General features: G+C 45.5%; 1 protein-coding gene and 1 long non-coding RNA gene across 4 annotated transcripts; one reads left to right on the top strand and one right to left on the bottom strand.

Annotated features, from left to right (window-relative positions):
- Nucleotides 1-46,759: 46,759 nt before the first annotated feature.
- On the bottom strand, nucleotides 46,760-287,800 carry FAM171A2 (family with sequence similarity 171 member A2). Of its 3 annotated transcripts, none has more exons than XM_078645168.1 (8): nucleotides 287,473-287,799; nucleotides 209,278-209,505; nucleotides 174,017-174,109; nucleotides 139,348-139,512; nucleotides 136,408-136,584; nucleotides 116,776-116,892; nucleotides 61,781-61,907; nucleotides 46,760-52,015 (listed from the first exon to the last, which is right to left on the bottom strand). In XM_078645168.1, exons 1-8 carry the CDS (start codon nucleotides 287,582-287,584, stop codon nucleotides 50,443-50,445), a joined length of 2,592 nt encoding a protein of 863 aa, XP_078501294.1. In that variant the 5' UTR covers nucleotides 287,585-287,799; the 3' UTR covers nucleotides 46,760-50,442. The 3 variants fall into 3 exon arrangements, with proteins under 3 accessions (XP_078501294.1, XP_078501295.1, XP_078501296.1); XM_078645169.1 differs by lacking the exon at nucleotides 287,473-287,799 and adding an exon at nucleotides 251,005-251,128; XM_078645170.1 differs by lacking the exon at nucleotides 136,408-136,584 and having other exon boundaries at nucleotides 287,473-287,800.
- LOC144755849 (uncharacterized) lies at nucleotides 53,269-125,996 on the top strand. The gene is made up of 2 exons (XR_013594981.1): nucleotides 53,269-53,334; nucleotides 125,532-125,996. It is a non-coding gene; the product is annotated as an uncharacterized LOC144755849 (long non-coding RNA).
- Nucleotides 287,801-288,358: the final 558 nt, after the last annotated feature.

Raw genomic sequence — 288,358 nt, 5'->3', positions numbered from 1 at the left:
CAAAGTTCATCAATTAAATGTTTCACAATAAATTTGTTCCAAGAAACTTATTTCCATGCTCCTCCATACTCCAATGCATTTCGGGCTATGGTGAGCCCTTCATCGGGGAGCCTCTGCAATCAAATCAGACATAGCAATCGGTATCATGTACTATAACACATTAAAAACCATGGTTTACCCGTTTAAATAAATCCTGAGTGATAGTGACCACATGAAAGTGAAAAAAAGTGAAAAAAAGTGAAAAAAGCCGTGAAAATTACATGTGCCTCAAGTGCTCCACCAACAACTTTTAACGCGGGTCAAACGTGAGTGAGGGACAGAAGCATTAGCGTGCAAGGACTTAAATCACGAGCATGGTATGCCATTAACAAACCCTACTTGTGCGAGTGCCTGACGGTATTAAGGGACGTCTCATGGTGTCCGTTGTTAAGAAAACGCGCGTGAGCGCAAGGTGCCAGTGTCATCATAGCGTGAATAAACATGCTAACGAAATCGCGGTAACTTTATAAACGCGCATGACATGCGCTTAGCTTTAAGGTGAAAGACGGGCTATGGGTACTCACGGTGCGTCTAGATCGCGGTAACTTTATAAAAGCGTATGACATGCGATTAGCTTTAAGGTGAAAGACAGGCTATGGGTACTCACGGTGCATCTAGGTCGGTACGCGTGTAAGAACGCCAATGTCAGTAATCCAGGAAGTGCGGTGAGGTTAGTAAGTATGCAAAAATCAAAAACGGATTAACCGGCAAATGGCCTAACATTGAAAGAAACAAGGTGGCCATCTTAAAATGGTAAATCAAAAGGGTAAACAGTGTAAACAATTCTCAAAAGTTGCATGTAACAGTTGCATATGACGGAACAGTGTATGCATAAATATAACGATGGTTTATACAAAGCATGCGAATTCCAAACGATCATTGAGACCAGCCGGCCTCATGGTTTGCATACGGTAAATCCAGGCCATCTCTCTTTGGAGTAAGTGTTTGGTGTTATCAATTCCTTCTCTTTTTTGCACTTGTTCCAAAATAAGAAATTTAAGCTGAGAGATGTTATGTTTATGTTCATTAAAGTGCACAGCTACGTTGGATTTAGTATTCTGAAGTCTGATGTTCGATTTATGTTCATTGATTCGAGTTTTTATCTTTCTCTCGGTCTTCCCAACGTAACATTTCCCGCAGGGACATTTAATTAAATACACAACGTTTGTTGAGTCGCATGTAGCGTCCACACTCAGTTTGATGGGATTGCCTCTCATTGGGTGACTAACTATGGTTCCAGGAATTATGTTATTACAGTTTCCGCAGTTTTTACAAGGTCTGGTTCCTTTAGGAAGCTTTTTCTCTTGAGGCTTGCTGGTTAGAAGTTCCTTAAGATTGGCACTACGGGTGTATGCAAAAAGAGGTGGGTCCTTAAAAGTCATACCAAAATCAGGCTCAACACTCATAATAGGCCAATGTCTCAAGATAATTCGTTTGAATGTGGAACTCATATTGGAAAATTTAGACACAAGTACCATTCTGTTGCTGGTCTTTGGAGGAACCTTAACTAGCAATGATTCTCTGGGGATGCCGATGGCTTTCTTTTTGGCTTCTTCAATGAGCGTAGGGGGATATCCCCTAGCTAAGAATCTTTCACCCATTTCTTGGAGTCTAACCTGTGTTTGATCAGGGTTAGAAGTAATCCGTCTGATTCTCAACATTTGTGATGCTGGTAGATGTGTTATCAATGAACCTTGGTGGTGGCTTGAGAAATGCAATGTATTATTGCGATCAGTTTTTTTACGGAACACATCAGTTTCCAAACCATTCTTGGTGATAGTAACTTTGACATCCAAAAACGTGATGGATTGGTTGTCAATCTCCCAGGTAAACTGTATACGTTCGTTAGCTTGGTTCAAGCTTGTAAGGGCCTGGAGTAAAGATTCTTCAGTATCTTTCCATGCGATGAAAACATCGTCAATGTAACGTGCGTACATTATGGCATTGTTGGTCCAAATGGGGTTGTCATAGATCTGGGTCTGCTCGAAATGCTTCATGTAAATATTGGCGTAGGTAGGCGCCGCGCAATTACCCATAGAGGTTCCAGACAGCTGTAGGAACCAGTCGTCATCAAGTTGAAAGTAACTCTGATATAGAGTAAACATGGTGAGTTCCATGAGGAAATGTTGCATGTCTGGTGACAGGTTGCTTTCCAAAATTGATTTCTCCATAGCCTCAATCCCACCAGCGTGGGGGATTGAAGTATATAGAGAACGGACATCTGCAGTACACAGTAAGATCTGTTCATCTCCCTCAATGGTCAATTCCGACAGTTTTCTCAAAAAGTCGGCAGTATCCTGTATGTAGCTCTGCATATTCTTGACGCTCGGTTGTAAGGAGGATCCTCCAGGCTCTTGTGTATCTTCGGTATCAAATAAATAGTGGGACTCTTAGGAAATGGTGTTAGCAGGTATTTTTTTGTTCTGTCGTCTATAGTACCATATTCATATGCTTTTTGTACTTTTTGTACTATGTTAGTCAGGATCTCTTTGAATTGCATTGTAGGGTTCCCTGGTAATTTCATATAGGTTTGTTCATCTTGTATATGTTCTAACATTTTGCGATGGTATAAAGATGAATTCATTATCACCAAGGCGCCGCCCTTGTCAGCCTTTATGCATTTAATTTCTTTGTTGGACTAACATAGTACAAAAAGCATATGAATATGGTACTATAGACGACAGAACAAAAAAATACCTGCTAACACCATTTCCTAAGAGTCCCACTATTTATTTGATACCGAAGATACACAAGAGCCTGGAGGATCCTCCTTTCAGGCCAATTGTCTCTACCAGAGGTTCACTTCATGAACCGGTCGGTAAGTTTATTGACCGGTACTTACAACCGAGCGTCAAGAATATGCAGAGCTACATACAGGATACTGCCGACTTTTTGAGAAAACTGTCGGAATTGACCATTGAGGGAGATGAACAGATCTTACTGTGTACTGCAGATGTCCGTTCTCTATATACTTCAATCCCCCACGCTGGTGGGATTGAGGCTATGGAGAAATCAATTTTGGAAAGCAACCTGTCACCAGACATGCAACATTTCCTCATGGAACTCACCATGTTTACTCTATATCAGAGTTACTTTCAACTTGATGACGACTGGTTCCTACAGCTGTCTGGAACCTCTATGGGTAATTGCGCGGCGCCTACCTACGCCAATATTTACATGAAGCATTTCGAGCAGACCCAGATCTATGACAACCCCATTTGGACCAACAATGCCATAATGTACGCACGTTACATTGACGATGTTTTCATCGCGTGGAAAGATACTGAAGAATCTTTACTCCAGGCCCTTACAAGCTTGAACCAAGCTAACGAACGTATACAGTTTACCTGGGAGATTGACAACCAATCCATCACGTTTTTGGATGTCAAAGTTACTATCACCAAGAATGGTTTGGAAACTGATCTGTTCCGTAAAAAAACTGATCGCAATAATACATTGCATTTCTCAAGCCACCACCAAGGTTCATTGATAACACATCTACCAGCATCACAAATGTTGAGAATCAGACGGATTACTTCTAACCCTGATCAAACACAGGTTAGACTCCAAGAAATGGGTGAAAGATTCTTAGCTAGGGGATATCCCCCTACGCTCATTGAAGAAGCCAAAAAGAAAGCCATCGGCATCCCCAGAGAATCATTGCTAGTTAAGGTTCCTCCAAAGACCAGCAACAGAATGGTACTTGTGTCTAAATTTTCCAATATGAGTTCCACATTCAAACGAATTATCTTGAGACATTGGCCTATTATGAGTGTTGAGCCTGATTTTGGTATGACTTTTAAGGACCCACCTCTTTTTGCATACACCCGTAGTGCCAATCTTAAGGAACTTCTAACCAGCAAGCCTCAAGAGAAAAAGCTTCCTAAAGGAACCAGACCTTGTAAAAACTGCGGAAACTGTAATAACATAATTCCTGGAACCATAGTTAGTCACCCAATGAGAGGCAATCCCATCAAACTGAGTGTGGACGCTACATGCGACTCAACAAACGTTGTGTATTTAATTAAATGTCCCTGCGGGAAATGTTACGTTGGGAAGACCGAGAGAAAGATAAAAACTCGAATCAATGAACATAAATCGAACATCAGACTTCAGAATACTAAATCCAACGTAGCTGTGCACTTTAATGAACATAAACATAACATCTCTCAGCTTAAATTTCTTATTTTGGAACAAGTGCAAAAAAGAGAAGGAATTGATAACACCAAGCACTTACTCCAAAGAGAGATGGCCTGGATTTACCGTATGCAAACCATGAGGCCGGCTGGTCTCAATGATCGTTTGGAATTCCCATGCTTTGTATAAACCATCGTTATATTTATGCATACACTGTTCCGTCATATGCAACTGTTACATGCAACTTTTGAGAATTGTTTACACTGTTTACCCTTTTGATTTACCATTTTAAGATGGCCACCTTGTTTCTTTCAATGTTAGGCCATTTGCCGGTTAGTCCGTTTTTGATTTTTGCATACTTACTAACCTCACCGCACTTCCTGGATTACTGACATTGGCGTTCTTACACGCGTACCGACCTAGATGCACCGTGAGTACCCATAGCCTGTCTTTCACCTTAAAGCTAATCGCATGTCATACGCTTTTATAAAGTTACCGCGATCTAGACGCACCGTGAGTACCCATAGCCCGTCTTTCACCTTAAAGCTAAGCGCATGTTATGTGCGTTTATAAAGTTACCGCGATTTCGTTAGCATGTTTATTCACGCTATGATGACACTGGCACCTTGCGCTCACGCGCGTTTTCTTAACAATGGACACCATGAGACGTCCCTTAATACCGTCAGGCACTCGCACAAGTAGGGTTTGTTAATGGCATACCATGCTCGTGATTTAAGTCCTTGCACGCTAATGCTTCTGTCCCTCACTCACGTTTGACCCGCGTTAAAAGTTGTTGGTGGAGCACTTGAGGCACATGTAATTTTCACGGCTTTTTTTTCACTTTTTTTCACTTTTTTTCACTTTCATGTGGTCACTATCACTCAGGATTTATTTAAACGGGTAAACCATGGTTTTTAATGTGTTATAGTACATGATACCGATTGCTATGTCTGATTTGATTGCAGAGGCTCCCCGATGAAGGGCTCACCATAGCCCGAAAAGCATTGGAGCATGGAGGAGCATGGAAATAAGTTTCTTGGAACAAATTTATTGTGAAACATTTAATTGATGAACTTTGCAAGAAATTGAATTATGAATGATTAAAATTCTTTTTTGAACACTTGGAATCTCATTTGTTGAGAACCTCAAGGAGTGCCCTACATTCAGGGATGTCGCCATGATCTCATGGTGACACATGATGAACTGAAAATTGAGCCGCCGGGTACATGTATTTCGTACCGCTAGGTCGCAGCTCTGAGGTATAAGCTCTGACAATGTACATCAGTCCCAAGTGCTGCGCTACCGCTCTCATTCCTGTTCCTGCAATAAGTTCTCTCCGCCCCTCTCACATTCTCGCGTGCCACCAGGGAGACGAGATGTCAATCCAGTCCAAAGCCACCTCCGGATTATCGCAAAACCAGACTTTCCCCTCGAACTCCACCCTCAAACGTGCCGGAAACATCATAGCATCTTTCACTCCTTTGTCTCTAAGTTTTTTCTTATGTGCAAGGAAATTCCGGCGCTGTTTCTGGACCATCTGCGTAATGTCATGAAAGAAAGTGACTGTAGCGTTCTCATACCCAGGCGCGGGCCACCTGCAAGATGGCGTCCCTATCTCGGATGTTCAACACCCTGGTGATCGTTGGACGCGGGGGCGCGCCAGGCCTGGGGCGCCCTCCCGGGACCCTATGGGCCCGCTCGATGGTGAAGAAGTTACTCAGTCCCTTGGGCTTGAGGTGTGTGAGGATAAGGTCCTCAACAAAAAGTTTAGTGCAGGGTCTTCAGACCTCTCAGGCACCCCCAAGATACGTACATTGTTGCACTGGGCCCGTCCTTCGTATTCATCCAGTTTGCGCTCGGTCAGGTCGCGAGAGGTTTTGAGCTCCCGCATTTCCTGCTGGAGCAGCGCCACATCATTGGTCAGGCTGACGGTCTTGATGCCCAGCGATTTAACCTTCTCATTAACTTTGGTGAGGTCTGCACGGATGAGATTGACCTCAATGGTGACCGTGTCCAGCGTATTCTCAAGAGACTCCATTTTCTGTCCCAGTGACGACTTGACCCCGTCTATCACTGCCACGATGTCATGCAGCATCAGTTTAGGCGAAGAGCCCAAGGAGGCACCCCCATGCAACTGAGTAAGTCTTGAATCTGTAGGGGATCCCTTGGGTATCATGTACCAACTTATTGGTCTGTACCGATCTCACCCCTTTATATGTCCTCATCTGATGCTTGTCTACCTCCGGCTTGGTCGCCATCTGAAAGTCCCCAGCTGGGTCACACCGGCACCGCCTCCAAGGTGAGATGTACTGTACTGGCTCTTAGTTGGGTTGTTCGTGGCGGGACCTCCGTGCCACCGCCGCTCAGCCAGAGGCTTATAGGGCAGGTCTAGGATGAAGGCATTCTGGGCTCCCCATGGCGCTGCAGGTGATTGGATTACTCCTGATCCCGCCTTATCTCCCCGATAAGATGTTCCTGGGCTGGGCCCCCTGCCACTGTCACTGATTCACCTCCTCTTGGCACTTCAAATCAGATCTGCTGATCGCCCGATTCCAGGGGAAGCCCCCAGGGGAGTTGCACTCAATCCACGGCTCCCAGGTCCTCCAATCTCACAGGGGGCCACGCAGCTACTCACAGTTCAAGCGGCCAGTCTCTCGGGCATCAAAGCCTGCCCTCCAGGGCGCGCGGCGAACCCTCTTTCCGATGTCACAGGAGGAAGAGGGGGCCCACAGTAATAACCGGCAGCCCTCTCACACCCCCACCACCCCCATCGGGATATGGTCGCGGAGCCTCTGCAGACCCGCCTCTTCACCAGCCGCTTCGAGGGTCACCCGCAAGGGGAGGGCCCCTCCTCGATGCTCCACTGTCGTTCCCTCCACCACCGATGCAAACACAGATGCGCCCGGAGAGCCCCGGGGGATGGGTGGGACCGGCCTCAGGCGTGCCCATGGCCACCGATGTATGGACCGTATCTCCGACCCCCGGTGCCACAGAGGGGTGGAGCTGTTGTTGGTGGGACCACTGTTTTTTTTGCCTTTGAGCATTGTGTCCCAGTGCCCCACCTCGAGTCTACCGAGGCCTTCTGCAGCCGCCCTCAGAGAGTTCCGGAGGACGGGCGGGACTGGTGACTTCCGGTCCGCCACCCCGATGTTATTGACTTGTGTCTCAGCCGCCGCACGCACTCGAGTCCCGGGCCTTAGGCGCACCCAAGGCCGCAGGATGTTGTGCCCGTATCTCTGGCCCCCGGTGTCACAGAGAGGCCGGAGATGCCCTCGGGGGCACCACTGTCATTCCGCTGTCGAGTGGTGTGCTTCAGTGCCAGGATATTTCACAGGATCATAGGGCTGGGGGACGGGCACCCCGGAGCCGAGGACTTACATGGCCATCTTGGACCGGCGCGTGAACAAAATACATTTAGTACAAAGTTATGAACTTATATGATTTTAGAGAAGAATTTTCTCATAATATTTTGCAGCCTCAGAGCTATATTCGGCAGTTGCAGGATGCCTCATGTTCATGGCACTGATTCCAGAAGGGAGCCCGTGTAGAAATAAACTCACACTGTATTTTAACTGGCAGAATGCACTTTTTGTTAAGACTGTGCTGTATGTAACTGCACTACATGTTTTCATTTATCTTATTAAAGTGCCCAGAAAACCAGTGCAGCATAATATTTTTCACTTGTCTGGGGATGAGACACGTTTACACATCTCCTGAAAAGTCCTGGCTCCGGTGACAGTGCGCTGTATATGTTTTAGCTATCCTGTTAAATGGACATATCTCTGTATGGGTCACTCTCTGGCTGCCACTGAGATTGTTGCTATCTCCTGCCTTGCCTGTATAGCAAAATTCAAGTGGGGAGTGGGGGAGGACGGGACGTGGGAAATAATTATGATAAAAAGAAATAATTTACCTGTCCCGACACTGCTGGCTGCCTCGGTGCTCCTCTCCTCTCCTGATGGTGTCCGAGGAGTCCCTGGGACATCAGCACAGGCTCCCTAGCCAATCCTGGTGCGGCTCTCAGTAGCATGAGAGCAATGCCGGGATTGGTCTGAGCGGCTTGGTTTGCCCCTCCGACTGTGCCTGGGAGTTTGTGCTGGTTGTCCAACCCGGCTGTGCAACATAGCTGGGTTGGAGAAACCTAAGTGCACATGACAGTTTGTACGCTATAGGAAGGTGCACCAAGAATAAGTCCACATCCAATGTAATTCCAAAATTGTCTTCTTTATTATCATCATTCAAAATAAACATTGAAATCCAGCCTTTGTATATTACATTTGTTGTTTGTTGAAGTGAAGTTTTTTTCTTGTGCAAGTCTATGTAATTGAAATTAGAATGAAATTTCCCCTTTTATTCATGTTTCAACTGGTGGATCATTCGATGAGTTAATTGTCTATATCTTGTTTGTTTGCTAAATGTTGCGTTGCGTGGTGTTTTATGTCATTTTTGATTTTTTATGTTATAGATTTCAGCCCTGATGAAGTTCCAAGAGTGTAAGGAACGAAAAGCTTTGGCTGGATTTTAATGTTTTACTAAATGATAATGATAAAGGAGACAATTTGAAAATTACATTGGATGTGGACTTATTCCTGGGGCACCTTTATGTGGTGTACAAGTTTGGGATCTGGATCACAGTGGCATGAAACGGATGCAAGTGCCGGAATAATTGTGCACAGGGCACCTTTTACCTTTGTGATTGGAGGTTGAGGTGCAGCCAACATGGTCCGCCGCTGAAGCTTTCCGCTTGTTTTTGCGCATGATGGTTTGGCTGCCTTAAGACGGCCAGGCCAAACCGTCATGCACACTTAGGTTGTGCACTACTTCTCCCCTGCTGGCTGTGCCTTTAATGGCAGCCACGCCCAGCCCAGAGCAGGCTGACTCCATAGGGAAACAGGAAAAATAAAATAGTAATAAAACAAATTTATTATCATCTTATGTTTCCCCTTTCCTTCAGCAGGGAGGGGGGGGCCGACGCTCCTCAGCCATAGCGGAGCAGCCGCCGCTGTGCACATGTATTTTTGAGATACTGGTTCTTGCATGTTTAGTTTTCATGAATTGCCAGTTTCATATTGAAGTACAAAGAGTTAGTTATACAGAGATATTGATAAGGTGTATCCATTCACAATGAGTTATGCTTAGCACTCTTAATGACAAGTTACTTAAGATATCTCATTGTCCTGTAGAGATCCACTACATCCGCAGACCTACCTGACTAATAGAAGTGACAAGGCTGGGTGGTGGATTGTTGTCTGTTTTCTCGCATATCCCATTACCCTTTCCAGGCTTCTACCATTTGTCCTTATATCTCTGTTTATGCGCTCACTGTTTGGGTTGGTAAGAGAAGGAAAAGTGCATTTCTTTCACTCTGTCCTGCACACAAGGTCAGAGTAACTTGACACATTACAAACCAAAATGAAACTTTTTTTTGTGGAATTTCCCTTTTCATTGCACATGGTACTCAGTTGCCCCCGATGATTAGGGTAAAAAGTGGGCACAAGGGAGTGAGAATGGACAGCAAGGTAGCAAATTTAAAGCCACGCCAAACACTGTTTGAGATTAATTCATTGTGATTTTACTGTTTTTCTGTTTGCAAGCTCAGCATCTGTTATGATTTTTCTTTTTTACTACCAAGTTATCTAATGCCAGTGGTAAGGATATGGTGTACCTTTGGCATCAAATTTGCGAACAAGCTTTGAAGTAGCACGAAGAAGATGCCATGGTTCTCTACAAAAATGAGCCTTGTAAAAAATGTTTTTTTAAAAATGTAAACATTTCTCTGTTGGTATTTTAGGGTAAGTGAGTAGTTCCATTGCTATAAAATGAGAAGGGCCTCACTCGTACGGTATGCACTTTACCTCTCATGTCCCCTTGCTGTACTAGGACTATTACTAACATTCAACGCATAACTGGATTCTGCTGTATTTGATGGCACCCTTTAATCCGAGATTCATGAAAACCTCTATTCCCGGTTAGTTCAATGGCATTTACATTGTGATTGACTGACTAGAGGTCATGGTATCTCGCTGTTGGGATTGGTGATATTGTTGAGGATGATGTATCCCCTGCATCCCTTGACACCACACCATAGAGGTAGAAAAGGTGAACAGCCTTTACGACGCGGCTGTTACACCGCCGTGCCGTTACAACGCGGTCTTTTCAACGCAAGTCGTTACCACGACTTGCGCTGGAGGGCGCTGCAGGACAAGGAATTTTTTAATTTACTATCCAACACCTTCCCTACTGTACGTAGGCTGGTGTTGGAATAGTAAATTAAAAAATTCCTAAGTCCGCACCCACTCCAACGCAAGTCGTAATAACGACTTGCGTTGAAAAAAACGCGTTGTAACGGCACGCGTTGTAAAAGTACACGTCGTAATGCCATACATCCGGTAGAAATTGTTGGAGACCAGGATGTTCCACCAGGGCGCAGGGCCAGTTACAGTTGATCTGCTCGGCCACTTTTCTGTAAGTTCCCAATGAGAGAGGGCAAGAGATTATGGATGAGGTTCTCACATTGTTACACTTCAGTGGCGTCACTAGGGTTGGTGTCACCCGGTGCGGGTAACTCATGGTGTCACCCCCTCATCACTTACCGCATGGACCTCATGTGCCATCAGCGGGTTTGCCTTCCAGTCTGCACCCTTTCCACTGTTTACCTAGGGGTACCCAGTGCGAGTTTCAGGACGCTCAGTGTCCAGCGTTGTCCCCTGTATTTTGTGCCTGTATTTGCTCAATATAAACTTACTTGACTGCAGTTTGGTTCACTCTGTGCCTGGGCGTTATACTTAGTTCACTGGTTTCCACCGTATTGAATTATTCTCTGGTTCAGGCCTTTCCTGAAGCCACTTTTAATAACCACTAACTCTGTGTTGATACAACCATTGCCAGGCAGTTTTCTGTGTCTCAACCCACTGCCCACTAAGCAAACTAAAATGATCGCCTTATTGTAAATGGTTTCATTTACTCTGTAGCGCCAAGAGGCCTGCATAGTTAATCTGTGCCATCTGGCATACATTGATAGTGAAATGAATGTCACAGCGCCCAAGTAAGGACCAGAATCATTCTTACAGGTTTGAAGCGGCCATGTGTTTAGTTCTCCTTACAGTGTCCGTTCCTTCTCTCTTTATTATACATATTCCTTGCTTTACTTTTTGCTCTCTCGCCTGCCCACCTACCTCTCAATTATCACTGTAGCCTATCCTTCCATGTCCACTCCTTCCTTTCAGACATCATACTAAAATCAAATTTGCGAATTTCAGGAAGGTGTGCTGTTGGGCTCTATTATAGTGACAGCATGTGGTGTGCCTTCTCCTGCACAAATCTTGATTGCAGAAAGGGCCTGATGTTGCTTTGCAAAGTTGCGCACATACTGAAAAACTGTGAAGTGCACGAATGTCTCAACCTTATATAAACTTATTTTTACTTGTAATTATTTTGGTTATCTAGGGCCATATGTATCATACTTCCGTTTAGCAAATTCCAAATAGCGAATTTTAAGGAATCGCTATTTGGAATTCGCAAAACGGTATGTATGTACAAAATCGCTTTTCAATAGCGATTCCTTAGCATTCCTAATTTGCGATTAGCAAATTGCTAATCGCAAATTACCCATTCATTTCCATGGGCCAGGAGGCCCATAGGAATGAAAGTGCAATTTGCGATTAGCAATTTGCTAATCGCAAATTAGGAATTTTTTCAAGGGTGCAGGGGTGTCTCAAGAACACCCTGCTGCACCCCTGAAAAAGACATTTGGGGGCATATGGGGCACATACATGCCCTAAGGGCATGTATGGGCGTCATATGCACCTTTGTTTTTTTGTAAAAAAGCTTTTTGAAAAGAATTCGCAACTTACCACCAACTAGAAGTTGGTGGTAATTTGCGAATCCTTAATGGCAATTTTTGAATATTTTTTGTTTGATACATTGCATTTAAGGATTCGCAAAATTTGCGATTCCTTAAGTGCAATCGCAAAATAAGGAATAGCAAATTTTGCAATTCCTTATTTTGCATCAAACATGTTTGATACATACCATTTATCTAATTAGCATTCGCAAAGGCCTTTGCGAATGCTAATTAGCTTGATACATATGGCCCCTATTTTCTTATATACTTTTGTGCGACCTCTTCTGATATGTCTGTAAAATGTACTTTTTGCCTCAAATTTTTGTCCTGAAATTTGACCTCCTGTCCTGAATTTTGACACTTTGTCCTGAGTTTTTACACTGATCGTCCTGAATTTGCACCCATGCAGTTGGTCACCCTATTAGACCGACGGCCCAAAGTTAGTTAGCCCATTTGTCTAAGGTTTCCATCAGTGGAGTCCGCGGGGGCACCATCGGTGGAAACATGACGATCGGCCTGACTTTAAACAGAGCAGGTAGACCATCAGTTTAGTGGACAGATTACTGGGCCACATTTGTGGTGGAGTACCCTGCCTTCTAAATTCTAAATAAACCCAAAAGTGGCTTTTGGCTGGAAACTAAAGAGATTTCAGCAGAGGATTAATTTAGCAGTGGAGAAATCAAAAAATGTTAAGTACAGGGCCATGTTTGAGCATATTAGACTTTGGGAAAAATCAGCCACGTTACCCCTGTCTTTCCACTTGCGTTGAAATGTATCGATTTTAGCGCGGCCAGTGCGGCCTTTAATAATGCGATATAGCTCCACATACAGCTTTCTTCTCAGCTAAATCCAACTCTTCAAACAGGGGCGAGGAGCAGTTTGACTTCCTCCAGCGACAAGCACAAGGCCTTGCGACCCACAAGAACGAAACTGCATGAACATGCGAGCTGTTGTACAAACCGTACGCCCGAACAAGAGTCTCCACACAGTGCCCACTGCCACTTCCTGCCAGTCACAGCTCAATATCCCTTTTTAAAGAAAAGTGTCACCCTAATTACATAAATCCATTAAGCGCGTGGTCTGGAGCTCGTCATGGAAATTAACCTCGGTGAAGATCACAGTTACTGAACTAAGAAATGCACTGTTTTGGCCTAGTGCAGTGAAATGAGAGACGCTGCTGCCTTTCATGCAAGCCTTCATAAACAGGACCCGTTCGGTGCGCCCATCTCGGACTCCATTACCTCCTGCCCGCCAATCGTTGTACTGTCTCGCCCACGCTCACATAGCCCGCTCACTTACCGTTCAAATAGTACATACGAACAGCTGGAGTACCAGCGGTAGGGGCAGATCTGACAGGCGCGTTCCCTATGCTCTGCAGATGAGGTCCCGCGGGTTCAGTGGATCACGCAAAAGCATTCCGCCGCTCGTTGCGTGAAAGACGTTTGGAAGTTGAACGTCATTGACGTCCGGAAGCTGACGTCGTACAGCAGCCTAATAAACAATAATCTTGGCCGGCGGCCGGGTCACAGCTCAATATCCCTTTTTAAAGAAAAGTGTCACCCTAATTTCATAAATCCTTTAAGCGCGTGGTCTGGAGCTCGTCATGGAAATTAACCTCGGTGAAGATCACAGTTACTGAACTAAGAAATGCACTGTTTTGGCCTAGTGCAGTGAAATGAGACACGCTGCTGCCTTTCATGCAAGCCTTCATAAACAGGACCCGTTCAGTGCGCCCATCTTGGACTCCATTACCTCCCGCCCGCCCATCGTTGTACTGTCTCGCCCACGCTCACATAGCCCGCTCACTTACCGTTCAAATAGTACATACGAACGGCTGGAGTACCAGCGGTAGGGGCAGATCTGACAGGCGAGTTCCCATATGCTCTGCAGATGAGGTCCCGCGGGTTCAGTGGATCACGCAGAAGCATTCCGCCGCTCGTTGCGTGAGAGACGTTTGGAAGTTGAACGTCATTGACGTCCGGAAGCTGACGTCGTATAGCAGCCTAATAAACAATAATCTTGGCCGGCGGCCGGGTAAGGGTTCCTCGCCTCCTGATATGTAGCAATACGAACGATTATTTAAAGCAGAGGCTCGGTGTCACCCCATGTGACGGTGTCACCTGGTGCGGGCCGCACTACCCCCACCCCCACCCCCCTAGTGACGCCACTGCTACACTTGAGTCCTGAGAGTATCTCAGTACTCAGGCTGTGAAACCTAGTACCATGCTATTCTGAAGCAAGTATGCTGGACTGACAGCCTGAAACTGTGCAGTAACAGAGCGGACGTCAGAGGGATGGATGTAGCTTCATAGGCCTACGTATGATGATGACAGGTCAGTAAATTGCTCTCTTTAAAGAGATATTTATGTTACAATTTTAACTAACAACTTTCAGACCCCCACATGATAAATATGGCCACTGCAAATGTGCAGCAGAGGAGGGTCACGTTAGGCGGCAGGGAAAACTAAATTATGCAGCAAGATCAGGCAAAGTATGTGGCCTGTTGCAGCACATTTTGTGACTATATTGCTTCATTGATTTTCTCTTTTTACATAAGTTAATAAGTTAACACTGGGCAAAAATTGCATCTAATTAGTATGAGTTTAACACCTAATTACAGTTCTGGATTGCCAAATAGGCAAAGTAGGCACTGGCCTATGGGCTCATCTCCTTTTAGGTGTCCCGTGACAATGGATCAAAATAATATTGATTTGATCTTGAAAAGCTTTCTTAAATATTGTTTCCAAAAGATAGAAAAAAAATAATCAACTCAAAGAAACGAAAACTTTACATTAAAGACTCTAGAGAAAATACTGTTTTAATGTAATGTGCCCATTGACAACTTAAAAGTACATAAACCACGGATAGTGTATGTCACTTGAAAAGCTCCTTTTCTGGCAGCTGACAGTTTGTAAAAAAAAAAATCTGGTGTATTGGGAGATAATTTGCGAGTAGGGGAGGGGCTGAAATTTTGACTGCCTAGGGGCCTCCTCAGGGTTTAATCCGTCACTGCAATCAACAGTCAGCAACTGAAAAACAGCATTGGCATAGCCAATAGGTCTTGCCTTTGGGACCTTATAAGTGTTTAGCCATGCAACAGTTGACGTTGTTGCACCAAGGATATTGCGCTGCATAATTAAATACTTATAAGGCCCCAAAGGCGAGACCTATTGGCTATGCCAATGCTTGTTTAACATTAGGCACATGCTTCCAAAGCCACTATGAAGGCACGCTTAGATTATTCTAGGACATAAATATATCTATGCAGTACTCAATGGAGTACCCTTAGCTATTTGAAGAGCATAGAACTGTGCTGAAATTATTTTACATTACTCTAACCAATGTCAAAAAACTTTTACACTGAATATACCTTGACTGTATTTGAAATGTACATTTGGTTTAATGAATTACGAACATTCATAGACTCTAACAAAGACTTCTCAATGAAGCTACAATGATAAATATTAATTATACTTAGATGAAAGTGTGAATAGTACTGAAATATAGTTAAACATGCATTGACAAAAACAATAGGTCTTGCCTTAGGGAGCTATTAGCGGTGCCAGTGCCTTCTGGTGATGCGTTAGAGCATCAGTTAAAAGTATAAAGAGAAAGAAATGTCATGACGCTTGCATAGTACGTACGCCTCATGACGCCCACATCATTTAGTAAGAACACACGTGTAATGAGGAAATCGACACATGCATCACCAGCGAAACATCCTTTACAACGCGGTCAGTACACCGCAGTGCTGTTACATTGCGGTCGTTACAACGACCGCATGTAACAACGCTATGCCTTTACAACGCAAGTCTTTACATCGACTTGCGCTAGATGGGGTGCTAACATTAAAAATAGTGTAGTTTACTATCCCAACACCTTCCCTACTGATAAGTGGACTGTAGTTGGAATAGTAAATTACACTTTTTTAATGTTAGCACGACACCTAGCGCAAGTCGATGTAAAGACTTGCGTTGTAAAGGCATAGCGTTGTAACATTCAGTCGTTGTAACGACTGCGATGTAACAGCACGCATTGTAATGACACGCGTTGTTACATCGTACATCCGCATCACCAAGCTAACCACTAATGACGCAGGTTCACTGAAGGATTGGAGTGCTTTACATCAGCGCAACTACATTACACCAGGTCAGATTTTTTTTTATTTTGTTTTAGGCAGGGGGAGATTAAATGATATGCCCAGGATGTTGAGCAGGCACTGCTGCATCTATGTACGTGGTTGAAATGTAGTGTGGGCTGTGATGTAATAAAGAAGGGTTGGAATTTGGGCTCCTGTTCATGTGAATGGGGTCAGTTGGTGGCTGCCGGTCTCTGGGCTGGTTTCCTACATCTTATCCAATAAAGCTCTTCCCTCAATCAACATCTTGGTGCTTTGGCTTCATGAGGGAGGACTTTTTAGTGGCGACGATCGATGGGGTGTAAAAAATCTCCTGCTGTCAGCCCGATTCACATGACGTGCTGATCGAGGACGTTTACAGCGCCGAAGAGGACAGGGCATGTTCTTGTTGGCGGTCACAGTGCTCTCTTGGGTGACCCTGCATCAATAGAGCTGGTGAGGTGTAGACATTTTGGTAGTGAGTAGCAGAGCATTACATTTTAATGGACGCTCTGTCGCTGCCAATGCTTGTCTGCTATTGATGAGTGGGCATTATGTTGTAGCGTTAATGGAGCTGCTACTTGTTTGTTCCTAACTTCAACTGTGGGCGGTCGAGTGTGTTTCATTACCGGATCGTATTTATTGATATGCACCCTGTGGCTTGCGCACCGAATGTTTAATTGGCACCCTAACCTGCCATAGTGGAAGGTGAGAAGAAGTCTGCGAGGAACACGAGCTGTCTTCAGTTTTTTGTTCGTGTTGGTTTAACAATAAAGAGGAAACAAGCGCCCGCCTCGCGCTTAATGAGGAAGAGAGAGGAAAGCGAGATGGTGCATGTGGCACGCCTCATGCTTAATGAGGAAGAGAGAGCCAGATGGCGCCTGTACATGTAACCGTGCGCGCAACCGCACGCTTTAAGCCACACAAAAAGCAGGTGGTCGGATTTTTGAAGCCCACTTACTAAAAGTCTCGACAGTGAAGCGCATGCGCTGGCTCAGGCGAGACCTAATGATGAGTCACCTTTACAAAGGGCAGATCACTGCTTGGCAACACGTGTGGCAGCAGTTCTAATAACTTTTGATCCTAAGCTAGAAACACATTTTTTAAGCTAGAAACAAATTTTTAGTTACTAAAATCAACACATTTATACAGCAGATGATAGCTAGTGTCGCAAATATGGCAATTCCGTAACTATGTACAAAACTCCCCGCCACTGAATCACATCATTCCAGTGGCCATGATCATAATGAAGTCCTTACTCCTATCTGGTTTGATTTCCATCTATTAGACTCAACGGCCTGTCTTTAAGCACTGGATCATTGTTTCCTGCTGTTTCCTTCCCAAAATAAAATATACCATTGTACATCTCCTATAGTTTACCTGCCTCCTGCGGTACCAGTAACTTTTGTACAAAGAACCATCCTTTCCTTTTTGAAAAACTGTGGTAAATAAATAAATAATACCCTATTTTTGAATACATAAATGAATAACAGATAGCTCAATAAAATAAGAGTCAAGATTCGAGGTAGTAGGAGTTATGCAGGTTTAATACAGCATAAGGACAGGAACAGGACAACCTGCACAGGAATAGGATGGCAAGCGCTTGCCTGGGGCAGAATCAGGATCGGCGGAAGGATAACTTTTAATAACAGTACATGAGCATATATACATAACGCAAACACATAGCATTACATTGCAGTAGGCGTAGCAGTGGGTGGAGCAATAGGCGTGACGCGTAGCAGTCGCGAAAGATAAGGGTAAAAGTGGGTGTAACAGGGCGTATACATAGACATGTGATGCAAACGTAACAGAATATGTCATGAATAGGGCGGAAACATTGGAGGGGGCTACCTAAGGAGCCGGGACCTCTAACCTGGTGGTGTGCGCAAACTGGCAATGACGTATCACTAGGAGAAGCTGGGGGCTATGAACTCTGTGCTAGGAGCAGAGACTGAAGTCTGGAGAGTCAGGGCGACATGTACCTAAACAGTATCTAGTATCTGATGTTTAGAGAACATGTTGATATAAACTAGAAGTCAGGAGGGGAAAAGGCTAACAGACACTAAGACTGGACCATGCATTATTCTACATGTAGTGCGTGATGAAGAATATGGAATGACCATTAAATACAGTATTTCTCTAACGTGGAGACGGAAAGGCTAGACAATGACGGAAACTATTGATGCAGTTCAGTAGCTTAGGAATGCAGAGAAGGAGGACTGAACTGATAACTGGAATCATAACATACTTTTGGCAGACTCAGAGGCAGAGCCAGCTGAACCGGGCACTGCAAGGCAGGATGTAAGTGAAGGGTCGAGGATACAGGTGGGGGCTGTATCGCTCCTCAGCGAGGCTGCAGGAGACAGGAGCTGAATCTGGTGTCCAGGCCCTTTTGAGGCCTAGAAACGGGGACTTTATAATGGAATAACGTGCACACTGGGAAACGTGGCAACGTAGCTTTACATAGGCCTGATATTCGTAGTATTCACGAGAACTGGAAACTGGCATACTAGAGGTGGACACAACTATAATTGCGTCTTGAATCGAACATGGGGAATGCATATGCATATTTAATCATGCACACATAACATATGATGGATGACACGTAGGGACACAGAACATGGCAAAATTTACTTTTCCACATTCCCTCCTTGTCACTACGTTTCCATCAGGAAACATCAATTTTCATGATACCATCTATCATTTCATACAGTATCATTTGCTCGTCTCGAATTATCCTGGAACGGGATTTAGAACGGGGCTTGGGACTAGGAATACAAGAGGTAGCACAAATGCCGCAAATCGCAGGGCCACATTGTATACAGAGGCAGCAGCTAAATATGATCGCTACTGCAATACCTAGAAAGGACAAGACTTTCCATCCCCATGCGGAAATTATATTCCAGAACCAACCGGACCATGTCCAGGTGCCTGGGTCTTGGTGTATCAGATGGGCAATCTTATGGAGTCTGGTTATAGCTGAATAAACAGACGGCGCGTTATTTGGAATGAAAATGCAGCAACTGGATCCGATGACTCTACAGGCCCCGCCCCTATCGGCCAGTATGACGTCAAGGACGAGACGATTTTGCAAAACGACAAATCTCATAGCAGATTGCTCTTCGGTTAAGTTACCTAGAGCAGAGGCAGTCTCATTTACTACAGCTTCAAGGGTTCTGGTTAACCTACGGATCAGTTTACTATTCTGGATAGGTCCTATAAAGAAGAAGAACCTCTATTGAAATCTGTATACTGTTCTAGAGCAGTTTCAGTATAATCGACAATTGGGGACTCCCTTCTATGTCCAATGTGTACTAGACGTGTGTTTCTGTGATAATCAGATGGGGCTAGAAAAACAGGTGGCAGTAGGAAGGCAATGTAACAGGTTCCCTCCCAATCGAGGGGCAGACGAACATATGCGGTTTGACCACAAATAAAATAAGAATGACGTGAAGCTTTGAAAACAGATTTCCCACTGTCACTATATTTGACAATAGTAGTACATTCACTATGTCCTACATGTACAGAACCATAATTTCGGACACATAATTCGCCTTTGACTGGTAATACTGAAATAGCAGGTAAGTCTGGAGTAGTATCAGACTGGACATTCAGGACCATGAAATTCGAAGAATAATTACCTAAATTATACACTTCATTTTCTAGATCTAACCCGGTTCTGTGGGGAAGACCTTGCTTGTCTGGGAAACATGTACTGTTAAGAAAAGACATATCTGTTGAGGATGACGTTAACGTGGACCATGCTCCACACGAACCATTATGTGAAAAAGGATAAGGAAAGAGTGGCAGAACTCCCTTCGGCATCTGGAAAGGGGGGAGTCGACCACACACCCAACAATTAGTGGCATTGCTGGTCTGGTGTGAATAATGTAACATGCGGATAAAGGAATTATTTTGCATAGCGAGGCGGTAAGAGAGTTCATGAGGAGGTAGGTCACTAAACGTGTGCTCTACAGTAGCATTAGAAGACCTGTTTACATGAGGAACTGGAAGATACAAGTAAAATGCATAACTCGTGCAGGAAATCATAATGCTGAGAAATAATATGAAACTCAGAAAAACGATACATCGGATTGAGTTTTGACTAAACCTCTCACTATGGGGGTCTATTTTATACATGTCAGAAACAGTCTAACCGTTTCACCTAGGGGAGGACTTAGACAATCAAACTGACTGACTTATTTTACTAGACCGGAGTTTTAGCTTGTACTCCTGTTGCGGAGTTTTCTCTAACAGGGGAGGGGTTGTAGCAATGTCTTTTGCGGGACAGTCCTTGAGAACAATATTTTGGCAATCCTTCAAATCCTGGGAAATGTTCTTTAAGACGGGTTTCAGTCCATTAAATTGTTTGACATGAGAAAGGTGCACCCAGCCTTTGCGACCTTCCAACTTCACGGCTGTACGGGTGGTGAGGAGGACCTGTCGGGGCTCTTTCCAACGAGGCTCCAGCGGACTCGATCTGTCAAAATTCCTGACCATCACCATGGATCCTGGAACGATTTCGTGCGGTGCCACCTCGGTATTGTCTGGAAATGCGGCGGCAACCTGTGAACGACATGAGTTGAGGGCAGACATCAAAGAAGCTAGGTAATCTGTCAGCATATTACTTGAAACATCGGTAATACTTCGGGGTCTAGGAGTACCCCACATATTTGGGGGGCGGCCGAAAACGACCTCATACGGGGACAGACCTGATCTGGAATGTGCGACCATGCGCATATAAAACAAAGCAACTGGCAGAGCTACCAGCCAGTCCACACCTTTCTCTTTGCATACCTTTGCGATACGAATTTTTAGAGTCTGATTATGTCTCTCTACGAGACCGGCTGCTTCAGGATGGCGTACACAATGAAACTTCCACTGGTACCCTAATAACAGGGAAACGTGCTTCATGAGTTCAGATGAGAATGGCTGGCCGTTGTCAGAATATACGACTCTAGGGAGTCCATAACGAGGGAAGAACTCACGAACCAACTGCTTGGCAGTGGTCGCGGCTGTGTAATCTGGGACTGGATATGCTTCTGTCCACCTGGACAAAGCGCATACAACTACAAGGACATACTTGAAACCTCGACATCGCTCCATCTGAATATAATCCATCTGGAGGACTTCAAAAGGGTGGTCAGGGGGCTGGAATCCACCTTGTTCCACCGGGACACTTTTACCTGGATTAAACTGGCAACATATCATACAGGTACGGACTTTCTGCTTGGCTGCAGCTCGTAAATGCTTGTTAAACCAAATGTTCTGGATACTATCTAACATAGCTTTTTCCCCTAGATGTGCTGGACTATGTGCGGTATTAATAATGACTTGAACCATAGAGTCGGGGAGAAACCATGTGGCTCTACCCTTCGTTAACCATCCTTGATCTGTCTGGACCCCTCCTTGTTCGGACCATTTCTTGATTTCTTCAGGAGTAGCATGTAACTGTATGTCTATGACATCTTGTGTAGGGTCCTTAACTGTCATACATGTAGTCGGATCTGGAGTATGTGTCTGATTAACTGGAATGTCTGGAGTCTGTGCTGTAAGCTTGGCTGTGCGATCTGCTAGATCGTTACCTTGGGAAATAATGTCAGTAACTTTCGTATGTGCTTTGCACTTCATGATAGCGATAGATGTCGGTAAATGTATGGCATCTAACAGAGCTTGAATAAGGAGACCATGCTGAATCTTGGTTCCATGAGAAGTCATGAAACCTCTCTCCTGCCAGAGCACTCCGAAGTCGTGTACGACTCCGAATGCGTAGCGTGAATCTGTGTAAACATTAACTTTCTGGTTCTTGGCATGTATACAGGCTTGTGTCAGAGCAACTAGCTCTGCTGCTTGAGCGGACAGAGTGTCGATGCGGTGTGTCTCTATTACTTCAGTGTCAGTAGTCACTGCATACGCGGCGACTAGTTCTCCTGTACTAGTTCTCATACATGAACCATCCACATAAAGTGTCAGGTCGTGATCTAATAACGGAATATCTGTCAGATCTTGTCTTGGCTTAGTCGTAATGTTAACTATTTCCACGCAATCATGCGTGGCAGAATTCGAATTAACTGATGGTAACAGTGTAGCAGGATTCAGGATGTTGCAGCGTCTGATTTCTATGTGTGGCTGGAACAGTGTCAATTCATAACCTGTTAAACGTGCAATTGTCAAGTGCTGAGTTTGTGTTCGGTTTAAAAGAACTTCCACGGAGTGTGGAACTTGTACTGTCAAGGTATGTCCTAAGACTATGGAATCACTTTGTCTGATAGCTAGTGCTGTGGCTGCAACTGACTTGAGGCACGCAGGCAGAGCCTGGGCTACAGGATCTAATGTGCTCGAAAAATAAGCACATGGCTTGTATTGTCCTGCTTGATCTTGTGTGAGAACAGATAATGCTGTACCTTCGCGTTCAGTAACGAAAAGTGTAAAAGGCTTACTGTAGTTCGGTGTAGCTAGAACTGGAGCTTGGCATAGGGCTTTCTTTAACTCATTGAAACTAAATGTATGTTCAGATGTCCAAGGGAGGACAGTCGATACGGCTGCCTCCTGTGTCGTTAACTGTATCAGTGGTTTGGCTAGAAATGCATACTGAGGAATCCATTGTCTGCAATAAGAAGTAAGGCCAATATAAGCACGTACCTCCTTCTGGGTCTTGGGCTGAGGAAGACTCGCTATTAACTGGATACGGTCTGGTGTCAACTGCCTACCCCTCTTGGACAGTAAGTGTCCTAAGTAGACCACTTGCTGGACACAGAATTGAAGCTTAGAAGGGGACACCTTGTGCCCCATCTCGGCCAGAAAATACAAAACTGTAAGGGATGCTCGCTCGCAAGCACGTTCAGAACGGGCTGTGATCAGGAGATCATCGACATACTGGAGCAGGGCAGTGTCAGTTGGCATGTGAATGTTGTCTAGTTGTCTCTTAAGTGCCTGACTGTAAATGCTAGGACTCTCTGTAAAACCTTGAGGAGCTCGTGTGAACATATAGCTCCTTCCATTTAAACAAAATCCGAAAAGAAACTGGCTGTCTGGATGAATGGGAACACTGAAAAACGCGTTCTTGAGGTCTATGACAGTGAAGAACGTGGCTTCGGAATCAATGGCTGTTAATAGGGACGAGATGTCTGGGACAACTGGGTACTGAGGAATAATACATTTATTAAGCTCTCGTAGGTCAATCACTAATCGATATACTGGGGGTGCATTTGGATCAGTACGTTTCATGACTGGAATGATCGGAGAATTACATACATTTGAGTCAGTTTCTACAACTACTCCTTGAACCATGAGCTCGTCAATAATTTTGGATAAGGCTGCTACAGCCTCTGGTGGCAATCTGTACTGTCTGATTCGTGGTAACACTACACCTGGCTTGAGAGTCACACGATAGGGTGTGATTTGCATGTAACCTACATCAGTTGGACCTTGCGCCCATAAGTGCTGTGGAACATTAGACAGTCTTGAATCAAAATCTCGTAATACATAGTGACCCTTAAAGTCACGTAGGAACAATCGTATTCCCTCTGGGGAACAGCATATAACTGCACCTAACTCTTTCAGTGTTTTAATGCCTAATAGATTTTCTGGACATGACTTAGTAAGTAACAGATCAGTAGTTCGGGACAATGGACCTACTTCTAGAGAAACTGGCTTTGAGATCTCATTTACGATAGGCTTTCCTGAAAATCCAAGGGAAACATTTCTTGAGCCTGAGAGCGGAGCCCCTGGAACTTCGGCGTGACTAATTGTGGTCCTACTTGCCCCTGTATCAATCAAAAACTTTCTGTCTTTCCCTAATACTTGACTGTGAACATAGGGACCTTCTTGATCTACAGGTATCTCGATGAGAGGCAAGCCTACCTCCCTCTCTAGGCTGTTTCATGAATACTGTTGGTACTCTGGGTACTCAGACTGTGCATACTGGTACATCTGCGATGTAACATGCTGTGTTGCAGCAATAGGCTGCGGTGCTGGAACTGTCTGTTGTGCATTCTGTGACTGAGGAGTCTGTGAAACTTGTTCTTGTCTAGGCGGACGTGGTCTTTCTTTAGTTTTACCGGTAGCTATGTTGTGTTTCAGAACTGCACACTCGTTTATAAAATGGCCTGGCTGTTTACAATAATTGCAATTCCCTTTAACAGGAGCTGCTGGATGACTGGCTTGATTCGGACCCCTCTTCTGACTGTCTTGAGGAACAGATTGTGCAACTAGTACTTTCATTTTCGTGTCTTTCATACGCTTTCTCTCGTGTTCTTGTTCTTCTCTGATTCTATTCTGGTGGTATTGGAGCATTTGCAACATCTGGGACGGGGTATTAGCTTGCCAGGTACTTTCGACTTTCAGAACTCGGTTTTTAATCGGTGGACTTGAATTCTCGACTAATTTAGTAACAAAAAGGTGAGGATATGACTCACTACTTGTCTTGAGGCCACTGTTGATACTAAAACACTTCTCAAATCTAGAATAAAAATCACTAATATCTTCGTCTTGTTTCTGTTTACAGGCTGAGATTGCATCCCAGTCCTCTTTTCTAGTTGTCAATAATCTGGGTAAAACTTGAATCAATAATTCTGGTAATTCTTTACATTTATCTCCAAGACCGGTACCTGGTACTCGTATCTTGTCTTCAGCTTCTAGAACTGCCCAATCGATCTTTTTCTCTCCCACCTCCCAATCTTTTTCCTTGAGCTTCTCATACACCCCTGCGGGCAACAGAACTTTTAACATTTTAATTATATCTGGATACGTGTATTCTCCCATACGGAGCATGTCTTTTAGTTCTCTATGGAACCCTGCTGGATCTTTATCATGACAGGGAATTAATTTCTTCATTTCAAGAAGTTCCATCTTTGTGATTGGAGTGTATACAAACACTCGTTGCATTTCGCCACCCATTCCTCTAACTGGGTGGACTTCTCGTAACGGATTCTGTCTGTCTATGTAAAATGGTTTACTTTCTGGGGGTGAGACATGAACAAAATGCCGGTTCAGAAACGTTCCATATTTGTGGCGCTGTTCTAGAATGACACTGATTAAATCGGTACCTAGACCTCTCCATCTATACTGGAGTAACTCGTTCAGGATATCATGTAACGGACCTGGATCAGAATGTTGACCCTCATACAGAGTAATGAGGTGCTGGATCATATACATACCCACCAGTCGTTGCTCGGCCGGGGGCAGTTTCAGAAACATTTGTGCCACTATTTCGTCTGGAAAAGTGGTAGAATCAGTAATCCATCGGACTGCTGATCGAGCTAGTTCTTGTTCATGCATAGTGCTTAACTCACTGTAACCGATTCGTGATTTCAGGATGTGATCGGTAGCTTGAAATACTTGTTCTAGAGAACCTTGATCTGGTACTGGATGATGGAAAGTAGACTTGGGTTCTAGGCGTAAATGGCGATCTGGAAATCTGGATTTTCCTACATACGCTATTCTGGCATTCTCGTCGTCTATCTCTTCAGTATCAGAGTTACTTTCTTTCTCGTTTACTTGTGCTGCTTTACGTTGTTCGTGTATCTTTATTATTTCTTTGCGGATTTTCTTGTACATACTCTCCATAGCACTGATAGTCTTGTGCTTACCCTCGGCTATACTATTACTCCACTTCATCAGGGCTTTCATTTCGGCCTGATTTTTGGACGGGTAATCTTGTTCTCTTATTAGACAATTAATCAGAAACTTTAATATCATGAGCTGGGTCTCAGCTTTCCTTTGGGACATGACATCACTGATACTTTCTGGATCATCCCCTGTACGGATGAAACGATATATTCGGTCTAGATCTTCCTTCATATCTGGTAGGGTGACTAGATACTCGGCCACATTTCTTACGCGTAATGAATATAAAACCATATCATCTTCGCCTGGGACTGGGTCATAACAGCATTCGGCAAGGGATTTTCTTATTTCTGCAACAGACAGTCTGGGCGTACGTTGTGACGCTTGCATATGTAATTCGGCTGCCGTTAAACGCTTATGTGGCGGCGGGGTTCGAGGAGGACCTCCTCCTGCGGCCCCTAGACTAGAATCATCAACTGATGCTTTTCGTGCTGGCAAGGTGGGAAATTGAAATGCGGGCTGGACTTGTATGGCGGGCTGGACCGGGGGTACCGTAACAGGTACTCCGGTGTCTGGAGGAGCGGGAAGTGCCTGATTTACAGGGACTGGCGGAGCGGGAACAGGATTTGCATATTCTGGGACTGTGTCGTCCAAATAGGACGAGATGAAAATATCAGCTGCGGTTGGTTTGTGACGTAGCTTGGTCGGGACTAATGGTGGCGGGAAATTACTGGATGCCTCTGGGGTCGCTTTTGGCAAGCCCTCGGCAAGGAGAGGATACATACCCTTATGAGGGCATTCCTCTGTCTGTCCGATTGTTCAGTTTTAACTCGTTCACCAATCTCGATTAATTCCCTTTCTTGGGCTCGTTCCAAGGATTCTCTACTTAATTCTGACTTTCTGATTTCTTTTTCGGTTCTTTTATGAGCTTCTTTACGCCATAACTCGATGGCATCTTTCTGTGATTGTCTGGCTTTCTTTTTCCATAATGCTTCTTCTACTCGCATGATGCACTCGGCATCCCATGTACCCGATACGGGCCATCTATACTTTTCTTCTAACTGTTTGGTATACTCTACCCATAAATCTAGATACAATATGGCGCTTATGCCATGCTTCTGATACATAAAGTGACCTGGACTGTCCCTCGGCGGAACAGGAACTGCTTCTTCTAACAAACCCTTTCTAGTTTTTAGCTGACGTAATCTCGAAAAGAGAGACATTGTAAACTTGAATCGGAACACAATACAATACACGAGGAACAATAACAATTGGGAGAACAATTCAGGCATACCACGACATTGGAAATACATTGAACAACATCATAACATAACAGTTCGGACAGAATATTACCTGGAATACTGAGAACAGAAACACAAGAATTTCTCGAGAACGGAACAGACTAGAGTTACTGGATGCACTGCTGAAACAGTACGGAACATACCGGTCCCATAAAGGGACGCATCAAGACCCGTATCCACCTAGGTGAACACTTCGTTTGTGAGTCTGTGTACCACCAACCCACGGACCAGAGTCAATTTAGATTGACCCTGTCTAGATACTACCCCAGTAATGGTACTCACCGGGCAGCAAGAACGGAAAGCCTCGGATCGGACTGGACTGCTACGACGACGGACGACGAACTTCGGACTTCAGTTACGGGTGGACCTCCGGATACCTCGGACCTTGGACTCTCGGCTTGGGCTCTGGTCGGGACTCGCCGCGTTCCTCCACCGTCTCGTTTGGATGCTGGACCGCCTCCTCCGTCTCCTCCGTTGGCCTGAGGGATACTTGAAGCAGAAATATCTGCATGTGCACGGTATGGTTCCGTCACGGCTGCAGAGGGTCAGGGGGTCGGCGTGGCTTCACCGACGCGTGGGGAAAGGGCAAGTCCCTGTTCGGGCGCCATTATGTGGTAAATAAATAAATAATACCCTATTTTTGAATACATAAATGAATAACAGATAGCTCAATAAAATAAGGGTCAAGATTCGAGGTAGTAGGAGTTATGCAGGTTTAATACAGCATAAGGACAGGAACAGGACAACCTGCACAGGAATAGGATGGCAAGCGCTTGCCTGGGGCAGAATCAGGATCGGCGGAAGGATAACTTTTAATAACAGTACATGAGCATATATACATAACGCAAACACATAGCATTACATTGCAGTAGGCGTAGCAGTGGGTGGAGCAATAGGCGTGACGCGTAGCAGTCGCGAAAGATAAGGGTAAAAGTGGGTGTAACAGGGCGTATACATAGACATGTGATGCAAACGTAACAGAATATGTCATGAATAGGGCGGAAACATTGGAGGGGGCTACCTAAGGAGCCGGGACCTCTAACCTGGTGGTGTGCGCAAACTGGCAATGACGTATCACTAGGAGAAGCTGGGGGCTATGAACTCTGTGCTAGGAGCAGAGACTGAAGTCTGGAGAGTCAGGGCGACATGTACCTAAACAGTATCTAGTATCTGATGTTTAGAGAACATGTTGATATAAACTAGAAGTCAGGAGGGGAAAAGGCTAACAGACACTAAGACTGGACCATGCATTATTCTACATGTAGTGCGTGATGAAGAATATGGAATGACCATTAAATACAGTATTTCTCTAACGTGGAGACGGAAAGGCTAGACAATGACGGAAACTATTGATGCAGTTCAGTAGCTTAGGAATGCAGAGAAGGAGGACTGAACTGATAACTGGAATCATAACATACTTTTGGCAGACTCAGAGGCAGAGCCAGCTGAACCGGGCACTGCAAGGCAGGATGTAAGTGAAGGGTCGAGGATACAGGTGGGGGCTGTATCGCTCCTCAGCGAGGCTGCAGGAGACAGGAGCTGAATCTGGTGTCCAGGCCCTTTTGAGGCCTAGAAACGGGGACTTTATAATGGAATAACGTGCACACTGGGAAACGTGGCAACGTAGCTTTACATAGGCCTGATATTCGTAGTATTCACGAGAACTGGAAACTGGCATACTAGAGGTGGACACAACTATAATTGCGTCTTGAATCGAACATGGGGAATGCATATGCATATTTAATCATGCACACATAACATATGATGGATGACACGTAGGGACACAGAACATGGCAAAATTTACTTTTCCACAAAACCATGACTCGATCCGTTTAACTTTCTCCCTAATATTCTGTCAGCTGCAGTTTCCAAATTTCTTGCATCCCATGTTGAAAATCAACTTTGCTTTTTCCTGGAATTCAACAATATTTCAGATGATGCACAATTTGTTTTTCAAATTAGTAGAAGCACAGAAACTGCTATTCTTGAAGCACTAACTGATATGGGCATGGCTGGGGATGACGACACGGTCAATGCCTGATCTCGATAGATCTTTCAGCAGCATTGGTCCTGTCCACCATGCTTTTTCATTAACTTCAGAAAGCTGGAATTGGAGGAATTGTGGCCAGATGCATCCCTTCCGTTCTTTTGGGTAGAGCCCAAAAGATAACCCGAGACAATTTCTTGTCCATGCTTAAATATTTAGGATGCTGTATGCAGCATGGTGCAGCACTATCTCCATATTTTAATATTATAAATATGCCAGACTCCTGCCCCCTAACATTCAGTCCCACTGGCACGGACTATAAATTTATGCTGATGATGTTCAGATATCATTCAGGCCCCATAACCAGCATGAAAAGGATGAATTTATTTTGTGTTAGCTTCTAGGAAGTCAGGGAGTAGATGCAGCATCCCTAGCTGAAGTTAACCAAAGACCAAACAGAAATTATTCAAAGACCCTTCACCTTGAAACTCCTCATTATGGTCTATGCCTTTATTGCAATTAATCCGGTCCCAGATTTACAAACCTTTTGTTTTGGGTTGCCTCACTTTTTTTTGAAGCAGACCTGACTCCAAATCCTTTTTGGTATTTACAAAGCCAAGTGATTGTTGATTTGCGCGGTTTTGCAAGGAAAAGAAATGCAAGGAAGTGCATTACGCTGCCTTGCATGAGTTTTTGAGTCCGGTAGGCATTCTATGGGTGGTGCTTTGGCGTTCCCTTGCATCCAAGCATGGATTTTGATGCAAGCCTATATTTACAAAGACATATAGACATGGGTTGTACCAGAATGGGGCGCCTACCTGACAATGGCGTAACGAGGGGAAATATCTTTATTTCTTCTCTGTATTTCCTCTGTGCATGGATGCAGCAGCCTGCAGCACAGCTACAAACAGGAAAAAGCCTCAAAGGATAGATTTTGTGGTGGTACATTCTCCTTCCTGCTCAAAAACTATTCCCACCATAACTCACTAGGCAACAGAAAGTGTGCCAGTGCAAGCAAAGCGCAGAACTGCGCCATTTTTGTGAAGACGTTGCGTATTTCTGCTCTCTTCCTTTCACACAGTGTAGCACAGCAACTTTATTTGCTGCTCTACATTGCATGAATTCTTTGTAAATATGCTCCACGCTGAAAAGCCTGACAGTATATTTCGATGCCTCCTTACAGTTGGACCAAAAAATAGCTGCAGTGATCTCCAGCTGTTACTTCATGATGCAAAAAGTTCATCCTACTCTCCATCTCCTAAAGATAAATTGGTGCTCTTTGACGTATTGACACAGAGAAGTTCCTGATTAGATTACTTCAATGCAGCATATTTTGGGATTATTTGATGACTCCAGGCTATCCAAAATGAGGTGACTGACTTCATTCCGTTGGCTCATTGACTTTGCCATGTCATCCCTCTTCTGAGGTCTATCTGTTCATTGGATTCCTATTCAAGCTTGTAATACCTTTAAGATACTGCTCCAAATGGTATTTGTCAAGGTCTTAGACCTCAGATTCCTCTTAGATAAATGTGATCTTCCCCTTACAATCTATTAACCATAGCTCATCCTCTCGCTGTCAGAAGACCCCTCCACCACCAGAGCCAACTTCCACAGATGATAATGAACACCACTGACTGGATGAAGGGCAACTGTCTCAAGTTCAAAACAGACATCTTTGGGAACAACACCTCGCCATGGAAGGACACATGGTGGCCTTCTGAACTCAGCCCATCCTCTGCCTCAACTGATCACATCGCAACCTTGGCAACGTCTTAGACAGCAAACTATCCATGAACAAAAAGGTAAATGCAGTCTCATCCATTTGCTTCCACACCCTACGCATGGTCCACATGATATTCAGATGGCTCCCTGTCCACACCAGAAAGACTGTCATGCAGGCCCATGTTACCAGCAATCTGGACTATGAGAACACACTCTACGTAGGAATCACTGCACGCTTCCTGAAGAGACTACAGACAATACAAAACTCAGTGGCAAGACTCATCCTTGTCCTACTCAGAAGGACCCCACAGCACACCCCACCTCAAGAAGCTAAAATGACTCCCGATCTAGAAGAGATGCCAGTTCGATATGTTGACCCAAACATGCAAAACCCTGCACAATGAAGGACCAGCATAGATCAACAAACGTATGACCTTCCACCAACCGACCAGACACCTACAATCAGACTCCCTCTTCCTCGTAGACACTTTCCGATCTGCAGAGCCAACAGCAGAGAACGCGTTTTCTTACACTCTGTGGCTAAAGCTTGGAACAACCTTACCCTGCACCTCAGGACTGCCTCATTGGTCCCGACAATTCAGGAAAGGACTCGAGACCTGGCTGTCCGCATGAACAGATCATCATGCATCAGTTAGCACACCGGTGCCTTGAGACCCTCACGGGTGATTTGCTACACTTTATAAGTGATTGATTGATTGATCCTCAGATGTAGAAAAGCTCACCAAGGTGCCTGAGCATTTGCTATTCTAGCATCAAAGTTATGGAACGATATTCCCGCTCATCTCAGAACCACTAGACCACAAATATATGTTTAATTTAAAAACCTTAATTTTCAACCAATTCTTTGTCTAGTTTGTATATCTTTACTTCATTTCCTATTTGGTTGATGTAAGTGCCGATAGGCCCTTGGATTATAGCGCACTCTACAAATTCTGCAAATATCTTTGGAGTATAAATAAAGTCAGTGCATGGATGGGAGTTATGGTTGTGTAGTTCAAAATAATTTATGAATGTCAGTAAATTTTGAATCGCAATCAGTTGTTTTAAAAAGGCTGAAGGTTTATTGTGTACAAAATACTTGACTACCGATAAATTAATGGTTTGTTTAATGGAGTCCAAACATGTTCTCTTATAGATTGCAATCGTAAATTGTCTTAGACTGAAGTCTTTTTAGGGGATTTTTTGTTTCAAAATGTAATAAAGTTTTATTTTGTTTAAGAAGAGTACAGCATAATATAACAGTATACAAAAAGCAGAACCAATGTGAAAAGACAAGGAAAGGGAGATGAAGAAGTGAAGTGGTTCAGATAATGGGAGAAAGGGAAGAAAGGAACAGAAGAAAGTAGGAAGAGAAAAAGGAAAACACATTAAAAAATGTAACTTTTTTAATCTGAGTAAAGAATCATAACATTCCTCTAAAAAAGTTTTTCAGTGAAATGTGTTTGTTGTTATGCTACACTTTTAACTTTAGTTGAAGTAAAAGAATGCTACACATTGCCTTCTGCTGTACAGAACACTCTTTGGTTACGGGGCTTGGCCTTCATTTGGCCATGTATGTCACGCAGCTGTGCACAGCCTTTGACCAGTACCGCTATCCAAAATTCCAAATCTGTTTGGTATTTTTTTTTTAACTATCTGATTTTATCAAAGTCATTGTAACATCAAATTCCTAAAACTTTATTAGTATGCACTTATTAGTGGAGCACATAAATGTGTATGAATATACTTCTAATGTTCTCAATGCTTAAGATACAGTAATTGACAATCAAGGAACACCACTTATAGAAGCGCCTTGTCTAGAAAATGTTGTGTTGGTGTCCAGGGGCTTGCATGAGGAGTGTGGGTATGAGGGAGTTTGAGGTTTCCCCTGAAATAATGTCGTGGTTGGATGTGCTGGAAGGGACAAAATCATCATGCACACTTTGTAGGGGGAAATGTAGCTTCACAGCCTACTACAGTAATAGAGCTGAAAGCAGTGGATGTGGATGAGCCAGGCTCTGTCTAAATACATTCAGGATGTGTGATTTACAAACATCTCATGTATTTGATTTATTCTAATATTGCTCCATCTCTAAATAGAAAGTAGCACACATATAGGGTACAGTAGACAACTGACTTGCCGCTTAATTCCTTAATGACATAATGACATTCTCGAAGGGCCTATCAATCATTCGATCAGGACACTTATAGAGTGCACTACATACCTGTGAGGGTCTCAAGGCGCACGGGAGGGGGGTGCTGCTACTGATCAGATGCGGGGAACTGTGGCGAGGCCGGTTTCGGCAGAGCGGAGATGGCGAGTGGGGGTGTAAAAGCTGAACTGTTTGTTGAGGTATGCTGGGTCGTGTTGTGGAGAGCTTTGTGTGCGTGGATGAGGAGCTTGAAGGTTATCCTCTTGTTTACGGGAAGCCAGTGCTGGTGTCTCAGGTGGGTTGTGATGTGGCTGTGGCGGGGGATGTCGAGGGTCAGACCTGCCGAGGCGTTCTGGATGCGTTGCTGTCGTCTCAGGAGTTTGGCCGATGTTCCTGCGTAGAGGGTTTTTTCGTAGTCCAATCTGCTGGTGAAGAGGGCCTGGGTGACTGTTCTTCTAGTTTCGATGGGGATCCATTTGAAGATCCTGCGGAGCATTCGGAGAGTGTTGAAGCAGGATGAGAAGATGACGTTGACCTGCTTAGTCATGGAGAGGGTGGAGTAGTCGGTGGGTGTCGGGGCTGTTCCCAGTGTGGTCGGCCACCAGGAGTCGTCCCTGGCCGAAGGGGTGGGCCGAAGATGAGGACTTTCGTTTTGTCCCAGTTCAGCTTCAGTCGGCTGTTCCACATCCATTCGGCGACAGCCTTCATTCCTTCGTGGAGGTTGGTTTTGGCGGTGTGAGGGTCTTTGATGAGGGAGAGGATCAGCTGGGAGTCGTCGGCGTAGGAGATGATGTTGACGTCGTGCTGTCGGGCGACGTGGGCGAGGGGTGCCATGTAGATGTTGAACAACGTCGGGCTGAGGGAAGAGCCCTGGGTTACGCCGTTGATGATCTTGGTGGCATTGGAGCAGAAGGGGCGAGGCGGACGCTCTGAGTTCTGCCGGAGAGGAAGGATGTGGTCCAGTCTAGGCCCTTCTCTTGGATCCTGGCGTCATGTAGGCGTGTTCGCAGTGTGCGGTGGCAAACCGTGTCGAAGGCGGCTGACGGGTCCAGGAGGATGAGGGCCGCTGTTTCTCCATTGTCTAGCAGGGTCCTGATGTCATCGGTGGCGGCAATGAGGGCGGTTTCGGTGCTGTGATTGCTGCGGAACCCGGACTGGGATGGGTCCAGTATGCTGTTCTCCTTGAGGTAGCGGGTGACGATTTTCTCAGTGACCTTCGCCGAGAATGGAAGCAGGGAGATGGGTCGGAAGTTCTTGAGGTCCTTGGGGTCCACCTTGGGTTTCTTGAGTAACGCGTTGATCTCGGCGTGCTTCTAGCTTTCCGAGAAGGTTGCTGTCTCGAAGGAGATGTTGATTATTTGCCGCAGATGAGGTGCGATGGCTGTGCAGGTTTTGTTGAAGGTTTTGTTGAAGATGTGGTGCGGGCATGGGTCTAATGGTGATCTCGAGTGGATGGTGTTCATGATCTCACTGGCGTATCCGTCGTTGGTGTTGATCCACGAGAGCAGGCAGTTGGTGCGGGTGGTGGTCGTGGGAGCGGTAGGTGTCGGGGGTCGCGGCGTTGAAGCTGTTGTGGATGTCGCCGATCTTGCGGTGGAAGAAGGTGGCCAGTGAGTTGCATAGGTCTTGCAAAGGTGGGATGTCGTTGTTGTTGGAGCTGTTGAATGCTTCCAAGTTCATGTTTAAAAACAATCCCTTTGTATCAATAATCTGATGTGCTAAGGACAACACTTCCTTCTGCATATTAAAGAAACAGACTTATTTTTAATTTAAAAAAGACTAAACATGATGTTTGTTGCATGATTTACATGCCAACTATTTTCATGGCTTGGATCGTGCACGGGCTCTTAGAGCCAGAGCGGACCCTTACTTTCACTCTGGCTCGATGCTCCCTACTAATTTATTGACTTGCCCACCACTATAAAGCAGTAGCATGAATTTCTATTAGAACACCACAAACATATGATCAGTGTGTGGAAAGGCACAACATCTACCAGGGAGACCTCATCTGCTGGTACTGATGAAATGCGTGTGAGCTGGGAGACCTACCCATCCACTTTTAGGTACAAAATGGCCTGTATCATGTATCCCACAATGCTTTGCCATTTGGGGGATTTGATCATAAACTATAATACATTCAGATCATCAAAATATTGTGCATTGCGAGATGATCACCATTGTTCACACAAGTACTCAGAGCTCTTTTACAAGGGAGACACACACATACACAAAAGCTTTTACTCAGACTGGATCATCAAAGGTTCTTCTAGGACAGAGGTCTTCTATCTGTGGGGCACAACCCCCAGGAGGGCGTGGAGTCCTGGAAAGGGGGTTGCGCATTTCCAGGCCTCACTTCTGTCTGGAACCTAAAACATGGAAAAAGACAACAGTCCAGGACGCCTTAATTCTTCAGCCAAAGTTAATTGAGTCTCCTGTGCTGTGAAAGGAAAAGGCTGGGCAGACTGGTAAAACAATCCTTCATGCCAGGGTGCCTGCTTGCCTGAATGAAATGCAAATATGTGAGTTAATCTGCAAATGTAAAGGGTGCTTGAGAACGGTTCTGGCTTTAATTGCTCGAATCACTCCAAGCATTGTGATGGCAAAGATTTGGGTTTTTTTAGTGGTAGGAGGAAGCGTTAACAACTGGGCTGTAAAGTAAGTGATTTTAATCATAGTTGCATTTACACAGTGCTTAGCACCCCTGAGGAGGTGTTGAAGGGACAGTTATGCAAAAAGGCATTGCATTACTTATGGTCTGGTATTAAAAATATTTCCATTTTCACCCAGGTATCTGGATCCACATATGTAATTCACTGTTTGGATGACTTCCTGTTCTTGGGTCCGGCTGATTCCGACCACTGTGCCAAGTCCCTGGTGGCATTTGAGGGAATGATGTCGGAGGGGCATATTACCAAGCAATAGCGATAATTATCGCTATGCATGGTTAGCGGCTAAAATAATATCGCCGCACTCCGACGATTTTTACCGCTGAGATACCTTAATATTATAAAGGTTTATCTCAAAGCGGTAAAAATCGGCCGAAATGCATGAATATCGCTGTAAAGTCAGCGATATTCATGCATTACCGTGCAAATGCTCCATGTTATCCACCTACCATTGGATGACATGGCTAAGAACTGCTCTGGGCAGGCGTTAGCTTTTGGAGATAATCGCACTTAGCGGGATTATTTCCAAAAGTAGGTAATAGGAGATAGCGATGTTAGCGACTGTTTCCAGTCGCTAACATCTTGGCACGCCCACTTTGCATGTCATTAGCGATAAATATCGCTGACATGCAAAGTGGGCCCCAAGATGATCGCTATCTCCTACTAGCTGTCGCTAACTGGTGTTACCGACAGCTAGGTAATAGGGCGATAAAACTTTCGCCGCTTTAGCGTGAAAAATTCCCGCTAAAGCGTCGAAAAGGCAATTGGTAATATGCCCCTGAGTTCGGAGTGCCCCTGGATCAGGAGAAAACTGCTGGGCCAGCATCGCCATTGACTTTCTTAGGGATTGAGATTGATTCCATGAAGGGGGAATGTAGACTGCCAGCAGAGAAGGTTCAGGCTTGCAGGGCCTCTCTTGAATCTTGTTTGGGGGCACGGAAGGTCACCTTACATCAATTACAAGTACTTGTGGGTCAGCTCAATTATGCCTTGCGCATTATACTGATGGGCCGTCCTTTCTCATGTTCTATAGCCAAGGCTATGTCAGGCCTGGGAGAGAAGCACCACAAGACATGCCTGTCAGCAGACTAAAAGCAGGACTTGAGGATCTGGTTGTCTTTCCTCCCAGGTTTCAATGGTTCCAGGGCTTGACCTGCTCCTTTGTGATCCAGTCATGATTTTGGTTTGTTCACAGACGCAGCAGACAGCATCGGCTGTGGGTCTATTTTGGGCAACAGATGGTGTGCGAAGGCCTGGCCGCAGGCTTGGTATTGAGTCTGGTTTGGTAAAAACATCACCTTTTTAGAGCTGTTCCCAATTTTAGTAGCGTTGCATATTTGCTGTTGTGGAAAGAATTAATTGTAAGCATGCAAAGTGCAAGAGGGTGCTCATGTTGTTAAAGGAACTAGTCTTGCTTTGTTTAAGGAATAACATGTTGTTTAAAGCAAGGCACATGAGAGTTCAGGGGGGCTACGCATCCTCGGCTCGGCACCCTTTAGCAGGGGTCGCTTTATTTGCCAAATTGGGGGAAGACATGGATCATTCACAATCCTTCTTGGTTAGTCAAGCGATGAGGGGAGGGTAAAGGTTAGACAAGAGGTACCCTATAGATGTTGACAAATTGGAGAGGATCTTGGGGGTCTAGGACAGGGTGTGTGAGGCGGGGTATGAGGTAACCTTGTTTACAGTTTGCTCTGGCTTTTTATGGGGCCTTCAGAATTTCAGAAATTGTGGCGAGGTCCAAATTATTTCTTGGGTGGGAGACGCCCTGGTGGTCACCATTCCACGCTTAAAAACAGATTGCCCAGCCTCATCCCCCTGATTCGGTCAGCGTAGGACAGCACAGCAAGAAGACTTGAAGACCTCTGTTGTAGGTGATCAATGGCACCTCTGTTTCCAGACGTGCTCTTGTTTGCGGGTTCCTCATTAGGATTCCAAGCAGAGCCGTGTGAACAAGCAACAGGATTGCTGATCTGTTAAGAAGTAAACACCTAATAACTAGAAGCAGATGAAAGTGATCTCCACTGTACTTGTGAAAAAGTGTTGACTGACTTAGTTGACATTATAGGATAGTATAGCAACGAAGCAGTGACACCGCCTTTGAGGCGCAAACAACGGTTCACCAGCCTTGTGACTTGACCAGTCGCATGACTTGACTGTCACATATCTGTTAATTAGTGAATCTTTAATCACATGACTCAACTGTTTCCTATACGCTTCTATTGGTACATCATTAACCTACTCTGTACAGTCAACGTGACTGCCACATATCAATTTACAATAGTATCGGATGAACCCTATTTGACAATCTGCATGACTAATCACACATCCTTATCGATGATTGGATCTCCTTGACTGTTTGACCATTCATTACTCATTTGTAACAAATCCATTTATGATCAAACCTGTATTTGACCTATCACAGGACTAAACTCTGAAGTATCCATTTATAGCTGGTGCTTCTGTAAAATATGATCTAATTGGATCACTAGGCTTTGGTTTATATGGCACTATACTCTCTGTTCCTATTTAGAGGAAGAGTTTGCAATCTGCCTCTTTGTCAAGGAAGGGTGGAATGCTTACTCTCTTCACTACTATGGAAAATGAGGGATTTTAAGAAGCAAAGCAGGTAAGGTATATGACACAAGGTGATAAAAATGATCTGCTTTAAAATGGAAAACTTGTGGCTGACTCCTTTCATCTTTCTGAAGGAGATGAAATGAAGCAAACACAAGGAGATGGTGGATGGAGTGCTGAAACTTTTCAGACACTCACTCCCAGTCACAGATCTGGGTTGAATCCATCATCATTCTTTAGCTCACTTCGCCACCCCAGTTCAGACCCAGCTATATGCAAACCAGTCTTGAGCCTTGATGAGATGAAATGAAGACCAGTTACAAGCAAGTTTTTGATTGATTCCTTACTGGATATGCGTGCCGAGGTCTTATAGAGATAGCGTGACCCTTGCAATAATGATGTAATCTCTCATCTCATAATTATTAATAGACTGTACGGATACTTACATCACCTTGTGTGCCACAGGACAATTCACCACACAAAAAAACACACAACTATACAAGTATTCATCCTTGCCCCAACCACATGCCTCTCTCTGCCACCATGAACAAACACGCACCAATGAATCTGTTATTGACAATTATGGATTTTCGCTTTTCAATGGACAGGATAAAGGAAAAATTAGCCAATTTGTTTTGAATTTTCATGAAAAAAAATCATTTTATGTAAACAGAAGTATTAGAAAATATGCACACACTTATTGAAAACGTAGGGGTCCATGGGCATCACTGGTATGCTGCAGACATCCATCTTTTACTGAGTACGGTGGAGATGAAGAACTTTAGAGACAAGGAAGAGCAGTGGCTAGAACGAGCACTGGTGGCTTTACATTATGACCCTATAAGGATCTGTTCGCGGAAATGATTAATTATTAAAAAGTGGGTGTTTGTCGATTAAAATTTGCCTACCCGCATATTCTGCTTTTGTCTTGCTTCTGTTGTAAAATTCATTGAGAAATGCCTGCTGACCTAGAGCATTCGATGATGATGAGCGCTATTTAGGGTGGTAACTGATTCAGTGGTGAGGCGGCACTTTTATCACGGAAGCAGGTGTGAGGTCGATGTTTCGTTAGTCCCTGCTTCAGTGAGCGGTGTGAGAGTGGGCACCATGACACAGAACGTCTGAGAAATCTGGACACTCGTGGCTTCCCGGACTGGTGTCTGAAGACAGCTTCTCTGCTTCTCTGCTAATGAGCATCGCCCCACTGCTCCACGTGCAGAAACGAAAAATAAAATGATAAATACACAATGTTATTATCATTTAATTTTTCCGCACTGTCTTGGTTCAGATGCATTTTAAATGTGGTGTAGGGTGGTGCTGGGTTATCTTTACAGATAGCCGGGTGAGGAGTGGTGGGCACTTTTTAAGTGCATGTTATTTTGGTCGGCCGAACAGTCATGCACATTTAGCATTTTTTCACCCTGCTGAATTGCACAGCCTGGGTGGAGAATATACACAGACTCCCACTCTGAGCACCGAACCAGGGTGCTCAGACCAATCACAACGCTGCTTTCATGCTGGTGACAGCAATGTCGTGATTGGCTAGGGGAGTCTGGGAGCCTGTGTGCTTCCTGCTTAGTCAACAGAGGAAGGATGGAGGAGAGGTCAAATAAAAAAAATTTGAATCGCCCCCCAGCACCCGGGCCACTGTCCCCCCAGTACTATTCATTAGCAACCCTTTTCTGAAGGTTCTGTCTCTGGTGCCTTGAGACCCTAGCAGGTGAGTGGTGCGCTCTACAAATATTTGATTGACTGATTGGGTCCAACTGTTCCTGGTCACACAGGGACTCTCAGCAAGGAATTATGGGCCAGATGTAGGAGTCCAAATACCGGTCCCGACCAGTATTTAGGATTTGGCATGTAGGGGGCATGTCATTTACAGAATCGGTAAATTTACCAATTCAGTAAATATACAGAATCGGTAAAATACCGAATCGGTAAATTTACTGATTCTGTAAATGAGATATAGGTGGCACTTCAAAGAGTGCCACAGGCCCTTAAGAGTCGATATTTTACCACCCAATCCTATTGGGTGGTAAAATACCGAATACAGGTGTGCATGCACATCTGTGCAATGTGACACACAGACATGCCCTTAGGGCATGTATGTGTGCCCCATGTTACACGTGCCTGTATTCGAGGTGCTAGAGGGTGTCAAAGTGACACCCCCTGCACCCTTGCAGGATTCGGTATTTACAGAATCGGTAAATACCAAATCGGTATTGCCCATTGATTCCTATGGGCTTCAAGGCCCATAGGAATCAATGGGCAATACCGAATCGGTATTTACCGAATCAGTAAATACAGATTTTTACAGATTCGGTATCTCCCTCCTTCTAATTTACCGATTCATAAATACCGAATATGTAAAATTCGGTATTTATGAGTCGGTAAATTAGAATTACCTACATCTAGCCCATAGTCTGTTCTTTGCAGACATGCTAACAATGGAAGGGCGGAGGCCACGCAGGGTTGGCCCATGAGGTCCTCTTGTCTCTCTTCAGGTGACCAGGTCTCCATTCCTTCACAGTCCAGAACAATCTATTCAGTCATATGTTGTGGTGCACAGCAAGCAAATTAGACAATAGCAGCTCATGCCAATCATATCTGTATGTCTGTTACATTCCCACTGCTTCCATCATCCTTCTGCCTGGAGGGTGATACAATGTCCACTTCATCCAAGGCTTCTAAACCGTGACTTGCCGCATGCTCGCTTGAACAGTGCACCTGCTGCAGTGACGCAGCAATCAATAAGCACGCAAATGCATAGATACTTATAGAGAAGGTGGGCCTTCACTCTCTCCTCTCGAATCATGGCCAGGCCCTCTAGCAGAGTCCTGTGGATCAATCACTAAAGGAATGAGACGCAGGACATGAAAGCATTAGCTGTTGGTGCATGGATGGATAGAAAGTGTGTCTGACTGCTCAAACCGTGTCACAGCACGCGTAACTGTGCATGAGTGACCGTGCATTCCTGAACATAACATCTTTGGACTGGGCTTTATCATGGAGTTTAAACTAGAGTAGAGTGTCCAGAGGTGCAGGGTTCTGCACTTGGGATGTAGACCCTCCCATCAACTAAATCTCAAGTTCTGGAGTCATCACAAAACAGCTGATGTGCAACCCTCATTAGTGATACTATACAGCCAGCCACAGTTTATGCCCTGAGGGATGGAGTGAGAAAGAAGCGACTATTATATGACCAGCAAGAGTATATGCAATAGATTTCCAACCAGATACGAGAGGGAGCAACGTGTAGGAATGAGCTTTATGCAGCCAACCATGGTGCTTGCACTGAGGAATCTATCTCGGAGCAGCGGAGAGCTATCCATAGAAATGGGTAATTATACAGCAAGCCATGGTACGTACCCTGGGGAGTCCATCCAGCAATGGGGAGACCACCCAGGAGTAGCAGAGAGCTATTCATGGAAAGCCATGGTCCTTGCTCTGGGAAGTCCACCCAGGAGTGGCAGAGAGCTATCCACAGAAATGGGTAATTATTCAGCCAGCCATGGTACATGTCCTGGGGAGTCCATCCAAGAGTGGGAGCAAGCACCCAATAGGCATAGCCACTGTACAACCAGCCATGGTGCATGCTCTGCTTCTTTTTGCATGATCACCCCCAAAGTTTTTGACTGATGCTAATTGTTTCCGACTCTGCGAGTGCAGTGAGTCCGGCTAACCAGACCTCAGCACCGGTGTTCTAGTCTTTTACAAAGTGTATGTTGAATTGGCTACCCGTAATTGGCATAAGCTGATTTACTTATAGGTACTTAGTATATGGTACTAAGGATTCCCAGGGCATGTAAGACTGAGGGGCATATTATCTAGGAAGTGGAGGTGAGAGGCGTTATTCTCCATGGCTTAACACCTCTCATCGCCACTTCAGAAGCACTAGGCTGCACCATATTACCAAGGACATGGTGCAGCCTGGCGTTTCCCCATGCAATGGTGCTAAGTCTCATGACTTAACGCCAATGCAGGCACCCTTTCACCAGAGTGCAAGGGTGTCTGCAAGCAGGGAGGTTTGTTTATGTACAAGAAGGTGTCCCTTCCTGTACATTAACACACCTAAAATGCCATTTTGTACCTTACAAGTGTGCTGCTTCAAGCAGCACACATGTAAGTTACAAAATGGCATTTTAAAAAAAGGTGTGTTTACGTACCGGGACACCTTCCTGTACATAAACAAACCTTGGCATTTTGCTTTTTCCATGTGTGCTGCACAAGGCAGCACACATGGAAAAAGCAAAAAAGAGGAGAAATGAAGCATTTATCCACGTTTCACCACCTGAAGACCAGGATTTTACTGGTCTTAAGTTTGGCGCTGCCACCTATTATCGCCTCTCTTGATAATGGGTGGCAGCGTCAAAGTGAATGGGTTTTGCGGCGGAATGCCCACCGCAACACCCACTGCACGCCCCTTTCACGCTAATTTTAGAGTGAAAGGGGCACTATTACCAAGGCAGAGTTAAGCCACTTTACATGGCTTTTAGCCACGTTATGTGGTTTAATGCTGCCTTGGTAATAGGGCGCTTACCCTATCGCCACCACAACGTCACAAAAAGTGACATTGTGGTGGCGATAGGGGCTTGGTAATATGCCGCTGAACGTTCCCCGGGGGCTGCAGCACTGGATGCGCTACCCTGCAGTACAAAGTACACAATGTCTCCTAACTTGCCACTGCAGCCATGGAGGAGCAGTTATAAACTGCTAGTTCGACTTTGTCATTTAAACAAATGGTAAAGCCCCTTCTTCCCTTAAAAATATATGCACATCTCCCCTAAGTAAGGCCTATGGAGCCCTAAAGCAGGGAACTATATGATATTAAGTGGCACATATGCTTTTAATTTGTCCTGACAGCAACAGTTCCAAATTGTCGTTTTGCTGTGGAAAATGTAGTACTCTTATTAGCTAACACAGAGTTACAGGCTGATACCTCTGCCTGGCTAACATTTGAATGGATCAAAGAAATTGAGGAAGATAAGAGAAATTTCCCATAGGGGGGCTTGTCCCCTAGTTACATATGGTATTTAAAAAAAAAAACTCCTACTCCTTGGTGTGTGTTAAACCTACAGGCAAAAAAAGTGCAAGACATTTTTTTGTATAACCACCCCCCACCAGGGTTACCCCTTGGTGGCATGCTTCATCATAGGGTACTTCCTGTTCTGCAGGATAACAGGCATGCTGCTACCAGTGAGATACACAGGTAACATGAAAGTAAATAGGAATTGGAGGAATTTTATTGTGATTTAAAAATATATGCTGGGTAGGAAAGCTATGCTTTATTCCGTCCGGGAAGATTTTCTTCCATGTATGTATGTATATATATATATATATATATGTAATATATATATCTATAATTTATAATACAATCAAATTCTCACCTGGGTCAAGCGAAGAGCAGGGTTGGAGTAACTTATAGAAATGGGCATTATACAAACAGCCACTGTATATGCTCGGGAAGGTCCATTCATGAGCTGCAGAGCCACAAACCTGAGGAATGGACATCATTTAGTATGTCCACAGATGTCTACAGTATATAACCAGCCGATGTATAAGCTATGAGGACTGTCAGAGGAGCAACCTTTGGAAATTAACATTATAGACCCAGGCCTTAGGAATCAGCATTGTACAACTATCCAGGGCGGAAGCTCTGAGAGGTTTCCCAGGAACGGAAGATGAACAGCAATTATTCAACCAGACTCAATGTACACATGAGAAACCTCCCAGGAGTTGCAAGTGACACGCAACATGCAATGCAAATGTCATGTTTATGCTACATAGCAATTATGATGCCTCTGTGTTATACTGTGCATTGTACTATTGTTTCTTTTTTTTGTTGGCACTATGATGTGTGTCTGCAGGGAGTCATTTTGTGTCACTTTATACAATGCAGTAGATCATAGATGATGAATATACTTCAAAGAGAGTGTTATGATGACGTTTGCTGGTGCTCTTTATATTTATCCGCTCAATGCCAGGTAAAGCAGTTCTCACTTGCAAGAGGCAGGAATTTGATGAGCTAATTTCTGGAGCACTCACTGAAGTACATGCCACATCAGAAGACCTGCTGCTGGAGGTCTTATTTGCTGTCCACCTACGCTATGTGTGTACGTTTGCCCTAGTCAGCTGAACTAGCGACAACAATAATCGTAAGCATAAACATCTCAGTAAACGTGGTGTGAACAGCCCCCAATCTCTCAGATTCTAGACCGGGATTTAGAAACTTTAGGTGTCCAGTTCCAGAATAATACGAACAGAGGTATTTTCTATTTGCTGCGCGCTGAGTGTGCATTGTTTTTCATTTCTCCTGTTTCTAGATGTTTTTCCCTCTATATTCCCTGTAGCTCCAGTAGCCAGCATTCATTGGAGCACAGAGAACAACCACAGCACAGGGAGAAAGAGTGAAATATGCCCTACTATAAAACCTTAAGTTTTGACGCTTTGGCCGTCCCGTTGCACCAGGGATGGCAAATGTCTGAAGAACCCTAACATTTCGATGCTTACTCCAAAGATTTGCTGCCCATAAGCCTAACACTGGTAACAAACTTACAACAAACTTTCCTGGCACTGATATATGCAATAACCGATGCTAAGACATCCAGTCTTGTGAAAAGTCCTGCAACCTCAAATGTCCGCCTGCTCAACCTCGGTTGTCCCCTCCAATACGGCCAGAAGGTCCCAGGAACTCATCCAGGGTTGGAGGTTGCCGCATAATTTGAGACACTGCCTCTGCCTGTTCCATTGAACAATACAGTTTAGAGTTCTTGCTAGGCTCATTGTGCTTTGGTATCTCTTTGTGTTTGGGATTGAGGCCTGGAATGGTTTCAGAGCCCAAAGAATTGTTGGGTCTTGCAAAAACAAAACTCCTTAGCTGTGTGGCTCACCATTTCTTGGCTATTTCTGCCTCGTATAGATCTTCTGTACTCTTCATATGCTTGAACCCATGCATTGTGTTCTCGTTGTAGAGTAGACTGACACCATGCACTTGTTTCTCGGAGCAGAACTTGGAAGCTCGTAGTCATGGTGTGTGATGACTCTGGTGATTTGCCTACTGGCAGCATTCCCCTATGTCTAGAAAGCACATAGGCATTTACGTCTCTCATTTCCAACACCCCTGGTTCTCTGCTCCAGTAGGACTTCGATTAGCTTAGTCGCTTGCCTCACTGCCCTCGGTCATCGCGAGCCACCAGAACTGTGGAACTGGTTCCCCTTATTAAAGAAGCAGTGTGTGTTACATACCCCCTTGCATTCTTCACTGCACTGCTCTCCCTTGACAAAGATGGGGCTGACCGCGCCCGCAATTCTTGCAGTGACCGGCTGTTTTGTAGGGTTCCCTCCAGCATGGAGTGGATCCTGAGGGACAGCTTCAAGTGCTTTTTCTAATCTGACACTTATTGTGTGAGTAACACTTTATATGAAATAGTTCAGAATAGTTAGGAAGGGGATTGTGTCTGCCCATCTTGTCATTTAGAGATCTGCATTAAATCCAGGTGCGCCCAATCTAGATTCTGAGTCCAGTGCACATTGCACATTGACCTCGATTTTTTTCCCCCATGCACATACATCCCTGTAGATCTTGTCTGAAGGGATTGATGTGGAAGAAGAAGGATGGAATGTTGGAAAAGCTTGGCTATTTGCCATTCTGGGCCAGTCTGGGGACCGGATCAACAGTTTTGCATTTGCTGAGACTCATTTTTGTTCTAGCGCTGAACATTTAACTGGTCATCAAGCATACTCACAACATTGTGTCTCTCACTGGCGGAACTTACCATCAGATCTTTTGACTAAGTCATGGCTTTTTAGGCTGAATGATCCATCCTGAATGGCAGGCTTATGCACAGTGTATTAATCGATTATGGATTCATGCACTAATACGGCTCTAACCCAGTGCAGTATCACCATGCTGCGTAAAGACCATGCCCATGTATCTATTGTTCATGTGGATGTGAGGTGCAGAAGAGGGCCAGTGGTATGTAATATGGATTCCATTTTCTATTTTGAACATGGACACACACAGGACGTATATACCCAAAGACTGCATCAGATGTGATGGTGAATTGCAGCAGGCAGGCTGTCGAGGGGCTGAAAAGGGACATAGCTAGGATACGTCTTTCATCAGCATCCATGGCATCTTCTAAAAAACGAGAATATAAAGCACATTTTATTTGCAAAGTGGCAACTGAGCATGATCTGTAGTCCCTGGACCTTAGTCATTGCTAGAAAGATGGACGTGAAGTACATGGTGAACTGGAATTCTAGTTCCATATGTTGCCCCTTCACACATATCCAAGGTCAATGGTTACACCAACGGAGGTCACAAACAGATACACCCACACACAAGACGTCTACAGATGTGGTCGAACAAGAGGCTCGAGCTGCCCAAATACATGAGCAGAAAATGGCGAAAAAAACAGTGGAGGTCACATCGTCCCTCCTCAACTCCCTTACAGGGACATGGAGTCTCATGAAAGAGGGCGGCTTCAGCCTCTGCAGCCTGTCTTCCTCCTGCCCCATTCCCCCAAAACCGTTCACCTCATTCCATCTTCTTTTCTAGGCAGCAGTGGGCTGGGGTCAGTTTTTAGGGGATGACTTTTTTTCCCATAGCCTAGGTGGAGGAAAGAAGACAAAAGAAAGAGTTGGAGACAATTCTTCGAAGAGGTTTATACTGCCGTCACACGTCAAGGCGTACAATTCAAAGGTCTTGTTCGCATCAATATCCATTCAGACAGGGGTTATGTACACGTAAGAATGCCTTCAGTCCCTCAGGGTGGGCGAGGGTATTCTCGGATAGGGGCAAATCAAGAGCTCAGGGCTACTCTACACGTAAATCAAGTTCACAGATGCACACAGTGGTTGGCTCAAATCAGTGAGGCTGTTGAATATTCCAATCCAATCACAGCAGACCTCCCTCAAGAACAAGAGTCCTTTATCCCAAAGAGAAGCAGGGCACTGGGAGGCAGGTGGGGGTAGAAATAGGGTGAAGGAATATGCTTCAAAAGCATCTACAGCATGACCTTCAAAGGCATCCGTAGCATGACTCCTGAATGGCCTGTGCCTGGTCTCCCCACTTTGTAAACCCTGTTTGAGGACCCTGATGGAGAAGCTGAAAGCACATGAATGAACAAACCTGACCTACACATAAAACCAAAGTGGAGGTGTCTGGAAAGGTTATGAGGCTAGAAGAGCCACCAACAGTGTAACCCCTGTTTTTACGTTATTTAGTTGGAAGTAGTCAATTTGCTAGGGAAACATGGGGAAAGGACTAGCAATGGTCTAAGTTTAAGGTGTGCCTTCTTTAGTTTATGGTTTTCAAACATGTACTTGAGTTCACCCAGTAGGATTTGGAGTTATCATATGTTTCTTTGACATTATGGGCAATGCCTATCTGAAGTTAAATCTAAAACATGTATAGGGTTTGGAACACTGGGACTGACACTAGGACATTTGTTTACAGTCATGAAGTCCTCGTCTACGGATGCACCCGATCTACGTATGCTATCTGTACACAGGCTTCCAGCTTGGGCCCTGCCCTTTCTATATGTGATCAACTAAAAGTGTTCATGGAAAGATCCATTTGGCCCAGTTGTAACAAGGGTGTTGCAAAGTTATGCATTTAGCATACATCAATACAGGCATGCTAAGATATTCCCTCCTGTCCTCTTCCACAAGCCCTTTGGGAAAGACAAACACGCCTCAGATGTACAGGACGAGGGCTGCAACCAACCATATTAAGCCAACAGTAACACATAAGAAGCAGTCGCCTAGGGCATTTAAAATACATCGTCCCACACCCATTCTCCTCCCAGCCTACAGGGACAAACCCTGGGACCGAAGGCACTTGGAGAGGTGGCAAAGGAAAGTAGACTGAGCAACAAAAGAAATCACCTAGGGAATATCTCTGAACAAAGACATCACATGGAAAGTCACACGGAGGAGCTGTTGAGCAAGAAACGTGTCTCCAGGGCATATAAAAAGAGTTCATTTGGCAGTACAGTGAAATGTATAGAAAAGAAGGCGTAAGAGAATTAACACACTCCCTCCCCACCCCACCCCACCCGCTAAACATCTGTACACTGCGCGTTGACCTCGTGTGGCAACAATCTGTTCATTGTTCCCTCGTAGTCTACCCTTCCTATCCCGTCTCACCACTGTCCCCAGGCCTCTCTTCTCCGTTTTGAGGACGCTTCTGTCCTAATGACTTCAGTCAGATGATCTGTGTCATCGGGGAAGGCAGTGGGAGAACCGACTGTTGTGTTTTGCTACACTGCAGTTTGCACTTTTAGGAATTACTTGAATTCTCTTGGCAGCTTTACACCCACAGAAAACACAGCAGGATAGTAGGCAAGCAATGGATGGACGCCTGCAGGGCTTCCTCTGTTGGGGAAGAGGAACCAGTAGTGTTGTGATGCTTTTCTTCCGAAGTCACAAAATCTTACAACCACACCTCTCCCTATCCCCAAATGTCTTCATCTTCGTAAGCAACAATGAATCATGTCTTTGAAAGATTATCTCAGTTGAATATTGGCACTATACCAACTGCATTCGCCTATCGCAAATGTCTTGAGAGCATTGGTGGAAAGGGCTTGTTACCTCGTTCTAGCCATGTAGTGGAAGATGAGCAGTTAGTCTGGTTTATTGAGCTGTGCTTAGATGGCAACGGTGACTTGACTTCAGTCTCAAGGCCCTTGGGGTAAAGTGGTACTTTTCAAGCCATTGTCTCCTCCCAGGTGATTTCTCCAGAAGGTGTGTTCAGTTAGTTTTCCAGCTGTAAATAAGAAATACCTTCTGCCTTACAACAATGCCCAGCTTTTCAAGACACCCTGAATCAAGAACTTTCCCCGCTTAGCAGCAAGTCTGTTGAGTGCCATTAACTTGTGGCTAAAAATGGCTACAATGTGGTTTCTGTCTTCTTGGGTCTTGTTGGCATTGATGGTGTCTCTGGCATGGGGCATTGAATGGACCTTTATCGTTGTCTCTGCTCTACTACTACACTTGTATTTGATTGCATGTGTGTTTGGGTGCGTACTGCACCGATAAGCCAGACAGACCTCACATTCTGTGTCTCGTGCCCTCTTTGGAACATGTAACCATCCACTTTTCATTGAAGTTACACACTCCATGTCCAGCTCAATAGGTTTAAGGTCAGAGGCTGGCCATGAGAAAGCTATAGGGATAAAGAACCTGATCCTTATTAGTAAAAAGACAACATACTACTGATCCAGGCTCTGAAAGGAAATGGACTGTTCGGCCGCACTGGAGGACAGACCATGGACATCTGACATGGCCTCAGAATTAGTAAGCCTGAAGACAAACAAAAATGGTAGACCGACTGCGTGGATGCTCCTCCAGGAATGCAATGGCATTGCTCCTTTCATTGAACATTTGCAGATCTAAGGGAGAAAAGTGGGAATGCGAAGGGTACAAGCATATGAATGACAGACCATTACCATCCTCTATAAGGTGCCATGGCAGCAGGTCTAGGGAGTGCTTTTTGCATGCAAAGGGGCTGCTAGACTCTTCACAAAGTCTCTGGTTTGTGCACACATAGCCAAGCTGATATATTCTACTCACTGTGTCACTATGATACATCTATATCTCTTTACATAAATCAAGTGTGTGTGTATGTTTGCATAAGCAAACCTTCTCAAAACAGTGGCACCCAGTTCAGATTTCAGGACTCAACTTCTGGTCAATGGCAGGCTAGCCTCTGTCTGATCTAACATTTAGTTTCACATTCAGGACCAGATATCTCAATCTCCTCTTGGTCCACATCTGTGACTTTAGTTTGCCTATCACGGATTAGTCTTTAAGGCAAGTTCTGTTGTTATTGAAAATTGCTACAAATGTCAAAGGTATAATGCTGCACTGGACACTGCTTAGAAGGGGGGAACACAGGTCACATGGTATTAAGAAGGAAGTAAGAGAGCAGCGAGAATGGTGAGAGTGGAAAACTGACAGTGTCTTCCAAATGGATAGTAAATAGGAAAAGGTGTGGATTTTCTTAAGGCCTAACAGATCACAGACAACATCACTTTTGGCATGTAAGAGGGCCACAGAGACTCCGGCAAACAGATCCTGGAGGTCCTTGCGGTGTAAGAGTTAGACATGTTGAGGCAGTACCAGAGTACTTGTTTACTTTCCTTTATCAAAAAAACTGAATTACATATTTATTGGAAACATGTGCCACTCCCTCCATGCCATAATTGCTTGTCCTTTCTTTCTGGCCCAGAAAGGAGGCTGTTTTTCCTCTATGGGGGATATGACCCTATTTAGTGACACTGAGCACAGCTCTTGTCAATAGTGGAAGGGAGATGCACGTAGAGGCTATTTTGTGTTGAAGACCATCAGGGGTCGCTCTTCACGCTTCTGCCATGGGCTCTTCCTGTCCCCACTCTGGTCATCGCCCCCCTCTGACTGGTCGTTCATATCCTCATCTGGGCTGGTCATAGAGTCTCGACGGAGTTCACTGTTGCTGCTCCGAGAGCTGTCCCCTCTGCTCCGACCTCTTCTGGGGATGGTGGCCCGATGATCTGGATTCTCATCTAGCAGAGGCGTCAGGGAGTTGTCCTCGGGAGAACAGATGGCTGTCCTGCTTTCACTGCTGCTCTGCTCTGTGTCGTCGGTGAAGACCAGCTTGGAGTAGGCCATGTTCTGTGCAGTTGGCCTCTCGCGCTCTTCCTTGATCCTCTTCACTGGTTTGGCCTCGTTGACGTCCACTCCAGAATCCTGACTGGTATCAGTTCGGCGGTTCCTTGCGCTGGTTTGAAGGTCAATGTAGGAGTGCCTGACTTGAGAGTTGGAGCGTCCATCCAGGGATACAAACCATGCTCTTGACTGAGGTTTCACCCCAAGTTCCAGCAGTTTCTTTTCAGTCAGAGCCTGAATTTCCCCATTCAGCTGTGCCATTGTTGACTCATTCAACATTACTGGGATAGTGACAGAACCACTGACGGAGGAGGGGTGAGTGCTCCACCCTTTGCCCTCTGGATCATCTGAAGACTGATTGGACTGCTGCATTTGCTGATAATGGTGATGTTGCTGCTGAAGTAACTGCTGACGTTGCTGCTGGTCTTGAGGCCCAAACTGATGCTGCATAGGCATCCCAGGCTGGAGAGGCATGCCTTCATGTTCCTGCTGGTTTTCTGCCATGGACTGCTCAGAAGCCATTCTCATGTAATGTGCAGGTATAACTAATGTCGGCATTACATTTCTGTACATGTTTTCCTTCATATGGTCAATAGAGCCACAGAAAATCAGCTGACCCGCTTGGTTTAAGGAGGTAGGGCGCGCCAGGTGGTCAACGGACTGAGACATCATGTAGTCAGGTGGCTTGCCATCCACTTTGTGCCCCATGTAATGCTCAAACGGAGGTGGCAGAGGTGGTGGTGAGGGTGTGTCGCGGGCATACCCCTTGTTCTCATTCCTGCCATTCCTCCTTTGTGTCTCCGTGCTCTTGTCCTCCATGCGTCCATGGGACACCATGGAGCTGTAGCTGCGCTTGTAGTCCTCCAACTCGGGCGGCTCAAGAGCACCTGGGACATCCATGGACCGTGCTGCTTTCAAGGCAAAGCTCTCCACTTGCCTTGGGTACTCATCGTTGGATCCAGTCCGGTGGCTCATGGTGTCGTTGGAGGCTTTGCTGGTGTGCCTGAGCTTCTGGCATGGCGTCTGCTTGAAGAACTCCTCACGGGAGCTCTCAAACTCTCGTGATGTGGAGAAGGCTGATTTCATGATGGGAGTGTGCATGTCCGTATCACAATTTGACGATGTCTCGATGTGGCTGTTGCTGATGAGGTTTATCTGGGACATCGACGTTGCTTGGTCTCTCTTGGAGCCATCTAAGTTGGATGTCATCTGAAGCTTTCTGTGCTGCTGCCGGGGCTTTAGGCACCGCCTCCTGAAAAGGAAACAAAGATCTTGTTTAACTTTCAGAGCCATATGTCCTGTCTTGTTTTTCAGACATTCTTGCCTCCTCACTTTCATCTTTCCCCTCCAGAATTGCATATTCATCTTTGCTGACCAACATTTACAGGCAATGAAGTGCTGAAACAGTGCTTGAAAAGGCAGGCCTCCAAGCCTTTATTACTAAACTTGAGGTTGTTAAGATGACCTCTTAAAGATGGGTGCGGTTTGAGCCAAAGATGGGGGTGGGTAAGACTTTTAGGAATCTTCCTCTGTGTTATAATCATTCGGGTCTGCATAGGCAGAGGCAGTAAGTATTCTGGGATCTCATGTACCTTGTGGGTTGATAGTGGGGACCGATCTTTGCAGATAAAGGGGGTCTTTTTATGAAAACACCTTATGCCTTGAATCTCATCACTTGTACCAAAAATCAGCGAAGGCTCTTCAAAGAAAAGGAATACAGCTAGTTTTTTTCTAGATTCAGGCACAATCGAGTGGTTGGATTCTGGATTCTTTGTAGTCTAACCTATGGTTTGCTAGGCTAGATAATGCAATAGCCCCTCACTAAAGGACTGAAGGCCTCCCTTCATTGTTTGCGGGGACAACTGCCACCTACCAATTCTGCAGAAAACTACTTACAATTTTTAGAGATTCCTGTCTACCTGTTGTGGTTCTCTATGCCTTGATTGCATCCTCTAAACCAGGAGTTTGTTTCAGAAAAATAAGAAAGCAATGGCTCAGATGTGCAAGGGAGTTTTAACCCTGTCCGCGAGTGCCACTGCTTGTTTTCTTTACCTTTGAGTGCTATCCAGTGGGCGGGCTGACCATGGCTGACCATCAGTATGAGCTAGCCGTTCAAGACTTTGAGCCAACTATGAATGCTCTAGTGAAAACACAGTGGTTTCTCTGACTCTAAATGAGGTGGTGGATTGGCAACCTTGGCAGGATGGCAGCTCCAAATAAACTCTAAATAGTCTAGTTTTTGTTTAGTTTTAAGAGATTGTTGTCTGGTTAATTAAAACATTTACAATTTCTCATAAAAGAAAAGTTATAGCAGCAAAGTCAGTGATTTAAGACTAATTAAAGAATAACATTTCATAAAAAACATCTGTGCATTATGCTAACATCAATGATGCAATTATCAAAAATTGTTGTCCAATACAGTACATTGATTAGAGGTTTCAGCATATTGACGGACTTTCAAATGATTTGCTAATACTGTCCTTTTTCGGTTTCTGTGAATTTTTAGCAAGGAAAAGAAAATCAAGAAGACTTAAAATTTGATAAAACGAGTACTCAGTTCTCACTGGAGGGGTAAGTGTGCAATTGGCAGTTGCTTTATGGACAGCTGCAGCAGTTAATTGCTGTTGACTGTTTGCTGGAGCTTATGTCATCCGGGTGAGGTGTAACCTAAGTATATGTTGCTTGCTGTGAGGTGTCGCTGGAATGTCTTTTTATTGCAATGATGAAGTGTTCAACAACAAAATTTCTCCCCTACCACTTCCACAAATTGCACAAAGCGGCACGCTAGCTGAACGTATCCAACTCCGAGGCATGCCAACACACCTTGCCTGCAGGTTCTTATCCCAATCCTTACAAAGACTGGCTTCAGTACTAATTGACGTTGTTCAGCTTGTAGTTTTCCGCAGATGCATAAAAGGTGAAATACACTTTCATTGGTTCCCTCACATAAATGGCAAGTTGACTGACCCTTGAATAAACTCTAAATAGAGCGCGATGAACTTTTCTTTACATGGGCAATTGGTGGTTTTTCGTTTTATTTTCGGGCTTGCTCTGGTATGGAAAGCAATTTCACAGGAGTGATTGAGTTCCTATTTAGTTCACTCCCTAGGATAAGAACCTGTTTCTCTCTCTATAAATTCAAATATGAATTATGTTGAAAAAGTTATATTTTGTATCCTCTCTACCTGACACTTTTCTGGTTCTGACATCCCCTGTACTTCCATTTCTTTACTTCCTTGCTTCCCAGCGGAACGGTGTCTTGTTCATTAATGGTGGTGAAGCATCGACCCACCACCCCTCTTGCCAGCTCGGTCTATGTGTATACATGTGTATTCGGGAGGGAGCGCCAATTGTAGGTTGGGCAGGAGTCCTCATTTAGCCAAGTTTCCGTCATGAGAAGAACATCTAACGGATCCTCCTTGATCAGGTTGTAGATGTCTATGGTATGCTTAAAGAGCGGATATATTATTAACATGCCTTATGTGTCCTTTGGGTGTTCAGCTGCTCCCTCTTATCTTTGACTTTAAGGTTTAAAGGGTGGATCAGCATGTTACAGGGGCATCACCAGACTAGATCTTTAGCGTCCATGAGCCCAGGGTTGTTGCACAGCTTATCTAAGGCTCTCAGCTTGAGTAAATCTGTCTGGGTGAATGTGATAAGGGAACTAACCTCTGTATTGCTACCAGCATAGTGGCTGGCGCTGGCTGCGGACGGGCGCAGACTGGCTTGCCTTAGGTTTTACTTTGGCACGCCAGTAGCGCACCCGCTGCACGCATCTGCTGAGCATCCGTGCTGTGGCCATCTTTTTGTAGTCGTTTATTGAACATCTGAACAACTAGAGTGCTGTCGTATAGGATGGCGCCTCCGTGAGCAGTGCCCCACTTCTAAGTCCGACTTCACCACGCAGCAGAGCGCGTGTTTTGGTGCAGGTCGGGTGCTTGGAGAGCATAGGATGCGCTCGCAATGAATTTGCATTCGGTGGTGGATCCTGCTACAACGCTTCAGTACTTAAATTATAAGCAGAACTGTGATAACTAAAAACAAATAGACGCAGTGATTGGCAGATTCTAAAAATATAGCAACTGTGTGATTTGCCATACAAATCCAAATTCAATTCTACAGTTTCACAGTTTTAAGTTTGACAAACTCAAATTCAATTCAGTTTCACAGATTTTTAAATTTGAGTCAGTATTTTAAGAAACGCTTTTATTTTTCGAATGTGCTTGTTGTGCATTTGTGTGTGTTTTATAGTTGGTTCTTAAGTAGGTGAATGCAAGAATGAGTCACTTGGTTGATGAATAAATGCATGAGTGCAAAGATGAATGCCATATGCTTTTTATGATGAACCTGTTGAGTGCCCAGACGTGGGTCCTGTGCTCACTACGCCACTGGAGTCAAGCTACCCTGGCTGATGACGGCTGATAGCCAGAAACCGGTCCTAGGATGCTTGATTCCGGTCCAGGGAAGACATGGCTTGGCAGTTCGGGATGGACTATTCCCATGAGGCACAGGGTCAAGACTGATTTGCATGTGGCCATGTCTAAACTGGGGTGGCATGGTGAGCAAAATAACGATGGATTAAACCCAGATCTGTGACTGGGGTGAATGTTTTGCCAATGTACAACATTCCGTCCATCATCTTGTGTGGAGTGCCTAAACTCACCATTGACTGAAGAGGTACTTTCAGTTATAAGTCAAGCATAGTGGCATTACAAATGCTTGTTTTTATGACTTGTTATGCCCAGATTCCAAATTAGTCCAAACGATTTTAACGGTGATTAGAACTGTAAAAAACCTATACTTTGTGCTTATATAAATAAATTAATTCACTAAAACTAAACCATACAGGCATTCAGGAGACGAAATCCATGATGTGTGAAACATAAATAGGCAACTGCAGACTGCACTGAGTCTTCACCACTATGTTATGTAAAATCAAACTGTACGGAATTACTGAAGAATTTCAGTGCAAATGCGCTTCAAAAAGTGAGCACACAGGCCACGTTACTGAAAGGGTAAGCACATGGGAAAATAAAGATGGGGCATAGAGTTCGAGATCATAGGGTACAGAAACTGAGGACACAGAAGGGTGGTTCTTGAAAATGGAATAGGGGCAAGAGGTCACTTAGAGGGAAGGCATAAACTGCAAAGGTCATTGTAAGTGAAGGCACAGAGGAAAGAGGTCACTGAGAGGGAGATGACAGTGCAGAGGTCACGGACTGTAAATTAAGAGGTCACCAAAAGTGTATAGGGCAAAGTGATCATTGAAAGCAGGAAAGTGGACACTGAAAGAGTATACAGGAAAGGAGTTACTGAAAGAGTATAGAAGAATAGGTTAAATAAAAGCAAGAACTCGGAGTACAGAAGTCCCTAAAAGGATAATGGAAAGCGGTCACTGAAAGGGAGGGAATAGAGTGCTGAGATAATTGAGAGAATGCAGATAGACACCAGGGTCACTAAAAGGGATTGCAAAGAGGTCATAGGCAAAATAAACCAGTCAATCAATCAATCATTTGTAAAGCGCACAACATACCCGCGAGGGTCTCAAGGCACTGGGGGGGCACTACTGATCAAACAGCCAGGCCTTGAGTATCCTCCTGAAGGTCAGCAGGTCTTGGGTCTGTCGTAGGCTGAGTGGGAGGGTGTTCCATGTCTTGGCAGCGAGGTGGGAGAAGGATCTCTCACCGGTGGTTGTTCTTCGGATGCGCGGGACAGTGGCGAGTGAGAGGTAAGTGTAGCGTAGCTGGCGGTTGGGGATGTAGAAGGAGAGCTGTCTGTTGAGGTAGGCTGGGCTGGTCTTGTGGAGTGCCTTGTGTGCGTGGGTGAGGAGCTTGAAGGATATCCTCTTGTTGACGGGGAGCTAGTGCAGGTTTCTCAGGTGGGGGGGGTAATGTAGGCATGGTACGTCGAGGATCAGTCGTGCCGAGGCGTTTTGGATGCGTTGTAGGCGTTTGATGAGCTTGGTCGGGGCTCCCGTGTAGAGGGTGTTTCCGTAGTCGAGACTGCTGCTGACGAGGGCCTGGGTGACTGTCTTTCTTGTATCTGTCGGGATCCATCTGTAGATCTTGCAGAGCATGCGGAAGGTGTTGAAGCAGGAGGAGGAGAAGGCGTTGACTTGCTTGGTCATTGAGAGTGTTGAGTCGAGGATGATTCCCAGGTTGTGTGCGTGGTCGGTGGGTGTCGGGGTTGCCCCCAGTGCTGTTGGCCACCAGGAGCCATCCCAGGCTGAAGGGTTCGAGCCGAGGATGAGGACCTCTGTCTTGTCCGAGTTCAGCTTCAGACGGCTGGTCTTCATCCAGTCGGCGACAGCATTCATTCCTTCGTGGAGGTTGGCTTTGGCGGTGATGGGGTCCTTGGGGAGGGAGAGGATCAGCTGAGTGTCGTCGGCGTAGGAGATTATGTTGAGGTTGTGCTGTTGGGCTACGTGTGCGAGCGGGCCATGTAAATGTTGAACAGCTGAGGGAGGATCCCTGGGGTACGCTGCAGATGATCTCGGAGGCTTTGGAACAGAATGGGGGAGGCGGGCGCTCTGGGTTTTGCTGAAGAGGAAGGAGGTGGTCCAATCCAGAGCCTTGTCTCGGATCCCTGCAGCTTGGAAGCATGCGCGTAGTGTGCGGTGGCAGACGGTGTCGAAGGCGGCAGAGAGGTCTAGGAGGATGAGTGCTGTGGTCTCGCCGTTGTCCAGCAGGGTCATGATGTAATCGGTGACGGCGATGAGGGCAGTCTCGGTGCTGTGGTTGCTGCGGAACCCTGACTGGGAAGGGTTCAGGATTCTGTTTCCTTCGAGGTATCGGGTAAGCTGTCTGTTGACGGTTTTCTCATTGACCTTGGCCGGGAAGGGGAGCAGAGTGATGGTCCGGAAGTTCTTGAGGTCTCTTGGGTCTGCCTTAGGTTTTTTGAGTAGGGCATTGATCTCGGTGTGTTTCCAGATCTCTGGGAAGGTCGCGGTCTCAAGGAAGAGATTGATGATGTTGCGCAGGTGGGGTGCGATGGAGCTGCTTGCTCTGTTGAAGACGTGGTGCGGGAATGGGTCTGACGGAGAGCCGGAGTGGATTGGGCGCATGGTCTTGATGGTGTCATCGATGCTCATGCTGGCCCAAGCTAGCATGGGGGTCGTGGCTGATGGTTTGCGGAGGGTCTGTTGTGTTGCAGTGGAAGAAGGTGGCAAGGAAGTCGCACAGGGCTTGCGATGGCGGGATGTTGTTGGTGTTGAAGCTGGGGTTGGAGAGTTCCTTCACGATGTTGAAGAGCTCCTTGCTATTGTGTGCATTGTTGGGGAGGCGGTCTTTGAAAGAGGTCCTCTTGGCCAACCTGATGAGGTGGTGATGGTTGCGGATGGCGTCCTTGTGTGCTGCGTGGCTGTCCGGAGTTTGTTCACTGTGCCATTTCTTCTCTAGTTTCCGGCAGGCTTGCTTGGAGGCTAGGAGTTCTGGGGTGAACCAGCGGGCCCTCCTGCTGGTGTCTTTGTGGGGGGGTTTCTTCAGCGGGGCGGGGGTGTTGGTGCAGTCCTCGATCCAGCGTCTGAGGCTGTGGGCAGTGTCGTCGGTGTTGGAGGGTTCGGTGGGTGGGCTGAGAGTGAGGTTTGCATGTAGTTGGTCTTCAGTGATTTTGCTCCAGCAGCGGCAAGGGATCTGTTGGGTGCGGTGGTGTGTGGTGGGCTTCTGGAAGACGAAGTGGATGCAGCGGTGGTCGCTCCAGAGGAGTTCGGTGGTGTCGCTGACGGAGACGTGCAGGCTTGAGGAGAAGACGGGGTCGAGCATGTGGCCGGCGGAGTGGGTGGGCATTGTGACGAGTTGCTTCAGTCCGAGGTTATCGAGGTTATTGATCAGGGTTGTGGAGTTGTTGTCGTTGTTGTTCTCAAGGTGAAAATTCAGGTCTCCGAGGAGGATGTAGTCAGTGGAGGTCAGGGCGTGCGTGTTGATCAAGTCGGCGATGGAGTCGCTGAACTGGGGGCGGGTTCCGAGGGGTCGGTAGACTAGGGTGCCTCTGAGGATGACGTTAGGGTCTGTGTGGATCTGGAAATGCATGTTTTCGGTGGTGCTGAGCGCATCGTCGGTGCTGGTCGAGACTCTGATGCTGTTCTTGTGGACGATGACGATTCCTCCCCCGACTCCGTTGGTGCGGTCTCTGCGGGTGATCTTATAGCCTTCTGGGATGGCTATGGCGATGTCGGGTACGGAGGAGTTGTTAAACCAGGTCTCTGTCAGGAAGGCGACGTCCGGGGATGTTGTGTAGAGTAGGCCCCAGAGCTCGATGGCATGCTTGCGTGCGTAGCGGATGTTCAGTAGTATGCATCGGAGGTGGTTGGGGTCTTTCTTGGCGGGTGGTTCGTCGGCTCTGAGGCTGGTGTAGCTGCAGTTCCAGCAGGTGAAGGGGCAGTGTGTGCATTTCGGGGCGGCCATGAAGCAGGTGTGGCTCCGTCCGGAGTTGAGAGCGTGCAGACTGCTGGCGTCGTAGTGGCGGCGGTCGTCGTGGCGGGTGCGGGAGCCATGGGTTCTGGCGCTGGGCGCGGTCCAGGTGCAGAAGGGCTTGCCTTAGGCGCGCCTTTGGGGCACAGAAGGCAAAAGCGGCACAAAAACAAGGGAAAACCGAGTGGCACAGAGGGCAGAAGAGCACAAAAAACAAGTGGAACAGAGGGCAGAAGGGCACAAAAAACAAGTGGAACAGATGGCAAAAGGGGCACAAAAACATGGGAAAAATGAGTGGCACAGAAGGCAGAAGGGCACACAAAACAAGTGGAACACAAGGCAAAAGTGTCACAAAAACGAGGGAAAAAACAAGTGGCACAGAAGGCAGAAAAAACGGACGGACCACGTACAGGCAGCAGGGGAAGACAGACAACAGCAGTGACAGACACAACAATGAAAATACAGGCAATACAATAAAAGCAATAAAGCGGAGAATGAACAAACCTACCTACAGCCTACCACTGGCGACCAGGGATGAGGCGCAGGTGGTAGCCTGCTGGTGGTGGAGGGCCTCGAACTTCCTCAGCAGCGGCAGCTGGAGCAGGGACGCACAGGCAGTGCTGTGCGAAGGGGGAGCGACCTACCTGGTGGGGTCAAGGGTCGCTCTTCTCACCGCGCAGTGGCCGGCCTATATGGGGAGGTGGGGGCAGCAAATGGGCAGTGGGCAGTCAGGGGGGCGGGGACGCAGCGGCGAGGGAGGTGAGGGACAACGAAAGTGACAGAAGGAAAAAGGGACACAAAAACAAGGGAAAAACGAGTGGCACAGAGGGCAGAAGGGCACAAAAAACGAGTGGAACAGAGGCAGAAGGGCACAAAAAACGAGTGGAACAGAGGGCAGAAGGGCACAAAAACGAGTGGAACAGAAGGCAAAAGGGGCACAAGAAAAGGGAAAAACCAGTGGCACAGAGGGCAGGAGGCACAAAAATCGAGTGGAACAGAGGGCAGAAGGGCACAAAAAAATCGAGTGGAACAGAGGGCAGAAGGGCACAAAAAACGAGTGGAACAGAAGGCAAAAGGGGCACAAAAACGAGGCAAAAACGAGTGGCAGAGAGGGCAGAAGGGCACAAAAAACGAGTGAAACAGAGGGAAGAAGAGCACAAAAGAGTGGAACAGAGTGGAACAGAGGGCACAAGGGCACAAAAAACGAGTGGAACAGAAGGCAAAAGGGGCACAAAAACAAGGGAAAAACGAGTGGCAGAGAGGGCAGTAGGGCACAAAAAATGAGTGGAACAGAGGGCAAAAGGGGCACAAAAACGAGGGGAACTGAGGGCAGAAGGGTACAAAAAACAAGTGGAACTGAGGGCAGAAGGGCACAAAAACGAGTGGAACAGAAGGCAAAAGGGGCACAAAAATGAGGGAAAAACGAGTGGCACAGAGGGCAGAAGGGCACAAAAAACTGAGTGGAACAGAGGGCAGAAGGGCACAAAAAAGGAATGGAACAGAGGGCAGAAGGGCACAAAAACGAGTGGAACAGAAGGCAAAAGGGGTACAAAAATAAGGGAAAAACAAGTGGCACAGAGGGCAGAAGGGCACAAAAAACAAGTGGAACAGAAGGCAAAAGGGGCCCAAACACGAAGGAAAAACAAGTGGCACAGAAGGCAAAAAGGGCACAAAAATACCGGAAAAACGAGTGAAACAGAGGGCAAAAGGGGCACAAAAACGAGGGAAAAATTAGTGGCACAGATACCGGAAAATGAGTGGCACAGAGGCAAAATACAGAACACAGAAATACAGGGGCAGCTAAGACCTGAAGGTGAACGGGCAGAGAGGCACGGGGGCATCGAGGGGAACAGAAGGGAAAACCGGGCAGAGACACGGGGGCAGCAAGAGGAACAGAAGGGAAAACTGGGCAGAGACACAGGGGCAGCGAGGGGTACAGAAGGAAAGACTGGGCAGAGAGAGCACGGGGACAGCGAGGGTAACAGAGGAAAGAAAAAGGGGCACGGACCATGTACAGGCAGCGGGGGAAGACAGACAACAGCAGTCACAGACACAACAATGAAAATACAGGCAATACAATAAAAGCAATAAAGCGAAGGATGAACAAACCTACCTACGGCCTACCACTGGCGACCAGGGATGAGGCGCAGGTGGTAGCCTGCGGGTGGTGGAGGGCCTCGAACTTCCTCAGCAGCGACAGCTGGGGCAGAGACGCACAGGCGGTGCTGTGCGGCAAGCGACCTATCCGGTGGGGTCATGCCATGGATGACACCCGCAGCAGTCCAGGCTTTATAGTCAAGAGTACATTGCATTCTGGGAGGTGTAGTTTCTTTTTTTAATACTTTATGAGCTCAAAAATGTCAGCATATAAAGCTCTGTTGGCTAAAAGTCAGGGCTGAATCAAGGTGTTAAACATGCCCACAGGCCTTTCTGCATCTACTAAGAAGAAGTTCAAAATGGTCGGCGGGGGTGGGGGGGGGGGAGTAGAAGGCAGTGGTGACTGACAGGGACTGTCATGGAAAGTGAGGGTGTAGAGTGACAATATTACGCAAAGGAGGAGTCAAGAGGCACATTTATTTGCATCACATGCCGGAGCTGGGGAGACTCACCTGCAGTAGTAGATGAGGAGGCAGAGCAGGATGAGCACCAGCATCGCCAGAGCCCCCAAGATGGTGAGGAGGAAGATGGTGTGGTAGGCTGTGAAGTCCTTCATCCCCGGTCCAATGCCCAGGAAGCCTGGAAAGGATTGCAAGAGCAACACTCAGTGACTGGTGCAAGAGGCCTTGTATTCTTACAGTGAGAGTGGAAGGAACACATGTAACTCCTACAGTCATCCAGGCATTGATGCACATATACTCCTTTAAGTCCAGGCAGGGGCTCGACTTATATATACTCCTTTAGAGGCTGGGGCAGGAATGGTTTAGGCGGGCAATACTGAATCTCAGACATCGAGGGACCAGAATATCATTACCATAATATCGAGGGACAAAATACTGAAAGGTAAGTTTGTATAAATATTTACTATACCTAACTCCACATATACATACATTGGTGATATATATATATATATATATATATATATATATATATATATATATATATATATATATATATATATATTTATATTTATATATATATATATATATATATATATTTCACACACAAACCTCCGAATAGGGAGCCACCAACCCTACAGGGCGGCCTCTTCAAGACGGGCATGGTGACGCCTGCCAATTCCACACTCGATGAAAGACACACAAGAGGCCCACTTCAGGAGGAGCTTTTAATTCAAGATTTTGAGCACAGCGCTTCCTGCAGTCCAACTAGTTTCGGCGCTACAGCCTTGATCACGGGCAGAAAGTTTATATATATATATATATATGTATATATATATATATATATATATATATCAAAGCTCCAAACATCCACAAACGATAAGTCTGTATAGAAAGCAGCACACGCAGGGGGTGATTCCTCAGAAGATTTTAATGAGGAACCTCACAGCATACGACGCGTTTCGCCAGAGGGCTTCGTCAAGTAATGCAAAGAGCAAAGGCGCTCAACTCATTTTTAAACAAACAATCGTGCATCCACACCCCCTGCGTGTGCTGCTTTCTATACAGACTTATCGTTTGTGGATGTTTGGAGCTTTGATTTATATAACGGGCACACCCCCGTTTTGGCGTGCACCCGCTCATGTGTGCAGCTAGTTGGTGTTTGGAGCTGGACATATATATATATATATATATATATATATATATATATATACATATATATAATATAATACCAAGATACTTAGATGTGAAGTTAAGAATAGTAAATCCTTACCATATTTTGTCCCTCAATATTTTGGTAATGATATTGTGCCCGTCGGTATATGGGATTTGATATTCCCTACTACAATCAGCAAGAAGCGCTTAAGGTACTCCTTTAGCGACTGGACTGAAGGCAGATGGAAAATGTTACTTACCCTTTAAGCTTGTAGCATGTAGGGCTGTAGGTTCACATGCTCTGGATCCTCTTGCCACCTAGGATAGTATAGGATAGGATAGGATATGTGCTTGTAGAGCGCTCGATTGCCATGGCGTCTTAGCGCTAGTGTATGTGATAGGGAGTACAGCCTGTATTACCAGGGGGACTATGTGGAGGTAAACAGCCATGTTTTTAAATCATTCCTAAAGAGCTGCCAATTGGATTGAAATCTCATGGCCACTGGCATTTTGTTCCACAGCTTTGCTGCACAGTTCGATAAAGTCCTGCCACCCTATCTTGACCGCCTAATTTTAGGAGTCTGGATAAGGCCCAAATTTGCGGACCTAAGAGATCGAGAAGGGGTGTAAGGTAGGAACATTTTTGGGATGTCCGAGGCCAACCAACTGTTGGCCGCGGATGTTTTCAAGTTGTTTTATTTCAAAGAAATCTTTCAAGTCACAAGATATAATGACTTCTTCCTTAGCTGGCAAGCGCTTGGGAAACAACTTCATTTTAGAATGTTTTTCGCACAGCGGGTGAGAGTAGTATGATGTGGTGCCTGAACACTATATGATGCACATGTATATTGTGCAAGAAAGATAAGGAATGAAAGAGTAAAGAGACCTGTGATCATAGCTACATGCGCCCTGGGAAGACAGTGGCGCATGTGAATCTACAGCACTTCACGCTACGAACAGATGCCTACAGGGTAACATTTTCTCTTTCTAGCATGTGTTGCTGTAGATGCACGTTATACTTCGACTGTAAAGCAGTACCCTTCTATATAAACAGTGGCGAGCATGTGGATGATGTAGCTGTCTGCAATAAGGTCTTTACGATCGGTTGGCTAACCATAGCCTGTTGTCTATCTAGGATATCAACCTCAACAGTGTTCCGTAAAACATGTGTAGGGTTGACCATGTAGCTGCGTTACTTATGTTGTCTAGGGGAATGTTCCCTAAGAAGGTCATAATTACAGCCTTCTTATGAGTAGAGTGAGCCCTAAGGGTAATAATGTAGGCTCTTTTTGCCTTTTGATATCAAGCTGTGAACACTTTGACTATCTCTCTAGTAATTCCTGCTTGTAAATCCGCACTTGGTTGCCCCTAGTGCGGATTTACAAAGGCTACAAACAGCTAGTACGACGGTGACAGGGTTTGGTTCTATATATGTAGTACATGAGAGAGAGCTTTATCAATCTAGGGTATGAAGCGCACTCTCTGGTTGGGGAAAGAAGACTGGTAGATAGAAAGGGGAAGCCACCTTAGGAAGGAATTTATTGTTTGTCCTGAGCACTACCCTGTGCTTGTGATCTTGGATGAAGGGTTTCATGTAGTGTTAGGCCTGGTAGTTGAATAGGGAGAGGGCTGGTGACCCTGTCCTTGTATTTCTTGAGCTTAGGTCAGAGACCTCCCCCAGTGCTGAGCCCTTTTTTGGCTACCTGGGGTAGGTCGCGCTCAGGGCTCCTTAACTTTTTTTCCACATAAGATATCTACAACAAAATTGTGTACTTTTTATCTAACATCTTGGGGATTCTAAAGGTACCCCGAGTTTGTGGATTCCCTTGGAGGGCACTGAGAAAATAGCCATAATATAGCAACATTTTGAGTTTTTGGGGAAAAAATAGGAAAAAAGTGCTCTGGATAAAAGTGTCCGATTTTTTTTCTCCTAAAATGGCATCAACAAATGGGTTGCTGTGCTAAAGTACCAACTTCCCAGGTTTCAGGAACATACAGAACTGAATTTAAACAAGCATTCACAATGCAACAGTCTCGCCTTTGCAAAAGTTAGAGCTATTGGCATTGTAAATGACAAATTATTTATTTATGTGTTGGTTTTGAAAACAGATAAATAAATGGCATTGTCATTTACAATGCCAATAGCTTAATCTCTCGCAAATGCGAGACCTATTGCATTTGCACCCACTCACACACACACACACACACAGAGCCACACACACACACACACACACAGAGCTACACACACAAACACATGGATGTGGTGGATGTGGTGGATGTGGTGGTGGTGGATGTGATGGTGGTGGATGTGGGGGTGGAGGATGTGGTGGTGGTGGATGTGGATGTGGTGGTGGTGGATGTGGTGGATGTTGTTGTGGTGGATGATGTGGTGGGAGATGTGGTGATGTGGTGGTGGATGTGGTGGTGGTGGTGGATGTGGTGGTGGTGGTGGTGGATGTGGTGGTGGTGGATGTGGTGGTGGATGTGGTGGTGGTGGTGGATGTGGTGGTGGATGTGGTGGTGGTGGTGGATGTGGTGGTGGATGTGGTGGTGGTGGTGGATGTGCTGGATGTGGTGGATGTGGTGGTGGTGGATGTGGTGGTGGTGGATGTGGTGGATGTGGTGGTGGGCGCTATCTATGCATCAGGTGCTGCCTATTCGGATCCCAGGGCTGCATTCCTGCCCCTAGCTCTGCTGGAGAGTACACACCCACCCTACCCTGCCTCATCCTCTCACATCGCCTGCTCTCTGCTTCGAGGAGCACCGCATTGGGCTCTATTCCGATTATATACAAGGAGGAAGATTAAAACAAAGAAACAAGAGCAAATGGGGAAAGCAAGAGTTAAACACAGAGAGCCACACACACACACACACACACAGAGCCACACACAGACAGAGCCACACATACACACACACACACACACACAGACAGAGCCACACACAAGCACAACGAGGGAACATACACAGACATCATACACGTTCATAGTCCGTTCATACGTGTAATACTACATGCCACCAGCACACAGCTCTGGTAGACACATTTAAGTTTCTGAAACAAGCAAGTGGTCAGTACTCACCGTAACACCATACTTGAGTGCCAGACCCGGCAAGGTGTCCCGCCGAGGCTTGGGGCTCAGGGGAGTGTGGGCCGGGGATCCACAGGGAAGGAGCAACCGTGTGCAGGGACTATTGTGCCGGGATACAGGGGACGGGTGCAGGAGTCTTTCTGAAGGAACTGTGTGTGCAGCAGGGTCCGCGTGCAGGAAGTCTGCCAGCAGAAGCCCATGTGCAGGGAGGCCAGACAACATCCCCTTCTGCTCGCTGCAGGAGGGACCTACTCCAGCCTGCTTCCCGCAGCATCTGCTCTCGGTGGCTGGAGGATGCCCTGCGAAGCAGCGCCTAAGGCGGCCACTGTTCTGTGACTTCTGCCACTGCTCGTGGGATGAGGACCCCTCACACTGGATGGGAGCAGGGGAGACCGCCATCGAGAATCTACCAGCCAGGACCTTTAAACCCATACCTGAGCAGAAATGGGGCGCTAACTACACAAATGCCCCCGTCGTTGGAGTACCGCCCGGGGGACTCGAAATAGCAAAAATGCCCCTGCCATTGGTGGGGCCCCGTGAGCTCTAAACAAATGCCCCCAATGCGCCTGGGGGTCCCGCTCCGGAAAGGGACTCCGACGCTGTGCCTCGCTCTCGCGCCCCCCTCCTCCCTAGCAGCTCCACTCACCGGACTGCTTCCTGGAGGCGGCGGGGGACGCTGGCTGTCTCCTCGGTCTGCCGGAGCTCTCGACTTCTTGCAGGAGCCTCGGCAGCTTCACTGGTGCCGCGAGCGGGGCACTCCTTCACCGGAGCCTCGCTGGCGGCTGCACCTCTCCTTCGGCACCGGGACGTCCTGGGAGGCGGGGTAGGCTCCCGTACTCCCTCACGCCGGCAACTTCCTTTCTCACGGCGACGACCAGCTCGGAGGACACGTAGCTCCGCCCCCGGGCAGGGACACTTCCCGGTCGCGGCGGGGATTTTGAAACAGCGTAGAATGAGGGGTAGGCTTCCTCGAAGATGAAGATGAACAGCGGGGTGGGCACCCGCTATAATTTAAGATATCAAACGAAGTGGGCACCCGTGTATTTTAAATAAGGCAGACACAGGGTGGAATGACTTTAGAAACTCGAAGAGAGGCGCTGGGGTCGGGTTGCAGCGAGTCAAATGAGCGAGCTCCGCCATGACACCATCACGGTTCTCCGAGGCGAGGCAGAAATGCCTCGGAGAAACGCACGGTCATTTTGGGATTTAGGGGCGTGTTTTTCGTTCTCTCCTCTTCCCATTGGCTGGAAGGTAAAATTCCAGCCAATGGGAAGAGGAGAGAAAGAAAAGAGAAAGAAACGAAACCCCCCCCCCCCGAATCCGAGCTTGAACGGAGTGATGCCCCTCTCCTCCAATGGCTGGCCTCCGTTTAGGAAGCCAGCCAATGGAGAAGAGGGGCGGGTTCAAGCCCCCACACTCTTAACATAAGATCTCCCCTGCGAGACTGCGCAAGCGCAGCCTACGCAAGTCTCGACCTAAAAACAAATTTTTAACTACAATGTTGCCATTTTTCAAAGAGATTTCCCATTTAGGCTATTTTTTGTGCTTTCAACCTACTTCCAGTTTGTGGTGGAAACCAGCCTACTCCCTGACAAGAAAAAGAAGAAATTGAGCAGGAAGTTTATGATGCCTGGCATAATGTTAGCTAAGAGGCGTATTGCCATTAAATGATTGAGTTCCGGCCCCCTTTGATACAGGACTCGCTGCAGGATTTACTGGAGTAGGTGGGAGCAGAGGAAGTGAATATGAGAAAGGTATGGAAGGATGAGCAGCTGGCAGACGACTTGATCTCTTGAGGAGCTATGATACAGGCTCTACCCTCCCAGTACCAGATCCCCATGAGGTACGCATCAGACAATAATAGAACACTTGAGGAAAGCAGAAGGTGGTGTGCCTATGTGGTTTGTAGACCTAATACCTGATATAGCTGGGGGCTTGATGGAGTGTGTCTGCTCTAGGATGAAATGAAAGATAACGTAGGTAGCTCTTGGACTACACTGACTAGACTGGCAGAAGGAAGCAGAGAGGGTGGGTTCAGGGAACTGTTGTTTTGTTTCTAACTCAGTCTGCACTAAGCGGACGCTATTTATCTAATTTGGTGTGTTATACTGCACTGAACTTCATGTTACTATAAATGTAATCCTAAGACTGCACTACGGTATGAAAGGTGACCTGGATGTCTGCAGGAATCGGCGTCAGTCTCTGCAGTCACTATATAATCCGGTATGCCATACTTGATATTGTATTTGGAGAGATACCAATAAAAACTAATTTAAAACAAAAAAACAGTAAGAAACCCATGGGTGATCCAGGAGAGCTATATATGTCTTAAAAGTAGACAAAATTCCAAATTCAGCAGTGGGTCATATGTGTAGCTCCATTAAGGCTGAAATAAAAAAATATTGAAAATGAGTTGGAAAAAACAGCCATATGTGACAATATTTTTTCTGTAACTTTTTGTCACAATGCCAGATTTAAAAAACAAAGTACCATTATGTTTGCTAGTCCCTTTTGGTTGTGAGGATGTAAACCCAAGAACCCAAAGTACCCAGAGCTAACTGAGCTGCACCGTACAATGTTTTTTCATTGTATACTGAGAATAGACCAATTTATATGTTGAAATACATAGAGTGAAACATAGGTATCTAAGGAATTTATGTATTTATTAAATGCAGCAATGGGGAAGCATTGATGTAAATTCCAATTTTAACATTCATTGCACAGCTTATGTCATTCAACATCTTAATTAATTTGGGTTCCTTAAAACCATCTCATATATACAAGAGACAGATCCTTTCCTTACTTGGCTTCAAGACCTGGAACACATATTCCGTAAAAGCTCAGAGGTATCTCAAACCATCTGTATTTCTGGAAAAATCTGAAAAACTGGCTATGTCCCCAATTTACTTATTTGTTTCCTACGCATTAGTATGCCCTTTTTTTTCACAACAAAGTTTTATTTTATTGATCAGGTAAGGCATATACGCAGTTCTCCACAGTCAGGAGATCCCTGCCAAATATAAAAACATGAATGAGCATCTCACAGACCCGATCAAAAACAACCCCACCTGTCCCCCCCGCCACCCACGTCCACCCAATGACCCACCTACCCACCCCTTATCCCTCCCTAACCCAGTACACGTAATTGCAGTGAGCCTTAAATAACTGTTTATATATAACCAGGAAACATGTGCCTCCTCAGGCCTGGATTCCATCGTCCAAATCTACACCATCGTCAGGTTCCACTGGGGCACCAGAGTTAAACCCCTATAGTCCGCCCACCTCTTCCAAATTTTGTAATGTTTTCGGGGGCATCCTCGGGCCTCAAACACTGGGCGCTCCAGCCCCATAAAATATTCTATCCCTGCCTTCCATACATTCAACGGGGGGCTCGATCACTCTTCCATGCTTGTGCCAGGATGCCCTTTTTTGGCATTCCTTGAGGTGTACAAATATAATTCACTCTTTTAAAATACTACTGCAGACATTTCAATAATTCTTCAAGAGCAAATTGAGTACCATGTCCTTTTAGATAGCCACACACAAAGGAAAATAACATAGTAGCTTGGTGGTGCATACACCTGACAAAGTGCAACTGCAACCATATTCGCTAAGGTCTAGCTCCTGGGGAGCAAACATCGATTACATGCAGTTACACTTCGACATTTTTAAACCGAGTGAGAATTGGCAAACCTGGAAACACAAAAAGACTGATAATAAAGGCATTGGTTAGAATCTGGCTACAGATGGCTTTAGCTGTCTGTTGGCAAGCTAATGAACTAATGAAATCGATTCTCGTGACACACAGCCTATCGCGGATGTGTGCATTGTTCACTTGACCATACAAAGTCATAAGTAAAATGGCTGCAATTTGGGATACACAGAATAATGGTGCCAAAAGCATTGTACACATTTTATGCTGCTGCCCTGTCTTTGCAACAAAACACAGGTGGCTCCAGGTATTACCATCATTTTTTGTTTGAATATATTTTATTGTTTTCACAAAAACATGAACCGTGCATCATTCATTGGCTTATGCCATAACAGTGTGTGGTATCTCCACGAGTCTATTCATAAAATACATTGTTACATCATATTTAGGACATCATCAGAGTCATACCTCATGTAGGCTGGGTGTAATGGCACATGGGTGGTCACAATAGTCTTGCAGTGTGTGAATTACTGTGGTCCCTGCTCCCAATGACTGCCTCCAGGTAGCATCCACTGGGGGGACCCATCCTGTGACGTGTGACTCAACCCTGGTGTCGCGGCTTTGCGTGTCAGCGCAGCGGTAGCTGCGGGGCTAGGTGGCGGGACTGATGTACTGTCCTCACACCTCGGGGTGGGTAGGGAGGCCCATCGTCACCGTGTCTCAGCACTAAACCCGGTTGCCCAGTGTGTCCAATGTCATGCCAGATGCGTTAGTGTGCATCTCCCCCACTCAGGTAATCCAATGTATATACATCACTTTGTGGTCGTGGTCGAGTGAGACGGTCGCGTCGTAGATACGTGTGCTGAAGCCTGATTATCAGACCAGCGTGCCTGTTGGCGTGTTAGCGGATCCGCCTCAGCTCTCAGGACCTAAAGCAAGCTATTTAGTCAAGAAGTCAACGGGGAAATAAGAGGGAAATTCGTGACCTTAGTAGGAGAAAAGGAGGAGGTGGGAGAATCGAAAAAGAAAAATTAAGGATAAAATTGAAGAAAAGAAAAATGAGAGGGGGGAGGGAGAAAGAGGGGGGTAGTCAACTTGGAGGTGTGTAGCGTGTGATATGGTGAGAACGCATCAGTGTAATGGGAGCTAAGAGTGGCCGCCACATGCTGCTCATGTCAGCGTGTCCGTCTACGGGTAGTCAGTGCAGCGGCCGGCGGACGGGTCGTGGTGTGGGCGGGGGGCGCTGTCGTGCAGGTCAGACATGTGTGTTGCAAGCAGGTCAAGGGTGCCTCAACCCGGTGGCTCATGCCTGCTTCCAATGGGGCCTTCGTGTCTATGGCTTGTGGCTTCTGTGTTGTAAGTTACGTCGTGGTCGTGTCAGGAGGGGTACTGTTCGAGGGAATTCCCCGGGCCTGGCATTCTCGGTGGAAGGAGCTCAACGTCCCGTCCCAAAGAGTCGCTATGGGGAATTTCCGGAGTCCCGCCGTCTCTTTGTTGTGGAGAGTGATGCTCTCAGCCCTTGCCCAGTTGTCCAGGGAGGTGCGCCAGTGTTCAGCGAGTGGTGGCTCTTTGTGTTTCCAATGTTTGGTGAGGAGTCTCTTAGCTGTGAGCAGGCCTAGGTCCCAGAAGCGGGAGGGGACTTTGTTATGCTTTGTCCTCTTGTAGAGGCCTAGCAGACATGCTTCCCATGTGTGTGGTATTTGCATGGCTGTGCTTTTCTCAAGTAACGGCAGTACCGCTTGCCAGTATGCCTGAATCCTTGGGCAGAGCCACAACATGTGTAGGAGGTCTGCCCCCGTTAGCATGCATCTCGGGCATCCCGCTGAGGTTCCCGGGAAGTACTGATTGATTTTGTCTGCCGAGAGGTATGCCCTGTGCAGTATGTAAAACTGTATCAGGTTAAAGCGTGCATTACGTGGAATACATCTGGGACCTGCAACTACCATCGCCCATTCTTTATCTGTCCATTCCTTCCCCCTATCCATCGCCCACTTATCGCGCAACGGCTGTAGAGTATGTTGTGTGTGCGATAGTAGTGCCTGCGTTAACCAATGGACCACGTGTGTGCCATTCCCCATGACGTGTAGGTATTGTATTAGTTGGTGTGTAGGCGGTTCCTCCGTAATATTTCCCCCCTGCTGTGTGTATGTCCTTACTATGGAAGCATATTGTAAGAATTATCCGGCCGGCAGTCCCGTGCCTTCAGCAAGTGTCGCAAAAGGGATCAGGGCGCCAACGGCGTATAGGTCCGCCATGGTGTCCACCCCCGACCGTGTCCATTGCTCCATCACCGCCTCAGTCACCACGCCTGTGGCTCTGGGAGTGCCTAAGAGCGGGAGTGCCGGGGCATACGGCTTCAGTGTTTTTGTGAGTCGAAGACTCCGGGAGTAGCATTTAGTGGCTACCGCAATGTGTAGCTGTGCCTGGCGTGTTACCTTTGTCAGAGGGAGGAACATCGTGTGGATTTGTAGAGGGGACATCATGTCTACGTCAGCAGCCGTATCGTCTAGATTCCTGCCACTGAGCCAGGCCGCTACCCACTGCAGCTGAGGTGCCAGGTAATAGAGTTCCAGGTTGGGCACTGCAAGGCCCCCGGAGTCGACAGGGGTATATAGTTTTCTCAGCGCCACTCTGGGCCTCCCAGTGTTCCAAATGAGATCTCTGACCATGGTTTCCAGCTCCCTGAACATACGGGCCGGGACATAGATTGGGATGTTGGCATAGTAATATAGCAGCCTAGGCAGCACAATCATTTGCTTGGCACGTTGAGTGGGAGGGTCTTCCAAAAGGAGATCTGTGATCGTATAGACGTGATGGCTCGTGTCAGGTTGCTTTCCAATATGTCTGGAGAGGTTCTATATATGTGTACTCCTAAATATTTAAACGTGGTGGGGTACCAGGTTAGCCTTTCGCCACTGATCCTGATCTCGGGCTCCGGGGTGTCAGGGTCGAACGAATACACCCCTGACGTGGCCCAATTCACCTTAAGGCCTGACATTGCCTCGAAAGTTCGGAAGACGTCCGACAGCCCCGGCGGCAGGAGGGTTAGGTCTCTAATGTATAGGAGCAAGTTGTCTGCGTATAGCGAGACAGCGTGCATACCATCCGCTAATGGGATTCCCCAGTTTGCACCTCCTCCTCGTAGTATTTCTGCGAGGGGCTCTATCGCCAACGAAAAAAGCTAAGGGGACAACGGGCACCCCTGCCTGGTGCCACGTCTGACTTTAATGGCAGCAGACAGCAGCCTGCCCGTGCGGACTCGTACTAGGTTGAACTTATGCAATACCACCAGTAAATAGGGCCACTCAACCGAGTCGAAGGCTTTTTCCAGGTCTAAAACCAAGCATCCCGACCGTGGCCATCGTCGCACTGCGTATTCCTGCACTCGGAACAACCTCCTTACGTTTTGGGAAGTGCACCTGGTGGGCACAAAGTCATTCTGATCTCTGTGCACTAATTTAGGTACCAAGGGCGCTAGTCGCCGGGCTAGGGTTGATGCCAATATCTTGTAGTCCGTGTTTAATAGTGCCAGGGGCCGGTACGAGCCGAGGTGTGCGCCATCTCTGCCTGGTTTAAGGAGAGACACCAAGGTCGCCTCGTTCATCGACTGGGGTAAGGACGAGTCCTCCAGTGCCGCGGAATATGTCCGGAGGAGCTCGGGGATCAGCATGTCAGAGCAGGCTTTGTAGTACTCGGCTGGTAGCCCGTCCGGGCCAGGAGCCTTGCCATTCGAAAGGGCGAAAGTGGCTACACGTATCTCGTCTGGTGCGAGCGGTAGCCCTAAGTCATCTCGCTGGTCGTCAGTCAACGCAGGCAGTGTGACATTATCGAGGCAGGTGGCAATGTCCGGTTGGGGCGCCCGGACTCTCGATGCATATAGTGCGCGGTAGTGTGTCACAAAGGCCTCATGTATCTTCTCCTGTGTATACACCAAAGGACCCCCGGCGGAGCGTATTGCCGTCACAGGGGACATGCGATCCTCGCGGCTGATCAACCAGGCTAGTAATTTGCCAGGCTTATCACCTGTGTGATGTGTGCGGGCCGAGTGGGCCACGTAGTTGATGTGTCGCAACGTATCTAGTAATTTTTCGTGTTCAGACCGTGCTGCCAGCAGCTTAGCGGTTGCACCCTCAGTCGCTTCCTGTTCCGTATGCAGCAGGTTCGATTCTAAACGTGTCAGGTTTTTTTCTATCTGACGCCGGGAGCTAACTTGTGTGCCCATGCAGTGCCCCCTAATTACCACTTTGAATTCATCCCATTCAAGCTGTGGGGTGGACGCTGTGCCCGTGTTTTCCTTGAAGTATTGCGCTGTTTGTGTGCATATGGAGTGTCTGAAAGGACTGTCCAGGAGCAGATCTGGTTGTAGTTTCCAGGTAGGCACCGGGGGACGTGGCTGCTCCCATGTCAGGTCCATGATGTGTGGGTTGTGGTCCGAGTGCGTGCGACCCATGTAATAGGTGTCAGTCACATGTGGAAGTATCTCGCTGGTGACCATGTACCTGTCCAGGCGTACGTGTAGGGTGTGTGCTCCTGAAAAGTATGAATATACCTTGGTGTGGGGGTTGCGGCTGCGCCACGCGTCTTGCAAATCCCACTGCGTGGACCAAGCTTGCAAGGCTTTCGTGGCGTTCTGTGTCCGTGAGCCTGGTGGCGGGGGATGCGACCGGTCCAGTGTTAGATCGAGGACACAGTTGTAGTCTCCACCCAATACCCATGGGATTCCGTGCCAGGGCGCTAGTGTGGCTGACAGTTGCACTAAGAAGTCCGCTTGATCTGTGTTAGGTGCATATAACGAGGCCAAGACCATCGGCCTCCCATCCAGTCTACCATTCACCACAACGAATCTCCCGCCGGGGTCGATGTGCGTGTCAGTTACTGTCAAAGGGGTACCCGGTCTTACCCACACCAAGGTCCCTCTAGCGTAGGAGGAGTAATGTGTGGCATATAGTTGCCCACGCCATCTACGGCGTAAGACACAGGTTTTTGTCTCGTTAAGGTGTGTCTCCTGCAAGAGGGCTATCTGAATGTGGTGGCGCTTGAGGTATGAGTAGATCTGATAGCGACGGGATGGTGTGTGCATGCCCCTCACATTCCATGTACAGATCTTAACAGTAGACATTGTATATCATTAACATATCTCCCTCTCCGGTCGCTCCACTACCTCCCGGGTGACCGCAAAGCTCCCGACATGAAAACACTCCCATTAGTGCATCTCGAAATTGTATCCATATCCACACACCACATCATTGGAATAAAGGAGGGGAAAAAGAACATTTCAGGCAAAACGGTAAACCATGGAATGCTATAAACATGTAAAATACCAAAAGGTCGGTTGCCAAACGTGCCCCCGTCCATACTCTCGAGGAGAGAAACAAAGTCTAAAGCTAAGGGGGTTGCTGTGCAATTAGCACTGTAACTGTGTTCGGTTAATGAAGTCTGTTGTGTGAGGGCCCCCTCCCTCCCGGGATGTGCGTACCAGTCTAGACCATAATCCGAAAGGCAAGTAAATGGTTGCACATGCATTAAACATCATACATTACGTGTCCCAATCAATTTGCAGCCAGGCGGGTCAGCGTAGGTCCCGCGCGTCGGTCATACACGGTCTTCTGCTCCGTCCCCGTGTCATGACACTCATTGGTTAGGCATCCGGTGTGCTCATGCCTCTCTACTTACAGTTGGGCCCTGGGGTGTTCCCAGCCACGACAAGCGTCCCAAGTGGCCGTGGCGCTACGGACCGGTCAGTCCCAGGTCCGGTCTCCCCAGTAGCACTCCTCAGCAGACGTTCCAAGGGCGATGGGTCCCAATGTTCAGTCAGTGTATGAAATCCGCCGTCTGAGGCATGACGTCAGGCCGCTCCCCCGAGGCCTGGGAGTCCGATATGCCGTAGATGGCTTCGTCGTCACTAGGAAGATTCCGGGGGCTGCCTTCCGCCACATCACTCAGCGCAGGAGATTGGCTGAGTTCCATCACCAGGCAAAGGGCGTCTTGTTTCTCCTGTTGCGTGGTTTCAGCTGGGGGGGTCATACCCGTCATCTCCCGCGCACCATCCAGCGGCTTCTGTCTGGGTCTGCGTCTCCGTCGGGCTCCCCCGGCGCGTCGTTGGGTAGTGATGTCGGCGGTTCTTCTAGGGGCCGTGTCCGTGCCGCTGTCGAGCCATGCTTCCACCTCTTCCGGGCTGGTAAAGAAGTGCTTTTTCTCGTGAGCCACCACCCTCAGTTTCGCAGGAAACAGAAGAGAGTACTGTAGGCCGAGCTGTCTCAGGCGCCTCTTCACCGCCAGGAAGGAGTGTCTTTGTCTTTGTACCTGCACCGTGTAATCTGGAAAGAACATCACTGTCATGTTCTCAATCTGCACTTCTTGAAGCTTGCGCGTTTCGCGCAGAATGGAGTCTCTGTCCCTATAGTTCAGTATGCGAAGCAGCATAGGTCTGGGGTTGGAGCCCGTTTGTAATGGCCTTGTCGGAACTCGGTGTACACGCTCCACTACGAAGTGCGGGGAGAGTGACCCCTCTGGGAGGGTGTCTCTTAACCACTTCTCCATGTGTTCCTCTGGGTTCCTTCCTTCCCATTTTTCCGGTACACCCACCAGCCGCACATTGTTTCTCCGTGCCCTTCCTTCCACATCCTCAGCGCGTTCTTCTAGGAATTCCACCCTGTTCAGGAGGTCCTGTGTCTGTTCATTGGACTGGCTGACTTGTGGTCGGAGTTCTTTCATGTCGTCTTCCAGGGACGTGGTGCGGTCCACCAGTTTTTTATGGTCAGCTCTTAGGTGGGTGAGGTCAATCACGACACTATCAATTTTGGTCGCCAGGGAGGTGCGAGTAAGCTGGATGGATTCCTCCAGTCTCTCCATGGCGGCCAGCATGGTGTCAAGCTTGGCCGCCGTTTGATCCGGTTCAGTGTTCTTCCCGGTCTTGTCCATTTTGCCCTTAGGGTGCGTGTTCCCGGTCCCAGTCCGGGCTCTGGTCCCACCAGACATCAGCGCCCCGGTGTGCACTTGGTTTCCTCAACCCGGGGGCGGCAATAGTGCACCCACCGGTCGACGGGTTGGTGTGAGTATCTGCGGAGCTGTTGGTCCCAGGGTGGTAATGTCCTTCCTTCGCTTTGTTAGCGCTCAGGAGCACCGCCGGTCCGCTCCCCGGGCATCGCGCTGCTCTCTTGTGTATCCCAACGTCTGTGTCCGTCGGCCAGGTCCCGATGTCGTGGGCAGCACACCACGCCACGTCCGGTGCCTCCTCTCCGGGGGGGCACGATCGTATCGCCGGGTCCGACAGCTCCTCGTGCGTCCCACGGGTGGTTCCCCATTGTGTGTTCCAGCCGGCAATGGGGGTGCTACACGCCGCTCTCCTCTGCTCCTGTCTCGGCATGTGCGGGGCCTGACAGTGGTCAAGTGTCCCTTCAGTTTTGAGTGTCCATCCCCGCGTTTCCACGTTAGCGGCGGTCGCTCACGTTCTCCTCGGCTGTCTCCACATGTGCCTGTGCACCATGTTCCGTCGCGTCTCCAGCACCCCAGGCCACAGCGGCCAGCGCCCTGTATTCACGGCTTTCCGCCACCTCAACCGCGATGTGTCCTGGCGTGGGCGTCGCAGTTCCGATTCCGTCTCGGGGCCTCGAGGGTTGCCCGTTCTGGGCATCGGGCTCGACTCTGTCACTTGGCCACACTCCGCACCCGTCCTCTGTGCTCCGGTTGGTGCGCTGCGTCTCCTCGCGGATGTCTCCCGCTTTTACTCTCCCCTCGTGTGGGTGTCAAGGAAGGCCGTGTGTGGGAGCTGGTGCTCTCTATACCGCAGTGTCAGTCCCAGTGCATATAGCGGGTGTGCCCGGCCGGCCCCGCCAATTCCGTCGGGTCCGGTCGCAGGCCGCACTTCTGGGCCTACCTTTCCCGCCAGAGCCGCGGTCTTTCCTGCGGTCGCGCGCCGACCCGCTCGTCCTCCGCTCCACGAAAACCTCGGTGTCGTTTGGCGGCTCCGATTTTCTCCAAAATCGGCTGGGCACACGTTCTCGATGTCCTGCAGTGGCGCCCGTTATTTTCGGCCAGCTGTGGATGATATTTCAGCGGAGAATTTCGCCGGGAAGGTGAGCTCGGAGCGGAGCTCTACCCTAAGGCGTCCATTGCAGTTGCGTGCTTAGCCACCCAGGTATTACCATCATTACACAGATTAGGCCTCAATGTTTGCAGGCATACTGTATAATGAATAATTCTATTGTCTGTGTTCCGGCTAGAAAGCATGTTGAATATATTGACAGCTCTATCGCAGAGATCTCTTCCAGTGAAGGGAGTAGGGTGCATGTGATTTGTCAGCACTACATGCTGCAAAGCAACTGTTACAGGTATGTAACGTTTTCCACTCGCAGCATGTGTAACTGTAGCTCACATTTAATGCATAGATTGAAAAGCAGTACTCAAATCCCTAAGCTTGTGATTGTGAGCAGTTTGTAGGAGCTTGTGAGCAGCTCTGGAAGACCATGGTACAATCTGTGTGTATTGTTTGCCCAGAAATTGCTTCTTGACGGGCATAAATGTACACACAGTAGCGCATTGTAAATGAATGGAACGCCAGGTAGCACCCTTGTAAATGTCTGCTGTGGAATCATGCATTTGAACACCACTGTGAATGCATTTAACAATCTATCTTACTAGATCTGCTTTTGAGACGGGGTTGTAATAAGTGGCTGTGCAAAACTCACAAATAAATGCTTGATTTTCTTAGTGGAAAGAGTTCAGTCAACATAGTACGTGATGGGCCTCCAGACGTACAGGCCCAGGTTCATCAAAGGATTGCATTGCCGTTGCGTCATGCAGGGTGTCACAAACCAACACAATCCTTAAGTCAGATTAAGCAAGCCACACAAGGCCACCTTCTGTGGCCTGTGTTACTTGGTAAATCTGTAGTAATACAAGGCAGCGCAAGCCACTGCTTTGTGCTACTCTATGCCGAGAAGGCGTTACATGGGTAGAGTGTGGATGTTCCACAGCATCCAACCATGCTTTCTGGCGCTTTCCCAGGTTTACCCAGACTAGTAACCCTGGGAATGCGTTAAACTGGTACGCCTTCCCAACAGAGGCGCATCAAGGAGAAATATCTTCATTTCTCCTTGTTGTTTCCGCTTTCTAAGTATATAGAGGAAAAAGCCTCCAAGAATTATTTTTGTGCAGGAAGGTGCCTTCCTGCACAAAAATAATCCTGCCTGTAACACAGGCACCCTTGCACCATAGCGCAAGGGTGCCTGCGTTGGCTTTAAGCAGCACATAGTGAGCCAGAGCAGTGAGAGAGCAGGAACACGCCATATCTTGGTAAATATGACGCATTCCTGCCCTCTCCATGTGACCCAGCGCAGCACAGCAAGTTGTCTTGCTGCGTTGTACTGCGTAAATAGTGATACACCTGAGTTTTTTCCGCTAGTGATTGAGGCTGTGGGGAAAAGGAAGTTAGCTTAATGGATAGGATTGACATGAAATAGTGAGACTACTTTAGGCAGATAATGAGGGTGAGTGCATGGCACTGCGCAGTCCTTGTATACCTGTATAGAGGGTTCATCAACTGACAAAGCTTGAAGCCCAGTAACTCCTTTTAGAGATACAAGGCTACAAGAAAATCTAGATTCATAAATTGCAGCAGACATGAATGTAGTAGCTCGAAGGGTGTCCAAAGAGCTTACTGAGTACAAAGTTGAGGTGTCAAAAAGAAACAGGCGGTAGTCGTGGAAAGATGGACATTTTAAAACTTTCTGTGAAGGACTGAATGAGCGGAATTCTACAAATAGACTAAAGTTCTGTATTTTGATGGTCGACTGCAGTTGTTGCTAAATGAACTTGTATAGATATGCGGGCTAATCCTTAGTTTTGAAGAGATAACATACAATGTGCAAGAGCTAGACTGAACTGTTGTAATGTAATGTAAAGCGTTCACTGACAGAATAACAACCTAAATATTGATGTAAAAAATATCGAGGGAAAAATATAGGAAACACAAATATCAACTGCCGATACTTAAAAAGGTGAGTAAAAGACTACCGGAAAAAATATTGTTTACAAAAATATAGTTGTATTAAATATTGAGTTTTAAATCTATATTACGTAAAATATTAAAATAAACATATTAAAATACTAACATTAATTTATAAAAATAAAATGTATTTAAATATATATTTTAACAATATAACAAATAAACATACTTTTAAAAATGTAAACATACATATATATAAAAAATAAATGAATATTTTAATAATAATATAATTGAAAAAAATCGTAAATATTATAATATTATCAAAAATATATTTATACATATTTAAATATACCAAAAACATATAATATTAAAAAGGAAACCTATTTAATTTAAAATAAAAAGTAAACAACAGGTATTTTTTACAATGTAATTAAGAATAATTTACAAACAAAAAATATTGACATGTTTAAATATTATTATAATAAATCAAACATAATTATATAAATTACAAAATAAGATAAAGTATTAACATTTAACTAAATACATATACATTTCCAACTGTTAAAAAAACATTTTTATACTAAATAACTATAGAAGTTAGTACGCCCACCTAACACAACACGGTCCAAAAGTGGGTGGTGATGGACGGAGCATCTGAACCAATCAAACACTCACACCCAGTCAAAAGATCTGGGTTTGATCCATCACCGTTCTTTAGCCCACTCTGCCACCCCAGTTCAGACATGGCCATATACAAATCAGTCTGACCCTGTGCCTCATGGGAACAGTTCAGCCCGAACTGCCAAGCCATGCCTTCCCTGGACCGGAAACAAGCTTCCAAAACCGGTTTCTGGCATTTCAGCCGTCTTCAGCCAGGCTTGCTTGAATCCAGTGGCAAAGTGAGCAAGGGACTCACGTCTGAGCATACCCTGCCAACTTATGGCCAACAAAGCGGTACAAAAGGGGGTGGTGATGGACGGAGCATCTGAACCAATCAAACACTCACACCCAGTCAAAAGAACTGAGTTTAATCCATCACCGTTCTTTAGCCCACTCTGCCACCCCGGTTCAGACATGGCCATGTGCAAATCAGTCTGACCCTGTGCCTCATGGGAACAGTTCAGCCCGAACTGCCAAGCCATGCCTTCCCTGGACCGGAAACAAGCTTCCTAGGACCGGTTTCTGGCATTTCAGCCGTCTTCAGCCAGGCTTGCTTGAATCCAGTGGCAAAGTGAGCAAGGGACTCACGTCTGAGCATACCCTGCCAACTTATGGCGAACAAAGCGGTACAAAGGTGGGTGGTGATGGACGGAGCATCTGAACCAATCAAACACTCACACCCAGTCAAACACAACACAACACAACACAACACAACAGTAACAACATTTTTTACATCACACAAAAAAAATGTACTACTCTAACTACAATAAATATAACATTAATTATAACATTGGAAAAAAATGTAATTTACTACCCCCAGTGGAATTAACAACATAATAAATATTATAATTATATATATATATATATATATTTCCACTCCTGGCAGTGCAACAGTAGGGAAAGTGTTAGAATGCAGAGGGGCAAAATTTACGATTCCCACTACAGTCAGTGCAACAGTAAGGTAAGTGTTGGATTGCGGAGGGGCAAATTTTACTATTCTCACTCCCGTCAGTGCAACAGTTTGGAAAGTGTTGGATTGCGGAGGAGTAAAATTAATATTACAAACAAATAAACTATCTTTAAAAAAATGCAAATAATTAAAAAAAGTAAATACATTAAAATATATGTTGAATACAAAATTATAAATATATGTAATATTTAAAATGTTAAATTAATTTATATCTCACCCCATGCCCCTACAAAACCCACAAACCACATCTAAATTCATAACAAATTTACTTGCACAATTAACAAAATTATTTATCAATTAAACAAATATTATTTATGAAAAAACTAAATATAAATTCATTAAAATTAACTTCACACACTTTACCCCTATAACCCCAACAACCCCCACCTAAAATTAAACTAAAACAAATTATTAACACAATTAAATGAATGAATTTACAATGACATAATTATTAGTATTTAACAAATAATTAACAAATAAAATAAAATAATTTACTCCCCACCCTTTACCACTTAGTCCCCACAACCCAAACCTAAAAAACATTTAATTAAACAATTAACATAAATATCAATTATTAATTAATATGAATAAATAATTATTAACAAATTAATTACTTCCCACCCTTTACCTCTGTATACACCACAACCCATACCTAACAAAATGAATTACAAAATTAAAATAATCAATTAATTAATATTAATTAACTAATTATTAATAAATGAAAAATAAATTACTTCCCACCATTTACCCCTATAACCACCACAACCTACACCTAAAAAATAAAAAAGTGACACAATTAACAAAATTAAATATCAATTAAATGAGTAATATTGATCAAAAATAATCATTTATTTATTATAATTAATTAAATTACTTCCCACATTACACCCCTATAAACCCCCAACCCGCTACAGAACTAAAAAACACAAAATGTAATTAAATTAAATTTCATAACTACTAAAAATCTAACTAATATAGTAAGAAACAAACAATAATTAAACAATAAAATTATGTCATATACATTTGAAATGCATACTAAAAAAATAGAATAATAATTAAAAAACAATATTTTAACCAACTATGGGCCTGATTAGGATGCCCTGGCAGGCAACGCCACCATTGAGGGGTTCGGAGTGCCCTCCAATGATCCGAACGACTCCTTCAGCCTGTCGGATCCGTGCGGCCGGTCTTTCCGCCTGCCACCCCACCGCCCACCATCGCAATGTAGAGGGCGGAGAAGCTGCTTAGGATCCACCATCCTAATCAGCCCGTATATTTTTACAAACGATATTAATGACTTCTATATTTTAAAAATCTATATTACTTACCTTAAAATCGATATTATTGACAACAATATTTTTGCACTCAATATTTCCATTACACAGTATTTTTCACTCGATATTATGGTCAGTCGAAATGTTTAACTCTATATTCTGTCTCCCCACCAATGTCAAGAGCATTTCTAAAGCACTATGTTACTCTAAGGAGTGTCCTGTGACTATGCACCTCCAGTGAAATGTAGCTGAGAGAAATAAAACTGTTAGGGGATCATTATGAACACTACATGGCAAAACAATTCCATTTTGCTGCATAACCTCTGAGTGGTAGGCTTTCCAGCTTCTTTCAGAATCCACAGAGAATCTTCAGGAAAATGTAAATAACCAAGGGCCTGATTACGATGGTGGTGGGACCGCCACCCTCAGGCCCTTGGTGGCGGCCCCTCCGATATCTGCCCCTGCAGGTCTGCCTGCCACATTACGATGGTGGGTGGCTGAGGGGCTGGCGGAGAGACTGTCCGACACACAACAGACTGTCAGAGGGACTGTAATCCCTACAATAGGGGCAGTGCCTGCTCTGGGGTTAGACCGCCATGAAAAGGCAGGCGAAAAGTGACTTTAGGGGCTCCTAGTGGGCCCACCTTCCCCCTGAACCTCCGCTGTGGGCACTGGGGGGCACCTATGGGCCCCCCCGAAACATCCCTGCACCATGGGGCAGGCACAGCATGCTGCCTGCCACATAGTGCAGGGTTATTTTGTGTTTTTTTGTATTGCAGCATCTACTGCAGTCTGTTGTACACACCGCAATACAAAATATACACAATGCGACTGCTATGAAGGCGGTCATATCGTAACACGGCCAGCGGACATCCGACTCCTAGTTGGGCAGTCCTCCTTCCGCGTTGGGCAGACGTAAGTCCGCCCGACATCACAATCAGGCCCTAAAAATTCTAAGACCTTAGGTGCTTGATTGAGTGTCTTGAGGTTGGGATGCAGGAACTTACCTGGATAGTCTGGATGAAATTCCAGTTTTTCATGCAGGTGTACATGTATCTCTAACAGTAGGGAGTATTAAGGTTGACATGCCCACATCGGACAAAGAGAATTTGTGTCAATAATGCCTGACTCATTTTCCCCACTTCATAATGAATTAGTGCTGGTGTGAGAAAAGAATAAGCAAAGCTGGAAGTATATGTTTAAAATGTTAGATACGAGCCCCCATTCATGGGTTTCCTGATGTGTATTGCTCAGCAGGTCAGCTAAGTTCCTGTCCTTTCCTGGAACATGTTCTGCTAAAAAGTGCACCCACTGCCAAATTGCTTGTACCAGCTTGGAAAGTTGTGGATAAAATTTCCCTCCTTCTTTGTGGATAATACATAAAGGTCATGTCCATAAAAAACAGGACCACACTGTTGTAATGTGTCATTGGAAGGCACGAAGTGATTACTGCACTGTCTTCAGCTCCAGCTCATTGATGTGGTGGAATGGTTCTTGTAGGGTTCCTGTATAGTGAGGGTATCCCTAAGTGCACCTCAACCTGTCATGTATGTGTCTATGGTCATGGTCACTTTTGGCTGTAGATACAGAAATTATCTGGTAATAAGTTTCGTTTGTTACACCATTTTATTTTGTCCTGAACACTGGACTCCAGCAACACTAGGACCATTCGCTAGTTCCACTACCTTGCTAGGCACTCCAGACACTCTTGCAGAGGATGCATGTATAACCTTGCCTTCAAAACTAATGTTGTGTTATATTAAAATGTAAATTGATACTTGTATAGCGCACTACTCACCCGCAAGGGTCTCAAGGCACTTGTACGAATACCGCTGTGGAACCCATCCTGGCTTTCCCTGTGAGGTGTCCACTCCTGGGCACCCCCAAGGTGGAGGCCAGGCATCTTTAGCGTTGTGGGGGCCGTTGTGGAGATTAAGCAAGCTATTGCCCAGAGTTGCAGAGTGGGACTCCATGATTGGAATAGGCACCGAGGCGAGAATCATCAGGTCCATGGAATTTTGAGCCCAAGACCCGCCGAGGCGGGGAATTGAACCCTGGTCCCGGGCTAGACCTCTGCATCAGGGTCTGCCGCTCTAACCATTGAGCCACACTTCTCCACTATATTGATTTGTATAGCACACTAATCACGCAAGAGGCTTGGGCAGGTGTGGAGATGTGTGGTCTCTAAGTTGCTTATACGGAGAGCCAGGTCTTCTGCTTCTTGCAGAACTCAGGTGTGAGGAGGAGGCTCCGATGTGTTGAGGGAGGTTGTTCAGTGACTTGGTGCAATGTAGGAGAATGAGAGACCTCCAGTTTTGCTTTTGCAAATGCAGGGTTTGTGTGCGAGTAAGAGTAAGGCACAGCATAAGTGTCTGGTGGGTTGGTAAAAGTGTATGCGGCCATTAAGGTATTCTGGTCCTGTGTTTTGTAGAGCTTTATATGTGTGCATGAGAAGTTTGAATTGACTGTACTTGTGAATGGAGAGTCAGTGAAGCTTCTGGAGGTACTGTGTGATGTTGTGGCATTGGGGGTGGAGTATGAGTCTTGCAGCGGTGTCCTGGATGGTCAGGCACCTGTGTGGGAGCGGTTTGAAGATTCTGGCGTAGTGAGTGTTGCTGTAGTCCAGACTGCTGATGGCGAGTGCTTGTGTGATGGTCTGTTTGGTGTTCTGAGGCAACCATTTGATACAAGAAATACATGTTGCCATCATTCAAAATGGTTTCATTATATTCTCACTGTCAGAAGATACACTAGTCTTGGAAATGCCCTCTCTAAGAGCTGCAGTGGGCTTTCCGTTTGATAACCCCAAAAAACGGTGATTTTTTGAAGTTATTGTGAATCTTAAATATTGCAGAAGGAGAATAACCTGCTGAGTAGGGGCAAGGCACTGTTCCTTACTCGTCCGCTTTTACAACCAATTATCCAGATAGCGAAAAACGTGAATTTATATGCGACGCAAGTGTGCTGCTACTACTGCAAGACATTTTGTGAATATTTGTGGGACTGTAGTTAACCCAGACAGTAGAGCTATGACCTGATAACATGTTCCACTTATCGCACACACCAAAAGTACTGGTGATGTGCTTGATGTATTGGGATGTGAAGGTAAGTGTCATAAGTTAGTGGGATGATTCCTTGCAAGGTGACCATCTTTAAGTGGTTCTAGGTGATGTAGCAGTTTAGCACACTGAGGTCACCATCACCTCCCTCTCCGCTGACATCATCTTCCTCACCGAGACCTGGCTCAACCCCACATCCGTGCCTGACACCGCCTCAGCCATGCCCGACGGCTACAAGATTGCACATCGAGACCATATCAACAAGCATGGAGGTGAAATCGCCAGCATTCATAAGGAAACCAACCATCGCTCTACCACCACAGGCGACGTCACCCCAATCATGGAACACACCTAAACTTCCAACTCCAAACCAATGCATCAAAACCATCAGAGGCACCCTTGCCTACAGACCTCTAGGACCTCACCCCAGCTTCGGCAACACCATTCCTAATTTCATCACTCCGCTCGCCATCGACTCCGAAAATGACATCTTCCTTGGCAACCTCAATTCTTACCCCCACGATAGCAACACTGCCAACCTCCTCGAAAGCATAAGCAACATCGGCTTCACCCAGCTGGTCACTAACAACATCCACATCGCAGGACACACACTCGACCCGATCTTCTTGTCCAGCGACAGAATCAAGTACAGCCATATCACCAAGCTCACCTGTACCAATAGTGCCGTTGTCCACTTTAGCATCTAGGGATCCCAGGCCAGCCCCAAGCCGCCATGCATGTCACACTGCAGCTAGACCAAAATCTTATAGAGCCAATGTACCAAAACCTCGTTCACATCACAACCAACCTAGAATAGGCGGTCAAAAACGTCTCTGCCTGGATCACAGACTGTGCCGACAGAGTTGCCCCCAGCAAACCTGACAAGCTCAAAAGGTCCTCCAAGCAAACCAGTTGGTACACGGCAGAACTAAGAACTATAAAGCACACCTGCAAATGACTCTAAAGGAAATGACGCACCCTATGTACCCCTTTGCTACAGTGCAGAAACCTACTAAAGTAAAGGAATTCATGAAAATGCACTAGTGATCCCAGCATGCAACACTAAGTTGAACTCACATGTGAGGCCCACTGAGGGCTAATTAAATAAAGGAAATGCAGGGGAGAGTGCCTTTCCATCTATCCTGTGCAGTATCATGAAGTCTGTGACCAAGAAGCAGTTGCTCTGAAAGGCATAAGGCAATGAAATGCATCTGAATAAAAATGCTGATTTCCTTTTATTAAAGAATCAGTGGAATTCATCTGCTCTTCAAGTGCATCTTCAACTGGGGATGTTTTGTTGAAAGATTTATGACCGGCAGTCCAGCCGGGAAGACTGCACCACCCCTCAAGGTCAAGGTTAGGGGGGCCACGAGGACATGGAACTACTCTGAGTCTTCGTTAGTGGAATATCAGAGAAGAAAACTTAAATTGAACATTTTCATTTCGGAGGCCCACTGGAGGACTTTTAAATCTAATGAACATTATGCTACAGTGCAGAAATCTACTAAAAGTAAAGGAATTCACTTCTGATCCCAGCATGAAACACTAAGTTGAACTTACCTGTGAAGCCCACTGAGGACTAATTAAATAAAGGAAATGCAGGGGAGAGTGCCTTTCCACCATCCTGCGCAGTATCATTAAGCCTGTGACCAAGGATCTGTTGCTCCGAAACACGTAAGGGAATGAAATGCATCTGAATGAAAATGCAGAATCAGTGGAATTCATCGGCTCTTCAAGTGCGTCTTCAATATATATATATATATATATATATATATATATATATATATATATATATAAGGTTGCGAATAGACATGTTCCAATATGTCCGCCATGATACATTAGTCCTATGTTGATGGTTATTATATTTTTTGTGCACTACATATGCTGTGTTACATTGGTTGTTCATTTCATGTGATCAAGCCTTCCGAGGTGAAACGCGTTGTGGAGTAAACAACAGTCACTCTGACAGACTTGTGTCTGTTTCCTTTGTTCTGAGAGCACTCTAATTTGTGGATTTTGTGATTATATATATATATATATATATATATATATATTTATGAAATTATTTTTCAGTCAATATAGTTATATATATTCACTGGAAAAAACTAAGATTAAAAGGACGTTATGCTTATGTGAAAATGTCAGTTAAAAGATACCCTATTAAATTAACAAAACCACTGAAATTCTCCAGTTTTAGTTATCTCAAGTAATTATAACTCATACACTAAAGTAAATATAACTTGCGGCCTCGCCATTCACAGTGTTGTCATCAATGGTGTCATTTCAGATATTGAAGTGACGTTATCAATAATGTCATTAGACGTGTCATGTGGGATGTAAATGAGGGGTAAATAACAGTGCATAGTGAGGGTGAGTCACCTAACTATAACACCCCTTTAACCTTTGTTTTTTCAGTGAATTTCTAAATTTTTTTTTAATCCATAGTAAGATATTATTACGATACCTAACCATAATGTCACATTAATCGTTGTTTTTTTCCAGTGAATTTTAGGGTTCTTTTAAATTAAATACCATACGTAATGACAACCCCACACCGTGCATGGCCAAAGGCTGTGCACAATGTGGTGTTGGCTGCAGGGCCTAGCCTGTGGCCAGGCCCTACATCCAATCCTAGGCGGGCAACCAGCTACACACAATGCATGGTTTTTGCTTGGCATGGACTTGGCTGCAGTGACTGGTCTGTGCCCAGGCCGTGTGCCCAAATCCCTGCTGGTGCCCATACCCCATGTTGCACACAAGCTATGCACAGCAGGGGTTTGGAAGAAGGGTGGGGTTTCAGCACAGCTTTATTTTGCACCAATTAGTGGGCACAATTCTGTGTTTCCCTGCCCGCGAGAAAACACAGAATGGGAGCACATAATTCCCTGCCAGCCCTCTGGTGGGCAGGGAAACTACGGTGTCCTGGGGGTTGGAGTTCCCGGGTCACCGCAACAGAGCCAGCCCTGCAAACTCCAGAGGGTGGAGTTTGCAGGGTCACAGAATGGCTCAGGGAAGGGGGATTTTAGGTGTTGGCCCTGGTGTGTCCTCAGGGCCGGATTAAGGTACCCTGGAATTTTCCAGAAAGGAGCAGATGTGGATAAGACTTTTTTTGGAAGGTGTTGTGAAGATCTGTCAAACTATAAAGTAATTAGCAAAACAAAAACAAATGCTATGGAAATATGGGCCTAACTATGACTCTGCCACTCAACCTCAGAGATCCTTGGGCTGTTGAACATATTCGAAGAAAACCACGGTTTGCCCGATTAGGTGACATCCAAACAATAGGCCTGCATTATTTTTACCCTCAAGTTGATTCTGGCTTGGCCTGTATGCCACATGACCCTGCTAGGGGTAGACCCTATGGTTTTGATAGACTGGAGGGGGGTTCGCATTATCTTCCATTAAGAAATAGGTTTGAGCCATTTATGGGAATGGAGTGTGTGGACTGACTCAGGAGGGATCCTAATGTTCACAGAGGGCATAAAGAACCTATGGCTAACCTTATTATTAATAACCCTATGAAGAAAAGACGAGATGAAGTAGTGGGACTTAGGGCTAAGTGGGAAAATAACGTAAGTTGATCACCTACCCCGCTCACTGCTCATATAGTACTTTCTGGTGGGGGGGAAGGGGGAGTTGACCTAATAGAAAAGGTTCCCCTGGCTAATGAAAAGTCTAGTAATCATGATATCGCAAACTTTAAATTGTCATCCAGGGATGTCCAAACTAATACTAACAGTATAGGAAGTATTGAGGGCAAGTGTGATATCTCGCACCTGAAGCCCTCAGGCCCTTTGGGTAAAGGCAACAATCGGGCTGGGGGTTGCTTGTTTCGTTTAATTTCTTGGAACATAGCTGGTTTGTCACGGAGGTTGGAGGATTCAGTATGGTTAAAATTTATTGAATCCTTCGATATTCTATGTTTCCAAGAAACTTGGTGTAGAGTGAATCATAGTTTGGATGGTTATTATATGTTGAATGCACATGCTGAACCCTCAAGGGCAGGAAGAGCTAAAGGTGGTCTCATGACAGCAATTTCGGTTAAACATACTCAACTAAAAACTGCCCTATTGGTGGAATCTCCATGGTACCAAATGTTTATGATTAAGGATTTATTCACAGTACCTTTGATTTTAATAAATTGGTATTATAATATATTTGATGTAAACGATACCGTGGTCATTGATAAACTACAGTAAGAGATTGTAAAAGTGACTAATATGGTTTTCCCCCTTTTTATTATTTGGTTAGGTGTTTTGTGTGAGTTTAGTGGAACCAGAGTGTGTGGCCTGATAGATTCGGGTGACCAACCTCTGACCCACTTCACACACTCAAAACAGGGGGATGCACTAAATAATATACTTTTGATTAACGACCTATGTGTCCTGGATATGCCTAGTTTTTCTAGACCATCGGGCATACCCACCTTTCAGGGTTTAGGGGGCCGGGTGAGTACTATTGATTTTGCCTTGGTTTCTATCAGGTTTGTTCATCTTGTTAAGGATTTTCAGATTGATGTGAATCCTGCAAGCGATCATAACCCCCTAATTGTGAGTTTTAATCCCGTTTGTGAGATAACACAACCGTTGGAACAACCAATAAAATATAGTCAGAATAGGGGGGTTACTTTAAGGTGGAACATGGTAGATGTAAGGAAATTGGAGGCGGATATTTTTAAGGAAAATAAGGCAGGTATAGAGGTCTGTTTAACGCCCACTAGTGAGCCGGACTTAATAATTAAAAAATTTGAGGCTCTTTTAGATAATGTGGCCTCTCACCTTATAAAAACTGTGAGGGGGAATAAAGATAGCGGACCAAAATGGTTTGACGCAGAATGTTCTGCGGCGCAAACTAGTCTATCGAAGGCCCTGCATCAGGTACCTCGGGATAGAGAGATGGTCAGGAAATCCAGGAAGATGTATAGAGACGCGATTAATAGACGGAAACTAGAATTAAAAGCTAAGGCTTGGGATGATTTGGGGATAGCGGCAGACCTAAGGGATAGCAGGCTCTTTTGGGAGGTAATTAACCAACCATTTTTAAAAACTGAGGCAAAAGGCGAAATTTTAGCACACATACCGGGGGATTTATGGGTATCACATTACAGTAATATTTTTAATCCAAGGGAAGCACCACTAAACTCTGATGAGGGGGCTATGGAATTTAATTTGGAAACAGCCAAAACCTTTAGTTTCTCAATTACTCTCTCAGAGATAGAGACTGCCCTGAGGAAAGGTGCTCCCTTAAAGGCCCCTGGTCCAGATGCTGTACCTCTGGACCTTTTTAAACATAATTTAGAGGTGTGGGCTCCGCTCTTATTAAATGTTTTTAGATCAATAGTGGTGGGGCGTATTCCAACTTCTTGGAAAGATGCGGTAGTCATACCGATTTTCAAGAAGGGCGATAAGGGTGACCCGCGCTGTTATAGGCCAATATCACTAATAGATGCGTCCTGTAAATTGATGGGGAGAGTGATATTGGCACGCCTTGAATCATGGGCACAGTCAGCAGGCATTATAGTGGACTCCCAGTATGGGTTCAGACGAGGTATGGGTACCACTGAGCAGTGTCTCAACTTGGCACTAATTATGGGCAAGTACATGAGGGCCAAGCACAATCTTATACACTTGGCCTTCATGGACTTGTCCAGTGCTTTTGATACAGTATGCAGGGGCAAGTTGTGGCAAATGATGGAGACTATGGGATTTGAGGAACCGTTGGTCGTCTTGCTTCGTAGACTCCATGCTGCCACAACAGTAACAATCAGGTTTGGTCGTGATGGTGATAAAACAAAACCCATCCCATCCACCGAAGGTGTTCGTCAGGGATGTATTCTGGTCCCGTTTTTATTCCTGGTTTACACTAACGGCTTCGAAGGTTTTTTGTTGGAGACTGGAGTTGACTTTCCCCAGGCTAATGGAAGACAAATACCGATGTTGTCTTATGCAGACGACGCGGTTTTAATGACTCTAACTGCAAATGGCATGCAGACTTGTCTAAATGCCTTTGAGATCTTTATAGAGGGTTTAGATCTCAGGGTCAATTTAGCTAAATCATTCACTATGTCCTGCGGCCCAAAAGGTTTAAAATCTTGCAGGTACCTTGTGAAGGATTCAATTATTGCGAAAGTTGAAAATGTTAATTACCTGGTTAATTTATTTAACAAAAAGCTTAATTGGGACCCCTTAATAACTGCTCGTGTGCAAAGGGCCACACAATCGATTGAGGCCCTTTTGTGCCAAAAGTCAATCGCAGAACTAATTACCCTATACAAAGCTAAATGCCTCTCTGTTGCAACATTTGGGGCAGGGGTGTGGGGGACTCACAATTGTAATAAAATACAAGTCATGGAGAACAGATTTATTAAACGTCTTTTATCTGTCCCATCTGGTACCTCAAACAGCTTCTGCCATGGGGAGGTTGGTATTGATTTCGTGAGTGACATTATTCATGTGTCCCCTTTGTTGTTATGGTCTAACATTTGGCGATCTGAAGATCTGAAATTGTCAAAGGAAATCCTGCAAGATTGCCTTAAACTTGACCATTTCATGAAGATTCCATGGTTGCTATATGTTAGGGATACATTCCATAAGATTGGGCTGGGATACATATTCCAAAAGCCGGACATGATTGGCAAAGACTCTAAAATGATTATTAAAAATGCTTATCAATCTAGCTTAGGTATTTTGAGAAATAGTGAGCATGCAGTGTATAAGAGGGATAAGCTACAACACCAGTTTTACCTGTCAAGTATTATGCACATCCAATGGCGTTTTTATTTGATGAGGTTTCGCCTTGGCACACTACACTTCCTGTTTGCTTTCCCAAAGCAGGGAGGGTGGTGTGAGAGGCTACCCCCTTGCCCCTGCAATGGTAGGGTTTCTCAAAGTACTCTGCATCTTATCCTTTTCTGTGCTTTATATAGGGACCCAAGAAACCAGTTTATTAAGCCTGTTTTTTATCACTTGGTTCCCGTTTTTATAAAGAAGGTTATGATTATTTATTGTCCCTTTCAACCTCCGTGATATGTAGCGCAGTACTTGGTTTTATTAGAGTGGCCCTTGCTATTAGAAATCATTACTGAATGGTACTCCTTGTGGTAACATCGATAAAAACATCATTATGTAGATTTGCCAATGATAATGTATATGCCGAAATAGTTAATTTGACATGCCGAAATAGTTAATTTGTTTATCTTTAAAAGTATTCTGATCCCAATATGTATTATGCACTGTGGAGTTCATTATGAATTTTATGTATTTTTAATATGTTAAATGGACTTTTTATGTATACTTTTATGATTCTAGATTATGAATCGAAATAAAGTTATTATGAATGACTCTGCCACTGGGTAAAAAAATAAACCACACATACACAACGAGAGGGCGCGAATATATATATATATATATATATATATATATATATATATATATATATGGAGAGAGAGAGAGAGAGAGAGAGAGAGAGAGGTGTGTGGATGTATGTGTGTAATATAATTGTACATACAGGCATTTATTTACAATGGTCAATTATTTATTTTTCCAGGCTTATTTATCTTCATATCACATCTTCTCTTCTTTGAGACTCTGCTTTTCTGTCCATCTAATTTCCAAGCTGTCTTTGACAGGTTAGGTGAGCTGCTGATTTCATATTCTAATCGCAGAGTGATGAGGGCCCGAGGGAGCTTTCTGCTCAGACATTCAGGCTCCTCGTTCTCTGGGGCTCTCTCTGCCCAGCTGCAGCCCAGTGGGAGCTGTGCAAGCAGACAATGAGACTGCTCCGTCTGGAGGGAGCTTTGTACGCAGATGCAAAGTGTTGCATCAAGAGGGAGTCCAGTTTGCAGACACAGAGACTGGGCAGTATATGATGAGGGCATTTTGACAGGACCCTTAAATGGAGTGCCAGCTTTAGGGGGGTGCGACCGATGTCACCGCACCAGGTGCCAAACTTGTGGGGGTTACATTTGTGCTCTTTCTGAAATGGTGGCCTTTATCTGTTTATTTCATCACGTTGGACTTCCCGGAAAGGGAAAACGGACAACAGCACTCATGTGGTGAAGGTAGTGCAAACATTAATGGTGCTATGACCGAGATAGCTTTAGGTTAGCAGGTGGCAAGCAAGCCATATCTTATGTGAGTATGCATTGCCAGGAGGGTCTTGTGCTGCTTTTACATCATTCACGCTCCTTCCTTCCTGCACAGACCTCCTTCAAGCCGTGGAAGCCAGGTGCATGCTCGGTACAGTTTCCATTCCATGCCACTTGGCTTTGGACCACAGGTGAGTAATCTAAAAATGCATAGCAGGGAGCCAACAGTGGCTGAGGCGCAACATGCAGCGTTAGGGATAAATCAGGGCCTAACCACAGGGTGACCAGATTTTGAGAACCAAACACTGGGACACACCAGAAATAAAAGCAGGAATAAAGGGGCACAATAGCCGCCCGCCATCCCGTCATAAAAAGGGACCACCTGCCATAAGGGCGGGGGTCCCGTGTGTGCCATTAGGATGCGCCCGCCCCGCCCATCCTGCATCCCTAACATTGTGGCGGGCGGTGCACTCAGCACCGCCCGCCACAATGTCAGGGAGGCATGTTGTGCAGTTCCATGCACAACATGGCAGGCACCACGCGGTGCCTGCCATGTTGTGCATGGAACTGCAGGGGGGTACCATGTGCACCCCCCCAGTCCCTGGGGGCCCGCAACAGGCCCCCCAAGCAGACTCCGCATGCCTTTCACGGAAAGGCATTTGTATACCCACATTATACCCACATGTCTTTTAGACTCCGCCACCATATAGAACCCTTTTCCACCCGGTCGACATGTCGCGGACCCCCCAGCCATTATAATATGGCAGGGGGTAATTTCTGAACGGATGGCGGGCGGATCGGCCCCGCCGGACCGGCGGTAGCTGCCGCCGGCCCGGCGGGGGCAATCCGCCCGCCGTTCTAATGGGGCCCAAAGACTTTATTCTTACTTCTATATTTGGCATATCCCGGTTTTTGCATAGCCTTGTAAATATATATATATATATGTTCTGACGTGCACCTGTGGCCTACGTTATGTGGGTAGTACCAAGCTACAGGTGCACGCCAGAATCTTGCAGCACTTACGTGCAATTGTGAACAGTGATAATACATACCCAGTAGCACGTCATTTCAAATCCACACATAATAATGATTTATCCAACTTATCATATTATGTTATTGATGTGGTTGCGCCCCTCATGCGAGGAGGCGACAGAGAAAGACTGCTCCGAAAAAAAGAAACCGAATATATTATTGAATTAGACAGTAAGTACCCAAATGGGCTAAACACCACTGAAGATTTGCATCATCTGTTATAACTTTATCCATCGCAAAATTCTTACGTGGTTTTCTCCATATTTTTCTCCTCAAGGTCGTTCTGAAAATAACAACTGATACCAGATGGCGCCAGCTAGGCATCACATGGGAGTCCAGCAAGGATTCATTTATCACATTGACCTTGTAGGGTTTTTGCCTTCATGTAAATTATATCTTTCTTTCCTTTTCTAAAGAATATATTGGTGACTAATGAATTTCAAGTCAACCAACAACTTGTTTTTAACTCACGATTTTGCACTTTCACGATTTGTCCAATACAGATCATATTTTGATTTAACACCAGTGGGTCAATCGAACATCTGTGTTGCCATGCTATAAATACATGTACAGGTTGATGTCATACATCCTTCTAAAGTATTGTCAATAACTATACATTGTTATAGGTCCTTTTGTCCATATAAATGCTATGAAATTTCCAAATTAGGATGATAATGAATGTATATTTGTAGATAAGAAGGGATTATATATTTTTGTGGTGTATAGATGTGTATATAGGTATAGGTGTATAGAGAAATATATTTTTATATATATAAATTTTTTTTATATTACACGTTGATATTGTATATAGGATAGCACGTATATATATATATATATGGATTTGAAATTCAATGGACATGAGTTAATATGGGATGTATGGGTGTATATATAATATATATGTAGTTGTACAATTATATTATTATATGTACATGGTCATGGTTAAATGAGTTAATAATATTGCATTCATGCAGTTATAACTTTTCATTTAACACAGGTTTTTGTTTCAATTGTATATAGAGATGAGCACGTAGTTGTCAAGTGAACGCGTGTTTCTTCTATGTCTATACTTTGAGACCCACGAAAATGGGTGGAGCATCACTGGTTAAAAAAATGTATAAATTTGTAGCTGACCTGGTGCGCGGTGTGTGACCAAGGGCACTCGGTGCTCGAAACGCGTAACCAGCGAGGGATTGATTAAAAGATTTCCTTGACTACAGCCATTGGGTCCGTGTCTTCGTTTTTTCCACGACAGGAGTGTGGTTATTTGAAGATCGTTTGGTTCATATATATATATATATATATATATATATATATATATATATCTATATACAGAAAGTCGCTATTCACAGCTGCTTCGCGCAGAACAACAAAAAAGAGCGGAACCACCACGTACGTGCAGTTTTCAGTGCTTTATTTGTGCCAAAGTTGTAGCCTGCAATCCACCAATATATATATATATATTGAAAACCAGTCCAAACTCAATTAAGAAAGGCGCTGACTCCGTGAATCATAATCCAAAGAATATTTATTTTCTCAGTTGCTGTTTAGACGCGTTTCGGCGGATAGCTCCCGCCTTGTTCACTACATCTGCACAGACTTTACTCCATATATATATATATATGCATACACTACATTTACAAGGCTATATTTACTTGCAGGATGGCAGAGCCTCCACTTTATGACCCCTGCCCTTCTCCTCACCCTGTCTCCCCTCTGCTGGGAGCATGCAGCCCAACTCCTCCTGTGCTGCCTGTCAGAAACAGAATATATTGCTTATTTCTTTCAGTCTTCTGAAGCCCATGTAAGGAGAGCATACCGTCCAGTTCTCTTTATAATTGCAATTACCTGACTGTTCTCCCAAAAACCGGGACATTTATTCAAAATTCAAATGAAGACATGTGTCGGTACACCAGGACAGTCTACTGAAAACTGGGACTGAAGGGGTATTCCAGGACGCCTGGTCACCAGTGTTCCCAATAAGCCGCGGGCTGCGCTGCCACGCACTACTGTACCCCAGAGCGCGCAGTGCCATGTGTGGAGCGCGCACAGCCTGTGAGAGTATTCGCACCGCCGCTTTTGAGGCGTGCGGCGCTAGAAACGGGCATTTGCAGAACTTTTGTTTTCAACCGCAGCAGCGAGATCTGCCACGTGTGCTTTTGAATTGGACCTGGAACACACGCACTGTTTGCAGACTTGCTGTATTGTTCCGTGAGTAAAGCGAGGCTGCGGGGGTGGGGAGATTAAGTGCTGGTATTTAAGTATTCATGTTAATCGCAGCTTGTGAAGGGGGCTGCAATTAACATGAATACTTAAATAACAGCACCCAATCTCCCCCCCCCCACAGCCTCGATTTACTTACAAAACAATACAGCAAGTCTGCAAACAAGGAAGATTAACCTGAAAACCACACGCCGTGTTGGCGGTGGTAAAAGTAATAGCAGCTGATAACCACCTGCCCTTATTCTGATGCACAACGTCATGGCCGGGGAAGTGAGGTTGAAGGAAGCATTCGTTTTTTCGTGTCCTCTCCGGCTGCGAGTGCAAGCTTCCAGGGCCAGGTGAATGGTTGTTTTTTGATTGTGAGAATTACTCTGAAAGCATAGCGAGATCATGCAGCACACTGGCACAGCTAGATCTTACATAATGTATGTATACCTTTTTTTAATGAAAATTAGGGAAAGAGTTATGGTAAACATTTTGTTAACTGCGTAGTGCGCGTGCTGTAGAACTGACTGGGTAATTCTGAAGAGGAGTGGAAGTGCATGGTCGGGACATTATCAAAAACATCTAGAATAATGTGGATTGCAGTTATCTATGAATTTAATGTGGTTTTTCTTACGGTGATCCAATTCATAGTTTCCACCCTTTCATTACCGCGCCTGAGTTTAAAGTTTTGTAACTCTAGGGCGAATGCATTGCGTTTGTTTAAATATTCGTTGTTACTTTACAGCTTTTTTTTATCACAGCAATTATGTCTGGGGTTCGTGGAATTTACAAGCCCAAAGAAGCGGTGCAGGAACCAAGATAATAAAATCTCATGATATTTTACACTGCCATTACTGAGAAGGTGACTGGGGCTCAGCAACAGATGCTGTGCATCGGGCATGAACTCAGTTTTATACACGAATGGAAATACACAAAATGTCTCAAAAAAATGTTAGGCCGAGGAGTTCATTGGCACCCCGCCCCTTGGCGAGCTTGTATATATCAGCTGAGGGTGATAGCATGGCATCAATTTATTATGTGTGCGCAAATGGAGCCATGTTTACTCTGACTGGCACATAGAAGTGCTAGTGCGGCTACTGAAGACAGGGAAATAATCAGAAACTCTACAAAGTGCCTTCCTGGTGCGCATACTAACTGCGGGAATGCTTTTCAGCTTAATAAAGTAAGGCCTTCTAGATTTACTGAAAGTCGTGCTGTGTGCAAATCTGCAGGGCTAGAGTGCACAAACGGGAAAATTGTGCATAAATTAAAAGCTTGGAGAACCGAACGCCAAATTATTTAGTAACACGCTTGTGTCAACGTCTGGCACAAAAATACCTTCTGCACATGAAACCTCATTGCGCTACTTTTGTTAACAATGTACTTTGTCAGGCACCACTTACTGTCCCAATATCATGCCCAAAAAAACCATAGTGAATCTGGGCTAACTGCATCTTTTCTCTTCTTGTAGCATTTGTACCCTGCTTCATACGAACTAGCACTGCCTGAAGCTATGTGCTGGGCATTTGTGTTTTTGCTGTGTCAGCTCTTTAATCTCACAATTCTTGCTACGAAAGACACTGATACCTTCCGGCTTAGCAGTAGTGGTGCAGTTTAAATAACTGACTTGAAACAGTGGCAGTGCAGATGTAAATTAAGAGAATGCCTTAACGAACATGTAAAAATGGCTATAAAACATTGGTGGACAGCTAGATAGAAGTGGTGTGTATGTTTTAATGATATTGTGGGCGCTGCACAAAATGTAGGGCTCCTACTTTGTACCCACAGTTTGAGGAAGATTTAATTTTTTTAGACTTGGCTGGACTATGACATTACAAATTCTTTAAAATATACATGTAGCGGGCTTTGGCTCCTCTTGGAGCTGCGTTTATCCCCACCTTGTACTATTGGCTACTTTGTTAACAAGCAGCCATTGAGTCACTGGCAATATTCACATTTTCTAGGTTCTACTAAAATGTATAGATGAGTTATTGAGGTATAGGATCACACAAAGTGACAAAGTGAAGCAGCTCTTTCCATGCAAAAATAGCTGTTCGTGATATTAACCTTCATGCTATTTGATATTTGCTTTAAAATGCACCATTTGCCTACTATTTTTTAAACATTTCTTTGGGGGAAACCTGCCAACTCCCACTTATGGAGTGATTCAGTTCCCTTATCTGCAAGGACTGAGAGCGCTTGGAGACCAGCTAAACTTAAATCATAGACACTATAAAAACACTGGGCCATTTCCATAATCCAGTTTCCTCCTATGCAGTCAATACCCAAGCGCTGTAATTGGCTGCAGCAGTGCCATGGAGGTGACATTCAAGCGTGTCTCTTACAAATATGCTCTTTCCTCACCCACTCTGATGGTAGGCGGTTTTGCATAAAAGGATTGCATCTTCTGAATATGCTTTAATCCATAAACTAAACCCTGAGGTGTAACATAAATTGCTTTAAGGTAGCCTAACTTAGTGCTCAGTGCTAACTATGCGCCCTTCCCAGCCACTTTCACTGCTGTTGTTATTCTCTACCCCAGCACGTTTTTTTCTTCCCTGCCCCCTTGCACCAAAGTTTTCCATTTCTGCCACCTCCTGATCTGTGACTGCACTACTTCCCTACCCACTTGTAGCAATGTTGCCCGTTCTGTCATCCCCTGGTCTGTCACTGAACTTCTTCCCTGCCTACCTGCAGCAATGTGTCGTCTGGTTTGCTAAAGACATTTTGGAGACATTCAGAAAGCTGACCTAGGAATGCATTCTGCCCGTTGCTTACCGTTGGCTTGGGGTTTGTAACTCACATTTTCATGCTTTCTATTTGCTGGCTTTATTTGCTTTAGGCTGTCCAGCATGAGTTTGCCCCTCCCGTTGCCCAAACTTTGATTACTGTATTCTTCCACAAACTCACTTTCTGTAAACAGGCCTTTACATCTTGGTCTTTATCTTGTCCCCTTTGCTGTGCATTCAAAGACAGAGGTCAAATGTTAAGTTCTCTCTTCAGAGGGGGCTTGGTGTTTACTTTCTTTCTCTAACTTCAAAGTGAGACAATGTATGCGACAATCCTGCTGATCATCCATGTAAGAGGAGAGGGTGTAGGATTTTTTTTTTCCTAGCACCTAAAAAAATTACCTGTGCTGATTTTTTAAAAATAGATTAATATCAGTACAAATCAAGCAATTTTTTGGTAGCTCTAAAGTGTGCTGGAAACAAATATGTGAAAATGATAAAAACATATCAGTACACTAGGTGATGACTTATGCACACATTGTGTGGTTTTACCCTATTTCGGTATGAATGTAATGCTCATTTCAATTGAAAATGTGTTGTCTGTAATGGTAGTGCGCTGCCACACCATGCATACTCCACTTTACACCACTTCACTCTATGCCCTTACACTCTGACACACCACTCCATTCTACGCCACTCTACTGTACAACATGCTACTCCACTCCAAGGCACTCCACAACATGCCATGACACTCCACTCCCCTCCACACCACTTACCCCACACTACTCTACCCCACTCCACCCCAACCTATTACACTCCAATCTACCCCACTCCACCCCAATCTACCTAACTCCACTTCATAATGCTCTAATCTATACCTTGCAGTTTGTATGCAGCTCTTTGATAGTTAATAGCTCACATTTCTATATTAGGATTTAAACTTATAAACTGCTAGTAACAAAAGGGGCTCTCTGACAGAAGCAGTAATATAGTGATCTATTTACATTGCATGCAATTTGTGATCTGCATGGTTCACCTGCTTTGCATCTGCCATTTTGACCTCCTCCGCTACTTTATAATGAGTCAAAACGTCCACTAGACAAAACGCAGATCTCTCTGCAGCCGGTCTATCAATCTCCAGAGTTATCCAGCCAAAGTGAAGCGGAGAAGCCAGTATAGAGCCCACGTTTTCTGGTACCATATTGTTCAGCCACTAAATGTATATACTTCTCCAAACCCACCTTAACACCTCCCAAGTCCCTGACTACTACTCTGCACGCATCAGTACGACCCTCTGTCACACCACAAACAAATATTTTGGGAAAATATTTGCGAGTATCCATGGTCTATTGTAATTGTGATTACATGCAAATGTGTGTGAATGAGACTCAAAGCTGTTAAAACATTGACATGGCAAAAGGTAAAGAAAATGCAGGAGAGTGGCTGGATTGTGTGGGGAGGTTGGTGTAGTAAAGGTGATACAAGAAAATAGAAGTTAGAGAAGTAACTTATTTTCAAGTAGAAAGTCTTTATAACATGTTATGCTTGCCACTTGCTGCGTCATCTTCCTGTGGGATCTTTTGATGGGTTGTGTGCTGCTCAGTCCTCCTTGTGAATTGCCTTGTTCACACAACCTCCTGAATGGGAAAGTTGACCTCAATAGAGTTTATCAGCACTGGAAAAATAGCAAGGATCGCCGTGAGAAGCAACCCTGTCACCCATCTAGTGATGCCACTTGATGTGTCTGAACGGCCCTCTCCCACAGTCCATGTTTGCCTGGATGTGTCACTTTTACAAACTATCTCTGGCGGGATAGCCCAACATTACTCAGTAGCTTTCACGTCAAATTGTAAATATGTTATGCAATTTTGTAACTTATTGTGTATATGTGATATTGTATAGGCTCTCAACATTTCCCCACCTAATGAACAGTGCTCCAATTAAGAATATTTAGTAAAATCCTATGATGGTACCACCGTTGGAGTCTTGTTCTTTTCTAAACCTGAAGTGTACTTGCCTTAGTAACCAATTCATGTCATGGTGTGTTATCCAATTTGCAAACTGGTCTTAAGACCCTTAACGTGGCACTGTTTGTGTGAAAATGAACCATCTTTTAACTTTTTTAAGTAAACGTTTGGAGTGACATTTGACACTGAACACGCGTGCGGTCTGGTTCCTGGCGCACATAGCCATGGTTGCAGCGCACAGAGACCCTCCACTGCCGCACACAGAGGAAAACAATTAGAGGGAACATTGCTGGTCACCCTACCTAACCAGCACTGGGCACACCGCTGCTCTGACAATTTTTCAGCCCCTGGATTTTCCCCTGGAAGCACTGCAGGCACAAGTGAAATGCCTGAGTGTGTTTATAGTGTGCAACAATGATCACTGCTCTTGCAAAGTCGAACCATCAAAAGTAGCACCAACCCAGCGCACTGCCCATTCACGTACATGGAGCACTACGTGCAAAGCATAGTTTTACTTTTTAAGGCCGGCAATTTACAGTGTATAGCACCGAGCATAGTGGCAGCTGAAAAACTGGTGTCCCGACTTGCTCCCTGTAATGGTCGGCCGGAATGTTACAATTGTGCAATGATGAGCATTAAGGGAATGGGGAGGTTGACTGTCATTTGTACCTTCTTTTTTACCTCTGCCCTAACACATCTGAAAACCGCTCTGTTTCCCTACAAGGCAGCAATATGCGCATGTGGCGCCTGCATGTTTTTGCAGTGATCATGGTGCAAAAGCTGTACTCTTCCTGAATTCTGCTTTATTGAGAGGAAGGTAAGTTCAGTTCAAATAAAATAAATCCCCACTGTGGCACCCTGGTGGAAGAGTCACTCACTGTAAGGCGTAGCTGTAGCTCTTGCAATATCTGTTTATTTGTGTTATATAGGTGTGTGAGTAATTACACGAGGGGAACCCTTTATACACATCTACATCTTAATCTGTGAAGTATGCACGTTTGACGTTGTGTTGCTGAGTGTGTTACCATGTGCCTGCATGTTCCCGTATTCCACCTTCTGTGTAAGTTTGACTCTGTGTTCATGTAAATCAGTGTCTGTGTATCTTTGTGAGACATGCGTCTGTATGTAGAGACTATTTCTGTGAGTGCTCTGTATGTCTGTAAATCAGTGTGAACCTGTACATTTGTTCAGATGCTTAGAAAGCTCAACATTAGTTGATGGTGTTTACCAAATTCCTGAAAACAACTCTGTACTGATTGGCTTTTACAGCCTACTTTAATCTACAGTGCTAGGAAGCTTTTTTTGAACTTTCCTTGCAATAAATATTTACTGCTGAGGGTGATATATATACTAAGCACGGGCGAAATTTAAATTATGCCAGAGAAATCTGAGTAATTTCGGTAATTCAGCGTTACTCTTTGACCCAGAATAACAGATAAGTACTCCTGTTTATGTAAAAAACTATTTTTTTCTCACGCAAAGAAATTGCGACACCCCACAGAACACATTGTAATCTTTAATATTATATACCCAAGTTCTGGGGGACACAGGGTAACCCCATTATTTTTGATGTCATGTAATTATGAGCACATTTAGCGAATGTGAGCAGGCGCTCGCTGTTCGTGTTCTACTGCATTCAGCGATATTTCATAGTGCAAAGTGCATCCGTGTGTCCATTTTGGACACAAGGGTGCATTTTGTACATTGGGGGAAATTCCTACCCTAAGAGCACATTTAGCGAGTGTGTGCAGCTGCTTATTGACCACCATTTGTGTTCTGCTGAATTTAGCACTATTTCTTAGCGCAAAACGCATTGTCACACCCATTTTGGAAGTGAGGAGACATTTTTGCACTAAACAATAGCGCTAAATGCAATGCTGTAATCAAGCATAATCTCACAGAATTCTCAGGTAATTCCACATAGTTGTGCTACACTGAATTATGAGAGTTACGCCCACCCCTATTTTATACTACGATTGGTTGTTTTGAAGACTGCATCAGTGCATGCGGACAAGTCTGCATGTATGACTGTAAACTTGTATGTGAGTGCCTGCCTCTGGGTGAGATTGCAGGTGTGAATGCTTGCATGGGCCGTTTACTTCCACGGCAGCGTAGTGTGTGTACACGTGTACTTAACCTGTTTGCTGGATACACATTGTGAGTACAGAACTTTCCCAGACTACCCTCTTGACATTTGTTAATGCAAACAGAATGAGGACAGAAGCAGTGCATTCCCACTGCTGTGCCATTCGTTGTCTATGTATAATATGTGTGAGTGATGTAAGATGCTGTGACACCCTACACTGCGGTCGGTAACACTATAAAATAAATTAAAGCCGGCCCTGCTAAAATGTGTCACAGCATCTGCTACTCCAGCATTGTCTTGCCTAGTTCATTAAAGCTGCGACAACCAGAAGGAATGAATGGTCAAGTTTTTACAGCACAGCTTATCACAAAACTCAAGAACATGAAGATACCTGTCAAACGTAAGTACATCCTAACGTCCTACCCCAAATCATATTACGGACGTTCGTATCTCTGGATACAAAACCCATCCCCTGAAGCCAAAAACTCATAACAATGGAAAAATCTCTTATTGACACCAAAATCTCCCATTGACACCAAAATCTTCCATCAATGTCAAAATCACTTTCTGCCACCAAGAGCTCCATTTGGAACAAAAAAGTCCTCACGGAGCAAAAACATTCTAATAATTACAGAAACTCTTAACGATATATAAAGCCTCCTGCCAACTGCAGGCCCTCTTTCCTGAGAGAAACAATACTTAATCTAAACACTTTAGATACTCACCTTCCTGCCACCTGCCCCCACCCCCCAAAAATCCTAAAATGTCTCCCTAGGCATAAAACACCTTAACTCTCAATCAATACAAAACCTCCCAGACACAAGCATTTTCTAATGATGCTTCAACTTACTATCACACAAAAACATCTTACTAATTCGAAAATCATCCACTGATGGCAATATCTTCTCTACCATTGACACACCAGACAGAGCTTCGTCGGCATCCCAAAGTCAATCATTGTGCCAAAAACTGCTACTGATACCTAGCTTGGTCTGGTGGCTTAGTGGACTAATGCATTCACTAAAAGGGCCTGTGTTCGACCTCATGGTCACAGGTTCAAATCCCAGTGGGTCCACTCAGCCTTTCATCCTTCTGAGGTTGATAATAATAAACATCTCTTATTTACCACCAAGATACCTTTGGGTGAACGTGCACTTTACAATACACATGTTATGTTACGTTAAACATGACAACCCCTCTTCAGAAAGCAAAACCTTCCCAATCACAAATCCTCCTCCCAGTAATAACATCTATTGTTGATATCAACCCTCCTAATGATATCTAAGAGAAAAGAGAAGAGAAAACCGGACGTCACAACCAGACACTTGGGAGATACATATCCCATCAACTCTCAGCTCTATTTTCTTGCCACATTAAAGCCCGACATGAGGAACGTGTGGAACATGTCTTTGATATTCTAAGCCTTGAAGAAGTCCCAGGTGGGACGAAACGCGTCGCGTCGGCTGTTAATTGTGTGCTGTGTTTTAATGAAACAACAACTGAATAAAAGAATAAAGAATAAAAAGAAAATATTTTTCCAGAAAACGGCTGGACACGTGATTCATTTGGGAGACACCATTTCATTGTTATCTGTGATGAGTTAAGGACATTAATATTGACATCCACTGGTTAACCTTCTGCTCATTTGTGATGAATTTGTTGACATTAACATACATTAACTATCCATCTACTTACATAGTTGAGTGCTGAGCCACTCGTGTATAACTTTATCTTGGGGATTTCTTTTCCCATCATTAGGGACGTAGGATGTCACGTCTCTGGCTCACTGCACCATGCCTGAACTCATCCACAAAGGCACTATACGAGATTGACTGGTGCAGGTCTTTAGTGCCTTGACCTTTCTCTGTGCCTCTGTGAATCCTCCTTCTGATGGGAAAACTTCCACATCTCGCCCCCCTCGGTGCAAGTGTTCAACTTACTCTAAGGCCTAAACCTCCTCTTGCAGCCATTACCAGCATCAATACCTAATGTATGATCCTTTCCTTGATGCAGTGTCCTCCACCAAGTACAGAACAAAGGCCATAAAATACCCCCATAAACGTCCTTCTGGCATCTAAAATTTCTCTTGACAATTAAAACTCTTCCCAAAGCCTGGGCCACTCAACCAAGGCAAACTCCACTGGCAGCTATAGGACACCACCAACAACAGAAGAAATACAAAGGACATGCCACTGATACTTCTGAAACACAAACTGACCAATCCAAATAGCTCTCTGAGCACCCTCAGTAATCTAATGTCTCTTCAGTTCCATTTCTAGAAAGTTTTTTTGTTTTTCTTTAGAGCTTGTGCTTCAGAAAGAACAGCAAAACAATCTGGAGGTGTTGAGTATTGTGATTATTCGAATAATCTACACCGCCTTCAGTATAGTAATGCCCACAATACTTTTTCTTTTTTTTAAAGTCCGACTCATTTGTAAATATATAATGTGATACACATTTTCCTGTTGGTGCATTTCCAAATGCATCGCACTTAAATGCAGAGCATGGATCACAGCCATTGACTTGGCTCTGAATCTGTCAAATATGTATAGAGGGGACGGGGGTTCTGCCTTAAAAATGCTGAGCAGACTTGAACTTCCACTAGTGCCCACTGCACTAGAGTTACTACATGAATATTTTGAAGGGTTGTTTTGGAAACTGAAATGTTTTCACTAAAAAATTAGAGTCAGCCTCGGACCTTGCCAATGAGCTTTACCTGATAGCTACATTAGGTAAGTACTAAGATCTCCCAAACAACCCTTTCTAAATTCTCCCCTCATGTATCCCTCCTTAGACTCATTCATCACCTTGTTTTACTACTATGATATCCCTAATCCATTTCTAAAGACTCTTTTCTCCTCATATCTTACTTATCCCAAAACTTCTCTTACTACTATGATCTCCCAATAAACGCTTTATAGACTCTACCGTCTTCTATCCCTCTTTTCAATCCAACTAACAGGCACACATGTCCACCGCTCACATTAATTAATATTTCCCTATATTAATTCACCACTAATTCTTTTTGGGTTCTGGAGTAGCGTGCAACTAGCGGAAAAGCACTTCGATCCCTCGTCAGGGGTAGGAAGCGCTACATAAATACAATTACAATAATAAAAGACCGCAGTTGTTTCTAGTTTTAAAGATTCTACATGCAATTTGACAATTCAGCCACTAGATGGCAGGATAATAAAGATCAAGTCAGTCTATATCAATGTCGCTCTGCAGAACGATAACAAACATTGACAAAGCCAATCATGTAGTCGAATGCGTTGAGATAAGAGTTTAACAAGCTTCAATTTCGTACAGCAAGGGTAACTAAAGGGCAGCTCCAACGCAAGTTTCCCACTCATGCAGCACATCAGAAGCATTACAGACTGCCCACGCAAACACGGGCAAGTGCAACATGTGCAGTGCAGTGCAAGCTTCCTTTCCACGTCAATCACACAGACCGTCACATACGTACATGTATAATGTGGGTTTCTGGTTTGAGACTATTGCATGTCCATCAGTCACATTGAGTCCCCAGATTCCTGTTACGGGGAGGTCGTGACCTATGATGGACACCGTGCGACAAATTCCGATAGAAGCAGCCATGTAGGCAGCCGAGGCTTGCACAGGTAAATGCGGTGAGCGTGGCGGGGGTGAAGCGGGGTGGAGGATAGTGGAGTCTGACGTACAACAGCAAGATAAAAACGAACTAACTAAATAAATAGAAGCACTTTCCTTGCACTCGCGGGATAGCAGAAGTCAGCGATACGGCGAAACTTCTATAAGCCTTTTTTGCGGACGAATGCCCACCCTGCATACATTATACCTGATGCAGGTATAATGTAGCGCAGGGGTTTACAAAGTGATGGGTTTGCTTAGATGTGTCACTCTGTAAATATGTCGCAGTGTAGCACATACTTTACGCCGCCGGTGTGTCACAAAAAGTGACGCAGCGGAAGGGGCTCATAAATAAGCCCCTTAGATGCTGCTAGGAATGCTGTACGTTTCTCTCTTGATTTTGCTGCTCATTTGGGACTTCGAATATTTTAGATTTTGCATTTCTCTCTAATGCCCTTTCTGCTGAGAGCCTTCATGGCAATTGATCTGAACCGCATGCTTTGATTTTTGTAATAATCCTTTAAACTATCCACTGATCTAGAACTCAGTTATTGAGTAGGTCCTTTCACTTAATTAACTGTATTAATGATTTTTTTGATTCGTTCGGCGCTGCCTTACTTCGGAGACATATGAAATTGAGGTTTAACACTGTCACCAATTCATTGAATTGTGGACATTCTGTTGAAGTAAGGTTTTGGGGTGTCACAATGTAAATGTAATTGAGCTTATATAGCGCATAGCTACCCGCAGTGGGTTTCCCGGCGCTTGCTTAGGGAACCCTTCCTGGTATTCCCCTGTGAGATAGCAGGGTATCCACAAGGTGAAAGTCAGGCATCCCGCCGCGAGGGGCCGTTGTGGAGATTAAGCAAGCTATTGCCCAGAGTTGCAGAGTGTGAACCCGTGAGTCGAGGAGGCACCGGGGCGAGAATTATCGAGTCCGTGGAATTTTTAGCCCAAGACCCGCCGAGGCGGGGAATTGAACCCTGGTCCAGAACCGATCTCAGCTTCCGGGTCTGCTGCCTCTAACCCCTGAGCCACACTTCTCCACTAGCAGGGTTAACGCCAAATAGGTGGTCAGGCTTGTCACTTATTTTTTGAATTACCACTCTTGAGTACAGCAGGTGGTAAATGCATGTGGGGGTCTTTAGGAGGCCCATTTCTGCGGAGGGGGGGCAAGGCAGAGCATGTGCCCACAGTCAGTGGTGTAAAGTAATATGATGCCACCCTGCAGAATGTGAAGCAGCCCCTGAGTCTCCCATATCTAGATGAGATTCAATGGCCTGTGGGAGGAATGGGGTCCCAGGGAAAGGTTGGGTGGACCTTGAAGAATTGGTGGCTCCCCTACGTCGCAAGGGCTGCAAGGGACTGTGGACCTGCCCACTTTCCCTACTGCTCCACTCTAAACTGCGGGTCCGGTGCATCTGGGCCCAGAATGATAGGGTTGGGAGGTTGTGGACACGGTAAGTTCAGGCACAGAGAAGCGGGGAAATTAAGAGTGGCCTAGACCAGTTTACCCCATGGCATACTGCTCCAGGTAATACGTAATAAGGGCATAAGAGCCTGTGTCAATACATCAACACACAGGTGGGAGAATGGTAACACTGCATAGGGAAGTGGAAAGCAGAGAAGAGCTTGGAGACAGGTGAAGTGGGGCACAATGAAAGTCTGTGAGAGGAATTCTGGTGAGATAGCCCAGGGCACTGACGACAGGGACGGTTATGCAGCGGGTTAGTTCTAGGGGGTGGGGAAGGGGTTTAGTTCTTTGAGTTTTGAATGTTCCTAAGTCTTTGATTATATATTGTCAATCTCACAGATCAGATATAATGTATGACGTGTTCGAAGTAAAGTGCCGCCGGACGGTATAAGTTGTCGGCAGAACGGCTGTGTATCAAAATATTATAAGTCTATTGCATTAATTTGCTGCCTGCCTCCGGGTTGTTGGCTATAAGCAGTGTGAGCTGTGTGAGTTTCAATAAAGGTTAAAAAAAAAAAACATTTTAAAGTCTGTGAGAGGAGTACTCCTGAGATGACATATGAAGACTTCAGAAGGCCAGATACTAGATGGGACTTTACCCGCCCTACCTGATAGCAGGTCCCAAACTTGCATAGGCTGTGTTCTCCTGACAATCATACCCTTCCTCCCCACCACCAAGAGAGTCACTATGAGGCATGTCTTGGGGTTCCTTGGTAGGAAATTGTTACTTGATAGTGTTGGAGAGTTGTACTGCAGGCAGGTTTTTGGGATATCTGGGTCTTGCACTAGTGTTCCAGCAGTCAGGGCAGTTCAACTCCTCAGTGTAATAAAAGTCTCTATGAAGTTGGGCCTGGTCCCAGCCTGAGAAAGAGAAACCACCAGCACAACCCCAGCTCCAGGAAAGGAGACTGCTCTAGGCTGATGCACAGAGTCTTCTGGGAGTCACAAGGATGGACAAGTTAATGGATGAAGAGGGTTCAGTATTTAGCCTTGTATGGTGGCAGAGTCTGAGCCAACATGTCGGCTTTGTTCAAAACTCAAAGTCTTCTTCCACTCAGGAATCAGCTTCACCTTCATATTTTTGTCCAGTTTTCACGAGCATCTGGAGCAGGTAGGTATTCCAAGGACAGTTCAGTTTGGACTTTTCGAGGCCCTTTGTTCATCCGGGTCAGAGCCCTAGTGGACGGACAAAGCTGCTATTCAAGAGCCAGTCATAGATGAAGAGGGCGGGTTTTAGCAAGATAATCCTACGCCGAGCTAAGGACGCGATGGGAAGTCTCCCTACAGTAGTAAGACTGATTTTGAGTGCTGGTCCCAAGCACAGGGGAGAGCAGGCTGCCACTCACACCATGGGCAAAAGCAGCTTGCAGGGAGACCTGTACCTGGTGTCCGAATGGACAACACCTTTGTCTCTGGTACCCTGTAACACTGATACACATTACCACACATGAGGCCAAGGAAGGACCTCAGTTATGGATGACCTTCACCAGGGTGAGGCCGCAGGAAGTCGCCTACTCATTTCAGGTACAAAGGCCACCTCAATCGACTCCTAGCCATTGAGGAGGAGGCAGTAACCATCCTCTCTCATGATGGGGGTTCACTTGAGTGCCAGCCTGTGCTCTGCTCATGAACATCACAGTTAAAACCAGGAGTGCGCCTAGTGTGCAAAAAGATTGCCAATTTCCTGACCAGACAAACATCAGCATGTCAGATAGAGAGTACAGGGCAGGGTGGCACAGCGTGTGCATGAGATACAGAGGATTTCCATCCTAGCTACTGCCACGCGTGGCCCTGCTAGAGCACCCCGAGCTCGAATCACCATGGCAGGGGTGAGGGATTCATAGTGCGGGCACAGCACTCTGGGCAAGAGAGGCAACACAGAAGATAGACTGGAGGAATACTTTATTAGTGATGAGTCCTTCTTGCTGATGTTTATAAGGATAATGATCAGCACTACAAGAAATCTATTTGCAATGGTCCTTTGTTTAATGTTTGAATTTATTTTTGTTTACAGTAATTCAGCTGGTTTCAACAATTAATTATACTATTTTATCCAATGCTAATTTAAGTTAATAATTCTAATCCAAGATAGCCACCACAATTTTTAAATTTAACGAACCAACTTGCTGTTCTAGTTCTTCTGTTTCCTCCATACATGCTGCCTTTCGCGGCTTGAACTTTAAAAGCCATCAGTCTATTTCTGGACTACATTAAGAATGATAAGAAGCACATGGAAATAGTAATAAAGCGTCTAGCTGTAATGTTAGAGGCAGAACATGGCAGCGCACCATGTAGAGCGAAAGGAAGGCTCTACGAGAAGGAGGAGGATGTGCCCAGGGGAGAGCGCAAAGAAAGGAGGGAAAGAGAATGGCTGCCCAGATAAAGGCAAGCATTCGAGATACACCAACATCCTAATGTTAGTCCTGAGGAATTAAATGTAGACATAGATTTATCATGATTTTAACAGGCACTCTATGAGTTGTAGTTGTGTTTGATTGTTTTCATGAACATTTTGGGGTCTGTCAGCTAACAAACATGATAATCAGTTGCGCTACTTGTACGTGAAATTATTTCTTGAAACTGTTATTTGCTTGTTACAGCCAGACTGGCATGTGAGAAAGATGCGGGGTCACAAACATCTGTGGGGCATATTACCAAGCAATAGCGATAATTATCGCTATTGCTTGGTTAGAGACAAAAATTTACCGCTGAGCTGCGGCGATTTTTATCGCAAATAAACCTTGGTATTACCAAGGTTTATCGCAAATGCGATAAAAATCGGCCGCAGTGCATGAATATCGCTGAAAAGTCAGCGATATTCATGCATTACCGAGCTAATGCTCTTAGCCATGTTATCCACTTCCCATTGGATAACATGGCTAAGAACTGCTCAGGGCCGGTGTTAGCTTTTGGAGATATTCGCGCTTAGCGCGAATATCTCCATAAGTTGGTAATAGGAGATAGCGATGTTAGCGACTGTTTCCAGTCGCTAACATCTTGGCACACCCACTTTGCATGTCATTAGTGATAAATATCACTGACATGCAAAGTGGGGCCCAAGATGGTCGCTATCTCCTACTAGCTGTCGCTAACTGGTGTTAGCAACAGCTAGGTAACAGGGAGATAATTTTATCTCCGCTTTCTTGGCTTTTAAAGCCAAAAAAGCGGAGATAAACCCCCTTGATAATATGCCCCTGTGTTTATTAAGGCTTTTGCATTCATCACCGAAAGTGACAGGATAGATAATTCCTCTATACTCGGGTAATGTTGAAAACGTGGATGTCACTTACCAAAGGTTGCAAAACTTGTTTGAGATCTGGGGGCATATTACCAACGTTAAGCGATATTTATCGCTAACGATGCTTAGCAACGAATTTTTTAACGCTAAGCATCGTGAGAAATTATCGCATATAAACCTTGCTATTATCAAGGTTTATCGCAAATGCGATAAAAAACGGCCGCAATGCATGAATATCGCTGAAAAGTCAGCGATATTCATGCATTACCGAGCTAATGCTCTTAGCCATGTTATCCACCTCCCATTGGATAACATGGCTAAGAACTGCTCAGGGCCGGTGTTAGTTTTTGGAGATATTCGCGCTTAGCGCGAATATCTCCAAAAGTTGGTAATAGGAGATAGCGATGTTAGCGACTGTTTCCAGTCGCTAACATCTTGGCACACCCACTTTGCATGTCATTAGTGATAAATATCACTGACATGCAAAGTGGGGCCCAAGATGGTCGCTATCTCCTACTAGCTGTCGCTAACTGGTGTTAGCGACAGCTAGGTAATAGGGAGATAATTTTATCTCCGCTTCCTTGGCTTTTAAAGCCAAAAAGCGGAGATAAACCCCCTTGATAATATGCCCCTGGTTACTTAGAATTGCATGTTTTATAACAAGGTTTACAGCATATGGGGGTATATTATCAAGGGGGTTTATCTCCGCTTTTTGGCTTTAAAAGCCAAGAAAGCGGAGATAAAATGATCTCCCTATTACCAAGCTGTCGCTAACACCAGTTAGCGACAGCTAATAGGAGATAGCGACCATCTTGGGCCCCGCTTTGCATGTCAGTGATATTTATCACTAATGACATGCAAAGTGGGCGTGCCAAGATGTTAGCGACTGGAAACAGTCGCTAACATCGCTATCTCCTATTACCAACTTTTGGAGATATTCGCGCTCAGCGCGAATATCTCCAAAAGCTAACACCTGCCCTGAGCAGTTCTTAGCCATGTTATCCAATGGGAGGTGGATAACATGGCTAAGAGCATTTGCTCGATAATGCATGAATATCGCTGACTTTTCAGCGATATTCATGCATTGCGGGAGTTTTTTATCGCATTTGCGATAAACCTTGCTAATAGCAAGGTTTATCTGCGATAAAAATCGCCGATGTGCGGCGATAATTTTTGTCTCTAAACAAGTTAGAGACAAAAATTATCGCTAGTTGTTGGTAATATACCCCATGGAGTTTTAAACATGAGAACTTTAGGGGCATATTACCAAGCAATAGCGATAATTATCGCTATTGCTTGGTTAGAGACAAAAATTTACCGCTGAGCTGCGCCGATTTTTATCGCAAATAAACCTTGGTATTACCAAGGTTTATCGCAAATGCGATAAAAATCGTCCGCAATGCATGAATATCGCTGAAAAGTCAGCGATATTCATGCATTACCGAGCTAATGCTCTTAGCCATGTTATCCACTTCCCATTGGATAACATGGCTAAGAACTGCTCAGGGCAGGTGTTAGCTTTTGGAGATATTCGCGCTTAGCGCGAATATCTCCATAAGTTGGTAATAGGAGATAGCGATGTTAGCGACTGTTTCCAGTGGCTAACATCTTGGCACACCCACTTTGCATGTCATTAGTGATAAATATCACTGACATGCAAAGTGGGGCCCAAGATGGTCGCTATCTCCTACTAGCTGTCGCTAACTGGTGTTAGCAACAGCTAGGTAACAGGGAGATAATTTTATCTCCGCTTTCTTGGCTTTTAAAGCCAAAAAAGCGGAGATAAACCCCCTTGATAATATGCCCCTAAGTACCCCTTGGAGCGCTGGATTTTGGAGGTTGGGGGATACTGTAATGCAGTGGCGCAACACAAAATGTTGGGGTCCCCAGCAGAATGTGAAGAGGGGCCTGAGTCTACAATGCTTCACAGGTATTCATTGACTTTGGCTGACTGGGGCCACCTTGAAGGGTTGGGGCTTCCCTGAAGGGCTGTCCCCCATCCCTTGTGCCGGAGAGGCTGCAGGGCTCTGTGTTATGTGTGTAATGGTGCGTAGCACAGTACCTGGTGGCAACCACAATCACCGCCCTGAGAGGTGCTAGACCTTTTCTGTAATAAGGAGCTCCGTTTTCTCATCATTAAGGAGTTTACCCAAGCTCTTTGGTCAGCCTCTGACATTATTATTTAACATTAACTCTAATACTAAAAAAAACGCAAATTATGTTGTCTCTCTGTTGAACGTATGTACAAGGAAGTACCATTAAACCGAGAGTCAAACACAGGGGCACAATGACAGCACAGACATAGTACATAACTGAGGAGGCCGATTCAGCCTGCAGTGTTCTCGTAAAAGGCTTTTTCCAAGTCTTCACTCCTCCCGCCATACACTGCCTCCCTGAATTGTTGGGTCTGCTAGTGTGCTGTTTATTCCCTGACACACCTCACCTGCTGGTTCTCCTGTTGAGGGCTTCATATATTCTACCCAACACACCTCAACTGCTGGAGTGAAGACTCCTTCTATCCTATCACACCTTACATGCTGGGGTCTTCATTCTTTCTAGATTGTCACCCTATACCTCCTGTGGGCTCATTTCACACCCTCTGCCACCCTCACACCTGTTCGGGTCTTCATTCCTTCTAGCTTATCACACTTCACCTGCAGAAGGCTTCATTACTCACCCTCTGCCACACCTCACACCTGTTGGGATCTTCATACATCATCGACCTCAAACCTCACAACTGCTGGGGACTTCATTCATCATGCTCTGCCACTTCTCGCCTGCTGTTGGCTTGATTCATCATCTACCCCCACACCTCACCTGCTCCATTCTTCCTACCATTTCTCACTTCACCTTCTGGAGTCTTCATTCCTTCTATCCTGTCACACTTTACATGCTGGGGTCTCTGTTCCTTTTACCCTATCACACTACACCTCCCACAGGCTTCATTCCACATCATCTGCCACCCTCACCCCTGTGCAAGTCTTCATGCCTTCTACCTTATTACACTTCACCTGCTGAGTGCTTTATTTATTCTACCCACCACACTTCACATGCTGTAGTGATGACTCCTATCTTGTCACAAAACATGCCGGGGTCTGCATTCCTTTTACTGTCCCACCCCTTACCTGCTGAGGGCTTCATTGCTTCTAGCCTGTCAAACATTTTTCCACCTGGTCACATCTCAGCTGCTGGGGGCTTTCTTCCTTATACTCTTCTATGCCTCAACTTCTGAGAGCTTCATTTGTTATACTCTGGCACAGTTCACATGCTGGAGTCTTAATTCCTTCTATACTGTCACACCTCACCTGCTGGTTCATCATTCCCTCCACCACATCATCTACTGTGGACTTCATTCCTCCTACTCCATTACCACTCATCTTCTGGATGACGCCCAGTAAAATCTTTGCTGTTCAGTGGGATTCATTCATCCTGTCCTTTAACCTCTTCCATGCTGGTGACGGAACCGCTCCGTCACCAGCCTCGGTTGCACTCTGCTGGTGACGGAGCGGTTCCGTCACGGCCCGCTCGGCGTGCCTGCGCGGCGCTGATTTCATGCCTGCGCTGGACGTTTCATTGAGCGGGCGGGGCACAAGCACAAGCACAGCGCGCCCAAGGCTCGTGACGGAGCGGTTCCGTCACGAGCATGGGAGCGCCGCGCAGCGAAGGTGTTAACATCTTTCAGCCGGATGAGTTCCTATCTTCACACACCTCACCTATTGTGGAGTGTGTTCACTCCCCTGCCATGTCACCCCTCACCCTTGTATCATATGTATTTTTCCCGTCCTGCCACACCTTGCCTGCTGGGGTGCAGGTTCACTCTCCTGGCACATATCACCTATTGGGGGTGCAGGTCGGGCGTGCTGATGTGCCACATCAAACCTGAAGGGGTACAGGTTCCATCGCCTGCTCTGCCATACCACACATCACCTACTGAGGGTTTCACTCTTGATCTGAAATGCATCACTTGTCGGGGTACAGGTTCAGTCTCCTGCTCTGCCACATCTTAAATGTTGGGGTGCATGTTCCGTCGCCTGATCTGCCCTCCCACACACCTGTTGGGGTGTTGGTTCCGTCTCCTGCCCTGCCACACCTCGTAGAGTACAAGTTCAGTCTCCTGACACACTTCACCGGTTGGGTGCAGGTTCAGTCTCCGGACACACCTCACCGGTTGGGTGCAAGTTGTCTCCTGACACACCTCACCAGCTGGGTGCAGGTTCGGTCTCCTGACACACCTCACCGGTTGGCTGCAGGTTGTCTCCTAACACACCTCACCGGTTGGCTGCATGTTATCTTCTGACACACCTCACCGGTTGGCTGCAGGCGCAATTTCCTGACACACCTCACTGGTTGGCTGCAGGTTCAGTCTACTGACACACCTCACTGGGTGGTTCCAGGTTCACTTCCCTGACACACCTCACCGGTTGGCTGCAGGCTGTCTCCTGACACACCTCACCGGTTGGCTGCAGGCTGTCTCCTGACACACCTCACCGGTTGGCTGCAGGCGCAGTTTCCTGACACACCTCACCGGTTGGCTGCAGGTTGTTTCCTGACACACCTCACCGATTGGCTACAGGTTCAGTCTACTGACACACCTCACTGGTTGGCTCCAGGCTCACTTTCCTGACCCACCTCACCGGTTGGCTGCAGGCGCAGTTTCCTGACACACCTCAACGGTTGGCTGCAGGTTGTTTCCTGACACACCTCACCGATTAGCTACAGGTTCAGTCTACTGACACACCTCACTGGTTGTCTGCAGGTTCAGTGTTGTCTGCATGTTCAGTGTTGTCTACAGGTTCCGTTTCCTGCTCTACCAAACCTCACCTGTTGTTGGGGATGGCACTGCTGCTGCCCAGTATCCCAGTTGTGGAGACACCAGAGTCCAGTACAGCTGACGCCCTTCTCTCCTGATGAGGCCGGTCCCATTCCGGACCCACAGTCCTAGAGAAGGAAGCAGATAAAGAAGGTGAGTGTCTAGGTAAGCAAGCAGGAGCAAGGAGAGAATAGAAAGAGATGGAAGAAGGTGAGAAGGGTGTAAGGAAAAAGCAACAAGCATTAGAAAAGGCAATCGTTTTGGCCTTGGCAAGAATCTTCGATGGTTACATTTTCTGTGCAAGCATGTCATAAAAACTAAAAAAAAAATCACTACTTAAAACAGACAACCTTTTACTTGCTACATAAATGTTATATTTTTAAAAAGTAGTCATAGCATATCATTTTAATACACCAGTACAGGTGCTTCCTAGCAGGTGGGTATACTTAAACCAGGTATAGACACCAGTTTCACTTTAATGCATATCACAGAATGATTTTGAAGACGGTACAAATAAGTGGCATTAGTGGCTTTGGATGCCTGTAACCTGAAGATATAGAGTAAACATACATTGATGACTAAAAAAAGGGTAAAAAGCAATTTTTTTTAGGTGGAAGTGCACATGAGACCATGCACAGAACAAGACGGCCAGTGGTTGTAGTCTGTTCATACTGTATGCTATGGTTGGTCGAAGCCAAATATGAATAATGGAGAGGGCCAACCCAAAGCCCCTCAATGGGTATTTATATGTATGCATTTTTTTTATTTATGATGTTTTATTTATTACATGAGATTGCAAAAGAACAAACGTTGTCTCTAGGCCAGGGCTAAAAAGCAAAAGAATTAAAGGAGATGGGAGAGACACCGAAAGGAAAAGGAAACAAAGGAAGGCGAATAATAACTAAAGTGTAAAAAGAGAAGAAGAGCTAAAGAGAGGTGGGGAAGTGACGAACGGACGGAGACCAACAAAGATATCGGCTGAGCGGGGGAAGACTCGGGAGTGCAGATCCCCACGGCATGGAAAGGGTTAACCCTGAACCTGGCTTGGTTCAGGAGATGCTCCCGTATCGAGCTGGTGGTGGAGGGTCCGCGGGGACACATTAATCGTGTGCACGCGCCACTGCAGAGCAGCCATTACTGCCGCCATCCACAGCTTTTAATGCCTATTACTGCCCGGAATCCCCCGCCCCCACCTGCTCGGTTTACGATCTCAGTCAGCACGACTCCCGCTTCTACCCAGAAAGGGGCCCCAGCTGCTCGACACAGGCCTGGCCGACCCCTCCAAACACACACTGCCGCCAGCCCCAGGGGAAACCCTCAGTACAAGTCCCAAATGTTCCGTGGGAAGATGCCGTGCCCTCCATGTAAGGAAAGCATGGGTACAAATAAACCCCGCGGGGGCCTCCGAGAAGGGGTCACCGAAAACACATGCACGAATGACCGGGGTGAGGGCTCGCTCGCGACATCTATACCTAACAGGTTCCAATGCTCTTTACATTACTTGAAATCTAACCCTACGCTACACCGACCTTTGAACGTGTCTCACATAGTAAACTTGGCTCAAATATTAATCCCACTTGACCCAAACATTATCAGTAATTGTTAGCCTCGAACATAACCACAATCCTGAACCTTGACCTTTACCCTGACACCCCTTTCCCTAACTCTAGCAAGACTCCAACCCTGACACTTCCCTCTGTCCCTCACGCTTACCTTGGCCGAAGCCTAACTCCCACCCCTACCACAAACTTCTCACACATACCCTGGCCCTAACCATGGGCCTACAGTAACTTTACCCTCATTCCCACCTGCCTGCTAACCTTAAGTGTAGTTTTGTGATGTTCTTTGGTGATACAAATGCTTTTTCATTAAATATTTACACTTAAATATTTACACTAAAAAGTGTTTTAATATACATTTGAGAAACAATTGCAATGAATTGCCTCACAGAAGGTGAGGGACCGCGAAGCCTAAAGTAAACCCGCCTTTTGTTCAATAGTTACCAGCTCGGTTACGTTATGCTAATTTGCACTATTCGTATGATTAGTTCTGACAACTGCTTCCCTCCTTCAATCACATCGAACGCGCATAATATAAAAACATTGATTCGGCATGGTTCAATAGGAGCTTGTCAATTATTTGCTGTAGTATGAAGCTCTATTAATAACTATCCGAATCAATAACACAAGATACTATCAACCAGTTATGTAACAGATTCTGGATGCTACTTCTAGTTATTATAGCCTAAAGCACTGCAGCTAATTTTACCAACCTCCAATTTCGTGATGCCATTTACTTCGACACTGTCATTGGTCAAAGGGCGTGTGATGCAATGACGCTGTGCCTACGGTAATGCTGAAATGAAACCTCTGGATGATGGATAGCGATCTACGTTAGAACACCACCAAGGCACAGCTTTCATAGGCTTACATCTTAATACATGAGTGATGCTCGTCCTCATGCTAGCAGAAAGCCATGTAAGTAAAACCTAGGATTTTCATTACTTTGACCATTCTCGCTGGGGAAAAACAGGTAAACAAAGATGCCTGCACCAGCGGCTAGTGAAGCAACCTCTACTTCACAACACTGGGAGCAATCATCTGAGTCAAGAGCGAACTCTGAAACGACTTCTATACCAGCAAACTACCCGTGTCTCCAAAATATTCCAAACATGGCTACCACAATAGTAGCCACGGCTAACAGAACATCTCAAACTACTGCCACACTGATGCTACAGAAAATACACTAGCTTCATGAACCCGAGAAAGCATCGATCAAAACTCTAACCACCTTCCATTAGACACTGGAAGGCCAACAGTACATTGCACATGAAAAACAGAAAATCCCGATTCAGACCACAGAGAATAGTCACTTCGCAGAAGACGTTCCTGTTGCCACTTCGGACTAACAATTGTAATTCAACCAACTAACAGAGATTGATCTGCCTTGAGAAAGCCCTGGCCTGCTGGCCCGTGGGCGAAACACATGTCGGCTGTTCTTTGTCCCTGCACATGTTTTCAAATAAAGAAGAAAAGACTACTGCAAACGAGTGCTCAACTTTTTCTGCATATGTGACGTCCAGAACAAAATTTGGGGATTCATTCACCCTATAAATCTATACGAACAAATAGAGCACAAAACAAATGCCACATGTCAGTACCTTCAGGACACAGTAAGGCCAACAGTACATTGCACATGAAAAATAGAGAAACCCCCACGAGGGACAACTTTTTCTCCACCAGAGGCCCATCAAACATAACATCCCCCCCACTACACCCCGCAAAGAGAGAAAACTCCTCAACTTAAAGAACTGAAGACACTCCTATCCTGTCAATGTCTCTCTGGGACACACCCTGGCTCTGCACACCTTGAGATCCAATGTCACAACGGAAAAGTGTGTGCAAAACATTTGCTGAGAGCACTACACATACACTTAAGGACTGGCTGGTTACTAACTTAAACCAACACTAAAATGTGTCACCCTCGGGCGTTACCACTATTTGAACTGGCACTAAAAACAATGAAATGGGTTGTACGTTGTGCGTTATCCATTTCCTGCCGTTCTTGAAATATATGCTTCCCCTTGCCCACATTATATTCATCTCGGGTGCCCTCTTTCTCATGCCGACTCAGCTTTTGTTAGGTTAAAGGAAACACACAAGACCCTGGCAAGACGTCATCATATTTTTGTAAAAGCGATCCCAGTGACACTGAGCATCAGCTGCCCAACGTTAGCTCGCCCTTATCACTGTTCACCACTGGCTGGAGTCTAAGGGCATTACCCCATAACCAGGTAAGGAAGTGATAAACAGTGGCATAAAGATTGATGCCAACCTAATGCCCAGATAAGGACATTCTCTTGTGGTTGCTCCTACCACTTAAAATGATGGCATGGATATTGGCTTGTTTGCACCACTCTCACCGATTGACCCTTGTCAACAAGCTTGGACAATTGAGGAGGGACTACATACAGCAAGTGTGTCTAAGTAGGCGCGGCTGTAGAATCAATCTCCACATGTATTCATTCGTTTATGTAAGATGTCGTAAAGCATGGGTGATTCTCGGCTTTCAGAGCACTTTACAGTGCATATTAAAGTAGAAGGTTATTCCTATATTGACGGTGGCGGGAGTTCACACATTTTCTATTGCGTTTACAAGGATAAAAATGCAGCAGTGAGGTTAGTATGTCACTCAAGGTATAGAGGAGGGCAGACTCAGAACAACAAATGGTAAAGCGGTTGAAGGAGGCAAGGGTATATTAATGGATACTTGCAGTAAAGGCTGATGAGGAACCAGGTTGAGGATTAACCACCACAGTTCAAAACGACTGCGCTTTACATGATGAGACCGAGAGTAACACATTGCGAGTCAACACATCCAGATAAAAGAAAGAATTAACATGTGAAGCTCCTTGAATCAAAGCACTGCACCATGCCTGTTTTTATGAATGTGCAAAAAAGAATAAATTAGTCCAATGGCTGGCAGCCCATAGAAGAATACAGCACAAATATATGTGCTTTTGGATCTATTTAAATGGGATAAATATCCACGTCCTATTGGCGGAACCCTGTCAAATACAACTTAGTCAGCCACTAACTCCTTGTAAGGACCTGAAAGTCTCAACACCCAACTTCAGACAGAGGTTCTGGTGCCCAGCAGAAAAGTAATGCAGCTCCCTTCCATTCGCATTACGCAGAGAGGCAAACCACATATTCTACAATCCCTTGAAAGCCTGGCTGTCCACCCTTTACCTTCAGTGTCGTATCACATTCCCTGGTCTTCAACAGCGCAGTGAAATGACAGCATGGTGTATGCAACCTGAATGCAAACCCAAGAAATCTTCAATATGGCCGCGGGTTCCTGATCAGGCATCAATACCTACCTTCTGCTGTTCACTTCAAATTTGCATTAAAAGGATAACACACGTAGCACAGTGGCAGGAGGTCCCCTTGGCTTAGCACAAGAGCCCACCCCATTGGTTACCTGAATGCATTAACTTTAGCTCAGTGACCTGCGTCCTAAATTGACCTAGCGATCAGCAGGGACAGTTTCTCTTACCAGATGTGGTTCAGCATAAATCCAGACCACATGTTCAGAGGCCAGAACGAGAAGCCCTTACAGGGGCCGCCAGCCTGCCCAGCAGTGAGAGACTACAACTGGTTTCAGTTAAACACGCACCTTTTACTAGCCACGAAGGAGTCCTGCAGCGTGGAATGTGTTGTGGGGCCAGCAGCCCACCTGTTGCATGTCATGGCGAATTGGTGATAAATTACCTTTTTCTACTTTGAAAATGTGCTGGAGCTGTTGCTGTACGTTCCACCCACACCCCCTATTTATTAGGTTTCGGTGCCCTTTTATGCTCTTGTTGAGCTCAAAGGATTGTGCAGACATTGTTTAACACTGTTTAACTCTCGGTGTCCTTTGTACTGGGGACAGGTACTCATCAGGGAAGCAGTCCCAGCAAAGCCCCCTGCTCCAAGGAGCTCTTCGGTGAGTCCAAGTGCAAACCCTTTCCAGGACCACCCTGAGAGCCCAGAGGGGCAGTGCTGGAGGTGGCAGTCTGCCAACTACTTTCCAAAGTACTCCAGTTGGTAAGTACTCCGCGACGCTGTTTATTCAGTGTCGCCAGGGTCGGATTGGTAAGGCGGGCACTCGGGCAATGGGCTGGTACCTGAGTTGCAGCTGTGGGCCGCTTTTTTGGGCAGCGTGTTGGCCGATTTGGGCTGTGTCTGTGCTGCTCAGATGCTGCCAGCGGTCCAGTGTGGACCTGAGTGGCCTTTCTAGAGGCAGATGGGCCTCCATTACCTCCTTTTTATCAAGGGGACAGAGGTGTCATTCCCAGTCTCTCGCTGGGCCGACCCATTAATGTATGCAGATTGAGCAGGCGCAGTGGGACCCGAGCAGAAGTGGCCCCACTTATATTCAGGTGTGCTTCACCTTTGTGAACTAATCCATGCACAAAGAGTCCTGCAACATTTGCATTTTTTTAAATCTCAGTGAACTTAAGAAATCATGCCGCTCAGAGCACCCCCTCTTCCTTCTATTCATAATACTTAAAACACTATAGCAGTGTTTTGCGAAAAGGCCCAGTCTGCAAATGCCTATTTTTTATCCCAGTCTAACCCTGAGTGTCGCCACAGACTCATGCGAGTGAGTCTCCAGTCCAATACCCGCCATTAATATTGCAAGTCCCTTGATGTCGCCATCACCAATGTTCTCCTCATGCTCACCGCCTGCCTTACCTCGGTGCATGTGTCGGGCTGCACCACGATGCAAATGCGTTTCAGCGGGACCTAACTTTCAGGGGGCGGGGAGTGCACTCCTAGATGGGTAGGCCAATTAACAAAAGCTTTCTCCTCCCACAACTATGCTAGCCATGAAGGATCTAAGCATAAATACTTGAATAAGCAAACATGTTAAGCTTCCGCTAGAATTGTAAATAGATTGTTCACACCATTTATGTTATCTTATGTTGTTGGTATTTGTATAGCACGCAAGCTGTCACTGGTATCGGACCACTGCTTTTGGCAGTGACTTTCCGGACATCTCTGAGGGTTCCATCGCAGACACCGGAGTCCGAGTTGGCTTGTGAAGAGGTACAATGCCGGACCAGCCTACCTGAACAGCAGACTCAGCTTCCACACCCCCACCCACCAGCTCCGCTCCGCCAGCCTCGCCCTCGCCGCTGACCCCGCATCCAACGAACGACCTCTGGTGGCAGATCCTTCTCCTACCTTGCCGCCAAGACCTAGAAACCCTCCCTACCCACATACGGCAGACCCAAGACCTATTCACCTTCAGAAGACTCCTCAAGACTTGGCTCTTCAAGCAGTAGCAGCACCCCCTCCCCCAACCCCCCTCTCCCCTCAGTGCCTTGGGACCCTCACGGGTAAGTAGCGCGCTTTACAAGTACCCTGATTGATTGATTGATTGATTACTATCAGTAGTACGAAAGAGTAGCTTCCTATGTGAATTAAATGTCAGCGTTAACGAGCTGTGGATGAATGTTCCTGTGTTTTTACAGGAGGCCTGTACCGGAGCGTGGATGCTTCTTCCAGGATGCCTAGTAAAAGTATGCAACAATTGATGGTACCAGGTGATGAGGAGTGTGCTACAAGGTCTGAGGGACAATGGTGTCCTGTCACACCCCAAACCTCCTATCCTGTCACATTATATGAAGACTACACTGATGAAAAAATGAAGTGCACTCACCCACTAATGGCCTAATTGAAGAGTTTGCAGGACTTAGTAATGTTTGTCAGAGCGCTGGAGTAAATTTCTTTGCCGCCCTGACAGATATCCGGTCCCCTAGATTTTGAGATGGCCAAAGAGGACAACTCTTAACATTGGCAGGTGCTGCCATCACAGCAGTTCCTGTCAATTTTGTAAACGTTTGACGGATGGTTCTGTTAAAGATGATGGGCAGCCTTCAAACTTTTGCAAAGTTTTACTTTTTCAAAAACAAACTCCCATCTCCCAAAGCCAGAGTTTTCCCCCCCAACTATGAAATGACTGAAGGCTGGATCTGGGGAGCCTATGGCTGGGGTGATTCATGTTTCACACTGCACTACCAGCAGCTGGCATCAAAGTGAATACATACAAGGGGTCCAATCTTCTCACCATTCCTAAATTCAGACCCAAGACTAAAGGAGGAAAATCCCTGGCGGTACTAGGGTCCAAAGCCTGGAACTCTCTCCCCCCTCATCTCCGTCAAATCCCCACAGAAGCAATTTTCAGAAAGGCCCTCAAAACTTGGATCTTCACCCTTTCTGAAGAACAATGTAAAAACCTAGTCTAGATACTTCCCCTCTTCCCCTCTTCCCCTCCTTACTTACCAGGCGTTTCTTGAATCTCTTCTACAGCGCAAAGATGCTCCTTGGAGTGCAGCCTTGACGCCCTTGGGGCTAAGTCTGCGCAAGATAAGATCCTTTTCATTCATTCATTCATTCAGCCTGCGCTTTACAAAAACCACATCACATCACACATCACATACAAGTTAGAGAGTATGCTTTTCTGAGAGTTGCCCTGGTGTGAGCTGAATCGACTCCTGGCACTTGGACTGCAGGCCAGAGCCAATTATTGAGGAGACTATTGCTCCTGGTCTGCAGGGAGGGCTGAGAACCCCACACAAGAGGAAACCGGCACTGCTCAAGTGGTATGAAGATCACGTGCTGAGGGCAGACCTCATAGTCTGTCCTCCATGTTGTCTCTCCGGGCAGGACTTGGCCTGGTACTGATGGGAGGTTCCCTGTACAATGACAGGCAGGCGAGCTCCCTCTTCGTGGCTAAGATGATAGCTTAATTTGCCCCTAGAACCAGCTCGAGAATAAATGAGCAGAAACACTGAAGAAACAGGGGAAAAGGGGACGTGTCCATGGGAAATGAATAACATGCTATAAGGTAAAAAAGAGGATGAGATCGTTTTAACAAGTAGGAACAACTCAGACCTAGAATTAAACAGTTATGGGCAAGCGAGTGCAATCCAGGGAGAAAGCAGATACAATTGTAGAATTGCGAGGTGATGAAGCACCAAGGGTATGCCCCATTTATTAGAATACTGTGTATAACAACGGGGTTTGGGGAGTGAAAAAAGAGTATCAAATATGGAGGTTTCTTAATCGGTTAAATGTGGACTAATATCAACTATATAAATAAGCAGTATATTGATGGAGAAATGATACAATCTGTGCAAATTTGACAAACTGCGATGTATGAAAAGATTCATTATGTGATTTTAAAACATATATTTGGTTGTATTTATCTACAGGTATAAAGTAAAGTGGCAACCAATCAGTGCCTTACAATTTGAGAGAGACATATAAATGAATGTGTTGAAAAAGGTGGACTATTTTCTTTAAAAACCATCGAAACGTGGCGACGCTTTATAACACAATCTTGGGAAATCAGCTCATCCTTAAAAATTACAAAGCAATTGGTATAAGGACTAGCCAGAATAGTGTAATCCCGGATGTGTAATTGTATGACAAATTGTGGTGTCTGTTTTTTGTCTCCCTTATTCAATTTTCTCTTTTTATTTTGTACTGTAATACAGTGTATATTGAAAGTTGGATTTAGTTTTCTTGTGTTATTTTAAAAGCAGTGTGACTCTCGGGTGACCACATCACGTACTAGGATTGTTGATGTTTTTTATGGAATGAATTTTAACATTTACTTGCAAAATTGTTTGCAAACAGGAGGTTATGTAATTCTTTTTAATAAATAATGTGATTTATACAAATTGTTTATAGTATTACTGTTTTTTTAGAAAAGTTTTTATTGTTCCATGCAGTAGAGTTCTAATACATGGGCTATATGTGTGAATTGATTGATAATAATCAATTCGGCCGCCAAGGGATCCTTTGATTCTACTATTGAATAGTACTCCAATCCCCTGGTCGGTTAAAGGGGTCACTCTCGTTTTCGCTACACTCTCTCACCAGCGACACACTGTAGGATTTCCTCATGAGTGACAAGATGGATAGTTCACAGATCAGATAGGTTTTAGTGAGTATTAAGTAGCTTCAAGTTTATGTTCTCCCTACAGCGCCAGGACACCGGATACACCGAATGGGATCTAAATAGGACCGCAAAGCTTCCTCAATCTCCTGCGGAAGCTGTGGTTGAGCATCCAAGTCTTAGCCGAAGGGAAGCAGCGTAAAACACTAAGGGGCAGATTTACAAGACCCTTGCGCCACTTTTGCGTCATTGCTCCCATGTTAAAAATGACGCAAAAGTGGCGCATGGGGCTTGTAAATCTGCCCCTAAATATAGCACAGATACCAGCAATGTAAATAAATGTGATTGTGCAGTGAAAGATACAGATTCCAAAAACAAAAATCACTTAAAATGCACATTAGTTATCAATCAATCAATTAATAATTCTTTATTCAGCCAAACAGGCGATAAAAGACACAGGGAAAATACTACATTACGCAACAGACTAAAACAACATCATTAAGAGAGAAAAGACCACAGTTCAGACATCGGTATAATAAAAAAATCAGTGGTGCAGCAAAATAATTCGCCAATAAATATTGGCAAACAGAGATAAATACATAGTGTACTCATGTAAATAATTAAGCGTACAAGTGATCAATGGTAAAACCACTAAAAACAACACTAGAAACAATATGCAGATAAAAAAAGAATCAGGCCATGCCAAACATGATAAAAGAATTCATCACAACCTTGAATAATAAATTAGCCCTCCATCGTTCTCCTGGCTCCGATAGCAGCTTTTAAAAAAGAGCATATTCTAAAACAGATGATCAAGATGTTCAGCAATTGAAAGTGCTGAAACGCTTCATTGCACCTGCGATAACTATGATTTTTCAACAGATGCCTGAGAAAGTGCGTGTGTGCATGTTTATAATAGGCACAAAAAAGCATATAATGTAACGAGGATTGTTCAGAGCGGTTATCACATGGGCAAAATGTTGCAGAACTCCCCAAATTATAACAAGGGCCAGCAAAACACAAAAGACACCATACAGTGCGAGACCTGAACCCAAAAGGCAGAGATCGCCCCCAATGAGTTAGTTCAAGGCCAAGATACAAAACTAGCTCAGGAGAAGTGAGCATCCTGTATTAATGTAACTCTGTCCTTCTTGTACTTTCTGAAGCAAATTTTCTTTCCTCACAATACTGAAGATATGAACGCTTAACCAGTAATTTAACCTCTTCTTTACGGCTGTGGACGACAAAAAGAGAGCAGACAACCTCAAGGCCTGCAAAGTATCAGAAACTTAGCTCAGCCAGGGAATGGCACATCCTTTGTCCAAGGCAAGACAGTCCAAGTTAATGTCCCTGCTTAATTTGGCATGGGGATCTACCCAGGCACCAATTCAAAGTAATAGAGGTGTCAAAAGGACTGTGTCCTCGATGTTTTGCTGATCAAGCTCTACATGAATAATATAACTAGAAGATGTTGGGGGAAGGTTAAAATCCTGTGACAAATGTGATTTCCCTCAGTCTCAAGTCAAAATGCTTTGTTGTAACCCCAGACCCCCGCCCAGTACACTGCTCCAGGGATACACTGGGCATTGTACATTTTTAACAAGGAAGAATTATTACCATTAGTTAAATATTACAACTCGAGCAAACACAGTGGCTCACTGTTGTTCTAAGTACTCTTTGAGCACCACGGATAGCTTCCTGCTGTCCATGGTGCTGAAAGTCTTTATAATAGGAATCTATGGTGAGGGAGAGGGGTTATGAAAAGATGTGGACATAAGGGACACAGTCCTGCCCTTTCTAATGTTTCATGGTCCTACTGACCTTCCGTGCTGTGTAACATTGAGACTGCAGAGACAATCCAAAGACTGTGCAAACACCTTATTTCTGTATATTACTTTGATGTTGCTACATCAAGTATTTCTGATTCACCCTGGGCTTCTAGACATGTGCCTGTGGGGTCACCAGCCACCGCGCTGTGATGGTCGGGGGAGATCACACAGGAAATGGTCTATTATCTCAGTTCCTTACAGTCGCAGCCAGGATTGTCCTGTGTCTCTGGGATCTCTGCGGACTCAGGAACCTGGTGGTTGTGGCTATAAACCGCAAACAGTTCCCATGTCTCGATTCCTGATGGTCAGTCTTTGTCCAGTACTCTGGTAGTCACTGATGGATCAGTGTCTTTGTCATAAGAGTCACGGACCACCAAACAGTCAAACCGGACCATCTCTTGGCCTAGGATGCTTGTAATTCGATTATGGTCCCTACTGAAGTCTCTCCTGGAGTCTTTCCGCCCTCTGCAGCTTCATGCTCGAGGCCATGGCATGCAGAGGGTCTGCAGGTGAAGGGGGCTTGGAAATTCAGACACTATACAGGTTTTGGACCTCAATGTTGCCTGACGGCGGTCAAATTCCATAGTGCACACTCACAGTCGCTCTTGTTTAACATTTCCCCGGGCATCAAACCTGTTTGAGGCATGTGACCCTGGAGGCATCTTTGTCAATGCGAGGGGTTGCTGAGCCGAGACTCTAGCTGGGTCTCCAGAAGTTCTTTGTGCGATGAGGCTTCACAGCTTTAGGAAGGCTGGTCAGGTTGGTCATAGGACTCTGGTGTTTCTTCTCAATGGGGTTTGCTGGTAGGTTGGCAGGCAGGCAGCAAGTCCACACTCTTTAGGGCTTGTTAAGTCCTCCTGTGTCCCTAAGTTGAATCAAAGGCTTGGGTCAGGAGGGTCAGCACTTATATAGGTGGGGGGCTCTGAGGCAGCCACCGCTCCCAGTCAAGAACGAACATTATTTGATTTCCTCACTCCGAAAAACACAAAGATTAGGCATTTTTCCACTGCTTCCTAGGGGGCAAGGGGAATGATCTGATTTAGAGGGCGCTTTGTGTGTTCCAGCCAGCCCTTACAGAAGGAGAAGAACACTCCTTTTGTGGGTGCTGCCACTTACAGCAGTGGTGGCTCAGGACAACTGGGCCAGTACACTATGGTCTTGGGTTCCCGAAAATGAGCCACTGACGCCGAAGCCATACAGTGATCTAGAAGGTATTTCACTCCTGTCTTAGGGCTGATACTCAGCCACCGCCTTTGCACAGGTTTGGAATCTGCAGGTTTCCCAAACAGGATACAATGCATCACCAGAAGAACATTAGCCATAAGCTATGACATATGTTGTGCTATATCTAGGTAATGACATTTAACACAAATATTTGATTGGAAAATGCTTCCAAAATCAAATTTACAGCATATAGGCAACCTGAAATGAAAAGCCCATGAATCTTGCGCAGGCACGCTTTTCTATGTTTGCAATGTTACAATAGCAATGAGCAATAGAATCTGTGTGAAGTGTGTATGTTGCTAACACATATATTTTGATTTTTCACTAAGTGCATCTTTGGATCCATGTAATATAGTGTTTGCACTTATCCCTTTTTGACCCATGTAGCAGATTATTGGCATTTAGTGTATGCCTTTATTGCAGTATTATACTACTTGTATCATGGTGCTAACACATATATTTTGATTTGCCCCTAGTGCCTCTCTTGATCCATGGAACATAGTGTTGGCATTTATCCCTGTTGACCCATGTAACATATCATCGGCATTTAGTGTATGCCTTTATTGCAGTATTATACTTCTACCTGTGTCTTGGATATATTTACCTACACCTAACTACCTACACCCATGTGACACATTATCGGCATTTATCTGTAATTTATTGTCTGCATTTACCTGTGCTCTTGTATACCTACTCTGTGCACTCCCCCACACTCGCCTTGACGCCATCCTAACATGGATCACTGCGGCAAGCACACGTATAAAATAATCTACCCACCCGCGCTCACAAAAAAGCCGCTAAACGCTTTAAACACAACTTCCTGAGGTCCCACCCTGAAACACCCTTTGCCGACACCTACTTCTCTCCGGTAAATGGGTCCCTGAACACTGATATCATCTTCCACACCGCACGCAGAGCTCAATGGAAAAAAGCGTTCTTTACCCTACTCAACGTCTCCACCAACAGGAAATCCGCTCATGGACTAACTCTCTCCATCGCACCATCTAAGCTCTTCCCAGGCAACACAGCCATTACTTTTTACAATAACGGGATTGTTCTAATTCAATCAACAGACAGAAACCTGGAACTACTTGACAACCTGTTCCCCACTTTCAAAGAGCACCTCCCCAATGGTTGGCCCTCCACACATACCCCAATCCAACTGAACCAGAACTCCTCACCTCCAACTAACACCGCAGAACGACCCACCGCCTCTGACCCTCACAACCCGACTCTATGCCATCCCAAATGCCCCCTCAATATCACCACCCCCCCCACTCCCTACACTCCTGCCGCATCTAGCTCCCCCTCCAACGGTGCCCTCTCTCCCCCCACTCCCTGCTCCCCCCCTCCGGGCCCCCACTCCTCCCTCAACACCCCCCCCCACTCTCTGCACTCAAACAACTCCTGACATACACCCCTCCCTCATCATCTCCCCCCCACTCCATGCACTCCCGCCACTCCTAGCCTTCACTCCTCCCCCAACAGCGCCCCCCCTTTTGTGGCACTCAACGCATTCCAGACCAACACCCAACACTCAACACTTCCCCCCCACCCCATGCACCCCGTCACTCCTAGCCTCCACTCGTCCCTCAACAGTTCACTCCCCACCCTTAGCTCCCCCTCCACTCCTGGTCCCCACTCCCCCCTCAACATCTCCCCCCCCACTCTCACTCCCCATTACTACAATTGCCCCCCCGCTTCGACCAATTTCCACACGTCTCGCATTTGCCTCACCCCACCTGTTACTGATTACCCTTCCAATAACTCTAACCCCATACCCAGCGGCACGCTGGACGCAATCATGACCACCCTCCTCCAAGTGAAAGAAGATCTCCACACACTCAGAGAGTCACTCCTCACGCACACCGAGCATCCACCCCTCCCCACCACGTCTCAACGAATCATAAACTCCCCCCCACATCCGAGGCACCCCAGACGTGGGACCTCTATTCCCTCTCGCAATACCTCCAACAGGCCTAAGCGCACCATCAAGTCACATCCTAATCGCTCCTTTCATTGGACCTTCATCCCCGCTCGCAATACCGCCAACCGCCCCCAGCGCGCAATCAAGACTCTCTCGGACAGTGATATACACACCCTACTCAGCACATATGCACCGGCAACCCAAAACAGCTTAGCCACCACGCACATGTCCATCCCTACGATTCTCTCCAACCCTATTAGGCACCCCACGCATAGCAACAGAGGCTCTGTTCCCGACAACCTCACTAAAGTCCCTCTCACTATGGACCCCTCCACCTCCCTGTGCACCCCCAGACACAAATGCACACTTCTCAACTGTAGATCGTCCCAAAAACACTCGACGGAGGTCGCTGACCTCATCCTGTCCAGGAACATTGACTTGGCCATACTAACTGAGACATGGTTAACTGAATCCTCCAATCCTATCATGGATATCCTAGTCCCCCCCAACTACTGCATCACTAGACTTGACAGGCCCAACAAGACTGGCGGCGGAATCGCCTGCATTTACAAGAGCAACCTCTCTATTAATAAAGTCACCGCCCCTTCTCATACCTCCTGTGAATACTTATGCCTTGATGTCATCAGTGAGAACAAACCTGTATGTTCACTACACATCATGTACCACCCCCCGGGGGACAACCTCCTCTTCTCCCAACATCTCATGGACACAATATCTATCAACGCTTGACGGCAAAACACACAAATTTACCTGGGTGACTACAATCTGCACTGGAATGATAGCAGTGACGCAGTAGTTAATAGCCTCAAAAATGTCCTCATCGCTTCTGACCTCACGCAAATTTGCAACACTCCAACACATGACAAAGGCTCTATCCTCGACCTGGTCATCTCCAAAGAAGGCCCCACTCAACTTGACTCAATCCAACCTTGTGACTGGTCAGACCACCATATTATCACATTCCTCATCAAGGAAAAAGTAAACTCATCCCGGTGCAATACGCCATGCCCAAAGTGTGGAAAAGAGACATGAAGAAACTCAATCCAAACTCTCTACCCCCTAACAGCTGCAATCTCCTACTCCCCCCTACCAACGTTACTGACGTCCAGGACCTAACTGACCACTATCTCAACTCCATGGCCTCAATAATCAATGAGGCCGCTCCAATGCAACTGAAAAGAGTATCCACTAAGATATCCAACCCCTGGTACAACGGGAGTCTCAATGAAGAGAGACGGGCTATGCGAATTGCAAAGTGCACCTGGAGATCAGTCCCCTCGGCACTGCATCTTAAAACTCTGAGGAAAAAGAGAAATGCATATTTCAGGAAAATAAAACGCTCAAAGTCAGAGTTCTTCAGACTCCAGCTAGACCAAGCAAAAAACCGTCCAAGTAAACTGTTCGAGCTAATCCGATCTCAATCTAAGGAACAACCCCCAGCAATCGACATTATGAGCACTACTCCTTCCTGTGAAGATTTCTCATCCTTCTTTAACAAAAAAACTGACAATATAAGGAGAGACCTCCTCAATGACGCAAGCCTTTACTCAATACCCAACTGCATAACTCCCAATAAACTAAAAAACAATGCGACCTGGTCATCCTTTGACACTTACTCTGAAGAAGAAATTGAAAGAATACTCAGCACCCTAAAACCATCCAATCACCTCACTGACCCTCTCCCTGCTAACGCGGTAAAAGACTTCATTCCTCTGCTACTCCCACTCTGGGCTAAAATTATCAATAGCTCACTACTACAAGGAACCATCCCGGACTCCCTCAAAGTTGGACAAGTTACACCTTTACTGAAGAAACCAACAGTCGACCCCACTGATCTAAACAACTACCGTCCGATTACCAATATTCCCACTCTCGCCAAACTCTTAGAAAAATGCGTCCAATTACAAATGACAAAGCACATAGAACAGTTTGATCTCCTCAACCCACACCAATCAGGCTTCCGAGCTGGGCATAGCACTGAAACCGCTATGACTCACATAATTGACGATGCCATCCAAATCTTAGATCAAAATAATACTTGCCTCCTCATCCTTCTTGATCTCTCTTCAGCATTTGACACAGTTAAACATGAGAACTTACTCGATCTCCTAAAGACAAGAATGGGCTTCTCTGGGACTGTGCTTCGCTGGTTCACTTCCTTCCTACACAACAGGTCTCAAAAATTCAAGAGCAAAAACCTGATGTCTTCCCCAGTACCGGTTTCGTTAGGTGTCCCTCAAGGATCCTGCCTATCCCCTACTTTGTTCAACCTAGTTATGGAGCCTCTCACCACCCTGCTACAAACATCAAATGTACACTTTCACATGTACGCCGATGACACTCAAATATATCTCAAGTTACATTCCCCCAAAGACATCCTGAGTCTGAACTCAACGATCAGAAGCACCCAATCCTGGCTGGCCGATAACCACCTCAAACTCAATGCTATGAAGACTGAGTTCCTCCTAATCTCACCTCCCTTGAAAATATCCTCCGCTCAAACATGGCTTAAACACCTAACAGCACTCAATGTCCAACCGACCATCGTGGACTCAGCAAAATCCTTAGGCATAACACTTGACACCAACCTCAACATGCAGCAGCATATCAGCAAGGCTACCAAGGGGGCGAACTTCCAAATAAATACCTTGAGGAAACTGAAACCTTTCCTTCCAGCAAAAGACTTCCAAACAGCAGTACAAGCTCTAGTCATTCCTCGCATAGACTACGGCAGCGTGGCCCTCTGCGGCCTCCCCCTAACGACAACTGCACCCCTCAGAGCGTCACTAAATGCGGCAGCGAGACTCATCACTGGATCAAAAAAACAGTCGCATATCTCCCCTGACTTCAAATCCTTGAACTGGTTGCCCCTTGAAGCCAGAATACAGCTGAAAATTGCCTGCATGACGCACAAGGCTATACACCTGAAATCTCCCAGCTACCTCTCTCATAAGTTGACAATTTCCGGCGGGTCCAGAACTACCAGGAGCTCAAACAATCTTCTGCTGAAACCGCGAAGATTCCGGAAGGAAAAAACTTACAAACGCTCCTTCTCTGGAATGGCGCCCAGGATCTGGAACGCACTTCCTCCTGAAACGAGGCTCATCTCCTCCTCCCTTCTTTTTAAGAAAGAAGTCAAAAGTATCCTTATGGCTAAATACACTTGAACAATGCGTTTGACTTACACTGCGAACAGTACTCCAGTATTTTATTATGATATAGCCTATATATTCCTCTGCACGTGTGTTTTGACTTATATTAGTCTAAAGTGCTTAGATCCTTTTTTCTCCATCTCTGTATAGTTACAGCGTTTTTTGTTGTCATACGCTCCAACTATGCCTTGCTACCTCATACCTGTACTATACGTAATATTTCTGCTATGTACTTGAACTTGATGATCTTGATGATGATTACACCTGCCTCTGTAAAGCGCTCTGTTATCTGCAAAGATCTTGTTCGCGCTATATAAAACTTAAAAAAAAAAAAAAAAATCATAATAATAATGTTAGAATGCACTCTAAGCCTTAAAGGAGGATACTGAGTAAGGGGCTCACTTACTATAAGTGAGCTCGGCCTGAATCTCCTGGCTCAGAATTATGGTGAGTTTTCTTGCTTCGTTTTGTGCAAAGCTAGCAGGGTGTGTGTGTGTACAAAAATGCCACATATATTTTGCTCACATTGCTTCAGCAAGAAAGAGCTTTCCACTCTATGCTGAATGTGGGCGGTGTCTGTTGCTCCCATGTTTTCTAATATTTCTAACAGAAGCATTATTTTCAACTTTGTGTTGCAAATCTAGGTTCGAAGAGGATTAGCCCCCACCTGATCTGATGACGTCTTAAGGACAAAAAGGCAAAAAAGCCCTTTGCAGTTGGGTGCTGGGTAGAGAGAAGGACTAGTTAATGGGCAATATGCTGTCAAACAGTACACTGAATTGAAGATTTTCTAGCATAGGGGTATGCACTTGGTAATGACTCAACAATAATACAGGAAAAAATTAAATGGTGCCACAAGGCGACTAGGGGGTTTCAGACTAACAGAGTGTAATGTGTGATGAACAATGTTTGGGGTGTATCTTGTATTCAATCTCAAATCTCTTAAATACTAATTGTAAAATACCAATATTTGTATGTGTATTGATTTTCTAAGTGCATGGTAAGGTCCTTTTATTTTTCACCTATAGAGTAAAAGATTCTTTGACAGATTTTGTTGCATTCTAAGCACCCCTAACTCTTGGCACTCTGGGTGAGACATATTGGTTCTGTCAATGCTAGTAGTACATACGAGATTGTAAAGAATGCCTTTGCCCCAATGTGTTCTATGGGGCATTTTGGGGTTATTTTAAACTTTAGAGCTTAAATCTGATTTTCTTTATTTATGTGACTTTTTTTAATTAACCCGGGTTTTACTAAATTGGCTAGGGTCTTTCATGGTCTTTATTCCTTAATTATGTTGTTGACTGACTAGTTGTTGCACACATGCATTTTCTCAGGTGATTCCCTGGTTGCTTGAGCCAAGCTACAGAGAGTGAGTCAGGGATTTTGGGTAGAGCATCGTGCTCCTCCGTTTAAGCGGAAGAGCTTCAGAGCACTGAAATGCCCCCAGAGAGAAGAGGAAAATGGTTCTGAAGTAAATTCATTACCGTTTTATTTTCCTTCACTCCGTCGCGAACGGAACGTCAGGACAGGACCACAATTGCTGCTGACTGGTAGCAGCAGAGAGAGTAGGGCACTTTCCATGTAAAGTGTGCATGTCTTTTTGCAACGGCCAGCCACACATGCGTATTTTAAACCTCTCTAACCCACCAGTCTAAAGACAGCTAGGTCAGTGAAAGCCAAAGCCTCCAGAGCGATGTGGAGCAGCGAGTGAGGCCTCTTCCACCAATCCTAGCACTGCTCTCAGATATTGAGAGCAGCACTAGGGTTGGTTTGGGATTTGGAGCCTGCCTGCTTGAGGAGACGTCAGGTTGCGCACGCAGTTAAGTGCGTTTAATGTAAAAAAAAAAATCTGAGGGATCCCACCAATCACCACAGCGTCCCTTGTGAACACATGCCTGGGTACCACACAGCTTTGTTAATGAATGACAGACCCCGCATAAAATCCCTCCTGTGACAGCATTCTGATATTTAAAGCACTCTAGTTCATTTGCTTAAACCCACTGCAACCCCTTTCCTCAGTGCAGAACTCACCACTTTTGGCATCGAACCTCCATGCTGGTGTAGTGCCCGGTGTCACTGGGCCCATGTCACTGGCCAGCGGGATGGACAGGTGCACTGGGCCGGACAGCTGGACCTCGGTTCCGTTCCCCGTGAAGAGGTGGACGCTAGCGGCTGCTATGGGGGCCAGCTCAAGCCAGCTGCTGTTTGCTGTAAAGAAGAACAGCCACTGTCATGTGAGTGGGATGATGATGAATGCCCAGGAACTCACTTCCTCAATACCGAAACATCTCTACAGATGGATTATACTTTCATCCCCATCTAACTTTTCTTCTCTTGTAGGCCGCACCAAATGTACATAACTTTAGAGCGCTCCTTGGCAAAGACCTCTCCCTGGTCTGCAAGTACATGCAGTGAAGGGAAATGCATTCTACCAATGCAATGGCATTTATAACAGTCTCCCAAAAAAGATATCGCCCAAGCTTCAAAGAGCCCATAATCATAAGCCTTTAGAATAGTTGATCTCTGATGCCACAATTACACTATGCCTGCCCTGACAACCATCCTCTGGCTCCTAAGTAAAGAGAGTTTGGAAGTCAAGACATTATCCATTGCACACGCTGCAGCGCTCTTGAGCCTCAGGCGATCAGCCTATGAACGTCCAGCCTTACCAAGCTCCCAGAAGCCTGAAGAGGCTTCCTTGGCATTAAGCATCAATGCGATCCATGGTACAAAATATTCAGTTTGGGCACCACCCTATGGAACACCCTCAACATCACCCTAACACCTCCTGCACAAATCTTGTGGGTAGTACACACACAATTAAGGTTACTGACAAACTCGGATACACCAGTGCCAACACCTACCTCCTGCCATTAGGTAGCCACTGCTTTTCATACCACCTAGTAGGACCCAAGGTGCTCGCACAACCCAAGGCAGTCCCATTCCTGATGATGTAGCTGTATAGTCTGCAAGCAAGACATATAAGGAAACGCCTGACTTCTCCTAAAAAATGGCTGACTTCTTCATGCCACTGCTCTTCAGCAAGCCCAAGGTGGGCACAAGGTTGATATGCAGACGTTGTGCATTTTGCAGTTGAAAAAATACTCCTCTTTTTTCCCTTTTCTGTCATAGGAACCTACTTCACCTGCCCTTCGCTCTGAGATATGATGTTTCCTTCCGCATGGTTTCATATATAATAGCTTGATTTCTTGTTGTAAATGTACCTTCAGGTCTCTCACATGTTGGATATCTATCTGATGCCATGTACAGCGGTCTGGGGCTAAGTCTGCACTTAATAAATTTCCTGAATAAAATAAAAAACTGTTTCTCTCTAGTTCAGTGTAGCTCATAAATCTCTAGATTCTATTCTGCCTATTAATCTTTGTCTTCCTTTCTCTCTATGGCCTATCTCTCTGCCCGCTTCATCATCTCCTTTCTGCCACTTTCTTGTTGTCATTTTGTTTGCCTCTTTACTTCCTCCACTAGAAATTTCCTCTATCTTTCTCCTTCTTTGTTCTAGGTTTACATGTTTACCTGTGCCTCTCTCGACGTGTGTCCATCATTTCCGGACTCCTGGCCGCCGCCTCGCTCTTTTATCCACCTTGTTTTCATCCTTTACAAACTGTACCCCTTCTTTTCTGGCTGTCCACTAACTTCTACCTCTCCCTCTCTCTCTTTTCCTTTGCTTTGCACTGTCTTCCTCGAATTTCGAATATCTCTCTCTCAGTATGCCTTTCTTTTTTCCTTTTTTTTCTTTCTTTCTTTCTTCCTTTCTTTTCTTCTTTGTTCCTCACCATGAAAGCAGCCGGAGGGAGCAACATGTTGGGCCCTATACATGAACATAGTAGTAAATCTTCAACCGTTTGTCAATGTTCTGGTGCAGGTTTACTACTTTTGGGAATTCTGAAACATTCCCAGTGGTACGCTTGGAAAGCTAGGGTAGTGTAGGTTTTCCGCTGTTTTACTAGGAATTTTATGTGACCTCTTCCAGAGGCTCCTACTCCCACGGTATGTAATTCTACATAGCCTAAGAATTATGCACAGAGCGAATGGAGGCCACTGTCTAAACACACATTTCTTCCCTTTTTTTTTCTCTCTTGCTGAGGAAAAGATGTTTTAAGTATGGACTAGAAATAGCACTTTCCCTATACCCACTGCAAATCCGTTGGTGATCTGTACCCCCTTCCCATCCTCAAGGGAAGTTACTTCAGCCATTGGCTTGAGTCAGCTTTCAGACCATTTCCAGGGTGGCAAGAGGACTGATTTCAGCTTGTGAATGAGCACCCACATTTACGTTTGAGGGCTTGACCCAGATTACAAGACAAACCACACCTTGTAACATCCCCTTCCACCTCTTGAGTGGGATTTCTCTGTACTCAGGGGAGAGAAATGCACAGTTTTAAAAGCAACTACGCCTACCTGGAACACTTTTGTCACTTTTGTGAATTCATAGCAGGCGTAAATGAGGCAAAAAATACGTCTGTGAACGGGACCTATTATTTTCTAATAATACATAAAATATCCCATTCTGAGCCAGACCCTCCTCTTTTGTGTTACTTTATGAATTCCTCTGTAAAATAAATACAGTGTTGTAAAATTAAAAGTTTGGCCCCCTTAAAAAAAGATCTTGGGGAAAGAACCTACCGAGCACCCCAGCAGAGGCTCAGTATTGGTTGCTGAGTTTGCGCACTGTAATATCGGGTTGGTTTACAAACATTTGCCTGGGCTGCTTTTAGTTTTCGGTCCATCCATCTGGAGGCACTCTCGGGTGATTAGTACGATATACAAATCAATATAATATAACATAACATCCCAGTTGACATAAACAGCTTCCCTCTTGTCCTATATCATGATATTTCCTTATGCACTTGGTTGTTTGATCCTCCTTTCAGTGTGCTCCAGTCCCTCTTCCACGTGAGTTTTCATTTGAGCATCCCTACATTTCTCCCTCCTCCTGCCCTCTGGCCTTACCGCCACCGGTGGTGTTGCTTTCGCTCCCTATGAAGGCCGGGAACCCCTTCAGATCCTGTTCATTGTTTCCAGTGGTCAGTGAGGCTGATAGTTGGCTATAGGTAGAGCTCCGGGGAAGGCGGGCAGCTTTCCTCTGGAATTGGACCCACGGTTGGTTCCTGGCACCTGAAAATGTTAAGAAGTTAAGATTAGGTCAGTACAAAAGGCACAGTACTACCCACTAGTGAGCACCAGACCAAGAGTTGGTACCAAGCACAACTAAGTCTGGCAGTGATCTAAGAGTAGCGCCTTGTTTACCTTGATGTCCCAGACCTGGACCTGATAATATGTGCTGACACAGAGAGAATGGCCCACCGCAAGTATAATATATATTTATATATGTATACACACACACTCTATTTAAAATTTAACTCTGATGTTACAAAGTCATGGTACTATGTGAGTAGGGACGCCCAATGCAGTGGCCATGATGTAGTGGCTCCAGATATCATGACCTACAACAGTGACTGTACAGTACTGTAGGGACTTAGAACCCACCTACGAATAAACGAAGCCCAGAGTTTTTCTCTATCGCTATCTTCGTCATCTTTCATTTCAAACATTGTTTTTTCCCTCACTTTTTCCTTACTTCACATTTTAAATCTTTAATTTTTCAGTCCTCTGTCTTTTACCTCTTAGCTAGTATTTTCTTACTGAGTGATCCATGCCTTCTACTTTCACATCTCAAAATCAAAATGTGAAATGACTGAACTAATAAAGAGAAAGTAAATCTAGTCAAGAAAATATGAGAAGTGAGGAGAAGATGGAGGCAAATGAAGATTTAAAGATGTGAAGTCAATGAATATAGTGTTATTTATTTATTTATTTAATGAGTATGTGTTGTTATGTGCTGACGGTGTGTTTTTATGCATTATTACTTATTGGTTTTATTTTTGTGAGGTCAAATATTTTGCATTTGGTATGTGAGTTATGGGTTGCCTATAAAACCATGTAAGCAATATAGAATCATATTACACATTATGACATTTTTGATATTCCATGTGTACTTTGGGGTAGTTAAATCAAAAAAGCTGCTTACTTCAAAGAGTAGCTGACAATGGGCACTGCCCAGAATTAAAATGTTTAGGTTTTGTTTAATTTTCCTGAATAAATTGTTAATAATATAATGGGCCAAGATGGGGACAAGTGGAATTATGAGAATCTGTGGCTACAGCATTTATCACTCCCGCAGGAGTGAGACGGGCAACGAAAAAACAGCCTCCTTGGTCAATCAAATTGTTTTGTGGTTTACAGTTGTGTACACATGGGACTCTCACAAACACAAATGTTCATTTGAATTTACATCAAATAACAAAAAACACACTTTCTAGGTAAAGATCTAGCTTTCTGCCAAATTTGGAGTAATTCTTTTTTGCCGTTTGGGCGTTAGCACTGTTCAGAAATTGCATTTCGGGACCCGTCTTTTTACTCAGCCCCCGCTTGATGGCTCACCCTGAAACTTTCAAGGAAAGAGCTTAGCTGGGTGAACTTTTAGTTAGATTTTTAGCATACCAAAAAACGCTCTTCTTATGGTAACTAGGTTTGATGAGGTTTTCCCCTAAAAGAAAAAATATTTAAACATTTATATTATAATATTTATAATATAGATCACACTGGCGACAATAACACTGGGGCAGTTATGGTTTAACCACTTGGATGCTAGGGTATGTGGAGCAATTTACTGTATATTTCCATTGAAATGAATGGGCACTCCATGACGAGTTAATTTTTTGTTTCTTAATATTTGTATACCTTTAATAACTTTGGTGCCATTCAATGGATCTCACAAAAAAGTACATCCACTTTGGGACCTTTATGGCAAGTTTTGTGCCGTTCCATAAGGCAGGAGCTAAGAAAACGTAATTCTCATAGGAACAATTAGTTCCCATAGAATTATTTGTTCTTTGATACAGAAAAAAAACACTGACAAGAATTAAATCAAACTTGAGTTACAGCTAGAACTTTATTTAAGGATTGTGCTTTTCTTGGTTTGGTTTAAAGACATTCAGGCATTTTGTGAGAAATTTGCATTTCAAAAGGTGGTCGAGTTGGGCAGGAAGAGGTTACTTTTTAGAGATGTCTGGACTTTTAATTTAAGGAGGATCTTTGGCTCCAGAACTTTAAACCTCCATTACTCCAACATTTATGTAATACTCGGATCTGATTGGCAGAGGGGGCTTTTTCTGGTTTGCATGGCTGTTATGCGAATTAGGGATTGTGCTGTTAACTATAACTTGTAGATTTCAGTGTTTTTTCTCTTTTCAGCCATGCACCCCCGCCAATATTTTTTGACCCACTTAATGATTTTCCTCCAGTGGACCCTATCATCTGTGAGCCCAAAGGAGGTTCTCTGTTTTCAACTAGCGATGCACTACAGCAAAGAGTAACTCTACAGAGAGGAGCTACACTGAAATTGTACCCCGCAGTGTCGGCAGAAAATATCCTCTTTTACCAGGCACTGAAATGCAGTGGTGGGCGTAAATTATTGGTTTACGATGCAGGCCCACCACTGTTCTGGTGTGCCTGTCTACCTGCATGTGTGAGTACCTGAGACTTCCATGATTCTTGAATTACTCCATTAGACTTCCGAGATTGGGGAGAAGAGAAGGAGTGTAAGGAAACATCAGGGTAAGAGGCTCCCAACAATGTGTTACAAAGGGCAAACACCACTGCAGCATGAAGCCCCCTTTTTTGCTTTTTTTTCCTAAAACTTTACCAACTCCATATTTGGAGAACCTGGCTAACTGTTCTTAGAAACCTGTGGTTTTGCAAATTTACACACAGCTATTCAAATTCACTTCTTCATAGCCTGAGGAATTTTCCAAACTTTAAATAAAGCCAGGCTTTCTAGCTGTGCCTCCAAAGTTGGATATCATTGGCATCCTGATTTGTCTTAGTTGGAACAGTGTCCCAAGCTAACACTGACTACGGGATCTACGGGTGGCCCTACTGAACTGAACACGGTGATTCCGGAGAACATAAACTCAACATATTTCTTTTCCTTTGGCGGAACCCTTACTTTCTGTGGGTGGACATTTAAGTTAATAGATTTTGGTGCTGTTTAAGTCCATCTTTTGGTCTCAAACCCAGTGGATTCTCCAGTCTGATATCAGAGATAATGACCCCAGGGGCCCAGACATAACATAACAATGTTACGATGCTGTATCTTCTGTCTGCTACCGCTGGGTGATTGACACGCTTTGTTTGCAAACAGTGAATTAAAGCCCTGGGCCGTGAGCACCCTAAAACTGTACCTTGAGATATCATTGGCTTAGATATTATAAGTGGCCTTGGCCCTGGAAGATGCTAGTCCTGCGTGTCATAATGTAAGTTCCACTTTCTACTCGTAAATAAACATCCTAATCTAAACTGAAGAGTAATACTGATTAACCATTGCCTGTATTTGGTGTTTCAATCTCTACCATGTCTGAGAGTGAGTCTTCACTGCACAGCTGCACTGCCATTCATGACACAAGTGGCCACAATGAGTAACTTGGTTAATCAATTAGAGCACAGTGTTATTAATGACAGTGGGACACCGGTAGTAAATAACAGCACCCAAACATGGTAACTGCTCAGTAAGCACTGACTGCACTACAAAAAGTGGAAAAGGTGAGAGAAAAGATGTGGAAAACAGGAAAGAAAAACAAGAGGTAAACAAGAGGTAAAATGATGAAATAAGGTCTGAAATGAAAAAGGTGGACAAAGATAGAGAAATTGGTTTGAAGAAGAGACTACAGAACATAAGAAAATCAGAGGAAAGTGAGAAGGAATACATGAAATGATATAAGGTGTAAGAGTAAAAGATATAAAAATGAAATGTGAAATGGCAAAGAGGATGAACAAAGTTAGAGTAAAAAATGGCGTGTGGAACATGAGGGAATATGGAAAAGCGAATGAAGACAAAACAATAAATGAAACGTTAGAAATGATGGAAAAACAGAGCGGGAAATAAGGTATGAAATGAGACATAAGGTGAGAAAAGTGAAAGCGAAAATAGGAGCAGGAAAAAAAGATAAAGTTTGAGATAGCAACAAAGATACCAAATGTATGCAATAAGAGGAGCGAAACAAGAGAAAAAAATGAATATTGGAGGGAGAATAGATGCGACTCATAAGTAAGACAACAGAATAGATGCGCTTCAACAGAAAAAGTGACAGAGAGAAGAAGGTATGAACAGAATGAAAGAAGACGGAGAAAAAAGAGATGTATGAAAAGTGTAAAAATGAAGTGCAGAAGGTAAGAGAAAGTCAGAGAACTAAAAATAAAAGAACTCTGCAAGGATGGTACTCAAATGGTTATGCCTGACGCAACAGTGATTAAATTCTACCCAGCACACTGCAGCGCAAAATCCAGTAAGAAGGTATCCATTGGAGAAAATGATAAAGCAAAATGAGAGACAAGACAGAGAGATATACATACAAAGAGTGTAATGAGACAAAAAATGGAGAAAGAGGAAATAGAAGCAAGTTATGACAGAAGAAGGAGAAAACAAAAAAGAATACATATGATGGAAAATGTGAGAAAAGATGGAAAGTGAAAATCAAAAGTTACAATGTGAAATGAGAGACGAGGGAGAAAGTAAAAGAGAGAACAAAGTTGTTAGAACAAAAGGGAGGCTGAAATAAGTGAGAGGAAAATTAAGGTGTGAAAATACAAGATGATACAAAAAGTCAGACAAAAACGTTTTAAACAGGAGAGATCAAATGAAAAGTGATTAGGAAATACAGTGTGTACCAAAAGGGAGAAGAAGAAGTTAGCGTGACAGAAACATAAGCTGCAGGAGGTGGAGCTAGGACCAGACCAAGATGGCTGCTTCCTACTAAAGACGCGGCGGTGCTAGATCTCTGTACTAGCATCCTGAGCGCCCCTTTCAGACAGGAGGTTGGTGCGATCACCTTGGGAAGGTGACTGCACAGCACCAGCTCACAATGCAGATAGGAGAGCTTCATTGATCTTTCAGTGCCAGCATGGCATGGAGTTGACCAGTGTGACGGCTGCCCGGTGGAGATATGCTGATGCTGCCTGACCTTGATCCCAAACCGAGATTTGCTCACCCCGAGAACAAGGTGCCTGGATTCATACATTACCCCCACCCCACTCAGGGAGAAGATTACTAGGATGACTTTTCTTGGTACGTCTCTACTCAACAAGCTACCTCTGGAATACGGGTGTGACACTAATGATATAACTTTGTTCCAGGCACAAGACTGCACTGGGGCCCCTGGTCAGTTGCTATGGTGCATTTAAGACCTGATGGTCAGAGACTGTTAGATATATCAGGACTTTTGGGAGTGACACTGGAACTTATGTCACCATTGGGTCCTTACAATGTCAAAAAAGAGGGGAGGGGGGGCAGGAGCTAGTTAATGGTCCAGTGCCCGTGCTCCAAACTAACCATGAGTAAATACCCCAGAAAGGTGCGGGCACCCTACGCCTCTAGCCTATGGAATACTGTTAGCTGCACTTTAGGTCACGGTCAAGAGGGCATATCTGACTACTTAGTCTTAGCCGCTACCTATAGTACTTACGGCAATGGACCCCACTGATCGTTTAGAGGGCTAATGTTACCCCTCTACTTCTTCATCTTTGTGCACAATATCACTTTCACAGTTTTTTCTGGTACTGATGAAACGCCAGGGATCTTTCTGATCAAAGAGGCATGAAACATGTCGACCTTATAGTTACCTGGGCACATTACGCTTTTGTTGGTAACCCTCAACCTACGGGTTTTTTTACTCTGCCATGGGTACCTCTCCATTAAAATTCCTTTTGGTCACCCTAAGACAGTTTTAACGCATTGCACGCACGATATCACCCTTCACTTAGGACTCCATCCACACACTCACATGCACCCAGTGGCAGTTCTCAAAAGATCTCCGCTAAAGTGACCCTTTGGGGGACCCATGGGGCATTGCACTGCTGGCCCGGCGAGGAGCAACTGCCCAATGATGAAGCATGACATCCTTCGGGGTGTGTGAGGGCAACAAGAGATAAGATTTGTCTTTTCTTCACCCCCCCTTCCTCCACTGAGTCCCAGACCTAGCACCCTTTCCTTTCCTTCAACTCTCTTTTTCCACGTAGTGAGTGCTTGACTCTTGGCATCACTAACTCTGGAAAAGTGCCCTCCCTTTGTTGACACCATTGGGTCCTTGTCAACAATGTGTGAATGAAGATCAGTGTCATCAGAGTCATTGACTGGTGGTGTTCGTGGTCCTCTTGCAGGGTGCTGCCTCCCACGACTGCCCAGGGTTGCGCTTGCAGAGGTGAGCTCTGACACTGACATGGTGCTGATGGTCCAGTCCCACTAATTTTAGATGGTATCCATTGAACTTTGATTTGTCTTTGGAGCTACATGATACCATCTTCCATATCTTTGGCGTACCAGCTTCGGTTCTCAGAATTATTTTACACTCAATGTCTACTTTAAACCTGATACCCCCAAATTATCGTATCTCGCAAAGGACGCAATATTAAAAGGAATATCTACCATCAACACTAGGCTGTCTACCATGGACTCCAAGATGACTGATATGACGATGGAAGTCAGATCAGTAAGTCAGGATATAGCAGCATTTCAGGCCAGAATGACCACAACTGACAAGAGGTTAGATAAGGTGCAATGCAAATAAGAGAAACTTCTGGACTGGAATGAAAAATGTAATACCTTAGACACAAGGTCACTGAACTTAATGACAGAGCAAGGTGAGACAACTTCCATATTTACGGTATACCAGAAACCATCAAGAAGGACAGCATGATACGCTTTTTAATGAACACAGGTCCTCAACCTCCAACTCAATGAAATGCTTGAATGTCAGAGCATGAACTAGATTACCAAAACTAGAAATTAGAAACCGCAACCAATTACAGCATATACACTGTGTCATCAACATATTAGGCCCATACTTTTAGGGTCATTCTTTTACAAAGGTCATCCAAATTTCTTTTCAGTGGACTACTCCGTGAAAACCAACATCAAAGTAAAGATGTTTCTTGCTCTACGGCCCAGGCTGTGACAGTGGGACCTAAAGTATGGGCTATTGGACCCTCCCTCCATGATCGTGACTCTGGACCGCAAGACAAAGAAATGTATTGATCTGAATGACCTGAAACATTTCCTTGGCACCATGAATGACTTTGCAACAGACAGTGCTGGCCTACGAAATATGCACACCAAAACTAGCGGACAGTTGTGCACCTTGGAATCATCACAGGAATTCTACGAAATAATAAACAAGCATTTACAATGCAACGGTTTCGCCTTTGGAAAAGTTTGAGCTATTGGCATTGTAAATGACAAAATTTGTATTTATGTGTTGGTTAAGAAAACAGATAAATAAATGGCATTGTCATTTACATTGCCAATAGCTCTAACTTTTCCAAAGGCGAAACCGTTGCATTGTAAATGCTTGTTTTAAAAGAAGTGACGCCTTTAGAAGTACTGCTTCACCGGGAGATAGCTCGGGCGGTTAACTCACCAGCTGAGCTGTTTCATCCATTCAACTCGTAAATCACAGAAGGCCTCGGCCGCTCTCATTTTGGAGGTGGATCACACTCTTAACATGGATTTTGTTCATATTAACACTTGTAATTTATAGCGCATTGAAGCAGCAAAAGACGAAGACAGAAAAACCTGCCCAGTAAACACAGTATTTAGAGGCTACTCGAGTTCAGGCTTGGACTACATAGCGCATCGTAGTGAAATGCGTTCTTGAATAGTAACAGGTTATAAGTTATTGTATATCAAGTTCTTTTAAGCGATATTAAATACAAAAACAATTCGTAGTATAAAATAAGCCTGTGTTTAAAAATGGAAGTGTCCTGACAACATTGACTTGGCCCCCAGTGGCTGGCACGGGGCCGCGCGCGGGTTTGCTGCCTGCTGCTGCTGCTTGTATTTATTCGCAGCCGGGTGTTTCCTGTGCTGTGCTTCCCTCTTTGACACTCAGAGGAGGCCGGTCTGATCAGTGCGGCTCCTGGGAGTGCGGTGCCACCGGAGGCCGGAGAGCTGGTGGGTAAGAGTGCCAGGGTGCTGCTGCTCAGGGCATCGGGCGCAGGCTGCCGCCAGGAGAGGCGCTATAGCGGCGGCTAAGCCGGGGGAAGGAACCAACACACTCAACACTCAACACACGTTCACGGAGGTATTCTGATATCCTGTACCCGGAGGGTATCGATGATGGATAAATAGAAGGGGAGGTGCTCCCGTGAGCGCTCAGACTGCTTCCAGGCGCTCGAACACCTGCTTCAGTCGGAGGAGGAAACCAAATCTCGGCCACAAAAAGGAGCTGTTCTCTCAAAGGTTTCCTGATGCCCTGGACCCAGAGGGTATCGATTATGGATTGATTGGAGGGGTGTCCATGTGCCTCTTCAGTCTGTGAGCGCTCAGGGTGCTTCTAGGCGCATCAACGCTTGCTACAGGCTCGGAAGATAAGCACATCTCTACCGGCAGAGGAGGCCAGCTCTCGGAGGTCTTCCCATACCCTGGATCCTGAGGGTATCGATTGTGGATTGATTGGAGGAGTGTCCCAGTGGCCCATCCCGCCTGAGAGCGCACAGACTGCTTCCAGGCGCATTGACAGCTTGGTTCAGCCGGGGAGGTAAACACATCTCTGCCAGCAGAGGGGGCCTCTCTCGGAGGTCTTCCCATACCCTGGATCCTGAGGGTATCGATTGTGGATTGATTGGAGGAGTGCTCGCGTGCCCCCTCCCGCTTGAGAGCGCACAGGCTGCTTCCAGGCGCATTGACAGCTGGGTGCATCCGGGGAGGTGAGCGCGCCTCTGCCGGGGAGGAGGGCTGCTCTCGGGATCCCGGCGGCTTCGATCCTGGATTGGTAGCAGCAGACAGACGGACACACCCTGCTGCTGGTCGGATCGCAGCGGCCGTGGATGGAGCGGGGAAGCTGCGCTTGATTCCCGCCACCCCCGTGTGCGGACAGGAGGGGGCGCCCGGTGCAGGCAGCATCTGACCGGAGAGGGGGGACGGTACAGATCCCGAGATTGTGTATCGATCCGATCGATTGGATGGATGTGGAAGCCCCGAGGCCGCAGGATGCCCGGATATCGCTGGTTTTGATCACGGAGGGGGAGCTGATCACCATTGGATGTTATTGATTATTGATTAACAGAGCCTCGGGCTGTGGAGCAGCGGAGGCGGGCCAGGGAGACAAGGGGATCCCCCAATGGACGCAGTCAGTGAGGGGGGGCAGACAATGGGCACCGCTTACCTTGCCTGCCCACAATCTCGGCCACGTGCTCGGAGCTGGGCACCGGCACGCACTCGGTGGTGTTGGAGCTCTTCAGCCGCAGCTCTGGCTCCTTGTACAGGTTGCACAACTTGTTCTCGCCCTTGGGGGGCAGCTGCTGCTGGTGGTTGTGGCTGAGGCCGGTGTTGTTGTTGCTGTCCTCCTGCTGCTCCTGCACCGCCACCACGCCGGCGCTGGCCGGGAGCTCTCCCAGCCTCAGCAGGCAGAGCTGGTCCAGCGCGAGCTGCAGCGCCCGCTCGTCCTCCAGCAGCGCCCCCCTCTGCTCCTTGCCGCCACCGCCCCGAAGCTTGAGCTCCCCAGCTCGGCTGCGAAGCCCCCGTTCGTCTCCATGATCCCCGGCACTACCAGGCTAGGCATGGCTGGAAAGCACAACGCTGGAGATTACTGGCCACTCTCTAACGCCGCCACCGGAGCTGAGAGTCACATACCTCTAAGGCTCCCTTGCTGGGAGGACGCCGCCACCGGGGCCAAGAGTCACCATCCCTCGAGGCTCCCTTGCTGGGAGGACGCCGCCACCGGGGCCAAGAGTCACCATTCCTCGAGGCTCCCTTGCTGGGAGGACGCCGCCACCGGGGCCAAGAGTCATTTGCTGCCAGAATCGCGCCGCCGCTCCGGGACCACAGATCCCGGCAGGCATCGCGGCGGCGCGCAATTGTGACGTCGCGCCAGGAGGCGCTCATAAACAGCGCTAGAACCAGCGGAGAGGGGGGACAACGCTGGAGATTACTGGCCACTCTCTAACGCCGCCACCGGAGCTGAGAGTCACATACCTCTAAGGCTCCCTTGCTGAGAGGACGCCGCCACCGGGGCCAAGAGTCACCATCCCTCGAGGCTCCCTTGCTGGGAGGACGCCGCCACCGGGGCCAAGAGTCACCATTCCTCGAGGCTCCCTTGCTGGGAGGACGCCGCCACCGGGGCCAAGAGTCATTTGCTGCCAGAATCGCGCCGCCGCTCCGGGACCACAGATCCCGGCAGGCATCGCGGCGGCGCGCAATTGTGACGTCGCGCCAGGAGGCGCTCATAAACAGCGCTAGAACCGGCGGAGAGGGGGGACAACGCTGGAGATTACTGGCCACTCTCTAATGCCGCCACCGGAGCTGAGAGTCACATACCTCTAAGGCTCCCTTGCTGGGAGGACGCCGCCACCGGGGCCAAGAGTCACCATCCCTCGAGGCTCCCTTGCTGGGAGGACGCCGCCACCGGGGCCAAGAGTCACCATTCCTCGAGGCTCCCTTGCTGGGAGGACGCCGCCACCGGGGCCAAGAGTCATTTGCTGCCAGAATCGCGCCGCCGCTCCGGGACCACAGATCCCGGCAGGCATCGCGGCGGCGCGCAATTGTGACGTCGCGCCAGGAGGCGCTCATAAACAGCGCTAGAACAGCTACGCGGGACGCGAGCGGGACGCCCGGGGCTAAGCCCGGGCAAAGGGCGGGCCCTCTACGGCCCTCATCGGCACTAGGAGGCCAGGCTAGGCCATCCCTCTAAAATCTATCCTTGTGCTCTAGGGAGTATTTCCTGTGACTCTATAGTCAGTGGGGGTGTAAGAGCCTTTTCGTTGACCGGCTATTTCTGCTAAGCGGACAGCAGATAAAACATCTCTACGAACCAGGAAATAAGTCAACTGGAGACCTGCACAAGGCATTGACGTAAGACTTTTAAAAAAAATATTGAAACTAATACCTTGTTATTTTATTGGGTTGTGGGTGTAAGACTATCACACATCTTGCATAATAATGCCAAAAAAAAATCATCGTTTGGTATCTGAAACACCTAAGAATACTATGGAGAACTATCTTGTTCAAGTGGTTACTCAGATAAACGGCAAGCGCAGACAATCATTGGGTTTGTCCCAGTCCCCTGTTCTCCATTCTCTGAGCCCACCTACTTCCTCACAATCAAACGAGTCCTTGCTATTAGATTTTAATAGTGATGTTCTTGAAACAGCTCCTTCATCAAACGTTAATATTGACATCAGTACAACGAATGTGACGGATATTGAACATCATGCTGACAACGAGTTAGATGCACAGGTTGTCATCGAGGTTGTAGACAATGATGAAAAAGAGGAAGTGGTGGATGAAGTACCTGCAAAGCAGTTTGCAAGGGCAGTTAGAGCCTGTCGCAGATTACAAAACAAACGTGGAGGGCCACGTTCAGGAAAGAGCAAGGCTATACCACTGCAAAATCCAAAAAGTACCCATCAGAATAATGAGGAGAACAATTCGAGGGAAAGACTGGATGAGGACTTAATGTCACGAATAGCGGAGCTGTTAGAAATTAAAATTCAGACAATTATCAAACCACTTATTAGCAAGATTGATAAACTTTCTGCAGAGATAAAGAAATTGGGAGGTACTCAAAATGTATTAACAGATGCCATAGGAAATGTTTTAAGTAATGTTAATAACGGCCATGATTGCTCAAGGGAAGATAATGAATCTGGGTCAACATCAGATATTACGCCACCAGGGCCAACACTTTCAGAATGCCCACAAACCGGCCATATTGTTCATGACTTGCCATTAGAAGCCCCCCTTGTTCAATTAGTTGAGCCATCACATGACACAGTGCCCCCGGCGATAGAAGATAACTCTACACAATTTGTAGTTGAAGCATCACCACTAGTGTTAGTGTTAGCTAATACACCTATCCTATCACCGGGTCAAATTGAGTCAGCTTCGTCGCTAACAAGTAAGGCATTATATTGGCTGTCAAATAATCTGCGGATAGCCCAGGGGGGGGAACAACGGCTGGCCGACGAAATTAAAATGGCAAGGAGGGTTGGATGGATAGGGAATAAACAAAAGAAATGGAAGGGCGACTGTGTGATATTAACTTTCGCAACTCCATCTGCTCTTCCTGATATTCTATCCAACATACTACCACCACAAAGAAGAAGTAGTTCCATAATCCCCCTCACATTGGAATTCTTTTATAATGATTCGCAAAAAGCCAACAACCATAAGCCCCTGAAGCCAGCTAGGATAGCGAGAGAAAATGGATGGGGTGGGGGACCTACAATGTGTGATACAAACCATGTCTCCAAAGATAGGACTGGCCCATGGCAAGTCAACCAACACAATATTCCCCGTCACATTACCCCAGGACAAAATTTGAATTTAATGGGTAGACGAGGGCTTGGTATACCACCAAACAACTGTGGGATTTTAGGTACTGTTGGTTACAATGGAGGATGGCCAGGTATGCAGCAGCGTTTATTGCACCCTAACACCCCAGCATGTGTAGGTAATGGTAATTATAATGGAGGATGGCCGGTTACTTACCTGAATCCACCGTTTCCTACCACACCTACACCTAGATGGAATGTACCTACAAATGGTTGGGGTTTTGGGGCTCCATCTTACAATTGGGGAGTTAGTACCTCAAATAGGTTTGACGCTCTAGCTGGTTTATCCGATTGCGATTGACTTGATGGAGGGGCTTTGACAAAGTCATGTGGTGCAAATCATATACATTCTGGTTTGCCCCCCGTAGTTGCACCAAAACAAATAGCACTCGCCGAAAACCCTCAACAGTTAATGCATTCCGTAGACACAATGGTGCGAACACCACATCTAGATGTCAATGGACCAATGACTCCGCAACTGGTAACAAAGGAACCAGGGGCTTTGGAATTAACAAAAATCATTTGTTGGAATATTGCAAGTCTGAAAAAGAATCTTTCAGATCCGGCCTGGCATGATTACCTGGCTAGTGGGGACTTAATTATGTTTCAGGAAACCTGGGGGCTTGAGAACTTCTTTAAGGTTAACTACAGATCCTTCTTCATCCCCGCAGTAAATACAAATGGGGGAAGACCTTCTGGCGGCCTAACAATTTGGGTAAAAATTACAAGAGGCCTGTCCTTCAAGCAAATTGATACAAATAACCCTGACCTATTATTACTTGAGTTAAAAAATACTATGGGCTGCAGCATTTACGTGATCAACATCTATAGTAGACCACATCGATCATGCACAGAATCATCAGTTGTAACCCACTTGAGTAATATTGTGACAGGGTTTGATCAAAATGCAAAAATAATTATAGGAGGTGACTTCAACAGAGGTTTTGAACCTATCATAGGTTTAGAAGACATCTATAAGGATGAGGACGGTGCCAATAATATTCCTTTAGTTGATACAAATTATAAAGCACCCTGTACAGTGAGTGCCTTACAACTATTGAACTTAACTCTAGAATCAGGCCTACGTGCCTGTAATGGGCGGTTGCCATCAGACTCGCCCAGTAAACCAACATTTACTAGAGGGGTGACCCACAGCCACTTAGATTATTTGTTGGTTTCTTTAAATCTATGGCCTATGACCATCGATTTAATGGTGGATGATCGTACAGAGAGTGATCATTATCCCCTGATTCTATCTGTACAGACCCAGATTTTTATAACCCTTGATAAAAGTGTTAGTAGCACAGTATCCTTGCCACAGGACCCTCTAGTGGCAAACAACCGTAGATCCCTGAAGTGGCCAGTGGTATTAGACAATACAAAAATTATTAGTCAAATCTACAACGTATTTGTGAGGCACATGTCTGCCCTCTTAGGGAACAGTATTGCCATCCAAAGTCCGCTTTTGGTAAAATCCCATAAATATCTAATTAACCAACTTGGTGAGATCTTGAGCAGGGCGGTAAAGAGATCACAAAACGTCCGGAAAAATAAACAAGCCGGGATTACTTGGTATAACCAGAAATGCCGGAAAGCTAAAACAGATCTAATCACAGCGGTTAGGGGGGATTCAGCGAATATTGTGAGAACTAAGAGAGCTCAGTATAAAAGAACCTTGCAAATGGCTAAAAAAGAGTGGGATGAAAGGGTTTGGTCAGATCTGCTGGATGCATGCAAGTGCAGAGACCAGACTTCCTTCTGGAGCCTCATTGCTAGAGGCACCAGGGGGGCTACGGAATGTAAAGATAAATTTCTAGAGGAGAAAATATGGGTTGAGCATTTTACTTTGCTTTATTCTTGTGAAGGTCAAAGTGAGACTGAAAGTTGGGATAGTTCACAGGCTCCCCTTGTAGCCCATGACACACCTCTTGTCTTTTCTTTGTCAGAAACAATCTTAGCAATCAAGGCAGTTAAGTCAGGGAAAGCCCCAGGCCCTGATAAAATACCAGGTGATCTTTGGAAACACGAAAATTATATTTGGGCTCCCTACATCAATTTACTATCCAATGAAATTGTTTGTGGAGCTCCTGTTCCAGAAACCTGGAAGGGGGCGGAGATTGTAACACTGTTCAAAAAGGGGGATAGGTCAAATCCTTCACATTATCGGCCTATCAGCCTAATTGACGTGTTGCAAAAGATTTTTGCCAGACAAGTTCTTGGTCGGCTTACCTCTTGGATTGAAGAACACTTTATTTTTACAAAATATCAGGCAGGGTTTAGATCAAAGATAAGCACTATAGACCAGGTTTTTAGATTTTTATGTTTAGTCTGGAAATACACGATTATAAGAAGTTCCCATATATACGTGGCATTTGTAGATTTGAAGGCAGCTTTTGACATGGTTCCAAGGGAAGCCCTATGGAAGACACTAAGTAAGATGGGCGTCCCTGCAAATATCCTTCAGATTTTAATTAGACTTCACGAGAATAATTATGCACGAGTCAGATGGGGACCTAATGGTGAAGTTAGCGAGAAAATAAAAATAGCAAAAGGGGTAAGGCAGGGGTGTGTAATGGCACCTACCTTATTCTCCTTGTACGTTAATGACATCCCCGAAACTCTCTTGGGCTGCGAGCATGACTCTCCCAAATTGAGCGGGCAAGCCGTTCCGGCACTGTTGTTTGCAGACGACACGATTTTAATTTCTCAGACATCTAGGGGACTCCAAAACCTTCTAAATACTTTTAGTTTGTATTGTCATGACAAGGGATTAGAAATTAATTCCTCTAAAACAAAAGTTATGACAATCAACCCTCATAAAGGTTTTAATAAGGTCTTTAAGATAAATAATGAACCTATTGAAGAGGTCCCCAATTTTAAATACCTGGGCATTATTTTAGACAGTCACGTCACATGGAAGACGCAATTGGAGAACTCAAAACTAAGGCTGACCCAAAATCAGTGTCCGATTTTAAAGAGGCATAAGAATAGCCATTTTAAAGCAGTCTCACCAGCTATTGAATTATTCAAATATAAAGTACAATCATCCTCACTTTATGGTGCGGACCTTTGGGCTTACGCCTCAAAGGATACTTTTCGAGTGAGGGAAAACTCCTTTATTAGGCAACTTCTAGGGATACCTGGGTCAACACCACTGACACCAGTATTATGGGACCTTAACTTTAGACGTACAGATGACTACGCTTCTCTTCGTCCGCTCCTTTATTGGATCCGTTTATGGTCCGTTGAGGAGCTGACAGATTATAGAGAAGCATTGAAAGAGATATTGGCCATAAGGAATAGTACACATTTGCCATGGTTAGAGTACGTCAGGAAATGGTTTGAAAAATTAGGGCTAAGTGACTTTTGGTTTGATCCTGATTCCCTCACAAATAGTTCAAAAAAGATTTTGAAGCAAAGGTACTGGGATTATATCAGAGACTCAGTGTTACTAAACCCCAGAACAGGGACCCTAACTTCGAAATTTTTCGAAATTAAAATGACTATGTATTTAGAGCCCCTTATGGATGAAATTCATCCCCCACTGGCCAAAAGCCTATATTTAAAGTTCCGGTATGGTATCTTACAACTAAAAGAAAGGACAACCAGCTGGACCTGTAATAAGGGGTTGGCCGGGGCCGCTGGCTCTGATATATGTGAGCTATGCGAGATGAGGTTGAAAGAGGATGAGACCCATGTTTTATTTATATGCCCAGCTTACCTAAGAGCCAGGAAAAAATGGCTCAAGCCAATCTGTAAAATGCTAGGCTTCAGACAAATTAAGGTTGGACTTAGAATTTTTAAGGGTGACACTGCACAAACGATTGTGTTCAGCCTAAGTCGTTTTCTCCTATGTGTAGCCTTGATTAGGAGGATGAAAAACCTAAAAACTTAAAAACCTAATGGAATAGGCTACTTTACCATGTTTTTACGTTATTGGTCAGCTGCTAAATGTTGTTGCTTATTGTCCTGATGTGTATTCTCCTTTTTAACAAAACAGTTAAATTATTTTTTTATTAAATTTGAATATTTAGTGTTCTGCATACTAGAGGGGCCAACCACGATCTAGTCAATTAAATGGATGGTTTGGAAAATGAACTGAATTTTAGGTATTTTATGCAAAGGAAATGTGTTGATATTTTACCCGCTGCTATTGTTTCATTATGTATTATGATGTGTTTATATTGTAATATGATGTATTATGATTGTATGTTGTATCTTACAAGGTTTTTTAAACCGAATAAAGATTGAAATGAATGAAATGAAATGAAATGGAAAGCACAAAGACTTGGGAACAAAGAAAAGAGAGTGGGAAAAAAAAAGCATTTACGGACGGACAGTGGGAGGGGGCGGTAACGGGCACGCGGGGGGGGGGGAGAACGCCGCATGGACAGCGGGGGGGGGGCGGGAAAGGAACGCACTCACCTGGACTTCTTCCGCCGGCCGTGGTCGGCATAATGACGGACACAAACGCCCCAAAAAAAAAACGAAACTCCGCCCACCGCCCGATGACTACACAGAGGGAACGCCCAGGGAAAAAATCTCGGGAACGCCCCCGAATCTGGTCCGGCCTTGACGGACAGATCTCTGTTCCAATGGCTAGCCTCCATTTATGGAGCTAGCCAATGGGACAGGGGGGCGTATTCCAGAGTCCTTACTGAAATCAAGAGATTTCTCTTGCAGGCGGAGCTTACGCTCCGTTCTCCAGGCGAAACCTAAAAACTGGATTAGCTAGAAGTGAGCCTGAGAGAGCTTGCCTACACCACTTTGGAGGTGCACTCCACAGGGACACAGACAATTCCCAGCTCACCACTGAAGCACACTACAGAAGACAGGAAGGTCAGTTGTGAAGCCTGACTGATACATTTTCATTGAGATGGACTTCCTTGTTGGAGGACTGTCAATGCTGGTTATATGCTCACAACTCTATTATGTCATCGCCTGGGAAATCTAAGCCCATAGGGCCTCTAACTATTAATGCACCTGATGTTATTATCGGTGGGCCCAATTCACACAACTAACTTAAGACAAAATCCTAAACTTACCACCATTTTGGTATTCACATAAGGCACTTACTCATTTTGGTATTCACAGAAGGCACTTACTCATTTCGGTATTCACAGGCGTCATTTAGGAGTCCTAAAGTTAGGACTCCTAACTTTACTACTCCTAAACTGAGAGAAATCGTAACTTTAAGACTTTCTGTATTCACAGAAGGCATTTAGGAGTCCTAAAGTTAGGACTCCTAACTTTACTACTCCTATACAGAGAGAAATCGTAACTTTAAGACTTTCTGTATTCACGAAGGCATTTAGGAGTCCTAAAGTTAGGACTCCTAACTTTACTAATCTTATACTGAGAGAAATTGTAACTTTAATACTTTTGGTATTCACAGAAGGCATTTAGGAGTCCTAAAGTTAGGACTCCTAACTTTACTCCTCCTAAACTGAGAAAAATCCTAACTTTAAAACTTTCAGTATTCACAGAAGGCATTTAGGAGTCCTAAAGTTAGTACTCCTAAATGCCTTCTGTGAATACCGAAAGTCTTAAAGTTAGGATTTTTCTCAGTACTCACGCCATCTCATCTGTTGGGATGGACGAATTTGTCATTACGTGTCTATTTCGTCACTGCCTGTCACACTGTGGCGATGATTATCAAATTTTGGCAGCAACCACAACGGTGGGGTGACTGGTCCATAAGGCTATGGGGGTAGCCTCTACTCCAAAAACAGCACGGATCTGACATGATGCTACAGTTCAGATCACAGGAAAACCAATCTTTTGAGCGTCCTGGCACGAGTGTGGTCTGATACAAATTGATCCTTTATATGGACAAGGACATATTAAGTCACTTCACACTTTGAAAACTAAGTTTGTCCTGGGAGACACTGATCATTGGAGGTGTTGACAATTGGCAGTTGTCTCTGTGCTATGTTGGGAGTCCAAACATTCGAATTAAGGGTCTCATCTGTGTGGCAAAATCTGCAGGTATAGGGTCAGACAGAGGAGAAGTCTCTGGGTTATATGGGATTATCATCAAAACGTTGCTTGGCAAGGGATTGCACACCTGAATATTGGGCAAGTCTATTACATGGACATGATAGGATGCTTAGGGACTCTATATTAAAGTTCCTGTACTTCAAGGTCCAAAGCAATTGATACTTCAAACACACACTACTTCACTCACTCATTATTCTTTATTCTTATTCCATACGGAAAAACATAAAAGTACACAGCCAATTCATAATACAGAATCAATAAAAACATTATAGGCACCTTCAGCTAGAAATAGTCATGGCATACTTATTATCCTACCAAATTCCTATACTAGAGTATCAATACTTGTACCTGTGATGTACTATGGTAGTCATGTACAACTGGCTCATTACTGAGACACAGCCTGTTATTTATTATTCTTGGGGATGCAGTGTGTGGAAGCAAATATAAAATGGACAAGAAATTATGTGAAGTGAGAAGGACTGTGGTGAAAGTAAGAGAATGAGATAAAAGGACCGATCGAATGTGAGAAGTAAGGAAAGTGTGAGTGAGAAAATGAGAATGGACTTGGAGAAAGACCCAGATCATCTCAAATGTATGCAATGATCCGTGCAAATCAGCACTGTGCTTTTGTTTGAATGGGAAAAAATAGTGCAGCAGTATATTTATAAATCAACATCCACTGATGACCTCATCGATGATGCAACCACAAACAGCCCTATTTAGCACTATACAAGGGTGCACAGGCCGTGATCTAGAGCTTTCTTGTGTTACATCTGTCATCAAAAAGAAAACCTTCGAATACAAACCAAAGCCATAGGGTGGCTCGAAAAGAAAGCTGCAACTTCATCAAAAGGTACACATATCATGCCTGGAAAAATAACGTAATGTCATTCATCCTGACGCATGCGCATTCTTTGCACTTATTTACACCGGCATACGTAGTGCTCCTCTGTGTCACTTTCGTTTATGTGGTTCTGTGAGGAATCCTAGGGGTGATTTTGGTGTTTTTACCTCATGACGCTCCAAGTCCGTGGTTTATCATGGGTTTGGCGCTATAAAACAGCGTTTAGTACTGCGGTCACTATGGGATCATGAAAAATTAAGTATTGATTAAAAAGTTTAAAGTGGGAGAAAACAAATGAAGACAATGTGTGAAAGATGGAATCTAGACAGAACCTAGGCAAGGGAAAAAATAAACAAAAGGTATATGGAGAAAAGAGAAATAGAGGCAGAAGTGGGAAAAACAGGTATGAAGTGAAATGGGCAAATCAGAGGGTGGAAATAAAATGAGAGATGACGAGTGAGAAATGGAGAGAAAAATGAGCTGGGGAACAGAGGGGCAAAATGGGAGACAACTGAAAGAGAAGAGGGTATGTCGGGGTCAGGGTTGGAGAAGAATGTCCTTTTCTAATTTTATTGCTAATCCCTCTGTGATTTACTTTTATCCCTGTGAGCAGAAACATCTGCTGGGGGTCCATGCAGAGGGCTGTGGCCAACAGTTGCACTTTCGCTGGATCTAAATAGCACATTCCAGGCCTTTCATCTAGTGGGGGTGCAGCTGTCAGAGGCCAGCCACAGCCCATGTCCCCTGCCACTCACCCTGGGGAGGAAGAAGCAAGGATGGGAAGAAGAGGAATGAAAAACGAAGGCAGGAATGAATTAAGAAAAGCAGGAAATATAACAGAATAAAAAAAGAAAGGACGGGAGAGAAGGGGGAGGAAAGAAAGTAAACTGGAAAGTTCCGAAAAGAGGGAGGGAGGAAGGAATAGAGAAAGGAGGAGTGTGGAAATGAAGAGCAAAATGGAAAGAACAAAGGAAAACTGATAGAATGGAAAAAGAAACGAAGAATAACAAGGAGGGGGAGAGAGTAAGGAAAAACTGAAGGAATGAAAAAAGGGAGGAAAGAAGAGGTAAAGGGCAGGGGGTAGGAAGAAAAAGCGAATAAAGTCACAATTGGGCAGGAATTCACGAGGTGGGGAGGGCAAGAAGGTGAGGTAGAATAAAGCAGCGTGGAAGGGAGGAAACAAAGAAGAAACAAAACAAGGAAGGAAAGAAAGAAAAAAGGATGGAACACAGAAAGAAATGGAGTAGGGCAGGAAGGAGGGAAATAAAGATGTAACAGGAATGAATGACAGAAGATGGGATGAAGAAGTGAGGAAATGTGGCTGGAGGGAAGCTGTATGAGGGGGAAGAAAGGGTGAAAAGAATATAGGAAGGAGGGGCGGACAGGAGGAAGTCAGAAATGAAGACATTTGGGGAAGGAAAACATGAAGAAAGGAAGGAATGGCTGAAATGGCTTATATGTAAATAGGATTAAAAAAGAAGGTCGGAAAGAACCATGAATAAAGAGACAGAAAAAAGAAAGAGAAGGGGATGGAGGCACGACATAAAATTGTAAGTATATAAATAAGTAACCCTTGATAAATGTATAGTAGCAAGAAATAGAAGCAAATAATGAGAGAATAAAGTTAAAAATGAAAAGAAAAAGAAAGAACGGCAGCAAGGAGGGCAGGACGCAGGGAAAGGAGACTAATGGATGAAAGGGAAGGGAGAAACAGAGTGGACGGAAAGGGTGTTAGTAAAGGAAATGAGGTTGGAATGATGACGATGTAAAAAAGAAGGAAGGATAAAAAGAAGAGGGCAAGGAATTGAAGAAAAAAAGAAAGGAAAGAGGCCAGGAATGACGCGGGGAAGTAGAAGATTGGAAAAGATAAAGAGTATGGGAAAAGAAAGTAGTAAGAAAGGCTGGAAGGAAGGAGGAGGGTAAGGAAGCGAAGGATCAGAGAATTGGAGAAGAGAGTCAGGAATAAAAATACAGAATGAAGAAAGATAGGAAGGGCAGTAAATGTTATATGTAATTATGAAAGAAATGAGGGCAGGAATGAGACAAGGATGAAAAGAGGGAAGGGGAGGAAAGGAAAGAAGCAATGTAGGATGTAGTGGCAATAGGGGCTGGAAAAAGAAGGAAGAATGATAAAGAAGAAAAAGAATAAGGAAGGGAATGAAAGTGGGAGGAATGACAGAGAACATAGAAGTAATATGAAATGCATACTGGCAGAAGAAAGGAATAATAGAAAAGCAGGTAAAAAATACACACAAGGAAAGAAAACAAGCATTTACAATGCAATAGGTCTCGCATTAATTAAGTTTGAGCTATTGGCATTGCTAAATATTGCAACACCAATTGCAACAAAAGTCTATCAATTGTAGGCCAAAAAAATGAGTATTTATTTTTGTAGCAATGTTGGCATGCTGCGCTTTAAATGAATATGTTTAAAAGTAAAGTGCGCCATACTGCTATTGTTACAATAGTTAATTGTGGATGCGTTAACAATTGATGTGTGCACTGATGGCTGGTGGTGTTTGTGTCTGTAGAAATTGTGCACTGATGGCTGGCAGTGTGTGTGCCTGGTGGAAGTGTGCACTGCCGGCAGGTGGTGTGTGTGCCTGGTGGAAGCGTGCACTGACAGCTGATGGTGTGTGTGCCTGGCGAAAGCGTGCACTGACGGCTGGTGGTGTGTGTCTGATGAATGTGTGCACTGATGGCTGGTGTGTGTGTGTGCTTGGTGAAAGCATGCACTGACGGCTGGTTGTGTGTGTGTGCCTGGTGAAAGCATGCACTGACGGCTGGTGGTGTGTGTGTGCCTGGTGAAAGTGTGAAAGCGTGCACTAACGGCTGGTGGTGTTTGTGTCCGGTGAAAGCGTGCACTGACGGCTGGTGGTGTTTGTGCCCGGTGAAAGCGTGCACTGATGACTTTGGTGTCTGTGCCTGGTGAAAGTGTGCACTGATGGTTGGTTCTGTATGTGGTTGTGTGTGTGTGGTTGTGTGTGGTTGTATGTGTGGTTGTATGTGTGGTTGTGTGTGGTTGTGTGTGTGTATGGGGCGGGTGAGGGGGCAGATAAGTGTAATGTTGTCAGCTCTGAGGAGCACACAGTTTATGCTCATATTCTGAAGCATGTGCTTCCAGACTCCCTGCTCCCCCTTGACAGTCGGTCCGAGTTATACCTTGCACTGCTGTTAAGCCTCAATAAATCCCAGGCACACTTCCGCTTTGCATCTATCGCCACTGGGAAAAATCTGTGCACCAGTACATTGATTAATTGGCTGGCTGATGGAGACCCTCTTGTGAAATCTAAAGCATTTAATAAAGTAACCCTCATGTTAGCTCTCAAAGTGACCCTCACAATATAGCCTCAAATGACCTTCACATGAGATAATAAAGTGACCCTCCGGTGAGACCCGAGAATTAGCCTCTTGAGATCCAAGGGTGATTATACCGGAGACGCCAAAAGAAGCTGCTGTGACATGTCCAGGAGCCACCTAAATAACCCAACTGTATTTACAAAAACTACCGAAATGTGAGAAAATAGATGCAAAATAGGTCACGTGCGAGACCCTGACACACCGACCCTACACTAGACGATTACAAAAGTATGCACATGTCTATTTCTGAACTTTTAAACTCTCCTGACATATAAATAGTTGACTAACTAGAACATCATATCTAGGACCACTGGGATTATGTGGCAGTGATGGACCAAAGTATGCTGCTAAATTATATGGCAAGAAAAGGCAAATTATGCGGCATAATGCCACACATTTTGTTATATGACTTAACTATTTTGTCTTTTTTACTCACGGTAACACCATCTGGGCAAAGATTTCACCTTATTAGCAGTACCTGATTAACATCCAAATGCACCAATAAACAAATGAAAGATAACTAGTCAACTATTGTAAAAGGTCTAACACTGCACTTGAACTCATCGTCAAGCTTTAGTGAGGCTTTAGTGAGCTAGAAACATGCAGCGCTAGGAGAAAGCAGCTGTGTGCAGAGCGGGACACTACAGGAGATAGATGTACAGAGAAGGAGAAGAGATGCCTTGTGCGCAGAGCCATCAGGAAGGAAGCGAGGACTCGTTGCATCACCTTACAGTACACTTTTCGTTTAATGCCGTCCACATCAGCAGTGGAGAGGCCCGTAGAGAGGTCCTGGCAGGCTCGGCTCAGCTCCCTGAATACTGGAGGGTGGGGGAGGGTGGGGGGGGGGGTGGCGATGCCTGGCTCTGGCTCAGCCCGAGGTCCTGTTGGCACCTCGAGCCCATGACGAGCTGAGCCTCCATGTGGCATTGCCTGCCCCTCTCCCCTTACCCCAGGATGCGGTGTAATGGCCAGACCTGCTGACTTTAGAACTGGGAATCGGGTTCGAGTACGCAGCGAATGTCAGCTATGTGTGAGTGTGTGAAGGGGTGCACAGCGCTGAAGGAGGTTACAATGGGTTGAGAGGGGGTGAAGGGTGAAATAACTTGCAATACCACCTACCATCGTCCTGCCCAAACAGCCCAACATAACGCCTTAATTTGCTAAAATGTGAGGGACAGTACAGCAGCAAAAAGTGGATTGAAAGGATAACGCCAGCAGCGTGGGTAATGTAATAAAGGGAGTGGCTTAAATAACGTGCAAAAAAACCAAAAATACAAGCTATTAGTGAAGTCCAGCACACAGTCCTGCCAAGCGTCACGCAACAGGTGTGACGCTCACGCATTTCAGTGCGGTGATCCGCATCACCGCACTGAAATGCTTTGTCACGCATTTTGCCACCTGTGCCAGGCGCCCCAGCGGCACCTGTGCCCAGGCTCTCTGTGCTGTCAACGGCCCCAGCCTCTTGCGGGCCTGTGTCTCGCTGTGGGGGGTGAAGAGCTGTTACTGTTCACACTGTTGCAGTCGTGATGCCTGACGGGGTAGCGCACTTGGACGATCAACGCAGCTGTCCCGCGACAGATCCGGAGTCAGACACTAGAGATTGCTGGGGCCCCGTGAAGTGACGAGGCATCTCACACACTGCAGAGGAGGTACGGGGTCGCGGCATGTACTGACTGGGGACAATCGGACCTGTGGGGCACTCCCCCCTGGGGCTTCCTTGGGATTTGGGAGCTCCTAAAAGTTATAAAATAAATTTGCTGCTGCCCTCCCTGATTACTCGCTGAACCGCCCAACTCACCATAAGACGTGCGGCCCTGCTGAGGCCCAATGAAGCAGTGCTCTGGTTGTTGCGGCTCATTGGGTGCACTCCAGAGAGTGCAGGCTGCGCAGCCAACGAGACGATGCAGTCTCTCTCATGCCCTGGCTGCCCGCCGCGGCCGCAGGGGGCCACATGAATCGATTACGGCAGCCGCCTGCGCGTCCCGTGGCGCCCCTGCTAAAAAACACAGGCTGCACCTTGACCACCTCCTGGCAGCTCAGCTGAGCTAGCGATAGTCAGCTCTGGCCACCAGGAGGACTGCGAGCGCGGCCGCGCCGGGGGGGGGGGGCCCCGGCGGCGACTGAGGAGTCACCGTGTTTGTCGACGCGACTAGAGTGGATTTATTTATTTATTTTATTTATTTACTTGAGTTTTATTGTAGAGAGCAGCTTGCCTGAATTAAGACAATCAGGATCTGGCAGAGTGGCAGTGCACATCGTGGCTGGGCAGCAGCACGTCACTCAGCTATAGAGTCAGTGTCAGTCCACGCTGAGTGCACACGCGACGCCGGTCTCACTTATGGTAATAGTTTTTTATTTATTTATTTTATGCGTTACTTTTTATAAAGTGCGCACTTTACCCGAAGGTCAGAGCGCTTCACAATAGGAACAGTAATGATACAACATGAGGAGAAAATTATATGAGACACACAACAATTACACAAAAGCAAACGTTAAGTTAGATGAGGCAAGGTGACGATTGTGAGCAAACAAAATACAAGAGGTAGCAAACTGTGCATAACAGGAGGAAAAAGTGATATGTGTGCAGGTTACAAAAGCGTACAAAGTACAAGTGGAGGAATAATACTGCAATAAATGGAGGACACTCAAGCACAAGAACAAACGTTACGTAGGCAATGGTGGCACTCGTGCAAGTATCGAAAGCAAACAAAATGTAGGAGGTAGCAATCAGTATGTTACAAGAGAAAAGTGACGTGGCATGTTACAGAAGAGAAACCAACACAGGTTGAAGGATAATACTGCAATAAATGGCAGACACTCAAACCGCAAGAACACACTGGGAAGGCATTTTCATAGTCAAAGGACAATACAATTTTCTATAATGGAAGTTCTTCCATCAGATATTAGAGGGCGTGAATTAACTTTGGAAGTGTCTTTGAAAGAGGAGAACTTTGCACATTGATGCACCGCCACAGCACGTCGTGCATCAATGCTTGCAAAACTTTTTGGTACAATAGGTAGTAGCATAACTAAGCAAGATTAAAATAAGTGGCAACTGTGGAAACGAAACCCCTGTGTTTAATCAGATAGCACTGTTGATTGACTCGGAGGTGCCGCTCGTTGAGGAGTTCTGGACTTTGCTGCTCGTGTTTGCTGTTTACTGCCAGGAGCCCCGTAGGGCATTGAAGCTGCGGTGGGGGTGAAAGGGCTGCTGTAGGAGGACGGGACTGCGAGGCTCTGCAGGCTGTGCGTGTACCAGCCAGCACACCTGCCGCCTCTTCCCGTGTCTCCGCCCCCCTGCCTGTGCCTTACAAAACTCCTCGCGGCCCCCGCTCCGCGGGAGCCGCTCGTTGAGGAGTTCTGGACTTTGCTGCTCGTGTTTGCTGTTTGCTGCCAGGAGCCCCGTAGGGCATTGAAGCTGCGGTGGGGGTGAAAGGGCTGCTGTAGGAGGACGGGACTGCGAGGCTCTGCAGGCTGTGCGTGTACCAGCCAGCACACCTGCCGCCTCTTCCTGTGTCTCCGCCCCCCTGCCTGTGCCTTACAAAACTCCTCGCGGCCCCCGCTCCGCGGGAGCCGCTCGTTGAGGAGTTCTGGACTTTGCTGCTCGTGTTTGCTGTTTGCTGCCAGGAGCCCCGTAGGGCATTGAAGCTGCGGTGGGGGTGAAAGGGCTGCTGTAGGAGGACGGGACTGCGAGGCTCTGCAGGCTGTGCGTGTACCAGCCAGCACACCTGCCGCCTCTTCCCGTGTCTCCGCCCCCCTGCCTGTGCCTTACAAAACTCCTCGCGGCCCCCGCTCCGCGGGTGCCGCTCGTTGAGGAGTTCTGGACTTTGCTGCTCGTGTTTGCTGTTTGCTGCCAGGAGCCCCGTAGGGCATTGAAGCTGCGGTGGGGGTGAAAGGGCTGCTGTAAGAGGACGGGACTGCGAGGCTCTGCAGGCTGTGCGTGTACCAGCCAGCACACCTGCCGCCTCTTCCCGTGTCTCCGCCCCTAAACACAGGCCCGCATATATTTTGAAATCACAACGCGTTAGCGGGACGCGTGTGCGGGACCCAGCCCGGGACAAAGCCCGGACTAAGGGCGGACCCTCTGAGACCCTCCGAGAACCGAGGAGGCCGGGCCGGGCTTAACCTTTCGCTCACAGGTACTGACTGTTTATACAAATTCTGTTTTATTTACGCCAATTTGCTTTATCAACCGTTCCCTGTTACTCACAGATGGCTACTAATAATGCTGAGCAGTCTGTACAGGACAAACAGGGTCTGTTGCTTAATGGGACCTTGGATAACTATTTTTCTAAATCATCGTCTGATAGCGCTAGGGAGATTGTTTTGGCGGAGCGGCGGGCTGACCGCCGCCGTTCCGTGGAAAGCATAAAGAATGGGTCTGCCTCACTACCCTTATCTCCCTTGATTGGACCTTCCGACATTGCTACTGGGATATTTGCCAATGAGATGATTCCGATATTGGATAGCATACTCCCGGAAGTTAATATGGCTGTACTTTCACCGGACATTGCATCTAGATCGGATACGAGTGACCTGCCTGTAACATCCATTGGAAGTAGCTTAACGACATTAAAGGGAGATGCTTTGTTACAATTGCATGCAGCCCGTAATAAGGCCAAAAAATTACCACCCACGGGGAAAATTTATGGTCCGCCGCCGAACAAAAAACGGCGGAAAAGGAGGGATCCATTGCAACCCAAATTGAGCTGCTCTGACTTTGGCAAAAAATTGATTGCGGTTGCCAAGAACCCCTGTGTTGTTCAATCAGATTCAGAGGGGACTTATACCATATCTACATCCCCAGTCCTACCGAATACATCTGCAGATAAGGAGGACAGTATGGACACCAGTGTGATTGTTGATGATGTTCATATTGAGAATAAGGACCCTCTGTCCCTTCTGGATATTGGGAATCTAATTAGATCGTATTCTGCATCTATTTTGGAGAGGTTAATGGAGGTGGAGTGTAGACTGTCAAAAATTGAGGATGCATTGGCCACTAAAGATCTTGTAGGCCATAAGGGTGTCACCAATGTAGACAGTCAGCCATCTAACTACACACCACAAGTTCTGTCATCTACTGTCCAACCTTCCTCATTTACTTCCTCCCATATTCCTCCTATCCCTTCCTCAACTATATCTGTCCCCAAACCTTTGGGGAATATAGTATCAGCTATTGTTCATCACCATGCATCCCCTAAACCATCTCAAGCAAAAACTGGTGATCAATCGCTGGGCATTGTTGATAACAAAACTAGTGATAATACATCTAAAAGCATTGGTTACACATCCAATCTAGTTTTGACAGATTCAACAAGGGAGGTGAGGGACTCTAGACGCACCTGGGGGAAACCAAAAAGGGTCCCAATGCCCGAACTTCCGCCAGAGGCATTACCCTATGTGGTAGTCCTAACAGGTGTGCCGGTCTTGGAACAAAATAAGAGGGAGGGTTTTTTCCAATTAAAAAACAAGATAACGCATTGGCTGAGAATGCATAGGCCTATTGCAAATAACATCAATGGGGAAATAGTTCATGTTCGTCGCCTCGATTGGTTGGGGGGCAGAACCAAAGATATCGAAGGTGACGTAGTGGTTGTGAACTTTAGGGACCCAAATGCGGTCCATTTTATATTGAATTGGCAGATGGGCAGTTCTAATAACACTATAATTCCAAGATCCCTAATGTATTTTTATCCAAGGTCAGTGGTGTTCCCATCTCAGTTTCCCCCTTCACACTGTATAACCCAAACTCAGCCACCTAACTATCCAATTGTACAGAATGTTGGGAGTTATCCCCAGTATCCTCCGAATCAACAGAGCATGAGGAATACGTATTACGCCCCTCGCTCTGTGACAGCTCCAGATCCCTTGGGGTGGAACCAAATTCCAGTTAGAAATCAAAACTTTCAAGACAGAAGGATGGATCATCTAAAACCCTTCACACCACTTGAGACATCAAACCGGTTTGATGTTTTCAGTAGTCTTGATAATTGTGATTGAAGTTTCCCGAATGGGGGGGATGAGGGAAGAGACACAAGTGATCCCACTGTTCTGGGAGTGGCAAATGAGCGCAATTTATTGTCAACCAATGTATCCCGACCTCTGGTTAAAAATGTAACATGTTATGATAATATTCCTGAAGAACAGGTAGAACCAACACGCACTTTAAGTTACTTACCTTCTGAGGGAATACTTTCGACAACCCAACAGGTGACACATACTGGCGACGCAACGCCAAAGGTTAATATTGCTATGTCTTCTGCACTAGGGGCGCCGGTTAGGCTGGTTAGCTGGAATGTGGCCGGGGTTGCTAGCAATTTGAGGGATCCTGAGTGGGCTAATTTTATAGAATCCTTCGATTTTTGCTTACTTCAGGAAACATGGGCAGTCGTCACTCCACACAGGGTGGGCTACAAGACCTATGGTATTGGAGCAACCCCCTCTAGAAGTGGTAGGCCGTCCGGGGATCTCTTGATCTGGGCTAAAATCAATCTAAAGGTTAACATTGAGGTGATAGACACAAATTCTGTAGATATCCTAGCATTAAAAATAATGACCTCCAATGGGAATAAATTATTCCTAATAAATATCTACAATAGGCCAACCCCCTCCTCAAAGGAATCTTCAACCGTCTTTAAGCTAGATTGCTTCCTGAGTGGGTTGGATCCGAGGGAGGATTTTGTCATCTTGGCTGGGGATCTGAATTGTAACTACGAACCTGTTTCGGGACTAAGTGAGATTTTTGAGGAAGAAGATCAGGCAAATAAAATCCCCTTCCTCGGGAACATCAAATCGGTTAAATGTTCCACACTGGCTCTTCAACTGATCAAATTATGCACAGAGCACCACCTTAGGGCTTGTAACGGTCGGTTACCATCTGACATCTCAAAAAAAACAACCTTTAGTAGGAATACCTATAAGAGCAACTTGGATTTTGTAATAGTTTCTATCCCCCTCTGGTCGTATCTTATTGATCTCGAAATAATGGAGAGGGCCGAAAGTGATCATTTTCCATTAAATCTGACACTAGATGCTGTACTATTTAGTGATCCTTTTTTACCACTCTCATCTGAGGAAGGTGTTGGTGATAGTAATGAGATCCACATTAGTAACAACAGGAGATCGCTAAAATGGCCATTTATTTTGGATCGTAATGATATTCTCAGCGAAATATACTCACTTTTTGCTGAGACCTTTGCTACATACTTAAGTTTAACCCCTGAAGAGGAAGCCAAAACTCCCTTTTTGACTATACACCAGGAGTTTTTTTGAAAAATTAAAATTACTGGTAACAAAAATGCCTAAAAAAAACCAGCAGAAGACACAGAATTTGTCTCATAGCAAGCCTTGGTATGACAGATCCTGTAGAGTTTCCAAGAGGGAATTGTTAATTGCGATTAAATCCAAATCGCAATTGGATGTACAAAAAGCTAGAAGCAACTACAAAACCGTCCAAAGGACTTCAAAAATTGCGTGGGAGGAAGAGAAATGGGCGGAATTGTTGTTAGCTGCAAGATCACATGACACTGTAGCTTTTTGGAGGTTGATAGCAAATGGGAATAAGGTAGGAAGGGTGGTTAAGGACACTTTTTTAGACGAGCAAACTTGGGTAACCCATTTTACCAATCTGTATAGAAAATATGACGATCCTCACATAGCATCCAACGCAGCAAGTTATGAAACTCCAGCAGATCCGCTTGTTTTTACCCTGGGGGAAACAGAGTTGGCTATAAGCCAAGTAAAAACTGGGAAAGCCCCAGGTTTGGACAAAATCCCCGGGGATCTCTACAAGCACGACTTGAAAATATGGGTACCATATATTAATTATCTGTGCAATAAACAATCATACAGCTTAGAATTCCCCGAAAGCTGGAAGGGAGCTGAAATTGTCTTAATATATAAAAAAGGAGACAGGAAGGATCCCGGTAATTATCGGCCAATAAGCTTAATGGACATCCTTCAGAAAATTTACTCACGTCATATCTTAGTACGAGTGAGTAACTGGTTGGACGAAAATTCATTTTTGACTAAATTCCAAGCCGGGTTTAGAACAAAAGTCAGCACTATTGATCAGTGCTTTAGATTTTGCTGCCTTTATTGGAAGTATGTAAAGATAAAAAAAGCCCACTTATATGTTGCCTTTGTTGATTTAAGGGCAGCATTCGATCTGGTGCCACGTGATCTACTGTGGAAAACGTTGAGCGCAGTGGGTATGCCAAACAATATAGTAGCTCAGATTATAAAATTACATGAAGGGAACTTCGCGAGAATCAGATGGGGTCAAAATGGCGAATTATCACGGAAAATTCCAATTGAACGTGGAGTTCGCCAAGGATGTGTTCTGGCCCCAACCCTTTTTTCAATTTTTGTGAATGATATTCCCTCTTACTTGGAAAGATGTAAAAATGATGCACCTAAATTGAATGGCGAAAGGGTAGCATCTCTATTATTTGCTGACGATACTATTTTGATATCCCAAACAAAAAATGGCTTGCAGAATTTATTGAATACTTTTAATGATTATTGTAGTCAAAAGGGGCTTGAGATCAATGTAAAGAAAACGAAATACATGGCCCTAAATCCAACCAAACCAGATAAGGGTTGCCTAACCTTAAAAGAATTAAAGTTGGAGTCAGTGCCTCACTTTTCATATTTAGGGGTGACACTGAATTCCAACTTTACTTGGAAAGCGCAATTGGAAAAAAGCAAATTGCTATTTGCTCAGAATGCCCAACCAATACTTAGAGAGCAAAGCTTAAGCACCAGTAAAGCGGTGCTTCCAGTAATGGAACTTTTTAGATCTAAAGTTCAATCATCAGTGCTTTACGGTGCCGAATTGTGGGGGCCAGGGTCCAAGGAGACCTTTAGTATCCAAGACAATAATTTCCTGCGAAGCTTGGTAAGGGTCCCGAGAGGAACTCCATTAGTTCCTCTGCAATTGGACCTTAACTTTAAAAGAACAGATCACCACGTTCTTATTAGGCCGCTTATGCTCTGGGTAAGATTGTGGCATGTTCCCGAACTTCAGGCATATAGAGAAGGGCTGATAGAGATCATGGCGCTGGACAGCCAGAAAAAAATCCCATGGCTTAGGCATGTTAGCATTTGGTTTAACAATATAGGCCTGAAACATTTCTGGGAGCACCCTGAGCTGTTACCATCTAATCCTAAATTAGTCCTGAAAAAAGCTTTTTGGTCCTATGTAGCAAATGTGACTGTAAATACCATAACCAGTGGCTCATTAGTTTCAAAATTTTAAAATTTTAAGGATGAACCCTTATATGAGGCCTTTATGGATGAAATAGAGCCCCCACTTGCCAAAACATTGTTTTTAAAGTTTAGATATGGCAATCTTTTAATAAAATCAACTTTGGCTCGTTGGGCAAGGAACCGTGATCCATCTTCCGAGGTATTGGACGAAGTTTGCTCACTTTGTGAAAACAACCAAAAAGAGAATGAGCAGCATATTCTTTTCTTCTGTCCTATCTACAGTCAAGAAAGGAAAAGATGGATTAAGCCTATATGCCTATTACTAGGCTTGAGGTCCTGCCCTCAGGCTCTGAGAATTTTAACTACAAACACTTCGCAACAGATAATATTCAGTGTTAGTAGATTCTTACTTTCTATTTGCTACCGTAGGAAAAAAATGGGCTTTCAGCTGTGAACCAAGTCTCCTTAAACTATGGTCCTGAACTCTGGACTTGAACCTGTTTGCAATAGCACTCCTTAATTGAAACTGCTTTTAGAATAATTGAGGTGTCCTCCTGTCTCATATGATTTTATTGTTATGCTCCGAGTGTTTTTCAACATATGTTGCACAGTTATATAGAATGTGTTTTACATTTCAATGGAATGTTATTAATTTTAATTGTATTGTAATGTTTAATTTGTTCTTTTATGGCGTAATGCCGAAATAAAGATTTGAATGAATGACTCGGAGATGCTGTATGTATGTAGGTTAGGTAGCAATCAAATCCAGACTATTATGTAGCCATTATGAGCGCTGCAAGGCTGGCTGACACTAGATGGTACAAAAAGTAAAACCTCACTGAAGCTACATGTTACTACAGACTTTGAAACCGGAGATTCTGATGCAGTATAAGACTACAGTAAGATGTCTAAGCAACATCTCATCACTTTCCATTCTCGGCGTTAAGTTCTTGGACACTTTTATTTCCATTGTGAGTTTTGAAACTGCCATCAAAAAACATTGCAGTTGTTAATGTTGCCTGAAACTCGGACTGGCTATAAGGCTTTCACTGTGCTGACATCACATTGGCCTGTTGTCAGCAGTCATTACACTCAGCAAGAGCTCAGAGCTGTTAACTTCTTTGTAGCCGCTTGCCTCCATTGACATGCGTTTATTAAAGAAAAAGGCAGAATGAGAAAGCCTAGGCTGTGAATGTAGGAACAGTAGTTCTCAAAGAAATTGGGTACCAGCCAGAAGGTGAAACACTGACCCACAGCACCTACGCAGAGAGGTAAGAACTGAGGAACCCTTCAGCATTATTACAGCCCATTCCCCTTAGTCCTTCTACAAAGCACTGCGTCAGGTATTCACATCTACTTGCCCCGCCTTAGCACCACCGTGACCTTTACTAACATGAGTCATGATGTGAAACAAAATATTTTCACATATTAAAAAGCATCGATCTGCAGGGCTGCTCTGTCTGATTATCCTTCCGGAGTCAGAGAGCCTGCTGCCTTAGTCCTGGTTTAGTTTTACCTAATACCGAGTACTGCTGCTGGAAAACTTAACTTGTGTAATTTCATGGTTATGCATTCGTTTACAGTACAGTCCGGTTACAGGTGGGAGTAATAGGGTTAGACTCCTTCCATTTCTGGTGCTCTGCAACAGTTTCAAGAAGTTCTTGGAGTTTCTTGTTGCTCAATTGGCTGTAAATTCTGATACTTATAAGTTTCCCTCGTCTTAATTGCATGATTTTTGCTCGCGAGAAAGTGTCACTCATAGTCGTTGAAATGTCACTCATAATTTCACTAAAATTTTTAAAATGTCACACATGGCAATCTGAAACCTTGGCAGCTATGAGCACAGGAAAGTTATTGGTATAAGTAGCAGCACAGAAATTTAGAAACTAGGGAAAACTTCAAGCATTTAAGCACACCGTGGACTGAGCAGGGGTCCGGGTTCAAGCAGAGTATTATAGAATCTGAGAGCTGGACACTCACCGAAAAGAACATGTATTAGAGAAAAGCGGTGAGGGGTGACCACCAGAGCGAACGAAAGGCAAGATCAGGGGCTGTGTAGAAGGGCACGTTGTTTTCGTCAGACTACTAAACAGAGGTCGATAATGCAGTATTAAGTGAGAAATAATGGAAGAATCGATGATTCTGTCAGTGCAGGAGTACGAAAAGTTACAAAATAATCTCTCCGAGAGGTGGAGGATTGAGGTGAATGTGGAATATTTTAGGGCGAAGCTTCTCTCCTCCACGCCCTGAACGTCTTCCACAACATCGCTTGAGTCGTGCGTCCAACTCTCCTCCCCTCCCCAAGTATGTTTGTACAATCCTCTACTGCCCTTTGACCCCGAGCCCTAGAAATAGCGCTCTCCGTCTTCTCTGGGCCTGTCCCCCAGCCAGACACTCTCACAGTGCGGGTCATTTACTTCTGACCCATTGTACAGGCTTCTCGCCTTACTGACCTCGGTTCGGTCCATTCTGGCCCAATGTATCGCCTCTCACCCTTCTGACCTCACTACCCTCTTCGGACCCGTCGCATCTCTTCTGGCAAAACGTGCAGCCTCTCACGCCCTTCCAATCCCACCTGCAGCCATCTTACACCTTAGGCCACCGTGTCAAGGCCCCTCGCGCACCCCTTCTCACCCTGAATGCAGGCCGACTCGCTTAGACCCCTGCTTCACCCCGCCCTCCTTCGGCCCCACATGGTGCCATGAGCCACCCCCACCCCCACAGGGGCACACATTCGTCTCCGTTTGGCCCCATTGCAGTGTCAGCTTCAGCCCCCCAGGCCTGCCCCTGTGACGCAGTTAGCGCGCGCTGCCCTCTTACCTGGGGAGCCCAGCAGGATCTGCACCACGTCTTCGTAGAGGATGAGGGTGGCCGGCCGCTCCGGGACCAGGTACAGGCTGACGGAGGCGTACACTGCGGAGGAAGCAGAGAAGAAGAGTGAGCTCAGCGCTGCACACGGGCCGACTGACGGACCCAGCCAGGCTCACAGGCGGCCGGCACCTTCCACCACCCTCTCCCAGGCAGCTGTCACCCCGCGCCATCACCCTGTCAGGGCACTGGAGGCTGGAATGCGGGGGGAGGGGGTCACACATCACTTGCACTACAACGAGAGGTCAGGGGCTTGGAATGCGGCCCGCTCACAGACAGGATGGAGCAGGTGTGAGGGATATGAGAGGCCCAGCACCTTAGCATGAGGGTCTGAGGAGGTGCGCCGGGATCCTGTCCACCTGCTGCAACCAAAACACGACACAAGCAGCACTGGCTGCTGGCAGAGCACAAACGGAGCTCGGGCTCCCCCTGCAGGAACACATCTGTAGTCTTGCAAGCTTGAGGCATCTCTTTTAGGTCTTAAGTTAGCCAAGACATTTTTATTTCAATACAAAATATATACTGTAAATCCTTACCTAGAGGAGTTCTCAGCCTGTATTGGTCTGATGTAGTTTCATTCATATTTTGCTTGCGCCTTACACAGCATACAATATGGGGCACAGGATCAGCCCTCTTCAGCCATTGACTTACCTGAATATGAGTGAGGGCATTCTGCTCTTTCACAATGTGCCTATCCGCATCGTACGTACCCTCTTCAGTGCCATGACCTACTGCTGCCATCCATCCATCCAACCCCATCCATCCATCCATCCATCCATCCATCCATCCATCCTCCCTCCCTCTCCCTCCCTCCCTCCCTCCCTCCCTCCCTCTCCCTCCCTCTCCCTCCCTCCCTCCCTCTCCCTCCCTCCCTCCCTCCCTCCCTCTCCCTCCTTCCCTCCCTCCCTCCCTATATCTGAAGCACCGCCAATTCTGCTAACGTGTGTCATATTTTTTCATACAAAGACCATTAGCAAACAAAAAACGAGGTGGTGGCAGAGTCATAAGGGTGGTGGCCAGCATCAGACCTACTGGCTTTGGAAGTGATTGTGTTTTTTAGCATGTTGCTGCGGCTCGGCTCTCTGTGTAGAGGTGGGCTTCGGCTGGTAAGATGGGCTCAGTGGATTGAGAAGGCTCCTGCTCTAGTGGGCTATGTGCGACCAGCAGGCGAAACTTGAGAATTCCACAGGGACAGACTCGGCGCTTCCTCCTTCTCAGGTCAAAAAATAAGGACCAGCGAATTTGTTTATGTACATTGTTATGATGCTACCAGACCATGAAAGTAAACACTACATCATGAAAGTATACACTACACAGGTTTGATCTTGTGTAGTAAATCCTGAAATGTACCCCACCTTGGTTTGAAGTATCAGGTTTTATTGGAATGCATAGACTGATGACTGTGGCGAAAGGTGACAGTGCATTAAACCTACATGTTTAGTTTGTATAAGATACATTTCTTGATGTGTGTGCCCGTTCAACCTCTTTAAGGGGAAGGTTTGTGACGAAGATGAAGATGACACTGTTGACATTGGAAAGCAGTTTTTTTGCTTGCTTTCCTGACCTTGTGTGTTTGGTTTTGCGGTGTACATTAAATCAATAAGGTGGTGGATTTAAATGAGGGATGTTCACGGGATAGGAAATCTGTGAGAATGGAAAGCAGGTGCATAAACTATGCCAGGTATAGGCTGCTCAGCTAGGGCTGCATAAAGATCCTGTGCTGTGCGCTGCACCGACGAAGAAGGGGGTCTGTGACTGTCTTTTTCCTGTTTATAGCAAATACATTAACTCGAAAAATGTCTGAATTAGTGCATGACAGCAGAAATCTGTAAGACAGGGTTGTAACTGCCTCTCTGTCAGTGGCGGCACTTTGTTGTATCCTCCTGCTTGCTCATACTTCTTTTCGTGCTCGCCCCGCCGCATGCACTGGAATGTGGAATCCTATGTCTAGGCATTCCTGGGATTCCAGTGCAGCGGTTGGCGTGGGCTCTACAGGTTACTTTCTCGGCTACTGAATAAACTACCAATAATCATCATATGCTGTGGAGACTACTTCTTTATAACATGAATACATCACTGGCGACTTGGTAGAAGTGGACCTACGCGATTTGAGAGCCTGCAGCCCCGGTACCTCCGGACCAAGATTACCGTTGCCGTTGTGGTATGCTGAATCTTCTCTGTCAGCTTAGCGGAGCCTTCGTTGTGGATTTATTGACACTTTCCTGAAAATCCCGCTCTTTCGTTAGCAAGCGGTGAGACTATTTTCATTTTATTCCTTTTTGTAGCTAAACGCTTGACTTCTCCGTGCGCGAATTAACGCATGCGCACTGTCACGCGCTCAGAATACTAATCTCTGCGCGAGTAAACGCATGCGCTCAAGCTCCGCATTCTAGCCTGGCAGCGTCAGCACAAGCAAGCTGCGTCAACACGAAGGCATTGTTAATCTGCCTGGCTATTCACCTTTGTGACGTCACAAAGCCCTTCTTCAAAAAAAAAAAACTTCTTATTTTATTCTACAAAAGACTATAAATATGTCACAATGAGTCTCTTTCTTTAAGAAATTATATATTTTTTTTCATTCAAGAACTTCTGCCACTGTTGTTTGTGACATCACTGTCTCTTGTTACTAAGGCATTTTGTTATACTATCTAAATTGTATTTCACCATTACTATTCATTTTCTATAATTCAGTGCCAATTATTATGGAGAGTTTCAATGCTCCTCCTCCATTTTTGGCAAGTCCTGGTGAACCACCCTTAGAATGGAAACAGTGGCGTGAAGGTTTTGAAGCATATCTAGAAGCCATTGGTGGTGAGAATTATACCGACAAACGCAAACTCGCCATCCTTAAACATTCACTTGGCGCAGAAGGAAGACAAATTCTTTCTCATCTTCCTCCCCTGACTTTAGATAATTCCTCCGAAGAAGAAGCCGATGTTTATGAAAATGCAATTATGCAGCTCGATAAACAGTTTATCAAAAAGGTCAATGAAGTCGTGGCACGTCATAAATTTCTCAGTAGACAACAACTTCCCATTGAACCAATTGATTCTTTTGTCAAGGATTTAAGGATTTTGGCTGCCAAGTGCAACTATCAGCAATTCCATGATCAAATGGTAAGAGACCAGCTTGTGCATAACGTTTCTGATGTGAAACTCCAAGAGAAATTACTCGATGCAAAGGATTTATCACTTTCTAAGGCACTTGACATTGCGCACCGATTTGAAGATATGAGGTTGGGCATCAAAGAATTATCCGATAAAAAGCCTAAAGAATCCTCTTTGGAAAAACCCAATATTTCTGTAGTTCAAAATGTCAAGAAAAACACATCTGAATTTCCTTCCAACAAACCTATGTTTCCTTCTGCCTCACATCAAAGCTTCAGAAAGGATGTGGTTTGTTTCAAATGTGGCTTTCCAGGCCACGTGGCAACGGATAAAAGATGTCCCGCTATAGGACAATTCTGCAACTACTGTAAGTCTAGAGGTCATTTCGCAAGAATGTGCAAAAGTCGCAACAGATCAAAATACTCAAATTCTGATTCTAGACGCCCCAAATTCTCTGAGATTCAACCGGTGGACATTGATGACGATGATGTTTGCACCATCTACGAAGTCGGAGAAGAAAAAAAGGACTCACCTTTCTGCATGCTTCAAATTGGATCCAAATCTATAAAAGTCATGGCAGACTCTGGTGCAAAGTACACGTTAATAGGTGATGATGTGTTGTTAAAAGAATTTCCAGATGTCATATCTTTATTTCCCTCTGACATAAAATTAAGGGGATATGGTAAAAAACCCATTGAGGTATTTGGGTACTTTCCCTCCACTTTGTCGTTTAAGGGCAAGTCAATACATGCTAAAGTATATGTTGCCAAAGATGGGTCATGCTTATTGGGTTGGCCACAACAAAGAGAATTGATGATGAAACTGGATCCTAATCATCCTGATCAGGTTTTGGGATATTCTGATTTCATCAATTCAGTTGATGTACCCTCTGACAACAAATGGGAAACTATTTTTCCGCAGGTCTTTTCCCCCAGTTTGGGTTTGCTTAAAAATTTTAAACACAAAATCATTCTTAAACATAATGCTGTTCCCAAGGTACATAAAGTACGCAACATACCTTTAGCATTACGAGAATCTGTTAAAAAAGAACTTCAGAAATTATGCGACTTAGATGTAATCGAGGAAATTGAATCCTCTGAGTGGCTTTCGCCCGTAGTCGTTGCCCACAAACCCAATGGGAAAATTCGTCTTTGTATGGATATGCGCGATTTAAATTCCAATGTGTGGGTTGATAGACATCCTCTACCCAATATTGGAGAGATGTTCTCTAAACTTAAGGATGCATCTATCTTCACCACATTGGATTTATCTAACGCATACCATCAGATAGCTCTTCATGATGATAGTAAGCATCTGACTTCGTTCATAACCACTGAGGGTGCATACAGATATAAAAGGATGCCCTTTGGGTTAGTGTCCGCATCCTCAGTGTTTCAGCGAGTAATGCACAACATGTTTAAGAATGTTTCTAATGTGTTATATTTTCAGGACGACATTTTAGTTTTCGGCAAGAAAGAACGTGAACATTCTGAAATTTTGTTTAAAGTCCTGTCCATCTTACAAGACAATGGTCTTACCCTCACCAAGGAAAAGTGCAAATTTGGAAAAAATTCAGTAGATTATCTGGGCCATTCCATCAGTAAAGAGGGCATCTCTCCCAAACTGAGTTTAGTTAAGGCGATTGAAAATGCACCTGAACCTGTCAACAAGGATCAACTCAGATCCTTTCTCGGTTTAGCCGAGTATTATGCCAAGTTCATCCCTTCCTTCTCTGATAAAACTTCTCACTTACGTAGGTTGATGAAAAACCAACAACAATTTATTTGGGATGACAATTGCAAATGTCAATTTAATTTTATTAAAAAATGCATTATTTCTGCTCCTGCCTTATCCCCGTTTGACACCAATTGTAAATCATTTATTGTCACGGATGCAAGCAACGTTGGCATTGGTGCGGTTCTGATGCAGAAGCAAAACAGCGGTTTTGTCACAATTGCTTTTGCATCAAGACCGTTACGGGGTGCTGAAACAAAATATTCCACTCTCGAAAAGGAAACATTGGCTTGCTGGTGGGGAATTGAGTACTTTCGCAGATATGTATACGGTACAGATTTTGTTGTACGCTCTGACCATCGTCCCCTTGTAGATCTTTTTACGACCAAAGGATGTGGCAAAGCCACTTCCAGAATTGCAAGATGGCAGTACAAGTTACAGGATTTTCATTTCTCTGTTGAATATATTCCCGGTGCAAAGAATGTCCTTGCTGACTTTCTTTCTAGGTTACCTGTAGAAGATGATAACCATGTTGCTCCTGATGATGATCCTGACAAAGTGGTGTCAATTTGTGAAGTCTCCAATGGATGCATCCGTGAAGATGATTGGGTTTTGGCTTGTAGTAGTGATCGTGATTACTTGGATGTCGTGTCTTTTGTCAAAAATGGTTGGCCTTCCAAGAACAGTTTATCCCCTAATATCTTACCTTACTTTCAAGTTGCTCAAGAACTTTCCATCCAGGGAGAAACTTTGTTGAGAGGCTTACTTTTGGTAGTTCCGGACAGCTTAAGGGACACCGTATTAGACATGGCTCATGAGGGTCACCCAGGCATGTCCAGTATGAAAAGGAGAATAAGAAGTGAATTTTGGTGGCCTGGTATCGACAAATTAATTGAAAAAAAAGTAAGATTTTGTGTTGAATGTTGTGTGAGTGATAAATCGCAAAAACCTGTTAAATATCATCACGATTCTATCTCGAGACCATCAAAACCATGGGAATGTGTTTCTATAGACATTGCTGGTCCGATGTCTTTAGGTCAAAGTCCAGTCTATGCCATTGTTTTGATAGACCAGTTCTCCAGTTGGCCTGAAGTGAAATTTGTTCCCCATGTATCTTCTAGGGTAGTTATCGATTTCCTCAATTCAATTTTGGAAAAAGAGGGTTTCCCTACTTCCATCCTTTCTGATAATGGCACACAGTTCACCTCTGCGGAGATGAAGTCATTTTGTTGCAACCATGGCATTTTACACAAACGCTCTTCTGTATATTACCCTCAAGGCAACGGCATGGTTGAAAGATGGATTAGGGTGCTCAAAGAAGGTCTGCAACTTGCTGTATGCAACGGTGAGAATTGCTACGAGGCTGTTAGGAAACTTTTGTGGAGTTATCGGAATACTCCTAAGTCCGATGGTGATTTGTCCCCTTTTGAGAAAATGCGGGGGAGGAAGGGTGTATGTAACTTAAGCCAGCCCTGGATGCGGGATCTTATAGATGGTAAACGTATTAGACGCTGTGCTCCTGTGGTGTCTGCTAATTTCAGCAATCCATGCAAGGTTGGTGATTGGGTACGTGTGAGAAAGTCTGGTTTTCTTAGATCTGGTGTATCACATTTCTCTGACCCATTGTTAGTAGTTAGAGTGGGTAGGCAAGTAGTGGAATTGTCAGACGGCAATGTTTGGAGCCTCTCCAAGGTTGTCAAAGTTCCGTCTCACCTTAGTAGTTCCCTTTCTCCTAACCAATCAGGAACCTCTTTTTCTTTTTCCAGTTCATGTCACCGTCCTGCTTCCTCTCATCCTCATCTGCCAGTTCCCATTCACACCCGCAATATGAGTTTTCCCCGTCTGAGGAAACCTCCTGTTTGGCACAAAGACTACAATGTTGGTGAATGATTTTCTTCCATCAAACTGTTATGTAATTTCTTTCATTGTTTTGTTTATATGAATTTTATGTTATAGTTAATTCTTTTCTTTTCTAGAAAGGAGGATGTGTTGTATCCTCGTGCTTGCTCATACTTCTTTTCGTGCTCGCCCCGCCGCATGCACTGGAATGTGGAATCCTATGTCTAGGCATTCCTGGGATTCCAGTGCAGCGGTTGGCGTGGGCTCTACAGGTTACTTTCTCGGCTACTGAATAAACTACCAATAATCATCATATGCTGTGGAGACTACTTCTTTATAACATGAATACATCACACTTCCTCTAAGGCTGAGGAACGTCGCCCCACTGCTTTGTAGCAGTGTAAATAAAGGAAAAATAAAATAATAGTAACTCGTTGTTATTATGATTTTATTTTTTCCTGCTGCAGCAGCTTTGTGGGGCAGGGCGGGGCTTGGCTGTCGTCACATCCAGCAGGGGGAGGAGTGGTATGTGCACTTAAGTGCGCATGAATGTTTGGCTAGCCGTCTTGGGACGGCCAAACAGTCATGTGTACTTTGCATGTTCTCCACCCAGGATGCATTACAGCCTGGGTGGAGAACAAGCCCAGGTCTCAGTCACTGTCTGAGCGCCGAACCACAGTGCTCAGACCAATCACAACGCTGCATTGCAGTGTTGTGATTGGCTTAGGGGGAGCCTGGGTGCTTGCTGTTCCAGCCGGGAAAGACGACAGAGGAGTAACCCCCTTCCCCCGCCCTACGCCCTCTCACCCGCACCCTGCACCCCGCACTCCTACCCGCCCCCTGCCCTTCTACCCCTGATCCGTGCCACTGCTCTACGTGTTTCCCATCTCTGTCGTCAGCACTCCCTGGACCCACATTATAGACAGGAAGAACTTTCATGGTCCGCACCACAGTGCACCTTTACTGGGTGTACGAGGCACAGTCCGAATCAGAGATCCCCTTGGAAGCAGGTGTAGTGAGCGACTTCACCCACCTACAGGGAGATGCCTGGTAGTCTCTGGCCCACAGTGACCCCTTCACTAGGGGCACCCTCAGGGGATGCACTAACTGGGCACCACCTCCAGTGCTAAATTTGCAAAAGAATAAGTGCCAGGACTTCTTCTCAGAAGACTGCCACTGGTACTGAAGAATGTCGATGTTGTCAAATATTGAGACAGCTTATTCTTGATTCCTCTTCATGTCTCTTTCTTCCTCTGCCCTATACGTCCTATGTCTTTATCTCACTCATGTAGGTTCTTTTTGATCTCTGCATTCTCTTTTTCACTGTTTTTACACTGTATTTCTCTTCCATTTTCTTCCCCATTTTTGGCCTTCTTCTCCTTTCTTTCTCTTGATCTGGATCAAAGTCTGATGATGAAAAAAATACCTGATGTCCAAAACTGAGTGCCAGGGGGCGATACCTGAAACCACTAAATTAAGCACTGACTACCTCTATGTGGCGCCCAATCAATGTGTCTCCCGACAACCCCTTTGCCACTGCCTCTATATTATATCACAGGCACAAACACAAAGATTTCCCACATTTTCCTGGGGTCCACAACCAGGGAAAGGAGGGACTGACCATTAAGTGTCTGCGGCCCCTTCTGTAATACCAAACTATCCCTGGGACACTAAAAGCAGACACACACACACATTGCACCCAGTGGGCACACAGGGGACTTGCAATCACTTTGCCTCTCGAGTCACTGCCAGCATCTTGTTATGAGTTGCTTTTATGGCATCTGGCTTAAAACGGCTCTTATAAAAATGCCACCTTCACTGAAAACTCAAATAAAGCCTCTTGTTAAGTGGGAGCTGGAATCCTGCTCCGCTCCCCTGAATCAGCACATTACTGGAGCTCTAAATACAGTAACTTAAGCAGTGATTCCTCATAGACCTGTTTGAAACAGAGCAGTTCTTACTGGTAAATCGAGCCATAGGCTGACCATTCTCCGAGCTAAGACCACGCTGGAAGAGTTTGTGCCTGAAGCCTTAATTGAAATGGATGCCCATCCGTAGAGCTTGTCCATGCAGCAGAAGCACGAGTACCTCAAAGCCACGCAGGAACAGCCTCTCATCCTCCCGAGAGAGTGAAGATAGCCCAAGGAATGGAAACCAGGTGTACCACGTTGGTGATCTGTTCAGGCATAATAAGACATCAAGGGATCACTACAGAGAAGGGGACCTCCCTAGTGGATGGACATATTCCACACAGGAACAAAGGATTTTTTATAGCCCAGTGCCAGCCGTATCACAGCACAATCCCTCCACTATGTGCGATGTAGAGGTGAACCTGTGGTGAAAGAGTTCAGCGGACCCTTGGAGCCACCGCCTGTCACTTACCCACAAGGTGTTTAGCTCCACCGCTTCTAGTGATCGCAATATGCGATTGGTACTTAGCAGGAATAAGCGTCTCATTGTTTCTTGGAACTTCATTTACTCCCTAGTGCTCCCACCCAAAAAAATACCTCTTTCAAATGAGCCCCATTCTCTATCACGACTAGTAATTGTGGAGGCAATGCCCTATGTGCTTCTGGTGGAACCTACTATACCAGCAGGTCAAAGGGAAATCTGGACAACAATGTAAAACCTTAACTGTACGGACAACTATATACAATACCTATAGACTACCTTAACGTTCAATGAGTATCCCAGAACCATCACAAGCACTGACAAAGCCAACAGGTCACGCCTTTTAATTTTGCTTTTGCCAATGCAGACCTATTGACTCAGCCAATGCGTTCTGCCAATGCTGGTCAGCATTGTCAAAAAAACAAAAATGCACCATGATGTGACGGCGGCCGGGCGTGGCCGAATATGTGCATGTATATCATATTGCGCCATTTTGTTTTCTTGTTAATTTGCCATTTCAATACCTAACCTAAACGACAACATAATATTACATCAACTTGATTGTGATTCATGATTGCAACCACAGCAGTAGAGATCCTTCTGCTACCTGTGAAATCACTGCAGACTTCCCAGGATCGTGGTCCAGGCAGTGTTACATTAAGTGAGGTAGTCCCTCTCCTCTGGCTGCTTTGTGCCTTCTCACAGAATTACTGGACCTTTGACTATCTCACTGAGAGTAAATAGTGGTGATACCTCAGCCGAAGACGCGAGGTTAAGGTTTCACAGCCTTTGTGACCCTAGGTCTTCTGAGGGTTCACCAACCCTGCCTCATAGGATGGGAAAATGCCATTCATTTAATTGGTGCTAGTACTGTGTTTATCTTAAGCTATGTTAAGTCTCTTTGGGTCCATAACTCGAAACCCTAAAGGCTTGCTTCTAGGGTTTAACACTAATTCATCTACATGGAATTGAAAGGCTTATGTTTGTTACAAGCAATCTCTCTGGATGCACATTGATGTTCACTGATCACAATCACCCTCATTACACTCCATTTGATCCAAACCACCACACTGTATCCTATGAGCAAGCTCTCAGCACTTGACCACAAGTACCACGAGTGAGACAAGGAAGGAGAGGAGGGCTTAATTTGAACTGGTGGTTTCCAGTGCTTGGCACCAGCACTTAATTGTCAAAACCAGCACTTATGACAGTCTGCCACATGGTGGCACTGTTTGTCTAATTTAAAATTTAGCACACCAGGCATTTATTAACTCAATATATCCATTACAAATAACTAATACCTGTCGTCCTTGCCATTCTTATAGCTTTTGGGGCCTGGAAAAATTTGAATTGTCAGACTTGTAGGAATGTGATGGTTTGTTGTTGTGTTAGTGCGGTCAGTGGCAGGCTGGCATGGGCAATGGGTGGTGCAAGCTGCAGTGGCCTCCTAACGAGGGCCCGGGCACTTATTTTTTTTTTACAAATTAAGCACTGACAGTCTTGCCTAACCATCTCAACATCCAGAATCCTGGCCTAGAGAGAACGGGAACTTTTATCTCTGACACTAATGGGTGTGTCTGATAGCCCACCGGATCTGGACAAATAACGCAGAAGGCTTATGTTCTCATTACGAGAGGTCCGTAATTCCTGATGGGGCCTGTAACCCCATGGGCAGCAGCAGGGACATTGTGGCCAATAGAGTTCTTGCAGAACTCCAAAAGCAGCTGAAATCTCTGGGGGAAACTAAAGGGGAGCAGGACAAATTACCAGGGCAATTGGAGCAAAAAATACTAACTCCTCCAATAATTTCTCATTCAACCCAGATTGGTCAATAATTTCATTCCAGATATTCGCATGCTGCAGAATATGATGGTCTTTTGGCGTGAAGGTAAGGGACGTATACAGAGTCCATGCCTTGCTAAGAAGGAGTTGGTGCAAGACAGCCAGCTCCAAATGAGCACACAGAATCCCTGGGGATTCTTTTAGCAGCACTTGGTGCAAGAGCAGCGTTACCAGATGACTCTTCGTCACCGGGACACCCCTATTCCTGTCCTGGAGTTTTCTTTTGCAAATCTTTGTTTTCAGATGTTTCTTTTAAATTGCTTCAATTGAACTGACACAAGCCGACGACTCCCAGAATGCAATGGTGTATTAAATAAAAATGCCGGTGCTGGACAAAAGATTCCAATGGCACGGAGTTATCTGAGAACCCTGTACAAGGCAGCCAGGTCTAGGGAAGCAGACACTACCAGTCTAGTCTCTATGAACAGCATTCGGTGTTTGAGAGACGGCTGCATTTGAGCCCAGAAGAGTTCCAGATTCTGCCTGAAGAAATTGGAGCAAGCGATCCGATTCTCTAGGAGTGCATAGAGCGCCACCATCATTTCTTGTTGAAATACTGAATAGCAGGACACCTGGTGTGGGTAAAAGCAGGCACTACAGGGCCTATTCACAAACTGCATTTTGTACTACTTTAGTAGTATGATGATAGCACTACTAAAGTACTACAAAATGCTCCTCACAAACCTACGAGTGTAAATTTCCACCTCTCCTACCTTTTCTATGGGGAGATCCTCACACATGTAAGTTTACTACTTAGTAGTCTTAGTCTGGCCAGGGTGTGTGGGTAGAAAAAGGGATTTGCATACTACAAAATGGGAGAGGTTTAATGACTGTAAGGAGGGGTTGAGGGAAGGCTACGTAGGGTTTAAGGGAGGGACATGCATGCACTCACAAAAGAGTAGGTCGATTGCTATTCACAAACTGCACTTCTAAAGTTAATAAAGCCAAAAAGGGACTCAAAACAGTAGTAAATTGCTACATCTCAGAGCTGGAGTAAATCCATCACATGGCTAATCACTGATACTGCAACACTGTCCCCTAGAATAAAATGGGGGTAGAGACTTAAAATAAAAACCCATAGGAAATAATGTATAATCAAACTACATTGTTTAAAATAGTAAAAATATAAATAAATATAATGTAATGTAAACAAAAATGTAAAAATAAAAGACCCCACAATTTAGGTGGAGCTCTTAATGTGGCATAGGGAACATTTAAAAAGTACATTTAGTTTTATAATAAAATAGTGAAAATATGTATTTTATGTTAAATATTAATACAAGTTAATTTGATATATTTGTTTTACATGAAGAACAAAATAGAAAATGTTACACCACTTTTAATATATTAAATAAAAAAAATTGAAATTCTGAAGTTTAAATAAAAATTCCCACCTAAAGTTAAAAAAAATATGATGGATTAATAATTATTAAAAGTAATGTATACAATTAATTGATAGTAGTTTAATTGTATTTTAATAAAAATAAAAGTTACATTAATTCATATTTTTTTAATTATGCAAAAAATTTGGTAAATTATTTTATAATTAAATAATAATTTTGGTCTATTTTTAGATATTTTTTTTAATTAAGTTATATGTATTTATATTTTACTATTTTCAATTATTACATTTGGTGTTTTATTTTAAGTCCCCAACTCTATTATTTTCTATAGGAGGGAGTTTTAGTATGAAAAGTTGGCCTTGTGTGGTGCTGGACGTACTACTGTTTTTTTTTTGGGCAGTAGTAACTTACTCTTGTAAGTTTGGTTCTATTCTCCTTTTTGGGGTTTCAATACGTGCAAAACTACACTTTCGAATAACTACACTTGAAGAGTGAATTATACACAAGTGCAAGTTACTTTTGTGAATAGTGACTTACATTTATCTATTTGAGTCTAGGACTGGGGTTTTCTAAGGACTCTTTACCTGTTTCTTCTTCTGTGGCAAACAGCCCCTCATCCCTCTGCAATAGGGGAGAATGGGGTTCTGGAAAAAATTAGCTTGTGGCCATTTTGAATAAAGAGAAATGCCAGCATGACATCTCGATGAGAGGATAATGCTCACCCTCCTTCCCATGCTGCATTTAAACACAAAGGAGGGGGTGGGGAGAGAGCCCCTGACACCCCAAGGGCCCGCCGAGCCTTGACAGCTCTGTGGCTGATGGAAGAGGCCTGGCCGACCTCAGTGGAGATGCTGCCTGGCGCTGGGACAAGCAGCCCGTGAGTGCTTTCCAAAACCCAAGGAGAAACAGATGTTCCCAAACACCAGCAGTGCAGGAGGGGGGTCTTGGGGAGGGAGTTCGGCATCCTCTGAGCAGAGGTGGGGTCTTTGCAAAGAAATGAAAACTTCCTGGTGAAATCGGAAGCGGCGACACTCATGTGGGAGAACTAGAAACAGAGCAACAATGTGTCTCTGTGTATCACTAAAAGAAAATGGTGAGTTAGGGGTAGTGTGCACTGTATGGCACCATAAGGTTGAAATTCAAAAGGATGTGTGTGAGATAAGTGGGGGGAGAGACGGAGCGGGGGCTGAAATTCACCGGAGGGCTCATAGGCGCTGAGGGTGCCGGGTATAACATTTAACAATAGAGCCGTCTTTCTCTGGGGGATCAGCCGTCCACTAAGGAGGGCTGACACACACTGGGGTGGGAGAGATGATCCCGGTGAGAGGGGCAGGCAGTCACTGAAAGAGTCTTAACTTCCACTGAGATGTGAGAGCTGACACTCACAGAGTGAACTGATTGAAATACAGTGAGGGCAGAGCGGGACTGGCAACGCTGCTCATGACAATTTCCAGGAGGGCTGTAGGGCTAGGGGGCTGTTTTCACAGCAGGATGGCCTACCGCCCACCCATCCCCTACTGCCCCATTCTAGTTGTGGAATCCTGCAGTGTGGAACAGGGTTGCAACATGTTTGCCAAAGCTGATTTCGATTTCCAGTCCAGACATGAACGTGGCGGTGAAATCCACAAGGTGTGGGGATTGGAGGGGGTGTGGGGGGCAACATCAACTAAGCCATGGGTCCAACAGCCACTTCTTTAATGTACAAATATGATACAGTCTACTAAATATTCAGAAAAGTGTATTTCTTTATCCTGCGGAAGAGTGCATCTCAGTACACCTCAGTTATATCACTGCAGTGAGACGTATTCATTAAAAGTGATAACTTATAAAGATCAACTTAAAAAATTCACACATAATTCCCTGAGCCCTGAAGGCAGTAATATGAGTGAACTAAGTAGCCAGTTAGTTGCCATATTTACCCTATATTTGACCTAGAATCTTATTATAGATGGAGCAAAAATATAGTGGATTATATCAAACAGAAGAGGTTTTTGTGCAGCGCACATCCTGAACTGACATATTTGAAGGTGCTGCTATCGTAAGTGATAGTGAAGAAAAAGGCAGCTTGATGAAATAAAATATATGCCTAGGCTGACACAGGTTGGTGAAGTGGGGAAGCCGGGATTGGTACCAGTTTTTCTAGTTTTGCACACTAAGCAATTCTGCCACTAGATGGGTATCTCTTTTTCTCTCTCCTTTTTAACATAAAAAAGTTAATGCTTTATCTTTAATTTTTGGTGCATGAGGTTGGAACATGGGTGGCAGGAAGAAGCCACATGAAAGTTGAGCAGTTTTTTGCTCTCGAGTAAAAGAGGACTGCAAGCCGAGCCAGAGCCAGGCATCCAGTCCAAGCCTAACTTAAGCTTTCAGTGGCTCGGCAACCTCTAGTTGCATTACATAGTGGACCTTCAGAACCCATGCATCGATAAGAGCTTGAGGATGGGAGCTGGGGATGGGGAAATATGGTTTCCCTTCGGGCAGTGATACTCAAAGTACGGCCCGGGGCGTTTGCGGCACTCTTCACCTTTAAATGGGGCCCCCTTGGTGAACAACAGCACCAGCTCCTGTTTAGTTGCTGAGCACTAATATTCTATTTTAAAATAAATGGTGAAGCATTAAGCTGCAAATAAATGCTTGCCCGTTTATTTAACATGTCTTTGTACCTCATTAAACAATCCCTGACTCACCCAGACCCCCTACCGCCACCCTGCTGGCATCGATGCGGCCCTCGGTCATAACACAAACTGTACTTTGAGGCCCCTGAGCAAATGGTTGTGAGTACCTATGCCTTAGGGTTTGTGTGTACGTTTGCATCCTCGTGAGGGATTGGTAAACATCACTTACAACGAAACTTTTACAACGCACTACCATTACAACGCGGTCATTACAACGCAAACTATTACAACGCATTGCGCTGGGGGGCGCTCTAGGATAGGGAATAGGTTAATTTACTATCCAATAACCTTCCCTAGTGTCCACGGGGACTGGAGTTGGAATAGTAAATTAAACTATTCACTATCCAACACCCAAAAGCGCTATGCGTTGTAATGGTATGCGATGTAAAAACCGCGTTGTAAAGGCAGGCGTTGTAATAGCCTGCGTTGTAACATCATACATCCGAGGGATTGTATGTGAGGATAAGTCCCCTTACCTTGCGGAATGCAAAGACATAGGATCCGCTCAATTGTCCATGGAGGTGGGCCAGTGTAGAGTAGGAGAGTCTCTCAATTTCTTTTTCTCCCAACTCACACTGATGATAAAATTCTGCCACCTTCTTGTTTTTGTGGTGATCTGTATCTATATTTCTAGTCAGTGGCGTTGAGTTTGTATTTGGTAAGTGTTTGCTTGTGCTTTTGTTTTTTTGTAGCGTTCAAGCTTGTTTTAATATCCATTGATGGACCACAGTGCTTAATTGTAAGAAAAAAAAGTGCCAGGGCTCTCTCATCATGAGGCCACTGCAGCTTGCACCACACATTGCCCCTGCCACTGCCAGTGCTGCCAATGACAGTACAAATACAACTATTAACTATCACACTTACAAGTGTGACAATTCAGACTATTTCAGGCTTTCAAAGCTACAAGAATGGTTTGGGCAGCAGGTTATAGTCATTTTTAATGGTTAGTAAATTGATAATTATTCAATGTTGAGGTAATCTCTAAATTATCCAAACTGTGCCACCTTGCATAAGCATAATTATTAGAAACAGAAGAATAATCTCCATGGGAAGGATCACCACTCTGTGAGAAGAGGTGGCCGACCTAGCAAGAGCTCAATCCAGAAGCCTGGTTCTGGCTGTGCTCAGGGTTGTCTGTGAACCTCGACCCCAAAAACAAGCCAAACTCTGATCAGACGAGATGTGGCCTAGTGGCAACATTTGCCAACCATGTATCATCCGGAACCGGGTTCAAATCCTGGCCTCGACTCAGCATTCTGTGAATCCTAGCAAATCTCTGTGTGCCTAAAAAACCTTTGTAACTGTTCTATGTCTGTTGTGAATCGCTTTCATGTCCTTCTGCTGGGTTTGCACAATGTAAAACTGCCCAAAATAAAACGTAGAATCTGCCTGTCACCCACACTATAAATCTTATCTACCAAGAATGAAAGACAAAGAATGAATATTGGGAGAGAGACAGAGATACCCATTACAAGAAATACCACACAATCTGGAATGGCAGACCTGAGACACGGTTTACAGTATTACTTTAATGGGGGGCACAATGAATACTGCAGCCCGCTAGTAGCATTTAATATACTAGCTCTGGGTTTATGTAGTTCCATATACTAGGGCCAGATCACAAAATTAAATGTATCAATCAGGTGTATACCAATTGTACCACGTTTGGAAGGGAGAGCACATGCACTTTCCCACTGGTTAGCAGGAGTAAACTGTGCAGAGTCCTAAAACCAACAAAAATGGGTTCAGAAAAAATAGGGTAGTGAAGGCAAAAATCTGGGGGAATACCATGCATGGACGATCATTTCCAACACCCATCTAGTGGCTGAATTGCACAGTATGAAACTGGAAAATTTTTAATCAATCCCAGCTTGACCAAATTGTGTGATTTCAGGCAAATAGTTTAATTCCCCAAATGTCTTATGTCTGATTTAGTAGCCTATAATGTTTCTCCATCTATTATAATAATCTAAGCAACAATTAAGGTATGCATGACTGCTGACCTGCCTCTTAGCTCACTAATAGCATTGTCATCATGGCAGGGGCAGGAATGTTTCTCAATTCATTATTAGAGACACTAAATTTTAATGAATGTTTTTCAAATAATCTTATATACTAAGGTGAAATGCTTCTGATTGTTACAGAAATACACTTTCTTGAATTTAGAAGACACATTATCATACTCTAACATGATGTTTGTTGCATGATTTCAATGCCAAATAATTTCAAGGTTTGGATAGAGCACAGGCTCTTAGAAGCTGAGCCTGCCCTTGGCCTGGCATTGCCTGATAATCTGTTGGCTTGCCCACCTCTATCTGTGAGGATAAGCCCCAAGGACTGATAGCGGGTGAGCATGGGCCCCAGGTAGGGTTATGTTTTATGGTTGAACACTAAACAGGATAGGCTTCAGCAGAGGGGCGTGTGACTAGGACTATATAAGGGATTCTTTTTTGAGGTGGGGCTCCAGAGAGAGAGACGGAGGAAGCAATGGAGTGAGAGGGAGGCGGACCACCACACACCAATGGAAAGACATGGAGCTCTGGGCAAGATAGCTTGAGATACCTTCCCCTAACCAATGAGAAGCATGCATTACACCCCCACTGGTGGAAATAAGGAGATATGAATATATATATATATATATATATATATATATATTGACGACCAAAGTCTCCTGCGCGTTTCAACTCTCCCTCAGCATTCGCAGGAACACAAAGCACGGACCAAATTTCACGGTGATGAATATTTTATTCGCTTGTCGGTTCCATAATGTTTCGGCACCCAAGTGCCTTGCTCACATGAGGTCATAGTGGGCGGGATTTGGAGGGGCATGATATGCTCCTACTTTTTTGTTTTATGAGAAACTGTTCTCCTACGTTTTGTAAAAAGACAACCATTCCGTGACGTTTAAATCTGATAGTTTAAATGCTTTAGCTATAGTGTCTTTCAGTGAAACTCTTGTGCTGTGAAACCAAAGCCTGGCAGACAGCTAAACAAGCCTTCCAGCCTCCCTGAAAGAATTGCAATTGCGTGCAGCAAGTTAATCTGCAAATGTAAAAGGTCATCTGTAAATGCAAAGAGTGCCTGGGAGCAGGTACAGGCTTTAATTGATCCAATCACATCCAGTTTTGTGATGACAAAGATTTGTTCTTTCAGTGGTAGTGCAAAAAGTTAACAACTGATCTGTGAAGGGGGTGTTTTTCATAGTGATTGATTTTATTTCACGCTTACTGCCCCAGAGGAGGTGGGGTGTTGAAGGGACAGTTATTTTTAGAAATTGCATTACATACAGTCAGGGTGTTACTTAAATCTATATTTTGGAGGCACCATTTTATCTTAAACATTTTTGCTATTTTTGTAGCAGTTTATCTTATAATGTGTGTAATGCAAGTATAAAATAATGACTTAAATCTTCACAGTGCGCTCTGTCACTGTGACTTCGTAACACTACAAGTCACTATTCACCACTGCACCAACCAAGATTTAACCCGTTGACCGCAGCTGGATTTCCGCCGCGCGGTGCGGGTGATTTATGACTGGGCGTGGTCAGGACGGCCCCCAGCCGTCCTACGCACACGCCCACCGTGACTTTGGACGGCCAGGGGCCGTCCGACGCACGCAAAGGGTTAATTCACTGGCTCTGTGGTTACACTCAGACCTCTGCAATGCATTAACTAATGAAGTTTTCATAATTTACTATAGAGTAACAACGTTTTAAAATGTAATTTACATTTAAGCTGCACACGTTAGATTATATGATGCTAACTGATGGTGAAAAATGACAGAATATTTAGTTTTTTATCCACACCGTTGACCCCACCCCCACTCTCCCTGGCCCCGCCCCATTGCATAAAGCATCATAGTTCCCATACTTCTTCTAATGCACTCCGACCGTTGTACATTCAGCGTCCTTTAGTGTGAGACAGTGAACCAAGAGATGGAATGGGGTTGGAGTGGGACGGGGTGGGTCTGGCCGTGTTTAGTGCGGGCGTGGCCCCTCTGCGGCATGCAAGGGAAATCCCTGAGTTTACAGCTCCGCGGAGCACTTGGCTTGGAATGCCTCTGGGCGCTGGCCAGTGCGTGCTGACCTCTGGGTTCACGTCCAGCTGCTGTCTCTGAAAACAAACCGTTCCAGACCGTGGCCAGGAAGACATCTGTAGTGCTGCTCTGTATAAATAAAACAGTGAATACTGCACAGCAGGCAGTGCTGAGGCCCGGCCGAGGTGGGGCAGACAGGTGGGGCTAAAAACAGGACTGGCCCCTTGGAAAGGCTCAAATCACTGCACTCGTGTTGACCTAAAATAAGTACATTTGGGGTCCAGGCCGCCACGGGCACCAACCACTATGAACTCGAAAAGAATAACTCCCAATTGCCAGAGGGTGGTATTGTGCAGCATGACCACTAGAGGGAGGTGCAGGGCCAGTTAGTGAGTGTGAGTGGTGTGAGTGAGTGAGTAAGATTCCAGTTTTGTGTGTACGCTTAAGTCACGCGTGATAGCAAAATTGTGTGAATGAGAGAAAGATGTGAGGAAGCCAGCGGAACAGAGGGAACAAGAGAGTCTGAGCTGAAGGGATGTTGTTGAATTTTTTTTTGTAGTGCATTGGTAGTTTGAGCACTCAAAAAAAATCTACACAGCAAAAGCTGCGTTGGAAACGTAACGCTAGATTGTAATAATGCTAAGACACCGTGTTAGGTGTTAACTTATTTATTTCTTACAGGAGCGCCGGGGCTGGCTTCCTCTAGCCTGCGCGCCAGAGAACAATCCCCGCCTACCACATCCTGTGACGTGGTTCCTGTTCCGCTAAAGGAACACTAGAGCGCTACCACATCTCCCCCCTTTATGCACCATAACCAAATGTACAAAGTCTTACTTCCAGTCCATTTCATAGTCCTTGAATCTCTCAGGTACCTTAATTCTCCTCCCTGCTCGAGTCTCCACTCTCTCATTCATTCTCTCTTCTCCCGTTGTCTCGTTCTCTCTTCTTTCTCTCGTCCCTTCTACTTCCTCGTCCTTCGTCTTCCTTTCACTCCCTTCTTCTCCTCTGCTTCTTCCTCCCGTCGTTTCACTCCGCTCTCTTTCTGTACCTGCCCTGAGTCCTTCTGTTCCTATCTCCTTCCTTCCTGTCCTTTCTTCACTTTCACTTTCTCCTTCCTCCAAGACATCCTCTGTTCCTTCTTCCACATCATCTTCCCATTTCAGTATCTTGCTGCATTTAGCCATTCTGTCCATCGACCAAATCTTACCATCGCTCAGGAGAGCCGATCTGGCGTAGGGTTCCACCACTTTAAGGGGAGGTGAGAACTTGCTCTCTCCCTTTCTCTTCATGATGGCCAACTTCACCCTTACCCAATCACCTTTGTCCAGTTCTGTGCTGTGAGTGTTCCGTCTTCTGTTGTAGTGGGACGTGTAGACTTCCTGAGCTCTCTCCAAATTTTTCCTGACCACCGCCGGTGACCACTTGCTCTGGACAATCAACTTCCTCCACGCTGAATTGTCCTTGGTGAACGCTTCTCTGCCTCTTAAGATCTTGAAAGGGCTGTAGCCTGTGCTACCCGGTGTGATCCGGTATGCCCAAATCATCTTCTCCAGCTCCTTTTCCCAATCCATTCCATCTTCAATGGCTGCCTGTATGGTGCCCATGATCACCCTATTGAAGCGTTCCACTTGGCCGTTCCCCGCCGGGTGGTAGATCGGGGTGTGCTTCACTTCAATTCCGTTTCTTTTGGTGAAGGCTGTCCATTTTTCCGAAGTGAACTGGGGTCCATTGTCGCAGGTGATGATCTTTGGGATTCCTTCGCTGACAAACGTAGTGCGCAAAAACTTTATCACGGCTTCAGTGTCCACTCGCTCCAAGATTTGTATCTCAGGCCATTTAGAATACCTATCGATGGCAACCACCACATATTTTTGAGTGCCTTCCTTGTTCAGGACTGGCCCCATTATGTCCACCGACAACATCTCCCACGGTCCATCTGGAATCGGAAACCTTCCCAGCGGTGGTCTCAGCATGCTCTGAGCTTTGTCCGACTTTGCACAAGACTCACAAGAGCGCACATGTCTTTCCACCTGCGCGTCGATGGCAGGCCACCAGTATGCTTGCCTGGCCAAGGCTTTCGTTTTTGTGATTCCCTGGTGCCCTTCATGTAGCAAGGACATCAGTCGTTCCAACAAGTCTCTGGGCGGTACCACCTTGTCCCCTCGGAGTAAGAACGTTGGATTTTCAGCCAAGGACAGTTCCTCTCGGACTTCCCAGTACCTCTTCAGTTCCTCCTTTAAGTGTCTTTTCTCTGGCCAGCCGTGAACTACATAACTCTTTACCGCTACTAAGTCTGTATCTTCACCGTAGGCCTCCTCCCATTCCTGGGCGCTTATCACTTCTTCAGTGTCCTGGATGGTGGCTACCACGTACCCATCCCAATCTTGTCTGTCCTCGTTCCGTGCTTCTTCCATGGCGGCTGCCCTACTTAGGAAGTCGGCTACTTTGTTCTGTGGTCCCGGGATGTGCTCGACTTCATAAACCTAGTCCAATAGCCGTAGAGTCATCTTGGCTATCCTGGGTGTAGCGTGGTCATGTCCGCTGGATGTCAGCACGCGAACCAATGGCTTGTGGTCAGTTCTCACGAGGAATTTGGCGCCCCACAAGTATTGTCTAAACTTCTCGACCGCCCAGACCACTGCCAGCATTTCTTTCTCTACCACACTGAACTTCTCCTCGTTGGGTGAGAGCGAGCGGGAGGCGAAGCTGACAGTCGACATCTCTCCTGACTCCTCTTTCTGCATCAGTACAGCTCCCAAGCCTCGATCGCTGGCGTCTGTGGTGAGAATAGACTCCGCTTTGGGGTCGAATCCTTTGAGGGGAATGGCTGTTCCCATTTCCAGCTTGAGCGCGTCGAACGCGGTTTGCTCATCCTTCCCCCATTGGAACCGGTTCCTTTCCTTGAGCAGCTGTCATATGTGGTGTGTCTTTGTAGCGAAGTGAGGAATGAATTTGCTGTAGTACTCGGCCATTCCTAGGAATGACCGAACATCCTCTTTCTTTTCCGGGGTGGGTGCTTCCATGATGGCTCTCATGTTTGTTTTCTTCGGCGTTATCCCTTGCCCGCTCACCTCATGTCCGAGGTATGTGACTGACTGGACGCCTAGATTGCATTTGGTCCATTCGGCGGTCAATCCACTGTCCTGCAGCTTCTGCAGTACCTTGTGAAGTTTCACATTGTGTTCTTGCCTCGACTTCCCCATCACCAGAATGTCATCTTGAAAGAAGAGGACGTCTTTCATGTCTTTCAGGAGCTTGTGCATGATTTTCTGGAACACAGCAGCGGCTGAAGCTAGGCCGAAGGGCATCCTCACGAACTCATAGCACCCGAATGGCGTGATGAACGACGTGAGGTGGGTGCACGACGGATGGAGTTTGACCTGATGGTAGGCCGACGAGAGGTCCACCGTGGAGAACCATGCGACGTCCTTCGTTTTCGCCAGCATTTCACTGATGCGTGGTAGAGGGAATTTGTCTATGACAATGTTTTTGTTTAACTCTCTTAAGTCCACGCAGAGACGTACCTTGCCATTGGGTTTTTGGGCTACCACCAGGGGCGACAGCCACTCTGCGCTCTCTATTGCCCTTATGACTCCCTCTTTTTCTAACCTTTCCAGTTCTGTTTGTACCGCCTCCCTGCTGCGGAACGGGATGTTCCTCACTTTGTGGACGACCGGTACTGCTCTTTCTTTCAGTTTGATGAGATGCGTGTACTTGCCCAGCTCACCGATCTGCCCGTTGAATACCTTGGGATATGTCTTCCGCCACAGCTGCACGTCTTCCTTGATTTCCATATCCATGAGCAGGATTTTCTCTATGCCTCCTGGGTTGAGCTGGATCCCCAAGGCTCCCTGGTCCTTCCAACTCAGTACGGAAGGGTCTCTCTCTGCAACGTACAGCTTGCACTGCGCATGACGGCCTCTAAATTCAAACAAGAGCGGGCAGTAGCCTAGCATGGGGATCTTTTGTCCAGTGTACGTTACCGGTCTCACATCCATGGGTAGGAGTGCTCCTTTGATCCTCGATGCGAAGTTGTCTTCCCACACCTGCCTCTGGACGATCGAGATGGGCGCTCCACTGTCCGCGATCATCTCCAAGGGTATTCCTCCTATGTGCATATCCAGCCTGGGCTTGTCTGAGTTGGAACCATCCATCTCCAGAATCTGGACGTCAATGTACAGGAATTCCTCCTCTTCCCCTTTGTCGTCCTGATCGCTGTAATCGTCTCGCAGATCCTGGTCCACCAAGCGCACCACGGCATTCTTCGGTTTCCTGCGACACACCTTCTCGTAGTGTCCAAAGATGTTGCAATACGAACATCTCACTTTGAAAGCAGGACACGCCTTGTCGTTTCCTAGGTGGTTATTGCTCCCACATCTGTAACACTGTTTTTTTCCTGTCTTGTGTGACTTGCTGTCCACCTGTGATTTGTTGGGGAAATCAGCTCTATTTCCTCCCTGGGTCTTCCTCGTCTCATTTTGCTTCCAACGGTCGTTTCTGTTTGGCGCCATTATCCTACACACTGCTTGCGTTTCCTGGGCGTCTCTCTTCGCCGCCTGGGCGCACCTTCTCGATAGTTCTGCTTTCTTTACCATCGCCCAGATTTCCTTGAGTGGAGCGTCGCCGTTCACCCACAATTTCTCCTGTATGTGGGCACTAGAGGTATGCATGATTATTTGGTCTCTGATGAATTCATCCAGCAGCCCTCCAAATCTGCACGTGGCAGCTAGCTTTCTCAGCGCTACAACATATTCATCCACTGACTCTCCGCTCTTCTGCTTCCTCTGAAAGAAGTTAAATCTGTCAATGGCGACGCACACCACAGGCCTGTAATGTGCGTCTAAGTCTTCGATGGCATGGTCAAATACCTCCGTGTCCGTTGCGGCTCTTTCTCCTTTCACGATTGTGTCGTAGATCCTGAGCCCTTCTGGACCTAAGTTGTGGAGCAGAATCTTCTTTTTTCTCTTACTCGAGAATGGGGTGTCCCCTTCTTCTTCTAGCGCCTCCAGATAGTTAAGGAAGTACCTCTTCCAGTCTTCCCATTTCCTTTCCGGTTCTCCGCTTTTCGTGAGGAATGGAACTAGTTGGGTGAGGGAAGTGCTCTGGCTCGCCATGGCTGGGGCGTTCCTCCTGGGCTTTGGTACAGTGACTGTTTGCCTGGACGGACTCCCTGGGGCGTCTTGCTCTTCTCCCTCGTCTTCTCTGTGTTCTCCCTCGCTGTCCTCTTCCAGTCCACTCTCTTTGGTGCGAGTTGTGGCTCGTGTGCTGCCTTCCCTCTTCTTACTCGATGGGCCTGCGGTTTCCGCCAGCGTGCACCTCTTCTCTCTGGTGCAGAGGCACTTCAAGGGCTCACCGTGATGTTGGCCAGGTGCTTAGGGGATCCTCGTGGTGACGTCAGCAGCCTCGCAGTGCGCACTACCCCCTCGGGATATAGGTTCTTCGGGCTGTGGCCTTTTCTGGGCTCTGGTAGCTGTGTGGGGTCCCCTTCTGGCTTGTGTGCGTTTTCGAGCGTTTTGGCGCCCTTTCCACGCTCTTTGCTGCCTTGCCGGCTCCTCTGCCGCGCTCCGTGTCCGTTTTTTCGTTCCTCACGCGAGATGCGTGCAATTTCAGGGGTCGCGTGCGTTCGGGTTTTAGTAATCCCGACTCGTCGCCATTGTAATAATGCTAAGACACCGTGTTAGGTGTTAACTTATTTATTTCTTACAGGAGCGCCGGGGCTGGCTTCCTCTAGCCTGCGCGCCAGAGAACAATCCCCGCCTACCACATCCTGTGACGTGGTTCCTGTTCCGCTAAAGGAACACTAGAGCGCTACCACAGCTAGATGTCTCCTAGCTCAGGACATGGCAGAAGCCAGGCCTGACTGTATGCTATGAGTAAAGGGAGCGCACCGCACAGGGAGCAGTTCCAGACACTGGCCGCAGCCTCACATCCAGAACTGCAGAGCTCAGCTCTCCCTTCAGCGGTTCCATCATCTCCATGGGGCTCACCGGAGATGACCTCCCCACCCTTCCACCCCCTCCCTCCCCAGCCTCATGGTGAAGCCTGGAAGCATATAGTCCACAAGTCTTGAGTTTGGGGGACGGTGCTATGATCTAGGTTGTATGTACATGTAAGCACTTCTACAGAGTGTATGGCGGTGAGAGTTCCAAGGGAATCAGTTACCACCTAGCTCCTTGGAGGGGATCAATGCCAGGTTATGTGTGCCGTGAAAATAAAAGCACAGCTTGTAAGATAAGTAAGGAAAATCATCTCACAAAAGTAAGCTGACAGAAACAAAGTGATGCTATGCCAAAGATATAGAACACTAGCTTTGCAACACAAGAAGTCATATTAATGAACACAACTGGAAACCACAACTTCTAAAACTAATCGTGGTATATAAATATATAGATAATTACGATCTCACATGATCCTCAAGATTAGAGGGGGGCCTGCAAACTCTTGCTTCTCTGGTCATTCTTGAACCACTGATTTCAAAACACATGGAATTGTTAACAGCCTCTCCTCCATTGATTTCTGCATCCTTCATCAACATCATACCTGAACATTCATCATCTTTCCTCACACATTCACCTCCTTTTGATATAATACCGCAATCCTGAAATTCCACCTTTCCCCTCCTTCCACAACTACAAAAAACTTGCCAACTTTCACAATGCAAAAAGGACCCCCGAATTTTGAAATTCCCCCTTTCACCCTACCAGATTTTACCTTAACCCAGTCACCAACTTCAAACTTGGAATCCCCTTCTTCCGTAGGCCTTACTGCTCTCATGCCACCCGATACAACCCATCCCTTCAACCAAGCAGGAACCAACTTGGTAACTGGTAAATGCCCTCGCATCTGCTGAAAACGACATTTCTGTGTGATGCTATGAATGGTGGCGCGATACACCCATAGCATATTAGCCATCATTTTTTTTACTTTACATCGATTAACTAAAGCCAGTTGAATGGTTTCTTTGACTAACCTGCTGGCGCGTTCTGCCTTACCATTGGCCTGTGGATTATACAATGAGGTGCAAGAATGTTTTATCCCACATTGCTCCAGAAAATTAACCATTTCATAAGAAGTTAACTGTGTGCCATTATCAGTTATGAGAACGGAAGGTACACCTTCTTCCTCAAACTTTCCTCCAAAATCGCTATAGTTGTCCTATTGGTAACATCTTTCATAAATTTTACTATCAGCCATTTGGAACATACATCCACAACTACTACAGCAAACCTGAGCTCACATGGTAATTCCAACATGGAGCTTATAAAGTCTAAACACACTGAGCACCATGGCCTACCGCGATCGTCAGTATGGACTCCCCCACTCTTGCTAGCCCCTCTCAATCTTTTCTCACTTTCTTAATAAATGCTATACTTTTCTATCCACCTCTTGACTTGAATATCTACACCAGGCCACCAAAACTCACTCTTGAGCCTTTTGTCAAACCCTGGCCCAAATGACCCTCATGCACCAAGTTGAACAACTCACATCTCCCTCCAGGAGGTACAAACCGATCACCACTCATGACAACATTTTGACCACACACCGATAACTCATCCAATACCTTAAAATATGGCCTCACTGATAATGTACTTTCTCTCACAGCACCCCTGTGAATCATTTTGACAACCTCCTTCAGAACCGCATCAGATTTCATTTCCTCTTCGATTGAAATATTGTGAAAGCTCCTAGCTCACTATGCACTACATCTTGCACAGATGCTACCGCTCTCTCTGCATCAAAATTCCTCACTGCAGGGCCATCCACCATTTCCAATCCAAAGACAATCTCAACAGACAATCTGCCTGCACATTCCTCCAACCCTGAACAAATACCACTGTATACAAATATTCCTGTGGCCTGGAAGCTAACCTGTCCAGCCTAGATGACCCTTTACCTGCCCCACCAGGTGATAACATCTTAATATGATCCTTATGATCAGTTTACATATCAAAACACAAACCCCACAAATACACACGAACATGTTCAGCACTCCAAGCAGGAGCTAAAGCCTCACATTCTATTAAAGAACAGTTCATTAATACAAGCGTAAGGGCTCGTGATGCAAACACAGCAGACGTTCCTAGGGAGCTGTAACCGAGGGGACGCACAACCTCAGAGCTGACGCTGCCTGCATGTCAGTGCCCTGCCCCCTGCCAGGAGCACGTGACACAGCACTGAAAGCTCAGATTCCACGTGAGACGCGCATTGATTTAAGGAAAGAATGCGAGAACGTGTGCAGTGTCGATTCGATCGTTGTGAGAGGTTGCAATGCTGCTGGGGTGACATTTACACCAAAAAGAACAGAACAGGAGCTTCTCGTGCTTGGGCCTTCTAAAGACCTTCACCGAGTAACAGGACACTCCTCTCCAGCACCTGGCGACACAGGCCTTTTGTGAGGCGGGAGCCGAGCTCATAACACCTGTGGAAAGAAGGTGGTGGATGAAGTCTGGGACTATACACCCTGCTCACACCTACCTCAACTGTACCCTCCTTTAAACTCTAAATATTCTAAACACGTTTAAGCAGGTATATGCTCCTTATTATTGCACTTTATACTATTGACGCAATTGTCTGTCTATACACTGTGTACCGACACTACCTCACCTGTTATCTACCTCATGTCCTTTATCCCACCTATGTAAATAGCACCTTGTACCTAACTACCTCATATATTACTCTGTATATACGCTTTATTACTTTGTATTTTTTACCCCCATGCCCTTGTAAAGCGCTCTGATATCTGCAAAGATCTTGTTCGCGCTATATAAAACTTTCAAAATAAATAAATAAATAAATAAATAAGTCAGGAGTAAGCAGGGTAGGGAGAACTGACATTCCCCCTTCCCAGCGACGAATCGTAGACCGTCCGTTCTCTGTTCTGTGTTCAGTGGAGGGCCACACTCTTGCATGTGAAGAGGCTGACACACCAATTACTTATTCAATCTATACTGAACTTGCTCTGCAGTTCTCTGCTCCTGCGGGTTCTTATGAGTTCTCTTTTCCCTGCCATCTGTTGCAGGTGTGCTTCTGGTTAACAAAACACGGTTTTATCAGCGCTATACCATGCCCAGCAACTACTCACGTTACCAACCATGGATGTACTAGACTTCTCCAGCAAAATTAGCCACCCCTTGCCGCTCTATATCACATCACCAATTGGAAGACTGGATATTTTTCTTAATAATAGCTAATTGCCTATATCAATTCGTTTTTACTAGATAGCTATTTATAAGTAGCCCTATACATGTTTTCATTTTTCTGTTCTATGGATTATACACTATGATAATATTGTTTATCACAAACTTCATTCTTGTTTCAGATTCACACAAAATACTATGCCTTTTTTTGCTGTTATTTTATGTATGTCTTCATGTTCTTATACTACACAACTAAATAAGAGTTTTGGAGAGAGAATTTTGCCTAACGGCTAGAGCGGTCAACCTCGAAGCTGGAGAAGTGGGTTTGTGTCTCAGCAATGACGCTCAACATCCTGTGATTCTGGGCAAATCACTTAATCTACACATGACTAACAAAATGAATGTGTCCGTCTGTAACACAACTGGTGCTCATGTAAAGCGCTCTGATACCTTCGGTTCAAGTTCGTGCTAAATAAATCTCCACCCAAAAAATATTCTTTTAAAATAAAAAAAATAAAAAAATAGCCTCCTCCTGTTTTTTAGAGGGTTCCTAGAACGGTTGGGCTAAAATAGGCGTTTGCCAAGATTGCAGTTACGTCACCAGAGCATATACTACACAGGTTTTCATCATCTGTTCTTTCAGAATTAGCACATGCCCCGGTTTTCAGGGAAAGTCGACAAAACACAGAGGGAGGCAACTTTTCATGTGTTCCAGTGAAGGTTTAGATGGTTGCCTTCAAAACGGTGTGCAAAACCTGTTACGAACTATTTAGTGTTGAAGAAGTCGTTGGCCATGTTGAGGTTAAAAAAACTAGAGTTTTAGATGGGAAAAGAGAATCTCTGCACTGATTCGCAAAAGCAAGGCAGCAGGTTCTTTCTTATCATTTGTACTCAAGTACCTTGATTACAAATGATAGGCTCCAGTACAAATTCCTACGAGATTGATAAGTGCCCGAAAGGTGAAATGTGCAATTTCGTGAAAATTCTATATTACACACAGGATATCAAGTGATATGACGCTTGTCCATTGTTGGGGCTTGGTTTCATTTTGTGCTTGAACTTAATGCAATTTCAGGTCATTCTACTTAGATCTGGCTTTGAGCCAAATGCTTGGTGTTTGTGCTGCTCTTGTCATGTAAGGCCCATGTTCAGGGTCAGACTGGGATAGAAAATAGGCCTGGGCACAAAAATAAAAGTGGCCCCAATTAATGAATTAGAAAGCTAAAACAAATGGCCCATGTTTGCAAACTGGGGCAGTTTTGAACTTGTAAAGATATTCTTTATAAGTGTTTTGCAAGGAATGAAAGACTGCATGAATATGTGCTTGCTGCAAGTAATGTTTGTGGTAATATCAGGGAAATCAACAGTAAAAACCAACCCAACAGATCATAAAACAGGCCCACAAACAGCCAAAAACAGACCCACATACTGACATGTCAGACCTGTCTACCAGGCACAGCCCGATTGCCCTACAGGTCAGTGTGACCTTTCCTCCTTTGCATTCATTATTGAGAGTAAGGGGCTATGCGTCGCCAATCCCGACACACACACTCGAACATACACACACAATCTCCTATGCAGCCCCATGGGCAGCAGATACACGTTACCCTCCCTCTACGCACATATAAACACTTTCTTCCACCCTCATGTGCAGCTGAAATGCAAGCTACTCCCCCCACACACACTCCCATCTACCCTCAAGTGCAGCTAGCATGCACACACTCCCTCCCACCCTCATGTGCAGCTGACATGCAAGCTACCCTCCCCCACACATGCTCTCTCTCACCCTCATGTGCAGCATATTTGTAAGCTACACTCCCCCACACACACTCTCACACCCTCATGTGCAGCTGACCTGTAAGCTACCCTCCCCTTGCAAACACTGTCCCCACCCCAAACAACATTTTTACACATAAAAAGAGGGATATGGACTTATGGAACTGACAGCAACAGACTCCAGGGCATATTTACAAGCCCCTTCTGCCACTGAAGTGTCACTGTATTGACGCTCCGTGTTGCACCATTCCCTATATTTACAACGTGGCGCTAAGCCACGTAATGTGGCTTAATGCCAATTTGTAAATATGGCTTGTTCTGCAGCAGTCATCTGCGGCAAAGGGGCATGCAATGGTTGTTGCTGTGGGAATCCCACCGCAACACCCATTGCTTTCTGACGCTGCCCGAGATTTACAAGGATGGGGCAAAAAGGTATTAGGTAATACCTGGTATTAGAATGGCGATAAGAGGATAAATTGTTAATTTATACTCATTTTTTGGCTCTTTCTATGTTTCCTGCAATCTGCTGCACACATAGTAAAAGCAAATCGCCATGAATGATTGTTTATGTGCAGTGAGGTGTCCCTTCCTGCATATACACAATCGCCCTGCAGTGCAGGCCCCCTTGAAACATGGAGGCAGGGAGCCTGCGCTGGCGCTATGCAGCTTTTTTTTGCGCTCAGGGAAACACAGATTGCTCCATATTTTTGGCAAATCCGGCTCATCCCTGCGTTTAAAAAAATTTCGGAGCGCGTCGAGAGCGGGCACCGGGCAATCCCCCGGTGCGCCGCACGGGTGGGAGCCGGTTTTGTTACAGGGCCGTTTTTGCAGGCCCTGTACCAAAATCGGCCAGAAACCGGCCCCGCAAAGAGCTCGCGGTACCTCTAAACCCCCCCCCCCCGCCCAAGTTGGGAGGGGGGGCCGGCCAAGCACTTTGCCAGTGCCGGTTGTGGTTCCGAGTCCGGCCCTGTATTTGGCGTAGCTCCACTCTCAGACATTTGTTTGTAAACATGCCCCTCCGTATGCACACAAAGTCAGTGGTAATGTGGTTAACGTTCCAACCTCGGCTTGGGTTAGACTTGGCAAGATTCAAATATGTGAAGTGCAGTGAAACAAACTTCACAGCTGCGAGTGCTGAAAACACCGAGCTATTTTACTGGCTAGCTGATGCTCCTGGGCACATTCCTCTGTTGCATGATGACTTGATATAAAGTCACCATAACATATTTAAAAACAAAACAATATTTCATCAGTAGTCTCAGGGTGAATAAAGCGGGTTTCTACTGTTTACCTTAATTACCCTTCCCTTTTGTTTTACCCTTCACCTTCCCCACCTATCAGCTTTTTACTGTCTGTGAATATTTGAAGGTGTTGTGACCCATTGGTGTCTTCCATGTTATTTCCCCGATGTAATCAGATGATCCCTGGGAGCTGCCCTGGCCTGCCAGCCTCTGCTTGGGGGCAGGGGCAGGCACGTGCCTGACTGGCCCTGGGTGACCTGGATTCTAATCCCAGCTCCCATTTTAACCATTGTCCGTGACCCCTAATCCCTTTATCGTCTGGCATCTCTGATCCTTTTGTCTGCCACAATTGGGAGCACTTACCAAAGCACCCAATTTGGAGAAATAGACACATAAACAAATTAAAACTAATTAAAGAGAGGCCAATGGAGTGGCTGCATCGAAGGGCCTCGCGTCCTCTGATGAGGTGTACATTTACTGAATGATTATAGCCCTGCTACTTCATGCTGTATAAGAAAGACAGCAGGGCTGGGGCAGTCACGTGTCAGCCAGGCACTTATGACTGACCGTCCCCCATTCCTACTCGCCTTTCAGATGTGTAGTTATAGGCTGGGACAGTGAGACATCTCCTGTTGCCTCTGTTGGCCAGATAGCCTATACCTGGGCGCTGTGGACTTCGCGAGTGTGACCTACCCTTTCTTCTAATCCTGACACCTCCACTTCACAACCCTTTGTTATCTGGGGCAGAACAAAGTACCGCAGTTCCCTTACCTCAGAGCGCTTAGAATATCTCAGAATTGCATGACATACAAAAAACTGAACATTTACATTTCGTCTAGATGTGGACTCTGATATCAAGAGATGTGCCCCCTACTGGCCATAAAAATGACGCCAGATGGAGAACGGAGCATGCGCATTAATGAAAACGCCTCTCGCAGGAACGTTTCAAATCTAAATGCTGCACCTTGAAGCATGCCAATAAAACATCTACAGGGAAACGGAGTGCCTGTTTTCCATTTACATTGAAAACAGCTTCCTCCAGGCTGGATCACAGGCGCCTTTATGTTAAAGAAGCAGCATTTTAGATGCCGTTAAGGAAAACCATTCGTCTCGTCTCCCTGCTCCAGGTTTACTGTCTTTGTCCTTCAGGCGCTGGCACTCTGACAGAGATATATTCACTCTCCCTCCACCTTCAGTCCCTTCTTTGACCCCGGTGCCTTAGACGAGGAAGCCTATAGAGTTCTTTCTGCATTAATTCTTTTTTGTGCGTATTTCTAATTTTCCATTCAAAACTGCAGTTTGTATGTTTGGAGATAAAGGTCGACACACGCAGTAACCCATATCGTGAAGGTATTTTAAACGCAACATGAAAACCAGATGGAAGATTTTTATTTCTCGTTAAGCAAGGCTTTTTATTAAACATGTGGTGCTTCGATAGGGAAGTGCTTTGTAACTTCCTGCTCAAAGTTAATCTCTTGTAGTACAAATGAAATAAGCTCCCTCCTGAACTAGACATCAGAATTACTAGGGACAGGACAAACAGGGAGCTCTCCCAGGGTAGCCTTCTATTTTAAGATTGGTTTTGCCAATGCTTGAATTGCCTGCAATCTTGTAATGTGTCCTGATGCATCTGAGCAGATCCTTTCTTATGCGTGGCGGACATTTTTGTTTACCGTTCTAACTATGACACAAAGCTGGCAATTTCATAATGAGTTTTATGTTAATGAAAACCTGTTTCAAGATGGCCCAGGCCGGCACACCTGCCAACTGGGCCGAATCAGGCGGGTTAGCTGTCTGCCGCCTAAAATCACCTTTGCTTCAATAGCAGTCAATGTGGAAAATTCATTACACCGATTCCCCCCCCCCCCCCAAAACCTCCCACTTTCCTGTTCTGAAATATTGACATATATACCCTGGATATGAATATATGCGTCGTGATGCATGCACCCTAATGCACCATAATGCAAGGCAGCCATTGTAATTTACCGTTCTGACATGCAGATGGCAATGTTAGAACAGTAAATAAATAAAAAGAAAGAAAAATAAAATAAAATGCACAGCAGAGCTTAACAAGTATTGGCAAAATGAACAGAACTGGCGTGGCTGCTGACCACTTGGCTTTACCAATACTTATTTTATGAATGATTTTTTGGTATCAAGGCACGCATTGCATAAAAACAAGCATTCCAAAAACATATATTATATATATATATGTATATACACACACATGTAATTATATACAAACATGTAATTATATACACACACCTAAATATATTTATATGTGTGTGTGCGCCTTCGTGCACACACTCCCCCATATACATGTAAGAGCATACATTACACCAGTAGTCCCTGACACTGAAGGGTTCTGTTCACTGAGGGACTGTGCATTTTGTGCTAGTGCAGAGTGCCGTCACTCACAGTCAGGTATGGCAATACCTGACCCTGTGCCCCATGCTATAATACTGTGGTCGGAGGAGGCAAACTTTGAATGACACCACAGCAGACCAATGGATAATAAAAAGGGCTTACTGCAGCTATAGCATACATATTTTTATTTAAAAGAAAAGCTCACAGCTAACACCGGAGCTAAAAAGGAAGCGAGCTACCTGGAAGGACTTTGATTTGCTATATTATTTTATTGGTAACAATACGCCTGTCTATAGAACGCTAAATCTGTCTGAAGTAGAGATCTACAAACATGGCAGCCATCTTTGAACAGCAGTTGATCCCTTACTGACAACTGGATGAGATCCAGTCTGAAGTGCCTATGCTTCCCTTTAGCATTCTTCTCTTTTTTGATCAGTAAAACAAATATTTCTTCCTATTGCTATGATCATGACTTCACTTGCTGAATAATTAAACTGTTCTTGATTTCCTTGCTGATTCAATTAAAGTGTTGCATTTTTCCCTGTGGTCCCAGTGGAATTCCCACTGCACTGAATTGCCAAACCCTTATTTCAATATGGCCAGCACATGGCGCCATTCCATGTGTTTCCTTTTACTCCTGTGACCACAACTCTCTATTAAATTAGAAAATTACTTATGGTGCACATTTGACAGTTAGCCAAGATACTAAATGCATATTTTAGCAGTTCTTCCTCATTCTAAAGGGAAGCACTCATGTTACCAGCAGAGCCTATGTGGTTGCCTGCATCTTGGGCTGCGCGACCCCTCGGTGAGCAGCGGCTTGGTGCCATATTACCCAGGCTAATCACATACCCCTCCCCATACAACCTTGTATGGTGTGGGAGTCATAAGCGCAGCATTATAGACCAGAAGGCCCACCGGTGAGGTCACTTCTAGGGTGAGGAGGGCAGTGATGGGCTTGAATACCAACCGCCACCAGGCTTCCTCCTACTTGGCGGGTTAGTCCCAAGGACAATTGTAAATCTGAGCAATTGGAGGCTTGCCTGGTAATATCCCATCCTGTATGTGAGTTCTTATACCTGATTTTTGTGTCCAGAGGTGAGGTGAACCCCCAAAAAGTATAGCACCAAATGAAGTCTAGGTCAGGTGCTCATTTGGTGTATCAGGCGGGCTGCCACTGCCACAATAGAATCTGTATTTGCCGGCTGCCCTGGGATTGTCTGTAAGTTAACCAATTGCCTTGTCTGCTTATAATAAACCTGCAAGTTTTTCCCCCAACACATATTGGTCTGGTCTCTTTATTGACTTATGGCTTTTACTCTGTTTGCATGTGTTCATCTAACTTTCGCTGTGTGTGTGTCTGGATTTTTGATATCAGTGCTATGTTTCACACTAACCTAAGTAAAAAAATTAAACATTATGACGTGTTGGCCACAAGAACTTATCCCACTCCCCACGAAAGTTTGGTGGCTTCCGACCCTGGTGTTACCATAATGTGAGCTTTGAGGTGACACAAGATGTACATGGAACAGACAGGTTGTTTTTGTTGTCTTTCTTCTTGGTCTATTTTTAAAAGTAAAAAGATACAATATGGCTTCACTTAAGGACTTTTTTTATCTAGATCATTATATTAATCACATTAATATCTTTGATTTTCGGCAAAGCATTTGAGTCCCTCACTCATTAGAACACATGCAGAGAGGAAGGAGAACAAGTGGTTCCTTACGTGGGAGCTTGTCCACCCGCCAGGGGATGGAGTTGGTGACGAAACCTCTCTTTGCAGCGGTAACAAGAATCCACGTGCCCAGGCGGTACCCAATGGTCAGCATGGCCATGCCCTCATGGTCCGTGAGCCCCGAGGCCAACGACGTCTGACTTCCATAGATTTCCACAGTAGAGTGGGCCAGCGGAGAAAGGTCATTGTTTTCGTACACCTGCACCTTGATAAGGATTTCTGAAAAAAAAAATAAAGATTGATCAATTAAGAGGCTAAGGAACACCCAGCGGGAGACTTAGTCATCCAATTAGGACTAAGAGAAACATCCAATAAAGGCACAGGAATAATCCAATCAGAGTCTAAGGACTCCCTACATCGAGAGAGGGTGTGCTCAATGACGGGCTACAGAACATCTAAAAATGAAAACTTTGGAAGGGTCCGCTAATGGTGGAATGACATGCACTGGGAGCGTAGTGCTCATTTAATTAAGAGACAGGAAATCTCAAGGGTACTCGTTTTATTGATTTCAGAAGGATGAAAAGTAGCGGGGACCCGCTGGGATCCAAAACTGTTAATAAATGGACGCGTTAATCCACTGAGCCGCCAGAATCTGCTTAGATTGGAGACTCCCGACACCTAAGATCCTTTATTGACCTCTGAGAGAGAGAGAGAGATAGAGAGAGAGAGAAAGATAGAGAGATAGAGAGGGTATAAAAGAGCACATTTTACATTCGCAGGTCTATGAGCTTGGGCACTGCCAGTTACAAGCCACTTCCCCATGTATACTGGGACACTGTTACAAACCACTTCCCTGAGTGCTCTTGGGCACTGCTGGTCACAAAGCACTTACCCTAGTATCCTTGGGCACTGTCAGTTACAACTCACTTACATAAGTGCTCTTGGGTAATGTCGGTTGCAAGCCACTTCCAGAGTACTCTAGGGCACTGCTCGTTAAGAACCATTTCCATAAGTACTCTTGGGCAGTGTCGGTTACAAACCACTTACCTGAGTACTCTTGGGCAACTTGGTTACAAACCACTTCCCCAAGTATTCTTGGGCACTGTCGTTACAAGCCACTGCCCCGAGTACTCTTGGGTACTGTCGGTTACAAACCACTTCCACCATTACTCTTGGGCACTGTCGGTTACAAACCACTTCCCTGAGTACTCTTGGGCACTGCTGGTTACACAGCACTTCCCCATGTATCTTTGGATACTACCATTACAAGCCACTTCCTCAAGTACTCTTGTGCACTGCTGGTTACTAACCACTTCCCCGAGTACTCTTGGGCACCGCTGGTTACAAACCACTACCACAAGTACTCTTGGGCACTACCAGTTACAAACCACTTACATAGGTACTCTTGGGTACTGTCGCTTGCAAGCCACTTCCCCGAGTACTCTAGGGCACTGCTGGCTAAGAACCACTTCTATGAGTACTCTTGGGCAGTGTTGGTTACAATCCACTTCCGGGAGTACTCTTGGGCAATGCTGGTTACAAACCACTTCCTAGAATACTCTTGGGCACTGTTGGTTACAAGCCTCTTCCCTGAGTACACCTGTTCTTGAGTAGTCTCTTAAATCGCTTGAGTCCATACCCCCATAACTTTGACCCCTCCATGAGTAGTCTTAAATCACTTCAGTACATACTCCATAATTTTGACCGGTCTGTGAGTAGCCTTTAACCGCATGCGTGCGGGCGGAATTCCGCCCGTACGCTGAGTTTTTTAAAAACGCATGTTACGTGACGAGCTGGGCTCGTGATGAGCGTGCGAGGAGGCTACCTCATGACGAGCCCAGCTCGTCATCAGCGTCGAAGGGGTTAATCTCTTGGGTCCATACCCCATAACTTTGAGCCCTCCTTGAGTAGTCTTAAATCGCTTGAGTCCCTACCCAATAGCTTTGACCCCCTCCTTGAGTAGTCTTAAATCGCTTAAGTCCTACATAGCATGCCTCACCAATGAGGTTCCCTCCTGTATTGCTTCGCTCATTCTCTAGGGATGTGATTAAAGCTTTCCTGTCTCCGTGATTAATATCTGTCCAGCATCACCTCGTGTCGCAAGGTACACGTGCTTGACGCAGGGCAATGCATTATTTATATCACACCTAATACAGAGACGCAATGCATAACTTTAGCCCCTCCTTGAGTAGTCTTAAATCACTTGGATATATACCCGATAGCTTTGGCCTCTCCTTGAGTAGTCTTAAATCGCTTGAGTCCATACTCCATAACTTTGACCTCTCATTAAGTAGCCTTAAATTGCTTGAGTCCATACTCCATAACTTTAGCCCCTCCTTCAATTGTCTTAAATTGCTTGAGTCCATACCCCATAACTTTAGCCCCTCCTTCAATAGTCTCAAATTACTTGAGTTCATACCCTATAACTTTAGCCCCTTCTTGAGTAGTCATAAATCGCTTGAGTCCATACCCCATAACTTTGACCCCTCCTTGAGTAGGCCTTAAATCGCTTGCGTCCCTACCCGATAGCTTTGACCCTCCTTGAGTAGTCTTAAATCGCTTGAGTACATACCTGATAGCTTTGACCACTCCTTGAGTAGTCTTAAATCGCTTATGTTCATACGCCATAACTTTAGCCCCTCCTTGAGTAGTCTTAAATCACTTGTGTACATAACCGATAGCTTTAACCCCTCCTTAAGTAGTCTTAAATCACTTGAGTGTATACTCCATAACTTTGACCAATCCTTGAGTAGTCTGAAATTACCTTAATCCATACCCTATAACTTTAACCACTCCTTGAGTAGCCTTAAATCGCTTGAGTCCATACCCAATAGCTTTGAGCCCTCCTTGAGTAGTCTTAAATCGCTTGAGTCCATACCCAATAGCTTTGAGCCCTCCTTGTGTAGTCTTAAATCACTTCCATACCCGATAACTTTGACCCCTCCTGGAGTGGTCTTAAATCGCTTGAGTCCTACATAGGATGCCTGACCGATGAGTTTCCCTCCTGCATTGCTTCGCTCATTCTCTAGGGATGTGATTAAAGCTTTCCTGTCTTTGTGATCAATATCTGTCCGGCACCACCTCGTGTCGCAAGGTACACGTGCCTGACGCAAGGCAATGCATTATTTATATCAAACCTAATACAGAGACGGCTAGGCATGTACAACGACGCCTGGTGCAAGGTTATTACCATAAAAGGCTGGAGTCTCAGAGACCTTATCAGGAGCATGGAACTTGTCTAGAGGGGAACGGATACAGAGAAGACGCAAGGTCTCAGAGGTAACCAACCCAGAGCCGGCTTAAAATGCCCATAAGTAGCGTTTTTGGTATGAATAGTATCGCATCCTACCATACAGAGCAGGTTCCTATTAGCAAAAGCCTTTGTTTTTAGTCAACCAGTCGGGGACTTACAGACATGTTCTCAGTTCAGAATAACGACCTTGAACCAGACGCTGAGACTGACGTGCACTAAATTTGCATAGAGACGTATTTCAAAGAGTCGCTCACTGTAGATGTCACTAGCAACGCTTGGACTAAAAATGCCATTTTAGTGCACCACTAAACATTGTGCTGTGGTTCAAATTAAATGTGTACTTGAGGCACACTGTCCACTTCAAATTTCTGTATGCAGACAAGCGCAATCTTAAGGTGCTTAAAATCTGTCATTTTGCAGAAATTACACAATTCTCTTGGAAGAATCAGACAATATTCCGCTTCCCTATTATTTGCTCCTGGTTTCATTTGATGCTCGGATCTCCCCTAAAGCCAGGTCATGTTGCTTTGGTAGATCTGGCTTGCTGTATAGTCCTAAGGGGTGTCGTGCAGGGTGAGTGGAAGAGTCCAGGAGTCAGATTCATAATACTCACCAGGATCCATGTCACCAATAGATACACCAGCTGCTGGGGGGCGGGGGGTGTAGGAGGGGTTCAAGTGCTGCAAGAGCCGGGTGAGTCAGTGTTGCCTACACGGTCAATCCGGTTTATGGAAAGAGTAGAAAGGGATCTGACCACAGCAAACAGGTGAAGAAGGCACTGGAGAGAAACCACTGCGTGTCAGAGAGCCTATGGTTGGCAGATCAATGGCCGTCACCATAGCGGGAGCACGCAGGAAGGAGGAGGCAGAGATGAACTTTAAAGAGGCTGAACCAATAGCAGGCCCGCAGGACAAAGAGGGGCGAGTGCCCATGTTTCCAGTGGCCTGTAGTGATTCATCACAAACCCAAGACAGACGGCGCTACTCTTCCCAAGGCCTATATACAGACCACCGTCCGGTTACACAGGTAGAGACTGCTTGGTGGGGGGACAGAATACCGAATATCCTGCCTTTGTGCTTCATAGGACCTTTTGGCCTCCTGATGATAATCCTACAAGGTGTCTGCACAGTTCCCACCCCATTATGCCCTCTTTGCATAATATTGCATGGGTTTGAAGCGAAGTAAGGCTATACACACCCACGGAATGCTAAAGCTGGTGGAATGACACAGAAAAGTAGAAAGAAAAGGTGTTCAGTGGCATCGGCAGTGGAACAATACACTTAACCAATCAAAAAAGCAGGATGAACCTTAATTGCTCTAGGGGGTGGGACAAACACAAGAAAGCAGTGGAAAGCCAATGAATCAGGAACAAGGTATTGAAACACACAAGCAAGCCATTCAATCATGAGCGAGCTGAAGTCCAAAAGCCCACTCAAAGCGTCTGCAATTCCATCTGTTACAATGCTGTCTTTAGTTAGACCGCAAAAACACAGGGTAGGACAGCTGTGTGATACAACTGCAGCCTTTAATCCCAACAATTCCCACTGTATAAATAAAGTAATGGTGGCTACCAGAAGAGGCTATTTGTCAAAGTACCGAGGAAGCTGTTGGCTGATGGAAAATCTTTCCAGATAGCTGAGCCAGGCACATAAGTCAAAGGAAGAGGAGAGCCAACACCACTTCCTGTCCTAAATCACATAGGGTCACTCCCATTCCAAACATAAATCCCCTTCAAGTGCCCCAATACCACACACAAGGCAAGGCCTCATATGAATGGCATATACCACAGTGCTTCATTTGTAAAAGAATAAGTGCCAGGACTTTCGTCAGGAGCCCACTGCTGCTTGCACCATACATTGCCCCGTCCAGCTGCCAATGACAGTACAAACACAGCTACTAACCATCACACTCCTACATGTGTGACAATTCATACAGTTCCAGGCCCCGAAGCTATCAGAATGGCTTGGGAGGCAGGTATTAGTCATTGTAAATGTAAATTGTACTAATAAACAGTTGTTGTTGTGCTCATACCTAAATTAGCCAGACAGCGCCACCATGTGGCAGACTGTCATAAGCCCCAGTGCTGGCAATTAGGTGCCAGTGCCGAGCATGGGAAACCACCGGCTCAAATTAAACACTGATACCACTGGGCCTCTGAAAACACACTGACCTTCCACTAGACCCCTAGTTTCTCCAAGTCGTTTTCAGGAAACCAGTCCAACGATTCCTAGTTCCAGACACACAAATTAGACTTCACGACAGGTTTCACTAACAATCTAGGTTACTAGTCTTCAGGAAACACTGTTGCCTAACACCTCAACATGTAAAGCCACCAGGCCTTCACTCAAGCATATAAATGGTCCAAGTTATATGCACATAACATACAAAACAAAGCACTGACTGATTTCTAGGGGTGGGCAAGATTTGAGCAATTTGCCTTCACACAATTATATGAAATTACAAATCTGTAATGTTGCACTATATTTTAGCACCAAATGCACTTTTGCCTTAATTTTTTATGTGAGGACTCATTTCGTGCTTAAAAAAATAGTGGTGCATTTGTGGTAAATTCTTACTGTGAATGGTGCATAGTTATGTGATATGACATAATTATGAAAGTTCGGGAACATGCGTAAAGTGAAATGCCCACAATTACACTTGGGTAATTTACAGTTTTCCCAGGCTTACTGAATTCAGACTGAAAGAATGAATGTATGAAAGAGTGAATAGATGGTATCATTTCTAAAAGTCATCCACTCTGTTAAATAATTGTGATTGTAATTGAGTCATCGGCCACCTCACTCTGTTATGTGTATAACACCCAGACCCCCCCTGGATATGAGTGACGCTGTATAAATACCATTTCGAACCTATCCGTGCTTCTGCAGAGTCAGAGATACGGAGCAAGCACCAAGAACCCACAGCGCAGATTTAGGGGGAGTGGGGGGGTTTCTTCTGGGCACCTTGCCAGCCCCCCCGGAAGTAGTCCATGCCTAGATCTCAACTCAGGACTGCACGTGTGATGCACACCCACTGTCCAATGAGCGGCTGACCTACACAGTTGGCAGAGTGAAATCATCTGGCGAGAGATGTGAGTCAGCAGATGCAACAAGCGAGCCAAGAAAGCAGCCTCCCTGTGACCTACTTCATGAGAGGGATGAACACAAGGCACAATGCTAATGCTGATCTAATCAGGGTGGCGCTGATCAGCTTCCTGCACACACCACAGGCACAAAACAACAGATCTGTGTCAGAGAAATCAACACAGCCTGACACACTACATTCCAAACACAAAGCAAAACCCAATATGATAGTTTATCGAAGCACTAAATCTACTTCTAACAGCACGAACAGTATTTTTTTTATTTTTGCAGTTTTATATAGCACAGACTCTGCCCAAAGGGCATTGAAAGCTTTACGTAACCACCAGTTAAATTACTCGGGATTAGATTCATTTTTTAGGCATGGAGAGATTAAGTGATTTGCCCAGAATCACAGGATGTTGAGAGAACACCGGAACTCGAACCTGACCCCTAGTTCTAAAGTTGTCGACCACAGCTATACCACCACATCCTCACCTCTAAAATAAGGAAATGTATTACAGTACAAACAAACAAACGGTACAAAAAGGAAACGGAAAAATAGACTGCACTTTTTTTTGTTAAATGAAGACCAAAATAATCAACTGGATCTACAAACATTTACACACGTGTGGTTAACACATGATCAGTGCTAGCAGCAGGGGTAACACTATTCCCATCGGTAGAAAAAGAAACCAAATCAGACCACTATGAGTCCTTACATCTCTAATCCCATGGAGGGGAACAAGACCATTAATACACAAGAAAGCAACCCAACACTGGATCTTCACACATCAAATACTGAAGACAGTAGCACCAATAGCTGTGTACAAAGAAAGCAAAACATGGACATTCGCAAGGCAGTTACCATAAATAGCAACACTGCCATCTGCATATCTTACAAGAAAGCAAAAGCCCACAATTGGGTATTCAAATGGAATTATTATAGACGGAAGAAACTGCTGTCTTATACAAAGCAAGCAAAACACAACATTGAGGTTTTGTTGGGCAAACAATGTACACAGGAGCACAGCTAATTAGACAGAAACAAAGCACACCTCTTTGAAGATAGCTGTGTGCTTTGCAAATGCATTGTATTAGGCCCCACCACTAAAGTCCTAAAAGAATAAACACTGAATATTGGAACATTCCCTTACATACAGGGAAGGGAATCCCCATGGGGTCGTATATTGCATGCCTCATGAATATTAATGAGGCACTCGCAATTTGCAACCCCTTTGCGAATGGCTGGCCCTCCCAGGTATGGTGGCCTGCTGGGCTCAGCAGACCTCCATGACTGGGACTGCTTTTAAATAAAACAGTTTTTTTTAAATGCAGCCCGTTCTCCTTAAAAGAAAATGGGATGTATTTAAAAAAAGAAATAGGAAACGTTTTCATTCCATTTTTTAAGGGAAGGTGGTGGTCCCTGTCACCACTGCCTGCCCCTAAAAAGTATTTTCCCCTGCATTCACAAAGGGGAAGGGGTCTGAGAAGGTTGGTAAACTGCAACTGATTTGCGACTGCAATTGTCTTACATAGGGTTCAGAATCGCTATTAGGAAGGGGCACCCTTGGAATGCCCCTTACTAGTAGCGAGTCGCTAATCCTATTTAGCGAGTCACAAATCATTTACGAGTCGCTAAATAGGGTTAGTACTACATGGGCCATTTGTTTTTTGCAAACCCGTTGGCGCATGCAAAAAAACGGTTGTACATCTGGACCCAAGTGCTATAAATTAACATCCCTAGCAGTCAAAGACCACTGATGTTTCATTTGTGGTGGTGTCTGCGGGTGGTGGACACCATCATTTTAATCTCAATATCAGACTTTGAAACAAAGCAGGACAGAGAAAGTCAGAAAAGGGAGAAAGAATGACAAAGAGAAAGGTATGATGCGTCAGCCTTACAAAAATTATCCCATGTGCAAGGCACCCTGGCTAGGAGGGACATCTGACCCAGGCTACACACGTTTCCCAGTCCCAAAGGTGCAGGCTTGATAAGGCAGCTCGGGCCTGACACTCCAAGAGGCACAGACCTGAAGATGAGGAGCAGCCTGGCATGTCCCCAGAGCCCCCAGAGATCTCATCTTACCAGGCCTCAGACTCTGAGAGCCCAGACCTGGTGAGGCAGCACAGCCTGACATCTCTCTGGAGCTGCAGACGTCTCATGTTAGCCACCCTCGGACTCCCAAAGGCCCGGGGTCACGGTGGCACCTCACCTGAGCTTGACAGGTTTCCACAGTCCCTGAGGTCTAATCTTACCAAGCCTCAGACTCTAAGAGGCCCAGACCTGGGGAGGCAGCACAGCCTAACATGTCCCCAGAGGTCTCATCTTACCAGGCCTCAGACTCTAAGAGGCCGAGACCTCGTGAAGCAGCACAACCTGACATGTCCCCAGGGCCCCCTGAGGTCACATTTTACCAGGCCTCAGACTTTAAGAGTCCCAGACCGGAGGAGGCGCAGCACAGCGTGACATGTCCCCAGAGGTCTCATTTTACCAGGCCTCAGACTCTAAGAGGCCCAGACCTGGGGAGGCAGCACAGCCTAACATGGTCCCCAGAGGTCTAATCTTACCAAGCCTCAGACTACCTGGGGAGGCAGCACGGCCTGACATGTCCCCAGGGCCCCCAGAGGTCTCATCTTACCAGGCCTCAGACTCTAAGAGGCCCAGACCTGGGGAGGCAGCACGGCCTGACATCTGTCTAGAGAGCAGCAGAAGTCTCCTGTTAGCCACCCTCGGGCTCCCAAAGACCCGGGGTGGCACCGCACCTGAGTTAGACAAGTCTCCTCAGTCCCAGAGGCCTAATCCTACCCGGCCCCAGACACCAAGAGACTCAGACCTGAGCCGGAAGCCCAGCTGGACTTGTCTCCAGAGCCCCAGAGGATTCATCCTCTCTAGCTTCAGACTACCAGAGGCTCCGGCCTGGGGAGGCAGCTCGGATGGACATGTCTCCAGAGCCCCAGAGGATTCATCCTCTCTAGCTTCAGACTACCAGAGGCTCCGGCCTGGGGAGGCAGCTCGGATGGACATGTCTCCACAGCCCCAGACGCACAGGCCTGAGGAGGGAACGCAGCTTGATAGGTCGCAGGGGTACGGCCCCAAAGAACCAGCTCTTGATAATCCTTTTTTCCAGCCTCTCGGGGGTGTCATGCAGACAGATGGCAGTCAAGTGAATTCCCTCAAAGTATGTCAGGAATCAGTGACCCCTCCCAATACTGGGCTGGCCAAGAGGCAGAGGAACCAGTTCCCGGGGGCCTGTACTCTCGGCGACACGTGTGTCTCTCGCGAGGCCATTGGATGATGATAAGGGGCCTGTGTGAGGAGGGGTAGCGTGTGAGGAGGGGTAGCGTGCCGCAGCTGTCCTCAGCACACCCCTCGAAGTCACGTGAAGGGTGGGTGCTGCCACCGGGGTACAGCGGTGCTCGTGAATTCACGATCGCGGCTCGCCTCACGCGGGGCCTGGGCTAGGCGCGCGCAGAGGGAGGGAACGCGCAGACTCGGAGGAGCGCAAGGCAGGGGCGCGGGCTCCATGGCAACACCGCAGCGGAGCGGCCACGAGCGCTGCACCTGCCTGCAGCTGCTCCAAAGATCTGCCACGAGCTTTGCGCTAGGACGATGGCTCAGAGGGTCGAGTGCTCGCGGCTGTGCAGGTTTAAATCCCATCACATCCATTCGAACTATACATAATCCTTCTGCGATAACAGGGACACCTTATTTGCTTTGATTCTAGCAGTAAGCGCTCTACGCATACGATATTATCGTGATGTAAACCACCTAGTGTGAGTGGAGAGTTTAGAAAGTGAGAGAAGTTTAGGCGGGGGGGCGCGGTAGGTAGCGAGTAAGGTCCATTGAAGCAAGGCCGAACTCAAAACCAAAATCAACCCTGGAAAAAATGTTGAAAGCAGCCCCCACGCTGCAGAAGGCCACGAGTATAGTGGGGTGTTATGATGTGTGTATGGTGTGTGGCTCGTGGTGTTCTCGTGGATGCCTGTGTGCGTTCTGTGTTCCTTTAGAGTGTTAGGCTGACGGCACTCGAACAGTGTCAGTTGCACTGGACTGTCGAGGTGGTCGGATGCCAGGCTGTGTTTCTCATCGCTTAAAGAATAAACATACCTTATTCTGCACTGGTGTCATCGTTTCCCTGCACGATTCTACACAACAATTTTGGCGACGATGCCAAATTCACCTGGGAACAGCAACAATCTGATTCCTTTGGTCACATTAAAAATGAAATATGTAATGCAGGGATTCTTTCTCCTTTTAATCCCTCTTGTAAGTCGTTCTTAACTGTGGATGCCAGCCTTATTGGCCTGGGGGTGTTTTTTTCTCAAATACAGGCTGGCACAGAGAAGAATATCGCCTTTGCTTCTAGGACATTAACTGTATCGGAGAGAAATTACTCGGTGATTGAGCGTGAGGCTCTTGCCGCGGCATGGGGTGTGGAACATTTCAGGGTATATTTGTGGGGTGTGAGATTTGTCATACGCACTGACCACAAACCTCTAGTGAAAATTTTGTCAGCTGGAGGTGCGGGGAAAGGTTCTGCGCGTTTAGCCAGATTCGCTGCCAGGTTACAGGAGTTTCTTTATGAGGTGGTCTTTATTCAGGGGTGGCGCAACGTCCAGGCGGATTGCCTGTCTCGGTTGCCTCTTGATTGGCAGTGTGTTGATGAGAATTTGTTGCAGAACTTACACAATGAGGAAGCTGTTGCTTCGGTGGGTGACGTTTGTGGGGGTTCACTAGGTGTTTTCTCTAAAGCCCAGTGGGTGTCAGAAATGGAGAAAGATTCAATTTTGCAAGGTCTCATTGTTTTGATAAAGAATGGGGCTTCACGTGAGAGTTCAGTTCCAGTTTCTATCAGGCCTTTTTGGAAAATTTTGGATGAGTTATCTGTCTCCTCCTCTAATGTCATCATGAGGGGTGATCGGTTTGTGCCTCCTTCGGGTCTCAGGTTTCACATCTTCAATCTTTTGCATGAGGGCCATTTGGGTCAAGGTTTGACCTCTAGAAGGATCAAACAAGAGTTTTGGTGGCCTGGGTTGGATGAGCAGATTAAAAGTTGGGTCCAAGATTGTAGTGCCTGTAAGGACAGTGAACAAAGGCTGAAGGTCGGTTGCCAAAGTGTTATGGGTCATATTGTTGATCCTGGCAAACCGTGGTGCAATATTTGTCTGGACTTTATAGGTCCTTTTTCTGATTTGTCGGAAGATATGCGTTTTGCCATGGTGGTTGTGGACGTTCATTCCAGGTGGTTATGTGTGGAATTTATGTGCGACATCACTACTAGGTCCACAATTCTTGTTCTTGAAGATCTCTTTATGCAAGAAGGTGTTCCCCAATTAGTTTTGACGGATAATGGCACTCAATTGACCTCTAATGAGATGGAGTGTTTCTTAGACAAATGGGGTGTTAAGCATTCTTGCACTTCATTGTATAATCCCATGGGGAATGGTATCGTGGAAAGGACCAATAGAATGGTTAAAGGCACCATTCAATTGGCTTTAGCTAATGATTTGTCTCCGAAGAAAATTGTTCTTGATATGGTATGGGCGTATCGCACCACTGTTCATGGTGTCACAGATAAATCTCCTTTTCAGGTCATGAGAGGACGTATTCCTGGTTCTCGGCTGGTTCCGGGTTGGCTTAAGATTTGGATTGCATCTGATGGTAAGAGTTCTCCTGTTGTCTTAGGAGATAAAATTGAAGTTGGAGATTGGGTGAAGGTTAAGTCTGGTAGAGTCAGAGCCGGTTTAACCAAGTACAGAGGTCCGTTTCGTGTGATAAACGTTGGAAAGTTTTTTGTTGTCTTCCGGGTTGGCTTAAGATTTGGATTGCATCTGATGGTAAGAGTTCTCCTGTTGTCTTAGGAGATAAAATTGAAGTTGGAGATTGGGTGAAGGTTAAGTCTGGTAGAGTCAGAGCCGGTTTAACCAAGTACAGAGGTCCGTTTCGTGTGATAAACGTTGGAAAGTTTTTTGTTGTCTTGGAGGGTGGTGACAGATGGAACTTAAGGAGAGTGGCTTTGTACCAAAAAGGTGGTTCTGTCAAACGTGTGGTTGAGGATGATGGTTGTTCTGGAGCTTTATTGGAGGCTGGTTGTTTTTCAGATCCTGCTCGTAGGCTTTCCTCTGATGAGGGTTTGGGTGGTGGTGCAAGTTGTGGTGGTGGCAGCCTGGGTGTTCAACAAGATTCTGGGCCTAGCCTAGTTGTTCAACAAGATTCTGAACCCAGGGTGCGTAAACCTCCTAAGTATCTCAATGATTATGTTGTTTATTAATTTCTTTAGGTTTGTTTTGTTTTTAGTAGGGAAGAAGATGTGTTATGATGTGTGTATGGTGTGTGGCTCATGGTGTTCTCGTGGATGCCTGTGTGCGTTCTGTGTTCCTTTAGAGTGTTAGGCTGACGGCACTCGAACAGTGTCAGTTGCACTGGACTGTCGAGGTGGTCGGATGCCAGGCTGTGTTTCTCATCGCTTAAAGAATAAACATACCTTATTCTGCACTGGTGTCATCGTTTCCCTGCACGATTCTACACAACATGGGGCATGGGGGCTTTCATGGTCGTGTCAATGACCAGCCCTGCAAGGAAGCACGTGCATGGTGAAGTGTATATATATATATGAGAAAAGTGCTGTTCTTCCTCTTCACACTTCACCCAGACCGATGCATGTCTAAGTACGGACAAGGTATTTACAACCTGCAGCACCACTACCACACTCAAGCATTACACTAACTTATTTCTGCATTACCACCCTGCACCACCCAGACATGCTTCTACCACCTGCCTGGCAACAGAACAGACAAGTTTACGCGTAACAAGGCCACACGAGCAGCAGTGTGCACTATGCAGACGCCAAGTGTATTACAATTATCCATCTGTACTGTGAAACATATAGAGAAAACACCTTATGTTGGCTGGGCAACGGACACATCACCACCCAATGATAAAAAGAATCTCACCACCCAGACTTATAAGCTTCCACAGAGATCTCCCACCATCAAACACAATTAGGTTCACACGAATCAACACAAATCACTTATAAACTAAAGAGTGAGCAAACACTCTACTAAACATACACAAGCAAACCTAACAAAATCAGAAACAATGAGCCGAAGTCCGCCCTGCTTCATACAAAGTTGCGCCTAGTTTGAGAAGGTACTGCAATGCCATGGAAATGGTAAAACATAATATAACATACCACAGCATTGGTAACAATAATAATGTATGCACATTTAGAGGCCTTTAATCAATAGTGCTTAACAGAGTATCAAAGCGCTAGATGAGATCAATTGTCAGGTGGGTGGCTGCACAGATATGAGATCATTATGTGCAGTGTGAGACACTGTGAAGGTTGTGTCATATCTATGTAATCACTCACCAGCCAATTATTCGTAGACTAAACAGGGTAATGCAGCACATTTACAATACAGTTACATGAGGTACAGGCCCTGCCCAGTCACACTGACGGGGAGGGGGCTCATTTGGACAAATGGAAGTGAAGGGTAATTTGTTCAGCTGAATTATTCTAGGAATCAGTGACCGCTCCCAGGAGAAACAGGACAGCGCAGTGTAGGAGAAGGGTGCGGGCCCTTGATGACCGTCGGACTGGAGACTTGCACTAACTCTTTTAGTCATATCAGTTTCTGTACATCTTTTTCAGCTAGGGTTGTTGTGTACTTCTACACCATCTTTTTCAGCTAGCTCGCTCGTGTACTTCAATCCCATCTTTTTCAGCTAGCTCGCTTGTGTACTTCAATCTCATCTTTTTCAGCTAGCTCGCTTGTGTACTTCAACCCCATCTTTTTCAGCTAGCTCGCTTGTGTACTTCAACCCCATCTTTTTCAGCTAGCTCGCTTGTGTACTTCAATCCCATCTTTTTCAGCTAGCTCGCTTGTGTACTTCAACCCCATCTTTTTCAGCTAGCTCGCATGTGTGCTTCAGTCCCATCTTTTTCAGCTAGCTCGCTTGTGTACTTCAACCCCATCTTTTTCAGCTAGCTCGCTTGTGTACTTCAATCCCATCTTTTTCAGCTAGCTCGCTTGTGTACTTCAACCCCATCTTTTTCAGCTAGCTTGCTTGGTACTTCAACCCCATCTTTTTCAGCTAGCTCGCTTGTGTACATCAACCCCATCTTTTTCAGCTAGCTCGCTCGTGTACTTCAATCCCATCTTTTTTCAGCTAGCTCGCTCGTGTACTTCAATCCCATCTTTTTCAGCTAGCTCGCTCGTGTACTTCAATCCCATCTTTTTCAGCTAGCTTGCTCGTGTACTTCAATCCCATCTTTTTCAGCTAGCTCGCTTGTGTACTTCAATCCCATCTTTTTCAGCTAGCTCGCTTGTGTACTTCAACCCCATCTTTTTCAGCTAACTCGCTTGTGTACTTCAACCCCATCTTTTTCAGCTAGCTCGCTCGTGTACTTCAATCCCATCTTTTTCAGCTAGCTCGCTCGTGTACTTCAATCCCATCTTTTTCAGCTAGCTCGCTTGTGTACTTCAATCCCATCTTTTCAGTTAGCTTGCTCGTGTACTTCAATCCCATCTTTTTCAGCTAGCTCGCTTGTGTACTTCAACCCCATCTTTTTCAGCTAACTCGCTTGTGTACTTCAACCCCATCTTTTTCAGCTAGCTTGCTCGTGTACTTCAATCCCATCTTTTTCAGCTAGCTCGCTTGTGTACTTCAATCCCATCTTTTTCAGCTAGCTCGCTTGTGTACTTCAACCCCATCTTTTTCAGCTAGCTTGCTCGTGTACTTCAATCCCATCTTTTTCAGCTAGCTCGCTTGTGTACTTCAATCCCATCTTTTTCAGCTAGCTCGCTTGTGTACTTCAACCCCATCTTTTTCAGCTAACTCGCTTGTGTACTTCAACCCCATCTTTTTCAGCTAGCTCGCTCGTGTACTTCAATCCCATCTTTTTCAGCTAGCTCGCTCGTGTACTTCAATCCCATCTTTTTCAGCTAGCTCGCTTGTGTACTTCAATCCCATCTTTTTCAGCTAGCTTGCTTGTGTACTTCAACCCCATCTTTTTCAGCTAGCTCTCTCGTATACTTCAACCCCTTTTCCTATCTGACTTCTTGCCCCACCCTCCCTTTGTTGTCTGTGTTGCTTGCCCACACGTGCCCTCCCTCCTTCCGTTGTTCTGTGTTGCTTCCCCCAACCACCATCCCTACCCGTTGTTATCCGTGTTACTTGTCCCCAGTATTTCTTTCTCGTGTTGTCTGTGTTGCTTGCCGACACCCACCCCCTCCTACCTCTTCCTCTGTTATCCGTATTGACCCCACCTGACCTTATGAGAAAAAAGCTCCATGACATGCATACTGCTGGCCACGTCTTAGCGCTTTAAAAAAAAAGCCATTAAAAAAAGCCTATGATATGGTCAGTTGCATCATAGCAGTTTTTAAAAACTTTTCAGTCATGTGGTAGAGCAGTCACGCTGCTGTACAGCATGGCTGAAACATTGACAAAGCCAACCTTGTGTAGAGGAGACCTATTGGTTTTGTCAATGCTCACTGGTGAATGGGACTTATTGTTAGGTCGAACCTCCCAAACAGCACTAGCTGTCTGGTTGCGAAAATTCTATTGTGAACTTGCAGTGAGTGGGACTCGAAACCAATAATTGCTCACTGTTTGTTGGATTTATTGTCACTCTCATTTGCTTGATTCCTAATTGAGGGCTTCCCTTTCTCTTCTGGTATTTTCTGTTCCCTGGAGGAGAGCCTCTTCACGATCCTTTTGATTGGCTGACTTGTATCCTTCCACTGACCACATTAAGTAACTACTTTTTTCTTTTCAGCACACCATGAGAGTGTCTGTGTTTGCTACCTCTCTCCCTCGTTTGCTGCTTCACCCGTAATATATCCCCTCGCTCTTTATCGTGCCCGACAACTCCCAGCTTGCTGTTAAAGTACAGCAGCAGGGATTTTTTTGCTGAGGTATGGCTGAAAAGCAAAGTTTAAGGGTGTGTTTTTGTTTAATCTCCTGCATTTCACATATTGAGTAAAAGCACAAGCTTGACAAGCCAAGGCTTTCATGGCCTTGGGGCAAGGACCCGCTGCTACACTCACTCAGCTGGTGCCCTGGAGGCCAATAACTGTGTCCCCTGGGGTAGTACAGTGGAGCAAATGGTTAATTCCTGTGGGAAGTAAATTTGGCCTTGAGGAGTGTTTTTCTTTACATTCTGACACTTTCTTTTTCTTTTTAAATTGTGTTCAGAAGTTCTTGAGTGAAAAGCTTAAGAGATATCATAACATATGTTCTTGCTTTTCACCAGTATTTATAATTTTTTTGTTGCTTTTTTAAAACAGTGCTTTACAGTCAAACATAGTCAAAGCCAACAGCTCAGCAATCGCGCTACAAAAGGAACACATATCGGCTTTGCCAGTGCTTGTTCATCATTGGGACTTTGGTCCAGAATAAGAGAGAGAAATGCAGCAAAGGGGAACCAATGAGGAAAAGCAAGTTCTGGAGACCATGATAAAGGGAGAAGGGGAAGATAAAAAGAGCATTGAAGAGTGAGATAAAAGAGACAGGAACTGTAGGGTAGTGGAAAAGAGGCACGAGGTGGAATAAAGACCTGGCAGTCTTGGTTGTTGACAACTCCAGCATTCAGCAGGGCTCCCAGGAAGAACTTTGGCTGGAGACTTTATTATTATTATTTTTTTTTTACAAATGAAGCTTTGCTGTCATCTCTATATCAGGGCTAAGTCTGTGTCAAGAGATGCCTCGGCAGGGAATGGGCAGAGGGAAGACGAGCCTGGTCCCAACCCTTGCTAGATTGGTGGTTTCCTGGGGTCCCGGCTCTTCGCTGATTTACAGTGACAGGGTCTGCCCCAAGGCTGCTCATCCGCGACCCTTCCTGGCCGACTTCCCGTTACCTTGGTAACGACCTCGATCAAACCCCTCCCTAGCTCAAAATGAAAACCTGAGTGGAGAGATGGGGCACTGAGGATGTGAGAGAGGGGTATGAGAGGCATTGACTGGTTTAAGGAAGATAGAGAAGTCGGAGGAGTAGCAAGTAGGGGAGAGGTGGAGGCGCAGAGAGATAGGGAGAAAGAAAGAGTGTGCCAAGAGGAGTGTAAGTGTGGGAGGAAGAACACGTGTGGGGAGTGCTTAAAATGAGTGGATGCCCAGGGGTCGAGGAGTTAATCAGAATCGATTCTCCTCCAGTCCCTGTCACCCAGATTAATGGGCTCTAAGTCCCGCTTGAGAGTGCCCGGCCTTCAGGACTGCTACACAGAGGTCTGTGGATGTTATATGTATCACTCTACGTCATCAAGTGCGCCTTCTGGAAAATGGCGAAACAACGAGCCAGCTAGTCCTTCCTTTCTCGAAAAATATAATTTCGCCCAAACCACCAAAAGTAGACACAAGCATTCCTCTCATCCTGGTGCTGGCCATTTCGATTTCCATCTTGTTTTTTGAAGCCCAAGTCCATGCATAATGTAAATTTTTGTTTGAGGTGCTCTGATATATTTTGCTCTTTCGCTCCAGTTTCAGGCGTCCCAGACGTCTTTATAGGTAAGGCTCTGTAGTGCATGAGAAATCTCATAGGCAGTCTCTACTTCTCCCACAAAGAACTGTTGGGAAATTCTACCATCTATTGGTTTGTGGGTTAGTATGTTGGTCATTCTCCATTTCTAGTCGGTGGTTGCTCAGTCTGCATATGCGGGTTGGTGTCCCAGACAAGCCTGTATACGGCTCCAAGCATATCCCCTTTTGGCCCAATGACAGGCACTCTATTAAGCTGTCTCCTCAGGGTTTAGGGTCGTGTAAGGTGTAACACAAAAGAGGGCCTCCCCCCTCCAAGACACCAACTAGCAAGACTATAAATTACAGAAAATACATGTCTACGTGCCCGAGCTGCTTATGCTTGAGTACATCATGTTATTACGCCATCATATAATGCCATCAGCAGTCTGTGGGGTAACCACCGGTAGGCCAAGGTCTTCCGAAAGTTCTGTGGACAGTGACGACGAGCCACTGATCACCAGCATGTCTTGCGTGGAACAGTCTGATCGTTCATGGAGGTGTGGAGTTGTGACCGCCTCCAATGCGTCCTGCCTCTACTTTCTCATGTGCTCAGGCGTTGGGGCCAGGGCCGGATTGGCTGTAGCGGGCACCGGGCAATCCCCTGGTGCGCCGCATGGGTGGGAGGCCGGGTTGGGGCCCCAGGGGGCCGTTTTTGTTACAGGGCCGTTTTTGCAGCATCCACAACCCCCCGGGGGGAAGGGGGGCCGGCCAAGCACTTTGCCAGAGCCGGTTTTGGTTCCCAGTCCGGCCCTGGTTGGGGCCGCAGTCCCCTGGTTCCCGGTCTTCTGCTGCCCCCGTCACCGCCGTCGCCTAGGTTTCCTGTTCCACATGGTGTCGTCGTCTGGACCCAAGGGCCGCACTCCCGTCCACAGGCCCGACTCTTCTAGCAAGTCCCATGCCTCCTCTGGGGAATCAAAGAAGCGGGTTCCAGTTTCCGTGACCACCCGCAGTCGGGCCGGGAACAGCAACGAGTATGGCAGCTCCAGAGACCTGAGTTGGCGCTTCACAGCCGTGTAATTACTCCTACGCCTCTGCACAAGTGCGGTGTAGTCTGGGAAAGGCATAACTTGGCTGTCGCTCACTTTAAGGGAGATCATCTTGAGTGTTTCACGGAGTACCGCATCACTGTCTTCATAGTTGAGTAATTTGAAAATGAATGGTCGTGGCCTGGCATCAGGCTGTGGCTTCTGTGTCGGTATGCAGTGGGTTCGTTCAACCACAAATTTCATTGACAGTGTCCCTTTGGGCAGGAGGCTGCGCAGCCAGTTCTCTGTGGATTGTTCCAGGGTTTTGCCTTGTTCGCCTTCCGGCAGACCCACCACTCGGACATTGTTACGGCGTGAGCGTCCTTCCGCATCTTCTGCTCGGTCCTCTAGCATATGAACACGGTCTATGAGATCCTGCAAGGCGGCTGCATGATTGTGCGTCACAGGTTGGAGCTCCCACAGAGTTTGGTTGTGTGCTGTTACTTTATTGGCTAACTTGCGATGATCAGCGTGGAGCAAAGTGAAGTCCGAGGTGACTTTGTCAATCCTGGCCTCCAGGGAGATCCTGGTGTGATCCAGTGCGGTCCCAATCTGCTCCACTGCCGCGAGGACGGAGACCAATTTGGCTGACAGGGCCATGGACGTCGGTTCCTGCATCTCTCCCGCAGCTCCCTGCAGTGGGTCAAAGCTGGCAGCCCTCAGGTAGCCTTGTTGTGTCTTGGCTCACATCCGGCCCATTACAAGCTGCTGTGCCGTGAGAATTCGCGGATTGTGAGAAGAATTAACAGCGTATCAGCAACGACGTTGCAGTTTAAAGTACCCTCGTTTGTGGGGATCTCCTAGGAGGCGTTATCGCCACTCCGCCCTTCTTGTATATATTGTCACTGGCACCATACTGCGGGGTCCACAGCTCGGCTCCTCCAGGTCTGCTCACCGGCTAATGTCACACGCGCAACAGAGAGGGGGCAACTCAGCCAGTTTCAGTTCTCTAGTGTCCGCACTCACCTCCGCAGCAGCGTTCTTTAGGTGTGGGAGCGAGGAGCTGCAGCAGTCTGCTAGTGTCTTTATCATTCACCTGTCTAGCAGTATGTCGTTTACCTCCTTGCTCTAACCAGGGCCTGTTCCAGAGTCTGCACGCGCCTCAGGTCTCGCCAGTAGCCGGCAGCTGGCAGAGAGCACCCCCCGCTCCTCCTCTCTGGTCGGTGCTACACAGCTTCCCCCCCCCGAGGGCATCTGGTCGCCTCATCTCGTTCTGCGGACACCTGGTCACCTCAGTTCCCAGCAGTTTACTAGGCCCAGGGCCTCGGGGAGGGGTTCTTTAGCTTCCCCTCTGGTCGCACCACCACAATGGCGACAGTGTTTCGGGGACTCCCACTGCAGACTAGCTTCGGCATCTGCCAGATAATTTGCGCTTCTCTTCACCTCAGTGGCCCCAGCTCCCAGCCACCGATCACGCCTTTCACCTTGCTGCCCGTAGGTGCTTCCCAGTTATGCTCCCACACTATGCATCCTCCATGCCTCAGGCTTCCGTGTAGGGGTACTGCCCGCTCTGCTGCTCTGTGTCGCGGGGGGCCTCGGGGGGACTCCCAGCTTCTCCCCCTAGAACTGCGAAGTCCCGGGCCTCTCTGCCGCCAGCCCCCTGCTGCTCACAGTACCTGGGTCCTTGTGTGTTTCACGGAGGATGTCGCAGAGGGGCACCAGTGCCCCGGTCACGTTGGGGCACTTCCACGACTCGGTCCCGTTACTGCCAGGGGTTCCGTCAGGACTGCAGGGCGGCCATTCCACCGCAGGTGGCCATCTCCTTTCACAAAATGTCCGCGCACGGCCCAACCGACAGCAGGGCCGCGCGCTCGCCGCTCTCACCGCTGCTCTTCCAGCAGGGTAAATCTCCCGGCACAGCTCTTCACCGGTGCAGTGCGCTGTCCGAAGTCCAGTCCTGGGCTTCGGTGACTCAGATGGCGCTGTCAGGAGAACTATTCATGATAATAGGGGATCGATGGACGGAGCACTAACAAGTTGCGTCTGCCATGTTGGCTGGCTGGCCACACCCCCCAGAAATAATCACACTCCTTGACAAACCTCAACTTCTCATGATGATTATTCTAAGAAAATTTCAAATGTTTCTATAAGCTTCCCAAATACAATCTTTGTTAATACCATAAGTACCATAAAAATCACAACACAGGCATAAAGATGGAAGAACCATTTCATTGTAGGTCTATGCATACATGCCAACACTGGGAAAGCATTCTGAGATTAAAACTAATAATTGGTGAGATGTATTCTCCCTATTGACTTGCGTTGAAAAGGGGTTCTGAAATCAGTGCTACACTATTTGTTAAAAGAAAACTATAAAATATTTAACAAGAGGATAATTAATACCCCTGGGTATAGATTAACAACTATGTCAACAGGTTTGTAAAAACTAAACATGGAGGCAGCCTTTTAAGAAGAATAAATTAGAAGATTGGATTACAGAGGATATATCCTTGAGCCACTGCCCGTGTCACTTCTTTTTAATGGAATTAGATTTGAATGGTGATGTCTTTACCAACCACACAATAATTTAAGCCATATTTAAAACTTACTTGCCCAACGTAGCTACAAAGTCATCTGACAAAAACAATGACTGACATTTTGCTAGGCACATAGGATTTATTTGTTTTAAACAATATCGTTTTTCTTCATTCTGACATGACATTGGAATGAAGCATTAAAATGATCCTGTACTGGTGACTTGCTTCAGGGGCACTATGTAATATCTTTTTAAAGGTTCTCCCTAAATATCAGATTGCATCATGTCACTAGTATACAACTTTTACAGTACTGGCCATTGCTTTTTCAATTCATTGTTTTCAGTTTTTTTTGTCAGATTTGTTTAATTGAATTGAAACAGAATTTGTAATTCTAGAATGCACTGAATTGCTGCACAGAAAGAGGTGTTCAAAAACATGAAGACTTTTGGTAATCCTATAACTGGCCCTGCTACATTCCCGCTTTGGGAGTAAGAGTGAGTACATAGGTGTAGAAGAGTATATAGTTTTGCCTTGAGTAAATAGTCTTGCCCAGTCTTACAAAGGTTCTAATTATCTTTATCAAAAAAACTTTTCAAGTAGCTGTGTCATGGTCCGGTAAGTAATGGAGTAGCATTCTAGGGCAGGTCTGTCAAAATAACTTGGAAACATTCAAACATTTGGGACCTTTAGACGTAAGAGTTAGTGCTTATGGTGCAAATTGGCTTTAAGCCAGTTTTAGCACTAAGGGCCTCATGCGATAAAACCACAGGGTTTTGTTACCCAAAAAGTGCATATCATTGTAAAAAAAAAAAATCCCTTTTATTTGTTGGAAAATTCTTTCTACTTGTAAAAGAACTTTTGCGATCCTTTCCAAAATGCAAATTGGAGCGTTGAAAAAAGGGGTGTCCCCACTGCCATTTCTGATTCGGAAAGGAATTTATCAATATTTTACGGCTGCAATTGTGGTCACAAACCATTGCTGAGCTTCCGACACCTGAGCTGGGATGGTAATTGATTCGCAGAGGGGTAGGGTGTCCCTTTGGAAACCTTTCCCTTTTGTGATCATGTTAGCAGCCTGAAGGAGAGAGGACCATTGCCTTCTCACCCTGATATTTTCCCAAACTTTATTTTAAAAAGCAGCACTGGTCTCTTTAAGGAACATGGATCATTTTGGGATGCCGTCATACGGATAGTGGGTTCCAAATTGCCATCTGCATAATTTATATAAATTAGACAGGTTGTTCTGTTTTTTTGTGAACTTACCTAATAGAATAAAGGTCTGATTGCAAAATACTATTCCATTCGCCAAAAGTCATCTCATGATAGTAAATTACTTACGAAGATGGATGCTGATTGTGTACACTCCTTGTGTGGAGGTCTATCTGGTGGTAAGAGCCTGTTGAAATCTGCATAAGGCATAATTATACAAACTTTAGCCTGCTTAGGCAGCAGCCAGTAACTTAGTGAACAATGTTAGTGACATATTACTAGCCAAGTTGTGCATACTGTATAAAGAACTTTCTTTTCTACATTGGCAGGGTATGCCCAGACGTGGGTCCCTTGCTCACTTTGTCACTGGATTCAAGCTAGCCTGGCTGATGAGGGCTGTTAGCCCAAAACTGGTCCCAGGATGCTTGTTTCCGGTACAGGGAAGACATGGCTTGGCAGTTCGGGCTGGACTGTTCCCATGAGGCACAGGGTCAAGACTGATTTGCATATAGCTGTGTTTGAACTGGGCTGGCAAAGTGAGCTAACGAACGATGATGGATTCAACACAGATCTGTGACTGGGGGTGAGTGTCTGATAAGTTTCAGCGCTCCGTCCATCATCATCTTTTGTTTGCTTTGTTTGCCCTAAGTTGGCGGGGTATGCCCAGACGAGGGTCCCTTGCTCACTTTGCCACTGTGATTTGCATTTAGCTGTGTTTGAACTGGGGTGGCAAAGTGAGCTAAAGAACAATAATGGATTCAATCTCCTTGTGTTTGCATAATGTTTAAACACATTATACGACAAGCAGGGTGCATGAGAAAGGAAGAAGGCAGATTGGTAAGAGTACTAAGAGAGAAAAAATAATATTGAGAGAGGGAGAGTGTGTGTGTGTTTTTCCGCTTTCAGTATTCTGAAGGGGTGTTCCTACGTTAGGTGAATTTGCCAACTTCATTAAGTTTTACATGAATCTTCTTGTGTTCGATGGGTAAGAAGTGCTTCTGCTTCTTCTAGTATGGTTGGCATGCCCATGTCCACTTAGGTACCCTAATAAAAGCACCCAAGTGCTTGCCACACTCACTGAGCAGTAGCGTAACAATAGGCCCTAGTGCAAGCAAGGAAAGTGGGCTCTTTGACTGCTGGTAGGGTAGTAAAATACAGCATTTCAATGCCCCTCCCCCACAGGGCTCTGGGGCCCCAGTGCCACTGCACCTGCTGCACCAACGGTAGCCATGTTCCTAAGCAAACCTAACTTGATGGGTTCCCCGTATACACTGCCTATGCGAAAGTCCACTCTGCCTGGAAATTGAGGCAGAGATCAAAAAAATCTATAACATTACATTTCAACAATCGACTAAAATTTCAACAATCAACTAAAATTTCGACAATCGACTAAAATTTAAAAAATCTTATGGGAATTAAGAAATATGTGGTTTCCGCTGCAAAATTTGTGCACCAGATTTAGACTGTGTATACATTCAAAAGCATCCTGTGAAAGCACAGACACTCCAGGCACAATATCTTGAAAACACCTTCTCTTCCACCACTTAATCTACTTCCTGTTCAGAAGGGAAATACACAAAATAGCAGGCAACTCTCTTTTGCTATGGTATCCTCCCTCCTCGAAGAGCAGAAACAGCCCCATCTGATCCAGGATGTCCTGCTCCTGTACAACAATAGAACTGCTACCTTCCTGGGGGTGAGAGCCTGGCGTGGGCGGGCTGGCAGGGCTGGGGAGCGGAAAAGCCTCGTCTGATGATAACACAGACTGACACCATCTCTTCCTGAGCCCAACTCTCTGCGATCCACTCTACTTGTTTGACTGGGCAGCATGATAAGCTCACACTCCTCACAGTGCATGACTCTCACGCTGGAAGGGAGTAGGATAAGCTCACACTCCTGGCCGTGTATGAATCTTACCCTGGTGGACAGTAGGATAAGCTCACACTCGTGGCCACATTTCCAGGGCACGACACCAATGCCACGAGCAATCCTCCACACAGGAACTGGATGCCACCTTGAGCTTTGGGTACCGACGTTAAAGGTGTCATTATCATCACCCGACAGTACGGGGAGCATGCTGACCAGTACAAACATCGCCTGAGTGGTCCCCACTCCAACTACTGGTTGTATACATTCTCTACTCTACTTACTTAATTTGGTATGAGTGGATAGTTCACTTTGCACATATTGGTCCTGAAGAAAGCTGCTACATCTCTATGGAGAGTGATAGGCTGAAACAAGTTGACCTTGCAAGTACTTTGACAGATTGAATCTTCCTCTGTCTTAGCCTAACTTTTTAAACCCTGACCTCTGGAAGCCCCATTAAAAATTGTCAGGCATACCATAGGGTTATCTTTAATTCACTTACACTTTTTTCTTTACCTCTACCCACACCATACTCATCTAGAGGTTTTAGAATACCTCTGTTTTTCACAAATAAAACATCCCTGAGATCCTCCCTCTCAGTGAGGGGGTTGTAGCCCACACTAAGAAGGTTTGTAGTGCGAGGAGTTTTGCCCGATAAGGAAGCATGCCACCTACAGGTGGGTGCGGGGAACCGTTCTAAGAGAGGGACATTCCAACACTCTTTCAGACATTTAGACCCAGCGTCTAACTTTTGTGTTTTTTAGTTGTGATAGTGGGGAGTCGGTGTCTGCTGGTCTTTAACTACAGCAGAACAATCTTATATACTCCGAAATATGAACACAAACATAGTGCATACATCACAGAAGCATCAAGTTGGACATCGAAGAGGGCACATAAGTGTGAGATATGTGTGAGATCCATACACAGCCTCTAGCTTATTTTATTGCCCACCATTGTGAGATTCATACGTGGCCTGGTGTGAGAGCTTCTCATACTGTTACTACACAAATGAAGGGCCAGAGGAGGTTTAACCCCTCCCATGTGCCACCCGTTTTGTGGCAGTGCGGCACTTCCGCAAAACGGGCGGGGCCGCGTCGGCCAATGGCAACACCAGCGAGGTAGCGTTGCTGTCGGCCAATGGCCGACGGCAGAATGGAAGGGGTTAACTCCTTCGGTGCTCATGACGAGCCCAGCTCGTCATGAGTCACAGGGGAGCTGTGTTCATGACGAGCTGGGCTCGTCATAACAGCTGCACCTCCCGCGCACGCGCGATTGATTCCCCGCCTGTGCGGACGAATTAATCAGTGGGCAGAGTCGTGACGAGCACAGCTCCACTGTGACTCATGGTGCGGCACCGTACTCAGCCCCCCCCCGCACCATGGGGAATTACCCCCGCAGCAAAGAGGTTAATCGCATGCGACCACTTGTTAACAATGCTAATCCGTTTTTTAGCTAAAATGATAAATAATGTTTTTAAAAAAGAAATAAAAATTATATATATATATATATATATATATATATATATATATATATATATATATATATATATATATATACAACAATGTTCCTGCTCACCACTCCATGGTGAGAACAGCCAGGTAAGGACCTCTTTAGATGACTTCAAGCGCTCACACCATTCAGGAAGCAAAAGAGACCACAAGTCTTTCAAGTGAAAAAGGCAGGATAAATTTATTCCACACAAAGAAAAGTGAAAGACATAATGTCAGTCCATGATGCGATTCGCTCCGCGAAGGAGCTTGTTCACATGACGCGCTCCAAAATGCAACACCAATTTATAGGTCACACACAGATGAAACTAATTGACACATGCCCAAATGATACAAAAAATTGAAAACAGACTATTGTAAGCCGCCATATTGAATGAGTAGCAGATGTTAGCTTCTACATCATTAATGGCAATAAGAAAACCGGACCTTGTTATAATTCAAATGCATAGTGCATGATCATTCAAACAAAGATGTAGTCCAAAACGTATATAATATATATATAATATAATAAGCATGTAACAGGAAAATGTCCGACAAGTGTCAAAAATAGTACATTAACATGCTAGAAAAACCGCTAATGACAAGTGTCCCAACTTGATCTATAGTAGAAAATGTCTTTATGTAATTGGACTACATTGAATATTTGCAGGGTCCACAGAATTCAATTCTTTATCCAAATGTTGATTGGCAGAGTCGAAACATATAATCAAGTATGGCCTAAAGGCAAAAAACAAAAAAAATATATATATAAGGTGCATTATTTGACGTGATAATTTGTAAAAAAAAGTGTGTTAAAAACATTCCTAAAGCAACATAAGGAAGCAGTTAATGAAAACCAAAAATAGTGCCATAGTGGCCACAACTATAAAGGTACCTACAGCGATTAATAAAGACCTAAGGTAGAAACATTGAGTTTATATGTCATCAATGTGGTTAGAATTTCATGATCAGATATTTATAAATTGCAAAAATGTCACAGAATTGTTTTATCAAAACATATCTAACAAAGCTCTTAAGTCATCATATTGAAAGTGGCTTATTGCATGGGTTAAGGGTACAAAAAGAAGAAAAGACCGACGTTTTTGAAGATAGACAAAATTATAAAAAAATATATGTAATTGTTTTACATTTATAATTTATTTTGTTTTTCAAGACTATTAAACTTTAATATTTCTCCTAATACTTTCCAATAGTGAGATCTCCACGACAGTGGTGGACTTCATTACCTACATGTGAAAAGTTACTAGTTTACATTTGTAAATTCGGTCTAAAACGTCTCCATCCCCTGAACTGAGGGCATGGAGATATGCAAGTTTACACTTAGGTGTGAATCTATACTTGTAAATGGTGAATAGCAAAAAAGTATAGTTTTAGACCTTAGTGCAAGAGTAAATTTACAAGTGATTAAATCGACATGGGCAATTTACCTTTGTGAATCAGGCTCAAACTGAGAATTTTCAAAAACTGAGCACCCCGCAAGCTCTTTTATATGCAACTTTAATCAGCACAGTATCCTTTCAAGCGCCTAAAGGCGTTCACTGCTCAGTGTCTGCTGTACAAGCAACGCTGTTCACCTTCACTGGCGTCGCCACTTGCACTTTGTACACGTTTATGCACCAAGTTTCATATGGTTGTCACCAATTCAATTTATGCAGTGCTGTTTTCAACTGTATACGTCCGACCATGGAACTAATGTTACAATATAAAGATGAGTAACTATCTTTTGTCATACCAACGAGTATTCTCCTTCTTTCTTTTATAGTGATGCTATGTGCATGCATGTTTTAATTGTCTACCAACTCTTACCTCTCAGGACATTGTTTCTTTGTTGCATCTTACCTACCCAGTCCTGAATTGGTCTATGGGTTACACTCCTGTTAATTTTACAATGCTGTACAAGCAAAGCACACACCATCAGCAAGGGCTTGTTTCATTGAGACTGAGGCCCTCTGGCGAGAGCCACCAAATCTTCGGTCAAAAGTACTTGTCTGACAGCTCAGAGCCAGAAAGTAAAAAAAAGTTAAACAAGAAGCCTTAGTAGTTGTAACGCCATAAATCTGAACCAGAAACACGCCATAACTGAAGCAAAACACTACTGACAAAGCAGAAAGAAAAAGTAAAAGTGGCCGCATGGTTTACACATGAAAGACGCATGGGAACCATAGTGTTTCCACACGACTCTCCGGTCCATTGAGCCGCGTCCCGATAGCCCCGGCCCTGGCTCCCGGCTGGTTTCCGCCCGACCCGTGCACGAGGCAGCGCCAGAGGAAGTTGAGACAACAAAGGATGCTGGGGGTCAGTGCGGGCGGCCTGGCATCTTCCTGCCACACACAATGCACACACTGAGCAGCACACAAACGCAGCGGCCGGACATGTGTTCATGCGATGAATACAGACCCGCACGAGAGGGGTGAAGGGCGGACAACCCGACCACTGCCAGGGGCACGCTGTGTCCTCAGGGCTGTGCAAACCGCTGCACAGGAAAGTATATCCGCGCGTCTTCACTGAACATTCACAACGTTTAGTGCAGCATTGACCAAAATGTTCACGACAGAACGTGGCCTACGTTTTACTACAGAGCATACTCATCACTACATTATAAAACGCATCTAACTGTACCACAGAACGTGCCCACCACTGCACTACAGAACATGCCCATCACCGCAGGACAGAACATGTCCTTCACTGCACTACAGAACATGCCCATCAATGCACTACAGAAGATGTCCATCACTGCACTGCACTACAGAACATGCCCAGCACTGCACTACAGAACAAGTCCATCACTGCACTACAGAACATGCCCATCACCGCAGGACAGAACATGTCCTTCACTGCACTACAGAACATGCCCATCAATGCACTACAGAAGATGTCCATCACTGCACTGCACTACAGAACATGCCCAGCACTGCACTACAGAACAAGTCCATCACTGCCCTACAGAACATGCCCATCACTGCACTGCAGAACATGCCCATCACCGCAGGGCAGAACATGTCCTTCACTGCACTACAGAACATGCCCATCAATGCACTACAGAAGATGTCCATCACTGCACTGCACTACAGAACATGCCCAGCACTGCACTACAGAACAAGTCCATCACTGCACTACAGAACATGCCCATCACCGCAGGACAGAACATGTCCTTCACTGCACTACAGAACATGCCCATCAATGCACTACAGAAGATGTCCATCACTGCACTGCAGAACATGCCCAGCACTGCACTACAGAACAAGTCCATCACTGCACTACAGAAGATGCCCATCCCTGCACTGCACTACAGAACATGCCCATCACCGCAGGAGAGAACATGTCCTCCACTGCACTACAGAACATGCCCATCACTGCACTACACAAGATGTCCATCACTGCACTGCACTACAGAACATGCCCAGCACTGCACTGCAGAACAAGTCCATCACTGCACTACAGAACATGCCCATCACCACAGGACAGAACATGTCCTTCACTGCACTACAGAACATGCCCATCAATGCACTACAGAAGATGTCCATCACTGCGCTGCACTACAGAACATGTCCTTCACTGCACTACAGAACATGTCCTTCACTGCACTACAGAACATGCCCATCAATGCACTACAGAAGATGTCCATCACTGCACTGCACTACAGAACATGCCCAGCACTGCACTACAGAACAAGTCCATCACTGCACTACAGAAGATGCCCATCCCTGCACTGCACTACAGAACATGCCCATCACCGCAGGAGAGAACATGTCCTTCACTGCACTACAGAACATGCCCATCACTGCACTACACAAGATGTCCATCACTGCACTGCACTACAGAACAAGTCCATCACTGCACTACAGAACATGCCCATCACCGCAGGACAGAACATGTCCTTCACTGCACTACAGAACATGTCCTTCACTGCACTACAGAACATGCCCATCAATGCACTACAGAAGATGTCCATCACTGCACTGCACTACAGAACATGCCCAGCACTGCACTACAGAACAAGTCCATCACTGCACTACAGAAGATGCCCATCCCTGCACTGCACTACAGAACATGCCCATCACCGCAGGAGAGAACATGTCCTTCACTGCACTACAGATCATGCCCATCACTGCACTACACAAGATGACCATCACTGCACTGCACTACAGAACATGCCCAGCACTGCACTACAGAACAAGTCCATCACTGCACTACAGAACATGCCCATCACCGCAGGACAGAACATGTCCTTCACTGCACTACAGAACATGCCCATCAATGCACTACAGAAGATGTCCATCACTGCACTGCACTACAGAACATACCCAGCACTGCACTACAGAACAAGTCCATCACTGCACTACAGAAGATGCCCATCCCTGCACTGCACTACAGAACATGCCCATCACCGCAGGAGAGAACATGTCCTTCACTGCACTACAGAACATGCCCATCACTGCACTACACAAGATGTCCATCACTGCACTGCACTACAGAACATGCCCAGCACTGCACTGCAGAACAAGTCCATCACTGCACTACAGAACATGCCCATCACCGCAGGACAGAACATGTCCTTCACTGCACTACAGAACATGCCCATCAATGCACTACAGAAGATGTCCATCACTGCACTGCACTACAGAACATGCCCAGCACTGCACTACAGAACAAGTCCATCATTGCACTACAGAAGATGTCCACCTTTGTAGTGGCTGGAGTGTGAAACGTGTGTCCATCACTGCACTACGCAACAAAACAAAAACATCACACAGGTGAATTGGTGAAAACATTGTCAGATGTGATGGCTGAGCTTCAAATATATTTATTTACTTGTTTATTTTTGAGTCTTGTGTTGTGATGCGTGTATCCTTTTGGTTACTTCAGAACAGAACATGCTCAATCAGAAGACAAAGGATGAATGGGAGAATGCATCCAGTTAGGTGCGGCGAGTGTCCATCGGTGATGTTCGGCGATCATGGCCTCTTGTGGCACAGTAAGCCCGTTAGTGAGGCTGAATATTTTACTTTTGAGGGGTTCCCTGAAAAGCATGTGATTGGGTTCAGATCCCAAATAGAGTTTGCAGGTATTCCAGTCTTGGACATTGCACCTCCGGGACCTCCCAGCATGCTTCACTCTGTGCCCCACTGGATCAAGTTAACAGCTGGATAGGTGGTTCGAGCTTGGGTGCAAGCAGGGATCTAATGTCGGTAGGTTTTGGGTCTTTTCTCCCTGAAAGCTTTGAGTACCCTGGCTAGGCACTCATCCTAGCTTTGAATGGTAGCCAGTGGGGAGCTTTCAGAGCAGGTCTGATGTGGCACTATTTACCCAGTTTAAGAACATTCTGCCTGCCTGCTTTTGTAGCTTTCATAACCTGGCAAAGTGCGTTTGCACGAGGCCTGTGTTGTTGAGATTACAGTTATCCAGGTGGGGCATAAAAGTGCGCTATTCAATGTCATTGGATGATGCGTGTGGATTGATTGAGGTGGGAGGAGTTTACAGAGTATGAACAGGCGATTGCTTGATCCACTTCACTACAGAAGTGACTTGTGGTGCGAAGACCAGTTCTGAGTCGAAGAATATCCCCTTCCCAGGGTCCTAACTTTTGAAGTGGTTGACACAGTGGGCACCTGGACCTTAGGTGCAGCTGAAAGGTACTGGGATGGGAATAAATTCTCCCATTACAATGACCTCAGCCTTGGTTCAGTTCATGCAGCGACACTTCAGTTGTAAAATGGAAAATATGGTCCAAGCACAAGGTGCTGTCGGTAGTGTTGTCTGGGTTGTTAACAGGCTGGAAGTGCATTTGCATGCCATCTGCCTTGGTGGGCACAGGCCAGAGAGCTATGTCGGGGGTGTGCTTAAATGGTGAATAAGAAACAGGACAGAAAAATGTTGGGGGACACTGTAGGGTACCTGATGTGCAGCAGAACCAGCTGTTCAGAGACTGATTTTTTTTACCTGCAAATGGAGAGAAAAGATTATACTATGGGTCCTGGGTAATGACCGTCAAACAATATTGCGTGATGATGACTGATTCCTCAGCAGCCAACATACCAGTGGGGCTGATTCACAAAGGTAACTGACACGTGTTAGTAAGTTAAACGTGTAAGTCTACTCTTACACTATTGAGTTACTTTACTACTTGTGTGTATATCACAATTTCACCTTATCTCCCTATAGTGCAACATAGGGAAAATTAAAAAGGGTTTATTCAACTTTAAAATACTATAGCAAACATTTTTACAGTAACTGTGAATATCAATCATGGTTATATATTTATTTGAAATGTAGAACAAAATAAAAAAGCTACAGCAGTAGTAAAGTAATTTTGAATTAAAATATATATTGAATGTATTAAAAACAAAATCTGAAATTTAAATGAAAACAAAATTTCACCTAAAGTAACCAAAATGTTTTTTTACTATGTATTAAAAATTATTAAAAGTGATGGAGATATTAAAAAGCTAAGCAATTATGTTTTACTAAAACGTAATATTACATTAATTTTTATATTAAGAAAGGTTATTAAAATATTTAAGAATAAAATTATTATATTTTAGTTTTAGATATTTTTTTAACATTAAGTTACATTTAGTTATATTTTTAACTAGTTTAAATAATTATTATAACTTTACTTCCTATGGATTTTTTTTATGTATCTACCTCTATTATTTTCTATGGAAGACAGTTGAAGTACCAGTGGTGTGCCTTGTGTCGAGCTCAACTTACTCCAGCTCTGAGCCGGAGTATATTTACTACTGTTTTTGGTCCTTTTTAGCTGCACTAACTTTAGATATTCCGTTTGTGAATAGCAATGGCTTTACTTTTTTGTGGGTGAGTGACTGTCCTTCCCTAAACCCCTCCTTATTCTACGATAAACCCCTCCTATTTTGTAGTATGTATGCTCTTTTTTTCATTCACTTCCACGTTTACTACTAAGCAGTAAACTTACATGTTCGAGGATCTCCACATTGAAAAGTTAGGAGAGGTGGAGGTGTTGACTGACACTCGTGAGTTTGTGAATTGCATTTTTAGGCAAGTAGTACTACTTTATGTACTACAAAATGCACTTAAAGGATCATGCCCAACATATATATATATATATGCCGTCTGGCAGAGGAGTTTTTATATATATATATATATATATATATATATATATATATATATATATATATATATATATACATATATATATTGTCCACAAAGTGATCCTATACACAGCGCGCTCTCGCAGTCGGTGCTTGGCGAGGGAGCCGGATCCTAGCCCCAAAATTCAATTTTACACAAATTGCACAGCATTCAGAAGTGGAAGTCTTGAAGTTTGTTTATTTAAACAACCGAACCCAACCAACGCGTTTCAGCCTCCTCGGCTTTGCTCACGGTTAGTGAGTTTTCTATTTCCACACAATATAAGCCTAGTCAGCCATTATGGGGCATTCTGGGCAATGTAGTGCTTGAGTTTTTGATAATCAAAATTAAATAACGGAAAAAGAAAAATAACAGTTTACATTTTCCGACCATTTCATGGAGGTTATTTATACTTGTACATTTTTAATCCTGCATCATTTTCAATTTTGTATTTTTTAGAGTTTATATTTCGCATAACTGGCCTTAGACTGGTCGATGCTATGGCTAATTAATACAATTGCATGAGTATAGTACTCATAATTCTACTGGTCCCCAAGATTCTGTGTTCCTATATGTTATGTTAGGGCTAAGTGCCTTGTTATTTTAACATTATTCAAATATGCATCATATTAGACTAAGTACATTTAATTGCATTTTTTCTCTTTGTATACTTCGTATAGTACTAAAGATTCATCATTTATCATCTTATGCAGGACTGTAATTAATTTTCCGCCACACAGTTCAACAATGTTTTCAGATTCCCTCAACATCAGCAATTATATCTCTATTCTTCTAAATGTATGTACAGTTCTTCATCAGAGTTCATCCCTCTCGGGGTCTTCGTTTTAAGTCTAATAATCAACTTGGATTCCATCTGGCGTAATATTTTGATTCTATTCCCGCCTCGTTCATTTAGAATGACTGTTCTTATGCCGTAGTAGGACATCGCTCTCCAATCTCCTTGTTGACATTGTATCATGTGTTTGGCGGTTGCATATGTCAAATCTTTATTCTTTACCGCTCTGATATGTTCCAAGATTCGTTTCCGGAGAGCGCAGGTTGTACTTCCAATATATTTGCTCCCACAATTGCATTCGATGATATATATCACAAACTGTGTGGTACAAGTGATTCTTTCGTTAATTTCAATTGTGTTGCCATTTGGTTCAATGATAGACCTTTTGTTCTTTCCTATGTTACACGCCTTACAAGATTTGGCATTTATAGAATCCATTTTGTTGAGTTGTTAACCAATTGTTGTCTGTCTTTACTGATAAGTGACTTTTTACTACCATGTCTTGGATTGATTTTGTTTTGCGATAGGTTATGGTAGGTGTGGATCCCACCAATTTTCCTATATCCGGATCTTTTTCAATCAAATGCCAGTACTTTTTCAGTTTGCCCATGATTTTACCACTCTCTTTACTGTATGTTGTAATGAAGCGTGGTTTTTGCTCTTCAGTTTGCATCTTTATTTTTGGTATCAGGATTTCTTCTCTAGTTTTTTGATCTATTCTTCTTTTACATTTTTGTAAGGTGTGATTTCTATATCCTCTAGCCTTCAATCTTTCTATGGACTCTTCTATCTTGTTTTCAGCTTCCTTTGCATTTGAACAGTTACGTTTCATCCTCACGAATTCTCCGAAAGGTATGCTGGCCATCAATGGCTTTGGGTGGAAACTTGTTCCATGCAATATACTGTTAGTGGAAGTTTCTTTTCGATAGAGTGTGGATTGAATCGTGTCGTTTTCAATGTATATCAATGTGTCCAGGAAAGGTATCTGCGTTCTGCTTGAATTGTATGTGAATGATAGACCAATCTGGTTATTATTCAATTTCTGAAAGTAGCTCTTAAATTCATCTTCCGTACCATTCCAGATTAAGAACAGGTCGTCAATATAACGGACCCAAAGTATTGTTTTGTCTAGATACTCCTGATATTCTGTGTCCCATGCTATTAGTTTTTCCCACCATCCCATTGTTATATTAGCGTAGTTTGGTGAGAAAGATATTCCCATGGCTGTTCCACAGTTTTGTTGAAATAATGCTTTGTTAAAGTAGAAGATATTGTTCTTTAGGCAAATTTCAATCATGATTAACAGCATTTGTGTGTGTTTCCTCTCAGTGATCTTCCTTTGTTCCAGAAAATATTTGCATGCTCGTAATCCTATCTCGTGTTGAATAGACGTATACAGTGATACCACGTCAATTGAATTGTTATCATCAGTAATTGGTCATTCCATGTCACTCCATTTAGTATCCTTAAGAAGTCCCCGGTGTCTTGAATGTATGAACTCATACTCCGTGCAATTGGTGCCAGATATTGATCTACATATTTAGACAAATTTTCATACAGAGAATCACAAGATGATACAATTGGCCTTCCAGGTGGTTGGTGAAGGGTCTTGTGTACTTTCGGTAAGAAATAGATGGTGGGAATTACTGGAAAGTCTTTTATTAGAAATAGTTCGTCATCATCAAGTAAGTTATCATTATGCCACTTGGTCAGATTTTGATTTAGCTCTATGGTCATTTTATTTATTGGGTTGTGCTGTAGTCTTTGGTAATTATCTCTGTTGTCCAGTTGCCTGTATGCCTCTTGGAGATAATCTTCTGTGTTTAGTAGGACAATGTTGCCCCCCTTATCCGCGGGTTTAATTGTTAGCATTTGATTTTCCATTAGATGTTTGATAGCCTCCCGCTCTTTTTTGTTCAGGTTTTCCTGATTTTCATTTCTGGTATTAGTCATTTTTCCCAATTCATCTATCATTGCTTCACTGAATTGGTCTATTCTGTTTCCCGGAGGCAATACTGGGCAATATTTGGATTTCCTTTTCAGGCCACTCTTGGTTCTTTGATTGGTGTCAATTTCTAGATGTTCCAGTACATCCTCTTCTGTCATTTCATCACCTTCCAGATCATATAATAGGTCAAACATTGTTTTTAAATCTTGTAATTGATCAATACTGATTGTTGGGTCAATTTGTGTTGTTTCCATTTGTATCATTGGTTCCTGTGATACCGCTTTTTTATTTGCATGGATTTTAGCCAGTTTTAGTTTTCTGATGTATTTGTACAGATCTATACGTACTTCTGTGTAATTGAAATGGCTTTCTGGACAGAAGGATAATCCCTTATTCAGTGCACTTTCTTCATCCACAGTTGGCATGTATTTCGATAAATTGATAATCAAATTTTTGTCTACTTGCGATTGCGTAGTGGATATTGTCTTTTTACGTTTTGATCGTCTGATTTTTCTGGTGCTAGGGATGATTTTTCCCCTCTTCCTCGGCCTCTTTCTGTCTTTTTGCCACGTCCTCTCCCTCGTGACATTGTTTGATCCACATACATCAAGTGCATTTCTTCTAAAAAATCAACCCGGGGGATGTTGCTTGCTCCATTTGTTGTTTCAGGTTCACTTATTTCCGAGTTGCTAGCACTTGTACTGTTTGAACTTGGCTTCTGCATTGGATAATTATTATTATTATTTTTTTTTAATGTGTCAAAACGCTTCGCAAATGTAAGAATTCGACCATTTTTATAATCCAATTCGTCTCTTTTGAATTAGCGTTTTTTTCGTTCTTGTGAAACAACAAATGGAGCAGGCAACATCCCCCGGGTTGATTTTTTAGAAGAAATGCACTTGATGTAGATCAAAAACTAGAGAAGAAATCCTGATACCAAAAATAAAGATGCAAACTGAAGAGCAAAAACCACGCTTCATTACAACATACAGTAAAGAGAGTGGTAAAATCATGGGCAAACTGAAAAAGTACTGGCATTTGATTGAAAAAGATCCGGATATAGGAAAATTGGTGGGATCCAAACCTACCATAACCTATCGCAAAACAAAATCAATCCAAGACATGGTAGTAAAAAGTCACTTCTCAGTAAAGACAGACAACAATTGGTTAACAACTCAACAAAATGGATTCTATAAATGCCAATCTTGTAAGGCGTGTAAAATAGGAAAGAACAATCATTGAACCAAATGGCAACACAATTGAAATTAACGAAAGAATCACTTGTACCACACAGTTTGTGATATATATCATCGAATGCAATTGTGGGAGCAAATATATTGGAAGTACAACCTGCGCTCTCCGGAAACGAATCTTGGAACATATCAGAGCGGTAAAGAATAAAGATTTGACATATGCAACCGCCAAACACTTGATACAATGTCAACAAGGAGATTGGAGAGCGATGTCCTACTACGGCATAAGAACAGTCATTCTAAATGAACGAGGCGGGAATAGAATCAAAATATTACGCCAGATGGAATCCAAGTTGATTATTAGACTTAAAACGAAGACCCCGAGAGGGATGAACTCTGACAAAGAACTGTACATACATTTAGAAGAATAGAGATATAATTGCTGATGTTGAGGGAATCTGAAAACATTGTTGAACTGTGTGGCGGAAAATTAATTACAGTCCTGCATAAGATGATAAATGATGAATCTTTAGTACTATACGAAGTATACAAAGAGAAAAAATGCAATTAAATGTACTTAGTCTAATATGATGCATATTTGAATAATGTTAAAATAACAAGGCACTTAGCCCTAACATAACATATAGGAACACAGAATCTTGGGGACCAGTAGAATTATGAGTACTATACTCATGCAATTGTATTAATTAGCCATAGCATCGACCAGTCTAAGGCCAGTTATGCGAAATATAAACTCTAAAAAATACAAAATTGAAAATGATGCAGGATTAAAAATGTACAAGTATAAATAACCTCCATGAAATGGTCGGAAAATGTAAACTGTTATTTTTCTTTTTCCGTTATTTAATTTTGATCATCAAAAACTCAAGCACTACATTGCCCAGAATGCCCCATAATGGCTGACTAGGCTTATATTGTGTGGAAATAGAAAACTCACTAACCGTGAGCAAAGCCGAGGAGGCTGAAACGCGTTGGTTGGGTTCGGTTGTTTAAATAAACAAACTTCAAGACTTCCACTTCTGAGTGCTGTGCAATTTGTAAAAAAAAATAAATAAATAAATAAAAAAAAAAAAATATATATATATATATATATATATATATATATATATATCAAAGGTATTGCTCAAGTATCTCCTGCCCGCTCCAAACCGAAAGTTGTATCGTTGCAAAGGACTTCTTGGGCTAAGTCCTAATAATCAGGTTCAAGGAAAACGATACTTGTGGGATTTTTAGAAGTTCTTTATTCCGCCGCCGCCAAACGCGTTTCGACTGCCAAGCAGTCTTGCTCACTGGACAAGAGGCAAATATATATATATATATCCACTCCAAAATGCCCCTGCATCAGAGACGCACTCCTCCAGCCAGTAAGTGTCAAACTCTTTTATTGCAAATAATATATAAAAAAACTCCTCTGCCAGACGGCATTTGTAGTTTCACAAAAACAGGAGCACGGACCACTGTTTAGTGCACAGAATCCTTTATTAGGTTGCGCTCAGTCGGCCATTGCGCGTTTCAGCACCAAAGTGCCTTGATCACATGATACCATAATATTCTGAGATGCTGACTGATCTCTCAGCATATCCTAAGTATTACATTGTGGGACACTCTGCCCAGTGCTTAATTTGAGCCGGTGGTTTCCGTTGCTCAGCACTGGCACCTAATATGACAGTCTGCCACATGGTGACATTGCCTTGCTAATTTAGGTATGAGCACAACAACAGCTGTTTATCAGTTCAATTTACATTGACAGTGACCAATACCTGTCTCCCAAGCCAATATGATAGCTTTGGGGGGCTGGAAAAGTATGAATTGTCACACTTGCAAGAGTGTGATGGTTAGTAGCTGTGTTTGTACAGTTATTGGCAGCTGGCAGGGAAAATATGTGGTGCAAGCTGCAGTGGACTCCCTATGAGAGCCCCGGCACTTATTCTTTTATAAATTAAGCACTAGCTCTGCCTTATGCCAGGGAGCGAAAGACATCAATGGACGTATCCTGAAACTTCTGTGTACCACCTTCGCTGGAATCCATCTTACTTTCCTAACTGCTGGAATTGCACTCATGCTCCCTCGAAAAGCACGTCTACCTTCAGGGTTAGTCATACATCAGGTCAGTGCTCGTGACATAGATCTATGACTCATGTTTCTGATGGTCCGGGGATGCTCAGCTCTGGACTGTCATCCTGTGCCAGGAGATCTCTATGGATACGGTGATATTGACGGATGAACACAGACCTTCATGAAAATGTGAGAGCAAAGACTGAAGTGGAGACCAAGGAAGACTAATGCTGATGCAGTACGCAAGATCATTAGCAGGCTGGAAGGGCTTGTTAATGTTCTTTCGGGATCTCACTGGACACATAGTTATCGACATGTATATGGAACAGGTGCTCCATGTGGAGAAGAAATTACTTTAAACATCAATAAATGATCACGATATATAAAGATAACGATAAGGAAGAAACAAAACAGTCAAACAAATGCTAATACAATTAATTTACTACTCCAAAGAGTGCTCAGTGCTCAAGTGATCACACAGTGAAAGGGTAAAAGAAATGAAGTAGTGTGTAAGCTAAAAGAGGCATGGAACAATAGTGGTTCATCGGTCATCAGCACTGTATTTTTAAATTAAAGGACAATGGACGGAGTAATCCCAGAGAGTTCCAATTGGTCTAGTCGTTGGCAGCGTTTCGACACTTCAGGACTATTGGATCATCATCGGGACTATTAGACTTTGATGAAGATGGGAGCTAAGTATGATTTAGTGCCAGGATACCAATTGGTGACAGAGCACTCCATAAACCCTATAAATAAATACATTTGAAGTGGGTAGAATGAATTCGTATGGAGACAAGAATTGGACCCAGAATATGGTACCAATAAAAAGTCTGATGATGACTGGTGAAATTATTTTGATTTGTTATGATCTTTTCCCTGGCTACGTTATGAGGTTCACAATTGTTAATACTGAGATTCATTGTATCACAAGTCTATTTTTAATGTGAAAAAAAAAAAAAATTCAGGCACCTCGCTTACAAAGTTCTTGTGGTGAGGGAGGTTAGGGAGGGCAGGACACCCTTCATACCACAGGGAAGTCAGTAGCTTGGGAGGATATTTGAGGCACTAGCCAGGCTAAGACATTAAATCAATACTTCTCATGTGCAGCATCATGTTACTAGAATGATGTGCTTCATACTTTACGTTTTAATCCATTTCTACTACCATTTTCTAAAAAGCTTAGAACGTGCAATGATGCAGTCATTTGCACAGCTCACTTTTCTATTCCTTTCATGCTGGCATTATATATTTCATTTCTCTTTATTTATATGTGTGAAGTTTTATATTTTACCACATTCTGGTCCCCATCTGGATAAATCTGTATATTATAAATAAGGCTCCCAGTTTTCCTTTTTTTTTTTTACTGATTTTTACAGATAAATAAATCGGAAAAATACAGAAAATTGTGTTTCTTGTGGGTGACTCTCCATGCTGTCTTTCGTGATTTCCAGGACAACAGTTGAGCACATAGACCGCATGGGAAGTTAAAAAACAGGTTGAAATTTTCCAAAATATTTGCATATGTTAATATATATTTATATTATGATGCTAACATTTACCAGTGGGTGAAATGTTTCACTCTATTTAGCTGCTACATCTGCTAAAATGCGACGCCAGCAAAGTATGGTTGCAAGTTTTTCAGTTAAATAAATGTGGAAATATACCATTTTATGACTTCTTTATTCTCAAAACACAAAAGAAATATGGATAAATACCAAAAAGATGGCCAAATAATAAATATGGATAAATGCAGATGGAAATGTGAAAAAAAAGTAAATACCATAAAACTGGAAGCCCTTATTATAATCCAATTTAATCAAATTAAGTATATCTGTGTATAGGCATCATATGCATCTGTGCAGCCAGATAACCCCAAACCCTATGCCCAGCCTGACACATATTACTCAGCGAACACCAGGCCTATTGGCTTAGCCAATGCTTGTTCAAACTAGGAGGGACACTAATGTACATCTCCTCGTACTACGAGTGTGATGCAGTTAACTGGCACTATAGCACTACAGTTGCACAGAGTGATATCATTAAAAGCCAGTGGTAATTACCTACCACAAAAAAAACAACCGCGCTTCATCCATACTTTGACATACTTATCTGCCCTCCGAGAGGTTGGTCTCTTCAGCCAGAAAAGCGCTGTGGACGGGGGAAGATAGGAGCTACACTGCAGGGTGGGCATGATTGTGAGATGGTGCAGGCTTGGGTGGTGCGTGGGCGAAGAGAAAAGGGGTACTGGGTGGGCATGATAGGAAAGCATTGAACAATGCAGGTGAGATCAGAAGAGGTGGGCCTGGGTAGGAGGTGATTAAAAAAGGGAGGGGAGGTGGGGGACTCAGCAGAGAGGGGCAGGCATCAGGATAGGTGGCAATGGGTGGGAGGGCTGAGTGGGAGAGGTGGTGGAGACTGGCGTGGGGAGTGAATGGGAGAGGTTTATCTTAGAGAGGGTGGTAGGAAACTGGTAATTGGAAGATGTGTTGCATAGTGGGGGTGGTCAGAAGAGGCAGTGCATTGTGGGAAGATCAGGAGAGGTGGGTACAGAGTGTGGGGATGGAGACACGTACTGGGGGACTGGGGTCACTGCGGGACGTGATGCAGGTTGGGGAAGGAAGAAAATGATGAATTGGAAGCGGTGTGGAGAGGTTAGTAAAGCAATGTAATGCTAGGGGAGCAGATACACAGGATGTTCAAGATAAAAACCTACCTTGAACCATCAAAGAGACCCCTTGAAGTGCGCGAGCCTCCCTGCAAGTTGCCTGTGGTGCTGCAAACGTCCATTGCTCTTGTCTGCTGAGAAGCGAAATCTGCCATGTCGCTAAGCAACAGCCACATGGAGACAGCAGCACGAGCAGACTGTGGTCCAAGGAATCCAGCTTACGTCATGGGCCAGAGAGGGGATGTGCTCATGGCGCTCTAGTCACACCGGGACATCCACATGCGTTCACCGGGAGAGAGGCGGCCACAGCTTCGAAACACGGCCTGGAAGGGGCGATGGTGGGCTGGAAGAGGACAGCATGGGCTGGGAAGGAGGGCGGGGCGGAGGGCTGGGGTGGGGTTGAGGTGGGGAGAGGCAGACCGGAAGAGGATAACACAGCCCGTGAGTAGCAAATATATGCCAGGGGAGAAAAAACCCAGGCTGGAAAAGGCAGAGCCGTTTTAAGGCATGGACAGTGGCCAGCCAAGGTGCCGCCACATGTCAAGTAATACGGACAGTGAGAGTGCGTGCATTGAGACCCAGGCTCGTGCATAACATAGGCTGGGGGCCTCTGAGCCCACTGTGCTCGTATAGTGCGTGCATTGAGACCCAAGCCCCTGAATAACAGAGGCTGGGGGCCTCTGAGCCCGCTGTGCTCGTCTAGTGCGTGCATTGAGACCCAGGCCCCTGCATAACAGAGGCTGGGGGCCTCTGAGCGCGCTGTGCTCGTCTAGTGCGTGCATTGAGACCCAGGCCCCTGCATAGCACAGACAGGAGGGTCTCTAAGGCCCCTGCATGCATAGTATATGCATTGAGCCCCAGGCTCTCCTGCATAGCACAGACTGGGAGAGCCTCTGAGGCCACTGTACCCGTAGAGTGCGTGCAGTGAGACCCAGGCTCCTGCATAGCACAGACAGGAGGGCCTCTGAGGCCACTGTACCCGTGCAGGGTGTGTACTGAGAGCCAGGCTCTTGCATAACGCAGGCTGGAGGACCTCTGAGGCCACTGTACTTATAGAGCGTGTGCAATGAGACCCTCCTGCATAGCACAGACAGGGGGGCATCTGAGGCCATTATACTCGTACATTTTGTGTAATGAGACCCAGGCTCCTGCATAGCACAGACTGGAGGACCTCTGAGGCCACTGTACCGATAGAGTGCATGCCGTGAGGCTCATGTCGCTGCATAGCACAGACTGGAGGACCTCTGAGGCCACTGTACCGATAGAGTGCATGCCGTGAGGCTCATGTCGCTGCATAGCACAGACTGGAGGACCTCTGAGGCCACTGTACCGATAGAGTGCATGCCGTGAGACTCATGTCGCTGCATAGCACAGACAGGAGTGCCTCTGAGGCCACTGTACCCGTGGAGTGCGTGCATGGAGACCCAGGCTCCTGCATAGCACAGACTGGAGGGCCTCTGAGGCCACTGTACCCGGGCCTTATCTGGTATTGCTTTTATCTGTTCTGGTATAGTGTCTTTGCGGCGTTACGATATATCGGTCCTCCTGTGTACTCCTGTATCTGGCATACTCTTGTTGTTGTTCTGACCTACTTGTCTCCCTCACTTCTGTCCCTGAACATTTGTAAAGCGCTCGGATACCCTCTTGGGTCATGTTCACGCTATATAAAACTCTATAAAAAACAGGACCACTGGAGATATCAAGGTAATATTAATACACCTTGTGATTGATACTTTTTTGCTGCTGGATACTCAACTTGTGGATCGGGAACCCCTGGGGGACCACAATGCCCACACAGGGGGTCCACGACTGATTGGAAAAAATATATATTAACAAATTTATAAAGTGCATATAAATAAAGAAGCAAAATGTAACCCTGAACAAAAATGACCTGTAAATGTGAAGGAATTCGAAATTTGAGGCAAAATATGTAATTGGTGTACTCAGATTGACCCGTGGGATCATTACTAGTGTATCAAACAGAGTACATACTAAGGATGAAGGGGGTCTCAATTGAAAGCCAGCGCCTTCAGACTCTCACGAGTTGCGCTTTACCAACCCTAATTGATTGATTGAAATTAGAAAATCTCCAACCTTCCCATTAAAATTAAAATTGAGATTTTTTTTTGTATTTGTTCATGAATTAAATAAAATATTTCCTCATTTGTGTTTTAGTGGGATGAATGCTTATTTCTGTAATTTTGCCTATTCTTTTGCGGTTTAAATCATCAAAATTGGTTAGGCCGGTGGCCACGGTTTCCAATAATGTCACTATGGGTCCCCTAATTCCAATAATTACTCAGTGGGGGTCCCCGGATTCCAATAATTATTCAGTGGGGGTCCCCGGATTCCAATAATGATTCAGTGGGGGTCCCCTGATTCCAATAATTATTCAGTGGGGTTCCCCGGATTCCAATAATCATTCAGTGGGGGTCCCCGGATTCCAATAATTATTCAGTGGGGGTCCCCGGATTCCAGGACTGACGGAGGCACAAAGAAGGCCAAAGATTTGAGATCCATGGTCTATAGGATCGCTGAGGTAACCCAGGAGGTGATCAGATTAATGAGATGGATTCGTTGCAAGTAAGAAGTGAGGCCTTCCATCAGTTCCATCTTTCCGCTAAGGCACCCTGAAGCAGGGCGAGACGCAGGGGTGCCGCTACCAGACGACTCCCTGTCACTGGGACACATTGCTTCTGGGTTTTCCTTTTCCACTTCATGTGGCCTCATTAGGGGTTGCACGGAGTGGTAATTCTGCAGGAGAGACCACACGTTTGATTCCGAGTTTTACCAGCTACAGGAAGGCATCCCACAAAACCAAATTCTTTTTCAAGTAAATTTTCCTAAACGCTTATTTTGTGCTGCGTTTATCAGGAGAAAATTCTGCAGTGAACTGTGTCCGGTACCCGTATGCAGTATTGGACCGGGTAGTTGTTCTTTTCCATTCTGGGGCCAACAGCTCGTGATGGCAAGTAACTGGACTAGTGAAACTGCCCGTAATCAGTAACTCCAGCCCCAGTATCTCCTCCTCCAATAGCCAGCCATTTTGAAACGAAAGCCATTGTCTGCACGTGTTTGACCAATTGACACAAGCGTGTAACTCCCAGAATGCAGTGGTTTAAGGGAAAGTCCAAGACAGGGGTCAAGGTATCTGCAGTTCTCTGGTCATCCTATGTTGAAGAGCCATTTCATTCGGTTGTAGCCATAAAAAGAGAACTCACACCATTACCAATGAAAACCAAAGATAAATTTGAAATAGAACACCAAATTAAAATATATATAAAAACACGATTGAAAAAATGTTGATGAGCCATTTATGGTAACTCGGGGATGCCATTTCCCTGTGCTGAAATAAACTTGTAAGCTCTCTGAGCTGGTTTGCAAATTCTGTGATTAAACAAAAATGACTGCTAATCTTTTAAACGTTCGAATGTCTGTCGTTTTAGTTAGGTCCAATACATGGACGTTTTATGCTTGTGTTTAAGGCTGCTAATAATGTGTCGTAGCTTCGAGATTTCAAAGCAGATCGTTTAGAAGAAAAAAAACCCAGAAAAAACAAGAGACCATTGTTGGGGTCAGTGGCCATGTGATGGTGCTTCCTGCTAGTCACTGGGTCATGAAAGAGCGTCTGATCTCAAAGTTGCTTCTCTTATGGTTTTGAAGTCCCTGGTGAGCTGGCACGAACCTGTTATACAAACGCTTCGGTCTACAAGCAGTATTGTATGCTAGTTCCGGCATGCCAATGATTGGAGCACCCAGCTCTGGGCCCATGTGGAGGCGTGGTCCAGGAAAGGTTTGCTGCCTGGACTGCCAGATCCTGAGGCCAAGCAGGAGATGATTGGCTGCAAAAGATAGTGATGTTGACAGAGGAAGTAATTCGAGGACCAGGAAATGATTTGTGTAGAATGCCGTGGCGGCAGCGAGGAAACAGTAGTAGTGGGGTGGGGGGAGATTAGAAAAAAAAGAAAAGACGACTTACCTACGAGCCTGTCGCCCCTCTCCCGTCCTCCCTCTGTTCCTGGCTCCTGGCAGCATACAGGCTCCCAGACTCCCCTAAGCCAATCACGACGCTGCTGTCATCAGCATGACAGCAGCGTCATGATTGGTCTAAGCAGCCTGGTTTGCTGCTCAGACAGTGCCTAGGAGTCTGGGACTGTTCTCCACAACACAGTGCAACACAGCCCGGTGGAGAAATGCCAAGTGCGCATGTATGTTTGTCCGGCCCAAGACAACCGGCCAAACCGCCATGCGCACTTATGGTGTATCAACCACTCCTCCTCCCTCTGACGACTGTCAAGCCCCGCCCGCCCTATTCCGGCTCTGTTCTAAAAATACAATGGTAATAACGTTGAGTTATTATTATTTTAGTTTTCCTTTTGCATACCTCAGAAAGCAGTGGGGTGACGCGTTGACGCGCCGCTGGTAAAATGAACTCCTGCCTGAGACAATGAACCCAAAAAAATGAGAGTGGTAATGTAAAAGTGACCCGCCACCCATGATAGGCCGAACCCTGTCTCTGCTATAGACTACCATTTGATATTTGAAGCAACCTAGACACTGGGGGCCAGATTTAACAAGGTTTTGCATCACCCTTAAGCCACGCAAGGGGGAGCAAGGGCGCAAAACCAAAGTGAGATTTATCCAGCTGCGCAAGGCCACCTTGCATGGCCCTGCATGGCTGATAAATCTATAGTAACGCAAGGCAGTGCAAATTATTATTATTATTATTATTATGCTGTTTTGTAACGCGCTCAATTACTGCCGGAGTATCCTGGCGCGGCCTTGCCTTGCCTTATTCTGCGGCAGTTAGGCGTTCCATGGGTGCAGTGTGGGTGTACCCACGCACCCACTCATGGATTTTGGCACATTCCCAGATTTACCATTAGTGATAGATCTGTGAATGCGTCAAAATGGTACACCTCCCAGGTGAGGCGTAACGAGGGCCAATGCAGTGTATTTCTCCTTGTTTTTCCTCTTTCTACGTGTGCTGCTTTCTTCAGCACACTTAGAAAGAGGAAAATGCCTCTCGGGATTGTTTTGGTGCGGGAAGGTGCCATTTCCAGCACAAAACAATCCTGCCTACAATGCAGGCACCCTTGCACTATGGTGCAAGAGTGCCGGCATTGGCGATAGACAGCCCAAAGTGCGCCAGCGCTAGGAAAGAACAGGAGTGTGCCGTATAATGGTAAATAATGTACATTTCTGCCCTTTCGCTTTCACGCAGCGCAGCAAAGTGGCCTGCTGCGTTGAGCTGCGTGAAAGAATGATCAATCTGACCCTCGGTGTGTCTGGACTAGAACCTAAGCAAAAGGAAGGATGAATATTTAGAGGGCGAGCTGTTGGTCGCAGTGAACAAGAGTATCACCGGTGCACTAGTGGGGACCTTAGGACTGCATCCCATCGTCCGCGAGCGAGGACATGTGATCTGGGTGGCTTTCATCGAGTGCTTCCGTCCAGCTCTTCGATTCGTAGAGGGTTCGACTGCCAAGCAGGCATAAAGGGAGCTCCTTCACAGGGAAATCCTGGGCAGGGAGGATTCAGATCAATATAGAAGGAAACCACAGAACAGATCCATGACAACTACAGGGAATGCCAAGAGATGTGAAAAGGGAACTGCTGAACAAATGTTGAATACATGAAATAGAGAGTCCTCGCCAGAAACAGGCCGCTGAAAGACCCAACCATTGAAACATGAAAACAATGCTGAGTGAACTAATAAAAAGTTGCGGTAAGGCCACATGACAGAAAGCTCAGGAACGCCTGTGCCCTCCCACCGCATGTGGGAAACATCCACTGCCCACATCAAGTCCTATTTCACAGCTGGGAGCCAGTAAAAGCAGCTTCTAGGAATGTTCTTCTTCAAGGCATCCAAGGAGACAAACACAGCATAAAGAAAACTCACAACTTCAGGTACTGTCCACAGCAAACCCATGTTCGACCTCTGGGTGCCTGTAACAGCCCCTTACTCAAGTAAGAGTGTCTTCTGGACATGTTCTTGAGAAAGTCGTCCAGGGAAACACGTACGGAGAAGACACAGCGACACTCCGGCAGCGGCCTCCCCACCCATGTGCAGCAAGATGGCCGCCCTGCTCTTAGCGCCATGGACTGCTCCCAGAAACGGTATTAGCCTCAGCTCTGGGACTGCAGGCGAAGGGCGTCAAGAGAGTAGATCTGGCAACTGACACAAGCCGACAGAGCGAGGACATGTAAACAAAGGCTGGGAGGAGGGAGAGTCAGGACTGTCTGCTCTAGAGAAGGAGGATTCCAGCAAGAGACAAAAGTGCCCAATCCAAAAGAAGAGGCAAACCCCACGTGTAGTCTAAACGGAGGGAACCGTATAGACTAACACCTCTAGAGCCCCAGGGCACAACCTGTATGACAGAAGCAGGAGAATGTGAACTCTAAAGCAGGAGAAGCGCGTGCAGGAACCTGTCAATTCTAATACACCTGGATGAGGGGAATCAGCCTATCACTTCTATAGGGGAGTGGGGTCCACCTGTCACTTCAATAGGGTAGTGTGGTCTACCTATCACTTCTAAAGAGAAGGGGTTTATCTATCACTTCTTAAGATAAGTGGGCCTACCTATCACTTCTATAGGGTAGTGGGAACTACCTATCACTTCTATATGGGAGTGGGGTCCACCTGTCACTTCTATAGGGTGGTGGGATCTACCTATCACTTCAATAGGGGAGTGGGGTCTACCTGTCACTTCTATAGTGTAGTGGGGTCTACCTGTCACTTCTAAAGGGAAGGGGAGTCTACCTATCACTTCTATACGGGAGTGGGGTCTACCTGTCACTTCTATAGTGTAGTGGGATCTACCTAACACTTCTAAAGTGAAGGGGGGTTTACCTATCACCTCTAAAGAGAAGGGGGGCCTACCTATCACTTCTAAAGGGAAGGGGAGTCTACATATCACTTCTATAGGGATGGGGAGTATACCTATCATTTCTCAAGGGAATGGCAGTGGGCACACTTGTATACTCTACATCTGGGGGGGGGGGCTATCTGTCACTTCTAAAGGGAATGGTGAGGGCACACAGATGTACTCTACGTCAGGAAGTATGGTCTACCTATCACTCCTATAGGGAATGGCGAGAGGAAGTCACACTTGTCTATTCTTCATCTGAAGTGGCACCCACCTGTCAATTCTAAAGGGAGTAGTGGGACAGAGCCGGGCATGTCTGCTCATCATCTGAAAGAGGAGTGGGGGCCGAGGGGGTTACCTGTGAATTATAAGCGGAATGGCAGGAGGGAGACACTGTTATTTACTCCACTTCAGGAAGAGGGGTCTACCTGTGAGCTCTAAACAAAGGGAATGCCGGAAGTGATCGTACCAGGTTTACATCCCTACAATGTGGTCCCTGAGCTGGCAGTGGTGTATTACCTGCGCTGGCAGTGGTGTATTACCTGCGCTGGCAGTGGTGTATTACCTGAACTGGCAGTGGTGTATTGCCTGAGCTGGCAGTGGTGTATTGCCTGAGAGGGCAGCGGTGTATTGCCTGAGCTGGCAGTGGTGCTTTGCCTGAGCTGGCAGCGGTGTATTGTCTGAGCTGGCAGCGATGTATTGCCTGAGCTGGCAGCGGTGTATTGCCTGAGCTGGCAATGGTGTATTGCCTGAGAGGGCAGCGGTGTATTGCCTGAGCTGGCAGTGGTGCTTTGCCTGAGCTGGCAGCGGTGTATTGTCTGAGCTGGCAGCGATGTATTGCCTGAGCTGGCAATGGTGTATTGCCTGAGCTGGCAGTGGTGTATTACCAGCTGGCGCTGTGTGCTACTCACAGTGGAGCGATGCAGATCCTGTCGTCCCGCAAAACACACAAGATGATGGAAAGAATGTTGCACATTGGCATAACATTCACCCCCAGTCACAGATCTGGGTTTAATCCATCGTTATTTTGCTCACCACACCACCCCAGTTCAGACATGGCCATATGCAAATCAATCTTGACCATGTCCCTTGGGGGAATAGTCCAGCCCAAACTGCCAAACCATGTCTTCCCTGGACCGGAATCAAGCATCCTTGCACTGGTTTCTGGCTTTCCGCCATCATCAGCCAGGATAGCTTGACTCCATTGGCGTAGTGAGCACGGGACCCACGTCTGGGCATACCCTTCCCACATAGGGCGAACAGCAAAACACACAAGATGATGGACGGAATGCTGCACATTGGCAAAACATTCACCCCCAGTCACAGATCTGGGTTTAATCCATCGTTATTTTGCTCACCACACCACCACATTTCAGACATGGCCATATGCAAATCAGCCTTGACCCTGTGCCTCATGGGAACAGTCTAGCCCGAACTGCCAAGCCATGACTTCTCTGGACCGGAATCAAGCATGCTAGGACCGGTTTCTGGCTAACAGCGGTTATCGCCAGGATAGCTTTTACTCCAGTGGCGTAGTGAGCACGGGACCCACATCTGGGCATACCCTTCCCACATAGGGCAAACAGAAAAACACACAAGGTGATGGACGGAATGTAGCACATTGGCAAAACATTCACTCCCAGCAGGGCCTGCAGTCTATCTCATAAGGTTAATGTCCATGGCCTAAGCATGCTTATGGGATCAGGACCAGTCTTGGCACCCAGGGCAGCCTGGCACCCTCAGCATCCTGCTAGCACAGTGAGCTATCACCCATCACTGCTCTGGCCTTGTTAAACAGCAGCGATCATCCTCGTGCGGCTGTCACACACCATCAGCAGCCAGGCAGCACCATGATGGGCACTTTCTTGGCACAGGAACAGCGATGGGCATTATGTTCTAATACAGAGTTTAAAACCGGCATAGGATGTCTTATCTGCATTTATTCATTGTGACACACAGCATTAGATAATCAGAACTTCCTTTGCTATGGCACAGTTGCTGTAACTGGCATATAATTTATTTAAAAGCACTTGCATGATTTTGTTCTGTGCAACAATTTTGCTCTCGAGTAGGGTGGTGGACCCTGAAACACTGTCACATTTTATGAGGTGACCTTCAGAGCTACCTGTAATGTTTGAGGCGTTTTAGCTCACAAGTTTGAAATTGTGTGCAGTGAAGTACACTGTATAGGTACATTTGTATAACTTTTTGGGAGGTGAGAACTCCCCTAACCACACACGCCCCTGGAAGGTCGATCACACACTGCGATGTGGGTGGGGCTGGTTAATGTTAGTTCCAGGCCCGGCCTTGGGAGTTAGTGCACGGCGTGGGGAACTAACAGCAGGAGGCGCTATACTTGTCTAGTCATACCAAGAGAGTATGGAGGGGGCAGAAGCCCCGTCTACCTATTCAACAGCGGGGAGAGCGGGGTAAAGTTACTGAGACAGGTCTGCCTATGCAATAACAAGGTTGGGGAGGGTATACATCCCCACCTACAACCTACAGCACTAAAAAAGACATGGGGAGGGACAGTCGTGCCTACTTCTAGAACAAGAGGCGAATGGGGGCGGGGCTGTACTTTCTCCACTGCTGGTAAGGAGAGAGTGGGGCATGGAAGGCAGTGAGCCCCATGCACAGAACAGAGTGTTGGGGGTGATGGGGTCAGTTACACCTATTTATAGAAGAACGGGGAAGGGGATGCAGAATAGTCCATCCTGAGGATGGAGAGGGGGAGAAAGACATACATAAAGAACAAGAGGAGGACGGGGGGCGCGAGCCAGACCCAACTACACGATGGGCAGCCAAATGTGCATATCCAATAACTAGTGATAGAGGAGGAGAGGCAGACACGTTGAGCTATAGAATAAGAATTGATGGTTGGGAGGTACCACACATATACACATTCAGTAAGAAGACAATGGGTGTGACATAAAGTCCATAGGTACCCTCTCATCTAAAGTCTGTTCTACAACGAGAGAATGGGGCTGGGGAAGAGCTGAGCAGAATGAGGGTGGTCTCCAAATGTACACATGTTTCATGGGAAAAGTAAAAGGGACCCCCACCTAGATGGTCTATTCCAGATTCTTTCACCTGTTGGCCTGGTGTCTTTGGAGTGTGAAAGAATATGCAGAGGACCGAGGCCTGCCAAGAGTGGAGCTATGGGATATTTTTTTTGAAAATCTGTTTATTAGCATAGTGGTTAGAGCAACAGTACAGAATTGTTATTATGTGATAAAACCAGTAGTAAGCGTGCTCGCCTAGGCTTAATAACAGCAGGTATAATGTACATTTCAAATTTTGTTGCAGTTCTGAGTAATTGAACAGACCCCGTAAGAATAGAGAAGCTCCCTCCCGCCACCCACAAGAATCCCACCCAGACACTCTCACTTTGCGTATGCATACATCAGATAGTACCCGGTTGCTCCCACAGAGCGGAACTTATCAAATATGCTAGTTCACACAATCAGTCAGTGACACAGGCAATAGTATCACGGGGTATCCCGTATCATAGTCTAGTACACCCCTTTCGTGCAAGGTACATGGAAGCCCACCAAGTGCAAGACACATTTCAGTTTCAGTTTATGGGTATCGAACCATTAGACTCATCATCATCACCCCCAGTTTCGAACCTCCCCAGAATGGTAAACCAATCCAGTGAAATCGGCGTTTTCCTGAGGCCCCTGCGTTCTTCGCATTGTAGCACTTCACCTTCTGCTTTGCCCCAACGTATCACTTCCGTTTTCCACATTTCGGGGTCAGGTGGCTTGGTTGACTTCCACCTCATCGTAATGGCACGTTTCGCAAGCAGTATGGCTACGTCCGCAAAACGTGTTGCTACGCTCCTCTTACGTGCTGCTGGGCTCAGACCGAGGAGGGCATATTCCAAGGTGAGCGTTTGGAGTAAGGCACCTGCCTCCGTGAGCGAGTCATTAATAGCGGTCCAGTAATAGCCTAGTTTGGGGCAGCTCCACAACATGTGTGTCAGCGATGCATCATCCACAGTGCATCTAGGGCACGCGCCGGGTACATTAGGGAACATGGCGTGTAAACGGTGAGGTGTTAAATACGCCCTATGTAGGACCATTAGCTGGATGAACTTAAATTTGGGGTTCCTAGCTACTTTTTTGTGAAATTGAAGGATCCGCTCCCATTCCTTGTCCCTCAGTGGCCTCCCTATATCGCCCTCCCACTTAGTTCTGAGAGGCGACAGCGAAATCGCTCTCCCCTTTCTGATACCAACAGTGAGCCATTTAGTCAGATGACTTCCCGTCCCCATGAGGTATTGCATTGACAGTAATGGGTTCGTGGGCGGTTCTATTCCCTCAGGCGCCCACCTCCCCATAACATAATGTCGGAGGCCAGCATGCATGAGGAAGGAACCCCCGGGGACATCATGGGCGGTCCTGAACTCGTCAAAGGACAGCAGCTGCCCCTCAGCAAAAAGGTCACCTATGTGTGTCACACCAGCGTCGTGCCATGGTACAAGTTTGTGAGTTGTGAGAGGGAGCTATGGGATATGTCACAGATTCATTGTGCATTTAAGGGAAAAAAATGTTCAAACTAGGCCAAGGTCTCCTGCAGGGGAGTGCGGCAAGGTATCTAGTATATGTAGGTGTGTCTGTGTGTGTACGGGGTGTTATCTCCCAAAGATTTATTTTTAAGAAAAAATGGGAGAAACCAGTGGAAACGAAAGAAGAGTTTTCAAATACATTAGTTAAGCACTTTCAGAGCTGGATCATCGCAGCCCATCCAACCTTGCTGGGGAAATGCCAGGGTCACCAAAAGGCCAGTCCGGCCCTGGCTGGTTCAATGACAAGTGGGTGAAATCATTTCCATGTAACCGCAATATCCCTCGCTTCAGCCCCAGCGCCATCATACCACTCTAAGATTCCATTCACTCACACCACTTTGGTCCTAAGTTCCCCTCACCTCCATACCCCTCACTCTACCTCACAATCCTCCCACCCCTCACTCCAGCTCCTTCACATCACTTGCTCACAATTCTTGTCACTCACTTCAGCTCATAATTTTTCACTTCACTTGTTCTATTTGCCACTTCTTTACACCTCTCGCTCCACCAGCTCTCACGCATTCACATCCCTCACTCTAGCTCGCGATCCTACCTATCCCTCAATCGAAGTCACATACCATTATATGCTCTGTTACAGCTCGCATTCCTTTATATCCCTTACTCTAGCTCACAGTCCCTCATAACCCTCGCTCTATCATACACCCCTTCACATCAGCCTGAACAGTTCCCGCTTCTTCACGTTTCATTCCAGTTCCCTCACACCCCTCACTTTACCTCTCAACCCTTCCTCTCCCTCAGTCTAGGTCACACCTCTTCACATCACTCACTCCAGCTCTCCCTCCGTCACACTCCTCATTCTGAATCTGACGCTTCACATCCCTCACCGAAGCTCACAGTCTTCCCCACCTCTCACTACAGCTCCCTCCCCTTCACATCTGTCCCTTCAGCTCTCACCCCATCCCTCACTCCAGCTTTGTCAGTTCATATCCCTCAATTCACCTCTCCCTTTCATTCCCATCACTCATGCTCAAACTCCTCTGCATCCCACTCTTTAGCTCCCACTCGTGTGTGGTCCATACTCCAACTCACATCCACAGCACACTGTCCAGCCCCTGTATCTCTTCTTCGGCTCTAGTCTGGTGCACGCTGCAGGCTCAGTATGCTTTAACACTGGAGATTCCTTCTCTCAATTTATAGTGCCTTTGCGCACGTGATGTCCCATTCCAGGCCCTTACAATAATACAACACGCATATTGCTTGGTAAATTCTCTTCTCTATCTCTAGTTCGCTGTGAAATTATTCTATGCATTTAATGATCTGTAGAACAGACTTCAACCTCCCAATCTCTCCTTCCTTCTCATTGCGACCTGGGAGGGACCCATCTGCATCATATGGTGCCAATGCCTAAATGATGCATTGCTCTCTGTCTCCAACCAGATGCCGCCTCCTCCACTCAGGACCACACAATTAGACGAACGCTGCCAAGGACCTGCCTAGAGCCCATGAGGGCCTGTTGAAGGCCACTGAGGAGAGACCACAGTGATCGAAACACTCTGCCAAGAACCCAGCTGTACTCCATGTGGGGATGAGTGAGCTGCTCAGGGCCACAGCGACTGACACAGAAAGCCAAGAGCCCCCATGGACTCCATTTGGTGACATAAATCTAGTGGACCACCAAGGCAGACTACTAATATCTGATGTCAATTCTGTAACTTCTGGAATTTCCCAGTATGTGGACATGCAGATGCAACCCTATGTAATGCATCTCCCTTTTATCAGTGACACCAAGGATGTGTCATCAAAACTAAAGCACCATAGCTATCATATGTTTTAATGGTTACTTTGATTGTAATGAACATGTATACAGTCATACGACACCAAGATGGTTTAAAAGTGGATATCTCCTTCCTAAAATCTCTATCTTCACAATTTCTAGCAGTCTACTCAGTGATACTAGAAATTACCATGGTCTGTTTGGAAAATGAATATTTCATATTCAGCATCACAATCTATCTCCAGAAACAAGGAACTGTGATGGGGCCGAAATGTGCCCACCTAAGCAAACGTATTCATGGCATTTGTAGAACATCAGTAAACTACATTCAGCATATAGTTTTTGGAATAGGTACGTAAATGAGATCCTAATGACTCGGCAGGGAGATATGCCCAAATAAAATGAATCACTGCACAAACTTAACCGTTGCATTAAATCACACAACTCAGGAGCCACGTTAGCTCAACTAAAGCAAGATTCTTACATATTGAGTCCTACATTAAGTATTGTGTCTTACAGTCTCAACAGAAAATTGACAGCCAACAATTTGGTTCTACACACACTCAGCCAATTCTACACATCAGATAACAAACAGCACAAAATAACTACTTTGAATCAGAAGGAATTGTTCAGAGGATAAGGTGTTTGAAGACGGAGCACGGGAAGCCATGACCGGATTTGGATCCAAGCTTAATACAGTAAACAAAATATATCAATGTAGTTTGATAACAGAAAGGAAGTCATTACTTGGGAAGAAACCGCCCAAATCATCAGAGCAAAACTGCCATTTACACACATCCATTACAACAGTAAGACAGTAGTTCAATGAGAATGTATCTATGACCGTCAGAATGTATGCCTCTTTACATGCTTAAGTTATAATGTGTGATTAGACAGAAACAAAGGAAGTACCATTTTAGGACAACTATACTTTTTGGAATTAATACTCAGATAAACTTTAACAGTGCCTACGAAATTTATAGATGATACTGTCTATGAAAAGTCATGTATATGGGCAGCACAGAAAAACAATGAAAATATGAATGGAAGAGCATCAGAGGAGCATCAAGAAATTAGATCCCATACACCCATGAACACAACTGATATACAACAACAAAAAGCACTTTATTTCCTTGGACTGGGACTAATCCTTCTACACTCAAAGGCTCAGAATAGTGATTGACACCTCCACAAGTTAGAAAGCATTTGGATTTTTACAAATCTGGACAGTAAAGAAAGCTCAACCAAGATGCACAGCTGTATACACTCATGGGCTGATGTGAATTAAGACGACAATAACCATGTTGCGGTGGCAGAGGATCCACTCAGATACAACAAATTAAATAATACCATTATTTGTACTGTAAGAAGAAGAACCAATTGTTTTACAATATTATCATGAAAATACTGGATTTTCAGATTCAATGGAACATTAAAGAGCTGAATATAAATGAATATGAATGATAACGAATAGATTATTTGTGATATCAAGACTTGTCATTTTATCGGATACTGTATAACGATCCGTAGGAAGAATGCTCCTTCGGTTGATTCAATTATACCGTAGTTACCAACAGCAGTTCATAATAAATAATGAACTAGGATACTGGGTCACCAGTACATCTAAGCGAAACGTTTATAAATCACTGACAGTCACATAGAAGCCATTTGTACAATATGAGACTATTGTATTCATGATATTGTAATGTGTTCATTGTATGGCGAGGACCACACTCTGAATGAGGAACATTATCTTTTTTTTCAAATAAGTTTTAATATCCTGAGCAATAAGTGTCCAAAGTAATTAGAACATTCCACAATGGTAGTTACTACAAAATTCTTTTTCTGTTCTTCATTTTCATTTGACACAGTCCAACATAGATGTAGATTCCAGCCAGCACGTGTTTCGTCTAAGCCATAGACTTCTTCAGGGCAAACTGCAATCAAGCTTGGTCAGAGGAGTAGTATAAAAAATTCGAAGGTGCAGTATCCAAGTAGTTAACTCCATTAACGTCGGAAAGCGCAATAATTCAGAGATCTATATATCAAGAAAGTGAAAACGCTCCACTAGCAAGGTGCTAAATTCTCAAGTTTCAATCATAAGTCAGTGAACGATATCCATGAGTCTCCTCAGAGAAATGCCAGTTCACGTGGAGTGTGTTTCCCGGGACGTACAGCGCCTTGCTGTATGTTCCAAAAGATTGGACAATGGTGTCATTTTAACAAAACTGCACGGATCCCACCAGTATTACTTACCAGGCACTCTCCCTCCAGTAGGAGTCATTACTCACTTGGGGAAGCAAGTACCCAGGTGAGGAGCCTGATGATGATGCCACGCAAAAACTGCACCAGCACAGATGATACATTCTGCTGGAGGTAAATAGGGTTTGAGGGATTCCGGGAGAACCCCTGAACGACTCTGGCACAGTTTCCGCTTGGGCCCACTCTCCTGTGAGTATATATACACACGTGTGTGTGTGTGTGTGTTTTGTCTGGGAGCCGTGTGACCTCCTTATTTTTCGTCATATCTCCCTTTTTTGGGGAGTGCCCATTGCAAGGGCTGTACACCAGAGGGTGCCCGCTGCACAGGCTCTGCAGCATTGAGGCGGTCCATCACAGGCGAGTGACCATCACAGAGGCAGTCTAACGGGTGTGCGCATCACCAGGGACGTCTTCTCACCGGATGCCAGGCATATGTCGTAAGGGTCATCTGTGTATAGGGCCTGTCCATCACAGGGCTGGTACCCAACACACAGCCCGTCGTCCCTCACTGGGGTGGACCTTAAAAGGGCTGTCCCTTACAGAGGATGCCCGCCACAGGAGGCGTCAATTACAGATTCTGCCCAGCAAAGAGATTGTCAGTCACAGGGGCTGTCTGTCTTAGGGGCTGTCAATCACAGAGGATGTTAATGAAATCCTCGCCGCCATGATCACGCTGCTTCCAGTATCTTCAAAAGATCGTTTTCTCTTGATGAGCCGGTTGAGTTGAAATTGAACATTATATATACGTCTGTGTTTTACCTGCCTTGAATCATGATATCTATAAATTCGCTTGTGATCGACAACCACTTCTTGACACAGGATTACGTGTTCTTCCCTTGGCCTCTGCAGCAAGGTCCGGTCACTCTTTCTACGTTGCCGCTGCCTTTTCTGTCTAGCGCTCCGACTCCCTTGAGGCGCGGCCTGCGCTAAAGAAACCCATATGAATAAAGTAAAGTAATAAAACGGGCGCTGTATTATATAAGGGGCTTCTTCTGAACTGTGTCTTCAAAGGGACAGTAACACCACCCACTCGGGCGTCGTGCTGAGGAGCGCGGCAGAGCGTATCTTTTGGGAATCGGATTACATTGTCAATTACAGGGCATAATTAACAGCCGTACAACTGATCAGGATTACTGATTTAAGCGCAAATCAGCAAAATTAGATTTGCGCCGACGTTGCACAATTATCAAAGGCCTAAGGGACCTTGCACATTATTAAGCACAAACCATCCATTGTGCGGCCCCTCCCCCCATATCGCGACAGCCCCGCGATAACCTTCAGAAGCTATGGCTGTGCTGAAAACTGGCAAAAGTTACAAGATTGTTGCAATCCAACTGTGAAATCCGTAGCTGCTATAAATAACTGTAGGCTGCTGTAACAACGCACTGTCCGAGGCACACAGTTTACACACAGTTTTACGGTGGGACTGTCCTGGCCAATATCTTCTAGGCTGGAGATAAATGGGCAACACATGATTTTATTTTTAAAAACATTTTCTAAGAAGTATTTTCCTTGAATATTCAGGGAGGTTGCAGAACCTTATGCTGGAGACGTGAATTTGTAAATCTGTATTTTAAATACAAATTTGTATTTAAAATCTGTATTTTAAACACAAATGAATACAACTCGTTTTTTTAAAATGCATATACATATTCAGTTCCATTCTAACTGAGATATCAAAATCAAATCCTATATGTTATGTTATGTTATACATTTATTTTTATAGCGCACGGCTACTCCAAAGGAGTGTCCCGGCGCTTTCTCGAGGCAGCTCAAAATAAAAAACATAACACCAAACAGCGAACAACTGAAACAGGAAGAAAACAACGGAAATACTAAAGGTTAAAAAGCCAGGTCTTCAGGCTCTTCCTAAAGTGAAGCAGATTAGAGGAGGACCGTAGGGCCAGAGGCAGGGTGTTCCACAACTGAGGGGCCATCAAACTAAAGGAGCGCCCCCCAGTACGTGCCTTCCTGATTCGAGGAACCACAGCCAAGAACAATGATTCAGATCGCAAAGATCTGGCCGGACTGTAAAAGGCGAGCCTGCGTTGGAGGTACTTTGCTCCCACGCCAAAAAGCGCTTTATGAGCCAACGTCAGAACTTTAAACATGATCCGCTTCCGGATGGGCAGCCAATGAAGCGACTGCAACAAACCGGAGGCTCCTACTCGCCTATGGAGGCCAAAAATGGCACGGGCTGCAGCATTCTGCACAACCTGCAGCCGCTGAACAAGATAGTCCGGCAGACCACTGTACAGGACATTAGCATAGTCCAATCTGGAACCAACTAAGGCCTGCACAGTGATCCTTCTATGCTCTTCTGTGAGCAGGGGCAAAAACTTCCGAAGCATCTTGAGTAGCCCAAAGAAAGTGCCCGTTAGGCCACGAACATGTGACACCAGCGTCAGGCTGTTGTCCATCTTTACTCCCAGATTCTTTGCCACCAGCGATGCCAAGGCAGGAGGACACATATCTGTGGGCCACCAGGCCCGCCAGTCGGGGTCATGGGAGCAACCGAAGAACAACACCTCCGATTTATTGGAATTGGCCTTGAGGCCGTTCGACTGGAACCAGCTGAAGGCCAACTCCAGACAGCCCCGGATATTCTCCCCATCGAAAGCCTGATCTTTCCCACACGTGAAGATCACCTGCGTGTCATCAGCGTAGGACACGATCTGGGCCCCAAAAGACTCCACCAGTGCCGCCAACGGTGTCATAAAGATGTTAAAGAGAGTCGGGCTCAACACAGAGCCCTGCGGAACACCGACTCCCAATGGCGGCATCTCGGCGGAGCTCGGAGAGGCCCAGACCGTTTGTCGGCGGCCCTCCAGAAAAGATGAAAACCAATCAAGCACCATCCCCCTCAGACCGATGTCATAAAGTCTGGCGAGAAGCATCTCGTGGGGGACGGTGTCAAAGGCCGCCGACAGATCAAGCATGACAAGCATTTGCAAATAATTCTGCAAACTGTGACTTTAAAATTAGTCGAGATTGAAATTGTCACTAAATTCTGACAGTGACTTGCACTAAACCTTAATCTGATTTTTCATTTGCTTATAAGAATTCCAATAGACATGTAACAATAATTTGAACATTTTAGCCAAAACCTTCATTTTAAAAATAACTGATTTTCAAGATTAACCAGTTATGTTGGTATTAAGGCACACGCCTTAAAAGTTTGAAATAATATGGGACGCTGAATTCCGAAAAGGATGCTGAATGTGTTTCAAAGGTTTCCATGGCCATGTCCCAGCGCCATGAACTAACAAGCAATCCTAGAGATATACCTACCTCTCTGGGCAAATTTCTGATTTTATGTGGAACCTTTAGTGGTAAGCAAGAACTGATATGGCCTATGTCCTCACTTTGCTTTTGGGATTCAACATACACTTTACAGAAGGGGAGAGGAATTGGCCTAACGAGTCTCGGTAACGACGCCAAAACCTCCTGTGATTCTGGGCAAATCACTTAATCTCCCCGTGCCTAAAATGAATGTGTGTCCGTCCTCATGTAACGTAACTGGTGCTATGTAAAGCACTCTGATACCTGATTCGGTTCGGGTCTAGTTCGCGCTATATAAAACTCTGCAAAAAAAAAGAAGCTCACCTGGCTTGTTGAAGTTGTTGGTCCCTGCAGAGAGCACATGGTCTAATTTGATGGTTGCTTTAGGTCTCATTTGTCAGTTTCCTTCCACCCTCACTCCCGCTGTCCATATTGCCCACCCACCATAAGAAGAAACAAGCATTGAAAATGCAATAGGTCTCGCCTTTGATTAAATTAAATCCATTTCCTTTGCTGATGGTATTGTATAGCAAAGCAAATGGCTTTAACTTAATGAAAGGCGAGACCTATTGCATCGTTAATGCTTGTTTATCTTATGCAACTAATACCCACTGAGAAAGCAAATAGTCCTGGATTGCTGTAGGTGTAATGTTACTTGTATTATATATCTGGATGCAATGATAGAAGCAGCAAACTACCAGTGGGGCGGCACACTATGCTAAGCACAGATTTTGAGCTTAGGTGTTTTTAAGCCAGGCCCTTAATATTGACCACGCCCCTTTGAGAGACCCCACCCGCTTTTTTTATCCCACTTAAAGCCCTGTGAACAGGGAAATGTCACATAAGCAAACTGAGAACTTGACAACTATGTTCTTTCATAAATCATGTTTTCCTGTGCTTTAGGTCAGGTATATTAACCGTAATGCCTTTGGACTATTACTCCCAGAATGCACAGGATTGCAACACAGCGTCCTTGGTGACCAATCGCTCTGGGTCTCCCTTTAGAAATGAATACCCTCCATCCATTGGTCCAAACTAACTGTAGTTTGTAGTTTAGTGCGGAAATATTTGTTGACATAAAATAAACTTTAAAACTAACCCTGTAATAGAGTTAAACCCTGTGAGCAACTCATTCATCTCAATTTTATGTGGGAAATATGCACGCTCCCTGAGTGACCAGCACTTTTCAAAAGTGAAATTCTAATTGCTAACTGTCACCCGAAAATGAGCGTGGCAAATGAGCCCTGCCTGGCTGGTCAGGGCAGCCCGTGGTATTTTAGAAGGGTTAACGAGCAGGGCGTGGGGAAGTTGAGGCGGGCGAGGGAAGGAAGACATGTTGAGAGGGGGAGGGAAGGAAGGACAAAGTTTAAAAGGGCGCATGTGATTAGAAGAGGAAGATCAGGGTGAGCAGGAAGAAGCAGAGATGAGGATTTGAGGCGGGGCCACAGTGAACACCCCCATGGTAGAAAGGCGTGGATGAGAGTCATAAAGGGAGTGGTCATAGTCAGATTCGGGAGGGACATGGGAATCTCTGGTAAGGGGGTGCATGGATGGGTAAAGGAGACAGAGGAAACATGTCGAAAGGAACAGCAGGGCAGCAGTAGGGAGATACAGAGTGACAAGTAAGACATAGTGGAAAGAAGAATAGGAGACAGGGTTGTGGCCCCTGGGGCATATTCAGAGAGGGCATGGAAGGACGAAGCAAAGAAGCACTGGGAGCAACGTGGCAGGGAGACACAATGTGGGAATGGAGGAAAAATTACGCAGGCAGGGGTGGAGGGACAGCACAGATCAATCAAGATGAAGTTCACCATTACAGAGAGAGTGAACAATGTTGCAATGAGCCCTGGAATGAGGTGGAAATGGCACCATCAAAACCCATTCGCATTTACCGCGTTTTTAAACAGCCCTTCACTATCACAGAGCAAGTATGATTTAGATGTAAAGTCATTACTAAAACAAGCCGGATTCAACACAACAAATGAAGAATTTTTTCCAGTACGCCAGTAAAAAACCTTCTTCCTTTAACTTAAACATCTATACTTAAAGATCTATACAACTAAACTAAAACTATAATCATGAGCTAGATCACAAAGACAAACCTCTGGCTGGGAAGTGCTGAGCGTGCACAGCCATAGATGCAGTACATGATCATGCAAGATGCCAAAGATAAGAGAAACAAGACGGAGGGCATTGCTGTGGGGAGGAGAAATGCGACACGGCGGGCAGGGGAGGGGGTGGAGCGGGGAGAGCGGCATGAGGGTGTGAAGCAGCAGGGGCCTTTGAAGTGAAGCTAAGCTTCACTTCAAAGGTGTGGGAGGAGTACGGCTCAGGCAGAGCGCACGCTGGGGGAAGCTTGTGGGGCAGAGCGGGAAGAGCTGCTGGGGAACAGATGGCTGGCGATTTGATGCTGTGCACGCGCATTTTAGGTCAATGCGCTTTCGCATTGACCTAAAAGCGCACGGTCACAGCATCAAATCGCCAGTTAGTTAAAGTCTGTTTAAGCCCCTATAGTCTCGCTCCTGCTCAATGCGCATGCGCATTGACAGGTCGCGAGACCTAAAAACATCTATAACGAAGCCGTCATCATAGCACTTTTCTTCTAACTTTTAGCCAAGCGGCACAGCAACCATACTGCTCTCCAACATGGCTAAAATTAATGGCTCTGCATCGGTGAGACCTATTGGCTTTGCCAGTGCTTGTTTTTTTCTGGAGGCCTGGGCCTGACCACTGCATTTGTTCTTGAAGTTAGGGCCTGACTGCTGCTTTTGTTCCTGAAATTAGGGCCTGACGGCTCCTTTTGTTCCTGAAGTTAGGGCCTGGCGGCTGCTTTTGTTCTTGAAGTTAGAGCCTGACTGCTGCTTTTCTTCTTGAAGTAGAAAGGCGTGGATGAGAGTCATCCGATGCAGAGGCAATGAGGTGGTCTCACTGCACCTCTGTGGTCTTTCCACTCTGAGGCGCAGGGGTCACGAGGCCAATTCGTGCATTTTTAGCGTCTTCTCCATTTTTTTTTTGCATCACAGACGAAACAGCATAAAACGGCCATGTCCACTTCTCAACTAAAGGTGAAGTTGTATCAAAGTGTGGCGATTATCAAATCAATCAAATTAATTCAGTTAAAATTACATTTTTTAAATGACTACACCTAACGAGAAATGACTCGCTCCGAAGTCTGTTTGCATCACTGAGCATTTTATTACGTTGAAAATGTTGATCTGCTCAATCACTAGAAAAATTTGATTTAAACTAAATAGTATCAGCACATATGAAAAAGTGCGTCACGTTCAGCAAAGTAACTTCAGCTAATGCCAGGCAGAAGCTGAAAGTTCCAAACAAGAGTCGCTATGCAATCAGGTACTCTTGATAATACTCAAAACATCTCAAATGGCACTGACGGATGAAGTCCCCACTGACCCCAATCTGTGACGTCACCAGAGACGACAAACAGTAAACGCAATGATACAACGTCGAAGCATAATATGACTGATATAACATAAGGGTGGGTAGCTGTAGGAGGATATCAAGGTAGGCAAGCTATGCCTCTTGTGTGACCCATTACAACCACAGAGCTGATGTCTGCGGCATGGAATACATCACACATCACATTGACCCCAACAAGATGTGCAAATAGCCAGCGAGACACACTCACACGATCACACAGCCAGAAACACCAGGCATAGATTGTCTCCAAATCTCCAGACAAAGACCATGTTACCACATAAGAGATGTATAAGCAACTTGTAAATGCCTCTGGCATCGCTCCCAGACACAAAATCACACGCTCAGCTCACCACCGAACATGATATTGCAAACCAACCACAGAAGAACAGAACACAACACCCAGAACACATCCTCACAAGACCACTCAGGCGACAGTCAGGACGCCAAGCAGCCAACAGCACTAAGAGGTTAGACCAGTGGTTCTTAATTAGGCTGGGCAGAATTTTGATTACACCGGAGTAATCAGAGTAAGTTCAGTAATTCTGCGCTACTCTTTGAGTCAGAATTACCAATAACCGCGCAATTACTCCTGCTTGCATAATTAAGAGCAATTTTAGGGGAAAAATCCTACTGAAAGAGCACTTTTAGCGAGCGCAAGCACCCGGTTGCGCTCACAATTCGTGTTCTGCTGCTTATTGGAAAATGGATGCATGGGTCCATTTTGGACGCAATGGTGCATCATTATGCACTAAGAAAATAGCACTAAATGCTCAGAGTAAATTGAGGAAAAATCCTACCCCAAGAGCACATTTAGCGAACCTTCCATTTTGTGTTCTTTTGCATTTAGCAATATTTTTTAGCCCAAAATGTATCCTTGCGTCCATTTTGGACGCGTGGGGGTGGGGGCAATTTGCACAATGAATTTTCGCTAAACACAGAATTACTCTTGTTGTGTAATTCCAGTGTAATCTCGTGGCATTCTTAAGTAATTCTGCATGATTATGCTACACAGAATTGCGCGAGTTATGCCCACCGCTATTCTTAATCGGTGGTCCGAAGACCTCTGCGGGTCCACAAGGCCTATTCAAGGGGTCCGGAACTGTTTTACAAAATAAAATTATGTTAAATGTAATAAATTACATTTTAGAGTGTACCCAAATAAAGAATCAAAATTGAAATTTGTTTAAAAATTTCTAATTTTGATTGTGATTTAAAAATAAAAAAATCAATATTGGAGCACATATTTAGCGCTTGTTTCTATATTTTTGTGTATCAATTTGAGGCTTAAATCAGAGGAATTCCTGAGACCGGGGGCCCCAGCATCCAAAAATGACTCAATGGGCATCCCTATATAGCAGTAATGATTCAGTGGGGGTTCACATAATTCAGAAAGTTAAGAACCGCTGTGCTAGACTAACGACATTGAAATGCCAACAACATCACATTGCAGGAGTATAGCATGAGTATACCTTTCGCACTATAGTTTTCTCTATTTTGTTATTCCACATGACTTTGGGAAGGTGTTTCAAAAGTATAGTTGTGACTCCAAGTACATTCACTATTTTGCCAGGGCACCCAACACAATGCTGTTTCCTATCTAATGAAAACGTAGGGGCAGATCTACAAGCAAGTGCCGCAATGTGGCAACCAAGCCCTTTGGCTGCACCGCTCTGCGGCAAATCCGAAGCACAGGAATGCAACATATTTACAATAATATGTCGCATTCCTATGCTCTTCCCAGCGCAGGCGCACAAACTGCAGCCATGTGCCGGCGCAGGCATCCTTGCACCATGGTGCAAGGATGCCTGCGTCATGGGGAGATTGTTTTTGTGCAGGAAGGGGCACTTTCCTGCACAAAAACAATCACTACAGGCCTTTTCCTCTTTCAATGCGTGCTGTAGAATGCAGCACACTTTGAAAGAGGAAAAAACAAGGAGAAATTAAAACATTTCTCCTCGTTGCGCCTTGCTACTCCCCCCCCTGGGGAGGCATAACATTGACACGCATTTCCAGATTCACGATTCCTTGTAAATCTGGAAATGTGTCTCGTTCCATGGGTGTTGCGTGGGAACACCCACAGCAACACCCATGAAACACCCTTTCCACGCAAAGTGGTGCATGTGAAGGACCCATATTTACAAGGAGAGGAAAAGTCACGCAGGGTGGCGTTTCCTCTCCTTGTAAATATGGAGAAGTGAAATTCGCCTCCATTACATCACAAAAAGTGATGTACTGGTTGCGCAGGGGGCTTGTAAAACCGCCCCTTAGTGTATTATTCCTCCCTCAGCCCTTGTAAATAAAGTTGTTATCAAAATGGTACCTTGTATAAAACAGCTTTCTGAAAAATAGCTTACATAGAATAGATTCATGTCCACAAGATAACTGCAAAACAGCATACTTAGTCCGTAGTACACACAGGAGTCAGGCAGCCATCACCTAAAACAAGTGGCAATGGCGATAGGTCTGCCCTTGGTAAGCTGGTGCGGTGGTTAAACTTTTTAATACTTTACATTTGCAAACATCAGCTATAAAAAGATGAAGAAAAATGTAAACATTGTGGCACCTTAATTTGGTGAGTCCATAAAGAGAGGGACAGAGGGTGAACAAAGGTCCAGCATGTATGTCTCAAATTATCAGTACTATCAATGGTATGTGGTTCCTATAGAAAGGGTTGACAGGTTGGAAGCCCATGAGAATCCAGATCAGGGGATCTGATCCACCAGGAGCAAGATCTCACACCCCCAGGGGTGTCAGGCTTCATCGTCGGACAACTCCTCGTTGGGCCGGCGCTGCAATGTCCAACAGGCTTCTCAGGGGGGCTCTTTCCCGGATTACTTTTCATTGCCGACGTGAAGAGTGAGGTACGCTGTGTGAGTGTGATAGAGTGAGTACGTTGGTGTGGAGTAAGTTAAAAATAACTAAGGCTAATCCGAAAGAAAATTGTAATATCTGGATCGCTTTGTTATATTAAAAACAAGTGATGGCCAAAGATGGATACAATGGTCCATGTTGGCTCCCAAAATGACATAAAGGTCAACATGTTTCTTGCCTTTCTAATGTCAATAATAATCACTGCAGGGGTGGGTCAGTCAGTGTGTGCGTTTTTTTAAGAGCCGTTCACACAAAGTATATGTTATATCTTGGAGTATTCAGTCAATGATCCGATTGTCGGCAGAGGGGTTCTGCTAAATGCCGTACGACCACAGTTGGTCACATACGACCTACCTGTGACTCTTCTACCCTGGGGTGTGTGAGGGCTCTTCCTCCTGACGGATCGGAGCCACATATCTGAATTCTTGTGGGCTTCCAACCTCCCCCCCTTTCTACAGTAACTGCATATCGTTGATAGTACACCTACATTTGGTGCACATATGTTTGGAATAAAATGTTACTACATAAAGTTACCATAGCGGGTGCTTCCTAGCAGGCAGATGTGCTTAGAACAGATGTAGAACCTTTTAAGTTTTAATGGATATCACAGGAAACTATGTTTTGTAATGGTTGACAGAAAAGGTTCTGTTAGCTTTGAGTTATTCTAACTACATATTTTAAATACACTGGATTGACTAAAAACAGAGGATAAAGAATGGAAAGAAAAAAAACAATGTCAGAAGTAAAGCATTGGCCAACCAGCCCCAGCACTGAAGTGCCCTTCATGTTGGGCAGCAGTGCACTTGTGAGCCGGCAAAATGCTGCCACTCCCAGTGGAAGTACTAATGGCTGAAGTAGAATGGCCCACTTCCTCGAGCTGTGTGCTCTGGTGCTGTGTGCTGTGGTGCTGTGTGCTGTGGTGGGCAGAAGCAACATAATGAGGCCTCACCAAAAGCTCCTCTATGTATGTATTATTTTATTGATGATATATAGATATTTTTCGAAGTGAGGCTGTCAGAACAGAGAAAGCTGTCTCCCTTCTGCGTCTACCCCTTTAGATATGTGTTTTGATGTTTAGAGAGGCCTGATGCACAGCTCGATTATGGGTTCGTGCTCTATCTATAGTCGGATTCTCACCTTGCATGGTGACCTGACTCTGTACTTTAGGTATTCTACTCTGGTTACAGTTTTGGAAAAACTCAACATAGAATTGAAATACAGAGAAAGCTGTTTCTATGCCATACCTAAAAATTTATTGCAGGAGAACAGGAGATGACAGCTTGCAAGCCTGCCCTGCTGCGGGTCACTAAGTGTGGACTAGGTGGACAGACTCAGGTGAGCTCACTCTTACTCCTTCAGGTACACCAATTCAAGTGCATTTGGGTGGAAATTAAGTGCAGAACAAAAACACATTTTTCTGGATTTGTTGTACCTTAGAACAGGGGAAAATATGTTATTTTCCATTCTCGGATGCGAAACTTGGATTTATGTCTTTATATACAATTTCCAAATTCCAGTCCTCACTCTATTTTATGCTATGTCTATTTTACGCTATCTGAAGCAATCTGAAGCTATTTCCTGTTCATTATTTCCTGTTCATTATTTCCTGTTCATTATTAATCACTAGTCTATATTTCTATATTTTGTTCTCTCATTGGTGCATGCCATGCTGTGTCCGAAAGCTTGGATGCACTGGCCCGATTACTTATGAGTAATCCTAATTACTCGCAGTCCCAGTTTTCTTTATCACACTCCTAATTATCTGACAGCCATCGTTCACTTGAACCTGCTTAGTAGCAAACTCTTAAAGTGCCAGTTTCTTTCCCATTTTTTGAAACCTACACCACACCACTTTGTTAATAAAGTGGACCCACGCCACTCTCCCCCGTAAACACAACTAGGCTCAATGGCTGGCGGGTCCGGCCTGCATTTTGGAGACCAAAGGGCAGGTTTTTAGATTATGAAGACAAGGAATTGAACCTGTAGTAGTGAAGCATGCCGGTAAGTAATCGAGCCATTACCTCCTCATCGGCCTTCCTCGTCACAGTCATTACTCTTCAATCGAGTACCAAGCTGCTGGCCCTGCGCTATGCCTCCACTGCGAAGGACTCCAGATAGCAAATGTCATCATATATCTGCCTTATAGAAATAGCTTAGGTGCTGAACTATGCTGGACGCCTCAGTGTGCGGCTCGCTGAGCTGCAGGCGAACAACCCTGAAAACTTGACGTACAGTCAACCTTGTGAAAGAGAAATACGTGCCCTACCTGCCTTAGGTGGGCAAAAGTTGGAATAACAACATAAACTGATATACCAAGGGACTCAAGAGAGGCGATTACTCATGACTCCAGGTTAATCGAGGTCCAGTGAATGTAGCAAAAAAACAGGAAGTAGAACCTAAAACACTGAAACTTGACCAATGATCTCTGTCGCTCAGGGACTTAGAACACAGAAACATGACCAATGTTCTTTGTCTCTCAATGATCTAGAACCCAGAAACGTAACCAATGATCTTTGTCGCTCAGGCACTTAGAACACAGAAACTTGACCAATGATCTTTGTCTCTCAATGACCTAGAACCCAGAAACTTGACCAATGATCTTTGTCGTTCAATGTCCTAGAACCCAGAAACTTCACCAATGATCTTTGTCATTCAATGCCCTAGAACACAGAAACTTTACCAATGCACTCAATGATCTAGAACACAGAAACTTTACCAATGCGCTCAATGATCTAGAACACAGTAACTTTACCAATGTGCTCAATAATCTAGAACACAGTAACTTTACCAATGCGCTCAATGATCTAGAACACAGAAACTTGACCAATGATCTTTGTCGTTCAATGTCCTAGAGCACAGAAACTTTACCAATGCGCTCAATGATCTAGAACACAGAAACTTTACCAGTGATCTTTGTCGCTCAATGATCTAAACACAGAAACTTGACCAATGATCTCAGTCGCTCAATGGCCCTTAGCGTATGAAGCCTGACTAACCTGTTGTGCAAATAAACAGGGTACAATAAGCTTAGAAGTTGTATTGGTGTCCTCTAATCGCCCTGATTGAGGCATGAGGGGTCGCACTGCTTGACGGTGGAGGTACTGAAGCGAGGACTGCTAGAGACTTGCCGAAGATCCTTCCTGAGGGACCTGCAGTCACTTACAGACAAACCCCAGTGACTGGCATCTACAGCACTAAGCCGCCTTCTGCCATCTCTATCCAATAGTAAACAAGGCATATGCTGCTTTGGTAGCACCGGCGTCATCAAAGTGTAGAAACTTCAGGTTCTCAGACGCTTCCTCATGATGCCTTGGGAAGCCTTCAGTATTAGGGCTTAGAAAGAGGGGCCAAGAGCCTCATTAATGCTAGCAGGGCCGGCAAAAGTGTATTAAAAATAGGGAAAGTAACTGGTGGCTTTCGGGTGCTGAGGAAAGAAGTTCCTTACCGGGAGAAAGGGGTTGCTTATTTCCTGGGTAGAGATGTCACCCTTAGGCCCTGTTTGGATTTGAATTATTATCCTTGTGGGAGCAAACATGTAAGCAGGCCTCAGCATTCCAAATTCATACTCTTGCTGTGTTTCCATGACACCTTATGACAGCCAAGACCTAACAAAGGGCCATAAAGATGCAAAACATGCAGAATGTGGTGCTTAACACACCCATGCCGCATTGTATGCCTCGTTTTCAAGTGCAAACTTGAGATAGGAGGGACTCCCCACACCTAGTCAAAACCTCACACTGGATTCTGGCAGCTCATAGTACAGCCTTAGTGTGGCGGGGCACCACTAGGAGGGAACGGCGGCCACTTCGGTTACTAAAGCGCTGAGGAAACATGTTACTAATGGAGAACAGGGCTTCATATGGTCTGTGATCACATATCACGGCCTCGTGGTATGTTCACCTTGGACTCAACACCGGACACACACTCTTCGCAGGGCTGTTTCTATACACAAGAACCTCAAAGAGATGGATCCCTTTCTCAAGTACTTCATACAGTATGTTTGGTCATTCTTTCGTTCATTTTGGATCTCTGCACCGTGCGCCTTGGGACTCTGGCTGCCTCCAGACTTCTGTAAGCAGCAATCATGCTGACACAGCAGTCAGCACAGCTCACTCACAGAAAGAAGATGCATGTGCACACTATTACGAGAGCAGTACCAGGACTTCCCATGTTTACATGTTGGCAGTCGCGTGATGCCCGGCATCGTGAGCTCTGCACTAAACGGGGCACCGAGGTCTGGAAAAAAAATCAGGAGTCTGGGTTTCTAACCAATAGGAACAGCCATTATTCCAGCAATGTTAGGTTAAATGTATCTGAAATATGGCAAACGCGTAATGGGTATCATGCCCTTTATGGCTCAACAGTGGATCTCTGGGTTCTGATGACATCTGAAAGAAAACCCAGAGCCTGCGGTCTCGTGGCGGAAACCGTCAGAGACAATATAGACTCATAATGCATGATTGCCCATTATCTATGCTCTCACTCTGCATTATAAATTTATATATATGTATATATATATATATGTATATATATATATATATACACGTACAACATCTCCATCTACAACAGAGCCTTCATAGCTTCAAACTGCAACTTTGACTGAGCACCTAGCCCCTTGGATCCACCCTGGACACCAGCCCACCCTCAAGGGACACGTTACCAAAAGACCAAAGGGCCATATTAGCAAGGGCTGGCGATAATATTATCGCCGCTTTAGCGTCCATTTTCAGACGAAAAGCGGTGATAATATTATCGCTCTATCTACAAGGACATGCTAGCGTGTGTTTCCTTGCATTAGCGCCCGGTTTCTTGCCGCCTCGCATCCCTAATGAGATGCAAGGTGGGCGTGCCTCGTGAAAACTTAATTGTGAAATATCGCTAACGGGGCTTTGCGATATTTACAACGCAGCCCCGTCTGGCGTAGCGATATTCTTTTCAGCGCTAACTTGCCCTTAACGCTGCTTCTAGTCGTCTACAAAAAAACATGAGTTATGTATGTTTCACATTGGGGGTGGATTATGGTGATACAATCACAGGGTCGTATCAGCAAGGTTATCTCCGTATTCGGAGATCAACACTGGTTTTCCAGCAATGGTTTTGCCATTTCCCCCCTATCGCTGGAATTTTATCACCCTGGAGAAACGCGTTGTTAATAACGCGCTAACCGGGTAGTAAATTCCAGCGATAGACGGCGATAAATAAAAAATCGGTAAGCGCGCTTTGCGATGTTTATCTCTGTCTATTGTTGATATGCCCCAAAGACCTGTTACCAGCTCACGATTCTAAAGTTCCATAAAGCTGTTTCTTTCAGCAAGCGACTTAGAACTGCTGTATACGCCCTCATACTCTTGCATTTGATTGGTGGTAATGCTCTGTTTCATGGCCTCCCAGACTCCGCACTGGCACCTCTTAAGGGCATCCTACACGCAACGCACGTCTCATCCAGGGCCTGAAGAGGTATGATCACATCCCCCCCATCCTGATGGAACTCCAATGGCTGCCATCACTGGCCCGCTCCATCATCCAAAGCATTTGCATCATTTACAAACCCGTTACGACCCGCACCCTCGCTCATCCTGCAGACAAGGTCAGCATCTCTGATGGTTCTCAGCACACCTGCCGCTAGGACACCATCAGACCGCAGACTAAGACGTTTTACAAGCAGTGCCAAAGTCAATAGGTTTCCTGTATCTGAGATTTACTTTGTCAATGTTTTTTTTGCATGCAACATGGCTTAAAGTTAAAAATAGAAAAGCGCTATGGCACGGCTAGCGTTGACCGCATCATAGCGCTTTTTTCTCTTTAAGCCATGATACACAGCAGCCTGCGCCGCTGTGGAACATGTAAAAAATAAACCAGCCAGGGGTTGGAAGGCGGCAAGCAACATGAGGGAGGAGGGTGGTGTGGGACAAGAGACAGCAGCAGGAGGGCAGGTTGTGGGTTAAAAAAGGACTGTGAAGATATATATAAAATAGTATAGTGCAAGCCTGGCTGGGGAGCAAGGAAGCGCTAATTGTTAACCACCTGTATGTAATGCAGACCCCTCATGTGTGGGCAGGAAGTCTTCTTTGTAGAAACAGGCCCTGCTCATAGAATGAACCGCCCACATCTGTATACAAGAACCAGACTATAGATTGTGGAATGGAACGGCTGTACCTATAGAGAATAGACAGGCTACATCTCTGGCCATACCGCTTTGGGACACACCTGCCACAGAGTGCCTCCCTGGGACCAATGCTGCGTGGTGCGTACGTGGGCATGGGTGCCCATCATACAAAGTCCACCTTCTCCAAGACACACTCACGAAATGCAGTGCAGTGCAGTGCGATTATTACTGACAATAAGTGCCCAGAATCTAACCCCAAAGCATTTCGGCAAGAAGCACTGATCATAGGTGCGGAGTACCTCATCGACAGAGCATTAAACTTTGTATCACATGATGCTGGTCCCAGGTGTATAATGATCTGCAGGGTATGGAAGAAACTCATATGCCGCATACATACACCCATCAAGGCGTCCATTCCCCCATCAGTTCAAATGACACTCACCAATGGCATGTTTGACCAAAGTGGTATTAGAGCAGACAGGGCACAAATAAACAAACAGGGCAATATAGGCCAGCCAGCCCACTGTATATAGAAAAGACAGGCCACAACTCAACAGAACAGGGCAAAATAGGCCAGCCAGCCCGCTGTATGTAGAACAGACAGGCCACAACTAAACAGAACAGGGCAATATAGGCCAGCCAGCCCGCTGTATGTAGGACAGGCCACAAATAAACAAACAGGGCAATATAGGCCAGCCCACCGTATATAGAAAAGACAGGCCACAACTCAACAGAACAGGGCAATATAGCCCTGCCAGCCTGCTGTATGTAGAACAGACAGACCACAACTCAACAGAACAGGGCAATATAGGCCGGCCAGCTCGCTGTATGTAGGACAGGCCACAAATAAACAAACAGGGCAATATAGCCCTGCCAGCCTGTTGTATATAGAACAGACAGGCCACCAATAAACAGAACAGGGCAATATAGGCCAGCTAGCTCAATGTATATAAAATAGACAGGCCACAAATAAACAAATAGGGCAATATAGGCCAGCTATCTCGATGTATATAGAACAGACAGGCCACCAATAAACAAAACAGGGCACTATAGGTCAGCTAGCCTGATGTATGTAGAACAGACAGGCCACAAATAAACAAACAGGGCAATATAGGCCAGCTAGCTCGATGTATATAGAACAGACAGGCCACAAATAAACAAACAAGGCAATATAGGTCAGCCAGCCCACTGTATATAAGAACAGACACGCCACCAATAAACAAACAGGGCAATATAAGCCAGCTAGCCCGATGTATGTAGAACAGACAGGCCACCAATAAACAAACAGGGCAATATAGACCAGCTAGCCCGATGTATGTAGAACAGACAGGCCACCAATAAACAAACAGGGCAATATAGACCAGCTAGCCCGATGTATGTAGAACAGACAGGCCACCAATAAACAAACAGGGCAATATAGACCAGCTAGCCCGATGTATGTAGAACAGACAGGCCACAAATAAACAAACAAGGCAATATAGACCAGCTAGCCCGATGTATGTAGAACAGACAGGCCACAACCAAACGGAACAGGGAGGCCACAGCTATAAAGGACAGACAGCCCGCAGCCAACAGACAGACAGCCCAGGGCTTTAGAGAACAGTCAGCCCACAGCTATGCAGCAGGGACCCCCTGGCTATTTAGAACAGACCAGATATGAACACAGTGATCCCCTTGGAGAGGGGAGAAGGCCCATCCTCCTTAGGCCAGTGAGAACCGTATAATAATTATTATCGGTGCAGTGTATACATATAGGTTATTAATCTTGTAACTGGTTAATATATCACAATTTATGTAGAAAATGTTGTGTTGTAGGTGCTCCACAAACGCTGCAGTGTAAAGTGACATACGCGAATCAAGGTTACAAGGGCATATTTACAATATATACAGCCTAGGAACTGATGTTAAGGACAATTGTAAATACAAGACTCAAGTGAAAAGTTTATTGAATGAAAAGTCATAAGCATCGGTCCTCTGGTAAAAGTTGACGTTTCGACTCCACACTTCATTTATAACAGGGTCATCATCAGGACATAGGTGGCAGCTCCCGGGACTTGCTCTCGAAGGTGACGAGGTACCGACGGACAGAGCGGGGCCTCCCTCCAGAGCAGTTCGCCAGGTAGAGGTGAGGCAGGAATATCCTACTGATAAGGATACCTGGGTATGACCTGACTGAAAAGACAAGCAGGAATACCGGTTCTGTATAAAATTTTCTTTATTATTCTACTTCTATTTTTACACTAAACAGTGCAGCAGCATTATCACTAATGTAATCTGGTCCTGAAGAAAGCCATTTGATACACGGGCAGTGATCTAGAGGCTGAAACATGTCGACCATCGAGTGACAGTGGTTCTAAATCCATACCACTGTGCTGTTACCTTTCTTTTAATCCTGTCAGGCACAACACACTATTAAAGTATTACTCTGTGATTGCACCTAGGCAGTTTTAACTTCACCACTTAGTGTATATATATTTTTTTCACAGCGCTGCACACCTCACTACACCCTTCAGCTCCCATTGGGATTACCATCCTAGCCCTTATCAGTGAAAACATCTCTGAGCTACTTCCTTAAATCCATCAGAAGTAGCAGCTCCCAATGTAGACTAGGTCTTAACATTGGTAAGGAGGACCCCAATGATGAAGCATGTCACCTTCGGGTGAGTGAGGGATCTTATCCTTAAGGGATGTCTTGTCTTCCCCCCTTTCTCTATCAATCTTTCACTTATGGGTATTTGGAGTGACACACTTATGGTGCTTCTGACACAATTTTTAGACTATAGGTATATATTGTGTTGATATTCGTATTAGGGAACATACCTAGTGGTCTATAAACATCCCTTCTCGACCCCCAATCTACGGTAGTGTGACAGCATAGGTGGCAGCAGCCAACACAGCACGTGGCTGAAGGCACCAATTTTTTCAGTAGCGGCTGGTAGATGGTAAAAGTGGTGAGGCAGAAAACAACACCTTTCTGCATTACCAGAATATTTTCTTTTTTGCGTGAAAACACCAGAACAATGTGGGCGGAGCCGACCTTTACCCTCAAACACCGTAATCCGACACCCACAGCTCAACAATGAACAAGACGCGCGGCGCCTCCTAACCAGGAACATGACCAGAACACAGCATGACAAGCTGACCCCGACCTTTGTCTGTCATAGTAACACTGAAACGTGTGGGAAGCGCTATGGACCGCCTAAAGCGCTATGAGGCCATACTGTGCCAGAATGTGCGCTATATCATTCCGGGGACTGAGTCTAACCAATTCGAATTACTTGAACCGCAAAAACTATACACACAAATACAGAAAAAGAGCATTCCTCACCACAGACAGATCAGAGCCCCTTCTGGGTTTGTTTTCCCGCGCTCTGCAGCCCTCCCCCAGACCATGTAACAGACACACTGTACATTGTAAAGACGAACCGTAGCGTGCGTCTAGTCAAAGGTTTTGTGACAGCCACTGCCCTGCGGCTGTCCCTAGCAGATGCAGATCTGCCCAGCCCACTCCTGTCCGCAGACACGCAGCCCGCTCCAGACACACACGCACTGTCCGGACGCGCCAGGCCACGGGGGCCCAACGTAGGCCCAGGAGGGCCTGGTCGCTGCGAGGGCTCCAAGATACTCACATAAAGTCAAATAACTATAGTCCATTGAAAATGCAACAATGTCTATAGTCCGTGGTTATCAGGCGTGGATCAAGCCCTCTTGCGCCTACGCTGGACAGCCCTGTATACTAACACACTACCTGCCCCCAATAACAGACACATTGCTAACCCTTGTACCAGCCACACTGCTTTCACCGGGCAGCGGGTCCTCTCCGCCATATTACACACACACTGCAGAACTTCCCGCGCCCCCACCCCCTATTACAGACACAATGTCCAGGCCCTCCTTATAATCGACAAACACCCTCCCTCCCCACCAGGCGCACGGACCCTCCTTCCCAGAGACTGTCCATGCCCCGCTAAGTAACTATCACACTGACCCTCACTCCCAAGTAACAGACACACCGCGCAGCCCCCTCCATGTGACAAACTGCCCTCCCCAAACAGCAGACACACAGTCCCTCCCTCCCTCCCATGATATAACAAACACTGCCCAGATTCGCTCTCTTCCCGCCCAGGTTCCGGGCTCACCCCGCCGACCGCCCATAGTACACCCCCTATCAGGTACGCTGTCCCTGAATCCCAGGTCACTCACACACTGTCCCGCGCTCCCGGGTAACTGACACACTGCCCTCCATCCTAAGTATCTGACACACTGCCCACCCTCCCGGGTAAATCTCACACCGTCCGTTTCAATATCAGAGACCGCCTGGCCTAGAGAGTAGCTATAACCACACGGTAACACATGGCCATCGCGGCCGTGAAGAAACACATGACCCCTCACACGCACGCACGCACGCACACACACACACAAAAGTGTAAGTCTTCTGAAAGAGTCACACAACTCCCTTCACCGAACACCGGAAGATCCGGTCCGAACTAACGGTCTCGCTGGAGAGCGCTTTGTGACCTCGATAAAAGAAACATCAAGCGCTACATACACGCTACAGTATTGCAAAGCTTCCTGAACAAGCAAGGCTCAGGCCGCTCCCCCTCACGTGATAAGCCCACCACCCAGCATGTATCACAGACCCCCATGAACTCCCCCCAACGCGCCCCAATCCACACACACACGCCCCCCCCGTACAGAGCCGAGTGCTCCCCCAGCACTTTACAGATCTGCTGTAAATTGTAAAGGGGGGGCTCCTCCCACCACCATGAAGATCTAATGTACCACTGACACACACAAACGCACGCACACAGACACACGCACTCACAACCACACGCACTCACGATCTAAAACAAATCACAGCCCAACTACGTACACCCCTTTTGATGGGTGAGGGTGTCATTCCCAGTGCCGGGGTGTGTGTTGGGGGCTGGGCGGGGGGTGGAGGGGGGGGCTCTTCTCACCCAGGGTGAAGGAGGCGAGTCCCAGCCACACCCAGCCCTGGGGGAGGCCAACGACCCTCCGCATATCTGCCCGGGTGGGGGTGAGATGAACAGCCCTCCTAGTGCAGTCGCCCCAGTCTTCAGTGTGAGGGGCCCTCCTCACCTATCCCCCCACCCCCGTGGACCAGGTGTGAGGACCCTGGAGGGAGGTCCGCCCACCATTCATATCTAGATATGGGTAGAGGTGAAATGCCCTCCGCCCCCCGCCAACCATCACATTAATAATACACAGCCAGCACCGGGCACAGTGGGGGGCATCCCCTCCCGTTGACCCCCGCCCCCTCCCGGTAGGAGCGATGGTGCCCCCATACCCTGTGCATACCCATCACAGAAAGCAGACAATAGCCTGCCCCTCCCCCATGCCGCCGCCTTGCACTCACCTTGGGGGCTCGGAGGATCCGCCAGGGAGCGCCCCCCGCCCTGCCCGACGATGCCCAGCAAGATGAGGAGGAGGGTGAGGAGGGAGGGGGCCGAGCCCCCCCGCACTGGCATCCTCGGAGCCCCGGCGTGCCCCCCTGGAGCCTGCTCAGCCGAGCATGGTGGGGGCGGCCGGACAGCAAGGCTGCGGGAGAGGGAGCGCTGAGCACAGCACCCGGAGCTGCTGCCTGGGAAGCGCTGCTGCGACAGACGGACGGACAGACAGAGGGACAGACAGAGCCGCCTCCCTGCCAGGCTTGGAGCAGATCCGGTTACATAGTGATTGTTCGGCTCCCCCCTTTACACGCAGCCATCCGTGAGCGGAGAACCAGCACCATCTCAAGGAGGACACGGGGATAGCTGCGCACGAGCACGCCGCACAGCGCTGTGCACAATCTAACGCGCCTACAGACGTGTGATGGGCGCTAGACAACGGGGAACAGCTTCCAGCCCATGGATGCCCGCATATCTACAGACACGGAATACTCGCAACCGCATAATACCATTAAAAAAAATTGCCACATTATCCCGCATAATTTGGCTTTTCTTGCCGCATAATTTAGTCAACCCTGCCACATAATTTGGTGCTCCCTTGCTGCATAATTCCAGTGGCCTCGCCTAAACTGGAGGGGATACATCAATACAGTCATGGCCTCCGCGCTGTACAGTGAGAGCCAGCACAATCACGAGGACACTGGTGTTGACATGTGTTCACCAGCGTAACTTTTCCAAATAGGTTGGCAAACCATCATCCTATCTATGATCTATTAAATGGTTAACTATCATCCTATCTATGATATAATTATAATTAGCTTTAAAAAGGGAAGGGCTTATTCGCGTAAGCGAACG

The sequence above is a fragment of the Lissotriton helveticus genome, chromosome 5_1, assembly GCF_964261635.1.
Source record: "Lissotriton helveticus chromosome 5_1, aLisHel1.1, whole genome shotgun sequence".
Taxonomy (NCBI): Eukaryota; Metazoa; Chordata; class Amphibia; order Caudata; family Salamandridae; genus Lissotriton; species Lissotriton helveticus.
The sequence above is the reverse complement of the archived record's forward strand: the minus strand, read 5'-3'. Positions and strand labels throughout refer to the sequence as shown.

Excerpts from the sequence above, each read along its gene's own strand:
- FAM171A2 (XM_078645168.1), bottom strand. The coding sequence starts at position 287,584 with ATGCCAGTGCGGGGGGGCTCGGCCCCCTCCCTCCTCACCCTCCTCCTC. Across the intron at positions 136,585-139,347 it reads AAGCAACACCACCGGTGGCG|CAAACAGCAGCTGGCTTGAG; the intron begins GTAAGGCCAGAG and ends TCTTCTTTACAG. Across the intron at positions 116,893-136,407 it reads GAGGTTCGATGCCAAAAGTG|GACTGTGGGTCCGGAATGGG; the intron begins GTGAGTTCTGCA and ends TTCCTTCTCTAG.